At 40.8% G+C, this 288,358-nt stretch overlaps 8 protein-coding genes across 45 annotated transcripts; 4 read left to right on the top strand and 4 right to left on the bottom strand.

The window, feature by feature from the left end:
- Positions 1–47,472: 47,472 nt before the first annotated feature.
- On the bottom strand, positions 47,473–54,718 carry aprt (adenine phosphoribosyltransferase). Its single transcript, XM_029450460.1, has 5 exons — positions 54,507–54,718; positions 52,859–52,962; positions 51,736–51,869; positions 50,193–50,271; positions 47,473–48,515 (listed from the first exon to the last, which is right to left on the bottom strand). Exons 1-5 carry the CDS (start codon positions 54,593–54,595, stop codon positions 48,376–48,378), a joined length of 546 nt encoding a protein of 181 aa, XP_029306320.1. The 5' UTR covers positions 54,596–54,718; the 3' UTR covers positions 47,473–48,375.
- Positions 54,719–58,002: 3,284 nt separating this feature from the next.
- tk2 (thymidine kinase 2) lies at positions 58,003–65,017 on the top strand. Of its 2 annotated transcripts, none has more exons than XM_029450441.1 (10): positions 58,003–58,254; positions 59,255–59,292; positions 59,548–59,622; positions 60,633–60,686; positions 61,473–61,562; positions 61,734–61,807; positions 62,972–63,060; positions 63,652–63,731; positions 63,864–63,944; positions 64,158–65,017. In XM_029450441.1, the coding sequence occupies exons 1-10, from the start codon at positions 58,098–58,100 to the stop codon at positions 64,242–64,244; spliced, it is 825 nt and encodes a 274-aa protein (XP_029306301.1). In that variant the 5' UTR covers positions 58,003–58,097; the 3' UTR covers positions 64,245–65,017. The 2 variants fall into 2 exon arrangements, with proteins under 2 accessions (XP_029306301.1, XP_029306302.1); XM_029450442.1 differs by having other exon boundaries at positions 58,116–58,254; positions 59,179–59,292.
- Positions 65,018–65,619: 602 nt separating this feature from the next.
- Positions 65,620–73,921, bottom strand: LOC115019783 (uncharacterized). Its single transcript, XM_029449374.1, has 5 exons — positions 73,817–73,921; positions 71,082–71,208; positions 70,177–70,302; positions 69,023–69,617; positions 65,620–68,110 (listed from the first exon to the last, which is right to left on the bottom strand). Exons 2-5 carry the CDS (start codon positions 71,166–71,168, stop codon positions 67,638–67,640), a joined length of 1,281 nt encoding a protein of 426 aa, XP_029305234.1. The 5' UTR covers positions 71,169–71,208; positions 73,817–73,921; the 3' UTR covers positions 65,620–67,637.
- Positions 73,843–91,179, top strand: nvl (nuclear VCP like). Of its 4 annotated transcripts, none has more exons than XM_029449371.1 (24): positions 73,847–74,077; positions 78,365–78,439; positions 78,984–79,054; positions 79,420–79,472; positions 79,734–79,824; positions 79,944–80,004; positions 80,828–81,073; positions 81,396–81,498; positions 81,908–81,984; positions 82,159–82,293; positions 82,692–82,793; positions 82,949–83,066; positions 83,153–83,297; positions 83,973–84,339; positions 85,186–85,407; positions 85,530–85,634; positions 86,531–86,593; positions 86,965–87,084; positions 87,757–87,856; positions 88,484–88,590; positions 89,542–89,618; positions 89,846–89,937; positions 90,151–90,248; positions 90,983–91,179. In XM_029449371.1, exons 1-24 carry the CDS (start codon positions 73,910–73,912, stop codon positions 91,025–91,027), a joined length of 2,841 nt encoding a protein of 946 aa, XP_029305231.1. In that variant the 5' UTR covers positions 73,847–73,909; the 3' UTR covers positions 91,028–91,179. The 4 variants fall into 4 exon arrangements, with proteins under 4 accessions (XP_029305233.1, XP_029305231.1, XP_029305230.1 ...); XM_029449370.1 differs by having other exon boundaries at positions 73,848–74,077; positions 81,393–81,498; XM_029449372.1 differs by lacking the exon at positions 73,847–74,077 and adding an exon at positions 77,029–77,161 and having other exon boundaries at positions 81,393–81,498.
- A 2,281-nt stretch (positions 91,180–93,460) lies between these two features.
- On the bottom strand, positions 93,461–105,365 carry degs1 (delta(4)-desaturase, sphingolipid 1). The gene is made up of 3 exons (XM_029450190.1): positions 105,146–105,365; positions 97,826–98,568; positions 93,461–95,278 (listed from the first exon to the last, which is right to left on the bottom strand). Exons 1-3 carry the CDS (start codon positions 105,225–105,227, stop codon positions 95,132–95,134), a joined length of 972 nt encoding a protein of 323 aa, XP_029306050.1. The 5' UTR covers positions 105,228–105,365; the 3' UTR covers positions 93,461–95,131.
- A 9,659-nt stretch (positions 105,366–115,024) lies between these two features.
- On the top strand, positions 115,025–123,181 carry LOC115020239 (opioid growth factor receptor-like protein 1). 2 transcript variants are annotated; one of them, XM_029450193.1, is made up of 8 exons: positions 115,025–115,324; positions 116,571–116,610; positions 116,773–116,859; positions 116,986–117,064; positions 117,366–117,444; positions 118,172–118,238; positions 118,445–118,590; positions 119,925–123,181. In XM_029450193.1, the coding sequence occupies exons 1-8, from the start codon at positions 115,245–115,247 to the stop codon at positions 120,472–120,474; spliced, it is 1,128 nt and encodes a 375-aa protein (XP_029306053.1). In that variant the 5' UTR covers positions 115,025–115,244; the 3' UTR covers positions 120,475–123,181. The 2 variants fall into 2 exon arrangements, with proteins under 2 accessions (XP_029306053.1, XP_029306052.1); XM_029450192.1 differs by lacking the exon at positions 116,571–116,610.
- A 35,482-nt stretch (positions 123,182–158,663) lies between these two features.
- asrgl1 (asparaginase and isoaspartyl peptidase 1) lies at positions 158,664–171,886 on the bottom strand. Of its 2 annotated transcripts, none has more exons than XM_029450500.1 (7): positions 171,775–171,886; positions 170,581–170,776; positions 167,470–167,612; positions 164,888–165,042; positions 162,968–163,089; positions 161,887–161,997; positions 158,664–159,400 (listed from the first exon to the last, which is right to left on the bottom strand). In XM_029450500.1, exons 1-7 carry the CDS (start codon positions 171,856–171,858, stop codon positions 159,186–159,188), a joined length of 1,026 nt encoding a protein of 341 aa, XP_029306360.1. In that variant the 5' UTR covers positions 171,859–171,886; the 3' UTR covers positions 158,664–159,185. The 2 variants fall into 2 exon arrangements, with proteins under 2 accessions (XP_029306360.1, XP_029306361.1); XM_029450501.1 differs by lacking the exon at positions 171,775–171,886 and adding an exon at positions 171,607–171,768.
- A 5,393-nt stretch (positions 171,887–177,279) lies between these two features.
- On the top strand, positions 177,280–278,469 carry rims1a (regulating synaptic membrane exocytosis 1a). 32 transcript variants are annotated; one of them, XM_029450405.1, is made up of 35 exons: positions 177,280–177,778; positions 181,567–181,641; positions 200,825–201,035; positions 204,490–204,501; positions 224,005–224,261; positions 226,265–226,953; positions 228,582–228,638; positions 233,330–233,370; positions 234,444–234,557; positions 234,686–234,785; positions 235,174–235,297; positions 236,748–236,765; positions 238,205–238,251; positions 238,616–238,731; positions 238,911–239,041; positions 240,247–240,418; positions 241,390–241,540; positions 241,966–242,022; positions 243,987–244,152; positions 244,811–244,915; positions 245,507–245,566; positions 247,171–247,248; positions 248,691–248,780; positions 250,409–250,492; positions 252,387–252,452; positions 255,586–255,695; positions 260,300–260,418; positions 262,672–262,832; positions 262,970–263,181; positions 269,658–269,690; positions 270,823–270,988; positions 274,397–274,509; positions 274,777–274,878; positions 275,079–275,218; positions 276,018–278,469. In XM_029450405.1, exons 1-35 carry the CDS (start codon positions 177,618–177,620, stop codon positions 276,234–276,236), a joined length of 4,557 nt encoding a protein of 1,518 aa, XP_029306265.1. In that variant the 5' UTR covers positions 177,280–177,617; the 3' UTR covers positions 276,237–278,469. The 32 variants fall into 32 exon arrangements, with proteins under 32 accessions (XP_029306265.1, XP_029306272.1, XP_029306267.1 ...); XM_029450407.1 differs by having other exon boundaries at positions 177,281–177,778; positions 226,262–226,953; positions 236,757–236,765; XM_029450406.1 differs by having other exon boundaries at positions 177,281–177,778; positions 226,262–226,953; positions 238,619–238,731.
- Positions 278,470–288,358: the final 9,889 nt, after the last annotated feature.

Genomic DNA, 288,358 nt, shown 5'->3' with positions numbered 1-288,358 from the left:
AGTCGCTGATGCTGACCCAACTTGAGCATTGATTGGAGCTTGAATGCAGTAAGTGCTTCTTGTTAGTGCGGTTGAAGATGACAAATGCTACAGACTGTAACTGCAGATAGATGTCATTGGAATCACCTTCAGGTCACCTCTAAAGAAGACACTGATGATTTGTTTTCTTCATAAGTGCTTCTCTTTGGGGTTGTCTTGGTTGTGAGTATTTCAGCAGACATATCACTGGGCCAATGCAGACACAGTGAATGTCCATTATTTTTTCTAGACACTGAAGTCCATCTGAGTTCACCAGGACAGCAAATCTAGATTGTGTGTCACTGGTTGAAGAACACTGACATGTCATTTAAGCAATTTTTATTACCACGACTGTAGCACTGACTTGATTTCTGAATTCAGTAAGTGCTACTTGTTGGGGCAGTTTAAATTGATAAAAGCAACTGAATGTGTTGGAAGCCATATTTCATGGGAATCACCCTCAGATCACTTCAAATTGAGCCACTGCGGATTCTTGTGTTCATAAGTGCTTCTCTTTGGGGTTGTCTTGGTTGTGCCAATCTTATTGGATTTATTACAATGTAAATGTTGGCATCAGGGTCCAGATTTGGCCATTATTATTACCCCTACAAAAACACTAACTTTGGTTCACATTGCAGTAAGTGCTTTTTGTTGGGGTAGTTTTGCTGAGCTGCTGCATCTTCAAGTGTGTTAGCTGTATATTATTGGGCATGCCATGATACTTTTTGACTCAGATGCTGACTTTGAGTCTTCTAGAAGAATGTCCCTGTTGGAATAGATATTCAGTACAAACTGTACTTTTTTGTCTAGTTTAAAGTACAGCTGATGAAGGTGCAACTGGAGGCCGCCATGATGTAAAGCGCTGCACCAAGAAAACTCATTGTACTTTGATTGACCAATTCATCTTCTGACAATGGCAGGCATTCATTTGAGATGATGGGTGCTCATGAAGTGCCTATAGTGCTGTTGTCCACTTACAACAGTTCAGAACATTGAAAGTAATCAAAAAGAAGGCGGAGTTAGATGGAAAGGACTGCTTTCAGCATTTAAGATGAGTGAATGTGCGCAAGAAACGCCACTTCCACTGGGGCACATCACAGAAGGTGCCAAAAAGAACCCCCTGGAATCCAGAGAAGGTCAAGTTGCAGTGGGAAACTGCAAGTCGCTGATGCTGACCCAACTTGAGCATTGATTGGAGCTTGAATGCAGTAAGTGCTTCTTGTTAGTGCGGTTGAAGATGACAAATGCTACAGACTGTAACTGCAGATAGATGTCATTGGAATCACCTTCAGGTCTCCTCTAAAGAAGACACTGATGATTTGTTTTCTTCATAAGTGCTTCTCTTTGGGGTTGTCTTGGTTGTGAGTATTTCAGCAGACATATCACTGGGCCAATGCAGACAAAGTGAATGTCCATTATTTTTTCTAGACACTGAAGTCCATCTGAGTTCACCAGGACAGCAAATCTAGATTGTGTGTCACTGGTTGAAGAACACTGACATGTCATTTAAGCAATTTTTATTACCACGACTGTAGCACTGACTTGATATCTGAATTCAGTAAGTGCTACTTGTTGGGGCAGTTTAAATTGATAAAAGCAACTGAATGTGTTGGAAGCCATATTTCATTGGAATCACCCTCAGATCACTTCAAATTGAGCCACTGCTGATTCTTGTGTTCATAAGTGCTTCTCTTTGGGGTTGTCTTGGTTGTGAATATTTCAGCAGACATACCACTGGGCCAATGCAGACACAGTGAATGTCCATTATTTTTTCTAGACACTGAAGTCCATCTGAATTCACCAGGACAGCAAATCTAGATTGTGTGTCACTGGTTGAAGAACACTGACATGTCATTGAAGCAATTTTTATTACCACGACTGTAGCACTGACTTGTTTTCTGAATTCAGTAAGTGCTACTTGTTGGGGCAGTTTAAATTGATAAAAGCAACAGAATGTGTTGGAAGCCATATTTCATGGGAATCACCCTCAGATCACTTCAAATTGAGCCACTGCGGATTCTTGTGTTCATAAGTGCTTCTCTTTGGGGTTGTCTTGGTTGTGCCAATCTTATTGGATTTATTACAATGTAAATGTTGGCATCAGGGTCCATTATTATTACCCCTACAAAAACACTAACTTTGGTTCACATTGCAGTAAGTGCTTTTTGTTGGGGTAGTTTTGCTGACTGCTGCATCTTCAAGTGTGTTAGCTGTATATTATTGGGCATGCCATGATACTTTTTGACTCAGATGCTGACTTTGGGTCTTCTAGAAGAATGTCCCTGTTGGAATAGATATTCAGTACAAACTGTACTTTTTTGTCTAGTTTAAAGTACAGCTGATGAAGGTGCAACTGGAGGCCGCCATGATGTAAAGCGCTGCACCAAGAAAACTCATTGTACTTTGATTGACCAATTCATCTTCTGACAATGGCAGGCATTCATTTGAGATGATGGGTGCTCATGAAGTGCCTATAGTGCTGTTGTCCACTTACAACAGTCCAGACCATTGAAAATAATCAAAAAGAAGGCGGAGTTAGCTGGAAAGGACGGCTTTCAGCATTTAAGATGAGTGAATCTTCGCAAGAAACGGCACTTCCATTGGGGCACATCACAGAAGGTGACAAAAAGAACCCCCTGGAATCCAGAGAAGGTCAAGTTGCAGTGGGAAACTGCAAGTCGCTGATGCTGACCCAACTTGAGCATTGATTGGAGCTTGAATGCAGTAAGTGCTTCTTGTTAGTGCGGTTGAAGATGACAAATGCTACAGACTGTAACTGCAGATAGATGTCATTGGAATCACCTTCAGGTCACCTCTAAAGAAGACACTGATGATTTGTTTTCTTCATAAATGCTTCTCTTTGGGGTTGTCTTGGTTGTGAGTATTTCAGCAGACATATCACTGGGCCAATGCAGACACAGTGAATGTCCATTATTTTTTCTAGACACTGAAGTATATCTGAATTCACCAGGACAGCAAATCTACATTGTGTGTCACTGGTTGAAGAACACTGACATGTCATTTAAGCAATTTTTATTACCACGACTGTAGCACTGACTTGATTTCTGAATTCAGTAAGTGCTACTTGTTGGGGCAGTTTAAATTGATAAAAGCAACTGAATGTGTTGGAAGCCATATTTCATGGGAATCACCCTCAGATCACTTCAAATTGAGCCACTGCGGATTCTTGTGTTCATAAGTGCTTCTCTTTGGGGTTGTCTTGGTTGTGCCAATCTTATTGGATTTATTACAATGTAAATGTTGGCATCAGGGTCCATTATTATTACCCCTACAAAAACACTAACTTTGGTTCACATTGCAGTAAGTGCTTTTTGTTGGGGTAGTTTTGCTGACTGCTGCATCTTCAAGTGTGTTAGCTGTATATTATTGGGCATGCCATGATACTTTTTGACTCAGATGCTGACTTTGAGTCTTCTAGAAGAATGTCCCTGTTGGAATAGATATTCAGTACAAACTGTACTTTTTTGTCTAGTTTAAAGTACAGCTGATGAAGGTGCAACTGGAGGCCGCCATGATGTAAAGCGCTGCACCAAGAAAACTCATTGTACTTTGATTGACCAATTCATCTTCTGACAATGGCAGGCATTCATTTGAGATGATGGGTGCTCATGAAGTGCCTATAGTGCTGTTGTCCACTTACAACAGTCCAGACCATTGAAAGTAATCAAAAAGAAGGCGGAGTTAGCTGGAAAGGACGGCTTTCAGCATTTAAGATGAGTGAATGTGCGCAAGAAACGCCACTTCCACTGGGGCACATCACAGAAGGTGCCAAAAAGAACCCCCTGGAATCCAGAGAAGGTCAAGTTGCAGTGGGAAACTGCAAGTCGCTGATGCTGACCCAACTTGAGCATTGATTGGAGCTTGAATGCAGTAAGTGCTTCTTGTTAGTGCGGTTGAAGATGACAAATGCTACAGACTGTAACTGCAGATAGATGTCATTGGAATCACCTTCAGGTCACCTCTAAAGAAGACACTGATGATTTGTTTTCTTCATAAGTGCTTCTCTTTGGGGTTGTCTTGGTTGTGAGTATTTCAGCAGACATATCACTGGGCCAATGCAGACACAGTGAATGTCCATTATTTTTTCTAGACACTGAAGTCCATCTGAGTTCACCAGGACAGCAAATCTAGATTGTGTGTCACTGGTTGAAGAACACTGACATGTCATTTAAGCAATTTTTATTACCACGACTGTAGCACTGACTTGATTTCTGAATTCAGTAAGTGCTACTTGTTGGGGCAGTTTAAATTGATAAAAGCAACTGAATGTGTTGGAAGCCATATTTCATGGGAATCACCCTCAGATCACTTCAAATTGAGCCACTGCGGATTCTTGTGTTCATAAGTGCTTCTCTTTGGGGTTGTCTTGGTTGTGCCAATCTTATTGGATTTATTACAATGTAAATGTTGGCATCAGGGTCCAGATTTGGCCATTATTATTACCCCTACAAAAACACTAACTTTGGTTCACATTGCAGTAAGTGCTTTTTGTTGGGGTAGTTTTGCTGGCTGCTGCATCTTCAAGTGTGTTAGCTGTATATTATTGGGCATGCCATGATACTTTTTGACTCAGATGCTGACTTTGAGTCTTCTAGAAGAATGTCCCTGTTGGAATAGATATTCAGTACAAACTGTACTTTTTTGTCTCATTTAAAGTACAGCTGATGAAGGTGCAACTGGAGGCCGCCATGATGTAAAGCGCTGCACCAAGAAAACTCATTGTACTTTGATTGACCAATTCATCTTCTGACAATGGCATGCATTCATTTGAGATGATGGGTGCTCATGAAGTGCCTATAGTGCTGTTGTCCACTTACAACAGTCCAGACCATTGAAAGTAATCAAAAAGAAGGCGGAGTTAGCTGGAAAGGACGGCTTTCAGCATTTAAGATGAGTGAATGTGCGCAAGAAACGCACTTCCACTGGGGCACATCACAGAAGGTGCCAAAAAGAACCCCCTGGAATCCAGAGAAGGTCAAGTTGCAGTGGGAAACTGCAAGTCGCTGATGCTGACCCAACTTGAGCATTGATTGGAGCTTGAATGCAGTAAGTGCTTCTTGTTAGTGCGGTTGAAGATGACAAATGCTACAGACTGTAACTGCAGATAGATGTCATTGGAATCACCTTCAGGTCACCTCTAAAGAAGACACTGATGATTTGTTTTCTTCATAAGTGCTTCTCTTTGGGGTTGTCTTGGTTGTGAGTATTTCAGCAGACATATCACTGGGCCAATGCAGACACAGTGAATGTCCATTATTTTTTCTAGACACTGAAGTCCATCTGAATTCACCAGGACAGCAAATCTAGATTGTGTGTCACTGGTTGAAGAACACTGACATGTCATTTAAGCAATTTTTATTACCACGACTGTAGCACTGACTTGATTTCTGAATTCAGTAAGTGCTACTTGTTGGGGCAGTTTAAATTGATAAAAGCAACTGAATGTGTTGGAAGCCATATTTCATGGGAATCACCCTCAGATCACTTCAAATTGAGCCACTGCGGATTCTTGTGTTCATAAGTGCTTCTCTTTGGGGTTGTCTTGGTTGTGCCAATCTTATTGGATTTATTACAATGTAAATGTTGGCATCAGGGTCCATTATTATTACCCCTACAAAAACACTAACTTTGGTTCACATTGCAGTAAGTGCTTTTTGTTGGGGTAGTTTTGCTGACTGCTGCATCTTCAAGTGTGTTAGCTGTATATTATTGGGCATGCCATGATACTTTTTGACTCAGATGCTGACTTTGAGTCTTCTAGAAGAATGTCCCTGTTGGAATAGATATTCAGTACAAACTGTACTTTTTTGTCTCATTTAAAGTACAGCTGATGAAGGTGCAACTGGAGGCCGCCATGATGTAAAGCGCTGCACCAAGAAAACTCATTGTACTTTGATTGACCAATTCATCTTCTGACAATGGCATGCATTCATTTGAGATGATGGGTGCTCATGAAGTGCCTATAGTGCTGTTGTCCACTTACAACAGTCCAGACCATTGAAAGTAATCAAAAAGAAGGCGGAGTTAGCTGGAAAGGACGGCTTTCAGCATTTAAGATGAGTGAATGTGCGCAAGAAACGCCACTTCCACTGGGGCACATCACAGAAGGTGCCAAAAAGAACCCCCTGGAATCCAGAGAAGCTCAAGTTGCAGTGGGAAACTGCAAGTCGCTGATGCTGACCCAACTTGAGCATTGATTGGAGCTTGAATGCAGTAAGTGCTTCTTGTTAGTGCGGTTGAAGATGACAAATGCTACAGACTGTAACTGCAGATAGATGTCATTGGAATCACCTTCAGGTCACCTCTAAAGAAGACACTGATGATTTGTTTTCTTCATAAGTGCTTCTCTTTGGGGTTGTCTTGGTTGTGAGTATTTCAGCAGACATATCACTGGGCCAATGCAGACACAGTGAATGTCCATTATTTTTTCTAGACACTGAAGTCCATCTGAATTCACCAGGACAGCAAATCTAGATTGTGTGTCACTGGTTGAAGAACACTGACATGTCATTTAAGCAATTTTTATTACCACGACTGTAGCACTGACTTGATTTCTGAATTCAGTAAGTGCTACTTGTTGGGGCAGTTTAAATTGATAAAAGCAACTGAATGTGTTGGAAGCCATATTTCATGGGAATCACCCTCAGATCACTTCAAATTGAGCCACTGCGGATTCTTGTGTTCATAAGTGCTTCTCTTTGGGGTTGTCTTGGTTGTGCCAATCTTATTGGATTTATTACAATGTAAATGTTGGCATCAGGGTCCAGATTTGGCCATTATTATTACCCCTACAAAAACACTAACTTTGGTTCACATTGCAGTAAGTGCTTTTTGTTGGGGTAGTTTTGCTGGCTGCTGCATCTTCAAGTGTGTTAGCTGTATATTATTGGGCATGCCATGATACTTTTTGACTCAGATGCTGACTTTGAGTCTTCTAGAAGAATGTCCCTGTTGGAATAGATATTCAGTACAAACTGTACTTTTTTGTCTCATTTAAAGTACAGCTGATGAAGGTGCAACTGGAGGCCGCCATGATGTAAAGCGCTGCACCAAGAAAACTCATTGTACTTTGATTGACCAATTCATCTTCTGACAATGGCATGCATTCATTTGAGATGATGGGTGCTCATGAAGTGCCTATAGTGCTGTTGTCCACTTACAACAGTCCAGACCATTGAAAGTAATCAAAAAGAAGGCGGAGTTAGCTGGAAAGGACGGCTTTCAGCATTTAAGATGAGTGAATGTGCGCAAGAAACGCCACTTCCACTGGGGCACATCACAGAAGGTGCCAAAAAGAACCCCCTGGAATCCAGAGAAGCTCAAGTTGCAGTGGGAAACTGCAAGTCGCTGATGCTGACCCAACTTGAGCATTGATTGGAGCTTGAATGCAGTAAGTGCTTCTTGTTAGTGCGGTTGAAGATGACAAATGCTACAGACTGTAACTGCAGATAGATGTCATTGGAATCACCTTCAGGTCACCTCTAAAGAAGACACTGATGATTTGTTTTCTTCATAAGTGCTTCTCTTTGGGGTTGTCTTGGTTGTGAGTATTTCAGCAGACATATCACTGGGCCAATGCAGACACAGTGAATGTCCATTATTTTTTCTAGACACTGAAGTCCATCTGAATTCACCAGGACAGCAAATCTAGATTGTGTGTCACTGGTTGAAGAACACTGACATGTCATTTAAGCAATTTTTATTACCACGACTGTAGCACTGACTTGATTTCTGAATTCAGTAAGTGCTACTTGTTGGGGCAGTTTAAATTGATAAAAGCAACTGAATGTGTTGGAAGCCATATTTCATGGGAATCACCCTCAGATCACTTCAAATTGAGCCACTGCGGATTCTTGTGTTCATAAGTGCTTCTCTTTGGGGTTGTCTTGGTTGTGCCAATCTTATTGGATTTATTACAATGTAAATGTTGGCATCAGGGTCCATTATTATTACCCCTACAAAAACACTAACTTTGGTTCACATTGCAGTAAGTGCTTTTTGTTGGGGTAGTTTTGCTGACTGCTGCATCTTCAAGTGTGTTAGCTGTATATTATTGGGCATGCCATGATACTTTTTGACTCAGATGCTGACTTTGAGTCTTCTAGAAGAATGTCCCTGTTGGAATAGATATTCAGTACAAACTGTACTTTTTTGTCTCATTTAAAGTACAGCTGATGAAGGTGCAACTGGAGGCCGCCATGATGTAAAGCGCTGCACCAAGAAAACTCATTGTACTTTGATTGACCAATTCATCTTCTGACAATGGCATGCATTCATTTGAGATGATGGGTGCTCATGAAGTGCCTATAGTGCTGTTGTCCACTTACAACAGTCCAGACCATTGAAAGTAATCAAAAAGAAGGCGGAGTTAGCTGGAAAGGACGGCTTTCAGCATTTAAGATGAGTGAATGTGCGCAAGAAACGCCACTTCCACTGGGGCACATCACAGAAGGTGCCAAAAAGAACCCCCTGGAATCCAGAGAAGCTCAAGTTGCAGTGGGAAACTGCAAGTCGCTGATGCTGACCCAACTTGAGCATTGATTGGAGCTTGAATGCAGTAAGTGCTTCTTGTTAGTGCGGTTGAAGATGACAAATGCTACAGACTGTAACTGCAGATAGATGTCATTGGAATCACCTTCAGGTCACCTCTAAAGAAGACACTGATGATTTGTTTTCTTCATAAGTGCTTCTCTTTGGGGTTGTCTTGGTTGTGAGTATTTCAGCAGACATATCACTGGGCCAATGCAGACACAGTGAATGTCCATTATTTTTTCTAGACACTGAAGTCCATCTGAATTCACCAGGACAGCAAATCTAGATTGTGTGTCACTGGTTGAAGAACACTGACATGTCATTTAAGCAATTTTTATTACCACGACTGTAGCACTGACTTGATTTCTGAATTCAGTAAGTGCTACTTGTTGGGGCAGTTTAAATTGATAAAAGCAACTGAATGTGTTGGAAGCCATATTTCATGGGAATCACCCTCAGATCACTTCAAATTGAGCCACTGCGGATTCTTGTGTTCATAAGTGCTTCTCTTTGGGGTTGTCTTGGTTGTGCCAATCTTATTGGATTTATTACAATGTAAATGTTGGCATCAGGGTCCATTATTATTACCCCTACAAAAACACTAACTTTGGTTCACATTGCAGTAAGTGCTTTTTGTTGGGGTAGTTTTGCTGGCTGCTGCATCTTCAAGTGTGTTAGCTGTATATTATTGGGCATGCCATGATACTTTTTGACTCAGATGCTGACTTTGGGTCTTCTAGAAGAATGTCCCTGTTGGAATAGATATTCAGTACAAACTGTACTTTTTTGTCTCATTTAAAGTACAGCTGATGAAGGTGCAACTGGAGGCCGCCATGATGTAAAGCGCTGCACCAAGAAAACTCATTGTACTTTGATTGACCAATTCATCTTCTGACAATGGCATGCATTCATTTGAGATGATGGGTGCTCATGAAGTGCCTATAGTGCTGTTGTCCACTTACAACAGTCCAGAACATTGAAAGTAATCAAAAAGAAGGCGGAGTTAGCTGGAAAGGACGGCTTTCAGCATTTAAGATGAGTGAATGTGCGCAAGAAACGCCACTTCCACTGGGGCACATCACAGAAGGTGCCAAAAAGAACCCCCTGGAATCCAGAGAAGCTCAAGTTGCAGTGGGAAACTGCAAGTCGCTGATGCTGACCCAACTTGAGCATTGATTGGAGCTTGAATGCAGTAAGTGCTTCTTGTTAGTGCGGTTGAAGATGACAAATGCTACAGACTGTAACTGCAGATAGATGTCATTGGAATCACCTTCAGGTCACCTCTAAAGAAGACACTGATGATTTGTTTTCTTCATAAGTGCTTCTCTTTGGGGTTGTCTTGGTTGTGAGTATTTCAGCAGACATATCACTGGGCCAATGCAGACACAGTGAATGTCCATTATTTTTTCTAGACACTGAAGTCCATCTGAATTCACCAGGACAGCAAATCTAGATTGTGTGTCACTGGTTGAAGAACACTGACATGTCATTTAAGCAATTTTTATTACCACGACTGTAGCACTGACTTGATTTCTGAATTCAGTAAGTGCTACTTGTTGGGGCAGTTTAAATTGATAAAAGCAACTGAATGTGTTGGAAGCCATATTTCATGGGAATCACCCTCAGATCACTTCAAATTGAGCCACTGCGGATTCTTGTGTTCATAAGTGCTTCTCTGTGGGGTTGTCTTGGTTGTGCCAATCTTATTGGATTTATTACAATGTAAATGTTGGCATCAGGGTCCAGATTTGGCCATTATTATTACCCCTATAAAAACACTAACTTTGGTTCACATTGCAGTAAGTGCTTTTTGTTGGGGTAGTTTTGCTGGCTGCTGCATCTTCAAGTGTGTTAGCTGTATATTATTGGGCATGCCATGATACTTTTTGACTCAGATGCTGACTTTGAGTCTTCTAGAAGAATGTCCCTGTTGGAATAGATATTCAGTACAAACTGTACTTTTTTGTCTCATTTGAAGGTGCAACTGGAGGCCGCCCTGATGTAAAGCGCTGCACCAAGAAAACTCATTGTACTTTGATTGACCAATTCATCTTCTGACAATGGCATGCATTCATTTGAGATGATGGGTGCTCATGAAGTGCCTATAGTGCTGTTGTCCACTTACAACAGTCCAGACCATTGAAAGTAATCAAAAAGAAGGCGGAGTTAGCTGGAAAGGACGGCTTTCAGCATTTAAGATGAGTGAATGTGCGCAAGAAACGACACTTCCACTGGGGCACATCACAGAAGGTGCCAAAAAGAACCCCCTGGAATCCAGAGAAGCTCAAGTTGCAGTGGGAAACTGCAAGTCGCTGATGCTGACAATGTAAATGTTGGCATCAGGGTCCATTATTATTACCCCTACAAAAACACTAACTTTGGTTCACATTGCAGTAAGTGCTTTTTGTTGGGGTAGTTTTGCTGACTGCTGCATCTTCAAGTGTGTTAGCTGTATATTATTGGGCATGCCATGATACTTTTTGACTCAGATGCTGACTTTGAGTCTTCTAGAAGAATGTCCCTGTTGGAATAGATATTCAGTACAAACTGTACTTTTTTGTCTCATTTAAAGTACAGCTGATGAAGGTGCAACTGGAGGCCGCCATGATGTAAAGCGCTGCACCAAGAAAACTCATTGTACTTTGATTGACCAATTCATCTTCTGACAATGGCATGCATTCATTTGAGATGATGGGTGCTCATGAAGTGCCTATAGTGCTGTTGTCCACTTACAACAGTCCAGACCATTGAAAGTAATCAAAAAGAAGGCGGAGTTAGCTGGAAAGGACGGCTTTCAGCATTTAAGATGAGTGAATGTGCGCAAGAAACGTCACTTCCACTGGGGCACATCACAGAAGGTGCCAAAAAGAACCCCCTGGAATCCAGAGAAGCTCAAGTTGCAGAGGGAAACTGCAAGTTGCTGATGCTGACCCAACTTGAGCATTGATTGGAGCTTGAATGCAGTAAGTGCTTCTTGTTAGTGCGGTTGAAGATGACAAATGCTACAGACTGTAACTGCAGATAGATGTCATTGGAATCACCTTCAGGTCACCTCTAAAGAAGACACTGATGATTTGTTTTCTTCATAAGTGCTTCTCTTTGGGGTTGTCTTGGTTGTGAGTATTTCAGCAGACATATCACTGGGCCAATGCAGACACAGTGAATGTCCATTATTTTTTCTAGACACTGAAGTCCATCTGAATTCACCAGGACAGCAAATCTCGATTGTGTGTCACTGGTTGAAGAACACTGACATGTCATTTAAGCAATTTTTATTACCACGACTGTAGCACTGACTTGATTTCTGAATTCAGTAAGTGATACTTGTTGTGGCAGTTTAAATTGATAAAAGCAACTGAATGTGTTGGAAGCCATATTTCATGGGAATCACCCTCAGATCACTTCAAATTGAGCCACTGCGGATTCTTGTGTTCATAAGTGCTTCTCTTTGGGGTTGTCTTGGTTGTGCCAATCTTATTGGATTTATTACAATGTAAATGTTGGCATCAGGGTCCAGATTTGGCCATTATTATTACCCCTACAAAAACACTAACTTTGGTTCACATTGCAGTAAGTGCTTTTTGTTGGGGTAGTTTTGCTGGCTGCTGCATCTTCAAGTGTGTTAGCTGTATATTATTGGGCATGCCATGATACTTTTTGACTCAGATGCTGACTTTGAGTCTTCTAGAAGAATGTCCCTGTTGGAATAGATATTCAGTACAAACTGTACTTTTTTGTCTCATTTAAAGTACAGCTGATGAAGGTGCAACTGGAGGCCGCCATGATGTAAAGCGCTGCACCAAGAAAACTCATTGTACTTTGATTGACCAATTCATCTTCTGACAATGGCATGCATTCATTTGAGATGATGGGTGCTCATGAAGTGCCTATAGTGCTGTTGTCCACTTACAACAGTCCAGAACATTGAAAGTAATCAAAAAGAAGGCGGAGTTAGCTGGAAAGGACGGCTTTCAGCATTTAAGATGAGTGAATGTGCGCAAGAAACGCCACTTCCACTGGGGCACATCACAGAAGGTGCCAAAAAGAACCCCCTGGAATCCAGAGAAGGTCAAGTTGCAGTGGGAAACTGCAAGTCGCTGATGCTGACCCAACTTGAGCATTGATTGGAGCTTGAATGCAGTAAGTGCTTCTTGTTAGTGCGGTTGAAGATGACAAATGCTACAGACTGTAACTGCAGATAGATGTCATTGGAATCACCTTCAGGTCACCTCTAAAGAAGACACTGATGATTTGTTTTCTTCATAAGTGCTTCTCTTTGGGGTTGTCTTGGTTGTGAGTATTTCAGCAGACATATCACTGGGCCAATGCAGACACAGTGAATGTCCATTATTTTTTCTAGACACTGAAGTCCATCTGAGTTCACCAGGACAGCAAATCTAGATTGTGTGTCACTGGTTGAAGAACACTGACATGTCATTTAAGCAATTTTTATTACCACGACTGTAGCACTGACTTGATATCTGAATTCAGTAAGTGCTACTTGTTGGGGCAGTTTAAATTGATAAAAGCAACTGAATGTGTTGGAAGCCATATTTCATTGGAATCACCCTCAGATCACTTCAAATTGAGCCACTGCTGATTCTTGTGTTCATAAGTGCTTCTCTTTGGGGTTGTCTTGGTTGTGAATATTTCAGCAGACATACCACTGGGCCAATGCAGACACAGTGAATGTCCATTATTTTTTCTAGACACTGAAGTCCATCTGAATTCACCAGGACAGCAAATCTAGATTGTGTGTCACTGGTTGAAGAACACTGACATGTCATTGAAGCAATTTTTATTACCACGACTGTAGCACTGACTTGTTTTCTGAATTCAGTAAGTGCTACTTGTTGGGGCAGTTTAAATTGATAAAAGCAACAGAATGTGTTGGAAGCCATATTTCATGGGAATCACCCTCAGATCACTTCAAATTGAGCCACTGCGGATTCTTGTGTTCATAAGTGCTTCTCTTTGGGGTTGTCTTGGTTGTGCCAATCTTATTGGATTTATTACAATGTAAATGTTGGCATCAGGGTCCATTATTATTACCCCTACAAAAACACTAACTTTGGTTCACATTGCAGTAAGTGCTTTTTGTTGGGGTAGTTTTGCTGACTGCTGCATCTTCAAGTGTGTTAGCTGTATATTATTGGGCATGCCATGATACTTTTTGACTCAGATGCTGACTTTGGGTCTTCTAGAAGAATGTCCCTGTTGGAATAGATATTCAGTACAAACTGTACTTTTTTGTCTCAGTTTAAAGTACAGCTGATGAAGGTGCAACTGGAGGCCGCCATGATGTAAAGCGCTGCACCAAGAAAACTCATTGTACTTTGATTGACCAATTCATCTTCTGACAATGGCATGCATTCATTTGAGATGATGGGTGCTCATGAAGTGCCTATAGTGCTGTTGTCCACTTACAACAGTCCAGACCATTGAAAGTAATCAAAAAGAAGGCGGAGTTAGCTGGAAAGGACGGCTTTCAGCATTTAAGATGAGTGAATGTGCGCAAGAAACGCCACTTCCACTGGGGCACATCACAGAAGGTGCCAAAAAGAACCCCCTGGAATCCAGAGAAGGTCAAGTTGCAGTGGGAAACTGCAAGTCGCTGATGCTGACCCAACTTGAGCATTGATTGGAGCTTGAATGCAGTAAGTGCTTCTTGTTAGTGCGGTTGAAGATGACAAATGCTACAGACTGTAACTGCAGATAGATGTCATTGGAATCACCTTCAGGTCACCTCTAAAGAAGACACTGATGATTTGTTTTCTTCATAAGTGCTTCTCTTTGGGGTTGTCTTGGTTGTGAGTATTTCAGCAGACATATCACTGGGCCAATGCAGACACAGTGAATGTCCATTATTTTTTCTAGACACTGAAGTCCATCTGAATTCACCAGGACAGCAAATCTAGATTGTGTGTCACTGGTTGAAGAACACTGACATGTCATTTAAGCAATTTTTATTACCACGACTGTAGCACTGACTTGATTTCTGAATTCAGTAAGTGCTACTTGTTGGGGCAGTTTAAATTGATAAAAGCAACTGAATGTGTTGGAAGCCATATTTCATGGGAATCACCCTCAGATCACTTCAAATTGAGCCACTGCGGATTCTTGTGTTCATAAGTGCTTCTCTTTGGGGTTGTCTTGGTTGTGCCAATCTTATTGGATTTATTACAATGTAAATGTTGGCATCAGGGTCCAGATTTGGCCATTATTATTACCCCTACAAAAACACTAACTTTGGTTCACATTGCAGTAAGTGCTTTTTGTTGGGGTAGTTTTGCTGGCTGCTGCATCTTCAAGTGTGTTAGCTGTATATTATTGGGCATGCCATGATACTTTTTGACTCAGATGCTGACTTTGAGTCTTCTAGAAGAATGTCCCTGTTGGAATAGATATTCAGTACAAACTGTACTTTTTTGTCTCATTTAAAGTACAGCTGATGAAGGTGCAACTGGAGGCCGCCATGATGTAAAGCGCTGCACCAAGAAAACTCATTGTACTTTGATTGACCAATTCATCTTCTGACAATGGCATGCATTCATTTGAGATGATGGGTGCTCATGAAGTGCCTATAGTGCTGTTGTCCACTTACAACAGTCCAGACCATTGAAAGTAATCAAAAAGAAGGCGGAGTTAGCTGGAAAGGACGGCTTTCAGCATTTAAGATGAGTGAATGTGCGCAAGAAACGCCACTTCCACTGGGGCACATCACAGAAGGTGCCAAAAAGAACCCCCTGGAATCCAGAGAAGCTCAAGTTGCAGTGGGAAACTGCAAGTCGCTGATGCTGACCCAACTTGAGCATTGATTGGAGCTTGAATGCAGTAAGTGCTTCTTGTTAGTGCGGTTGAAGATGACAAATGCTACAGACTGTAACTGCAGATAGATGTCATTGGAATCACCTTCAGGTCACCTCTAAAGAAGACACTGATGATTTGTTTTCTTCATAAGTGCTTCTCTTTGGGGTTGTCTTGGTTGTGAGTATTTCAGCAGACATATCACTGGGCCAATGCAGACACAGTGAATGTCCATTATTTTTTCTAGACACTGAAGTCCATCTGAGTTCACCAGGACAGCAAATCTAGATTGTGTGTCACTGGTTGAAGAACACTGACATGTCATTTAAGCAATTTTTATTACCACGACTGTAGCACTGACTTGATTTCTGAATTCAGTAAGTGCTACTTGTTGGGGCAGTTTAAATTGATAAAAGCAACTGAATGTGTTGGAAGCCATATTTCATGGGAATCACCCTCAGATCACTTCAAATTGAGCCACTGCGGATTCTTGTGTTCATAAGTGCTTCTCTTTGGGGTTGTCTTGGTTGTGCCAATCTTATTGGATTTATTACAATGTAAATGTTGGCATCAGGGTCCAGATTTGGCCATTATTATTACCCCTACAAAAACACTAACTTTGGTTCACATTGCAGTAAGTGCTTTTTGTTGGGGTAGTTTTGCTGAGCTGCTGCATCTTCAAGTGTGTTAGCTGTATATTATTGGGCATGCCATGATACTTTTTGACTCAGATGCTGACTTTGAGTCTTCTAGAAGAATGTCCCTGTTGGAATAGATATTCAGTACAAACTGTACTTTTTTGTCTAGTTTAAAGTACAGCTGATGAAGGTGCAACTGGAGGCCGCCATGATGTAAAGCGCTGCACCAAGAAAACTCATTGTACTTTGATTGACCAATTCATCTTCTGACAATGGCATGCATTCATTTGAGATGATGGGTGCTCATGAAGTGCCTATAGTGCTGTTGTCCACTTACAACAGTCCAGAACATTGAAAGTAATCAAAAAGAAGGCGGAGTTAGCTGGAAAGGACGGCTTTCAGCATTTAAGATGAGTGAATGTGCGCAAGAAACGCCACTTCCACTGGGGCACATCACAGAAGGTGCCAAAAAGAACCCCCTGGAATCCAGAGAAGGTCAAGTTGCAGTGGGAAACTGCAAGTCGCTGATGCTGACCCAACTTGAGCATTGATTGGAGCTTGAATGCAGTAAGTGCTTCTTGTTAGTGCGGTTGAAGATGACAAATGCTACAGACTGTAACTGCAGATAGATGTCATTGGAATCACCTTCAGGTCACCTCTAAAGAAGACACTGATGATTTGTTTTCTTCATAAGTGCTTCTCTTTGGGGTTGTCTTGGTTGTGAGTATTTCAGCAGACATATCACTGGGCCAATGCAGACACAGTGAATGTCCATTATTTTTTCTAGACACTGAAGTCCATCTGAGTTCACCAGGACAGCAAATCTAGATTGTGTGTCACTGGTTGAAGAACACTGACATGTCATTTAAGCAATTTTTATTACCACGACTGTAGCACTGACTTGATATCTGAATTCAGTAAGTGCTACTTGTTGGGGCAGTTTAAATTGATAAAAGCAACTGAATGTGTTGGAAGCCATATTTCATTGGAATCACCCTCAGATCACTTCAAATTGAGCCACTGCTGATTCTTGTGTTCATAAGTGCTTCTCTTTGGGGTTGTCTTGGTTGTGAATATTTCAGCAGACATACCACTGGGCCAATGCAGACACAGTGAATGTCCATTATTTTTTCTAGACACTGAAGTCCATCTGAATTCACCAGGACAGCAAATCTAGATTGTGTGTCACTGGTTGAAGAACACTGACATGTCATTGAAGCAATTTTTATTACCACGACTGTAGCACTGACTTGTTTTCTGAATTCAGTAAGTGCTACTTGTTGGGGCAGTTTAAATTGATAAAAGCAACAGAATGTGTTGGAAGCCATATTTCATGGGAATCACCCTCAGATCACTTCAAATTGAGCCACTGCGGATTCTTGTGTTCATAAGTGCTTCTCTTTGGGGTTGTCTTGGTTGTGCCAATCTTATTGGATTTATTACAATGTAAATGTTGGCATCAGGGTCCATTATTATTACCCCTACAAAAACACTAACTTTGGTTCACATTGCAGTAAGTGCTTTTTGTTGGGGTAGTTTTGCTGACTGCTGCATCTTCAAGTGTGTTAGCTGTATATTATTGGGCATGCCATGATACTTTTTGACTCAGATGCTGACTTTGGGTCTTCTAGAAGAATGTCCCTGTTGGAATAGATATTCAGTACAAACTGTACTTTTTTGTCTAGTTTAAAGTACAGCTGATGAAGGTGCAACTGGAGGCCGCCATGATGTAAAGCGCTGCACCAAGAAAACTCATTGTACTTTGATTGACCAATTCATCTTCTGACAATGGCAGGCATTCATTTGAGATGATGGGTGCTCATGAAGTGCCTATAGTGCTGTTGTCCACTTACAACAGTCCAGAACATTGAAAGTAATCAAAAAGAAGGCGGAGTTAGCTGGAAAGGACGGCTTTCAGCATTTAAGATGAGTGAATGTGCGCAAGAAACGCCACTTCCACTGGGGCACATCACAGAAGGTGCCAAAAAGAACCCCCTGGAATCCAGAGAAGGTCAAGTTGCAGTGGGAAACTGCAAGTCGCTGATGCTGACCCAACTTGAGCATTGATTGGAGCTTGAATGCAGTAAGTGCTTCTTGTTAGTGCGGTTGAAGATGACAAATGCTACAGACTGTAACTGCAGATAGATGTCATTGGAATCACCTTCAGGTCACCTCTAAAGAAGACACTGATGATTTGTTTTCTTCATAAGTGCTTCTCTTTGGGGTTGTCTTGGTTGTGAGTATTTCAGCAGACATATCACTGGGCCAATGCAGACACAGTGAATGTCCATTATTTTTTCTAGACACTGAAGTACATCTGAATTCACCAGGACAGCAAATCTACATTGTGTGTCACTGGTTGAAGAACACTGACATGTCATTTAAGCAATTTTTATTACCACGACTGTAGCACTGACTTGATTTCTGAATTCAGTAAGTGCTACTTGTTGGGGCAGTTTAAATTGATAAAAGCAACTGAATGTGTTGGAAGCCATATTTCATGGGAATCACCCTCAGATCACTTCAAATTGAGCCACTGCGGATTCTTGTGTTCATAAGTGCTTCTCTGTGGGGTTGTCTTGGTTGTGCCAATCTTATTGGATTTATTACAATGTAAATGTTGGCATCAGGGTCCAGATTTGGCCATTATTATTACCCCTATAAAAACACTAACTTTGGTTCACATTGCAGTAAGTGCTTTTTGTTGGGGTAGTTTTGCTGGCTGCTGCATCTTCAAGTGTGTTAGCTGTATATTATTGGGCATGCCATGATACTTTTTGACTCAGATGCTGACTTTGAGTCTTCTAGAAGAATGTCCCTGTTGGAATAGATATTCAGTACAAACTGTACTTTTTTGTCTCATTTGAAGGTGCAACTGGAGGCCGCCCTGATGTAAAGCGCTGCACCAAGAAAACTCATTGTACTTTGATTGACCAATTCATCTTCTGACAATGGCATGCATTCATTTGAGATGATGGGTGCTCATGAAGTGCCTATAGTGCTGTTGTCCACTTACAACAGTCCAGACCATTGAAAGTAATCAAAAAGAAGGCGGAGTTAGCTGGAAAGGACGGCTTTCAGCATTTAAGATGAGTGAATGTGCGCAAGAAACGACACTTCCACTGGGGCACATCACAGAAGGTGCCAAAAAGAACCCCCTGGAATCCAGAGAAGCTCAAGTTGCAGTGGGAAACTGCAAGTCGCTGATGCTGACAATGTAAATGTTGGCATCAGGGTCCATTATTATTACCCCTACAAAAACACTAACTTTGGTTCACATTGCAGTAAGTGCTTTTTGTTGGGGTAGTTTTGCTGACTGCTGCATCTTCAAGTGTGTTAGCTGTATATTATTGGACATGCCATGATACTTTTTGACTCAGATGCTGACTTTGAGTCTTCTAGAAGAATGTCCCTGTTGGAATAGATATTCAGTACAAACTGTACTTTTTTGTCTCATTTAAAGTACAGCTGATGAAGGTGCAACTGGAGGCCGCCATGATGTAAAGCGCTGCACCAAGAAAACTCATTTTACTTTGATTGACCAATTCATCTTCTGACAATGGCATGCATTCATTTGAGATGATGGGTGCTCATGAAGTGCCTATAGTGCTGTTGTCCACTTACAACAGTCCAGACCATTGAAAGTAATCAAAAAGAAGGCGGAGTTAACTGGAAAGGACGGCTTTCAGCATTTAAGATGAGTGAATGTGCGCAAGAAACGTCACTTCCACTGGGGCACATCACAGAAGGTGCCAAAAAGAACCCCCTGGAATCCAGAGAAGCTCAAGTTGCAGAGGGAAACTGCAAGTTGCTGATGCTGACCCAACTTGAGCATTGATTGGAGCTTGAATGCAGTAAGTGCTTCTTGTTAGTGCGGTTGAAGATGACAAATGCTACAGACTGTAACTGCAGATAGATGTCATTGGAATCACCTTCAGGTCACCTCTAAAGAAGACACTGATGATTTGTTTTCTTCATAAGTGCTTCTCTTTGGGGTTGTCTTGGTTGTGAGTATTTCAGCAGACATATCACTGGGCCAATGCAGACACAGTGAATGTCCATTATTTTTTCTAGACACTGAAGTCCATCTGAATTCACCAGGACAGCAAATCTCGATTGTGTGTCACTGGTTGAAGAACACTGACATGTCATTTAAGCAATTTTTATTACCACGACTGTAGCACTGACTTGATTTCTGAATTCAGTAAGTGATACTTGTTGTGGCAGTTTAAATTGATAAAAGCAACTGAATGTGTTGGAAGCCATATTTCATGGGAATCACCCTCAGATCACTTCAAATTGAGCCACTGCGGATTCTTGTGTTCATAAGTGCTTCTCTTTGGGGTTGTCTTGGTTGTGCCAATCTTATTGGATTTATTACAATGTAAATGTTGGCATCAGGGTCCAGATTGGCCATTATTACCCCTACAAAAACACTAACTTTGGTTCACATTGCAGTAAGTGCTTTTTGTTGGGGTAGTTTTGCTGGCTGCTGCATCTTCAAGTGTGTTAGCTGTATATTATTGGGCATGCCATGATACTTTTTGACTCAGATGCTGACTTTGAGTCTTCTAGAAGAATGTCCCTGTTGGAATAGATATTCAGTACAAACTGTACTTTTTTGTCTCATTTAAAGTACAGCTGATGAAGGTGCAACTGGAGGCCGCCATGATGTAAAGCGCTGCACCAAGAAAACTCATTGTACTTTGATTGACCAATTCATCTTCTGACAATGGCATGCATTCATTTGAGATGATGGGTGCTCATGAAGTGCCTATAGTGCTGTTGTCCACTTACAACAGTCCAGAACATTGAAAGTAATCAAAAAGAAGGCGGAGTTAGCTGGAAAGGACGGCTTTCAGCATTTAAGATGAGTGAATGTGCGCAAGAAACGCCACTTCCACTGGGGCACATCACAGAAGGTGCCAAAAAGAACCCCCTGGAATCCAGAGAAGGTCAAGTTGCAGTGGGAAACTGCAAGTCGCTGATGCTGACCCAACTTGAGCATTGATTGGAGCTTGAATGCAGTAAGTGCTTCTTGTTAGTGCGGTTGAAGATGACAAATGCTACAGACTGTAACTGCAGATAGATGTCATTGGAATCACCTTCAGGTCACCTCTAAAGAAGACACTGATGATTTGTTTTCTTCATAAGTGCTTCTCTTTGGGGTTGTCTTGGTTGTGAGTATTTCAGCAGACATATCACTGGGCCAATGCAGACACAGTGAATGTCCATTATTTTTTCTAGACACTGAAGTCCATCTGAATTCACCAGGACAGCAAATCTAGATTGTGTGTCACTGGTTGAAGAACACTGACATGTCATTTAAGCAATTTTTATTACCACGACTGTAGCACTGACTTGTTTTCTGAATTCAGTAAGTGCTACTTGTTGGGGCAGTTTAAATTGATAAAAGCAACTGAATGTGTTGGAAGCCATATTTCATGGGAATCACCCTCAGATCACTTCAAATTGAGCCACTGCGGATTCTTGTGTTCATAAGTGCTTCTCTTTGGGGTTGTCTTGGTTGTGCCAATCTTATTGGATTTATTACAATGTAAATGTTGGCATCAGGGTCCATTATTATTACCCCTACAAAAACACTAACTTTGGTTCACATTGCAGTAAGTGCTTTTTGTTGGGGTAGTTTTGCTGACTGCTGCATCTTCAAGTGTGTTAGCTGTATATTATTGGGCATGCCATGATACTTTTTGACTCAGATGCTGACTTTGAGTCTTCTAGAAGAATGTCCCTGTTGGAATAGATATTCAGTACAAACTGTACTTTTTTGTCTCATTTAAAGTACAGCTGATGAAGGTGCAACTGGAGGCCGCCATGATGTAAAGCGCTGCACCAAGAAAACTCATTGTACTTTGATTGACCAATTCATCTTCTGACAATGGCATGCATTCATTTGAGATGATGGGTGCTCATGAAGTGCCTATAGTGCTGTTGTCCACTTACAACAGTCCAGACCATTGAAAGTAATCAAAAAGAAGGCGGAGTTAGCTGGAAAGGACGGCTTTCAGCATTTAAGATGAGTGAATGTGCGCAAGAAACGCCACTTCCACTGGGGCACATCACAGAAGGTGCCAAAAAGAACCCCCTGGAATCCAGAGAAGCTCAAGTTGCAGTGGGAAACTGCAAGTCGCTGATGCTGACCCAACTTGAGCATTGATTGGAGCTTGAATGCAGTAAGTGCTTCTTGTTAGTGCGGTTGAAGATGACAAATGCTACAGACTGTAACTGCAGATAGATGTCATTGGAATCACCTTCAGGTCACCTCTAAAGAAGACACTGATGATTTGTTTTCTTCATAAGTGCTTCTCTTTGGGGTTGTCTTGGTTGTGAGTATTTCAGCAGACATATCACTGGGCCAATGCAGACACAGTGAATGTCCATTATTTTTTCTAGACACTGAAGTCCATCTGAATTCACCAGGACAGCAAATCTAGATTGTGTGTCACTGGTTGAAGAACACTGACATGTCATTTAAGCAATTTTTATTACCACGACTGTAGCACTGACTTGATTTCTGAATTCAGTAAGTGCTACTTGTTGGGGCAGTTTAAATTGATAAAAGCAACTGAATGTGTTGGAAGCCATATTTCATGGGAATCACCCTCAGATCACTTCAAATTGAGCCACTGCGGATTCTTGTGTTCATAAGTGCTTCTCTGTGGGGTTGTCTTGGTTGTGCCAATCTTATTGGATTTATTACAATGTAAATGTTGGCATCAGGGTCCATTATTATTACCCCTACAAAAACACTAACTTTGGTTCACATTGCAGTAAGTGCTTTTTGTTGGGGTAGTTTTGCTGGCTGCTGCATCTTCAAGTGTGTTAGCTGTATATTATTGGGCATGCCATGATACTTTTTGACTCAGATGCTGACTTTGAGTCTTCTAGAAGAATGTCCCTGTTGGAATAGATATTCAGTACAAACTGTACTTTTTTGTCTCATTTAAAGTACAGCTGATGAAGGTGCAACTGGAGGCCGCCATGATGTAAAGCGCTGCACCAAGAAAACTCATTGTACTTTGATTGACCAATTCATCTTCTGACAATGGCATGCATTCATTTGAGATGATGGGTGCTCATGAAGTGCCTATAGTGCTGTTGTCCACTTACAACAGTCCAGACCATTGAAAGTAATCAAAAAGAAGGCGGAGTTAGCTGGAAAGGACGGCTTTCAGCATTTAAGATGAGTGAATGTGCGCAAGAAACGCCACTTCCACTGGGGCACATCACAGAAGGTGCCAAAAAGAACCCCCTGGAATCCAGAGAAGCTCAAGTTGCAGTGGGAAACTGCAAGTCGCTGATGCTGACCCAACTTGAGCATTGATTGGAGCTTGAATGCAGTAAGTGCTTCTTGTTAGTGCGGTTGAAGATGATAAATGCTACAGACTGTAACTGCAGATAGATGTCATTGGAATCACCTTCAGGTCACCTCTAAAGAAGACACTGATGATTTGTTTTCTTCATAAGTGCTTCTCTTTGGGGTTGTCTTGGTTGTGAGTATTTCAGCAGACATATCACTGGGCCAATGCAGACACAGTGAATGTCCATTATTTTTTCTAGACACTGAAGTCCATCTGAATTCACCAGGACAGCAAATCTAGATTGTGTGTCACTGGTTGAAGAACACTGACATGTCATTTAAGCAATTTTTATTACCACGACTGTAGCACTGACTTGTTTTCTGAATTCAGTAAGTGCTACTTGTTGGGGCAGTTTAAATTGATAAAAGCAACTGAATGTGTTGGAAGCCATATTTCATGGGAATCACCCTCAGATCACTTCAAATTGAGCCACTGCGGATTCTTGTGTTCATAAGTGCTTCTCTGTGGGGTTGTCTTGGTTGTGCCAATCTTATTGGATTTATTACAATGTAAATGTTGGCATCAGGGTCCATTATTATTACCCCTACAAAAACACTAACTTTGGTTCACATTGCAGTAAGTGCTTTTTGTTGGGGTAGTTTTGCTGACTGCTGCATCTTCAAGTGTGTTAGCTGTATATTATTGGGCATGCCATGATACTTTTTGACTCAGATGCTGACTTTGAGTCTTCTAGAAGAATGTCCCTGTTGGAATAGATATTCAGTACAAACTGTACTTTTTTGTCTCATTTAAAGTACAGCTGATGAAGGTGCAACTGGAGGCCGCCATGATGTAAAGCGCTGCACCAAGAAAACTCATTGTACTTTGATTGACCAATTCATCTTCTGACAATGGCATGCATTCATTTGAGATGATGGGTGCTCATGAAGTGCCTATAGTGCTGTTGTCCACTTACAACAGTCCAGACCATTGAAAGTAATCAAAAAGAAGGCGGAGTTAGCTGGAAAGGACGGCTTTCAGCATTTAAGATGAGTGAATGTGCGCAAGAAACGCCACTTCCACTGGGGCACATCACAGAAGGTGCCAAAAAGAACCCCCTGGAATCCAGAGAAGCTCAAGTTGCAGTGGGAAACTGCAAGTCGCTGATGCTGACCCAACTTGAGCATTGATTGGAGCTTGAATGCAGTAAGTGCTTCTTGTTAGTGCGGTTGAAGATGACAAATGCTACAGACTGTAACTGCAGATAGATGTCATTGGAATCACCTTCAGGTCACCTCTAAAGAAGACACTGATGATTTGTTTTCTTCATAAGTGCTTCTCTTTGGGGTTGTCTTGGTTGTGAGTATTTCAGCAGACATATCACTGGGCCAATGCAGACACAGTGAATGTCCATTATTTTTTCTAGACACTGAAGTCCATCTGAATTCACCAGGACAGCAAATCTAGATTGTGTGTCACTGGTTGAAGAACACTGACATGTCATTTAAGCAATTTTTATTACCACGACTGTAGCACTGACTTGTTTTCTGAATTCAGTAAGTGCTACTTGTTGGGGCAGTTTAAATTGATAAAAGCAACTGAATGTGTTGGAAGCCATATTTCATGGGAATCACCCTCAGATCACTTCAAATTGAGCCACTGCGGATTCTTGTGTTCATAAGTGCTTCTCTGTGGGGTTGTCTTGGTTGTGCCAATCTTATTGGATTTATTACAATGTAAATGTTGGCATCAGGGTCCATTATTATTACCCCTACAAAAACACTAACTTTGGTTCACATTGCAGTAAGTGCTTTTTGTTGGGGTAGTTTTGCTGGCTGCTGCATCTTCAAGTGTGTTAGCTGTATATTATTGGGCATGCCATGATACTTTTTGACTCAGATGCTGACTTTGAGTCTTCTAGAAGAATGTCCCTGTTGGAATAGATATTCAGTACAAACTGTACTTTTTTGTCTCATTTAAAGTACAGCTGATGAAGGTGCAACTGGAGGCCGCCATGATGTAAAGCGCTGCACCAAGAAAACTCATTGTACTTTGATTGACCAATTCATCTTCTGACAATGGCATGCATTCATTTGAGATGATGGGTGCTCATGAAGTGCCTATAGTGCTGTTGTCCACTTACAACAGTCCAGACCATTGAAAGTAATCAAAAAGAAGGCGGAGTTAGCTGGAAAGGACGGCTTTCAGCATTTAAGATGAGTGAATGTGCGCAAGAAACGCCACTTCCACTGGGGCACATCACAGAAGGTGCCAAAAAGAACCCCCTGGAATCCAGAGAAGCTCAAGTTGCAGTGGGAAACTGCAAGTCGCTGATGCTGACCCAACTTGAGCATTGATTGGAGCTTGAATGCAGTAAGTGCTTCTTGTTAGTGCGGTTGAAGATGATAAATGCTACAGACTGTAACTGCAGATAGACTGTCATTGGAATCACCTTCAGGTCACCTCTAAAGAAGACACTGATGATTTGTTTTCTTCATAAGTGCTTCTCTTTGGGGTTGTCTTGGTTGTGAGTATTTCAGCAGACATATCACTGGGCCAATGCAGACACAGTGAATGTCCATTATTTTTTCTAGACACTGAAGTCCATCTGAATTCACCAGGACAGCAAATCTAGATTGTGTGTCACTGGTTGAAGAACACTGACATGTCATTTAAGCAATTTTTATTACCACGACTGTAGCACTGACTTGTTTTCTGAATTCAGTAAGTGCTACTTGTTGGGGCAGTTTAAATTGATAAAAGCAACTGAATGTGTTGGAAGCCATATTTCATGGGAATCACCCTCAGATCACTTCAAATTGAGCCACTGCGGATTCTTGTGTTCATAAGTGCTTCTCTGTGGGGTTGTCTTGGTTGTGCCAATCTTATTGGATTTATTACAATGTAAATGTTGGCATCAGGGTCCATTATTATTACCCCTACAAAAACACTAACTTTGGTTCACATTGCAGTAAGTGCTTTTTGTTGGGGTAGTTTTGCTGACTGCTGCATCTTCAAGTGTGTTAGCTGTATATTATTGGGCATGCCATGATACTTTTTGACTCAGATGCTGACTTTGAGTCTTCTAGAAGAATGTCCCTGTTGGAATAGATATTCAGTACAAACTGTACTTTTTTGTCTCATTTAAAGTACAGCTGATGAAGGTGCAACTGGAGGCCGCCATGATGTAAAGCGCTGCACCAAGAAAACTCATTGTACTTTGATTGACCAATTCATCTTCTGACAATGGCATGCATTCATTTGAGATGATGGGTGCTCATGAAGTGCCTATAGTGCTGTTGTCCACTTACAACAGTCCAGACCATTGAAAGTAATCAAAAAGAAGGCGGAGTTAGCTGGAAAGGACGGCTTTCAGCATTTAAGATGAGTGAATGTGCGCAAGAAACGCCACTTCCACTGGGGCACATCACAGAAGGTGCCAAAAAGAACCCCCTGGAATCCAGAGAAGCTCAAGTTGCAGTGGGAAACTGCAAGTCGCTGATGCTGACCCAACTTGAGCATTGATTGGAGCTTGAATGCAGTAAGTGCTTCTTGTTAGTGCGGTTGAAGATGACAAATGCTACAGACTGTAACTGCAGATAGATGTCATTGGAATCACCTTCAGGTCACCTCTAAAGAAGACACTGATGATTTGTTTTCTTCATAAGTGCTTCTCTTTGGGGTTGTCTTGGTTGTGAGTATTTCAGCAGACATATCACTGGGCCAATGCAGACACAGTGAATGTCCATTATTTTTTCTAGACACTGAAGTCCATCTGAATTCACCAGGACAGCAAATCTAGATTGTGTGTCACTGGTTGAAGAACACTGACATGTCATTTAAGCAATTTTTATTACCACGACTGTAGCACTGACTTGTTTTCTGAATTCAGTAAGTGCTACTTGTTGGGGCAGTTTAAATTGATAAAAGCAACTGAATGTGTTGGAAGCCATATTTCATGGGAATCACCCTCAGATCACTTCAAATTGAGCCACTGCGGATTCTTGTGTTCATAAGTGCTTCTCTGTGGGGTTGTCTTGGTTGTGCCAATCTTATTGGATTTATTACAATGTAAATGTTGGCATCAGGGTCCATTATTATTACCCCTACAAAAACACTAACTTTGGTTCACATTGCAGTAAGTGCTTTTTGTTGGGGTAGTTTTGCTGACTGCTGCATCTTCAAGTGTGTTAGCTGTATATTATTGGGCATGCCATGATACTTTTTGACTCAGATGCTGACTTTGAGTCTTCTAGAAGAATGTCCCTGTTGGAATAGATATTCAGTACAAACTGTACTTTTTTGTCTCATTTAAAGTACAGCTGATGAAGGTGCAACTGGAGGCCGCCATGATGTAAAGCGCTGCACCAAGAAAACTCATTGTACTTTGATTGACCAATTCATCTTCTGACAATGGCATGCATTCATTTGAGATGATGGGTGCTCATGAAGTGCCTATAGTGCTGTTGTCCACTTACAACAGTCCAGACCATTGAAAGTAATCAAAAAGAAGGCGGAGTTAGCTGGAAAGGACGGCTTTCAGCATTTAAGATGAGTGAATGTGCGCAAGAAACGCCACTTCCACTGGGGCACATCACAGAAGGTGCCAAAAAGAACCCCCTGGAATCCAGAGAAGCTCAAGTTGCAGTGGGAAACTGCAAGTCGCTGATGCTGACCCAACTTGAGCATTGATTGGAGCTTGAATGCAGTAAGTGCTTCTTGTTAGTGCGGTTGAAGATGACAAATGCTACAGACTGTAACTGCAGATAGATGTCATTGGAATCACCTTCAGGTCACCTCTAAAGAAGACACTGATGATTTGTTTTCTTCATAAGTGCTTCTCTTTGGGGTTGTCTTGGTTGTGAGTATTTCAGCAGACATATCACTGGGCCAATGCAGACACAGTGAATGTCCATTATTTTTTCTAGACACTGAAGTCCATCTGAATTCACCAGGACAGCAAATCTAGATTGTGTGTCACTGGTTGAAGAACACTGACATGTCATTTAAGCAATTTTTATTACCACGACTGTAGCACTGACTTGTTTTCTGAATTCAGTAAGTGCTACTTGTTGGGGCAGTTTAAATTGATAAAAGCAACTGAATGTGTTGGAAGCCATATTTCATGGGAATCACCCTCAGATCACTTCAAATTGAGCCACTGCGGATTCTTGTGTTCATAAGTGCTTCTCTGTGGGGTTGTCTTGGTTGTGCCAATCTTATTGGATTTATTACAATGTAAATGTTGGCATCAGGGTCCATTATTATTACCCCTACAAAAACACTAACTTTGGTTCACATTGCAGTAAGTGCTTTTTGTTGGGGTAGTTTTGCTGCTGCTGCATCTTCAAGTGTGTTAGCTGTATATTATTGGGCATGCCATGATACTTTTTGACTCAGATGCTGACTTTGAGTCTTCTAGAAGAATGTCCCTGTTGGAATAGATATTCAGTACAAACTGTACTTTTTTGTCTCATTTAAAGTACAGCTGATGAAGGTGCAACTGGAGGCCGCCATGATGTAAAGCGCTGCACCAAGAAAACTCATTGTACTTTGATTGACCAATTCATCTTCTGACAATGGCATGCATTCATTTGAGATGATGGGTGCTCATGAAGTGCCTATAGTGCTGTTGTCCACTTACAACAGTCCAGACCATTGAAAGTAATCAAAAAGAAGGCGGAGTTAGCTGGAAAGGACGGCTTTCAGCATTTAAGATGAGTGAATGTGCGCAAGAAACGCCACTTCCACTGGGGCACATCACAGAAGGTGCCAAAAAGAACCCCCTGGAATCCAGAGAAGCTCAAGTTGCAGTGGGAAACTGCAAGTCGCTGATGCTGACCCAACTTGAGCATTGATTGGAGCTTGAATGCAGTAAGTGCTTCTTGTTAGTGCGGTTGAAGATGATAAATGCTACAGACTGTAACTGCAGATAGACTGTCATTGGAATCACCTTCAGGTCACCTCTAAAGAAGACACTGATGATTTGTTTTCTTCATAAGTGCTTCTCTTTGGGGTTGTCTTGGTTGTGAGTATTTCAGCAGACATATCACTGGGCCAATGCAGACACAGTGAATGTCCATTATTTTTTCTAGACACTGAAGTCCATCTGAATTCACCAGGACAGCAAATCTAGATTGTGTGTCACTGGTTGAAGAACACTGACATGTCATTTAAGCAATTTTTATTACCACGACTGTAGCACTGACTTGTTTTCTGAATTCAGTAAGTGCTACTTGTTGGGGCAGTTTAAATTGATAAAAGCAACTGAATGTGTTGGAAGCCATATTTCATGGGAATCACCCTCAGATCACTTCAAATTGAGCCACTGCGGATTCTTGTGTTCATAAGTGCTTCTCTGTGGGGTTGTCTTGGTTGTGCCAATCTTATTGGATTTATTACAATGTAAATGTTGGCATCAGGGTCCATTATTATTACCCCTACAAAAACACTAACTTTGGTTCACATTGCAGTAAGTGCTTTTTGTTGGGGTAGTTTTGCTGACTGCTGCATCTTCAAGTGTGTTAGCTGTATATTATTGGGCATGCCATGATACTTTTTGACTCAGATGCTGACTTTGAGTCTTCTAGAAGAATGTCCCTGTTGGAATAGATATTCAGTACAAACTGTACTTTTTTGTCTCATTTAAAGTACAGCTGATGAAGGTGCAACTGGAGGCCGCCATGATGTAAAGCGCTGCACCAAGAAAACTCATTGTACTTTGATTGACCAATTCATCTTCTGACAATGGCATGCATTCATTTGAGATGATGGGTGCTCATGAAGTGCCTATAGTGCTGTTGTCCACTTACAACAGTCCAGACCATTGAAAGTAATCAAAAAGAAGGCGGAGTTAGCTGGAAAGGACGGCTTTCAGCATTTAAGATGAGTGAATGTGCGCAAGAAACGCCACTTCCACTGGGGCACATCACAGAAGGTGCCAAAAAGAACCCCCTGGAATCCAGAGAAGCTCAAGTTGCAGTGGGAAACTGCAAGTCGCTGATGCTGACCCAACTTGAGCATTGATTGGAGCTTGAATGCAGTAAGTGCTTCTTGTTAGTGCGGTTGAAGATGATAAATGCTACAGACTGTAACTGCAGATAGACGTCATTGGAATCACCTTCAGGTCACCTCTAAAGAAGACACTGATGATTTGTTTTCTTCATAAGTGCTTCTCTTTGGGGTTGTCTTGGTTGTGAGTATTTCAGCAGACATATCACTGGGCCAATGCAGACACAGTGAATGTCCATTATTTTTTCTAGACACTGAAGTCCATCTGAATTCACCAGGACAGCAAATCTAGATTGTGTGTCACTGGTTGAAGAACACTGACATGTCATTTAAGCAATTTTTATTACCACGACTGTAGCACTGACTTGTTTTCTGAATTCAGTAAGTGCTACTTGTTGGGGCAGTTTAAATTGATAAAAGCAACTGAATGTGTTGGAAGCCATATTTCATGGGAATCACCCTCAGATCACTTCAAATTGAGCCACTGCGGATTCTTGTGTTCATAAGTGCTTCTCTGTGGGGTTGTCTTGGTTGTGCCAATCTTATTGGATTTATTACAATGTAAATGTTGGCATCAGGGTCCATTATTATTACCCCTACAAAAACACTAACTTTGGTTCACATTGCAGTAAGTGCTTTTTGTTGGGGTAGTTTTGCTGACTGCTGCATCTTCAAGTGTGTTAGCTGTATATTATTGGGCATGCCATGATACTTTTTGACTCAGATGCTGACTTTGAGTCTTCTAGAAGAATGTCCCTGTTGGAATAGATATTCAGTACAAACTGTACTTTTTTGTCTCATTTAAAGTACAGCTGATGAAGGTGCAACTGGAGGCCGCCATGATGTAAAGCGCTGCACCAAGAAAACTCATTGTACTTTGATTGACCAATTCATCTTCTGACAATGGCATGCATTCATTTGAGATGATGGGTGCTCATGAAGTGCCTATAGTGCTGTTGTCCACTTACAACAGTCCAGACCATTGAAAGTAATCAAAAAGAAGGCGGAGTTAGCTGGAAAGGACGGCTTTCAGCATTTAAGATGAGTGAATGTGCGCAAGAAACGCCACTTCCACTGGGGCACATCACAGAAGGTGCCAAAAAGAACCCCCTGGAATCCAGAGAAGCTCAAGTTGCAGTGGGAAACTGCAAGTCGCTGATGCTGACCCAACTTGAGCATTGATTGGAGCTTGAATGCAGTAAGTGCTTCTTGTTAGTGCGGTTGAAGATGACAAATGCTACAGACTGTAACTGCAGATAGATGTCATTGGAATCACCTTCAGGTCACCTCTAAAGAAGACACTGATGATTTGTTTTCTTCATAAGTGCTTCTCTTTGGGGTTGTCTTGGTTGTGAGTATTTCAGCAGACATATCACTGGGCCAATGCAGACACAGTGAATGTCCATTATTTTTTCTAGACACTGAAGTCCATCTGAATTCACCAGGACAGCAAATCTAGATTGTGTGTCACTGGTTGAAGAACACTGACATGTCATTTAAGCAATTTTTATTACCACGACTGTAGCACTGACTTGTTTTCTGAATTCAGTAAGTGCTACTTGTTGGGGCAGTTTAAATTGATAAAAGCAACTGAATGTGTTGGAAGCCATATTTCATGGGAATCACCCTCAGATCACTTCAAATTGAGCCACTGCGGATTCTTGTGTTCATAAGTGCTTCTCTGTGGGGTTGTCTTGGTTGTGCCAATCTTATTGGATTTATTACAATGTAAATGTTGGCATCAGGGTCCATTATTATTACCCCTACAAAAACACTAACTTTGGTTCACATTGCAGTAAGTGCTTTTTGTTGGGGTAGTTTTGCTGGCTGCTGCATCTTCAAGTGTGTTAGCTGTATATTATTGGGCATGCCATGATACTTTTTGACTCAGATGCTGACTTTGAGTCTTCTAGAAGAATGTCCCTGTTGGAATAGATATTCAGTACAAACTGTACTTTTTTGTCTCATTTAAAGTACAGCTGATGAAGGTGCAACTGGAGGCCGCCATGATGTAAAGCGCTGCACCAAGAAGACTCATTGTACTTTGATTGACCAATTCATCTTCTGACAATGGCATGCATTCATTTGAGATGATGGGTGCTCATGAAGTGCCTATAGTGCTGTTGTCCACTTACAACAGTCCAGACCATTGAAAGTAATCAAAAAGAAGGCGGAGTTAGCTGGAAAGGACGGCTTTCAGCATTTAAGATGAGTGAATGTGCGCAAGAAACGCCACTTCCACTGGGGCACATCACAGAAGGTGCCAAAAAGAACCCCCTGGAATCCAGAGAAGCTCAAGTTGCAGTGGGAAACTGCAAGTCGCTGATGCTGACCCAACTTGAGCATTGATTGGAGCTTGAATGCAGTAAGTGCTTCTTGTTAGTGCGGTTGAAGATGATAAATGCTACAGACTGTAACTGCAGATAGACTGTCATTGGAATCACCTTCAGGTCACCTCTAAAGAAGACACTGATGATTTGTTTTCTTCATAAGTGCTTCTCTTTGGGGTTGTCTTGGTTGTGAGTATTTCAGCAGACATATCACTGGGCCAATGCAGACACAGTGAATGTCCATTATTTTTTCTAGACACTGAAGTCCATCTGAATTCACCAGGACAGCAAATCTAGATTGTGTGTCACTGGTTGAAGAACACTGACATGTCATTTAAGCAATTTTTATTACCACGACTGTAGCACTGACTTGTTTTCTGAATTCAGTAAGTGCTACTTGTTGGGGCAGTTTAAATTGATAAAAGCAACTGAATGTGTTGGAAGCCATATTTCATGGGAATCACCCTCAGATCACTTCAAATTGAGCCACTGCGGATTCTTGTGTTCATAAGTGCTTCTCTGTGGGGTTGTCTTGGTTGTGCCAATCTTATTGGATTTATTACAATGTAAATGTTGGCATCAGGGTCCATTATTATTACCCCTACAAAAACACTAACTTTGGTTCACATTGCAGTAAGTGCTTTTTGTTGGGGTAGTTTTGCTGGACTGCTGCATCTTCAAGTGTGTTAGCTGTATATTATTGGGCATGCCATGATACTTTTTGACTCAGATGCTGACTTTGAGTCTTCTAGAAGAATGTCCCTGTTGGAATAGATATTCAGTACAAACTGTACTTTTTTGTCTCATTTAAAGTACAGCTGATGAAGGTGCAACTGGAGGCCGCCATGATGTAAAGCGCTGCACCAAGAAAACTCATTGTACTTTGATTGACCAATTCATCTTCTGACAATGGCATGCATTCATTTGAGATGATGGGTGCTCATGAAGTGCCTATAGTGCTGTTGTCCACTTACAACAGTCCAGACCATTGAAAGTAATCAAAAAGAAGGCGGAGTTAGCTGGAAAGGACGGCTTTCAGCATTTAAGATGAGTGAATGTGCGCAAGAAACGCCACTTCCACTGGGGCACATCACAGAAGGTGCCAAAAAGAACCCCCTGGAATCCAGAGAAGCTCAAGTTGCAGTGGGAAACTGCAAGTCGCTGATGCTGACCCAACTTGAGCATTGATTGGAGCTTGAATGCAGTAAGTGCTTCTTGTTAGTGCGGTTGAAGATGATAAATGCTACAGACTGTAACTGCAGATAGACTGTCATTGGAATCACCTTCAGGTCACCTCTAAAGAAGACACTGATGATTTGTTTTCTTCATAAGTGCTTCTCTTTGGGGTTGTCTTGGTTGTGAGTATTTCAGCAGACATATCACTGGGCCAATGCAGACACAGTGAATGTCCATTATTTTTTCTAGACACTGAAGTCCATCTGAATTCACCAGGACAGCAAATCTAGATTGTGTGTCACTGGTTGAAGAACACTGACATGTCATTTAAGCAATTTTTATTACCACGACTGTAGCACTGACTTGTTTTCTGAATTCAGTAAGTGCTACTTGTTGGGGCAGTTTAAATTGATAAAAGCAACTGAATGTGTTGGAAGCCATATTTCATGGGAATCACCCTCAGATCACTTCAAATTGAGCCACTGCGGATTCTTGTGTTCATAAGTGCTTCTCTGTGGGGTTGTCTTGGTTGTGCCAATCTTATTGGATTTATTACAATGTAAATGTTGGCATCAGGGTCCATTATTATTACCCCTACAAAAACACTAACTTTGGTTCACATTGCAGTAAGTGCTTTTTGTTGGGGTAGTTTTGCTGGCTGCTGCATCTTCAAGTGTGTTAGCTGTATATTATTGGGCATGCCATGATACTTTTTGACTCAGATGCTGACTTTGAGTCTTCTAGAAGAATGTCCCTGTTGGAATAGATATTCAGTACAAACTGTACTTTTTTGTCTCATTTAAAGTACAGCTGATGAAGGTGCAACTGGAGGCCGCCATGATGTAAAGCGCTGCACCAAGAAGACTCATTGTACTTTGATTGACCAATTCATCTTCTGACAATGGCATGCATTCATTTGAGATGATGGGTGCTCATGAAGTGCCTATAGTGCTGTTGTCCACTTACAACAGTCCAGACCATTGAAAGTAATCAAAAAGAAGGCGGAGTTAGCTGGAAAGGACGGCTTTCAGCATTTAAGATGAGTGAATGTGCGCAAGAAACGCCACTTCCACTGGGGCACATCACAGAAGGTGCCAAAAAGAACCCCCTGGAATCCAGAGAAGCTCAAGTTGCAGTGGGAAACTGCAAGTCGCTGATGCTGACCCAACTTGAGCATTGATTGGAGCTTGAATGCAGTAAGTGCTTCTTGTTAGTGCGGTTGAAGATGATAAATGCTACAGACTGTAACTGCAGATAGACGTCATTGGAATCACCTTCAGGTCACCTCTAAAGAAGACACTGATGATTTGTTTTCTTCATAAGTGCTTCTCTTTGGGGTTGTCTTGGTTGTGAGTATTTCAGCAGACATATCACTGGGCCAATGCAGACACAGTGAATGTCCATTATTTTTTCTAGACACTGAAGTCCATCTGAATTCACCAGGACAGCAAATCTAGATTGTGTGTCACTGGTTGAAGAACACTGACATGTCATTTAAGCAATTTTTATTACCACGACTGTAGCACTGACTTGTTTTCTGAATTCAGTAAGTGCTACTTGTTGGGGCAGTTTAAATTGATAAAAGCAACTGAATGTGTTGGAAGCCATATTTCATGGGAATCACCCTCAGATCACTTCAAATTGAGCCACTGCGGATTCTTGTGTTCATAAGTGCTTCTCTGTGGGGTTGTCTTGGTTGTGCCAATCTTATTGGATTTATTACAATGTAAATGTTGGCATCAGGGTCCATTATTATTACCCCTACATAAACACTAACTTTGGTTCACATTGCAGTAAGTGCTTTTTGTTGGGGTAGTTTTGCTGACTGCTGCATCTTCAAGTGTGTTAGCTGTATATTATTGGGCATGCCATGATACTTTTTGACTCAGATGCTGACTTTGAGTCTTCTAGAAGAATGTCCCTGTTGGAATAGATATTCAGTACAAACTGTACTTTTTTGTCTCATTTAAAGTACAGCTGATGAAGGTGCAACTGGAGGCCGCCATGATGTAAAGCGCTGCACCAAGAAAACTCATTGTACTTTGATTGACCAATTCATCTTCTGACAATGGCATGCATTCATTTGAGATGATGGGTGCTCATGAAGTGCCTATAGTGCTGTTGTCCACTTACAACAGTCCAGACCATTGAAAGTAATCAAAAAGAAGGCGGAGTTAGCTGGAAAGGACGGCTTTCAGCATTTAAGATGAGTGAATGTGCGCAAGAAACGCCACTTCCACTGGGGCACATCACAGAAGGTGCCAAAAAGAACCCCCTGGAATCCAGAGAAGCTCAAGTTGCAGTGGGAAACTGCAAGTCGCTGATGCTGACCCAACTTGAGCATTGATTGGAGCTTGAATGCAGTAAGTGCTTCTTGTTAGTGCGGTTGAAGATGACAAATGCTACAGACTGTAACTGCAGATAGATGTCATTGGAATCACCTTCAGGTCACCTCTAAAGAAGACACTGATGATTTGTTTTCTTCATAAGTGCTTCTCTTTGGGGTTGTCTTGGTTGTGAGTATTTCAGCAGACATATCACTGGGCCAATGCAGACACAGTGAATGTCCATTATTTTTTCTAGACACTGAAGTCCATCTGAATTCACCAGGACAGCAAATCTAGATTGTGTGTCACTGGTTGAAGAACACTGACATGTCATTTAAGCAATTTTTATTACCACGACTGTAGCACTGACTTGTTTTCTGAATTCAGTAAGTGCTACTTGTTGGGGCAGTTTAAATTGATAAAAGCAACTGAATGTGTTGGAAGCCATATTTCATGGGAATCACCCTCAGATCACTTCAAATTGAGCCACTGCGGATTCTTGTGTTCATAAGTGCTTCTCTGTGGGGTTGTCTTGGTTGTGCCAATCTTATTGGATTTATTACAATGTAAATGTTGGCATCAGGGTCCATTATTATTACCCCTACATAAACACTAACTTTGGTTCACATTGCAGTAAGTGCTTTTTGTTGGGGTAGTTTTGCTGACTGCTGCATCTTCAAGTGTGTTAGCTGTATATTATTGGGCATGCCATGATACTTTTTGACTCAGATGCTGACTTTGAGTCTTCTAGAAGAATGTCCCTGTTGGAATAGATATTCAGTACAAACTGTACTTTTTTGTCTCATTTAAAGTACAGCTGATGAAGGTGCAACTGGAGGCCGCCATGATGTAAAGCGCTGCACCAAGAAAACTCATTGTACTTTGATTGACCAATTCATCTTCTGACAATGGCATGCATTCATTTGAGATGATGGGTGCTCATGAAGTGCCTATAGTGCTGTTGTCCACTTACAACAGTCCAGACCATTGAAAGTAATCAAAAAGAAGGCGGAGTTAGCTGGAAAGGACGGCTTTCAGCATTTAAGATGAGTGAATGTGCGCAAGAAACGCCACTTCCACTGGGGCACATCACAGAAGGTGCCAAAAAGAACCCCCTGGAATCCAGAGAAGCTCAAGTTGCAGTGGGAAACTGCAAGTCGCTGATGCTGACCCAACTTGAGCATTGATTGGAGCTTGAATGCAGTAAGTGCTTCTTGTTAGTGCGGTTGAAGATGATAAATGCTACAGACTGTAACTGCAGATAGACGTCATTGGAATCACCTTCAGGTCACCTCTAAAGAAGACACTGATGATTTGTTTTCTTCATAAGTGCTTCTCTTTGGGGTTGTCTTGGTTGTGAGTATTTCAGCAGACATATCACTGGGCCAATGCAGACACAGTGAATGTCCATTATTTTTTCTAGACACTGAAGTCCATCTGAATTCACCAGGACAGCAAATCTAGATTGTGTGTCACTGGTTGAAGAACACTGACATGTCATTTAAGCAATTTTTATTACCACGACTGTAGCACTGACTTGTTTTCTGAATTCAGTAAGTGCTACTTGTTGGGGCAGTTTAAATTGATAAAAGCAACTGAATGTGTTGGAAGCCATATTTCATGGGAATCACCCTCAGATCACTTCAAATTGAGCCACTGCGGATTCTTGTGTTCATAAGTGCTTCTCTGTGGGGTTGTCTTGGTTGTGCCAATCTTATTGGATTTATTACAATGTAAATGTTGGCATCAGGGTCCATTATTATTACCCCTACAAAAACACTAACTTTGGTTCACATTGCAGTAAGTGCTTTTTGTTGGGGTAGTTTTGCTGGCTGCTGCATCTTCAAGTGTGTTAGCTGTATATTATTGGGCATGCCATGATACTTTTTGACTCAGATGCTGACTTTGAGTCTTCTAGAAGAATGTCCCTGTTGGAATAGATATTCAGTACAAACTGTACTTTTTTGTCTCATTTAAAGTACAGCTGATGAAGGTGCAACTGGAGGCCGCCATGATGTAAAGCGCTGCACCAAGAAGACTCATTGTACTTTGATTGACCAATTCATCTTCTGACAATGGCATGCATTCATTTGAGATGATGGGTGCTCATGAAGTGCCTATAGTGCTGTTGTCCACTTACAACAGTCCAGACCATTGAAAGTAATCAAAAAGAAGGCGGAGTTAGCTGGAAAGGACGGCTTTCAGCATTTAAGATGAGTGAATGTGCGCAAGAAACGCCACTTCCACTGGGGCACATCACAGAAGGTGCCAAAAAGAACCCCCTGGAATCCAGAGAAGCTCAAGTTGCAGTGGGAAACTGCAAGTCGCTGATGCTGACCCAACTTGAGCATTGATTGGAGCTTGAATGCAGTAAGTGCTTCTTGTTAGTGCGGTTGAAGATGATAAATGCTACAGACTGTAACTGCAGATAGACGTCATTGGAATCACCTTCAGGTCACCTCTAAAGAAGACACTGATGATTTGTTTTCTTCATAAGTGCTTCTCTTTGGGGTTGTCTTGGTTGTGAGTATTTCAGCAGACATATCACTGGGCCAATGCAGACACAGTGAATGTCCATTATTTTTTCTAGACACTGAAGTCCATCTGAATTCACCAGGACAGCAAATCTAGATTGTGTGTCACTGGTTGAAGAACACTGACATGTCATTTAAGCAATTTTTATTACCACGACTGTAGCACTGACTTGTTTTCTGAATTCAGTAAGTGCTACTTGTTGGGGCAGTTTAAATTGATAAAAGCAACTGAATGTGTTGGAAGCCATATTTCATGGGAATCACCCTCAGATCACTTCAAATTGAGCCACTGCGGATTCTTGTGTTCATAAGTGCTTCTCTGTGGGGTTGTCTTGGTTGTGCCAATCTTATTGGATTTATTACAATGTAAATGTTGGCATCAGGGTCCATTATTATTACCCCTACATAAACACTAACTTTGGTTCACATTGCAGTAAGTGCTTTTTGTTGGGGTAGTTTTGCTGACTGCTGCATCTTCAAGTGTGTTAGCTGTATATTATTGGGCATGCCATGATACTTTTTGACTCAGATGCTGACTTTGAGTCTTCTAGAAGAATGTCCCTGTTGGAATAGATATTCAGTACAAACTGTACTTTTTTGTCTCATTTAAAGTACAGCTGATGAAGGTGCAACTGGAGGCCGCCATGATGTAAAGCGCTGCACCAAGAAGACTCATTGTACTTTGATTGACCAATTCATCTTCTGACAATGGCATGCATTCATTTGAGATGATGGGTGCTCATGAAGTGCCTATAGTGCTGTTGTCCACTTACAACAGTCCAGACCATTGAAAGTAATCAAAAAGAAGGCGGAGTTAGCTGGAAAGGACGGCTTTCAGCATTTAAGATGAGTGAATGTGCGCAAGAAACGCCACTTCCACTGGGGCACATCACAGAAGGTGCCAAAAAGAACCCCCTGGAATCCAGAGAAGCTCAAGTTGCAGTGGGAAACTGCAAGTCGCTGATGCTGACCCAACTTGAGCATTGATTGGAGCTTGAATGCAGTAAGTGCTTCTTGTTAGTGCGGTTGAAGATGATAAATGCTACAGACTGTAACTGCAGATAGACGTCATTGGAATCACCTTCAGGTCACCTCTAAAGAAGACACTGATGATTTGTTTTCTTCATAAGTGCTTCTCTTTGGGGTTGTCTTGGTTGTGAGTATTTCAGCAGACATATCACTGGGCCAATGCAGACACAGTGAATGTCCATTATTTTTTCTAGACACTGAAGTCCATCTGAATTCACCAGGACAGCAAATCTAGATTGTGTGTCACTGGTTGAAGAACACTGACATGTCATTTAAGCAATTTTTATTACCACGACTGTAGCACTGACTTGTTTTCTGAATTCAGTAAGTGCTACTTGTTGGGGCAGTTTAAATTGATAAAAGCAACTGAATGTGTTGGAAGCCATATTTCATGGGAATCACCCTCAGATCACTTCAAATTGAGCCACTGCGGATTCTTGTGTTCATAAGTGCTTCTCTGTGGGGTTGTCTTGGTTGTGCCAATCTTATTGGATTTATTACAATGTAAATGTTGGCATCAGGGTCCATTATTATTACCCCTACATAAACACTAACTTTGGTTCACATTGCAGTAAGTGCTTTTTGTTGGGGTAGTTTTGCTGACTGCTGCATCTTCAAGTGTGTTAGCTGTATATTATTGGGCATGCCATGATACTTTTTGACTCAGATGCTGACTTTGAGTCTTCTAGAAGAATGTCCCTGTTGGAATAGATATTCAGTACAAACTGTACTTTTTTGTCTCATTTAAAGTACAGCTGATGAAGGTGCAACTGGAGGCCGCCATGATGTAAAGCGCTGCACCAAGAAAACTCATTGTACTTTGATTGACCAATTCATCTTCTGACAATGGCATGCATTCATTTGAGATGATGGGTGCTCATGAAGTGCCTATAGTGCTGTTGTCCACTTACAACAGTCCAGACCATTGAAAGTAATCAAAAAGAAGGCGGAGTTAGCTGGAAAGGACGGCTTTCAGCATTTAAGATGAGTGAATGTGCGCAAGAAACGCCACTTCCACTGGGGCACATCACAGAAGGTGCCAAAAAGAACCCCCTGGAATCCAGAGAAGCTCAAGTTGCAGTGGGAAACTGCAAGTCGCTGATGCTGACCCAACTTGAGCATTGATTGGAGCTTGAATGCAGTAAGTGCTTCTTGTTAGTGCGGTTGAAGATGATAAATGCTACAGACTGTAACTGCAGATAGACGTCATTGGAATCACCTTCAGGTCACCTCTAAAGAAGACACTGATGATTTGTTTTCTTCATAAGTGCTTCTCTTTGGGGTTGTCTTGGTTGTGAGTATTTCAGCAGACATATCACTGGGCCAATGCAGACACAGTGAATGTCCATTATTTTTTCTAGACACTGAAGTCCATCTGAATTCACCAGGACAGCAAATCTAGATTGTGTGTCACTGGTTGAAGAACACTGACATGTCATTTAAGCAATTTTTATTACCACGACTGTAGCACTGACTTGTTTTCTGAATTCAGTAAGTGCTACTTGTTGGGGCAGTTTAAATTGATAAAAGCAACTGAATGTGTTGGAAGCCATATTTCATGGGAATCACCCTCAGATCACTTCAAATTGAGCCACTGCGGATTCTTGTGTTCATAAGTGCTTCTCTGTGGGGTTGTCTTGGTTGTGCCAATCTTATTGGATTTATTACAATGTAAATGTTGGCATCAGGGTCCATTATTATTACCCCTACATAAACACTAACTTTGGTTCACATTGCAGTAAGTGCTTTTTGTTGGGGTAGTTTTGCTGACTGCTGCATCTTCAAGTGTGTTAGCTGTATATTATTGGGCATGCCATGATACTTTTTGACTCAGATGCTGACTTTGAGTCTTCTAGAAGAATGTCCCTGTTGGAATAGATATTCAGTACAAACTGTACTTTTTTGTCTCATTTAAAGTACAGCTGATGAAGGTGCAACTGGAGGCCGCCATGATGTAAAGCGCTGCACCAAGAAGACTCATTGTACTTTGATTGACCAATTCATCTTCTGACAATGGCATGCATTCATTTGAGATGATGGGTGCTCATGAAGTGCCTATAGTGCTGTTGTCCACTTACAACAGTCCAGACCATTGAAAGTAATCAAAAAGAAGGCGGAGTTAGCTGGAAAGGACGGCTTTCAGCATTTAAGATGAGTGAATGTGCGCAAGAAACGCCACTTCCACTGGGGCACATCACAGAAGGTGCCAAAAAGAACCCCCTGGAATCCAGAGAAGCTCAAGTTGCAGTGGGAAACTGCAAGTCGCTGATGCTGACCCAACTTGAGCATTGATTGGAGCTTGAATGCAGTAAGTGCTTCTTGTTAGTGCGGTTGAAGATGATAAATGCTACAGACTGTAACTGCAGATAGACGTCATTGGAATCACCTTCAGGTCACCTCTAAAGAAGACACTGATGATTTGTTTTCTTCATAAGTGCTTCTCTTTGGGGTTGTCTTGGTTGTGAGTATTTCAGCAGACATATCACTGGGCCAATGCAGACACAGTGAATGTCCATTATTTTTTCTAGACACTGAAGTCCATCTGAATTCACCAGGACAGCAAATCTAGATTGTGTGTCACTGGTTGAAGAACACTGACATGTCATTTAAGCAATTTTTATTACCACGACTGTAGCACTGACTTGTTTTTCTGAATTCAGTAAGTGCTACTTGTTGGGGCAGTTTAAATTGATAAAAGCAACTGAATGTGTTGGAAGCCATATTTCATGGGAATCACCCTCAGATCACTTCAAATTGAGCCACTGCGGATTCTTGTGTTCATAAGTGCTTCTCTGTGGGGTTGTCTTGGTTGTGCCAATCTTATTGGATTTATTACAATGTAAATGTTGGCATCAGGGTCCATTATTATTACCCCTACATAAACACTAACTTTGGTTCACATTGCAGTAAGTGCTTTTTGTTGGGGTAGTTTTGCTGACTGCTGCATCTTCAAGTGTGTTAGCTGTATATTATTGGGCATGCCATGATACTTTTTGACTCAGATGCTGACTTTGAGTCTTCTAGAAGAATGTCCCTGTTGGAATAGATATTCAGTACAAACTGTACTTTTTTGTCTCATTTAAAGTACAGCTGATGAAGGTGCAACTGGAGGCCGCCATGATGTAAAGCGCTGCACCAAGAAGACTCATTGTACTTTGATTGACCAATTCATCTTCTGACAATGGCATGCATTCATTTGAGATGATGGGTGCTCATGAAGTGCCTATAGTGCTGTTGTCCACTTACAACAGTCCAGACCATTGAAAGTAATCAAAAAGAAGGCGGAGTTAGCTGGAAAGGACGGCTTTCAGCATTTAAGATGAGTGAATGTGCGCAAGAAACGCCACTTCCACTGGGGCACATCACAGAAGGTGCCAAAAAGAACCCCCTGGAATCCAGAGAAGCTCAAGTTGCAGTGGGAAACTGCAAGTCGCTGATGCTGACCCAACTTGAGCATTGATTGGAGCTTGAATGCAGTAAGTGCTTCTTGTTAGTGCGGTTGAAGATGATAAATGCTACAGACTGTAACTGCAGATAGACGTCATTGGAATCACCTTCAGGTCACCTCTAAAGAAGACACTGATGATTTGTTTTCTTCATAAGTGCTTCTCTTTGGGGTTGTCTTGGTTGTGAGTATTTCAGCAGACATATCACTGGGCCAATGCAGACACAGTGAATGTCCATTATTTTTTCTAGACACTGAAGTCCATCTGAATTCACCAGGACAGCAAATCTAGATTGTGTGTCACTGGTTGAAGAACACTGACATGTCATTTAAGCAATTTTTATTACCACGACTGTAGCACTGACTTGTTTTCTGAATTCAGTAAGTGCTACTTGTTGGGGCAGTTTAAATTGATAAAAGCAACTGAATGTGTTGGAAGCCATATTTCATGGGAATCACCCTCAGATCACTTCAAATTGAGCCACTGCGGATTCTTGTGTTCATAAGTGCTTCTCTGTGGGGTTGTCTTGGTTGTGCCAATCTTATTGGATTTATTACAATGTAAATGTTGGCATCAGGGTCCATTATTATTACCCCTACAAAAACACTAACTTTGGTTCACATTGCAGTAAGTGCTTTTTGTTGGGGTAGTTTTGCTGGCTGCTGCATCTTCAAGTGTGTTAGCTGTATATTATTGGGCATGCCATGATACTTTTTGACTCAGATGCTGACTTTGAGTCTTCTAGAAGAATGTCCCTGTTGGAATAGATATTCAGTACAAACTGTACTTTTTTGTCTCATTTAAAGTACAGCTGATGAAGGTGCAACTGGAGGCCGCCATGATGTAAAGCGCTGCACCAAGAAAACTCATTGTACTTTGACCAATTCATCTTCTGACAATGTCATGCATTCATTTGAGATGATGGGTGCTCATGAAGTGCCTATAGTGCTGTTGTCCACTTACAACAGTCCAGACCATTGAAAGTAATCAAAAAGATGGCGGAGTTAGCTGGAAAGGACGGCTTTCAGCATTTAAGATAAGTGAATGTGCGCAAGAAACGGCACTTCCACTGGGGCACATCACAGAACGTGCCAAAAAGAACCCCCTGGAATCCAGAGAAGCTCAAGTTGCAGTGGGAAACTGCAAGTTGCTGATGCTGACCCAACTTGAGCATTGATTGGAGCTTGAATGCAGTAAGTGCTTCTTGTTAGTGCGGTTGAAGATGACAAATGCTACAGACTGTAACTGCAGATAGATGTCATTGGAATCACCTTCAGGTCACCTCTAAAGAAGACACTGATGATTTGTTTTCTTCATAAGTACTTCTCTTTGGGGTTGTCTTGGTTTTGAGTATTTCAGCAGACATATCACTGGGCCAATGCAGACACAGTGAATGTCCATTATTTTTTCTAGATACTGAAGTCCATCTGAATTCACCAGGACAGCAAATCTAGATTGTGTGTCACTGGTTGAAGAACACTGACATGTCATTTAAGCAATTTTTATTACCACGACTGTAGCACTGACTTGTTTTCTGAATTCAGTAAGTGCTACTTGTTGGGGCAGTTTAAATTGATAAAAGCAACTGAATGTGTTGGAAGCCATATTTCATGGGAATCACCCTCAGATCACTTCAAATTGAGCCACTGCGGATTCTTGTGTTCATAAGTGCTTCTCTTTGGGGTTGTCTTGGTTGTGCCAATCTTATTGGATTTATTACAATGTAAATGCTGGCATCAGGGTCCAGATTTGGCCATTATTATTACCCCTACAAAAACACTAACTTTGGTTCACATTGCAGTAAGTGCTTTTTGTTGGGGTAGTTTTGCTGGCTGCTGCATCTTCAAGTGTGTTAGCTAAATATTATTGGGCATGCCATGATACTTTTTGACTCAGATGCTGACTTTGAGTCTTCTAGAAGAATGTGCAAGTCGCTGATGTTGACCCAACTTGAGCATTGATTGGAGCTTGAATTCAGTAAGTGCTTCTTGTTAGTGCGGTTGAAGATGACAAATGCTACAGACTGTAACTGCAGATAGATATCATTGGAATCACCTTCAGGTCAGGTTATAATTGGCTTCCCCATTTTATTCTGTAGTTTGAGTAAAGCGTGAATCTATTTAACTTTTAACTATCACACTATTATTACATAGGTATTGAAACATTGGACATCCACACTGGGGAAGCTGTGTGTACACCAGTAAGTATACAGACTGTACGTCATCTGTACATTACAGTTGTAGTACCAGTAGACCTGCACATGAACATAAATACATAAAAGTTTCTGAGCTCTACACATTTGTGAACACAAGTAACTTCCTCATTACGTTGTCTGTCCCTCTTCGAATACCTTTGGTAGGCTGTCTGCAACATCCAGACAATTTGATTGGAATCCCGGGTGATCTGTTTTGCCGGTTGTTTGCACCATGTCCCTCATATTCATTGAGTTCCTCCATGACATCCTTTTCTTGGCAGCAGCTCTTCAATTGCTTTCATAATTGTACAGTTTTCACACGTGCACCTAATTGTACAAACAAAGAGTGGTGAGGACATGTACACAATATGCAATATCCAGAAAAAAGGCTAATATTAACATTATCTTAATTTCATACGATTTATATGCCTGTGTTTCACGACAGTTGGATCTACCTAGTAACTTTTTACCCGTTTCTCGTAAAGTTACGACATCGTAACTTCCATGAAAATCTGGTAAGTTTTACGGCTACTATAGGCAGCTGTAAGTTTGTCAGTGGGCAGACTATACTTTATAAACCAGTGCTGTCCTGTTTGTTAGCTAATAGCTACTGCTTTTTATACAGCTCGTAATATATGAAGTTTGACATCAGACACAACGATAGAACCTCAACCACAGAAACTTCGAGAAAGAATCAAGTTATCAAGCTTTACAGACGTCGATGTGTCTAAGTTGAAAAATAATTATTTAGCTATCGAACAATTTGCGGACAACTAGTCGGGTTCCATAACAATTCAAGGAAACTAAGCTATCGACTCGATATAGGATAGCGTGTGATCTATTTACGATCGAGGATAATGTTACGTTTTATTATGATGTATTTACTATATATTGAGAAGTTCTATGAACCATAGTCAAATGTATATATCTGTCTGTGTTCTGTTGCTGAACAGGATCTCCACCAAATCCAGGATCACCGTCACCATCATCTGCATGTTCGCTCACGTCTGTGTCTCCATCTTGAATACTGTGTCTTGAGCTGGTCTGTTTCCACCACGTTAAACTCGCCCGCATGTACTAAATCCACGACACCGGCATCCTCTTCAATAAACTCCTCTTCTTGAAAGTGCAACGAGTGATGACTCACTGTCACTCGATTCTGTTGAAATATCCGAGCCAGAGTCCGCCATGTCGTCTGTGTATTCAACTGGTGGACTGTGGACCGGCGTCGGCTGTTTCCGGTAGCGGCGATCTAAATCGTGATTTTTTAAATACTGCGGGCATAGTGTCATCAATAACACATCATTTTACACCACAAATAGCATTTACTATCATCAGTAGAATTTCATATTTATCATTTCGTAGGCCCTTTAAGACGAAACATTTTTGAATAAAAGGTATTTTCCTCGTAAATACAGTATCAAAAATGTAAAAAGTATAATTGCGAAAAAGGAAATTTGTGTTTTTCTCTTTCTTGCAAAAGCAAAGATACCAACTGGTGCTGAAAGACAATCGTCCCCGCTTACGTCCAACAGTCTCAGCTTGGAGAGTTTGAACCCTGAGAGGTCACTGCAGCATTGAGTACAAAGTCAGGCTGTGACGTAAATCACTCCCGACCTCTCGGTCTGTAAAAGTACGCTCTGTGTTATTAGTAATTTAATTAAATTAATAAAAGCAATTTTATTTTTAAATGCTATATAGTTCAATGTTAAGTGACAATAAATATTGTCAAAATGTTTTTGAATTGTATTTTCTTTATTAGATTTGATAGTACAGATGTTGATACAGCTACTGGGCTGCTTCAACATATATCACACTAATTCATAATGCAAGTTAGACATTATGATGCTCCGGACCTTTGCTTGAGAAAATGTTCTCTAACTGGACCTCTTAGAATTTTTGTTGATTTAGAGAAATATATCGATAACTTTTGAATAGATTTAAATAACATTTGCTACATATTTTCAAGGTCTCCTGAGCATGGCTGTAGTAGTTTCATTTTCGTTTGATACATTTTAGGTAAGTGCATTGTATGATATTTTTTAAAGAAAAAAAGTACCAGTACTATAAAAAGTACAATAATAATAATAATAATAATATCAATGAGAGAATGTAATTTCTTATAGAATAATTAGATTAACATGTTCAAACAAAAGCACACAGGAAGTTACACAGTGAGGACTAAAGTGTTGATGACATGCTGACCAGAGGAACGCTGCATTAGTAAAGAGAACACTGCTCACTACAACAGTAAAGCTTTAAAGAGAACAATCTGCATTACCACTTTGGACTCCACAAAAAAAGAACCTGAGCATTTATTGTTATTTCATTTGGCCTTTGCTTCACTTTAATTTGGCTTTTTACTATTGAAAAGTTACAAGTGGTGGGAAGAATAGCTGAAGTTTCTAAACAGTCAAAGAAGGCCATCATTGGATACCTCATACATTCATCAAATACACACTTTTAGGACAAACAAAGACTTTAAGACCCTTTGAATCCTGCAAAAGAAAAAAACATTACATGGAATAAACCTAAATTACAAACAAGCTACAGGAAACCGTTATATTTAATATGACGATGTGTCTAAACAATGTTAATCCACCCATCTTCTACAACAGACTCCTCCTGCAGGGACCGATCCCAGCATGCATTAGGTGAAAGAAACTCTAGACATTCTGTGGAAACCAAACTCTCCATCATAAACCCAAAGCATGCATGGTCAGGCTCCAGCTCTTGCAACCAGGGAACCAACATTTATGAATTGACAAAACTTTCAACTGAAATTATAAAACGTTATGTGATAGAAATGACAGAAGCCGTAAAAAAATGTGAGTGAACTGAAGAGGCTTCTTGTTCGGTGCTGGTGAAGCACCGGCCTTGTTGTAAAAGTCTGACGCAGTCTGCAACTGCACTTTCATGCGCAGCCCTGAGTTGTACAATGACTATACTTGATCCTTGACTTGTTTCCTGTGTGGGGGCTGCAGCGGTCCTCAGTACTGAACCAGCGAGAACACGTTGTGGGATTTCAGTTTGTCGATGCCGTTCATCTCTTTGAGCTCGATGACCACCATGCAGCCCAGAATATCAGCCTGCTGCTTCCCCAGCAGCTCACAGGCTGCATACAATGTCCCTACAAAACACACACGCACTTTAAAATACAAAATAGTTCCTACTGTGTGGCCTAAGAATGACCAACAAGTAGTATTTTAAAAGCTAATTATTAATTGATCACTTAAAGAATAGAGAAACAGAATTGTTAATTGACATTTAAATGAGATATAGATATATATATATATATATATATATATATATATATATATATATAATAATCATTTAAATGCATCCTTATATTATCGGTTTAAATATTTGTTTAATTAAACATTTCTTCACTTCCAGTTTGACACTTTACACTTTGTTTAGGTCCCTTCCTTAGTGCCATGAGTCAACTGTTTAGGAGTAGACTTGCTGTCCTTCAACAATAGTTTACTGGCTCAAAAATAGTCCTATTTGGATCACATGATTTTCCCATTAAGATCATTCAAGTGTCATCTAAATCAAATAATCTCATCAGACGCATCAGAAAGAAGACACTTAAAAAATTAAAGTGGCAGAGCCAGACAATCTTTACCAGAGCCACCAGGCAGGGGCCAGTACACACTTTGGAGTGGCACATGCATTAGTATCTTGTTTCAGTTTCTTCTGTGTGACATGGCATTGTACAGAGGTTAAATTAAAAATATTATTATTAGCCGCTTTCACTACTTTTGCAGCTTTACACAAAGCTCTACAACCGTACTCTTGATGTTTCCTGTACCCCTTCTTTTGGCCACACTATGCAAGTAGATTTCACAAGGCGAACTTCGGCCTGACGGTCCTTGATATTAAAAGCATTCGATTCAAAACATTTAGACTGCACTGAGTCACAATATAAAAAGAAGTTCTTGTGCGAGTGGAACAACTTCCACTCGCACAAAGAACATGCAGGTTGTGCTGAGCTGAGGGGGACTTGATGCTGTGTAATATTTTCCTGTGAGGGATAAACACTGTTCAAAGAAATTACTGACTGCATAAATGAGGTAACTTCAGACAGTCCTGAGCAACAAACCAACCAGGGTGCACTCTGATATCCACTTTCTGAAACGGGGCCCAGCTCTCACCCAGCCATATCAAAAGCCAATAGTTATTAAGGTCTAGCATGCTCGCACCCGTCCTTCACTAAAATGGATTCATTCATGAAACAGTTAAAACTATCGTAATCTTTCTGGTAATTTTACTGCCAGGAGTGACTGGGTTTATTTCACATCAGCAAAACTCTGTTTAAGCTGCCCACAGAGGGGCTGGGGGACTGTGGGTTTACTCCGATATTCTTCCTCCATCCTCGATCACTTGACCTGGAGATCGATCGAGACCACCACTTTGAAAGACGTCCCAATTCCTCAATTGCCCTCAGAGGAGTCGAGGACTCGAGGATGGAGGAGGCTTCTAGAGGAGAGGAGAGGGAAGCGCGGATACACAAGTGCAGCATTTGCAGAAGTGTTATCGCTACACGTATATAAATGCTCCACAGCTGACTAAAGCCATGGACCCCAGGGGCTAAAGTCTGGCCATTGATGCAGTCTTGTAAGCTGATGACAGTCAATATAAATCCATAATGTCAGCAGTATCCTCTCATTGATAAAAACGGAAGGATAAAGTGTCAGTAAGGACCAATGTTTGACTTTTTTACCGTTATTTGTTTGCAACAGAAGTCCGACTGAATCTGGTGATTCACATGACGGTTATTAAGCAGATCGAAACAGATCCTCACCTCCAGTAGCCAAAAGGTCATCAATGATAAGAACCTTCTGTCCTGGAGCGACTGCATCCTCCTGGATCTCTGCTTCCGCCTAGAGGAACACAAGCAAGACTCTTGAACATACTGTTCATCAGACTGCAGATTGTTCAGCAGAGCAGTGCAGTAAAGAGAAGCAATCCTGTATTTGTGGCTAAGTGGGGGTTCATTGTGTCGGTGGTCTTGCCAACTGATCTTACAAGGTAGTATGTAAGAAACTATTTATTGCAAGTTACTATATCACACAAACTGGCCACAAAACAATAAACATATTCACTGTGTAATGCACTGCAGTGGGAGAGTGCATGTACACATGTTCAATCTGGTGTTACTTAAAGTAAACTTTGTGTAGGCTGCAGATGGTTATAATAATAATAACAACAACAACAGCACTTTAAACGACCAGGCCAACATTTTAGGGAACATGCTCGTCAACCCAGAGACTAGATCAGGAGTATTCATCTAAAATTCTAAGAGTTCCAGTTAGAGAAAATTTCCGTGAGCATCATAATGTCCAACGTGCGTTATGAATTAGTGTGATATATATTGAAGCAGCCTAGTCTGCACGTCATCAACAACTGACTGTCAAATCTAATAAAGAAAGTACAATTTAAAAACCTTTAGACAATATTTATTGTCACTTAACATTGAACAGATATATATATAATACTGTAGATATGTATAGGGTTCTTCTCGGGCTGCATTTAAAAATACAATTGAGAAAATAAATAAAATAGCTTTTGAAAAATTGTGCATCTTAAAATAAAGTGCTTAATCTTAGAAAAATTAAATAAAGTGTAGCAGCAGCTTGAGTTTCCCTTTAACTGTCTCAACCAATGTTAGAATAAATCGGTCTCAACACATCTTAACAATTGAACAGTTTAACCCAGGCTAGTACATCCTGGGTTAAACTGTTCTCTGTGGCTGATGATGCTGACAGGTGGCCTATTTATTATTATTTATTTATTATTTTGTCACAAATCAAAATCATATTGTGCTCCGAGTGCTTATTTTCTGTGCCATGAGTATTTATATTTCTCTCCCCGTCTGCCGCTCACTCGTCTCTTCTTCAGTGTTTCTCTCCCTTTTCTCTCCCTTTCTCCGTCTTCTCTCCCTCCCTCGCTAACTCGTCTGTCACTCGCCTCTCATCGGTCTGTATTCAGTCTCTATGTTTGCCACCTGGAATGCACAGATTTGATTGGCTGAGTAGCATCACGTGACATGTCTTAACTTGCATGTAATTGGTCTGTGAGTTTCCTGAACCGCTAAACCAGTGCCGTAAGAACGAGAAAAACTGCGCCGGTTAAAATAAAAGCGCCACGTCAAAATTGAAAATCCCTCAATTATTTATTATAGGGTAGGTCGGCGTCTGGGTCCGGACTCGGACCGTGGTCCGCCTGTTAGTGACCCCTGGACTAGAAGATCTAATCAATTAGATTTATGTTTGCTAATATGCTGTACTGCATTACTGTATGTTCATTAATGAACATGTGCGTGCATGCGTGTGTGCGTTGCTTACCTTGCCGTACTCCAAATCATATGACACAGATATAGTGGTTCCAGGCAGTTTGCCTTTCTTTCTAACCAGGACAAAGCCAACACCTAGCCGCTGGGCGAGCAGAGGACCAAACAGGAAACCACGAGCATCTAAACCTGTCAGAAATATATGTGGCACCATATGCATTAGAAAGACTTATTAGGACTGGATATACAGTAGATAGAAAATGAATACACCCTCCTTCAAGAGTTTTGTTGGTTTCTGCTTATGGACAGCAACCCTGAAGTCCATCTACAGATTTCAGCGTTTCCATTTAATAACCTAGAAAGTTTCATAATTGGGACATAGTACTTTTTCCGAACATGTTGCCTTGAACTTTGACCCTCTTGCTCATATATCCCCTGGGCTTCTGGGTCAGAACAGCCAGAAAAGCATGCTAGCTGCAAAATGTGACTGGATGCAGTAGGACATCTTGGTATTTTTGGCATGCTGCATTTGGGACACATTATTTTTGGCATACTTAACAGTATGGTAGTGTGGATAATTGAATGCAGTTTCATAAAGAACCAAAACTATTTTTACACTTCTCAAACGGTGGGCTGGCTGGTACTTTATAAAAAGGTACATTAGGACTGGATATACAGTAGATAGAAAATGAATACACCCTCCTTCAAGAGTTTTGTTGGTTTCTGCTTATGGACAGCAACCCTGAAGTCCATCTACAGATTTCAGCGTTTCCATTTAATAACCTAGAAAGTTTCATAATTGGGACATAGTACTTTTTCCGAACATGTTGCCTTGAACTTTGACCCTCTTGCTCATATATCCCCTGGGCTTCTGGGTCAGAACAGCCAGAAAAGCATGCTAGCTGCAAAATGTGACTGGATGCAGTAGGACATCTTGGTATTTTTGGCATGCTGCATTTGGGACACATTATTTTTGGCATACTTAACAGTATGGTAGTGTGGATAATTGAATGCAGTTTCATAAAGAACCAAAACTATTTTTACACTTCTCAAACGGTGGGCTGGCTGGTACTTTATAAAAAGGTACAGTCACCACTCTCCTAAGCCTGCTCCTTTAAGACTCGTAAAGTAAAGAGTACTAGCTTACATTCAAAAGGTGCTTTGCTTTGGTTTCTTACCTACGATCAGATCAACCTGCTGGTGATTCTTCCTTACATGTTCTTCAAATAGGTCGGTCACTGCTGTCAGAGCAGCTGGATCCTTCAGGATTGGACAGATATCCCTGCAGCATTCACACATTACATTAATATCTGTACATGGTTATCACTATGAAACACATTTATAAGGGGAGAACACATTCCCTAGAAGTTGTTTATGAACTTCTGCTTCCTATGATGTAATCTTCTATCAGCACACCTGATTGAGCTAGTAACTAAAACTTTTTAGGAATTACATGTACAGTATATAGCGGGGTTGCCGAGTGCTGAGGCGCATGTGTGTAAAAGTCATCAAAGCTCTGATGACTCAATAACTGCAGAGTTCCAAACCAGCTCTGGCATTAATATCAGCAACAACATCTTAATGCTTCATCTTACCATCTTAAGTAAGATATTTTTGGACAATTCTATGCATCCAACTTTGTGGAAACAGTTTGGGGAAGAACCTTCTCTGTTCCAGCATGACTCTGCCCCAGTGCACAAAGCAAGGTCCATAAAGACACGGTGTGATGAGTTTGGTGTGGAAGAACTTGACTGGCCTGCACAGAGCTCTGACCTCAACCCCATTCAACACCTTTGGGATGAACTAGAACGGAGATTGCGAGCCAGGCACTCTCGTCCAACATCAGTGTCTGACCTCACTGATGCTCTTCTGGATGAACGGGCAAACATTCCCACGGACACGCTGCAAAATGTTGTAGAAAGCCTTCCAGAAGAGTGGACGCTGTTATAGCTGCAAACGGGGACCAACTTCTTATTAATGCCTATGAATTTGGAATGGGATGTCATAAAAGCTCCTGTATGTGTAATGTGGAGGTGGCCCAATACTTTTGTCCATATCTACATTTACAGTAATATAAGAGAGAAAACCTACACATTGTCAAACTGGAGCAAGAGAATGGTTGGTATTTCTCCAAATTGAATGACTTAATTCATCAATCATCAAAATGTTTGTCATTTAGTGTTCTGCTGATCAACTAATTAACAAATCTTCAGCACTAAACAAAGGCCTTAGTTTCAGAAAGAAACAGTACTGGAATGTAAAAGTTCAGCAAGGTACAGCACGCTTCTGGTGATGACGTTACTTTTACTTTTTATCTCATTACATTTATTCTGTATTCTGTGGTTGAGATGAGAAAGGGGGGAAAGCGGGAGTGTTCATCTATTACACCTCAGGCCCTAACTGACCCTCACTTACAGGTAGCTGCAGCGAACAGGTAAAGCAACTTTACTAACGCGGTTCATTCTTTGGCGAGAACAAACAATGTAGCCTGCAGGTGGACGGGTAGACACAGAGGAAGATAAAACAGAAATGCCATTAGACACCGCTTCAGAACGGTATATTTTACTTTTTGAGAAATCTTTTTATTATTTTTTATCAACCCGCACAACTATCTGTCGTCTGTCGGCAACGGGTGAACCACACGTGCGGTAAGTAACCTGTGCTGTTCGGGGCTCCTTCCTTCACCAGCTGTGGGGAGCATGCGGAGCCTTCATTAATGACGAGCTCTTCATGCTCTGCCTGACTGACATACGGGAAGCCGTAGCTTGGAAGAGACGGACCCCGTATGAACCCCTAACGCAGAGAAAGCTTTAAACACACTCTCACCTGAACAGGATGCCTTTCTTTGGATAGTCTGGAAAAGCTCGGATGTGTCTCTGGACCAGCTGGAGTTTTGACTCTGGGCTTGCTGCCATTCTAGCGAACTGTATCACTCTGCTGTCACTTCGTGCTGCGCTCTCAGTTTTTCTTCTTCTTTGTTTTTTGTTTTTACAAACGTTGAAGGTGCATGCCGCCACCTACTGCCCCGGAGTGTGTAACTCCATTACTTTGACAGCTTTCATAAAGATAATATTTAAAAATATATATTAAAAAGAAATCCACTACTTTCTTCCTCTTGACAGTGTGCACACAGCATTAAGACGCATTACCATTATCTTCCAGATTTAGCTAGGCTATAGGCTGGATTGTTGTTTCACACTCAAACAATGTTTAGTTTAGTTACTCATGAACAGGTGAATAATTTATCTCACCTCAGGCCCTAACTGACTGAGGCCAGCCTTGACTTACAGGCAGTAAAACAAACTGGTAAACCACTGTGCAAACTCTGATCATTATTTAGTGAGAACAAACATGTATCCAAGGCAAAGGCGGTTTTAATTTACTAGTTTCAACATTGGGGTGGACACTTAGGAAGAAAGGGGAACATATTGGCTGTGTCTCAATTCATGGGCTGCAGCATGCGCAGGCTGTATTTGTAGACCGATTACATCACAGCGGCCGAGACAGGGGTGTCCCATTTCGTCGACTCCTTCAAATGCGGTCTTCTTTTGCCACATTTGCAGGATACATCTGATGTATCCTTCACGGCCTCAGGTATCCCAAGATTCATTGCGCGCCCAGATAAAAAAATTCTGACGAAAAATGGCACCCCTCGACCCAGCAGTAGCGGCAAATGGATATACTTTTAAATGTAAGTATTGGGTTTAAACTCGCTCGAATAGCTAACGATACAAATGTTATAAAATCAAAGGACCTTAAAACATAAAATTTTCGCTAAAATGACGGTTAAGTTACGGGACGTTAGTGCCGATGCTAGTTAAGCTAGCTGCTCAGCAGCTGTTAGGAGCGGCTGCTTGGCCTAAATTAGCCTTTTAAAGTAGAACTTTTAAGACCATAACTTTCAAACCTAAGAGTTGTAAATGTTGATTTATATTTTGCATAGATATTGGCGATTATGTATACTTCATATTACCTGCTTGATTTTCTTAAAAAGTCCAGTGCAATCGTTCGGATTTATTATACATATTTTATTATTTATAATATGTGTACTTATTTTGCAACTTAATCTCTTTTGTTTAGTGGTGTAATAAACTTGCTCTAACATTTTGTTTTGTTTTGTTTTAGGGAGAAGGAGACTGAGGCATAAGAGATGATGGACAGACTCTTCTCTGCTGGAGAAACTTGTTGACAAATGAAATGTAAATTAATTGAAATAAATAATATATATAATGATGAATATATTGTTCATTTAATTCATATGAACTATAAATGAAAAGTAATTAAAACTTAAATGATTTCAAGGTTCAAGAAGGATTTATTTTGTACATATGATTTATTGATTTAGAAAAGGGATTATTTAATTTATAAAACTACCTATCAATGAATGGAAATGAATGATCGAACAAAGAAAATGATTGAATGATTATTATAAATATTATAAAACAATATACCATTTACAGTATATACAGATAAAGTTTGCTGCTGGACTTGGATGGGCTGCCACAATAAAGCCCCTGGTGTCTCCTGATGCATCATCAAATCAAATCAAATCAAATTTATTTGTATAGCCCAATATCACAAATTATACATTTTTCTCAGTGTGCTTTACAGACTGTACAGGTTACGACATCCTCTGTCCTTAGACCCTCGGATCGCACAAGGAAACATTTCCTAAAAGAAACCCCAAAATTAAAGGGGAAAAAATGGAAGAAACCTCAGGGAGAGCATGTGGGGGGGGTCTCCAGAGTGTATGAGATGCCCCTCCACTGTCTAAAATAAATTATCGCCGGTGATAAAGCATATCTTCAATAATGATTGACAAAAAAAAAGTATTATCTCTGGTTCCGTTCTCTGGGGAAATGTTAAAGTAAGCCGTGAACTGCGCTTGATAACTTCAGAGAGTTGCTAGGAGACGGGAGCGGCAAAATGTAGGGCGTGAACAACTGGTGACGTACCAGGAAGTCCCCCGTAGACCGAACCGTCACATTTCGTAGACTGCTCGGTTCAGCCTTCGCGGTATTGTTCGTGTGCAAACACGTGACAAAACTGTGTGAGGTATGCGTGCGACGCCATGTTGGTTGGTATACAACTCAACAATGGCGTCTAAAGCGAACAACAACAACAATAGAACTCTGACTTCTTCAAAGTATTTTGACTCTTTCGAGTCCTCTGCAAAGGCAAGATTCAGAGAAAAAGTCCAAATTTGTGGCCTTGACACGCTAAAGCCGTCGGATTATATTGAGGATTTAGAGTCATTACCACCGATTGAATATCCGGATATTGTGAACTACCTTGTGCTACAAACGTTGTGGGCAACCAACGCACAAATGAAGGCATACAAGAGCTTAGATGCTCATAATTTCTTTGTTTCTGGCTGGGTTGGTAGTCTTCTTACCAAACCAGTGAAAGATGACAGGGTGCTCGTCCATGCCCGTGTAAATCACTCTCAAAGAGCTCGAGATACAGTGGTCGACCAAGACGGCGCCCGTTCACATGTGAGTTGCTGCAACACTTCGTAATTTTCTTTGTATTTAAACGTCTAAGATTGGAAGAAAATGCCAATCATGTGCGCAGTGTATAATTGTGGTAATAACACTAAGTCGGAGTTGTATTGCTGTTCGTTTTAGACGCCATTGTTGATTTGTATATCATCCAACATGGCGTCGCACGCATACGTCACACAGCTTTGTCACGTGTTTTCACACTATCTATAGGAGAGCCACTTTTACTGCAAAGTATGAAAAGCTACATCCAATCATAAAAAGCATGTCTGCTTATTAATCTGTCATCCTACCCAGAACATACAATATGCAATGCAGCCAACCAATGCATTCATTAAAAGCATGATTAGTTTAATACTGGGATGATGTTGTCAAACTCTGCAAACAATATTTCTGCCAAAAAAACAGTGTTTCACAACTTTTGAGTCTGAGAAGTTTTTTTGCCCGGGCATAAATCCATGCGATCCTTTAATATACAAAGACATGTAACAAGATGTACTCCCCACCCCTAGGCAACAAAACTCACCCTCTGATCCAAATCAACCACAGAAGACGCCTTTGAAACAACATGAAGACATAGGAACAACACAATATGAAATCCTAGGCTGAAAGGCAGCAAGACCAGCAGTCCCCTGTCCCCACGCCAGAGGCCTCTCCCTTCTGCTGCTGGCACAGGAGCTTTGAAACACTGACTCAAAACCTCACAAAGATAAAAAATACAGTTTTTGTTATATTGTAAATAGGCTACTAGCCATTGTGATCCACACTCCATACCAGTTGATGGCGGTAATGCACCAAATCGTTGTTTGCCAACCGCCAATACACCTGAAAAAGAAAATCTTGTTTCTTCCTGTTTACCTGATTAAAATGCAAGTTCTGTTTCTTCCGTGTCACAAGAGGTCTGCCGATAGGAGCGATGTTGGTAGCTGGTGGTAGTGTGAAGTCATTGTTCAGGTCCGTTAGATTTATATGTGCTCAACGTGCCGCGGCTCCGTCATCACTCTGCGGATGTCACAGAGGGACACTGCTCGTGCTCCACAGCAGAGCAAGCAGCGGCACGCGGGACGTAACAGGTCAGTGGCGCTACCTTCTGGTGCTAGTTACAGTTTACAGTAGGATTACACGTTACTGTTCATCACAACAGGGTGTTAGTCAGCAGGGTGTTTGTGTCCATTTCCGTTTCAAAGTGTTTCTGTCAACCAGGAGCCATTCAAAATAATACGAGGGGGTGAATTAGCCGGCCAATATTGCAAGCTAATTGTATGTTTTAGCGTAGTGTTAGTGAACCAGAGCAGACTGGCTGTTCTACTGGCTGGCATCTGATCTTCTTGTTTCTGTTCCTAATATAACTTCTGTGGTTTTAGTTTATTCTGGTTTTTTCTCAGTTCATTATTTGAGGCGTCTCCCAAAGATATTCAGACGAGCCCTAATACTAGATAATAACCAACCCAATAAGTGACATACTAATCCTCCTCCAATAACATTTGAAGGTGTTTCACTTAACGTTATGCTATTTTACATAATTTTGCACCATTATTATTATTATTATTATTATTGTTAATAACAATAATAATAACAGCATTTCCAAATTTCTGTATACAGATATGGTAATAATAACAAATTGTTATTATTACCATATCTGTATACAGAAATTTGGAAATGCTGAAGCAGATAATAAATAAACACAACTTGCTAAAGAAGTCCAGTAGGTGCCCAACTGTTAGATCTGGGGAAAGTAATTTAGTAAGTTTTGATGCTTTTTGCTGATTTTACATTCTTAGGTGGTGCCCAAAAACGTCCTGGGTGCTGCTCATAAGCCTTATAATGTTAGGGAACACCTTGAAATATTTTTAACCTCACAGTCATTGTTTCATTTACAATCCAATGCCCTGTAATACAGACCCAGAACAAACCTATCACCATAAGATGTATTTCCAATATTTACACATTGTACTGTACTTGTTGTGCCTATGTCTGTCCCTCTGACCTCACTGTAGCCTCCTGACCTGAGAGGCCAGCACTGGGAGTTGTGGGAAGTGAAGTCTTGTCTCACTATGTTGTCTTCCTTCCAAGGGAAGCTGGTGCGAGATGGTGTGGATAAGAAAGCAGTGGTGAGTCTCCCCCCTACGATCTGTAATCTGATTTATTCCCCCCCCCATCATTCCTCACAGTACAGTATATAATTGAAAATGATCTACACTTCTGATGTTGGCTGCATTTTCTAGTGAGGTTTTCAATTATTACCTATTTTATAGTGATTTTAAATACTAATCATGCTTCAGATACTAAAATTTGAGCTCATACCTCATGTCATGGTATTGTCCTTTTCCTTCATAATTTGTGTGTCAACATATCTCTGTCTTCAGATCTGCATTGAGGGGAACATTGCCAGTGGGAAGACGACATGTCTGGAGTATTTTAGCAAAACTAGCAATATAGAGGTAACAAAAAAATCTATTTATACTTTATACTCCAAAGCTTTACAAAGTGTTGATCTGTGTGCATGTATGTCCACAAGGAAGCACCATTCTAGTTTTTAAATTACATTTTTTTTTTTGATAGTGAAGATACAATTTAACATTGTTCCAATACAGAGCATGACACTGATGTGCTGCACAGAGAGTCTACAGCTCTAGCTAGTTTTCAACTCTTGTCCCTAGTTTAAATATACAGCTTTCATAAAACCCCAATGCACTACGAATATAGAAATATAATAAAAGGCACATCACATAATACACATACTTTAATACAGCAATACACTAATACACCGTGGTCATTTACAGTAACTTTGTTAAAATGGGGTACAGCTGTGGTTTTCTTTTAGCCAGCACTTAACCATTTGTTGTGAATGATTTAATATCTGGAATTCATGTGATTTCAGTTACTAATGTGTTCCAGAGTTGACCGCTCTTTATGGAGAAAGCTGACTGTCCAAATATAGATCTACGATGTGCTATTTTACAGTTGCAGTTCACGATGCTCCTAGTTACTCTGTTACCTTTGTGTTGTTGGATTTATCTGGAAAGAGGCTCTGGGGCTAGGCAGTTAATACATTTAAAAACTAATTTGAGAAAAAAACTAAAATGAGTAAAGCTCTTAAAGCTAAGCAGATTGTGTCTTCTTAGTGTGTGACAGTGATGCCAAACAGAGTTGTGACATGAGGGAAGTTTGAATTAAGGTTGGACTTTGGATTAAAAGTTTATAATAAAAGTTAGGAACTATTTCAACATTGTACACCTTGTGTGTGTCATTCCTTTGCCTGAATACTTTGAGTCCCATTCCCTTTTTTGAAATAAGGGAAGCAAAAAAGGTAAGAAAAGAGGAGAATGCAAAGAAAACTGAAGAGGCCAAGTGTGCACTCACTTTAACATTCAGGTTAACTCCAGCGTTTCAGCACAGGACGTCGTAAGCAAAGTTATTGCTCATTAACGTCGTCTCCTCTGTGTTCCAGGTCCTCACAGAACCCATCTCTAAATGGAGGAACGTCCGTGGACACAACCCTCTGGTATTGTTTATGACACTGTTATCATTTTGTCATTGTGTTGACCTGATATCAGGCTTTTTAATCAGGTCGGACCTACAATTATTTTTTAAATTCATTTATGATCTTAGGGACTGACTCATTTAATTTATATGTTGAACAAGTCTGGGGAAGGATAATTATAGAATCTGTAATTTAGGTCATTTAAGCACCTGTAGAGAAATACAAGTGTTGAATATTTAGGTGTTTTAAATGTGCCTATTGTAATGTATCCTGTCTGGTGTTTTATTTTTTATAATTGTTATTAATATCCTTATGATATCAACATTTATGTAATGGGAGTTAATAATATTAATTTAAGTTTAATAATTGTATTATTGTATCTATGTATATATTTATATAATAATAATAATAATAATAATAATAATAATAATAATAATAATAATAATAATGCATATTTGTAAGTTTGCATACATATGTGAAAAAACTCAATAAACTATAAAGATTATGAGTTTTAAAATTAAAGGGCTACATATTGATTTTCATAGCCGCTCGGGGGAGGGGGGGTTTAAAATAACAAATCATGCTGTTTTAAGGTTTTAATGAAACAAAAGTAAAGATTTAAAGACCTATAAGGGAGGCTGCGTGGTTTGAGACAGACTAACTACTGTGGTATCTAATAATCTCATTATTAGATACTAGTGGTGTGAAGAGAACCTCATGGAAATGCATCCAGTTGTTTGTCCAGTAGTTGAATTGAGTTTCTGTATGTCTGCTGGTTGTGTTAGCTGTTTGTTTCTGTCCCTGCAGGCTCTGATGTACCAGGATCCTGAGCGCTGGGGCATCACACTGCAGACGTATGTTCAACTCACCATGCTGGACAGACACATGTCAGCTATAGTAAGTGTACTGCTCGCCAGAAACACACCCATCTTATTGTTCACCAGTTATTATATACTATGTCAACCTGCAGCACTGACAAACACATTGGTAGCTGTGGTCTAGTGAAGCAAAAATATGACCTCAGCTGGAGATCAGCAGCATGTACTTAAAGTTTCTTGTCGGTTCCAGTCAGCCCCCGTCAGGATGATGGAGAGGTCCATCTTCAGTGCCAAGTACATCTTTGTGGACAATCTCTTCAGCAGGTATCTGTGGTTTGACAAACTTCCACGCATGGATCAGAACAAGAGATGAATAGATTCATACTGCAAACAACTTCAGTTAAACTCATGCTGGTTTGATGGATTCTCTTTCAGAACTGTTCCAGCTTTTTGTCTACTTTTAATTCCAACAGGATAAGATGATTTATGCTAGGAAACCACCCAGCGGGGGTGGGCAATATGATATAAATCTTCTGTCTTTTTCTTTTATATCACAAAAGATTACATTCTTCTAGAACAGGCATGTCCAAAGTCCAGCCCGGGGGCCAATCACGGCCCGTGGTCACATTTCATACGGCCCGCAGCTTCGGTCTTATAATGTATTATTTATGACCCGCTGTCAAACAGAATAAATCTTTACAATGCAATTCCTCCTTTCACTGCGTGGTGGCAGCACCACTCTAAGGGACCTTACACATGCTGCGTTTTAGGTGCAAACCCTATCTGGCTCTGTAACGGCTTTTGCTGTAAACCCTTCCATGCTCATTGCTACCATGGCGACTGCAAACAAAGAGGAAAGTTGACACCGCGTTCAGGAACGATGGGAATTACAATATTTCTTCACTGAAAATCGAGGCAATTGTTTTTGCCTAATTTGAGACGGTTGCCTTGTTTAAGGAATTCAATGTAAAGAGACACTATCAGAAAAAACATGCTGACTCATACGACAAGCTAACAGGGAGTGACCGTACTGAGAAAGTGAAGCAACTCTTCGCGATTCTTCACGCGGGCCTGTGAGTCAAATGAAAACATCACCAAAGCAAGTTACGAAGTGTTAATAGCTAAACATAGCTAACCTTTTACAGAGGGTACGTTGATCAAAGACTGTGTTGTGAAAATGGTGTAGAAACTTTGCCCGAGAAGAAGCAAGAATGTATTAATGTTTGCCTGGCTCATAACACTGTGGCATGGAGAATTGAGGACATATCGTCAGATATCAAGAGACAATTGGGGGACAGGGGAGTGACTTTTGATTATTTTTCATTAGCCTGGGATGAAAACCCAGTTACTGATCTTTTTAAGAGTTGACGACGACATTAACGTAACGCGTGACCTTTTACGCATCTCAGCCACTGCCCTCAAACCAGACCTGTCGAGGAATCATAAACAGTATAACAAAATCTGTGATTTTTGGTTTGTTTATTTCAGTGGTAAAATGCCTGAGGTGGACTACGCTGTTCTCAGCGAGTGGTTTGATTGGATCACAACTAACATTTCCATTCCTGTTGATCTGATTGGTGAGAATACAGAAACACACATATAATAAATGTTTATTGAATTTCAAAGATGTTGTAGCAGCTTTAAAAACACACCTCACACTATAACATTAAGCAGTGCATTATGGTATGTTTTACTTGTTCTACTGTAGATGTGGTGGTGGATTTACAACCTGATTTGTGCTTATTAGCTTCCTATCTGAATAGAAATATATCTGTCATCTTTTAATGCATAATATGCAGATAGGTAACATGTGATACAGAACATGTTTGTATCTTTTTTGTTAGCAACCATGAAATAATTCCATAATAAGAAACATGTCCAGAACAAATTCTGGATGAATGTTATGATGTTCTCTTCTCTAAATCGATTGCCATTGAATATATTCCAGTGACAGAAATGACAGTCTTTTAGCATTGCAAATCATACAGCAGATCACCATCCAGAGAAATGGCCCAGAAGTCAACATTATCAAAGCAATTTTTAAGAACTTCAGTCATCCCTGATGGGTACCAAAAAGATATCCCACCATTCAGTCCTGAAAGTATGCTCAACTCCCTCTGTCTCATGTGAACCACCTCATGTTCTATGGCTTTTTCCTGTGGCTCCAGTCTACCTGCAGACATCTCCTCAGACCTGCCATGAGAGGTTAAAGCAGAGATGCAGAGAGGAGGAGAAAGTCATTCCATTGGTGAGGACGTACATATGGTCTCCCTTCACAGAACAAACTGTCAACCAACTTCAAAGGGCAGTGAATGTGTTTTTAGAGAGTGTGAAGAGTATCATTTAGTGAATTGGTCCCATTGTACCATGTGTCCACCAGGAGTATCTGGAGTCTATCCACCAGCGGTACGAGGACTGGCTCATCAAGAAGAACTCCTCCCCTCTTCCTGCTCCTGTTCTGGTGAGTGACCGATCACTTTGGGCCGTGTGGATATTGTTTGTACATACAGATGGACCTTTACTACTGACCGAATGTGGTTCCACTGATGTGATGTCATTGCAAGTCCTGGTGTCACAGCAACCTTCAAATCTGTATTTTTTTGTCTCCTGCAGCAATTAGCTGGCCTGCAACTCTGTATTATGAATTATATATTATGTATGTGTGTGTGTGCAGGTGATTCCTGCTGACAACGACCTCCAGAAGATGCTGCAACTGTACGAAGAAAACCGTGACAAGATCCTACCAGCTAACTATCTCTGATTTCTAAGTTGCACACTCTCACATACAGTAGCTCTAAGATTCAGATTTACATTTTTAGAAATTTGAGAAAATTGGACAACTTTATATCCAAATACAGTTTAACCGGTATGCATGCATAAGGCATAATGCTCACATTTAGTAGCTTTTAATTACTAAGTTTCCTTAACAATGTAATGTTCTGTATATTATAAATATTCTCACCTACAGATGGGAAACGCTTCAGAAATAGTTAAATATTCCAGTATCCAGTATAATATTCTCAGCTTTAAAACAGTTCAAAGTTTCTTCACAGAACCTGAAAAGACTTTTACTTGAAACTGTGAGCTTTAACTGAATCATTCTACATTGTGTGCAGTTTCTTTGTCCGTGTTTATTAGTTTGGTTTGTATTTTGCTATGTAATGAAATGCACTTGAAGTTTATCCTCAGAACTTACATTTTGTTGTCACCCAGATATGATCCATTATGTGTTTTGGATTTTAAACCTCAATGGTTCAACAACCATCATTCCCCCTGCTACAGACAATACATGTGTGTATAGTCTGTGAAGTCACGTCATTCATTGTTGGACCTGATGACCATGTACGGTTAAAATGTTTCTCTGGAATTACTTTTAATAAAAGGAACCTTTGTTTTTGTTTTTTACATATTTTGCCATATTAATAAATATATTATGTAATCCTATTTTAGTTTTTAAGCATATTCTGCTCTTTTGTGTTGATCCGATATGTTAATTGAAGGAGTTTGTAAGGAATAAAATATGAGCTGTTTAGATATCGAGGTATTGTTTCACATGATTACAGTTAACCCCACAAATACTGGTACAACTAAATATACTGGGCAACATTGTTCAAACATTATATACAGTCTAAAATAAGTTTCCAAAGTCTTTTAGCGTTAAGTGTTAAAACTCCACAGGGAACCTTTAAGGTCAGAAGTGCTGACTGGTTTGCAGACTGGCTCGATGTTCTTGCAGCCCCGCCAGGTAGGAGCATCCCACTGCTGCGTGGCTGGGCTCTGAAATCTTTGAAACCTTGTCCATGTAAATAAATGTGTGGTTTGGGGGCTTGCACCTGCACATGATGCATATGTAGCTACACTCCTGTCTAAGAGAAAACTGTTTAAATTCCTCTGCAATACAACAGAATGTAAATCAGTGAGTGAGTCTGTCAAGTCTGCATGCAGCCAAATACATTAACAAGTAATAGCTTTGGTAAAAACATTTGGTGTTACGGTAACACCAAATATTCTTACTGAAGTAATCTGTGTATTCATCAGTTGGTTACCGTGACTTCACACTGGAAGAAGTTGAACTACAGCAAAGCTACCTGAGGGAGTCAGGTTCACCAAAGTTATTGAGAAGAAGTTCAACTACATTGTTGACAATGTACATTTAATATGAAAATATACAAAAAAGTCACAAACCAGCATAATGTGCCACTCAATGGAAAAGTGCCCACTTGTTCACAGGTCATACAAAACAAAAAAATACCACCCACTAAAAAATATTCAACTTATATTTAAAGAAAAAGGGTTAAATTACAGTATAGAAACAATGGTGAAAAAATATTATTGCTTTAATTTCACTGCTAGTTCACTACTCCCCAACACTAGTATTCTAAACATTGTTCCTTTCAATTATTTCTACAAGTAAGACAAGTATAAGTACCAGTGAAGAGGTTAGTTCACATTGGATTTAATTTAAACACATTTATAAAGTTTTCAGAGAATGTGCCAGTAAGAGTATGTTGTGTTTAGAACTCCATTCCAAAAAGGTTTGTTTTGTCCTTCAAGAAGAACAGCATCTGAGTTCCAAACATCTGAGTGAACATGAGGCTGTGACAACCCGGAGACAGTATCCAGGCTCAATGTGTAATATTCTGTCTTTACAAGTATCACCCAACTCTTCCTGACCATGAGGAGGTTACAAATGATGACATTGGTGTAAATGTCACACTCAAAGTTCACCTTTCCACCTTTGATTGATAGCATAAGGTTCATGAAGTTGATTAACAACAAAACAGATCGGGCACACACCTGAGCTGTACATTCATCTGCAATAAGGCCACAACACATGTGAGGACATAAAGTTCAGAGTGCTGGGGAGCTTTGCTCTTTCAGAGCTCTCAGTTATAGCAGGATGCTGATCACTTCTTTGAAAGTTCAAACAGGGCAGATAGAACCTGGATGTGAAGTGTTAGTTATCCTGTGCAGGTAACACACGGCTTCTGATCTGCTCCATTCGCTTTGTGAATTTCTTTAAGAATGTAAAGGTGAAGCTGGAACCTGCTATTACTGACAGATGTTTTAATACACAGAACAACACTACAATGTGTACTGGAGTAAACAGGCCAACATTTTCAATTGTGGTCGGTTGAGAAACGCATAAAATGCTGTTTTTTCATCTACAACTGCAACTCTCCAGTGACATACTGCATATAAAAATACATGCAATTCATAAAATAAAATAAAAAAATATATATGTATATATATATATTATATATTCTGGCCTTTTAAAGTGGCAATAGACAAGATTTCTGCTTTAACTTATCATTATGAAGTACATTTTGATTACACAATGTAATGGCTGTAGAATATTGACACCATCTGTGTTTAGATTGGTTCCCTATGAGCCTCACTTTCACCATGCAGTTCTCTCTGCCACCGGGTCGCAATCTCCCGGGAAAATGAAGGCTCCATTTATGGCATACAAAGGACGAGGTTAGTGCTTGAGTTGTGTCTATAATTATGAAGGTTATCAAATAATAACACATTACAGCTGCATGCATTCCATTCTCACCTTTACCAATACAAGCCTTGAACATTCACACTGCATCACTGCTTACCAGAGAGCAATTAGCTGTAGGAGAGGCAACTCAACAGAAGAAGCTTACAACGCAACAGAACAGCTACAGTAAGGCAAAGAAGGGGAAAAGGGAGAGTGAGAAATAATTATACTAAAATAGATCCGTCAATAACAAAACCTGCATGATTATTATTACTGTTGGGGGTTTTACTCTGCCTCGTACGGAGATCAGGGTTTATAATTCAAATTGTGATTCTTAAGGTTGTTTCTTGCTTTGGACAGTAATGTTAGCCATGTTGCTAACGATATATGAACAAATAGATTGATCATCTTGTTCATAAAAAAACATCTATTTTATCACCGTCTCCTTTGCGCAGTTTCTTTGGAAACAAATGCAGTGTGGACGGTGTAGTCTTTGGCACCAACAATAATACCACTTGGAAACGTGTGAGGGGGAAAGTTGCCCTTTGAATTATATACTGTTAAATCTTGGCTTATAGACTGATTCCAGCTTGTGTTAGTTATGGGCTTGCTCAGTAGTTTTGTCATTAATAATTTCCATACATGTAGATGAAACTTGGGAGCATGTTATTTCTTGTGATGCTCGACTATAACGAAGCTCTGTGCCAGCTGCTCCTCCTCTCCTCTCACAGTATCTTCTCCTTGCTGCTGGCCTGTGCTGCCTCCTTCACAGCTCTGGTGCTCTGCTGCACTGATGCTCAGCGGTGAATGATGACACACATCGGGCTGCTCCTTCATCAGCACGGGATCAGACTGAGAGGATCTGGTGCATCTACTGGCAGCATGGCTTAATGCTGGACCTGCCTCCATCCTGATGTTCTGCTCCTCTGACTCTCTCTCTGTGCTTGCCTTTCTCCCTTTCTTCCTCCTCTCTTTATTTGTGTTTTCCTCTTCTATCTTGTGTTTTTTTTTTCTCTTCACTTCCTCCCCCTGCACATGGAGCTGGTCCATCCTCTCTGCCAGCTCTATCAGTTCCTGCTCCTCGTCCATGGAGCACAGAGAGGGAGTCTTTGGGTTTGCCGCTCTCTTATTTTGTAGGTCTGTAAAAATCAGAGTTTCAAATTTATACTGCGGGTGAATTTTCAGTACAGCAAGAAACAAAACCTTAGTTTTTAGGCAAAAAGCTAAAGAAGTGTATGTACTTTATACCAGAGGTCCCCAACCACCGGGCCGCGGACCAGTACCGGGCCATGGATCATTTGGTACTGGGCCTCACAGAAAGAGTAAAACTTTTCTTTTTGTGTTAAAAAAAAAAAATGACCACTTCCATCCACACCTCTTTCCGACACTCGTCTCAGTCGCAGTTTTTTTCATGCACCAATAAGCCCACAAGCTAACAAAAATGAGTAAAAAACAAAGTCATAGCTCTGAAACAGCTGTGCCGATCACAGTTACATGTAACGACAGCTCAGCAAACAGAAAGCTTTACCTCATGTCTGACGTTCAGAGCTTCACGACATGAACACACATCACCACAGAAATGCACACAAAGACAGATGGAGGATGATTTTCCATCAGTTACTAGGCCTATGATAACTATTGAAATACAAAATAAACAAATTGATTTGGTCTGAGAGGCTGTGGGTTTATTAGCATCAGTCCTGCTGCCTTCAGATGCTGCAGGGGTTTCTTGAACTGAAGCCTTTTCATAATATAAAGCAGCTGTGGACAGAATCCCCCACATTGATTTATTTGCAAATAACAAGGTAATACAAAATGTAAACCATACTTTTGTGTTTTATTTTTACCTCTTTACTTAAGATTACATTTTTTATTTTTACAAAATATACCAACACACTGACAACAAGGAAGATCTTGCGCACATAATGAGAATACATACGAAACGTGTGTGTGTGTGTGTGTGTGTGTGTGTGTGTGTGTGTGTGTGTGTGTGTGTGTGTGTGTGTGTGTGTGTGTGTGTGTGTGTGTGTGTGTGTGTGTGTGTGTTTTACCGGCTACAGTCTGCTGTGTCCTGGCAGGAGGCTCTGCTGTCGGATGAGGTTCTCCAGGCTTCAGGCTCTGCTCTGCTTTGGATCCAGCTCTCAGGATGATGTGTAGGGAAACAGCCTGAGGCTCACTGAGCTCATCATGGACTCTGCTTCCATCAGTGGTACTGGTATTGGTACTGGTACTGCTGCTGCTGCTCATAGTGTCTCCTGGGGCGGTGGTCCCACCACTGTTCCTGTCATTACAGCCAATGCCTCTGCCATCGTCACCCAACACTTCATCAGCTTTGATGCCATCATCTTTACTGTGGACAGTTGTAGCATTAACTCTGGTGCCTTTAATACAATCTTTTTTGGGGAGCTCAGCAGCTTTACTGACATCACTGTAATCATTAATGCTGGGAAGATGAACATCTTTACTGCTGCTCTTGCTGCTGTTTGCTCGCTGAGGTTTGTGCGGGAGCAGGAGGCGGCCCCTGAAGGCCAGGTCCGGGTAGGACTTCTCCATCTCTATAATGGACTGGTCCACGCTGTTGAGATGGCAGCGTCCAGGCTTGGGCTGGGGCTTTACTTCAAGCCTGTTGTCTAGATACAGAGGTACCTGGAGAAATAAAACAGCTGAGTTCAGTACACAGAACAGCTGGTTTGTTACGGTTAGTTATGTTTGTTGACATAGAGATTATTTTACAATTTGTTTAGAATATTATGAGTTTATGGTGTAGTAAAAGGAGACTTGCTATTAAGTGAAAGAACACAAATTATACATTTTAGAAAGCATTTTGAGCAGCAGAGCAACCATATATATCAGTCAGGATCAATGCCTTTAAACACTACTTGTTATAAATATTCTGGTTTTGTCTTTAAGGAAACATGAGGATTTCATAGGGAAGAAAAACATTATTTTAATATCTAAATTATACAAATGAATCATGAAGTTTAAAGGTAAAGTGCTGCTATGTTGCTATAATGAGTAACATGTTGGGAAGGAGCTACTCCATTACAGTTCTCATAGCAAGAAGGTTTTATTGCCGATGTTGAAACATATGTTCCACACAGCATGAAACCACACGGTTTGATTGCATTTCAGTCCTACTGCTTTGCTGTCAGCTCCTTTTCATTTCCCCTCCTTCTCTACACAGCCAACCAGCCCTCTGCCCTACGTCTTTTACATCTGCCTCTTCCTTCTTCTTCTCTTCCTCTTCCATTTGCACTACTGTTGTCTTCTTTTCTGTGGCTTCGTCCATCTTTGTAGGCCCCACTTTCCTCTGGAGCACATCCAGCCACTCCTGCAGTGTAAGATTAAAGATGGTTACATGAAAGCCATAAAGATTGAGACTAAATGACTTTGACATTTGACATGTGCTATGGCTGCCATTGATTTGCATATACTGTGAGTGTTGGGTGGAAGGCACAAAGACTTTCAGTATCACTATCAGTACGGTATGTTTATATGTCATGTTAATGAGCTGCATGCGCACTGTGTACTCAATGATTGTTCAAAGCAAAAAGTAATTCAATAATTTGAGCCCTATGTATGATATAATTGTTTCTTTTTTCCATTGTATTCTTTTTCTAAAAGTCAACTTCTGTCGTATGTGTGATCGGATTCCACTTGTTGCAGCCTCAATCTACATCTTCCTTTGGTTTTCTTTTATTGCTAGACTCTGGTTTGTCTCCTCATTATGTTATTATGTTACGTTCTTTGTTTTCATCTCATTTAAAGGGGAAGTTTTTCCTCGTCCGCTGCAAGGGTGTTAGAACTGAGGGTGTCGTATGCTATAACGATTGTAAAACTCCATGAAACAAATGAGTAATTTGTGATATTGTGTTTTTAAATCAAATTTGATTTCAACCCCACATTAACTTCACCAGTTTTCAAAAACATGTTCGCACAAAGAAAATGTATGCATTCAGAATCATTTGAAAGGTTCTTTATTCACAAAGAAATCCCCACAGGGCCTATAATAAAGCAGAACAATATGTCATTTACTGTTTAAATTGCTGCTGCTTGATTGGATTATAATATGGCTAAAAATAGATGTGATTGGATGATTTCTGATCTTACCTGTGGTCCCAACTGATCCTTCTCCAGGAGCTGAAGGAGGTGGTAACACTCCACCCGGGCCAGCAGCAGCTCAAAGCCTAGCAGCATGGCTCTCTCTGGGTTAGCATCCTCACTCAGTCGGTATTCACTGAAACACATCCAACAGTTTAGACAACTAAGAACAAGACAAAAGGTGACGAGAAGAGCAGAACAAAAGCTTGAATCTCCCATTTGCTTCAAGATTCACTCATTCAACCCCAAGCCCCCCAAATGTCCTACAACTCACTTCGGAATTTTTAAAACCTGTAACAGTTCACAGTTAAGTTTCTTCTTTGTTCTGTAACTAAATATTTAAGATCAATTTTGATATATAGATTTTGTCTCGTAATTTTTCACCAACAAATTTAATAGAGAAAATATAACCACTTGTAAATGAGACTTATCATCTCTTAGGCGCCACTTTCTTGACATGCCTTGCCTAGACATTTTAAAAGGGCCAATATGACATTCAGAACATTCATATAGCAGCAAACAACTACTTGTTATGTAAAGATTTAGTCGAGTAATAACTGAGGAGAACATAAAGTCACACTTCCTCTGTGTGTGTTGAGAGTAACGCCCACCCTATGGTTCCTGTTAGCTCTGTCAGCACTGTTGCCGTTGTTTGCACTTTTTGACGCCGTTAGCATTGTTAGCTGCTAGCCGCCTGCTCAGCCATCTCTATGTGAAGAGCCGTGTGCAAACAATGCCGGCTGAGACTTTTAATAATAGATATGCACTGAATCTAATAAATCATAATTCCCCACAGCATCCAAACACAAGGAGGTGTCGAGGAATACTAGCCAATCACAGCACAGTCGAGGTTTGAGTGGGTTCATCTAAGTAAATGAAGCATGCACGCACACACGGACAGACAGACAGACAGACAGACAGACAGACAGACAGACAGACAGACAGACAGACAGACAGACAGACAATTTATTCATCCCAAGGGAAATTTAGTCTTGTTATATTCAATATTGTCTTGTTCTGTTCTTATTCTCCTTGTTCCCTACCTTTGTGGAGTGTCAGTGTGTGGCAGGTAGCCAATGGAGGCCAGGACTGACTGAATGGTAGAACTGCTGAGAACTGGCAGGAGACCGTAAACAAACTGACCTGTAAAAGTCTGAAAGACACAGAGAAACAGAAATGCATTTAAACTATTACTAAATAAAGAAATTGATAAGCCAACTTGTCTATTCTCTCTGGAGGACAAACTATGTCATGAGACACCAGCTGTGCCCAAATTCAATACAAGGCACTCGTTCTAAGCAGGTTGGAAGAAAAGGTGTGCTCACAACAAAAAGGTGTATACTCAAAACAGTATGCATACTAAATATTATTGATATTGAGTGCTGTTGAGATACATTATTAGATAAAATTGTTGAGCTCAAACTCTTATTTTTATGATAATTGTGTAATGGTAACCTAAACATGCATCATTAATTCAACTTTAATTTTGCCGTACTTTTGGAAATCAGCAGTGTCAGAAACTGTCTGATTACCTGCTCACTGTGTCTTTATCTCAGTGTCTGGTTGTTAAATCACTGTGCGTTCAGCTGTTTCCTCTTCCTACCACATCCTGCACAGAAACAGGAACTGGAACTACTCATAAGACCATCTGGAAACATTACAGGAGTTTCATTCCAAAATAAAATAACCATATACAAAAGAGACTTTACAAAACTCTGGTTCATCATTTGTTATTATGAGAGCATATGGCAATTAGATACTAAAATATCTATAAAGTTATTGCCCCGAGATGACAGTTAGTCCATCTTTTTATCAGTCCAACACTTTAGTCCAAAATGACACACACACGCACACACACACACACACACACACACACACACACACACACACACACACACACACACACACACACACACACAGTACTAATTAGTATCTAAATCTAAACAACATATTGCTGCTAACATTATTGAGCATTTACGCTCCCCATCAAAAAAAATCCCTTAATCTTTTGGACACTCCAGAAGCCTTCCTGAAGTGCCATCCTCCAGACAAACTTTCCCATGGTTATGCATCTCATAATCTGAAATGTACTTATTATGATTAAATGAACAGTATCAGACTCCAAGAGGATCACATGACCTCTCTTCTAGCACTACCCTTAATGTATCAACCTGGTACACAGGAGACCTATGACACTATATTACTGAATGAACTGTTTGATGTATGGAATATAATGTGTGTCTAAATCTATTCTGAATAACTTAATTATTGTATCTGCTGCTTACACATTGTGTATTGCTCATTTAATTGGACTGTAATCACATTACCCCTTTGACAAACCTGGAGCAGGTAGTATGATATTGTAGAACAACTGTACATACTGCTGAATAAGGAGTAGGAACAGGGGATGAACTGGGGACCAGCAGCTCATTCTTGCTCCCTAGCAAATGAATCCGTCCACACAAGATTTCGACCTCCTCTGTGGGATATGACGGTTGAGAATGATGTCTTTTCTCCAACACTTTGGTATTGTTGTATCTAATTAATTGGGACCTTCAATGGCTCTCAACCTTTCACATTTAGAAAGGACGATGTCTTGTAATGCAGCGCATATGTGCATAAAGGCCTCAACGGAAATACAGAGAACACTAAACTTTAATCCGGAGCAGCACACATCTTTTGAGTAATTAAAGTTACCTGAAAGGGAGTGGCTGAAGAAAAGAAAGAGAAAGAATGAAATCCACCTTAAGCGTCTTAATTTCCTTCTTCCAGGGTTGAAGAAATAGACTGACGCAGAGAGTTTCCAGCAGTTCGGTGGCTTTGATGAAAGCGGACAGATGTGTCGGGGAGTCTGTGCTCAGGGGAATACAGTCCTGCTTTACAGCCTGGTAGAACCGGAACCCGCTCAAAGTCCCTGTGACTTCTGGTTCCCTCAGCAGATACTGAGCCGCCTTCTTCAGCAGCGAGGGATCGCGGCACGGCCGAATCTCTGGACTCAGCTGGAGGTAACAGTTCTCATAATCCTTGTAAACCTCCTGGCGAGAAACCTGCGCCTGTTCTTCTGTCCTGCTCCCGTCCTTCATGACTGTCCCCCCGACACTACAAACTATAATGAGGAAGTATGTCTGTCTGAACCTAACAAGGAAATGAAAGTGAGAGCAGCTGCCACTACCTTCATAGCCTCTTTACAATTACGATAGTTTAAACGTTGGTAGCCTATGTATTTACTTTTAAATTAAACCTGGGATTATATATATATATATACCAACTAGCCTAGGCCTACATACAATAAAGCAAAAATAGTTAAAGAAAAGTTGTTTTATAAGCTATTTTTTCAGGAGGCTATATCAGAACAAAACGGTACAATTGCTCAGGGGTTGGACGTAAATCACACCATGCTGTACAATTACAATGTCTTGTTACATTGTTGCAGTGTAATTGTAGGCTACAGTGTAGTCTACTGTTTGTTTGTTTTTACATACATCGATACATTTTAGGGACTTGTAGAATGTCAGGGTAGCATAGAAGAAAATGCTGAAATCATATATTTTATTGATAGAAATCCTATGTTGGGATGTCTTTATCTGAAAAATGTACCACTTCCAAATGTTGACAAAAAGGCCTGTTTTATTTCGAAAACCCTGCTCCGGATGTAGTCTATACATGTATACATAGGTAAGAGCTGTGTGGGGGAGTGAGCGGAAGTCGTCATCGATGCGGAAGGTTTGAGTTGTTGCTGCATGTTTTTTTTTTTATTGAAGTAGAAAATAAACAACAATATATGGCAAGTAATGCATCATCAGTAGTAGGCTCTTTAGTAAACAGAGCACACAAGTGTAATCACAATTATAACCTAATAAAGGACAACAAATAAAAAAAAATAAAAAAAATAGCTAAGGGTTCTCTTCTTATTAGTCTAAGGCAGGTGTGTCAGGCTCAATTTCACTGAGGGAAATAAGAATCACATCAAGGGCAAGAAATCTACAGTTTATTGACAGGCTTTTATTTAATAAAAACAAAATACAAATAACATCTTTGATTATATTGTTGCATGCCATACTATATAGTCTCCTAACATACAATTTGGTCCACATATAGCCCAAACAAAAAAAGTTACTTCGCTATCATAGTAGCAAAAGTAAGGCATTCTGATGACATTTCTACAAGTAGGCTAACATACAGTACAGCCAACTCACAACAACCTTGTGCGACATTTAATTAAAAATTGTTTAAAATAATGCATGCAATCATGCATTAATAATAAACATAATATATATGCATGCATATAAAAAAAATCACAAATAAACCTTGCAGTCAAACAGAACTCACATGCAGCCTATTTCACAGACCTACATGTGACGCATCAATGTTGGTGTGCTATTTAGCAATATAGATTGACCTTTTTCCAGACACCCGAAATCTTTTCTTTGAAACAAGTTCATTATTTCTCTGCAGCTACAACAAGGCGGGCCAAAGTGTATAGGAAACCTAAATTGATAGGAGGGCCGGATCAAAATGTTCAGTGGGCCGCATTTGGGGCCTTGAGTTTGACACATGTGGTCTAAGGCATCAATAATGTTCAGTAGCTTTTTTACTGTTTATTTTTTCATATACTAAAGTGATTTGTACTACCGTGCTAGTTCTCTCATAAAAAAACAGCAAGAAGGATTGTGACTTAATACATTTACATTTATGAATAAAACATTTACCTCCAATAAATAGAGTATTTAACAGAAATGCAGTATTCTTGTCCTTCATTATGATTCCAAATGTAATATAATTTCTGGTAAAATGGGAGTGAGAATTTTGAGAGCATATGAGATGAGTGCATTTTTAACCATCTAAAATTGCAGCAAGTTACTATAAGGTGGACAAAGTACTCAAATTTACAAAATTACAAATGTAGTAATAGCACAGTGCAGAAATACTCTGTTTCAAGTAAAAGTCCCACATTCAAATTGTTAATGAATTAAAAGCATAAAAATATTACTATCAAAATACAATTAAAATACCAAAAGTAAAAGAAGCCTACTCACTATGCACAACAGCAATTTCATAATAATACATTATTACATTTGAATTATTGATGCATTGAATTATTGATGCATTAATGTGTTCATCGCTTTGATATGATTAACTGTACTTTGCAACTGTTCTTTGTATGTTGCACTTATATTGGTTTGGCTTATTTATAGCTAATAGTTGAATTTGTATTCTATTGTTTCTGTATGTTTCACTTATGTTGCACTTCAAACTGGCTTATTTGAAGACAGTGTTCACTTATACGATTGTACCTGTTGTTTTATTTATTGTTTGCATTTTTTGAACGTCGCTTTGGACAAAAGCGTCAGCTAAATGAACTGTAATGTAATGTAATATAACAAGTACAAGTACCTCAAAATTGTACCCAAGTACAGACAAACAAAGTATAGTCTGTAGTGACTCAGTCTCTGCTCTGTGCAGTCTTATGTCAGCTTCATCCAGTAATCGGCAGGATTTACTTCACGGAATCATGGCAAGAGTAAGAGTAATAAAACAAGGCACTGAGGTGACATGCAGCGTACAATCTGTTCCAAATAGGGAAGGAAATTAAAAAGAGGAGGTAATAATAAATAGATTAGGAATAGGACACAGTAATCTGAGCAACACACATTATAGGGAAGCATCCAACCAGTCTTTGTGAATGTCAGGTACCAGAAACTATAGAACAGGTGTTTATTAGTTTCAGGAAATATGTATCAGAGAGAAAGGACATAGAAAGTAAAGGTTTAGGGCTAATAGGAGCATGATTAAGAGCATACTGGAGTGCGGTGGAAGTGGACAAGGCAAAAGTTTAGTCAGCTTCCTGGGAGAACAGGTAAGATAAAATGCAAAAAAAATAATAATACTCGAGACCTGTAGGAGCTATTTACCACCAGCAGGTGGCCGTGATTCATCGCTGAAGATGTCAGCTGCCGTTAAATCTCAAAGAAGAAGAAAGGACGCACATTTGTTCGTTTCCGGGTCAGCTCTTCACGCTGCCAGAAAGTAAACACAGGTTACACACAGTTTAACAGAATAATTAGCGATTTGGTGATGTTTTTGTTGAGGTAAGTAAACATGTGTCACGTTAAAACCGGCCGTTTGTGTTTGACTTAACGTTACGTTAAACGCCTGGGAGTGTGTGTGTGTGTGTGTGTGTTACGTCCTGAATGTTTCCACTTTACAGCCACCGGTGAATGTGCCACGAGCGTTATGTTTTCTATCTCCTACTTACTGTTCATGATGTCTTAAAAGAACATTGGGTGTACGGTCACACTCGTGACATTTTGTTGTCTTGCTAATGTTTTTCCTCTTGTTCTTGTAGTAGCCATAGATCATTATTAGCAATGATAACATTAAGTGGTCCCACAGTGATTCTGTAGAGATCCATCAAAAGTATTTCCTCACGTTAAGTTTCCCTATGGCTCCAGATATGAACAGGTGCTGTAGTCTCATCAGTTTTTTTTTGTTTATTAACATTTTATAGACTATTACTTTTCTATGAATGGAAAAGATTATTTGTTAAATCATTAAATTAATTATTGTCTGTTTGAAATAATCTTTATTCCTGCTTCTTCATATGCGTATGTATGTCGTGTACGTTTGTTACTGTGTGGACAGTGTGTGAGCTCTGCATACTGACTGCTAGAATAGAATGTAGAATAAGAAGAATGTAAAGTGGTGTACACATTTGAAAGCACTAATTGTTCGGTGTGAGTCCGAGATAGTACACAGCCTTCCTCTGTGTACCTGCCCTGTGTACGTCCTGTAACATCACAGCTCATTGACCACAGCGTCTGTCAGCGGGTTAAACCCGTGGTGCATTGTGGACCTTCAGCACACCTATCTATGATCGAAGATATACTCCTTTAGGTTCACTGACTTGCTTTTTCCAAGCTTGCTGTGAGATTCTGTTGAAACCTTTACCTGTTGTACCTCGAGTTAAACTTTTTCTCACTGTCACTTGGTTTTGCCAATAAACCCTTCCCCTTCCCTGAGTGTTTATTTTAACTGTGATAAAGTTATGAAGTCGGTTGGTAATTATCTAATAAGAGCAAAGGCATTGTTTTCATCTCGCCATTGAGCTGTTGTGAAGTTGTATTTGGTTGCATAGAACAGTAGTAATATATCACAGTGTATGCACTTGTCTGTTATTAAACTCTTTTTTTGAGAAGCAGTAGTTTAGGCAGATTCTTCTTTTGAAGTGAATCTAGAATTCATGCTGAGATTACTTTTCTAATACTCTGTTTACACTGTGTGTCCTGCTACAGGCTCAAATAAGCACAGACATGAAGAACAGAAGTGGTGGCTGTCTGGACAGTCGGCTCAGACAGAGAGTGGAGCAGGTACAAATCCATGTCCTCCTTCTACTAGGGCCGTATGGCAGGAGTTCAGTGGTATCCATTTAACAAATAAGCCTAAATACTTTTGTAATGTCACTATTCAGTATGAAACAGATGAGCAGTATACTGTACTTCATCATATATTGCACACACACCTAATCCCCGAAATGAAATAAAAAATAGTTATGCCATGAAAAATATAACAAATGTTGAAATGTTACTTTTCACCTGTCATTCATAAAGCAAAATAATAATAGCAACAATAGAATGCATGTATACATAATGTATCTCAAAGAGTAACTGTACAGGAGACAAGGATACATGTCTTAAATCATGGGCAGTATGATAACCTTCCTGCCCATGAGAGGACGTCATGAGGGAGACAAAAGTAGTGATGTCACATGCATGTCACAGCCTGGGTCTGAATTTCCTGCTGTGTCCGTGTTATTTGTCTAGTTAAATTGACATGCGATCAGAGACTGGGTCTGAGTGTCTGATGTTGGTGTAAGTCATCTTGACCCTGTTAGATGTTTAATTCTGTTTTCAGTATTTGGCGACCTGCACCAGTGAGTATGTGGACCTTTCAGCCATGGCCCTGGAACTGCAAAAACTGTACAGGCAAGTGCATCAGAACAGTGATTTCTTCTGCCTCAAACTCAAGCGCATTGCTTCAATCTGTGCTGCACTGACTGCTGCAGGATAATAAACAAACACTTTGTGTGTTTATTAAAATGTTGATTAAAGTACTTTTTTCTCTTTTAAGATATTCACTTACTCTACCCTCATTATTATAGAACTTTACAGAACAACATGGTGGTGTTCCACAGCAGCACAAACTACCGCCGTACAAATGAGCACACAGTGGAATCTTATGTCGGGCTGTTGGATAAGACTGCATCCGTTTATAACTGAACTGGATACTGAGTGTATATTGATGTCTATGTATGCAAATGAAAAGTGTTTTGTTTGTATTGTATCTTTAGAATGGACTATGGCAGACGAAACAAAACAGCTTTCAGGATTCAAGTAGAGAGAGGTACGAGTACATTGATGCAGGTTTACTCTGTGACAGTCGTTTGGCTGATGTGTGTTTTCACTCTGACTATTTGAAAGTGTAAATTCACACTGTAGTCCTTTCTAATAGAACAGGACAAGTGTCATGTAATCACATGACACTTGACACATACCTTGTGTCAAGATATAATAAATATTCTATTCATTGTTCATGATCAAACTCTTCTTTTGGAGTATGAACTGTGAGGAGTTCTGATGTGTCTCTTCCACCTGCCTCTCCCAGTGTATGAAGCCATCATGAAGGAGTCGGGGCTGAATGATCTCGAGAGCAAACACTTGGCTAAGAAAGCCAAGCACGGCCACGATGGCGCTGGGTAAAGACACTCTCTGCTTACTGGCTGCTTTCAGCCAGCAACACTGTCTTTCACCTCAGGGCTCTAACCGGTCCTTCTCTCCAATGTGCCGCTAATGCCATACACACCTGTGTTCACAGTGATGGCAGCAGTAGCTCAGAGGAGGCCTCTGACAGTGAGGACCCCATCCTGGAGAACACTGTAAGAAATAATGTGAAGGTTAAATCTGAAGAATTATAGTTGAAGTCTGTTGGTCAGAGAATTTTGACTTGGGAAAGATTATGTTGCTTCTCTCGACTCGCACCGTTGGATAATTAAGCATCACATATTTAGCACAGTCTGCACAGTCCTTACTAAAGGAGGGATCATGTTTAATAAATATGTAATCTGCATCTGATTTTACGGATGTGTCAAAATACACACAATGATAAAAAAACCCTCATATATTATTATAAATATTTGATGTACATGTACTGAAGCTTGGCTGAACTGTATGAATGTTAAAAAAAGTTGTATTGCAAAATTTAAAAACTACAGAAAATGTGTTCAGGGAGAAATGATCAGGAATCCATGTGGTGAGTCTTCCCAGGTATGGAGGACACATGCACAGAGTACAATCTCTTCTGAGAAGAACCCTTTACACTTGTACACCATGGGAAATGCCTTTATCTGAATGTTATGATGCTCATTGATTCATCCGACCTTTAGGACCAGTCACACATTTTGTCAAACCCGCAGTAAGATGAGTGGTGATCATGTTTACCTCTAGCTTGCTAACTACTAAGATATGATGGGTTTGAAAGGTGTATGTTTACTCTTAATGGAGCTAGGCCTGCATTTCCTCTCTCTTTCTGGTTGTTGTGCTAAGCTAGGCTAAACATACCCTGGAGCTACAGTGTCTATGTACTGGATGAAACTGACATCCACCCTGTCATCTGACTCTGGGGGAGTTAAAATCATCTGCACAGCCCCTTTGGACAGTGAGATCTAACTATTCCTTGTTGCCCCTTTTTGCCATTCACAGCCCACCAACCACATGAACAGCTCTCTCACATCTCTGTACCGGAAGGGACAGCCTGAGTCCAGCACCTGCTCCCCCAGGAGAGATCAGCCTGCTGCCGGCAGTCCTGCCAGCTCAGCCAACCCCCCTCCCAGTGCAGGGACGCTGGTTTCCACAGGAGGCTGGTTCATTGATAGAGGCAGAGGCCCCGAGGAGCGCAACATCTTCATCGACCTGTGTGAAGAGGAGCCAACTAACGCATCAACAAATGTACGTGTGTGTGTGTGTGTGTGTGTGTGTGTGTGTGTTGTGTTGTGTAACTTTAAATGCGTGTGTGGTGCATCACATGTGGCTGTTAATGTGATTTAGATTGTAAGTCACATTTCATGGATTCTTTTCTGACCTGACAAACAAAGAATCTCTGGAATTGTGTCTTTATAAAATGGTACTGTCATGAATGTGTGGGGTTCATGTGCACATTTTAAATACAGCAACAGACCAGGTGAGTAATGAGCTCCTAAAGGTTATCGTGGCCACCTGATAATCATGGCTTGACTCATGCACTACTGTTATGTGCTTCTGTCCCCAGCAGACGGACGTGTCCATGCTGGAGCCTGACAAATCTACCAAAAAGTCAAAAAAAAGAACGAAGATCTCCACTGAAGTTAGGGAGTCTCGCACCCTGAATAAGAAAGGTACTACAGTAAAGTAGGGCTGCAACTAACGATTCTTTTCATTATCCATTTAATGTGCCCAATGTTTTTTAGATTTAGTTGTTTAAAAAAATAAAATGTCAGAAAATGGTGAAACCTTTCTATCCCAGTTTCTCAAAGTCCAAGGTGATGTCTTTAAATGTTTTGTCAATCCAAAACTCAAAGATATTCACTTGAATAAAAACAATAGAATGTGTATTCCAAGCATAGGCTGCAAATAACATTAATTGACATAAATGGTGAATAGAGGAAATTTGTTATTGTTTATTGTGTAATGTTTATTTACAACTTACTGTCTATTAAATGGACAAAAGTCTTCAGTCCACTGATGTCTGTGACGTTCCACTATGTTGCATTCACAGATAGTTTTTCTGTATTAATGGTTTCTCAGCAAAGTCGAAGTCACTGGAGCTGCAGTATCCCACGCTGAAGTTTGAAGATGTAGGCGGTAATGAAGAGACGTTAACGGTTAGTACCTTTTGACTTCGCTGCGTTCTTCTCTTCTAAATTGGGGATGGTCACCAAAGTCAGAAGCTTTGTGATCCTACACAATGGGGGGGGTTTATGTATCAGTGTTGAGCTTATGTTATAATATCCATCTGTGTTGTAGTTTTCACTTGCAATTATTTGACATTGTTGCAGGAGGTGTGTAAGCTGCTCATCCACGTGCGTCACCCAGAGGTGTACCAGAAGCTGGGAATGGTTCCTCCGAGGGGCTTCCTCCTCCATGGACCCCCTGGCTGTGGAAAGACCCTGCTGGCCCAGGCTGTGGCGGGAGTGAGTTAAAGACAATGCCTATGAAGACTTTTAAGTGACTTTGAATTTGAAACAGTTTTGGCCGAAGCAGTAAGCAGTCCGGCAGTGGCTCAGTCAGTAGGGGCTTGGACTGAGAGTCGTAGGGTTGCTGGTTCAAGTCACCGACCCGACCTAAACAAATGGAGTGTGACTGCTACTTGGAGAGGTCCCAGTGTACTAGACTCCTGGTACTAGGATGGGTTAAAAGCAGAGAACAAATGTCACTGTGTGTGCTGTGTGCTCTGCATGTGTGACCATTAAAAAGAGGGTTTCATCGCTCCGATTCTATCTATCTATTCTATTTAAGCAGTAAAACTGCTTTTCGGGCTCGGTCTGAATAAGTGGGACGTCACTAAAGTTAGCATGTTTTTGTGTTTCAGGAGCTGCAGCTGCCCATGTTGAAGGTGTCTGCTCCGGAGCTGGTGTCTGGGGTGTCCGGGGAGTCTGAACAGAAGCTCAGAGAGCTGTTTGACCTGGCTGTGGTTAGTTTTCTTTTTTTATCAATCGAGAGGGCTCAACAAAAGACTAGAGACTGGAGGGGGTAAAGTCGGCACATGTTACACGGGTTCTGATAAACGATAAATAATGTTGTATACCACTTTTGTCTCTGAACGTCATTGGTTCGTTCCCCTTGCAGAGCTCTGCTCCATGTATCCTGTTCATAGATGAGATAGATTCCATCACCCCTAAGAGAGAGGTGGCTTCTAAAGACATGGAGAGGAGGATAGTAGCCCAGCTGCTAACTTGCATGGACGGTAGGATACACTGACATACTTAGAAAATATGTCCAATGTGACTTCCACAGGTGAATGATATTTGACTGGTGTTTGCCTCCGGACAGACTTGAACAGTCTGACAGTGACCGCTCAGGTGCTGGTCATCGGGGCCACCAACAGGCCAGACTCCCTGGACCCTGCCCTCCGTAGAGCCGGACGCTTCGACAGAGAGATCTGCCTGGGTATCCCTGATGAAGCCGCTCGGCTCAGGTCAGACTGCATGGTTCTAGAGAAATGAGGATGTTACATAATTATGCTAAATATTGTAGTTATTGTATTTAGTGATAATCAAGATGATTAATCTTAACAAAAGATGTCCTTTACTTAAGTAAAAGTAAAAAAAATATATATGTATGTTACAATATATACAGCAGTGTGATGATATTAACAATGATATTAATGCTGAAAACATGGAATTTAGATTTAGTCACAATTTCTCCATTTTATATTAAAATACAATAAAATTAAATATTTCTATATACATTTAGAAGTAAAAATTGTACTACAATATATAATGACAATAAATATGTAAAAATATGTATGTTACAATAAATAAATATATATATATATATTTATTTATTTATTTATTGTAACAGTGTTATTGTGTGACAGTGTCCCACCACAGCCCTGTACTCAGCCTCCTCACTCATGCTGATGCATCCAACTATTGCAGAGTCATCAGAAAACGTCTGAAGATGGCAGGACTCTGTGTTGTAGTTGAACTCTGTGATGTAGAGGGTGAAGAGAAAGGGAGACGGGACTGGCCCCAGTGGATTATATTGCTATCGTGAATTATTTCGAATGATTATTACTGATCATAGTTTCTGACTCTTTTGATACTCACACAGTTTGAATACTGAAGCTGAATGCTTTGTGCTTTGTCAGGATCTTGAAGACGCTGTGTCGAAAGCTGAAGCTGCCGGAGGACTTTGACTACCAGAAGCTGGCCCGGCTCACTCCAGGCTACGTGGGTGCAGACCTCATGGCTCTATGCAGAGAAGCTGCCATGAGTGCCGTAAACAGAGTTCTGCTGGAAAGAAGAGGACCGAGCCACAGCCAGAGCTCTAGTAAAGAGCCGTTGGCGAGCACAGTTCAGACTGAGGATGCCGTGGCAGACGGAGAGGTTGGAGAGCAACAGATGATAGACGGAGAGGTTGGAGAGCAACAGATGATAGACGGAGAGGTTGGAGAGCAACAGACAACAGACGTCAACCCAGTACCTCAGGAAGAGTCGGGACAGAATCCCCTGCAGGTATGAGGAGCTCAACAATACACCTCACAAATTCCACTCTGTATGATACTGTACCTAATCCATCAGCTCATAACAGAATGTGTGTTTTTCAAAAAGATGCAGTGAAGCAGTTAACAATCAAACGGATTAAATCAGATGATAATTCCTGAAATAATCCAAGTACCGGTAAAAGTCCCGCTTCATGTTTGAAACCATGTTTTATCTATTCATACTAATTTTTCTAAAAAGCTTAACATTACTCAGTGTACCTGTGGCAGATAAAGAAGATAAATATTAAGAAAAGTCACGAGAAATGTGGGTCTTGGATTATAATATTGGAATATAGAAAAACGATTTACTAGATTTATTGTTTTTATGAAATCTGATGACTATTTGCAGTGCAAGTAATGTAGTTAAACCATGTGTAGCATTATGTCCCCATTGTTTGTTTTTGTTTTCTGTCACTGGAAGCTTATTCTGAGCCGTCATCTCAAGAGAAATTTATCTTCTATACATTTTGGTGAACAGTGTCCTCCTGCAGATGGAAAAACAAGAGATTCTTGGACGTGTGCAAAGTAAAATCTGTGAAGATCAGTGAAAATGTTTTGTGAAAGTGAATGAACACCAATAATTCAGACTTGTTTATAAGTTACAGAAGTATTCACATAGAGAACGGAGATTTGATAATGATAATGTAGGTCTCTTGCACTGCTGTATTCCAAACATTACTGAACTTTTAACATCCAAAGAAAAGAAAAAATATAATGTTAGTACCTGTCCATTAGTTTGAGAGTGATAGTTTCCAGTTCTGTGTTTTGGCTTTTATTTCCTTCCCTGTTATTCTAACGAGTTGTGTTATGTGTCCAGCAAGGGGAGCTCTGGCACCTGCTGCATTTGCTGAACAGCACTGAGACACTGTCAGAAGAAGAGCTGGCCGGCCTGTCCATCCTCATGTCAGACTTCCAGTCCTCTCTGTCCAGTGTCCAGCCCTCAGCCAAGAGGGAGGGCTTTGCTACCGTGCCTGACGTCACCTGGGAGGATGTGGGAGCGCTGAAGGACATCAGAGAGGAACTTACCATGGCCATACTGGTAAACACAGAAGGCTTCTTCTTCATGTTAAACATCTATGTTCCAGACTAAGAAGAAATTAGTACAGTGGTGGACTGGTGTGTGTCTGTGTGTTTGTGTGTGTGTGTGTGTGTGTCCTGCAGGCTCCGGTGCGTTCTCCAGAGCAGTTCAAAGCTCTGGGGCTCAGCGCTCCATCTGGTGTGCTGCTGGCCGGACCTCCAGGATGTGGAAAAACTCTGCTGGCCAAGGTTCCCCACCACACCAACACAATGCTACCTAATAGTTAGTGGGTGACACAGCACTGGGAAAGCTTTGAAAAGCTGTTTAACAATATCTCAGCCTTCCACACATTTCACTTGTAATCAAAATAGAACCTGAATGATAAGTTTAGTTAGATTGTTTTCTTTTTTTATGGCTAATTGATAATTCTATTATTTTAGAGTATTTTGTCTGAGACTGAACAACTTCTTCAGAGAGCTGAGACTTGACTTAAGTTATCCACCAAGCTTCTGCAAGTTATTTGGTGATCAATCTTAAGAATTCTGACACAAAATACATTTTCATTCATGCATAACCAGTTGGTACTGTGTTATTAAAGGAATAGTTAAACATGTAGTACAGAGCTAGAGTCTGGGTGTGGTTAGCCTAGCTTAGCATAAGGACTGGAATCAGGGGGAAACTGCTAGCCTGGCTACATGTTGTATCTAGTTTGTTTCATTTGTATCTAAACAGAAATGTAGAGATGTTGTGGTCATAGGCAGATTTGAAACTGTTATGCGTGTGCAGACCTGAGTGCACGGACTGTCTCTGGCAATCTGCTGGAGACGCTGCGCAATGCTCGGCAGATGGAACTGTTAAGAAATATTTCCAGCATGTTTTGACAAAATGTCCATACCTCCTGGAATATCACTGCATGTGTGTCATCTTGGTTGGGAAGGCTCTGCACTCTCACTCCTACACTAACTTTCCAGGTTAAAGAAATAATAATAAAATGTTTTTGTTCTTCTGCTTAAAATCAGGTGTGATTTAAGTGAAAATGTGGGGCCTCTTAGCCTTAATGTCCCCTGGCTGTTTCTACAAAGACAGAGTGAGGCAGGTCACTGTCTACTGTGTCTCACTGTGTTACTGTGGTGTCTCCTGACAGGCAGTGGCCAATGAGTCAGGCCTCAACTTCATCTCAGTCAAGGGTCCAGAGCTGCTCAACATGGTGAGTCACTGAGCTGCATGAGCATGTTGATGTGGCTGAGGCTCTTCTTCTTCTTATTGGCTGCACTATAGCCCAACAATGCATAGACCCTTATTAACCTTTATCCACATCTGAGACTCGTTCAGTTTGCTCTGCTAGCATCGCCTCAGTGTGCGTCACTCGCTGCTGTTTCTGTATATCTTGATGGTTTGCTCCCTTTATAGTAACTTCTCCCTTTTTCCAGCCTGTCTTCATGATGATCTACCAGTTTGTGTCATTCTCCACATCCTCGCACTAAATATTCTAAAAGATCTTGGAGAGATAAGTCCTTCCTGTTGTCCACCACACCGTGAGTCAGAGACTAACTGCTGAATCTCTGTGTTTGTGTGCAGTATGTGGGAGAGAGCGAGCGGGCTGTCAGACAGGTCTTCCAGAGAGGACGCAACTCGGCTCCTTGTGTCATCTTCTTTGATGAGATTGATGCTCTGTGTCCTCGCCGCTCAGGCCATGAGGTGAGAGGGATGTACTTCATGACTTACACAGGGATCCATGCGTGTCGTCTGCAAACCATCAGATTCTACAACACAACACACCAGCCGAGTAGTGGAGCGTCCCGTCGGTTGACACATTAGATGCCTCATACAGACCCCAGAAGCAGTCAGGGTACAGCAGCAGGGATGTGCGGATCCAGGGAGTAGTTGAGATGAAATTATTTTCCTTTCTGGAGAGTTGATGCACATCCTATGAAATAGGAAAGTGTCATTGTTTGGATGTTAGCATGTTGCCCTGAACAAATGTCATCGTCTTCAGTCCTTACCTCCTATTTCATCAACCTTATTATTCATCATTTGTTCTTAAAACAAGAGTGAGGAGTCTTTAACGCTACATTGCATATTTACTGTATAGTGATCTGGTCTTTCGTGCAGGGTTGTAACTCTCTGACAAAACTGGATTCTGCAATTTGACAATTGACAACTTTTCTGTAACGACCAACAAACAGCAGAATAATATTATTCTACCGGTAATTGTTTAAAAAATTTGTCTCACCAGTGTGACAATTGGGAACCATTTGGGAACCACCAGTCTACAGTACATGTGATCTAGTGTATAATTACTGTTTGTACAGGTTGTATTAGTAGGGACGTGTGTGTGTGTGTGTGTGAACAGTGTTTGTGTGTGTTCAGTCAGGAGCCAGTGTGCGGGTGGTCAACCAGCTGCTCACAGAGATGGACGGCTTAGAGACTCGACGCCAGGTCTTCATCATGGCTGCCACCAACAGACCAGGTACATGCAGAGACCCGAACCCTCAGGGTCACCGGAGACCCGAACCCTCGGGGTCACCGGAGACCCGAACCCTCAGGGTCACCGGAGACCCGAACCCTCGGGGTCACCGGAGACCCGAACCCTCAGGGTCACCAGTCAATTTCAAATTTAATTTTAGGGCAATTTTCAACAGTGGTAAAAAATAACAACACACATTTAATCAAGTACTGCACTGTATTTGAGTTTTCTTCACCACCCAGTACGAAGGCCATACATCCAGTCCAGGTACTCGATGAACCTGTAGAAGTTGCAGGAGCACCACTGGACTAGATAATAACAAGTAGCTCCACCTCGACGATCTGCAACAGTCAGCTGCTTACACATGTAATGTCGTGTGATATATTTACTGTAGAGAGATTTTCTTTTGACACTTTGAATACATTATGCTGAAAATACATCAATACTTTTACTTGAATAGAACTTTATAAACAGGACCTTTACTTGTAATGCAGTATTTTGACATTGTTGTATTGGTGCTTTTAATGAAGTATAAGATCTAAATACTTCTTTTTACAGCTATTTTTCAACCTGTAACAAGGATTTACGTTTTTATTCGTAACACTATATGACTGTCTTGTCTCCTGCCAGATATCATCGACCCTGCCATACTGAGGCCAGGACGTCTAGATAAAACCTTGTATGTGGGTCTGCCTCCTCCAGCAGACCGCCATGCTATCCTGCTCACCATTACTAAGGTACGTGTCACATAGCAGAGAGGGATGTTACTCAGGATCTCCAGCATGAAAGGTTTTATGTGCCTGTCAACTTTTTAAAACACCTTCTATTCTTCCTCCTGAATCCTCTCTACTGTAATGTACAATTCTCCTCACATTTCTTCTTTTATGTTTTGTATTTTCCCCTTTTTATCTCTTGTACAACTTTAAGATATTTCTATGACCTGGATCTGATTTTAATATATGTAAAAATCTGTATGTTACAATATATATACAGCAGTGTAATAATATTAATGCTGAAATGTAATACAGTAATGCTGGCAGGTGAATAATTGCGCAGGTAGTAGAAGTGTGTGTGTGTGTGTGTGTGTGTGTGTGTGTGTGTGTGTGTGTGTGTGTGTGTGTGTGTGTGTGTGTGTGTGTGTGTGTGTGTGTGTGTGTGTGTGTGTGTGTGTGTGTGTGTGTGTGTGTGTGTGTGTGTGTGTGTGTGTGTGTGGAGCACAGTTTACGTATAATATGACCGCTGACGGGGGACATTAGTCCTGCGGTCGGTCTATTGACGCTCTGAGGGAGGAGATGAAGAGTTTGATGGTCACAGGCAGGAAGGACTTCCTGTGGCGCTCGGTGGTGCCTGAGTCTTGCACTGAATGTCCTCCTGTGTTTGACCGGCACAGCATGGACTGGGTGGGAGACACTGTCCAAGATGAGCTGTACCTTGTACAGAATCCTCCAGCTCCACCCCCACAGAGTCACTGGCCCTGTAATCAGTTTGTTGAGTCTATTGGCGTCCGCTCCCCTCAGCCTGCTTCCCCAGCACACTACAGCAAACGGGACAGCACTGGCCACCACAGACTCTTAAAACATCCTCAGCATAGTCCCCCCTCCCTTTCATTCTCCGTGCTAAGCTAGACTAACCACATCTCAGATCATATTTGAATGCACAGAGATGAAAAAGCTGTTGATCTCCTGTAGGGAGGAACCAAACCGCAGCTGGAGCAGGACGTCTGTCTTGAAGAGATCGCCTTCAACGAGTGCTGTGATTGCTTCAGGTAAGTCCCGGCTGGAAACACGCGCTGTCCTCAGACACTTACTGAACATATTCACACGCTTTCTCCTGCTTTTAGTCTGAATAATGAACTGACTGTTAACAGTGGTTGAGGTTTACATGTTTTTCTTAAGTTTAGTGTGTGTGTGTGTGTGTGTGTGTGTGTGTGTGTGTGTGTGTGTGTGTGTGTGTGTGTGTGTGTGTGTGTGTGTGTGTGTGTGTGTGTTCCAGTGGCGCTGACCTGACTGCGTTGGTGAGGGAAGCCTCTGTTAATGCCCTGAGGGCCTACCTGAAGTCCCAGCCTTCATCAGTTTCTACAACTGGTAACTTGTCTCCTACCTCTACATACCTGAACAGTAGTTAGTATTTAAAGATGGATCTGTAGTGATAGGAAAGATTCCCATGGTGAAGTCTGATATATTTGCACACTGCATTCTAGAATAAAGCACATGAATAACATGTTTAGAATGGACTGTGTTGCTCTGAGTTCACTTTTCTGTCCATAGACGTAAAGATGTGTTCATTGTTCCACTCAGGTCACACGTTCTCCTCTGGCCCGGTCACTGACATCAGAGTGAGCAAACTGAACTTTGATGATGCCTTCAAGAAAGTTCGTCCATCTGTGTCCAAAAAGGTAAGAACGTGTAAACCTTCTTCTACCATAAAGTATGTTGTCCTTACCTGTGAGCTATGATAAAATTGTCAATTTTTTGGAAACAATCTTGGCTGTTTGTATTGTGACAATCCTCTTCACATTGTGGCCCATAGCCTCTGACTATCATAAAAAGCAGGCAAACAGAATTGTGTTTACATTGCTATGATTTCATTCAATCATAATCAAACCACTAAACCAATTGTAGATGTGGCTGGTGACTCACAGGTCAGAAACTAGGCGAGCCTCTGTCGGGCCAGGCCAGACGATGTTTTGGCCAAAGTCCGACAAGACGTTGTAGACGCACAAAGAAAGGGGGGAACACCAAGTAGACAGTGTGCACATTTTCTTTTAAGTCAAATAATTAGCATCAACTGTGCTATGATGCCCATCAGGTCACTGTCCCATAACCTCTCTAATCCAGCGGCCAAGTGTACCAGTCCACATGCCCACTCTAAACACTGCAGTGTGTCCTTCACACTGTCAGAAACTAATCATTTAAGCGTTACAGAAAACACTTAAAAACCATATGAAATATGATCCTGGGCTGTTGAACAGACTGTCAGATGGAGACCGCTGTGCTTCCTCACCTGTAACCCTCAGCAGCTGACTGAGAGAAGTGGCAGCGAGAGGCAGGGCTGACGTCCTCCTTTAGAGCCTTTTGTTGTCACTCAGACGCTTTTATTTCTGTGACTGTGCCTGTGTTCCCCGTGCAGGAACAGAAGATGTACGAGCAGCTCAGAGAGTCCCTCAGCAGATAACTACAAGTCCAGAACCACAGACGGACCCAGCAACAGTTCAACTTTAGTTATTGGTGAATGATTATGTGTCATGTTTGTTTACACATTTTATTATGGTTGAATCATATTACTGATTCTTGCTTTTATAATAAAAAGTGTGTGTAAAAACCAAAGATGTCTATGTGTGTTTGTCTTATATATGTAGTTTAGTATTATACATTTTGATATGATTTTAAAATCGTATATACTGACGGCTATGCCGTTGTTCTATTGACGATCATTTGTTTCATGCCCTGACGACTGTCATTTACATTAAATGGTAACGAGTTGATGTATCCACCATTTGTTTTTGGGAATGTAACACTAAGACCATGTCAAATTTAAAATTATTAATTTAATTAATTTAGGGCCTGAGGGTTGGAGCTCCTCCTGAGCCTCTGGCTGGTATCCGGTTCTTTCTGTTAACCAGGTGGTTTGGATCCTCACTGATTCTCCTCACCTTATTCCTGCATCATCTGCTGTAAATATCCTTTACAGCAGGCCCACCCTGTTGTGCCTTGGTACCAGGCGGTTCTGTTCCCTGCAGGACACTCAGTGTTTGAGGGGAATCCCTGGAATTCCCTCTCAGGTCTGAGGTGAAGCGGTCTCTGCTTTTCTCAGTGTGCAGCTCCTAGGTCAGGTCTTCTGTGATGTGGACAGCTGGGTACATGAAGCTGTCCCCCCTCTGCACCGAGGTCACCATTATTAACAAATTATAATAATGAGTCCACAGATTACTACTCTGATTTTTGTTGGAAAATTAATGTCTGTTCAAGTAAAAGACCATGAGAAGCCTAAAACATTTAAATAACACTTGAGACGTTCAACTATGTAGGAATTGTGCTTCCAATTTGAAGATAACTTTACCACCATAGAAATAGTTGCGGAATCGGCTTCTCTTTAGCCTCTCCGCTCTGACCCGATGATTGTTGTAGCACGTCCCTGACCTCAACAGTTCTAAGAGGACATTGTTCGTATGGCTCTAATCTTAAATGATTCTACCACCCTCCTCTCTGCAAGAGGCTGGCACTACCTAATGTTATTCTTCATTTTTACTGGATGGATGACACGGGGGATCATCCTGAATTGTTGGAGATGGAGCAGGAGCAGGAAGATTGCCTCTCATATTTAATAGTTGCAGTTATCATGTCTCCTACTGGAGAGATGTGAAACAATTTAAACTCATTAGCATTACTTAATCTCTTGACCATATCGGAACAACCTTCACTCCTTCATATCTGGATTGTGCCTTGGACACATGGATCAGGGAGATCTTTACATAAAGGTGATATTTCTGTAGTTCCAGAAGTTCAGGCTGCAGAGCATTCACTTGTTCAGGTATCTTCAGTTAAGACACTAAGAACAACCCTCCCCAGTTTGTAAAAGGCAGGATCTGATAAATAAACTGCCTGTAAACGGGATCAGAGCATATTGTGTATTTGTATTACAAGATGTTTGCCATACAACAGTTAGTACTAAGCTAAGAGGATGCTGTTAGTACATAACTATTGTCTGTATGTTGTATTCTAGGCATTGTTGGTACAAGTCCTAAGTAAATTGCACAAAACATTTATAAAATTACACAAAGTATTCTGAGAGGTGTCTTACAAATGAAGGGATTAGAGTATTTAACTCAATAGTGAGCTATCATCACAAGTTTACTGTAAATGAGATGCATTACATTGTGTGTCTGATAGCAGTGAGGAGGCGTGAGGGCTTTGCTTTCTCTAATTGTTAGTGTTTTTCGGTAGCGATTATGCTAAGATTATTTCCCGTTAGTATAATTTTTAAATTGCATTTTTATTAATAAGCGTAAAATACTGTTATATGGGACTAACATGATGGTCCTTCACAATAAAAGCGTTTGAAACGAGAATTAACTTTTGATTTCAAGTCATTAAAGTACTCAGGGAAGAAATACAACTAGTTCCTTAAAACAAAACCCACATGCTGACAAAGATGAGGGGATATCATTTAAATCTTCAATTCACCTAGTGACCGAGAATGATTTTCATTTATATGTTGCGTCTCTTTAAGTAGTTAAATGAAGGACTTTCTAAAAATCCAATTAATACCTCAACTAGAATTCATACGTCTGTCCGTATATTATTATATCCTATTAAGACATGTATGAAATTGAATTCTTGAGTTATAGCCAAAAATTAGTTTAGTGAGGTCACAGTGACCTTGACGTCTGAACACATCATTCTAATCAGTTCATCCAGGAGTTTGTTTGTGCAAAATTTAAACAAATTCCCTCCAGGCACACCTCGGTCACACCCAGAACTGGGCCCACAAGGGAATTCTTCATGTTGTGTCGACATGTACGCTGCCTTCTGTACAGATTTGAAGAAATACCGAATTCCCTACTGAGTCCAAGTCCACAGTTGCACCCTCCCCCCTAAAGAATATACATTTTGTAATTATTGAATTTTTCATACTTCATTTATTTAAACTCTTCAATATTATCTGTAAATGTTTTCTTCCAACATGGTCTAAATCAGGGGTCTCAAACTGGCGGTCCAGGGGCCAGATCCAACCACCTGGACCATTTCATAAAGTTACTTATTTCATTAAGAGGTTTCGCTGGAGGACAAACCGTTTCAAGAGGAAGCTCAGAGATGGACTCCCTCTGATTTGGGTTTGAGGTCTCAGGTCTAAATGCTAATTAGAAGCCTGGAATAACATTCTTATTGGGAAAAAGTAAGTATTTTTATTCATTCATTTACTTTATTGGCTTTAAAGTAGTCAAAATTAACAAAATATAATATGAAAATAGTGTAATTCAGCCAATTCAATATCAACCACATGTAGTTTGGTTTCCGGTTGCTAAATATCCCAATTTTAAACAAAAGCGGGGAACCAGTGATTTTAACATTAAACACCTTTTCTATTCTTGGCAGAGTTTTTCATCAATATGAATACAGTTCATAAAATTGAAATTAAGACCACAAATGCAGAATTGAAAACAAAGCTCTGAGGCACTGATGAGTAACACACTTTCATCTCACATACAACGCAACCTTAAACTCAGTTAGTGTGGACGACAGGTTGTATAATGTTGAGGTACATTTAAGTCTTGCATGTTAAAGAGTAGAGCATTTCTTAAAAAGGGTTACGGGCCAGAAACAGTTAACGACTTAACATATTAAAGCAACCACACAAGCCTCACTATAAACTCAATGCCTGTCTATCAAACAGACCGGCTCACTCACTTATGTTGCAACAAACTCAATTCATACAGAGCTTAATGCTTGGAGTTCAACTTTGGTCCACTTCGACATACAGACACACAATTGAGGCTGTCAACCAATAGCAACGCTTCTTTCATGTTGTTGACCTCTAACCATTGAGTGCAAAATGGAGGGAGACATGTGTAAGTTCTGTGGCAGAATACAAACTGACACGAACACCATGGATATGCTTCACACTCAGTCTTCACACAGGAGCAGCTGGAACAACAAACTGTCTGCGCTCATTTTTTGTTTGCTGTATGTGTCTTGATGGCTTATTTCTGGGGCTGGCTGCACAAAGGCATCTTAGACTGGTCTTGTGTTGCTGTTGTCTTACTGACAACTTTTATTTCACTCATTACTGGCCAGTGTGTTAAGAAGCACTTTGTGCCCACAGAGATGTTAAAAATAAACTTGATGTGTGAAGAGGACTCACACGATCAGTGCACATTAGCACAACAGCTAGCATCATCTCTGACAGCATTTGGTTAAGTACTTTATAAATTTAACAGTGATTTGTTTACAAACATTGCAAATTAGAGGTCCATCTTAAGGTGAACTGTGTTTTTGATTGGAGCCCAAGTCTTTGTGTAACCGGCCCTAGGTACTGTCTATAATCACACTAAATAAACTTTAATATTTTCAATCCAACACGTTGTGTTTTCTGAGCAGGATAACAAATAACTGAAACAATCTCCTCTTCATGCAGAGGAAATGTGCTTTCACAATGTCCACCCTTATTTCCCATGTTGAATGTATTAATATGCAGAAGCTGTTAAGTTTATAAGATGGTGAGCCGGGCTGCCGTCATGGTGGACACTGCAGCTTCATTCCAGAGAAGCTTTCAGTGAAGTTACTCCTGTTTGACATCTCCCTTCAGCTTCCTCTTGACTCGAGAGTATGGGCTCAGTGCATCTTCCATAATGAAGTCGTACAGGACCTTCACCCACGATGTGTACTGAGGAAGCTCATCATAGTACTCCGCTGCTATTTTCTTCACCTAGAATCCAAGAAGAAACAGAAGACACTGCTGAATGCCAAGTGACATTTAGATTTGATTTCAAAGAGCCTACTACAGTTCACACAGCCTGCGAATGCTTTCATGTTTGAAACATACTGATCATTTTGAGGATTCACTTTTGTTTAAGTGAAAAGGCCGGGTTGTGTGCTGCTGATGTGGCTCTGACAGACCTGTGATTGATGTGACGTGTGGACAGAGCTGATAAAGCCTGCCGATAGAAAATATACAGCTCTGACATTTCCTAATAATCTTATTGAAGTGTATTGGAAAATGACTATGTAATGGGAACACAGACACAGTCATCAATTGGTCCACTTCCAAATCATTAGTATTGTAATTTAAGAGTCTTTTAAATCAGTTCAGAAGAGCTGAAATGGCTAAATGTGAAATCTGTCTACAGACAATTCAACATACTTTATATGTGGAATAACATAATAAATGAATACTGGATGAATATCTACTTAAAAGAAGTCTCTCTTTCAAAGAAAGTCTAATTCCTCCAGTACATAGTTCTTTACAGAAAGATCCACATACTGTCAGACTGCAACAGTTGTACCAACAAACCCGTGAGCTGTTTAGTGAATGAACTACAGTACACCAGTTTGACCCTTTTTACAGCCTTTTTTCTGATGTGCCTCTGAATATTGTTTTTACAGCTCGTTGGTCACATATAGGCCGAGTAGTTGTTTTATAATGCGTCTTAGCTTTACTGCTGAAGATTTTCCTGATCTTATGTGAGACTGCTGCCAGGAAAATGTGAGAAGCCATAACTGTGGTTGGGGGTTTATTTTACTGAATGCAATCGGTTTATGTAAATCAAAAGTCACAAAGCTCTTATAGATAAATAATGAAACAGTTACCAGACTCTAATCTACTAATCAGGGAGTGAACCTTGTCCTTACACACATTTACCACGAACCAGTTCGTAAGTAATGACCACAACCTTTATATTCAGATTGAAAGGTTTATAGGGTTGTGTTAAATTAATATTTTTTGGACCCACTATGTTGAATCATGAACTAATCATCTCATTACATAACATCTAAACATATATATTTTTAATTATTTTCACATGATACTGATTTAATTAGTGTTATCAATCTATTATCAAACACGTTCTGGTTAAACCAACCCAAACACTCCCAGTCTTGTCATGTTTGTTGATGCTGTGGTGTTTTACGCAATTACATTCCTAACTAACCGTGGCTTTGATTGTTACACCAAAAGGCAACAAACAGATCAGGGCTAAACTGATGTTCATGTTACAGTTTTCCTAGGAAAAAATTGTGAAACATCAGTCTTACAAAGTACATTAGTGTTACCGTATTTTCCGCACTATAAGGCGCACTTAAAAGCCTTTAATTTTCTCAAAAAGCGACAGTGCGCCTTATAATCCGGAGCGCTTTATATATGGATTAATTCTGGTTGTGTTTACTGATCTCGAAGCGATTTTGTGTGGTACACGGCGCTCTGTCAAAATGTTTTAGTACGACTTTTGTAAACTACAAAGCCGCACTGTGCTGCCTATTTCTATGTTTATAGAGTTGGGACATGTTTTTTGACTCAGAGTGAGCGCTCCTTGGTTTGTTGGTTTGCTGGGGGCGTGTCAGAGTGAGCGCTTCTGCTTTGCGAGGATCTTTGTTTACGGAGCTGCGAGATCAACACGTGGAGCAGAGACGCTAAAAAACTGTGTTTGTGTCTGTGATGCTTGAGCCTTGGAAACTATTTGTCTTTTTACGAAGTAAAATAAGAACAGTAAAGTCAAGAAAGCAAACCTTGCATCTTCATTGGAGGACTTTTGCATGTTAGCTAACTGTCTAGCTACGCATAGGGATACGCGCTGTACTTGCATAACACGCACCGCTTGCAGCATTACGGCTACCGTAGTCAGGAGCGTCGCGGAGTAATACATACTGTGCTTCACCATAATATTACAGTGTGTGTGTATAAGGACCCCAAAATGGCACCTGTCAAGAGACACGCTTACGACGCGGACTTCAAACTCAAGGCTATCAGTCACGTATTAGAACATGGGAATAGAGAGAATTCAACATTAATGAATCAATGGTACGGAAGTGGAGGAAGCAAGAAGATGACGTTTGATTTGGCGGTATCAGACTGTTTTTTTTACGTGTTACAACTGAACAAGGTTGGGAGTTATTGTGAATACGCTCATTAACGTTTGAACAATGTTGAGTTATTGTGAACACGTTTAATAAAGTTTGACTGACTGACTTATCTGACTGTTTTGTTTCGCTTAATGCGCCTTATAGTCCGGTGCGCTTTATATATGAAAACAGATCGAAAATAGACCATTCATTGACAGTGCGCCTTATAATCCAGTGCGCTCTATAGTGCGGAAAATACGGTAATTATATGTTTGTCAGAGGATTTAGTTAATCTGGCTGCCTATACAGCTTGGTCTACACCCAAATGATTTCTTCCTGTCTAACCTCATGGACATGCAGCTGATTGCATTGAGTGCCACCTGTAGGTAATAATCTCCAGTCACCCGGCTGTACTAACCATGGGCAGCCTGCATCCTGGGATGCTGGGGAAGTCATGGTGCTCGTTGTGGTAGCCCACGTTGAAGGTGAGCAGGTTGAGGGAGCCATAGTAGGAGTAGGTCTCATGGCCCTTGAGGAACATGTAGTGCTCAGCTATGAAGTGTCCAGAGATGGGGTGCAAGCCCATCCCCAGCAAGGAACCAGCCAGCATGTAGACAAAAGGTTTGGCCCCCCACAGCCAGTAGAGCAGGATATCGAAGGTGAGCTGGAAGGCCACGTTGGTCACCTCCAGCTGAGTGATGGGTTTGGGGTTGATGCAGAGGGGCCTGATGGCATAGAACAGTGGCTGCAGAATAATCCAGATGAATTTGCGGAAGCGTGTGCAGAAGAACCAGCCTTCAAACTCAGTGGGGATGTCTACATCTATCCCATCTCCACCCAGGTAGCGGTGATGGTCCAGGTGATAGCGTTTGAAGGAAGCAGAGTAGGGCAGGCCGATGGGTAGGTTGGCAAACATGGCAAAGTAGCGGTTCCACATGGCCTTATTGTTTCCAAAGGCCGTGTTGTGGGAAATCTCATGAATAGCAAGGGTCATTGAGTGGTTGATACAGCTGCCAAAGGCATAAGTCCAAAACAAAACCCATTTCCAGTCCAAGTCTTTGACCATGTAGAAAGCTAAAAACTGTATAGCCACCATCATGCATACAATCCATTTCAGCCTCGTGTCAGGACCCATCAGCGACTTGATTTCTGGGTATTTGGCTGTAGGGGAGAAAACAAGAGACTTTAGTGAAGATTATCATCTCATTATCTCATTCTACAAGGTAACAAACAATTACAAATGTAGGAAATCAGCTAATGATATAATTATATAAAAATGTAAAAACAAGAAGAGAAGTGTTATACATCTGCATTATTTAGATTAAAAGAATGTAATAAACTCTCAACAAGCAGACTTGGCACAAATATGCATTTCATTGTAGCCGAGTCAACTACTTATTTGCACCTTGTGAAATGTATTCTACCACCATTGTCTGATAAGTCAGAAAGCTAACGCAAGAAGAAATGCTGATAAAAGTGAGGTCTCTGGTTAGCCCCAAAGCTAACAGCAACAACAATGGCTTAAGATGGGCTGACTTTTAAGGTGGACCCGCTATTCTCATGTGACAAGCTCCACCTCAGTCTTTGTAGCACAAAAGAAAAACAAAGAAAGTCCTTTATCAACAATTAATACTAAGGTTTATATAATACATTTTTCATTATTATAAAAATAAGTAGGTCACACTTATTCTTACCATATAATGAACAAACACTCAATAGTAGAGAATGAAACCAAGTCCCAATACCCAACTTAATGACCTATTAACATCATAAATTGCAATTTCAAATGTGAAGATGTTTATTAGCAAACTCTGATCATTGTATAATAATGCCATTTCAAAATCCATTTGTAATTAGCATTTAATAAGCCTTCAAATATATATTGGGCCATATTGGTATTTACGCAGGCCTCGTCACATTTTGAAAATGCTACTGCATTTTGCTTATCATGTCATGTCAGACTGCTGATATATTGTGACTTATGACGCTCACCTCTCTCACCTCGCTCACCTCTCACACCTCGCTCACCTCGCTCACCTCGCTCACCTCTCACTGGGACAATAATGGAGACCTAGGCTGTAACTATGCAATAAATCCTTTTATCAAATCGTTCTTATCCTAATCTCTATGTAAGGGCATTGCAGGTGACTTGCTGAAGGAGTCATTCATATTGAAGTCAGTGGTTGCGTCAGACTTTCTTGTAAAATGTACGTAATAATTTTTAATGATAAAATAATATGTAATAGCATTAAATTGCCATTCATTCATTTACATTTTTTAAATAATTAATATACAGAATAAACTTTTAGATTATGCATTTATAAGGGAATGGAGAATGAACAGACAGACCGTGCAATCACTATTCAGGTCAACACTCATGAAGCAGATTCACTGATTCTAAATTCACTGCAGCCATTGTGCCTAAACATGCAAATATGAACAATGCAACTTTACAAGATTAGACTTCTCAAGGCCGTTTTAACATTGTTATGTCGGCTGAACCTGCGGCGCTGTGTTGCCACACCGGAGATTGAATTACCAGCGGCAAAACAGCCTTCAAGCCGTCAAGATTTGAAGTTGAGAAACGTCCCAGGGAAATTATGAGAAGTCGGCAAGACTCTCTGAACGGATTTCATTTCTCGTTTTGGAAAAAACTCACCGGCAGGAAATCCTGCAGAATGTGCAGACCTCCTGTGAATTTACAGTGACGGTAGATCGCCCTCAGTCGGTGTTCTAATCTGTCAAATTGACGGCAGCAGTTTGTTTTTATTTTTTATGACAGAATATATTTGGTTAACACGACCTCTGGTTGAGGAGGGTCACACTTTTGAGCAGCAGTCCACCAGACTAGTAGGGTAACAATTCCCACAAACCAGTGCAAATTGTTAGTAGCCCAGTATTAAGGCATGTATGTCAGACACTTGAGTCTGCCTTGATTCTTCGAATACAAGAATCCTGTCGATCATCTCCAGCAGTAACAGCAATGTTTCAGCTCTTCCACAATGCAAAATGTTGCCGTTTTGTTCCCATATAGCAGGGGTGGGGAACCGGTTTCCTATCAAGGGCCATTTTATTTTTTACAACATCCTTCGAGGGCCATACTAGTTATTGAACTCATAACCTCTGCACATTTTTTAAGACGCAGCCCATTCATTTCACCTTTCTTATATGCTGTGCAAAAGAGCAATTTTTTTTATCCATGCATCTTTCTGTTTTATCAGAAAACAATCCTTTATTAGTCCCACGACAGGGAAATGTACCTCGTCACAGCAAAAGAACACATGAAGTAAAAAGGAAGTACACAATAATTAAATAGAACAAACAATAATATAAGTACCAAGTGGTTGATAGAAAATAAAGTGAATATTGCACATGGCAGTGATAATTGCACAGCAGTGGTGGAACAGTCTGTTCTTGGTGTGGTGGTCTACAGATCTATCTTTCCATGTTTGTATGTTACGCTCTGCAGAGCGCTGCTTGTTGGGCCAAACTCCGCCGAAGAGCGTTAACTTTATCCAAACGCACTCGTCCTTTCAGCTCGTGCAGTTCGGTATGTTTCCTGCTGTAATGACGCTCAAGATTATTTTTTCATCACCGCAAGTACGTCCACACAAACTAGACACACTGGCCTTTTACTTCCACATAGAAATAATCGTTCGTCCATTTCTCCTGGAATGTGCGACATTCCACATCCAGCTTTCTCTTTTTTACACTCGCCACGCTGCTGTTCACTGATGTCAATGACAGTCTTGTTTAATATTTAAGTTTTTTGACGCGACCATGTGATGACGCGACCACGTGATGACACGTGCCTCTCGTGTTGTGTTCAAGGACTCTGACCTTGGCCAGGAAAAACATCAATCACCCATCTATTGCTGTCTAGATTTGGGGGTTTTTCTAGTGGATTTTTTTGCGTGTGTTTATGAATTACCTCGAGGGCCGGATCAAATGGTCTCGCGGGCCGTAAGTAGTAAATAGTACTAAGTAGAAGTAGAAGTAAGCAGCTGACTTCCCACATAACTCTTATGTTAGTCTCTCTGATCATTTATCCAATACAGAAATGGGATTATTTGAGTTTATGATATCGAAATTACAATTAATGTGACATTTAGGTAACATGGTTTTAGCCTGAATAAAAACAAGCAAAATGAAGAGAATCTTCTAGTATCATAAACCACAAGGTATTTTTCTGTCAAGGAAGCTGATCTCGACTATAAATTGAGTTGTTGTTTTTTTTATCAATAAGAGATTTCCATGTTTCCATGCTTAAGATCCAACTCCCTGACCAGCCACATTAAAAATCATCCACACATTTCCAGTGGATTTGGTCCATTCACTACATTGTCTAACTTCTCAAACCTGTACTCATTTAGTTCAAGAGTAACGTTAAAAAGGCCATTATCATACAACAAAACACAATGCTTAACAGTGAATACAATCTATGTCCGTGATTAAAGATCCAAGTCACAAAAGGCTTCAGCTTCACAGCCATTTAATATTCATTTGCTTTAAAGAGATGCAAAGAGCAAACAAAGAAGGCTTTCAGCCTGGATGTATGTATTCTATCTGCATGGGAGGAACCGGGAGATTACAGCAGAAAGACAAGTCTCAGCAAACACCACCTCCTGTGTCATCACCTCAAAAGTGTTGCCCCCCACCCCCACAAGGCTGAACTGGCACCAAGTGGGAGAGGCCTGAGGCATGTGACTATATACAATTAAGCTCTTTACAAACAGAAATGCCTTACATCACAACACCTTGAACTCCTTATGAGTAGAATCACAGACTTAGTAAGGTTACATGCTGTTAGAAACATGCTGTTAATTTATATTTTATCGGTTTTCCTTAGCAAGGAAACAAATCCATCAAGTCAACAATCCGACCAAGCATCTGTTGCCCACGTTCAGAATGGACAGAAGTTTAGAGGTTTTGTACCAAGCTCTAAAGTAAAACAATTTCCAGCTCCTCTGCTACTTCCGTGGCAACTGGATTGTAATAGTATACCTGTACCGTGGTATACCATGGTATTAAAGTTGACTATTATCATACTGTGTACATTTTATATATTTAGAATTGAAAAAAACGGACATAAGTTAGTGTGTGTGTGTGTGTGTGTGTGTGTGTGTGTGTGTGTGAGAGAGAGTTAAAAAGGTATAGACAGGACAGTCTGGCTGCGCTGCCAGTATATATCTTTTACTGGGATATTTTCTTAGACGGTTAACGTACCATGAAAATCTCAGTGAAATCACATTCACAGCAACCTTCCTAATGTGTAGCAGCAGTGCCTGAGAGTCTCCTGACCGTGCTGCATTCAGTAACATGAATAATTCAACCCAGGAGACAGTTCTGCTGTCAATGAGTATCTTTTTCCATGGCAATGGTCTCTTATAACCCCTAACTCTCAACACAATGGCAGTACTTTGTGTTGACAAATTAACTTAAGTGCCCGTTATGCTTAAAGTGAAAAGACTTTAGAGATACAAAGCAGCACAGAAAACGTATACATCCTCAAATATCCAAAACTATGTCCTGTTCCACGGGGACTGAGGCAGATCACATGATTATCATACATGGGCCCTTTTATATAGGCAAAGAAAGCCTTCGCGTTTGCTACAATAAAAAGGAGCACTGCATAAATACTTAATCATTAATCTCTGCCATGAGATCTTGTGTGGGGGAACAACATGTATTGTTATATTTGACATGTTCTCAATTTTAAATATGACCATGGGGAAAAGTTCATTTGTTTTGTAATGATTTTTAATCTAGTTATTAAAGTTTGCACTTCCAAAACAATGTTGTTCATTACCATTATGATACCATTAATATACATAGTATTTGATGATTTATTGGAATTACTTTAATAACCTACCCTTAATCTCATATAACTCAATAAAATATGGTGTTTAAACTGTTTTTCAATGTAATGTTTTAAAACACAATTGCAATGAAAAGGTTTTACAGGTTAAGGTGATGAGATAACTGTTTGCATTAAAATGTGTCTTTTTTGTTGAAAATACATATTTTGGGTTTGGGGTTGGGTTTACTTGCCATTTTTTTAAAAAAAGGGAAAAAAAGTGTTTGTTTTAGGTTCCTAATTGAAAATGTGTTACGTAATGAATTTATTTCCTCATATTGTCTCTAAAAAGGTCTGAAAAACCTTAAAAAATGTTCCCATGCATTATAATTTCAAATGGAATAGTGAAATTAGATCCATTACAATTTACAAATAAAAGCAATGTTTGTTGTTGCCATGTTCATGAGAATCACCAACATGGGGCTGAATCATTCTTTACGGAGCATTTACAAAGCAACACACAATAACAGCCTATAGTGATGTGGAGATCTGTAAAAATGATATCTTTACAGAGAGCGGTTCAAATTTTAGGGCTGCAACTTTATTTTCACTATCAACTAATCAGCAGATTATTTTCTCGTTGAACACTTCCTATTATTAGAAACAGTCAGTCGATTAATCAATAGACATAATATTAATCGGGAACAGTTTTGATGATTCATTCTTCTTTTCACACAAAAATGCCAAAACGTATTGTACCAGCTCCTCCAATGTCTTAGATGTTCGGTTTACTTAATAGAGAACCTGATATCTTTGAGTTTTGGACAGTTGGTCCGACAAAACATCACCCAGGACTTAAAGAAACTGTGATGGCCATTCTCTACCATGTTCTAACATTTTATAGACCAAACAACTCCTCTAGTAATTTATCAATTTAATTGACTATGAAAATTATCATTAGCTGCAGCTCTAATAAAGCAGGACATATTAATCAATCTAACTTGAGCATGAAATATCTACATGTGCTAAACTAGTGCACCCAAAAAAACATTGGATCTTGATGCTAAATCTTTTTAAACAGCATCAGATAACTTAAATTAAGTGAAGTATTATAACAAGCAGATACAGAACATAATGTATTTGAAATAGCTTAGTTAAAGCTGAATTTAGAATAGACTATTCTATACTATACTATCCTCTGCTAAGCATGACGGGGTCATTTTTTCTGAATTTGTTCACAAAGTTTACTTCACCAAGCTTGTTAAAATTAATATAACGTAACATATTTAAATTAATTGTTTAAATACTAACATTGCTTTAGTAAGAGTTGCGCAAAGATCATGTGGTCATTTTCTCCTGTGTTCATTTAACGCCGGCTACTTATAATACTTCTCAGAAAGCTAGATCTTCGACACACAGCATGAGTGTGAATGTTTAAACATGGCTGCATCCAGCGCTGAACCGTTACAGCAACTTTGCGGCAAGAAGCTCAAAAGTGAGTTCGCGTTATGTCATTTCAGGGAGTGGCGAAATGTCTAACTGTAGCTGTGAGGTTAACGTTACATTGCTAACATGATTACGTTTCATTAAGCTAACTAGATAGCTTTTACATAATCATACATATATTTTGATAACAAACACGGTGGTGGCTGTCAGCCATTAAAGGGCGTAAAGTATTCACCGAGGTTAACGCTGACCTATTTCAGTTAGCTAGTAAGTTAGTTGGCAAATAAATAGGCGGATGTGAAACCGTTAGCTAGCTTCCTTACGTTAGCAAATCGAGTAAACTAATATGGTGATAGAATTCATGCACAATTGCACGTTTAACTAACGTTATTCAGCAACATAATTTACCAGCAAAGTCAACATAGTTTTAACTAAGTTAAGTTAACTATAAAACGTTTTAAGATCTAAAACGTGCAAACTGATAAGCTAGCTCACCCAGTATCTCTTTTCTCCTGTCGGCATGCGGCTGGTCTGTATACACCCATTCGTAGTCCTCACGAGCGACCCGATTCCCCATCTTCTTGATTACCGTTTTAAACAGCTTTCTTTGACAAAAAAAAGTAACTAAATATCAAACGGTCGTTTCTGACAAGAACTTCTCTGATTGTGGTCCTCCTCCTCTCCTCTCTCCTCAGCCTATCAGTCCGCCTGGCTGACCTGCTCCAATAAGTCAGCTCTGCCTGCTGTGCAGCTCCTCCTACCAGCTGCAGAGGAGCGCGAGGCGAACTAGATGAATGACGCAGTTAAATGCTATCAAAGTAATGTTTTTTAACTTCTCAAAAAAAACAGATGGTCACATTTGAACAATAAAGGCCAGTAGTAGATGTGTTTAGCTATTGCCAGAAAAACCAGTGTTTCGTTTTTATCTTATTAGAAGGACCGATCAAATAACCCATACCATGCCAAAATAAGAAAACATGCATAATGTCACCTGGCTTTCTATATTGCCCAAAACTCATCAATCAGGAATCAGTAGGGCTCTACTAGTAAACAGTGTCAGCAACCCAGCATCAGTGAAGGGACATTGTGCTAGAAACACAGCAGAGTATGGCCGCTAAAGCCCTCTCCTTAACGGAAAGTTTTTCTATCATGTAGTAAACTGGTCCTCTTTAGTTGTTTTATACTTTTCTATAGCAAGACGAGGAGGTTTAGCTCTGTTAGGCTCTGTAATAAAAAATAACATTAAAATAACTAATAAATAACAATTTATTTCATTTAGTTTTCTTCACATATATTAATGAAATTCTGAGATGTAGTCCAACTGTATATTTAAAAAATAAAATTGTCTTGCACACCTCACAATCAAGAAGGCCTCTCTTCTAGTCTTGGTATGTATTTACTGTGTATTTTTCACTCCTGTGCAATGCCTGGATAACATGCTGATGAATTTCCCAATTTAGGATCAATAAAGCGTTCTACTTTTTTGTTTTCTGTACTGAGGCAGACTGAAGCTACAGTGACTCACTATCACCTCCAGAGGAACAAGTGGTATTACAGACCGGCCGGAGCTAGTTAGTTAACGTGCTAACTTCAGTAGATATCTCTGAAAACACAATATAGACAGATTTATTTGACGTTACATCAACACTGTAGACATAGTGCAAAAGAAACACATCATAACTATTTTTGGAGCATAAAAACTGAACTCTGCTTCTCCATGTTTAGTTTTGAAACAAAGCAGACCCGTCCCTGACGACCTGAGAGTACTAGATAATAAGCTTTAATAATAAGCTTTATTTGTATAGCACCTTTCATACAAGAATTGCAGCCCAAAGTGATTCACAGCAAAAACATAACAATTAGTACAAGATTAGACAGAATAAGAGCATTTACAGTACGATAATCATAAACCAGTAGTGGATGATCGTAATGTTCTTGGGGGCACATAGTTTATTAGAGAGTTGGCAGTGTAACTTGGTGCGGTTCCGTTTAGGGCTTTGTATACAAGAAGGAGGACCATAAAATCAATTCTAAAAGTTACTGGAAGCCAGTGTAAAGCAGCTAACACTGGACTGATGTGGTCTCTCCTCTTGGTTCTAGTCGGCAGCCTCGCTGCAGCATTTTGGATGAGCTGAAGTCTCTCCGTTGTTTTTTTCTGGAGGCCGGTAAAGAGTGCATTACAGTAATCGAGTCAGCTTGAGATGAAAGCATGGATTAGTTTATCAGCATCCTTTTGATTTATAAATTGTCAGATTTTAGCTATATTTCTAAGGTGGAAGAATTATGTTTTTGTCATCTTGTTTATGTGCAGTTTTCAGGGCCTGTGGGAAAACACCTGAGAGAAGAGAAGTGCTTACGATTTGTACAAGATCTGAGTTAATGCGATTTGAAACATTTTTGAAAAGGCCTGTTGGTATCATGATGCAGGTGCATGGCATTTCTCCATGGAGATCTTTTCTTACCAGGGACAGCCTTCACCTCGGTGGGGGCAATGGCATCAATAACATTTAAAGTGTTTTAATTAAACTGAGACTCTGGAGAAGGATGTGTGAAAGAGACATTCTGAATAAATATTTCACTGGTATTTTCAGTGATATATGGTTTTGTGATTACCTCTGTTTGAACATCAATGTGCACAGAGAGAGAGCTCTCAAAGAAAACACAGGACTGATCAAATAACACAGCAGTCACCACAATCTTGGAAATGTTCAGACCCTTGGAGATAATAAAGTCCATAGTGTGCCCCTTATTGTGTGTGAGCTCCGTCACATGCTGAGTCAGTCTATAGTTCTCAAGAACACAGTTCTTTAGCTCCTGTGTCCTGGAAGTTGTCAACATGGATGTTACAATCACCAACAATAACCACACAGTCAGAGTCATGATGACAAGTTACGTTTTCATTTTTCCATGGTCAGTAGTGGTCACCAGTCAGGACATTTTATTACATTTTCGATCGGGTTTGGTTCAAATTTCATCATATTTTTAGGCGTTATTACAGTTTTATTATTGGGTGCCTCAGGAGGATAATCTTCCTGTTCTAGTGTCTAATGTGTCCTGGATACGACTCTGCTGTAAAGAGTGCAATGTAAATAAAGATCTGCTACCTCACTACTAAAGATTATGATTGAAGCACTGCTCCCTTGTGGTGATTATGCGGTAACAGAAAAGAGAAAGGGGAACTCTCAGGCTGAATCTCACATGTCTCAACAACTCTGGCATTCAGCATCCATCAATGAAGTTTTGATTTGTAGGTTTGCTTTCTACTACTCTCTTATAAAATCGTCCTTTGAGATGAGAATAGTTACACCATGCTCACTGTCCTACCACTCTATAATCATACAGATGATCAAGCAACTCCTAAATACATTCCTTTATAATATTTATTCATGATTAATTGTTACTGTGTATCCACTTTTACGTAGCACTTCACAAAGCATTTTATGTGATATATGATATTTGTGAATATCACATTTATATGATATGCGTCATGTGAAATGGATGTTTTACATACATCTAAATTACCATGTAACCTTTTTTGTAGCATTAAAGCTTCTTTGTTCTTTTTAATTTATTGAACGCTTAGGGGCATAATTCTGCAATATTTCTACGGATTCTAAGGAAGCCCTGAGAAGCAAGTGAAATAAAACAATCATTAAATGATCCATTAATCTAAATTGTTTTCTCTCCTGTTTTTATGACTTAAGAACAGGTAAAAAAAAAAAATGGTTTTGTCATCATAATCTTTGGAAGAAAATTTCATCTGTGAAACGTGGGGAAAAAAAGCTTTGCCTGAGGGAAACAAATAAATAATTGTTATATCTGATTGCTTGGAGGATACTGTTCCACATTGTGCAGTAGATCGCTACACTACCACTTGTAGCGGAGTGGCACAGAGCCTTCATGTACACCCTCTGATGACTAAATGTTATGTCACGTGGACCCTGGCACTCTTTGCATACTCTGGGATTCAGAAAGTATAACATCGACTTTAGTGTTTGTCATAATAATCATTTCCCCCACAAGAGGCTGAAGTACACTACTAATCCACGTTCTATTACTGTATGTTACTGTGATGTCTTTCTCTTGAAGGCAGAACATGGGGTAGCGCTGCACTGCAGTCTCTTCTGGACAAACTTTTACCTGTTCTTAAGTCATAAACACAGGAGAGGAATTAGTTTTTCTCACTTGCCTCTCAGGGCTTCTGTATATCTTTTCTCTTTTTTGTGAAAACAAATAAATCTGGGTCTTTAGCCTCTAGATGCTCAACAAGCTAACTCACTCAACAAGCCAACTCTGGACTGCAGAGTGCAGGTTTTCTGGGGGTTCGTCACTACCAGCGAAACCTTTCACATTGCATTCAGTAGTTGTTCTTGTGAAAAAGAAAAATGGATTAGTGCCGCATTTATTAGTAAAATGTGACGTAAATGTGGCAAAGATTGAGTTAAAAGGCTCATTTTCATCTGCAGTCTTTGACTAGATTGAACACATAAGCAGATAAAGAAATAAAGTATTATTATTGTAAATATTGTAAGAATCCTAATAAAAAGTGTTAATGATAATGACACAACAGATTATGCTACACATAATAAAGGACGACAGAAGTTTACCATTAATCTGTGCTGCTCTACTTTAACTGAGATGTTTTAGCTTGGTGATGATCTTTGTTTGTGAATCTGTATGAATCCATTCAACAGCTGAAGCGTGTGCTTTACTCTCTTCACTAGCCTCCTTCTCCTTTAGATAAACAAGCAGAATAGATAAGCATAACATCATGTACATAAATGTTCATGATGTTCTCACTTATAAATACATCCTCTTATTGTTCTTCCTTTTAATAAATGTATGCCACAAGTGTACTGCTGTGGAATGACATAACTTCCACTGACTGCATGTTATTTTCACTCAAATGGAAGTAAAGTTGGCAACTACAGCATATTTATAACATGTTAACACATTCACACTTTGCAGAGAGTTAAAGGGATAGTTTGGATGTTTTAAGTGAGGTTTGGACTAAAATATATTTAGCTGCTGTACACTGCTTAGCTTCCGTGCTGTAACTCCTGTCTGTTTCTGCAAACTGGAGCGTGCCGTCTGTAGTTGAGACACGGACTATGGATAAAGAACATGCACCTCAAAACGTCCAAACTATCCCTTTGAGTTGCAGTAACGTGGAGCTAAAACAATCGATTGTCAGAAAATTAATCAGGAAATCAATAATTGTTTAAGTAATTTTTCAAGAAATAAATCCAACTCTTCTTCAAGTTCCACCTTCTGTTCTGTGTATTCTGTGGGAGCAAACTGAATATCTGAAGAAGAAGAAGAAGAAGAAGAAGAAGAAGAAGAAGAAGAAGAAGAAGAAGAAGAAGAAGAAGAAGAAGAAGAAGAAAAAGAAGAAAAAGAAGAAGAAGAAGAAGAAGAAGAGAATGGAAGATGTCACAAAATGTCAGTTTTCTCTATTTTCTGACATTTATTAATCAGCAGATTAACCAATAGTCGTTAGTTCACCATCAGTATTACAATCTGTACAGTGTAAGTGCGCACTATTACATTCAAATTCAAATAAGCTTTATTGGCTTGACAGATCAGAAATCCATATTGCCAAAGCAGATGAGTATTAGCATTGACAGTTGGTCAGCAATAAATATACAATAATATTAAAAAGTCAACAATTGTATCATACACAATATAATAAAGACATTAAATAGCAATAACATGAGCTGCTGTAATACCTTTGAAGATGTAATCACTCAAACATTTACTACAGTCGACATATTTTGCAGCTAATATTGCACAACAATCACATGAAGAAGAAGAAAGTTTAGACACTTTAGAGGAAACAGGTTGGACTGAAAGCAATAAAAATGCTGACCGGCAGAAAACATCGATACTACAGTATTGAGTTTTGGACATTTCACAAGAGTTTTCTTTTGACTAGAAAAAGGACTTTACCCTGACCGCCGTCATTCACTTTCAGTCTTGTAGTAGCAGCAGTCCAGCTGGAGCCAGAACACATCTTATGATCAGCGTCACATCAATGTCACAGGTGTTGTTTCACGCTGGCAAGAACCGCAGTTTCCCCTCCGGGTGAGCCCTCTTCCTGGTGTGTCAGATGATCGACCTACAGGCTTAAACAAACCAAAAATGCCTTTGAGGGTTGAACTCGTACGTGCTTTTAAAGGACCAAAGGTCATTTTCAGTGAAGTTTCATGTAACTTTTGATGTTATTCCTGAGGTTTTACTCAAACAAGACACACAGAGTGTAAAACTAAAGAACTATGATGTAAAGGTGCTGCATTTAATATCCTACTTGGGTAAAAGTACGGAACTATAAAAGAAAAATAACACTTTCTGAAGTTAAAAGTCCCCTGTGACAATATATGTAATTATTACTGATGTACATGTACACATAGCAGTTTATTGTTGTACAGTACCCGGTGGACCTAGTTTTAAATACTTTGTACCGGTAATCACTTCTGTAGTTTAGTAAAGTGGTTTCCAGCCTAAGAGTCTGGCCTCTGTAAAGGCTGTGGGATGATTCACGTTTCAAGTTCAAGTTTCAAGCTATTTATTGTCGTATGCATATGAGCAGCAGTCATTTTCAATGGAGTTCATGAATATCAAACTTCCATCAACAATAATTATTAAATATGTTAAAAAAAGTTCAAATATAGGGATAAAATATGACATATTTAAAATAAAGAAATATTTATTATTTTACATTTTTCTTCTTATTTTGTGAAATATTGGATAATTTAAATAAAAGAAAATGGAACCAGTGGCTTAATAATGTGTTGTAGCCTATTTTATAAAGGAATCATATATTTTATAAAGGAATCATATGTTTTATATATTTTATAAAGGTAACATATGTTTTATGAAGGTATCATATGTTTTTATAAAGGAATCATATAGTTGATATGTTTTATAAAGGAATCATATGTTTTATAGAGGTAAAACCTTAATCTGAAGAGTACAATATTTCCCTCTGACATGTAGGCCTAGAAGTATAAAGAACAATAATATGCAAATACAAGTGCAGTACAAGTACCTTACAATTTTAGAGTACTTGATTAAATCTACTAAATTGTATTGCTTCTATAGATCGTGTGCATGTGACGTCACGCTTACGTCCCAACCCGTAAATCAGCCATGTTGGATGATATACACAACCAAGACTGCGCCCGTTCACGTGTGAGTTGCTGCAACGCTTCGTAATTTTCTTTGTATTTAAACGTCTAAGATTGAAAGAAAATGCCAATCGTGTGCGCAGTGTATAATTGTGGTCATAACGCTACTCGTGACCCAGAGAAACGGTCATTTTGATTCCCTAAAATCATCAAAAACAACGATCCACAAAAGAGGGATGAATTGCTGTCTATCGAACGCTGTAAACTGGTTTAGTAACATAACTCGTGAGGATTTAACAGAAGAAAAATCACAATTCACCCGTGTGTGTGGCGTCCACTTTATATCTGGTAAGAGCTCATGCTAAAGCTATGTTTTCAATGTTTACGTTAAACATTTGTGCTTATGATATACCCGAACAGCTGTAAGACCTTACTTCTCCATATCGCTGACTGGTAAATAAGTCACTATCTTTACATGTGATGGCAGCCATTTGCTCTTTTCTTCTGTGCATGTTTTTGTTTTGCTTATTCTTGAGCCTTCTTCACTTGCGAAAAGCAAAGCACCAATGTGAGCACATGCTTTGCTTAATCCAGACATACAATCACAGTGTCGAGGATAACGTCGCCGCTCTTCTCACTCACAAACCACGGCTTGAGCGATGTATTGCGAGCTCTTTGAGAGTGATTTACACGGGCATGGACGAGCACCCTGTCATCTTTCACTGGTTTGGTAAAAAGACTACCAACCCAGCCAGAAACAAAGACATTATAAGCATCTAAGCTCTTGTATGCCTTCATTTGTGCGTTGGTTGCCCACGACGTTTGTAGTACAAGGTAGTTCACAATATCCGAATATTCAATCGGCGGTAATGACTCCAAATCCTCAATATAATCCGACGGCTTTAGCGTGTACGGGTCAAGGCCGCAAATTTGGACTTTTTCCTCTGAATCTTGCCTTTGCATAATACATTTGAATACTTTGAAGAAGTCGGAGTTGTATTGCTGTTGTTGTTCGCTTTAGACGCCATTGTTGATTTGTATATCATCCAACATGGCGTCGCACGCATACGTCACACAGTTTTGTCACGTGTTTGCACACTATCTATAGCAAAAAAAAGTCCCAGGCACAAGAGTGAAACCCAACCTAAATCAAAAAGAAAAAAAGAAAGAGAAACTACTTCATCTAATCATCCTCCTGTAATAGTAGAAGTATGGTTACACGTGGCCTCAATTAATATTATATTGTAGGCTAAGTAAAGTGAATTGAGTGATACAACAACTATTCACATATTTCTTCTGTTTAGTTTAAACCACAATGCATTAAAAAAGACAATCACAGTTTCCCCTTTTTCCTGTAGTGACATTGATAATCTGATAGGGGGGCGGGTACCATAATGTCGTCGGTCCAGGTGTCATGTGATGCAGCTCTGGTCCTGAAGCTGCTGTTAGCGGGACTCTGTATAGGGAGTGATTAATGCCACTAAGCAACAGGATGAGGAGCAGCAAAGGATCAGTCAGCAACATTGTGGACAATAAAATAATTAGTTACAAATAGTATCAGTGCCTTCAGAGGAGCAAAATACAATATACATTCTACATATAATCATACCTGTCAACATTGGAATTTCAAAATAAGGGAAATTGTTTGCCGGACTCCGCCCATATTTTAACAGCTCTCAGCCACCAATGTAAATGTAAACACATAAGGGACGGGTATATACATTCAGGAAATACATGTTTATTTAAAGTATGTATTACTTGTACAGACATGTTTATAAAATGTATGTATTTTATTTGATGAGTTATTATCATCAATTTATTTGATGATTGATGAATTGTGTGGCTTTTGTTTCCCCCGACGAGGACTTCCTTGCGATGGCAGAGTCAGGGAACATGTCCGCTACACTGCGACTGAAATCATCACAGAAGCTGAAGGCTACATTATTTTTTGCCGCAAAGCATCGACATCTTTCCCTCAGCTTTGATCACTTGGTCTGCCTCCGACACAGTTCTTGTCACACATGAAGTCATTGACAGTGTAGTGTTTGTTCCTCTTGGCGTGCTTGTGCTTGGACGATTGTTCTTGCTGGTGAACATCGCTTATTCCGTCGTGTGCCATGCTAACATCTGAATGGCACACTTTACAAAAAGCAACAAGTTTGCCCGACTCTGCTTTTAATAAATAAGGGAAGGTCTCCTCTCATTTGGCAGGTACTTACATAAAGCTTTAACTTATTTGGCAGGTACAACTGCGTCTCCATCTATCTCCCGTTCACTGTGACTCTCATCCATATGCTTTCTTCTTCTTCTGTGTTATTGTTCCTGTTTTCTTCTTCTGTGTGTTTACTGGCGGATAACGTTTTTCCGCTAAAGTTAAACATAATACTGCCATCTGCTCTACCGGAGAACACTTTACACTTTAATTAGGCCTATTTTTATTTTTTTGAAAGGTTAAAAATACGGGATAATTACGGGAAAATATTTAAGCGGGAGAAAAGCGGCATAGAAGTAAAAATACGGGATAATCCCGGGAAAAACGGGAGGGTTGACAGGTATGCATATATTTCTTCGAAAATAATGATTATCGTTACATTTAGACATGATGTTGTGTTCTTTATTTGTATTAAATAACTTAAAATGTGTGTTGCAAATTATTATTATTATGTTTTTTATTATTGCAATGAAATGCAGCTGAGGTACTAAGAAGCTAACCTTTCAATTTTCATGTATACATTTCATCTACTATGCAAAACAGGTGAAGTTCAAATCTACATGCATCAGGGCACCACAGGGGCACGTTAACATTAACCTTTGCATACTGCAATAGCAAAATCCCTCAGTCATACTATATGACTGATGAGTTTAAACTAGCTGAGCTGAACCGTCAGAGTATACATACAAGTGAGAAAAGACAGCAACATCAGCTTCTTTCTCTCTACATGCTACATGGCCACATTAACTGATGGTAGCAAGTTGTTTAATGCTAATAATCACTCAAAGCTGTGGCTGTAACACTAAACCCTGTTTTGTTATTTAGACAGATGGCAATACAATCACTGGCATTCAATGATATTTATAGGAACCATCAAGACGATTCATACTTTTATTAGTTCAGAATTCTCTGTTTGTAGCTTTAAGACCTCCTCTTGCTGCTTTGTGGCACTAATCACGCCTCATACAGAAACACGCGTCATCGTTGCTGATCTGGAATTTCCCGTTTTTCTGCCATTTAAACGCTCCGCTTTGAGGGAAGTGTGAGCCCAGCGCGCTGCAAACACTGATACCAGGTTGTGGACCAAATGATGTAGTATTTTGTGTAAAGAGGGGCACAATAGAAGAGAGCAGGTGTTGCATGCTTTTTTGGGAAATGGGAAATCTGTTGGGAAGCTGGCGCTTCAAGGAGCCGAGCACCGTTGAGGAATGCGACTCGACGTGGGGGTCGGACAGCGACGACCCGGTGGCTGAAGATGACAGCAGCATCTGCGACTCCGTCAGCCCGGCGGAGAGCGACCGGGCCGCCGGAGACCCCGAGGATGCGTCCCTGCAGGTACAGTGTGGGTTGTGTAGTATGTCATTAATGACACAATGGGGGGCAAAACCGGGACACATGTGTGCCCCGGCAGCACACATTATTAACAAGGCCAGGACACAGAAAGGGCAACCGACTAGCCCCGACTCATGCTGCTGCCTGGTGAGGAGGCGAGTATCCAGCCCACGCCAAACTTCATTAAAAAATATGTCAATTTTACAAGATAAGATTTACATTCACATGGTGTGAACTTTAGGCTACTTACTACTCCTCATTGTGCCATTTAATCCACCAAGCAACACTTCACTGTTACTGACACTTTCCCCAAGATACACTCCCAGTGATGGGTAGCAGTGAGCAATTTATGTCACATTTAGGATGAATTGATATACAGTATATTCAATATTATTTTATACACTGCATGATGCTGTATGCCAATACCTGTTTCTGCTGATGATATGCCTGCAAACATGGCATTTTGGACTGCATACTGTACACATCATTTTGCTAGTTAATTATCAAAGATGGTTGGTTATTCCCATTATTACTTTTCCTATTAAAGTTATACTTTCTGTCCGCTGGTTTATAAGAAAATACAATACTTAAGCCTCATATTTGCTCCGTGTGCCCTGAACTATCAGAATAGTTGTCTGTTATTAGACTACTGCACACGGTTTCAGAATATTAAAACCGTCAGGTTATAACAGGACTATTTGAAAAACTGTAATTTACTGACTGAATCACTCTTTGTTAGATATTGGTTAAAGCAACAATAACAACCAGAAATATTTGATTTCTCAAAAGTTAGGATGCAGTTTGCAGGTAGTAATGTTATTTCAGAATCAGGTCTTTAGTTCTTTATTTGTCCTTATAATAAAATAAAACAAAAGAGAAAAAATATACACTAACACAGTTGGAATGGAATAAAAAACATTGAGGGCTTGTAAAAGGAACCCACCTTACATTGAAATTAAAGACAGCTGTATATGCTTGACACCAATTTACAAACAGTACACATAGTCTAAAGAAAAATAAATACAATTTATGAACAACAAATAAAAAGTAAACATATAAACAAATAAATAAAAACAGCATATGGTATAGATGGTTAGATATTACAGGATCAGGCCCGCTGTGACACTGCAAGCCTTTTTGAGTGGAAGTTAGTATGACCCAGATTTAATTTGAAAATCAGATCTAGTTTCTAGCATCCTTTTGTAGCGATTGCATGGCAGCACTGATGTGAATTGTCCTCCTTTGCTAGAGAGAAATGGATGATGACAGCCCTCGACCTCAAAAGCAAAGTCAGTGCTTTTAATTCAGCTGAATGGTAGATGAGTGCTGTACTGCATCTGTTAAAATGTGGGATGTTTTTCTCCTTCTTTCTTTCTGGTTTTCTTTATTTCCTTCTCTCCTCCTCCTCTCCTTCTTTCTTTCTTTCTTTCTTACTTTCTTTCTTCTCTCAGCTAACAGATTCTCCTGAGTCTGTTCCAAAGATGAAGAGGAGTTTCTACGCTGCCAGAGACCTCTACAAATACCGTCATAGCTACCCGGTACATGCACTTACAGAAAATAAACGATGTGCCATTGAAAACCCCACAAATGTAGATATTGAAAGCACATGTGTTCCCTTATTGTTGACACACAGTGGGATCTCTTTGTTCTGTGTGTGTTTTTAGAACTACAGAAAGTCCCGGCAACCTAACGAGTATCGTAACCTGCGTTTCTACCTTAACAAGATCCCTCTAGTTCCTGATGGTGAGATCACACACACACACACACACACACACACACACACACACACACACACACACACACACACACACACACACACACACACACACACTCCTGTCACTGTGGAGAGAAGAAATGTTGGTTTTGGGCTTAGTGAGTGTTGTTTGGCTGAAGGTCATGTTTGACAGGGAAAGACCAGCAGATTAGTGACTGATCACATGTTTAACCACACTTACACACACATGCATGCACGCACGCACACACACACACACACACACGCACACGCACACACACACACAGCTAATTAGCCCCTGTCTCTTCTCAGGTATCTATATAGAGGAGATTCTCACGAAGTGGAGAGGTGACTATGACAAACTGGAGCACAATCACACCTACATTCAATGGTGAGACATTTCATCTGTCTATTTTCATTTTCTTTTACCTCGTATGCGATTGCAAAAACTCTTCAGAAGTGTCTGGATTCCTAATTGCATGGTATAAAGCCTGGTGCATGGTGTCAAAGCTTGTAATAAATGTAATAAATGTCACTAAAAATAAATTGAGGATTTTATCAGCTGCTGCGTTTCCTGGATGTAAAATGTCTTGGAATGGGAAAGGATTTGAAATTGACTGTTCGCTTTATTTTCTTACGCTACAGGTCAAACTTACATGCCACATACTGCGTGTACTTTACAACCATCCAAAGGCTTTTTTGAATCAATGAGTCTTAGACAGAGGTAGACAAAAGCAGACTCATTTCTAGCCAGGGATGGTCAGCTATAGCTACTGTAGCTAGCTGATTAAGCTAAAGTTAGATCCATGAGTTGGCTAAAAACTCTCCAACTGACATTTTAATGATTCCAGCTGACTCGTTGTAAAATGAGAGCTTTGTAGAAGGATCTTAAATATGCACCTGATGGCTGCATGATGTTGTTCTAAAGACTGAGACTAAAGCTGTCTCACAATAACACAGCATCCTCACAGCTGATGAGCTACTATTATCAATATGATAAGGAGAAATGTCAAATCAGACTAGTATTTAATTTTCAGCATACATTTTCACTTTTAGCAACTGTTATGAACACATTTTCATTTAGTCTTGTGTTTGTAATTCCTTGTTCCTTGTGGCAGGCTGTTCCCATTAAGAGAACAAGGGCTCAACTTCTACGCACATGAACTGACTCAGGACGAGATCAAAGTAAGCACAAAGTCCACATACTGTTTATACGTAAAGACCCGAGAGCTGAGTGCTACATGTCTGATTTGTTTGAAGAGTACATCTTCCATTCAACCAATACGTTGAAAACATTCCTTAGGGATATTTCTACATTTGAAATGACGTTCAGCTAAAATAGGTGGTATTGTGTCTGCTGATCTCTGACCTGCTGTGTTTAATCCTGTCAGGAGTTTCAAAGCACTCGCGAAGCTAAGAGGAGATTCCTGGCAGCCTATTCCCTGATGTTGGACTTCTATGGCATCAAACTGCTGGATAAGAGTGGGAATGTTGCTCCGGCTCCCAACTGGCAGGAGCGCTTCCAGCACCTTAATGAGTAAGCACACACACACGTAAACACATTGTGCAGCAGTTTAGGGGTATACAATTGTGGCCAGAATTTGTGTGAACTTCTGGTAATTGTTGCTTTTGTGCCCTTTAGCAAGGCAATTATTCTAAATCCCATGGAACTTAATTGTTCTTCTATCAGTAACCAAATGTGAAACAACATGTTTTCAGTCAACAAACAGATGGTTAAAGGAATTTTTCTTATTTCGATAGTTTCATGGCCTGAGAGTAGCCCTTGCGTCTTCTTGTCAAAGAACCACCTGAAAGTCACACATTGAGCACTTTTAATACATGTATGTCCTGCTACTACTATAACCTCCTAAAACCACCTCTAAACCTGAGCATCCGATGCTAATTGTTGCCATTATCCAAACCTCGTGAAAAACAACAAATAACTAATTCTCCACCATAAAGCAGCTGCTCAGTACAATTGTATTGCCTTCTCTTGCTTTTAATATCCCATCACATATGCACAACAGCTATTGCATCTGGTGCAATGTGGTTTCTAGATTGCTCTCGGGCCAAACAACCATCAGAAACAAACTCTTCTTAATAATTCATCATGCAGTCATGCAGGGTTAATTTTAGCAGCTGATTTTCATGTAGGTTTAGTCTTTTGCAGGAAATGTATATTCATTTGACTCGTACAAATACTTCACACTTCAACTTCATGAAAATGTTGGTGACATTTTTGTAAAGTCTTTTTAATGTCTTAAGCATTATGAGGCCAGTCGGCATCTTTGATGTGAACAGTTACCATGGTTACAGGTTCTCATCTACTGCGTTTATTACCTGTTTGACTAATAGTTCAGATACACAGCATTCAGGTTGTAACAAACAGAAAGGACGAGCAGAAAAAACATCAAGATTTACATGCTTGTTATCCTTTTACGAACATCAAGAGGAAGATTTAGATTTAGGTTGATAGTCTTTAAGGGGCCGTCCACACCACAAATTATAACTAAAGATAACTATAAATATGAATCGTTTCAAAAAACTTTCCCATTCAAGTGGATGATGGAGTCCACACCACAGCTTTAACGACGTCCATATCGTTGGGTTTTACTTTCAGAGCGATTTGATGAACGATAGAAACTCTGACAGCTCTCACTCTCTCTCTCTCTCTCTCTCTCTCTCTCTCTCTCTCTCTCTCTCTCTCTCTCTGTCTCTCTCTCTGTCTCTGTCTCTGTCTCTCTCTGTCTCTCTCATTATGTCATTATACAGTACCATTCAATATGATGTAATATTTCATCTATTGCTGATACAAGGTTACATTTTATAAGTGTCATAGTAAAGTTCCACCTCCCGCTTTGCTTTTTCAAGGTCACAGCACAACTACCTACGGATCACTCGCATCCTGAAGTCTCTGGGCGAGCTGGGCTACGAGGCCTTCAAGGCCCCTCTGGTTCATCTGTTCCTGGAGGAGTCGCTGTGCCGCAACACTCTTCCCAACATGCAGCACAGCGTCCTGGAGTACTTTGTCTACACCATCCGTCTGCCAGCCACCCGCAGATGTCTGCTCCGCTACGCCCGCCAGCATTACAGGCCCGCCCACGCCTTCCTCTGGGGTCCGCCGCCTAAAAGGAGAGGTGGTTGTGTCGCAGGTAGTGTAGGTGCTGGAAGTAGTGGGATCAGAGCTCCTGCTCCAACACCAGAGCAACAGAGGAGGGGGGAGGAGATCTCCACCTGCCCATCTGCAGGTAGTGGGATTATTGTGTCTTCCCATGATGCCATGACGTGCCAGGAGCTGGTTGGAGGAGGGCTGAAGGGCTGCACAGGACTCACTTCCAATATGGCTGGACTGGAGGGAGCGTTGATGATGGCAGGAGCTAGAGGAGAAAGGAACGAGTACAATGACATTGTTCCTTTGTAGGGGATTGGCTTTGATTGTTATCGAAACAAAAACAGCTGTTTTTAAAATGAGGGGTTCAATTGTAAAGTAAAAAAAAAAAGTTATTGTTTGACGAACGTGTCATTAGAATCAATTCAGGTTAAGGGCTTACCATAAACAATGATGTTATTTCTTCACTGATAAATCTGTTTAACTGTGCTGATTATGGGGTGGGACTGAGGGACAGGGGAGGTGGCAGGTCACATAACAAACTCGCCTTGGACCAATCCCAAAACCATCCAAACCAGTAGAGACCCACATGTGTGTAACAAGGCTCTTCCTCATCAGGGCTGTGAATACACACTTAGGCAGAAGCCTTATTGAATGTTTTGGTCTGAAACGTGGTTACTGATACTTCAGACCATTTTAGAACCAAAGGTGCTGATTTGGTCTTGCAATGGTTTTGGGAAACAAAGTCCAGTCTTCTCCTCAAACACTGTAGCTAGAGCTTTGTACAGGTGCTGTAACGGGAAACTTATAATGAGAAGAAGGAGAACAGGAAGAATTAGTTTTCTTTTTATTCCAAATCTTGTGAAAAGGACATAAAGAACACAAAAGAGAGGAAGAGTGAACAAAGCAGGGTGCTTTATCATAGCAATACTTTGAAACCACATTTTTTAAAATTGACTTGAAACCCCCACATTGTTGTTGATAATAGCAGGCACAACTCAATATTTATCTCCGCTGCAATTGTACGGTACTCTAGCCGTTTAAGGTAGCTGCTCCCCCCGAACAATTGTACATAACTATGGACTTGTAGACGACTTGTTAGTGACTTACATGTAAAAGAAAGAGTTAAAAATAGTGAGGCTTTTTAGTGACATCACTACTCTCCTGTGAACTATGACGAGGTCCACTGGAAAAGTGGCTATGGGCAAATGATGGCTGACGATAGTGTGTAACAAGAGGTCAAGATGCTGCTGCTGCTGCTGCTGCTGCTGCAAAGGGAGCAGTGTTGGTAGAAAGTAATATGATGGGTCACCTAAAAGTCCCTTTATATTTATATTTATAACTGCAGCAGGTGGTTGGTTGTGGACTGTGAATGCAGTTAATGTGATCTAACAGGTAGTGTGTGTGGTGTGTTGCACTTTTTTGACAATCTGTGTCTTCCTGTTGAAAGCGCTGTAGGTTTCTCCAGATGGTTGATTTAGAAACAGATCTATGTATAATCTACAAACTGGTCACGAACATGACTGATTGTTCTAATATTGTGTAACCTTGCAATAATGTGGCAGTAATCATTCATTTTTTAACCAGACTACACATAGTCCAGTATGTGGTGATGCTGTTGACTTTATCCCTGTGAACTTCGAGGGGTATGTTTGTGTAGCTGCTGATATTTTCAACATCTTAAAATCTGTCTGTTTACGTGCCAAAACACAATCCACTAAAGTATTATTTCATCCAGAGCTGTAGCAAATGAGGGTGCAGGAGTCGCTAAAACAAGAGTAAAGATTTTAACTAATATATATCACCATGAAACTTCCACAGTTGATTACTTACATTAAGACAACTATTTTTTGTATTGCAAGTTTTCTGAAATGTTATATTTAAATATGCAAATAAGGCAAACCTTTGGAGAATTTAAGAGAAATCTACAGCCACAAATAGACACAATTAGTAACATAAACACCTAAATGTGTATTTTGGATGTTTTCTTTCCACTAGTCTGAAAGAAGACACGTTATAAAAACCTGTATTGACCAGTGCATGTGTATGCCTGTCGTGTCTCGACTTAATTAGCATGTACAAAGCTTCCGTAATTTAACTCTCCATTGAAAGACATTTAAAATGATTTTTTAAGGGTTAGCAGCTGCTCAAGGAAGTAAAGCAGAATTTACACTCACCTCTGAGATGCTGTTAAGAAACATATCATATCACTCATCACATCAGAGGTTGACAGCATCACCTTGCCTGTGTTAAGTTTTTAATAAAAATCCAATATTAGTATTGGTCTATCAAGTCAGCCAATAGGGACTCGGCAGAGGCCTACACAGACAAGATAAGGTGTTGTGTTCATTTCTAGGTCTTATTTCAAACAGACAATTGTGTTACTGATATCTGTGAAATTAAAAAGTGATGTGAGGTGTAAGACAGCAGTGATGCGTATGATCAGGGTTCAAGCGCTCCTTGCTGACTTCCTGTCAGCTGTTCTTCCTGTAGAATGAGGCCTTGTTTATCATTAGCTGACAAGGTCTCTACGCCCAGCCAAGTGTATCTGATATAATTGTAAAAGTAACTTTTCAGGTGAATTGTGTGACAACATGGGCTCAAGTATCTGAATTTTTAGTATACTGTATATGTACATATATATGTGAGTGTGTATCTGATATCTTTATCTATCTTAAGTGCCTTTTTTGTATTTTTTATGCTTTATGCTATAAGGAGTGTCTTTCCTAACTGATTTCCTGTACATCCTGTTTTTTGTACAGCATTTTGATATTTATTGTTTGCATTATAGTCATATACAGTATGAGTATTAATGTACAGTAACAGCAGGAATACATCCCATAAGAATTGGTATAGAGGAAAGGATAACAATAAATTATACTTGAAATTGTCTGTCACAGGCTTATTGATTAAAATGTGATTCCATAGATGAATATTCACTCTGCCTGCTGGACCTTTGCCCTAAAATGTGAAACTTGCCACACTTAACTCAAATAAAAATGTGGGTGTGGATTAAGAATTGTGTCACCTGGAAGTGTTTATAGAACGAGAGCATTGTATCACTGTACATTTAGTTTTAAAGTTGGTAAGCACACATATGTCAGGTGCTGAGCTGTTGTGGAAGCAGGAATAATCTCATTGGTTGAGGTAAACCTCTGTGGTTGGAACCAAAGAACCTCAGTGTGTGAGCTTATTCAACGACGATATGTGTTCCCATATCGTCATTGAATAAGATCACAGTAGAGGATTAGATATGCAAAGACACGTACTTTCAAATATTTCATATAACTAAGATTATCTGCCTGCCTTCTGAAGCATCACTGACGTCAGAACCTTTAATCTGACTGGAACTAATGCACTATTAATACTCTCATCAATGTCACATACATTACTATGCAACGATCAACAAAGAGAAAAATCCCCATTACAAAAGAAAGCTAATGACATACAAAGTATGCCTTCGTATGTCCTGTTATAATATATTTATAATGTCAGTCTTTCGGTTTCACCTGCGTTTAAAAATACATCCCATGGGGATTAACAATAAGCAGCTCCTTAGTCTTACTTTATTTAACACCACACCACTTAGTAAGCTCACCAATATGGAGGAAATATGAAGCCTGATTAACAGTGTATCAAAGCCTTTCAATCAGATTATATTGCTGCATACAATTAAAAACTGAACTAAAATATACAAATAAAAGTCTGGCAAACAAACCTAATCGAAATGGTGGAGGTAATGAACCTGCACACTGTCCTCCTATCCTCTGACAAATAATGTTTGTCACAGTCTCTCTCAGTTACTAAGTGTCATAACTTAACACTTTACTTTAAATGTACCTGACAATCTGAGCAGTACTCAGTGAAACTCATGTTTGCTCAGCTTTATTTGACTTTAAGTTAAATACATCAACATGTTTTCTTTGCAAATCCAGGTGTGAGCAGGAACAAATCCTCGACATCAAAATTGTACATTTTTGCTTGAATATTTCTGACACACAACCTTCCTTCCACTTCAGTACAATCACTGAAAGTCACTGAAAAGGCACATGAAAGATCCCAAAGACTCATTTAAGGTTAGAGTAAGTAGCACCTACTAACTACGTCTCAAGGGAGTTTATAAAACACACGTAATCCTTTTACCTTTATAGGAAAAATCCAACAATGCATTCTAAGTAAAACAAGTGATTTTACTCAAGACTTTACTTGATGCAATTAAAATGCTTGAGTATTGAAAACTTGAATAGAGATGAAAAAATATCTGGCAGATCCTTTAATTATAAATTGGAATTTGTTTTTCAAATGTAAAACACTATAACTAACTTCTTCAATAGGTCAGAGATCAAACCTGAGGCTACATATTAAAATACTCACACATGTGTTTTCCATTATTGTGGATAATCCGACATCAAGTAGAAACAGAACTTTTTCAAAGCACACATTTTGACTTGTCATAGCATGAAGAGCATAGGTGAAATTAATTTCATTAACGATAGCTCAGTTCCATCAAGTGTCCAAGTAAGTCATGACAGTGAGCCAGGATGCCCAATACCAAGACCCAACAACAAGCTCACTTAAATGGTTTGTAATGTTTTAATTAAACCTGTGTCTGAAAAAGCCAACTGCAGAGTTATGCTGGGAACATGTGAGATCACCAAGCTTACTATTAAGAATGGTTGCAGTTGCTCCTCACACTGGGGTGCTTGGGTTAGAGAGCATTGATGTTTGCCACCAAAATAAAGTGATAAAGGCACACAGCAGCAATGGATCACACGTTCCACAAGAATGCAGAACATGCAGAATATAAATACATTAAACATAATGGTGGGTAGTGGTGGTCTAGTGGTCTGATTTTTAAATAGAACATCGGAAGGTTGTGAGTTCAATACGAGGGCTGTCACTTTTGTGCTCCTGAGCAAGGCGCTTAAGCCTGAGTTGCTCCAGGGAGACTGTCCCTGTAGTTGGTTCACTGTAAGTCGTCTGGATAAGAGTCTGCTAAATGACATATGTAAATAATATGGCCAGTATCAATTATGCACCAATTGAATTATGTTACATTTTGCTTGTACATATGACCCTTAATTAAGCTGCACTGTGTAGTTTAAGCAAACATCATGTAGCTGCAAATATAAATAGGGAACCCTTTTAAAGTTGTATCTGCGATTGTAGCTGTGATTGGGACTGTATCTATATGATTATGACTGTAGCTGTGATTGTATCTATGTGATTATGACTGTAAATGTGATTGTGACTGTATATATATGATGGTGGCTTTATCCATAGGATTATGACTAGCTGTGAGTGTGACTGTAGCCATGTGATTGTGACTGTAACTGTGATTTTGACTGTAGCCATGGGGTTATGACTGTAGCTGTGATTGTGACTGTAGTCATTTGATCGTGACTTTAGCGATGTGATTATGACTGTAGCTGTGATTATGACTGTAGCCATGTGATTGTGACTGTAGCTGTGATTATGATTGTAGCAATGTGATTATGACTGTAGCTGTGATTATGACTGTAGCAATGTGATTATGACTGTAGCTGTGATTATGACTGTAGCAATGTGATTATGACTGTAGCTGTGATTATGACAGTAGCCATGTGATTATGACTGTAGGTATGATTATGACTGTAGCAATGTGATTATGACTGTAGCTGTGATTATGACAGTAGCCATGTGATTGTGACTGTAGCTGTGATTATGACTGTAGCCATGTGATTATGACTGTAGCTGTGATTATGACTGTAGCAATGTGATTATGACTGTAACTGTGATTATGACTGTAACTGTGATTATGACAGTAGCCATGTGATTATGACTGTAGGTATGATTATGACTGTAGCAATGTGATTATGACTGTAGCTGTGATTATGACAGTAGCCATGTGATTGTGACTGTAGCTGTGATTATGACTGTAGCCATGTGATTATGACTGTAGCTGTGATTATGACTGTAGCAATGTGATTATGACTGTAACTGTGATTATGACTGTAACTGTGATTATGACTGTAGCAATGTGATTATGACTGTAGCAATGTGATTATGACTGTAGCTGTGATTATGACAGTAGCCATGTGATTGTGACTGTAGCCATGATGTTATGACTGTAGCTGTTTATTATGACAGTAGCCATGTGATTATGACTGTAGCTATGATTATGACAGTAGCAATGTGATTATGACTGTAGCTGTGATTATGACTGTAGCTGTGATTATGACAGTAGCCATATGATTGTGACTGTAGCTGTGATTATGACAGTAGCCATGTGATTGTGACTGTAGCTGTGATTATGACTGTAGCAATGTGATTATGACTGTAGCTGTGATTATGACAGTAGCCATGTGATTATGACTGTAGCTATGATTATGACAGTAGCAATGTGATTATGACTCTAGCTGTGATTATGACTGTAGCTGTGATTATGACAGTAGCCATGTGATTGTGACTGTAGCTGTGATTATGACAGTAGCCATGTGATTGTGACTGTAGCTGTGATTATGACTGTAGCAATGTGATTATGACTGTAGCTGTGATTATGACTGTAGCAATGTGATTATGACTGTTGCTGTGATTATGACAGTAGCCATGTGATTGTGACTGTAGCCATGGGGTTATGACTGTAGCCATGTGATTATGACTGTAGCTATGATTATGACAGTAGCAATGTGATTGTGACTGTAGCAATGTGATTATGACAGTAGCAATGTGATTATGACTGTAGCTGTGATTATGATAGTAGCAATGTGATTATGACTGTAGCTGTGATTATGACTGTAGCTATGATTATGACAGTAGCCATGTAGATTATGACTGTAGCTATGATTATGACAGTAGCAATGTGATTATGACTGTAGCTGTGATTGTGACTGTAGCCATGTGATTATAAACGTAAATATGTGAAGACGACCTAAATGGCTGTTTTTTGTGAGAGGACGGTCTGGATTATAGATAGATAGATAGATAGATAAATAGACATATGACATTACACATCTGCCCCCCCCCCAACCGCCATTGAAAAGTAAGTAAAAATAAAAATAAGAGATAAAGGCTGTTATAAATACAAAAGTAAAAATACAGGCTGTATGGTTGTGATGCATTTGTTTTGAATACAAGCAGGGCTTGTATGTGTGCAGTGAGTTGCTACAGTTGTGATGGCTGAGCATTGTACTGAAGCGACTGTAATCCTGAAGTCCTGTGGTGTGTTGGTAACACATCTGTCATATCTGATAGAAGCCCTGCGGGTTCAAATACTGTGTGGCTTAATGAAGCTTTCTGTTAATGTTAATAGGAGCATTTAAAAGTGGTCACAGTACAGATAATGTAGCCATAGGATCACAGATTCAATCAGAAGAGCAGCTGCGCTCACAGACAGTGGCTGTACACTATCACAGCTCAGCTTTTTGAAAGGGGGAATGTTAAGTGTCACATCATCTCTCCTTTCTGTAGTATCTGGGAGCATTTCCCTAAACTGGCAGTGTAATATAACTGGACTGGACCAACACACTGATGTTGATTGGTGACTTTCTTTTATACATATTTCAATGAGCATTGCTGGAGGGAGCCTGAGATCTGAGATTTCCATTACCAACCAGTGCTTCTCTGTAATTGTTGTGCAATTGACAATAAATAAATTGAAACGAAATAACTTGAAACACTAACAGTTTCTATGCATCAAGGGGAATTTCAAAAATATTGCGAGAAATGCAAAAGTAGTTTAGAAAAGAAAAAATCCACAATGACCCTTTGGGTGCTCCATTAAAGTCTTGTAACAATGAGAGCAAAACTTTTCTTATGGAAAGACAATTATTTCAATGTGTAAACTGGAGTAACAGCAATGCAAATGATTGAGCACATTTAAATGAACTCAAGAAGATTACTTTAAAAGTTAAAAACCATGAATTGTTGCTATTATGAATTGTACATAGGAAAGTAACATTCAAGGTGTTGCATTATTACTTTTAGCAAAGCTTGTTCTGTCATCGTCTCTTCATCCCCCTAACCTTCAGACATCAGGGACAATTCTAACATTTTCCTCTTTTATAGTTAAGGACGAAAACTATGATCATAACGAGAAAACCTGGGCAGGTTTCTAACAAGCGTGTTGTTATTACAAGGTACATCTCAAGGTACATGTATAAAAGAACACTTTAACACTATAACAAGAGAATGATTGGTGCTCAGTGCGGTGCCTCTGTGTTGCCGTAGGTTTAAGTGTTTATAAACGATTATGTGTTACTTTGCCAGTTAATTTTTAAAATCTGACACTGTTAAATGTTCATGTCTGACAAACAATATAGTGTTCACAAATATCTGCTATGATCATCTGCTGTAAACACACACAAACTGTACTGTTTTTGGAATGTGAAAGCTCAAAACAGGAGGTAAATGAAAATAGCAATGATATCACACCATGGCCTACATCACTTCACATAATGTGTACGTGGTGTTGTGTATGTATCTCACCTGATTCATAGTGACAGAATGAGGAGGCCTTCCATAATGTGTGCTCAAGCAGAACAAGTGACTGAGCATGTGATGAGGCAGTGTGGTGCTACTTGGTGGAGTTGTTCTGCCTTGTTGTCTTGTTGGCAGCTGACTGTAAGAGAGAGTCACTACTCTGCTCATTCTGCAGTGTAGAAATGTGTTGGATGTGTAACGCTAAAGGTCTCGCAGAGCTGAAGGGAACTACAGGAGATCATCTCTGTGGATTTGTTATTAAGAAAAAACTGCCAATCAACAATTCTTAAAGTGACAGCAGTGGTGGAATGTAACTAAGTATGTTTTTACTCCACTTTATTTGACTTTAGTTACTTTACAGATGTATCATTATTAATACCCTTTCTGTGGAATTTTATTTTGTCTGAAGTTTTATGATAAATTGAAGGATGGTGTGTTTTTACGAGTTTATAATATTCGTCTACTTCTTAAGCTAAATAAACTATTTTAAAGCCCACCGCTGAGTGACTGCAGTGAAATAGTTCAGTGGTTAAAAGTAAAACTCCTTTAGTTGAGTCCTAATGGCTGAAATGTTTCCATTTTAAAGACATGACAGCTTATGCTTATGCAACAAAACATTTCCCATCCTCAGAATGTATTAGCGCCTTCCTTTCCCACATTATGGTCATCATCAACATCCTGTTCCTGACACTAAATTGATGTCAACAAATCGCTGTGTGTGTGTGTGTGTGTGTGTGTGTGTGTGTGTGTGTGTGTGTGTGTGTGTGTGTGTGTGTGTGTGTGTGTGTGTGTGTGTGAGTATGAGTGCTAAAATGCTGATGTTTAGCAGGCATTTCTTATTTGCAATAAAAGTACAGCTGGGACTGAAGGGAATTTCATTATCTTTACATATTTGGTCATAAATAACAAATTAAATATTAACCTGATGGGGCTGCCCACACTACAATTTACTACAATTCGTTCTGAGGTGAACATGTTTGTACCAAATTGCAATCCTTCCAATAGCCAGTAGTCAAGATATTTCAATATAACATATTTCAGATGTTTTGAAGTGGGGTTAAATGAGGGACTTATCCAGGGTCGGTGTATTAGTAGATGGCAGTCGATATATTTAAAATTGGCAGTACTTTTCAAATATAAGAAAATACAAAACATTAATCTGTAATGATCTGCAACAAATCAGAAATGGTGATGCCCTGTTGCCCTCAGTGAACTGAGCTCTTGTTCTCTTTGCCCGCAGCGTGTGGTGATAAGATGATCGTTACAAGTCATCTGAGGAGTTTGAGGAAACATGTTGAAGTTGACACCAGATATGGAAAATGGTGGATAAAGGTATGTTTACTGTTTGCTGACTTTGTGAAAGGTAACTCCCTGAGAATAACGTGAGCGTGTCATGTAGGAGTGTGAGTGAATGGTGATCACTACTGACGAGCTGATGTGCACCTTGTATGGAGCCTCTGACTCTGTATGAATGTGTGTGAATGGGTGAATGCTGACATGTGTTGCAAAGTGCTTTGAGTGATTGCAAAGATTGGAAAAGTGCTGTATAAATTCCATTTATCATATTGAATTGATCCTGTTTTTCTTTTTATCTATAGGAGTTTTGCAGTGTAGTTCAGTTTTGTTGAAGCATCATCAGACCACCAGGTGTGCTCACTCTCTTCATACTGTTTGCCATTTGCTTTGTGTCGTACAGTTTCTGTGTGTGTCTCCAGTTTGGCACTTTTGTTTGCTGCATTGCTGCCCAACAACAGATGGTGTCTCCATGTGCTTCCTGTCCTCTCGTCTTCCATTTCCTCCCAGCATGTTCTGCAGCACGCCGCTGTGCATTTTAAAGAGATATTACACAATATTATCCTCTCTCACCCTTGAGGGGAGATCATGAGAGTTCAGACCCTGCTGGAGACGGGTAATCACCAACACTCACTTAGTTTCACAACAGCCAGTCTGAAGGCCGTATCTGTAGCGCAGCAGCGTCACCATAGCGGTGCTTTTTGTTTTTGAGATCTTTCCTATTTGCCTTTCTACAGATTACAATAATGAGGCTGACACATTTATATCGGTGTACCTAATGGCTTATTAGAAAGTGAGAAAGCCAAAAATCATTTAGAACTACTTCATTGTCAAATAGAAAGGAATTATTTAAAACATGGCAACCCAACATGTCTTATAACAATTGTTAATAAAGCTATAGTTGCAACCTTTTATAAAGGGTGCCTTATTAAAAAATACTTTACGTTGGAGTTAATGACAGATGACACACTGCACATTACTCTCTGTTTGTAGTTAATCTAGATGCCTTTCCATTGTTGGCTCAGTGGTTATTTCAGTCAGTTGGTAAGGGACAACCTTTACATTAGCAGTAGAAGCTCCATTGTGTAATCTTCCACAAACACATGACATTCTGTTGTGAGATTGCTTCAGTCTCGATGAAACTAAGATTTGGTTTCGGGGGCGTTCTGCGTTGTGGTAGATACTCGAGCTGAGGCAGACTTCTGCTTACTGCTGTGCACAAAACAGGAACATCATATTGTTTTATTTTCTGACCCAGAGAAATGTTAGCAGCCAGACAAACACCTGTTCACAGCGTTGTTTAGACTCAGCAGTGAATGCAATAAACAGTCTTATCAAATCTTTATTAGTCATACTTCCCTTTATTACATATTGAGTTCAGCCAATCATCACACCATCTTAGTTTAAAAAAAACTTTATTAAAAAACATTAACATTTACAAACCTTTCAGACATGTACTCAAAAACTCAATTTACAGAATTTAAATAAACAGAAATAATATATATATATATATTTTTTAAGTTTAATAGCATAAACAGGCCGGGGAGGAGAGAGGTCAGCAGAGCCGGCACTCTGCAGCCGCCTCCGTCACAGCTGCTGGACCTGTGTAACCACAGCAACATGTCCACCGGTGCTGTGGCTGAACTCCAGCTAACTGCTAACTGAAGCTACGCTGTTTCCGGGGCAGCAATAGGTAGTGTGCAAACACGTGACAAAACTGTGTGACGTATGCGTGCGACTCCATGTTGGTTGGATAACAAATCAACAATGCCGTCTAAAGCGATCAACAATACAACTCCGACTTCTTCAAAGTATTCTGACTCTCTAGAGTCCTCTGCAAAGGCAAGATTCAGAGAAAAAGTCCAAATTTGCGGCCTTGACCCGGATTATATTGAGGATTTGGAGTCATTACCGCCGATTGAATATTCGGATATTGTGACTACCTTGTGCTACAAACGTTGCGGGCAACCAACGCACAAATGAAGGCATACAAGAGCTTAGATGCTTATAATGTCTTTGTTTCTGGCTGGGTTGGTAGTCTTCTTACCAAACCACTGAAAGATGACAGGGTGCTCGTCCATGCCCGTGTAAATCACTCTCAAAGAGCTCGAGATACACCGCTCAAGCCGTGGTTTGTGAGTGAGGTGAGGTCTTACAGTGTTCGAGTATATCATAAGCACAAATGTTTAACGTAAACATTGAAAACATAGCTTTAGCATGAGCTGTTACCAGATATAAAGTGGACGCCACACACACGGGTGAATTGTGCTTTTTCTTCTGTTAAATCCTCACGAGTTATGTTGCTAAACCAGCTTACGGCGTTCGGTAGACAGCAACTCATCCCTCTTTTGTGGATCGTTGTTTTTGATGATTTTAGGAAATCTAAAGAACTGTTTCTCTGGGTCACGAGTAGCGTTATGACCACAATTATACACTGCGCACATGATTGGCATTTTCTTTCAATCTTAGACGTTTAAATACAAAGAAAATTACGAAGCAATGCAGCAACTCACACGTGAACGGGCGCAGTCTTGGTTGTGCAATCCAACCAACATGGCTGACTTACGGGTTGGGACATAAGCGTGACGTCACATGCACACGATCTATTGGGGGTAACTTCTGTTATTGTACATTTATGTATAACATTTTTACCATATGTAAACAAGTTTACAATGACTTCAATGTTAAATGTATCATGTTCAAAATGTGTAATTACACTTTGACAATCATATAGGTTGGTAATAGAAGCTGTGCAGCTGAGCTGTATTACTGTAAATGGTGTTAATGTGACACTATGGCTCTCCCTTGTGATAAGAGTACGTACGGCATATTTTGGATTATTCTCTTGTAAACTGACTGACTAATGTTTACAAAACAGTTACTATTTCGTACCACAAAAAGCATATCACCCATTTTTAAATAAATTACAGAATATAGCAAACCTGGTCATTTGCTATACCTTAGATACTGTACCGTATGTGCAAAGGCCAAGGAAGCACAAGAAGTGACAGACATCTTCAGCGTCAACATATAATAACAGCAGGAGAACATACAAGTTAAATAAGAAATACAGAGCATACAATATGAAAAAAGAACTGTAAAATGCAACATACTATCAAAAATACTTCTCATATGCAACATGTGAATCACATTCACTTTAGTATATCCACAGAATCCCTTTTAGTAATAAACTGAAATAGTCATGATCTTATCTTGAGGAACATTCATATGCTTTTTCAGCTTTCAACCACCTCAAGGCCGTTTCCAGCAAAGAGTTCTCTCAGTATCAGCTGACCTATAAGTAAAGTTCATCACATGCAGAGGCAGGTTAACAACATTCTTTTAAGGGGCTGAAATAGGGGCACAACTTTCAAAGCTGGGTAAAAAATTAAAACCCTGGTTCTTGGCAATAACAAACTGTAAAAGGTTACTCAGTGTAATAAATGAATGTCATATAAACAACTTTAAATATTCTAATATGAGAATATCAATAAATAACTAATTGTAACAGAATAGACAACAATCTCGGTCACACAATGGGCCCCTGGACACACATGTAAAAGGCCCCCCACCTCTTCCATATATGAGCAAGACTCCCAGATCTTTTATTTATTCTTTGCATCTGACCGTTAAATGACTCAATGTGGATCAGTATAATGCGTGGCTGGAATGACCTCTAGTGTTCATGAGCAGAAATCACATCCTTTCATTTTCAGGCTCTGGATAAACAGAAAAACAGTTTCAAGTGTGTTTTCGTTCTCTATCGTACAGTTTCCATTATGAACAGTATACAGTATGTATAGTAAGAAGAGCTCTTCTGAGTACACCGGCCAAACATTCCCCTTTAAACAGCCACATCCTTCCTTCCTATCTATGTATTGCAGTGTATATTTTTAGTTCTAGAACAGCAGACTTGCACACACGGACAACACCCACTGTTGCTGTTTCTGTACTCTAACGTGCCACTTAACATGCCAAAGAAAACACACACACACACACACACACATTTTTGATTACCTTGGGATAAGTTACATACATGGGCAGGTTTGAATACACATTTGCATAGTTAGTCTCAGAGAAAGAATAAAACACTGAACAGTTCTATCTGTCACATACTCTGAAATGTGTGTGTCTGTGTGTGTGCGTGCGTGTGTCCCTGCCCCAGTGGGACAGCTATGACCGAGGTCGCTGAGTCAGGGAAATGAGCCAATCAGAGATTTGCCGCTCCCAATTTCCTGTCCCAAATGGCAAGCATTCCCCAGCAGTCCAACCAAGGATGTCAGAGGAATTGCACAAATCCCTCAGTTAATACTTTAATAGCTCTTTATTTACACAGGCTGCTGGAGACTTACATCAAGTTCAATGGAACACTGTGGATGTCCTTTTTTAATGCCACTGAGCACGGAGACACTGTAGGCCTGTGGTAGAGTATCTCTGTGTGTCCAGGCTGCTTCCTCTCAAGCTCCAGCACTTCTAACACTTACTGTTACACTTAGCTGTATTGTTTCATAACTGCATTACATTTCAAAGAAGAAATAGGACTTCCACAGTGAAATGCATTGTTCAGTTTTACTTTTGTGTAACAATTGTCAGTTTTACATGAAGCAAATGGTGTGTGTGTGTGTGTTGCAACTATAGTTTATAAATGTCTTGCTTGAAATGACAAACACCTCAGTATATTGCCTAATTTCCACTGCATCGTTTGGTTCGGCTCGACTCAACTCACTTTTGGTACCAGGTCCTTTTCTCAGATTAGTTTTCCACACTGTAGGCGGGCTTCTCACCTCATCACCTTAGTAACTTCCGTGACATCATCTTTAATGGGACACTCACTGAACCCTTTCATCTGTAACCAAACAGAGGTCACAGAGTCTGGGTCGAGTGACTAAAATAAATGCAGGATGTCCTGCAGGAAGACATCACGCTAGTGACCCGAACATCACGCTAGACCTCGATGTGACTTGGAACGATGTGTTACTAAAGTACCATGTACTCGCCACAACTTTAGTGAATGGGAAACCAAAAAAGAGTAAGTCGAGTCCATGCTGTGGAAATGTGGCATTTGAGCCAAAGAGGGTAACATTTGGTTTAACCCTCCAACATTAGGGAAGTACAAACATAACGGCTACATACAGTTTCTGCATTCTGCATTGATATGTGAAATAAAACACAGCGTTCCTCCTCAGCTGCTCGTTGAGTTCCTGAGCCAGGCAGAATAAACATTCCCACTTCCGGCCACCAGGGGGCAGACGCCGAGAGTGTAGGATGTTTACACTTCCTGGAACTCAAGGGTCAAAGGGCAACTTTACAGCCTGTGTTAAGTTAGTTGATACAAATGTTAAAATTCTCAAATACATTGAAGACCTGAGGATGTGTGAAGCACAGATATGGCATCTGCACATGGCTGGCTTTTGAGAAGACTTTCATTTTACACCAGAATTTGATATCTGTGTTACCTTTTGCATTTTCTGTACTTAAACAGTCACTTCCACCGCAATACATCATTACTTTTACATACATACATTTTATACACTGGTCATTTTTGGTCTGTGAGCCTTGAAACGAAGCGATGTCTCTTGGCGACCACTCGTCATAGGTTTATCAGTTGTTATCACCAACATTATAATACTTTGAACGCGGCAAACGACACCTACAGCTTGAAGTGAAACACAACTACTTGGTTAGGTTTAGGAAAACATCATGGTTTGGGATCAAATAAGTGTGTTTGTTACGGAACTTAAGTTGCGTACGTTACGTAAGTTAACTTACGTATGCAAGTAAAAACAAAGTCTACTTTTGGTTTCACAATTTCTTAACCTCCCTACAGTGATCCATCTTATGAACGTGTTACTGAGCCAATGAGGAGGGAGAGTAGGGCCACACCAGCTCAACCTGGGACCCTGATGATAAATGGACGTTTAACGACCTGGTCTTAAAAAAGGACATTTACAAAACAGTTTTTGGACGGTGTTTCCATGGGATCTATTTCTTCAGTAGAAGGTAGTCTGTTGTGTCTAGGACACATTGTTGTTTCCATCCATCCATCCGGGATCGGGTCGTGGGGGCAGCAGCTCCAGTAAGGAACCCCAATCTTCCCTTCTCCGGGCCACATCCTCCAGATCCGACTGGGGGATCCCGAGGCGTTCCCAGTGAGGAGATATAATCTCTCCACCGAGTCCTGGGTCTTCCCCGGGGTCTCCTCCCAGCTGGACGTGCCTGGAACACCTCCCTAGGGAGGCGCCCAGGTGGCATCCTTACTAGATGCCCGAACCACCTCAACTGGCTCCTTTCAACGTAAAGGAGCAGCGGCTCTACTCCGAGTCTCTCACGGATGGCTGAGCTGCTCACCCTATCTATTTATAAATTAAATATCTAACACACCTCTGTACCTACATTTCCGTTTTCCCCTACTGAGACCTGATGGAATATTTATTTTTCACATACACCGATACAGGAATTTGTTACTTCTAAATACCGTGGCTGCAACAAATATAACGCTGCACAATAAGCTGCTTGGTTTGACTGCCTTGTTCCATGTAGACGGGCTTTTGAAAGCTGAACTCCAGTTCCTGGGTTTTCCAGCACCAAGGAAGGAACGCTGAGGCTGTTTGGACAGAAGGTGCAAGAAGCACCGCATGTTTTCATTCATGGCATGATGAATGCGGGGATGGGAGAGTCTGTAATATTGGAATGCTTCCTTCCTTCCTTCCTTGTCTGTGTTCCTGTAGTGTATGTTACACCCACTTCCCTTCAGCTCCGACTGATGGGGGGGAGGGGGGGAGCAAATCCAGACCAAACCATTCAGGAATGACCAATGTTGTCTCCCATCTCTTCTTCATCCTCACCTCATCTCCCTCACTTTCTCTTTCTTCCCATCTTGCTCCTCTTTTAGTTCATCTTTCTCCTTCCATTCCTTTCTCCCGCTCCCCTGAGAGGATGAAGCCGCTCCCATCCACTGGGAACTGAATGGCCTGAATGAAGACAACTATCACTGGCAGCCGTTTCTCCCTGGAGTCACATTCCCTAATCTCCCTCCAGTTTTCTGGGATTTTCTGGCTACATATTTAGCTGTGCATTAAGTCATGCAGCATGATTACATTTAAAGTGTGTCACACAGCCATGCAGTTTGTGCACAGGTTCATCATTGCAGCAGTGTTTTCCGACTGTGATGAATGTCACTCTGAATTGTCCCAAGCTGAAACGGGAGGGAACCACTCACACAAATCTAAATATTTCTACCCCACGTGGACTGCAGGTCATAGCACGACACATGAACAGCTATTTAGAGTTACTGGTGTTAGGAGCCATCGTGAGTCACTTTAGTGTGTTCTGAGTTAATGTACGCTTCAGCTGCCTCGTGGCCTCGTGATTAGTGATTTACTACAACGGGGGTTTCATTTTTGTAGCTTGGGCAAAAGGTTGCATTGGTTATGATAATATTGTACGGCCAATAGAAGGCCAACGTGCGGCACATGACCAGCCACAAAGCATAACTCAGTCAGCAAGCTTCTTAAATGATCCTTAAATATTTGAATATTAAATATTTAGACACTCTGTTCCCACTCTTTTATGTAGTGTAAAAAGTATTTATTAGGTCTAATATTTGTTTTCCATATGAGGGGACACATTGTGGTGCTGTCTGTACAGCAGCCTAGTGTTCTTTATGTCAGCTGATTTCTTCTTAGTCCTGTGTTAAAGGGCCGTGTTAGTTCTATTATACTAGTGCTGTGCCTGTTCGTGATGTGTTAGTGGCGCTGCTTCTTGGGTTTTGAAGTGAGTCTATGCACATAGCGCTACAGTCGACGCATCATGAGAGCAAAAGCTGCCATGAAAATTGTACGGCCTCAGTAAAGTCAGAGCTCCAGTAATGTGTATGCTGCAGGTTTGAAGAAGGGTTTGAAATAAAGTCGAAGTTCAGACTGGCCATTGTTAACTTCAACTTAAGTGTGTGTTCTGCTGCTGTAGATGCAGTCTTTTCTTTTAACTTATTTTGGTACCTGATATCAATGATGGCTGAAATATGAAAATAAAACTCAGCTTGTGTTAAACCATCATTTTTTACTTTAACCTAAGTATCTTTGAAATCTTCCGTAACCTGAATCAGCAGTCACTACACTTACAGTCAGTGGTGTCAAAGACCACAATGCACTTCGCACACACTACGAGACGCACAAAGCAGGTGAAGGTGAAGCGTAGCGACGGTACTAGCAGTTGGCTGCTGCAAACATCCGACTGAAAGCTCCAGAACCAAACACCAGCTTCCAGTCAAGGATGTTTACAGTAGCCCTGACTGCCAACTGTCCTGGAGAAGATACAGCACCTATGAACACCCCCCCACACACACACACACACACACACCATCAGAGTCCTCAGAACTAACAGATATATAACATGTAACAGCACAAGAATGCACACAGACACCATGAGAGAACAGAATCAGAGACATCTCAGATCTTTCTGTCCCACTGCCAACATGTTGACTTTCCTCTCCAGCTGACACTTCCTGTGTGTCACTTCCACTCCTTCTGCTGTCTCTTCTTATTCTCAGACTTGCTGCGATGCAAAATCCATCATCACACAAAACTACAGGATGACTTTAAAATCACACTGGTGCTGTTCTTTCACACACACACACACACACACACACACACACACACACACACACACACACACACACTAGAGAGTAGCCTTCATTCTTTCTGTTTCACAGTGCAGACTCAGTGCTGAGCAGTGACCAGCAGAGTTAATGGTTTCCACCATGTTTTCTTTCCCTGGCTTTGTTGTCCAGTAAGCATTCTATCAGCATGTGACATTCCACAACCTTAACTCCCAACCCACACACACATACAGACGCACACACATACATATTTACCGTGTAAACACAACTCGGCCTTTCTGTTTAGCAATCATACACACTCCCACAGCTCAGCATACTTACACACACACCTAATTACTTTTTCACACACAAATGAATATGGAGGACTCCCATAGTGCCCTTTCTGACCCTGCTCCCCCAACCCAAACTTCCTGTTTCTTCCTCCCTCTGCTTTACTCTTTATACACACACACACACACACACACACATACACACACACAGAGTGATATAGCAGTGCCCATATCTTTTTATAATACAAGCTCTCCCTCACACATCTTTGAGTGCCATGCTGTGAGGCTGGACTAATGCTTGAAGGATGGAATGGGCCACACAAGGTGTGTGTGTGTGTGTGTGTGTGTGTAAGAGCAAGAGAGCATGTAATCACATGTGTGTCCTGTGCTGAGATAAAGACAGGAATGCCATTTCTCCCCCCTTCCCTCTGCTAACAAAGGACTGAAGTGTTGTGCTACTGTAAAGCAAGCAGCGCTTTTTAACCATCGTGTAATAAAACTGAATCAAATGCAAATTGGAAAACAACTTTGAGCTCCTGACATTTGCTGCTGCACAGGATCTGATGTAACTGTTCTATTTCAGCCGACCAACCTTCGAGCCAAAGTGGGTGAGACCATGTTATTATTGAGCAGCTCCATAATGTTCAGTAGAAGCAAAAATAACCTTCCAATACAACTTCTAATCAGTCTGCGCAGTGAGGGGGCAGGGTCAAAAACTGTTTAGTCTTTTAATTTACCACATTAACCACATGTTTAATCTGCGAAAAAATATGTTTCCCTCAAAACGTAATAGAGAATGGGAATGTATCTTTTGTGAGAGCCAGGGAGTAGAGATGTGAAGTGTTGTTACCGGGGTGGATCCAGACATATTCTAATCGCAGCTCAAACAAAGCCAGTCAAAATCTTTCTTTCATTTACTCTTCTGTGTTTTGTACAGCTCAGCCTGCAAGTGTTAACAGTGAAAGTGACCTTGTTAGCAAAATAACATTACACAGATTGTCTTTCTAGCAGGAACCCACCACCGGTTAAACTGAAAAACATCGCCATCGTTATTTCCGTTTTAATTTGACGACAGGCCAAAATAAATGTGCTCTCGTCGTGTCTGCACTCAACTTGTTCTGTGAGGGAAGAATCTCTACTCAACATTTACAGTATTGAGTAGAAACGAGCACAAACCCAGATGAGAGGACTCGGATCTGGGACATCCTACTGCTCAGAAGTCAAATATGCCATCCCAGATTCCAAAACCATTGTCATGGCTGCGTCGTAGTTACAGTGACATTACATACATGACTTAGACTATGTCCACACTGAAACTATTTCCACGATGGGTCTGAATATCCCTTCGAGATACTCGCACGAAACTATGCAGGAAATTAGATCCTTGTGCTTCTCTGGCTTCTCGCACAGCAAAGAAGTAACTTTTGTTCTGTAACTTCACTAAAAGAAATGTTTGACCAATGAAATCTGCGTCTGTCTGAGGTGATAGCATGACTTTAGCAGTGTTTCTAAACCTTCCTAGTTCACATTTAGATAGTAAATGATCCAACTCATCACCAGAGTTTGAGGTCATCCATAATTACAAAAGCTGGAAACTGGAAGGAACGGGAAAGTCTTTGTTCATTAAACAAAAAATGTGTTTCATTGCAAACAACCAACAAGGCTACGCTGTGCTTTCACACCTCACCTGGTCGCTGTGGCTGAAACACAATCCGGTCTGTTTGTTAGTACCGTTCATCTGGGCCGGGGTGAAAGCTGTCAATCCAACACTGTTGCTTTGCCCTTGAAGTAATCCTTGGAAGCCCTGGACTCGTAGTCCTGTATCTACCTCCAGTCTGTATTGTAAATACGCTTGATGGATGGTTTGACAATGCAGAGCAAAGATCGTGCTTCAGGAATTCTACATATCCGACAGTACATGTTATTATTATTAAGCTCTAATTACATGACATGTGCATTCACAGTACGTCTCAATTACTGTCCATGTCAACACTTTTTGTAACAAGATGTGCAAATATATATTTTCTCTCTCTCTCTCTCTCTCTCTCTCTCTCTCTCTCTCTCTCTCTCTCTCTCTCTCTCTCTCTCTCTCTCTCTCTCTCTCTCTCTCTCTCTCTCTCTCTCTCTCTCTCTCTCTCTCTCTCTCTCTCTCTCTCTCTCTCTCTCTCTCTCTCTCTCTCTCTCTCTCTCTCTCTCTCTCTGGTCACATGGGGAACAAAGCAAACTTTATCAGAACATTGCAATCCTGCATTCCCAAGATTCTTAGTACTTGGCAACCGGCTAACACACAGAGCCAAGAGGGAGCGAGAGAGAAAGAGAGAGAGAGAGAATGAGGAGGGAGGCAAGAGGAAGACAGGAGAAAGACGTGCAAGGGCTAGAGACACTAACTTGTGTCTGCTGCAGGTCTGCATCTACAGTATTGCTTAAAAGACTGAAAGAAACAAAGTTTTGTGTTTTAAATCAAATCATTTAATACCAAACCCTTCACCTCTACTTACATAGGTGGACTAGCTTGTTGGAGATGAAGGGGACGATAAATCACTTTGTACTGTTTGCTTCTATGTTTGAATTGAGGACAATGCTGTTCTCTACTGTACACTGGAAATGTCAAAGCTGAATGCACGGGGCCTGTCTTATCAGAACACACCTGGTAGTGCATGAGTAAGGGACACCTTTATAGTTTGGCTTTCATGCAATCCAGCCGCTCACGCATTTTTGTTTAGACAAGAACAGTGTGAATCACTCATTATCAAGGTGGAAACTTGTCCAGTGAGCCACCAAGCGTCTCCGGCTGCATCATCGTTCCCAAAGACAGACTGTAGTTGCAGCACGTATCCCATTAAAGCCACAAAATCTAGATTTTACTTTTCCGTTTCACCGGATTAAACAATTAATTAGTGATCTTCAGAGGTGCTGGTTTTATTAATCTTTGAACAGAGGAAGGTTAGCCGCTGCTACACACAAAAGTGTCTTTTCAGCAGGAAGATGCAGGGTTAAAGAAAATGTGATCTAGATTCTGAGAAACGCACTAGCAATGGCACTGGTGCCCCGGTGAAGGCTATCATGGTCTGATCTGTGTACAGTAAATATGCCACGGTGACAGTGAAGTCAATGGTGATGTATTGATGTTTGAAACAGCTTCAGAGGAAACCTTTAAAGTATGGCAAGCACCGTGTCTGTGTGTTCCTTAATCCACTCAAGAGGCTCTTACACACAGCAACACAGCGAGAGCCAGTGTGCCAGCTCAAACAACATTAAAGCCACAGTATATCAAGGACCCAGCCACTTCAGATGACCTCCAGCTGTATTATGTGCCAAGGTCAACCTTTAAAGTCTTTCATCACCCGACAGCTTCAAGTACAATGTATTCTGTTTGGATTACAAAAAGTAAAACCACTTCACTTTCATTGTACTCTTTGAACATAGGTACACATCTCTGGATATTTAGCATTCATGAAGTCACATGTTCTGTTCCACCTCAGGAGATGCTCACCGGACATGTAGAGCTACACTAATGGGCCTGATCAAAAAAGCCACCAAACCCCTCAAAGTGTCAAAGTAAAGACAATCTCTTTTTTACTGCTTATTTCCTCTTTTAAATTATAACTTTGTGGAAGCAGATAGTAAATAAAGATAGGCTCAACTACTCTCACTCTTCTTTAGTCTTGGCAGGAAGTTAGTCACAACACGTGATTATCAACCGGGCACTGTCATCTGAATAAATGTCATACACACGTTTAGCACTTGAGACTTAAGTTTGAACTTTCAAAAATGTTCAGAGAAATTGACTTTTGAAGGCAAAAACTATATTTTCCGAAAAACAAATCCACACAGAGTCGGGAAGCTTCAGGGAATCGACACATAATTAGCACAGGGAAACCATTCTTATCTGGTAAATGCAATTCCTTCAGAGCCCAACTCTTTCCTAAACACACACACACACACACACACACACACATATTACGTCTCCATACGCCCTCACATCCACCAGGAACTTGCTAACACTTCTAACTGAAGTGTAATGGGTGAATCAGTACCTGGGTTCATGGAGTGTCAAGCTCAACCTCCAATCTGCTAGTTACTGCTCATCTAAGTGGATTTTACATTTACACGTTTTTGTGTCTCTGATGTAAAAATAACATAATTTTCCACAAAACATTCTCAGACAATTCAAGCACTTTACAACAACCTTCCTTCAACAAACATCCTCCTCAAATCTCCAGACTGAAGTGCTGATATACCGTCCAGTAATATTTGAATCCAAGTTAAACAAGTGTAATCTGTGCACTTGACTTCATAATTAGATTACTTCTAATCTTCATTAACTACAGTCGCCAGAGAGTACGACCTTCACGTGTTGACACGTGTGTGTAGCTGGAGTTTTCCTACAAGTTTCCATTCTTTATCTGATAGCACAGATCCTGCCCTTCCCCTTCCTCCTCCCTTCAGCTCCCTCTCTCTGACGAGTTGACCTTGTATATCAGTCTCTGTCAGCAGTTTAACGGACCAACGGATATTCCAATCAGGGTCCTGAATACTAACTGAGCTGGTGGCCCGTGAAACCAGAACTCTGATTATTAACACTGTTGACTCCTAAAAGGACAAAAAACGGCAGGTTAATGTCCCTCAACACCCTCGGGTGCAGAGTACCAGGGGCAGGCAGGAAACTATGTTTAGCAATGATGATGGAAAAGTTGATAATAAACCTAAAGTATTTTCAATCAAAGCCCACTAACAAATACGTTTATGTGTTGATTTTCCTTTCCACACCTACTGTACACATGCAACATGAGTTCATGTATTTGTACTCAGTTTATTTTACTGTGATAACTGTTTAACATTTATGGATTATTTGTTTTTCTTCAGGTTTTTGAGATAAGAATATTGATACCACTCGGATGTCTGTGAGTACAGGAGGGGATTAGCCTTGCTATCTTAGCTAGACACTGGAGCAAAAAGCTAGTCTTGCTAGCCTAGCATGCAACTACCCATAAAAGGACACATTGATGTTTTAACACATCTGTTTGTGTATGAATTAAACAATATGTACAATGTGTTAATTAATGAGCTTCAGAAGTTTTGGTAGACCGAGTTTTAAACAGGAGCCAAGCAAGCTGTGTCCCCTCCTTGTTAAGCTAAGATAGGCTAACCACATCCAGACTTTAGCTCTGTACTTTACAAACAGATTTTCTTTTCAAAGTCTTGAAAAGAAAAACAAATTTTCACCACAAATATTCATTTACTTTTTAATTAACTGGCCTTGTTTAAAGTGTTCTTACTCACTTTTACAATTTCCCTGGTTTTTGTTCATGCTTCATTATGTGGAAAATGTGTGCTGGACTGGTGCCTCAGTGCAAGAAAGTTTCAAACATTACCCGACTAGAAAAGCTACTTATTCTCAATTTCAACTTTGAACCTGCTTCACATTATTATGGATATTGACTATGTAGTAAGAAGAACGCAGCTCATGCATTAGATTAATGTGGCTTGAATGGATAAAACAATAGAAATGAAACTCATGAATCAAACCAAGTTTTAAGACAAACTGTATGCTATGGCTCAATGTAGCTCTGCTGCATTACCTTCTATTTCTAAATGTACTGCTCTTTGTTACATTATTTGTTTTATTCATACATGTTTATGACATGAATAATTCCATTCAAATTGAATTGTCTTTGCCTTCCTCCCTTTTTTCTCCCACTCCCATTTTGAGTTGCATTTCAGATTCCTGCCCTGTAATGTTTTGAGGGATGGGCCGAATATTCAGGAAGTCGCACAGGTTGTCTCCATGGCAACCCTGAGGTCAGCCATGCGAGGCCGGAGACCCCTCCTCAAACACAAAGAGCTCAGAGAGCTGGATCAACACAAACAACCCGGCTTACACACACGCTTACACACACACACACGCTTACACACGCACACACACACACACACGCACACACACACACACACACACACACACACACACACACACACACACACACACACACACAAGTAAAGGACTTCCTGTGTAAGCCCTACAGCACATTTTCTTGATATGTGGTGAACTAGTGCAGCATTGGTGCATCGATGCTGCTGTACATTCAAGCTAAAGAACAACATCCAGTGTTCTGATTGACTAACTGATGGCACAAACATCTGAATGCCCCGAGGAGATCATTAGCTCTGCTGCTACATGCTAACACTAAGTAGCACAGGATTAGTAGCTTCTTAGCTTTATAAGAAAACATTTTTTAGACTGAAATATGATACAGAAATAATGCACCATCTGAACTATTTCCACAGGAAGTGATGTTGGGATGCAATAGGAACATGTAAACAACTAAAAGTTACAGAATTTCGAGCAATTCTACAACAACTGCACAGAGTTTAAGAGTTTTTAGATTAGGAAAAAATGACGTGTTGGTATGAAGTACTTTAGACAATGATCTAAGAACACCTGGAGGATTTTGGTATCCATATACTCCCCACTTAACAGGTACACCATGCTAACATCTTTTTTTAAGGGTTCTGCCTAGTCCTGTTGGAATAATACTTACACCTTTCTCACTGTGAAAGCTTTTCCCTCAGTCTTCCACACATTCTGCCTGGGAACCAAACCGACCATCATCCCAAGGGAGGAAGGAGACGGTTGAATAGGCAGGGCTGAGAGGGTCACTTTCATATGCAACCCACTACAGATTACTGATTAGCTACTTAAAATGTACTTTTTGCAGTTGACTATTAAGTGACATAGTGGTAAATGAAGACACGGTTAAACCATGAACTCCGATTGGTGATTATCATAAGGAAAACAATCACCAATATTAAGTCAAATCCAGACTTTTTAACCCTTAGAAGATCTTATCCACTGGTTCAAATCTACTTAATAAGGGAGCCTAACCTTTGAAGTTCAGATGGGTTTATCCTCCTCTGCTTCCCTTTATTCTACAAATCTACTGATTGAAAGACACACTCTATTAATGTACAACATGATTACTTTACATTATTTTTTTATAATAGCTTACTTGAACTCCAAAAATGATGTGACAATTATTTTGACTATTTTCTTAAAAACGGCTCGGTGTAATATGATTACACTCCTTCCTTCCCGCTGTGGCTACTATGGTTACTGCTAGTGTTCCATTCAAAATGCCCTTTTCTGTTAACTTAGTCAGGCCTTGTATTATTTACAGTTGAATGTTACAGTATATTCCCATACAGTAATGAAGTTTGGACACAGGAAATTTGAGCTGATGAAATGTTTTTGTTCAATTGTGATTGGGCCTTTAAATGCAGCTCTGAATCAACGTCATCTGATAGCACTATGTGAACTATTTCCCCCAAATGGGGTGAGTACTTCAGTTTGTTCTTCAACAGTTATTCTATACTCTGTAAAACAACACAAAGGTCAGCCTGAGCTCTGCTGCTGCGTGAAATCCAGCAATTGACGCAGATACGTTCAGTTCTCATGTTAAAGATGCGTTGATAAATTAAATACAAAAATGTATCAATGAAAAAACAGCTTCTAATAAGTCTTCTAGCAAATTTGGCTTATAGTAAGTTAATTCACTAAGCAGCACTTTTGCCATTCAAATCTCTCTCCGGTTCTGACATCGCTTAACCGCCCTCTTTGGCGGAACGTTAATTTGTTGATGCAAATTGTGAGGCAAACAGATGAACCGATTCTCAAAGTTATTTTTTGTCAACATTAAAAGTCCCTTAGATATTGGATTTATGCCGAATTTAGGAAAGGTATGTTTTAATGTAGGTACTAACTCGATGACTGTTCTACAATGTATACAAGTGTGCTTAAAGCTATGGTAACTCAAGATTCAGTCATTTGTGCAAGGAGTTTGGCATACTGGTACAAGAGATCAGAACCAGTGCAGAGGTAAGTTAACTCACCATGACCACTTCCCTGCCGACAGCAGTTGCAGACAGCGGACCAGCTCTGCTGCTCTTTATATTTCAGGATGGTTTTAGCGCAGCCACCATTCCTCGTAAACTTTGACAAACTGACATAAATGTTGAGAGGTGTTGGTCAGGTCTTCTGTCGATGCCGGCCGGTCAGTGTCTTCATCCACTCTATGGATCAGAGGTGAACTTGATAATGAAAAACACTTTTTAAAGTTCGGGAAATCGGAAGATTTCATACCTTTTTAATATTAGTTTTACTTTCTGAAGCCTACTTTCTTCTGTCCCATTTAACACTGTCCGTGGTTACTCCGGAGGTTTTTGTAGGAAGAAAGCTGGACGGAGTCCGGCCCCCTTTCCAGTGACTGGTGTGAAGAATCAGAATCATTAGCCACAACAAGAATCCGTTTCCGGTCATACTTTTCGCAATAAAAAGCAGCATTAATAAAATCTTATAAAAAATGTAGAAAGTTTACTATAAAAAATATAAATGTCCCCACCACCTGACAATGCTCTTTAAATATATCATGGTGCCAGAAGAATTCATGCTTTTGTTACGTAAGCAATAACATTACTTCCGGTATATGTTATCTGCTTGTGTTCAACTTGACCCAGCCAGGAAGCTTTAAGACTGCGGAGCCAAATCTCACTTTGCAGATTCCAAAGCTAGCAGTATACAACCACATAAACAGACATATTGGCCTTTCTATAGACTATGTTCCCCAATGTAACCTTCTTTTAAAGCTAATTCATAATGTAACCATACATCTCAAAACAAGCCCTGTGATGTCTTAAGGTATTGTTGATGTAGTTTAAAATGTGACAGTACAGTAGGCTACCGTAAAACCCTACATACAAATCTGAGCATTTGCCAACTAACATTATAACCATAGGTTTAAACACAAAACTTACAAAAAAACCACTGATCCCTCCCACTGACCCTGAACGCGACCTAAAGATAGATGCCAAGCAGTGAGGAAGGATAGCAAGGCCTTGCAAACGCTGCATCAACCTCCACACTGCTGACTGTTGGGAGGTCAACTGTATGCAGACGACCTTTTCATTCCGCACGGATCAGCTGAGAATGTTTCAATAGAACTTCTCCTTTTATGAGCATCTCTGGCTGTAGTTTTGGTTATGTAAAGGGAAACACGTTTCACTAAACTCACCAGAGCCTCAATTGACCACATTCAACCCTAAACATAATCCTAACTCAAAACTCTAACCTTGAATCAAACTAAACAGTACACTGAAAATGAACCATGAATCGTAATTTAAAAGTAATACTCATTAAAGCTAGAAATTAGAAAATTGTTGAATTGTGTGGCCTCAATTAAATTTGTATTGAGATAGGCAATGTGATTTTCTTGCAGGCTTTGGTGTCACGGTTTTGCTTCACTCTGCAAGTGTTTCCCTTGTATTTCTTAATACAGGTCAATTCAAACGAATATGCTTTATTGGCATAAATGTAACAGGGACAGTTTTGCCAAAGCATCGTACAATGGACAGCGCTGTTATACATAAGTTGCAGTGAACTGTAATGACAGCGCTGTTATTCTACTGTACTGTTCACCACCATGGTATTATTACTACTGGCAAGGTAATGACCAAGTGACAGTATAATTTTTTTCATAATCTCGTTAATAACATTTACAAATATTCACATATACATAATACAAAATCACTATATAATATATAGAATATAAAACAGCCCTCCCTTTTCCCAACCCTCTGTTCTCTCCTACATCCAGTCCCACCCCAGCAGGCTACAACTATCCACCACAGACTAAAATGATAATAACAATGGCAATGATAAAGGAAATTATAAAAAGGTACAAAATAACAAAACAAATAAAGGAACACACACAAAAAGGGAAAGAGAAGGGAATCATACACACAGCTACACATACTGATCCACAAGCATTGCTACATAAAGACAGGACTATGAATCATTCCAATTTGTATCACAGTGACAGGACTGAAATAAGTTGTACATGGAGTCCACGTTGTACTGAACTCAACCTTTTCCCCCCTCAGGGTAAATGTATTCTTTTCTAGTTTCAGATGGAACATGACATCCTTAAGCCATCTGCCAGGAGAAGGGGGTTTATGATCTTTCCAGTAGAACAGGATAAGATGGCAAGTTAGCAAGAAAGTAAAGGCGACTACATTAAACATTTTTCTTGACCAGGAAGCATTCTCTAATTTTACACATAAGATGACAACATCAGAGGATCTGGTTCAACTCTTATCTTGCAGGCTTCACTCAGGGAATTCAAAATGTAACCCCAAAATGCATACAGACAAGGGCATGAGCAAAACATGTGAATTAAACTGATATCACAGGTGGGGTCCAGATTTGAGTAAATTTGAGCTATTTTGGCTTTTGTAAATTGTATAGGATTCACAATATTATATTGTATTGTATTGTCTGCGGCAGGGAGATGAGGCATGTATTTGTTCAAGAATTGCTTTCTATGTTTCGTTTAGAAGCGGAGGGCCTAAGTCCTGTTACTATTGTGTTCTAAGTACATCTACTGACTGTGGGTTTATCTTAACAATGGTTCAATAAACCCAGGAGGTTATACCCTTTTTATCTGTGTCGAGAGATAGCTAATCATTAACTGGGATAGTTGGAGGCTTGTTGGTATAGGAATTATATTGTTTGTTTTCAAATTTGTAATTTTGTGGGATTGTGAAGTAGCGTGGGATCATGGGAGTTGTCTTCACCATCATTGCAGTCAACTTCCCCTGGTTAGTAATCCTTCATTATTCATTGTTCAGGAGGTTTTTACTGGAACTATAATTATCTACAGAGGTCTCCTCTCCAAAACAAATGGACCTGCTAACTAAAAACAAAGAATAAAGCAGTTTCACATTGTTTCTCTGACGCTGTCCGGCAGACAAAGGGGGCTGTGAGGCGAGCTACCGTTAAGCTTGTTTCCCTTAAAACTTAAGATCCAGATGTAAGTTGACTAAAATCCTTCATCTGGTTAAAATATAGAGTTAAAAACTAAAAAGTATGTGGAAAAATATGGCTTAAAACCAGATAGAAAGTCAGTTCATGACAGCTTCTGGCAGATAACACATTGTGATGCATACAACGCCATGACAGGAGACCAGATGAAACGGACTGTTACCTTTAATAAAATTACACATTTCTTTTGATTTGAAAATTGTTGGAAACATTTGGGATAATGTAAGTACACAACTAAACAACATAGGTACATAGTCATTCTAGTACATTTTTATGCAGAATAATTACACATTATGCGTTCAAGTTAAAGTAGCGTTAATGTAAGACGGATCTAAATGTAACTAGTTTATATATAATTGCGTTGATTAATGCATCATATTTTATAAACTCAGCATATGTTGTGTATGCGAAGGAGTAGTAAAGCATGGCGGTGCAGTACATAGTGACATTCCACCAATGTCTAAATGTTTCATGTTGCTCCAAAAGAAAACAAAGAAAACAAAACAGACATGAATGTATAGCTCATTACTCTAGTTGTCTAAGGAATGTGTTTGTACTAGACCAGACAACCCAGTCAGAACAGAGCCATAAAGCTGTGCAATTATGTTACATAACACTGGTGTGAGAATAACCTGCTGTAGAGGTGATACCATGAGGTATAATATAGCCACACATATGTTGGGAACCATGAAGTAGGCTAGTCCGGGATAAACTGTTGCATCTATTGTACGGAAACAAATGCCAAGTTGGCCATGGTCCACTATGAGCCTTCAGAGTTGGAGAGCCTTTGTCCGAGCACTGTTGCTGTCTGGGTAACCCTGAGCAATCACAAATCCTAACCCTGAACTGGCCCCTTGAAGAAGGGAGAGTCGACTCAAATGTCCTCACTTCACAAACATTTCCTCACTCTGAGGGGATTGAAAAGTCAAACTGCTACTCTCACAAATACTCTCTAATATGGATAAGGGAAACGCACACACACACACATTTCATGCTGTCAACCTAAAATGGCAGTACACATTTGTGCCGTTTGCTTTTTCCACTACCCTCATTATTGCTTTGTTTAGGGTACACACTAGAGCAGAAGACTCCTGGTATCAAGAACTGGATACAGATAACATTTCTCTATGTTGAAGAAAACGTGTTTATACTCAAAGCACCATACGCATGTGGGGATTAGGTAAGATAGTTGACACTCAAAGCAGAGGTGGGGATGTGTGACCTACAGAGGATATGCCCCTCACAGTTTACACTTGTACAGTCTCACCATCATATGACAAACAACTAGGGATCACTGCTGAGTAATGTTCATGCAGCCTAGACATGTTCTTGGTAGCGACTTCCATGTGATCCCTGTTTTTAGCACACAAACGGTGTGGCTGTAGGGATGGCAATGTTGGTCAGTTGGCATGGCAGTCAGTCGGACATTTGATATTCTCCCAAGAATGATTTGTAATAACTTTGGTGATCTTCTGACCTTTCCTCTAACACCATCATGTCTAATTTGTGCAATACTTTACGTGTTACAATACCTACTTATTTGTTGTGACAATACTTACATGCATGACCAAATACCTGCAAAACTAATTTCCATCATTCTCAGTTATACTGTTTCGCATTGGTTAGCAAATGATAGCATGCTAACACACTAAACTAAGAAGGTAAACATGGCTGGCTAAACATTGTACCTGCTCAACATGTTAGCTTTATGCAAATTACCAGGACAATGCATTCACCAAACACTTCATTGCTTTTTGGGACAAGTTGATGGGGAGTTTGTTTAAATATGTACCAAATAGATGGAAAAGTACCAGATGGCATGTATCTGGATTGCGAAGATAAAATTAAATATCAGCATACAGTGCTATTTTGTATCCTCTGTTATTGACCACAATTCTCTGCAATATATCGTCTTTTCTCATTTCCTCTGCAATAACAGATTAAGGTTCTATGTGTAGGGAGAAAGCGTCGGTGATACAAGGCTTCCTTGACGACAGGACCTCTCCAGCTTTATACGCTCAGCAAGCCGTCAGTCTATCTTGATTGTTGCTGTCGGAGAATATAAGGCTTTTATACTGTTAACACACAGTAAACAAACAAGTTATATTTACAATCAGTGTTACTCACCAAATCCTTTTGTATCCTTGAGGGCTAACAAACGTGTCCAAAGAATTTCCTTCCTAATAAAATATTTGTATAGTTAAAACCTTGCATTCTTTACATCCATACAAGGCCATTTTCTTCTTATTTTTTACCTTTGCTTGCACCTTGCTGCGTTTCTTGGTGCATTACCACCACATGTCAATCACTGGCATGGTGTGAAACCATTGGCTGGACTGTTTATGGTGTCACCGACGTGCACACGATAAACAGATGAGAATATATACTAGCTACTACAGGTGAAAACTCAGTGAAGATACCTTTAATTTAATTCACTAACTGTACATTTTTATTGTTGACTACATTCAAAGAATATCAAATAATCCACATTTCTTTGTACCGCCCTTATGAGACTTATATGTTTGAGAAAGAAGGAACATTTGTCAAAACATTCTATTGAGATAATAAAGAGGCAAGGCTTTAACCAATGCACTTCAACACAGACTTTAGGGAAACAAAAGGCATGAATCACAAGGGTCATTTAGCATTTATTGCCTTTTTCTAGACAAATCTGTCGAATTGGAATAAAAAAAAACCATTACTGTCCCGTCACTACTCACAGTAGATCAGAATCTGTGAAACCAATAAATTCTCAATAGAGATGATGATCTGTAAGCGAAACTATTTACGACATACAGTATACTACTGAAGTCAATCATTGGAGTTGAGAGGTAGTGTTTGCGTGTGTAAGCAAATGTGTGTTTCGTATACACGAGAATGCAAACACAGCAGAGGAGAGACAAAGGAAGGGGAGGAGAGGTGCGGTACAGGTCAGATTTCACTGATCTGTTAGACGTGGCAGATAATAGAGGAGAATTTACCAGGGATGCCAGAACAGAAGAGAGAATAAATAATATTATAAAACAGGAGGACATTTTGATTATCAACCTAGATTAATGCACAAAGTAGAATCAGTACAGAGAAACACAAACAGACACATGCTATCGATGCAATAAGGACACAAATAGAGTGAATCTGATTAATACATCTACAGATTATTATTGTCTCGTAATCAGGATCTCAAAGTATAAACAGCAACAGAACCGTTTTCAAATGTGACAACATGAAGAGGATCAGCTAGTCAGCCACAAAGTGAGCATTTGTTAGACAAATGTATCACATGGGGGAAAGTTTTAACACCCATTTACACAACTACCTTTGATGTCTCTTTTAGAATTTTACAGCTAAAACTCAGTTACAGTTTTTCACCAAAGCCCCACTTTAAAAAGTCCCACGCCACCTTCTCAACAATATCAGAACAGCATCAGGACTGAGTTGCAGACTATTGGTTTCTGTTTGTATCAGGTATGAAAGCCAGCAGAGACACTTCATGCTTCTTGTTAGCAGTAATGCCAGGATTGCATGTTCAGCTATAGTTAAACTTACTCAGTTCATTTTTGGACTGTTGACACCTTTGTTGTTCATAGTTTAACACGAACATGTGCAGATGACATCCCAAGTCAACAAGTACAAAAACCACCAGGTTAGCATCAGAAACTTGTGAGTGCAGAGAGCAGCTGGGAGGTATTTTCCTATTCTTTGATTAAGATTTATTCTATTCTGATTCTTTTATTTAGTATACATTCATTGTATCCTTTTCATTAATTTGATTTCTCTTTTTAATTGGCCTATTTATGATACCGTTTCAACTTCAATATCTGATATCTTTTATATCACGTTTTACATTTGTGAATGTACATCAATATAGTCATTTCATATAAATGGAAATGAGCATTGCCACAACAATATGTATAATCTTCTTTGGCTATGACTGCTATTTTTTCAAAGTAAATTCAGAAGGAAGCGTTATGCGTTGAGCTGGAAGATTTGTGCTTTGACATCAGTTTCAGTTTCACATTTCTACCTCTTGGATTGGTCCTTATTCTTGTCTAATCTCACGGATGTATGGACACAATATGGACACTACAGGTAAAACAAGTCTTTAGGTGAAGCTGAGACAATATAAGCTTCCTGCTATAAGAGCTCCAGACTGTCTCCCTGTCTCCATAAAGACCAGGAGATGCTGTAAAACATACACCTGAAGTCTCTCAACAATATTAGCTTCCTGTGAGCTACAACTCAAGGACAAAATCTAAATAGCAACAAGAGTTTATTTATAATATTGCACAGCAAAGAGGAACCTGATCACACACACACTGCGCTGCCTCTGGATACGTGTCAAATGACAAAGTAAATATTATAGTATACATCGTCGTGACAGAGCTGTGTTTTGACCGGACTCATCTGATAGAGATAAGTGTAACCTGAAGCCTAACAACATTCACAAACGCTGCTGTGTCAGAGGCTGAAGCCGTCTGTTTTAATATAAAGCAAAAGAACGAAAGTCATGAAACTTGTTGAGTGTTTCAGTGTTGACTTGTACTTCAACAGCACCATCTAGTGTAGTATTCAACTAAAATTCAAAGAGGTCCAGTTAGAGAGCACTTCCACAACCAAAGGTCCGGAGCATCATAATGTCATAATGCAATCCCTCGCAAACTAGGTTGAGCGCATGCATTTGGCACGTGCCTGTTGCCATCTCTGCATGTCGCCAATATAATGTTTACAGACACTTTTATTATGCATCCTGACTTTCCAGGGAAGTACCTCGACGCAGGTCAATAGCGCAGTCATAGATTCGATGTGGTGGCAAGGCGTTGGCCCGGGTCTTATTAAACATCTCCTTAAGATCCAGATAATCCTTGGGAACTGCAGAAACATCTGGAAACTCAGGTGACAGGCAGACTAGGAGTAGATGGGGTTGCAGACTTAAGACAGACAGCATGACAATGAGCACTCCACTGTAATATAGTTCCTGAAGACCAGTCTATGTGTGGATTATGTCTCCTTAGCCAAGGAAACCCCAAAATTACAGGCTGATGCAGGAGCATGGATAAGGTGAAAGGTGAGACACTCGCTGCGATTACCTGACAAGGTCATCTGGAGTGGAGTCGTGTAACCCTGCAGAGTAGACGACCATCTAGTGCTGTGGCATTAATGGGCCTGTCCAGAGCCTCCCGACCTAGTCCCAGCTGAGAGGACAAGAGTCATGTCCAAAAGACTAGCATCAGCACCAGAGTCAATGAGGACAGAAACTGTGTGTCTTATGCCCGAGCAATACAGCTGGGCCTGTGTCAACGGTCGAGAGGGCATTTCCAAGTTAGTAAGTCGGCTCACCAGTGCCCTCTGGATCACTAGTGAGCCCTGTCTTTTACAGGACAGGAGGAAATAAAATGACCATCCTGACGCAGTACAAACAGCTGTTCTCCCGCAGGCGGCGCTGTCGTTCTGCCGTGGACAACGGAGTCCGTCCAAGCTGCATTGGCTCTGGAGAGCCGGCGAGAGTGTCGGTAACCTGCTCAGTAGCATGCCCCCGTGAGTGGAAAGATTGATGAAACGGGGCTTGAGGAACAGCAGACCGAACCCTCTCTTGTCTTCGTTCCCGCAGACGTCCATCGATACGGATGGAGAGAGCCACCAGCTCATCCAAATCAGTCGGACAATCCCGAGCTGCCAATTCCGTGGTAGAAGGCATCGAGAAGTGAGGCAGAGTTCCAGCTGCACTCAGCTGCCATGGTGCGGAACTCGATGGAGTAATCAGATACCGCTCTCCAGCCCTGCTTCAGGTCGAGCAGCCCTCGAGCGACCTCTCTTCCAGGCGTCACATGATCGAAAACCTTCCGCAGCTCCTCAGTGAGAGTTTGACGGAGAAGCAGGCTGGAGATCCTTTCTCCCACTCGGCAGTTCCCCAGTCCTTTGCCCTGCTTGTGAGCAGAGAGACAATATATGCCACCCGGGATATCTCTGTGGGGAAGGCGGAGGGTTGGAGCTCAAAAACCAGAGAACACTGCACGAGGAATGCCCGACACGAACCAGGAACGCCAGAATAGCGCTCAGGTGGAGGTAGGCGTGCATCTGACGCCGGAGAAGTGTGGACCGGAGATCTGGAGGCAGCAGTAGTATCCGGACTCCGGGCCGTAGTGGAGAGATTTGTGACGTGGTCCCGGAGAGACGCAAAGCTACGCTCGATGCGAAGAGACATCACCTGCATAGCCTCCGTAATGAAGACCAGCTGTTGCTCATGGCGTTGTATCATCTCACCTGGTGTCGGTCCAGTAAGGGGCAGGCAGAAGAATCGGAGTCCAGAAACAGGCAGACAGGGTCAAAACGGGCAGGTCAGGAAAACTAAACAGGTAAACTAGACGATCACTGGAGAGCTTGGCAGGAAAACACAAGACAATCTGGCAGGGAACAAGTGGGAGAGACCTGGTATATATCCTCTGAGAGAACTAATGAGGGAATGAGAAGCAGGTCAGGAGATGGGCTGTGGAAACCAGGTGAGGGGAATAAGTTGATTGCAGGCAGTGAGGATGAACCAGGATCTGAAATTATAAGAGAATTACTGACAAGGTAAAACCAAATGAAAACAAACTAATAGTGGGTGGACAGCTGCACGTCATTCCCCTTCATCCAATCTTAAACTATACTATCATTTGAGGCGTAAAAAGCCCACATTTCTTTCCCAGCACTCTCTTCTCAATAACACGTACACACAATCATCAATCTTTATTTTTAAATAGAACATGATATTCATACATCTTAGATGTGTGCGTCAAAGAACTTTCAAGGCAAAGATACTTTAAATCCACTGCAGCCTTGTACTTCGCCAGAAGCTTTGAGTAATTAACCCATTTTCTAAACAATTGGCTGAAGTGGTACAGTGCTTCACAAAAGCTTCATTTGCCCATGACTACTTCACACACCTAAGCCACCCCATTATAATCACTCTACCGGTTTTTACATTTATTGTCCACTTGATGGCGCAGTAGAGCAAATGAAGCACCATGAAGCTTCGACCCATGAGTGAACCAATTGGAAGGAAAGCTTCAATGCTTCATGAAGCATCATCTCGCCATCACTACTGTTTAGGGAATAGCGCTGGAAAGACTTTCATGATGCGGAGTACAATCTGGTAGTGAAGTGGAGGCCAGAGGAGGCTTAAATCCTAACTAGTCCTAATTGTTTGCAGCAGGGAGAGTCAGGTGAGCTACAGAGGAGACGTGGCTAGCAGGTGAGTGAGGTGAGTGGCACACTAGTAGGCGAGCAAGCCTTAAAGCAGTGTTACTCATTGCGCGGCTCGCCAAGCTTTAATTGGTGGCTCACGTGGCTGTGGGCTAAATAAAGGGGTGATGTGATGATTATGGAGTCAATACAGATATTTCATAAAAACACTAAAAACAAGCAGGGATATTACATACAACCCATTAAAACACTGAAATTGTCTGATCTATTAGCCTACAAATAATTGATAATAATAATTGATAAAAGATGCAAATCTAGACTAGAAACAAGATATTTAAACTTGCTCGGCCTGACACTGACTCACTGCGGAGTTGCCAGTTTTGGCGGTCTATCAGCGCTACAATGGTGAATGTGCTCTTGGACGGGTAGATACATGGTGGGCTAGTATAGAAATAAATAAACTTAAGCTCATTAAAAATATGTTAACATTAGCATGCTTATGAATATGGACATTTGCTAAAACATAATTTATATCACTAAATTTGAACATTTACATTTGAGGATACTACGACCAACCTGGCACTTCATACCTGCGTTAGCTTGGCTCAGGTCGACTCGTTTCACCACTACATGCTAGTTAGCACGTGTTTCTACGGACGTAACATGGATCGATGTCTTATTAAATAGTTGTACCTCAGGTGGACAGAAACAAACCGTGACAAACGAGGAAAATTAAGATTTGGCTTTGGAGCATCAAACCACAGCGGAATCGAGCAGGAAGATGTTTGTGGACAGACAACAGCTGCTCCCGTTAAAGAAAGAAAGGTACGAGCCATACAAGACGAGCAAAGGACATTTCAAGACAAGTGGACAGAGGAGTTTTTATTTGTCCTCCACGAGTTGAACCCTTCGTGCTTAATGTGCAAACAAACCCGCTCTGGTTTCAAGAGAAGTCATTTGGAGCCGCATTTCTAAACGACTGACATCCAACATTCAACGACACTTACGCACCTGGAAGAGAAATTAGTACAAATAAAATAAAATAGAGCAGCTTTCTTCTGTCTCTGGACAACACAGGCTCATACACAGGACAACTAATATAGCTGAACGATTAACTGAGGCATCTCTTGAGATCGCATGGATTTATGCTCGGGCAAAAAAACTTCTCAGACTCAAAAGTTGTGAAACACTGATTTTTGGCTTCAACAGAAATATCGTTTGCAGAGTTTGACAACATCATCCCAGTATTAAACTAATCCTGCTTTTATTGAATGTATTGGTTGGCTGCATTGTATATTGTATGTTCTGGGTGAGATGACAGATTAATAAACAGACGTGCTTTTTATGATTGGATGTAGATTTTCATACTTTGCAGTAAAAGTGGCTCTCCTATTGACTCTCGCATAACAAATAGTGAAGACCACTGCCTTAAAGGAACAGAAACTGTGACAGAAAGCCAATTTCTAATTCACTTCATTTTTTTTGTTTTACTATTTACTGTGGAACTGTGCTCATGGTGCCGCCTGCTGGGGAGTCAGCAGTGGTTCAGTTGGGGATCAGACACTATATAAACATTATGACTTTCCCGTAAAAACGAGAAAATAGAAGCGCCACGTCAAAATTGAAAATCCCTTAGTAATTTATTGATTATAGATCCGGGTCCGTAAGCTATAGGTCGGTGTCTGGGTCCGGACTCGGACCCCGGTCCGCCTGTTAGTGACCTACGATCTAGTGGATACAAAAGGGCCTTACATACAGTTATCAGTGCACCTTTACACACACACTCGAAGCATGAAGCTCACAATGGTCAGGGATCAAAGACATTTATTGACAAATCAGTGTTTTCCTAACACAAAGCTTCCGCATTGACAATCATCATCAGACCACTTCACATACTGGCTCTGGTTCAAACGCTGGAGTGATGGCAGTTTCACCTCACGGTACAACCCTACTACAGAAACATCACACCGAATCTCTGTTGTTAATAAACAATAACTTTAGAAGTATTTTATTCCATCAGAAAGAGATATGACCAGGTGAGAAACACTCAAACTCTTCAATTATGGAAGGTATATTTTTCGATGAGCTGCAGTTTTTGGCCCGTGCACATCGGCCTCCCTGCTCCGCCCGGGGGCTGCTTCTTGGTTGGTACATTCTTCCAGACAGATTGGACAACCTGAAAACTGTTCAGCGTCAGCTGTCTCAAAAAGATTTGTACCAGATGTAGCTATAAGTAGTGATGTGTCCTTTTTTAAGTTATATTAATATTCTTGATTCAGTGCACAATTTCAGCCTAAAAATACACAACCTATGTGGGTTGTATTTCCTGTCAGACCGGTTTCTCGATGCTCTGGGTTGAGTGTTCCCCAGTGTACAGGCCGTAGTGCAGGGTATCCTTCTGAGCCGCAGCCCAGGACATCTGCAGACTGGAGAAGCGAGCGGCCCAGCGGCCTTGAGGGTCCACTGTCACCACCCCACCCAGCCCATGTACTCTGGACTTCATGAAGGCCAGGCCTAAATCACTGGCAGCCTCCACTGACTGACCTGAGAACAGAGAGAGAAGAAATACAATCCTTAATCAGGAAGAAGTATTCATACAGAAGTGGACATGAAAAGACTTTTCTTTTCTGGGCCCGAACTGTAGGCAACAGTACACCGACAGGAGCCACCTACTTTGTACGTATCAGCTCCAACTTCAATAGTGACTTAGTTTAGAGGTGGCGTGGGCACAGAAACACTTCAGGGGGTTTGAGTAACTGCTGTTTGGCCTCACAGAGGAAGTGGTGTATTGTATTGTATTTTCTTTATAAGAGATGAATTGCTGTTTGTGCACAGCCTGCCCTGCCCTGCCCAACAGATGTACTGAATGCATCAAACTATCAGGGACATTGGTGCTCCAGGACGATGTCTTATTACCCCCGTAATGCAAAGCTTATTACCAGAAACATTATGACTTTATCCTTAATTAAATTATTAAATTATAACTACCCTTTTTCTCAAAATATTTATTATCTATAAATATATAAATCTCAGAGAACACATATGTGCGATATGTTTTGCACATGAGCACAACTCTTGCTGAAACACATGAGCGATGAAAGACTGGTACTGGTCTTTACTAAGCCTGGTCCTAACTGCTGAGTCGCTCTTTGTTAAGACCCGTCTTTACAACCAAACTTAAGTCTTAACTACGCCGAGTCTTAGCGAGTCTTTGTCTAGCGAACTAGCGTGCGTTGCCAGGATACAGTGTTAACAATCTCCTAATTTGCGGCAACATTATGGAGGATCAAAGAAAAAGAAGTCAATTTTACTGACATCCAAGAAAAATAAATAAATCTGTACAGCCGGCACTAGAACATAAAGAGGTGGCTCTCAGTCATTCTGTATTGAAAACCAAAACTAAGTGAAAACACATCTGATCACACATAAATCTCACTATTATGCATCTTATTGTCCACACAGTGAAGTCCACCACCTCTGACAAAGTGCAGGCTTTTAACACACATTCGCTTGTTCTCGTGAGCCATATTCCATGGGCACTTTCAATTGTAAAAGATATAAAGTAAGCCAACTCAAATCTCAAATCAAACTCTGCTCAATATTTCATCAGCGCTGTCTCATCATAGGAGTGCAGAGGAGAAGGCCGGACTGTCTGCTCCCGACACACTGGTCAGCTGTGGAGCGCACAGCAGCTGATGAAATGATCATAATCGTTGTAAAAATCCAAGAAAACATCAAATGGCATTAAATAACTGCCAGAGCTCCACAGAGCACTGCGGTGTCTGTCACACACACTCTGCATCCTCCAGGTCCCTCACACTCATCTTCACCACACAAGCTCACTCTGTAGGGAGTTGGCTCGGGAACCGGAGGGTGGCTTTAAGTCCCCGGAAGAAAAGACTGGTCTTTAATGCTTTAATGCTCATATGTGTTTCAGCAAGAGTTGTGCTCATGTTCAAATCTTCATAACATATCCCACAGATCTGTGTTCTGAGATTTCGATAATAAAGTAGTAATATTTTAAGAAAAAAGGTAGTCAAAACAAAATAATTGAATTAAGGATAAAGTCATGTTTCAAGAAGAAACAGATAATAAGCTGTGCATGACGTTATTGCTCTGCTGATTTGATAGCACGGCTCCTAATACTAGGATGGGTTGAATTTCACTGTCTGTGCTGTGTACATGTGTGACACCAGATTCAAGCGGTTTCACGTCATCCAGATGCAGAGAGACAATGTTTTTGTTTTTTAGGAAAAACTTACCAAGGTCCCCTCATAGCTGGCTACAGCCATTCGGAGGCAATAAATGATTGCTCCGACTCGGGTTTTGACTTTAAGTCTGATCCTGACTGGGTGTAAATTTAGAACACCAAGTTACGACCGACTTAGCCTCAGACCAGGCGTAAGGGCTGATGGTGCAGCCAGCCAGGGGTTTATAAATGAATGATGGATTAACCCAACTGTAAAGACGGGACATCCCCAAACAAAAGACACAACAGAGGAGGGGAGAGTAAATCATGCCTACGGATGTGTTACCTCAGCAGGGATAACATTCATATTAGAAAGCAATACAGAATGTCTGAGAGCTTTACTGCATTATAATATTATATTTTAAATTGTCATCTGAATTTCGTGTTTTCCTTTACATAAGTAAAGACATTTCCACCATAAATTAGTTCATAAAACCTGAAGTGTTAAACACTTTACATGTCCTGGGGGAGGAGCCCCAGACTCCCCGCTTTATATGTGTCATTCAAGGTTGAAATCAAACCTACACCCTTAGTCATGGGTTTGTTTTTAATTATAATAATTAAAATAATTAGTAATGGTAGTAATTTAAGGCAAAAAAACCTTTTCTGAATCTGAGCCCCTGCCTCTCTAAAGTCCTCTCTGTCCCTGGTTTGGTGCACTGACACAAGTCCACCAGTAACTGAACAGTTGTGTGTGTGTGTGTGTGTGTGTGTGTGTGTGTGTGTGTGTGTGTGTGTGTGTGTGTGTGTGTGTGTGTGTGTGTGTGTGTGTGTGTGTGACCTTGCTCCACGTGGAAAAGGATGAGTCTGGCTAGAGTAACCTTCATGATGGCTTCTCCGTGGCCTGTAGTTGACACTGCTCCCACCTGGTTGTCAGCGTAACCTCCGCTCCCTGAAGTCACAATTTGAGAAAAGAAATGCACATTTAGTTTTATATTCACTTTTTTTATTTTTTAGGGGCAGTTTTTTATTTGTAGTATGTGTGTTTTCCAGGCAGGTGTGACAATACAGTAAGCTAGAAATTGCTACATTCTGTGGTAAAAGGGGGAAATGGAAGAAGCAAGCCACATTTCAATGGTTTCCAAAGGATTACAAACAGCAGGTGGAAGGATGCAATTACACATCCATTTCACTAGATGGGAGTAATGCTGTAGCTGCTTTTCTCTTGAAATACACTGTAGTGGCATTAACACACTTAAACAAACTTTATTGACCATCTGGTTATAATTATAATTTATATATAATATATATAATTAAATTTTGCCACATTATTCTAATGTTCCATACTGATGTTAGTGTGCCATGAGGAAGAGGAGCAGCCACACATGTTAGCAGCTTACAGCACACTAAGGTTTACACAACAGACAAAAGAGGATTCATTAAAACGTTCAGACATGAAGAGCTGTAGGAGATCCACTGTGCACAACAGACTGACTATAATGACTGATAATAGCCAATGACTATCTAACTTACCTGTGATTTAAGTTTTCTTTTCATGTTCTTTTCAATGTCTGTGATTTTCATCAAAAGGACGATTAACTTGAAATGTAAACTTTTTATCTCACATAAAACGCTGCTGCATCAGCAGATCGCTCTGTTGTTCCAGAGGCTGTAACTTGTTCACTGACTCATGACTGATCAATCATTTACTGTCAGTGACAGATTAGAAAGGCCTGAAGAGGTCAAAATCCACTTGCTGCTGTTTACTCAACCTCAGATTAAAACACCTGAGACTTACTGATATGTTGTAACCACACATATGAAACTTCTGCGGGTCAGAGGTCAGCTGGTGGAGACAGAGAACGATGAGTCTCTCTCTCTCAAAGGCTCAAACGCTCCAAACTGTGTGTGTGAGGACTGACCGATGCAGGGTGTGTCGCCCACGCGGCCCTCCATCTTGTTCAGAATCCCACCAGTGGAGGTCGCACAGGCTACGTTGCCCTCGACATCGACTGCCACTGCTCCAACCGTGCCCATCTTCCCTCTACACAGCACAACGCACGGGAACAGCAGAGTTAGGTTTGAATTACTTCTGTTTTAAATCTGTATTGAAAAAACATTGAAATATATAAATCACTGCAGACATGAACTCAACAAAATGACAGAGAACAAGAATAAGAAACAAATAAAAATAAATAAAAGTTACAATTATTAAAAAAAAAACAGATTTGGGATAAATAAACTTCAATATTATACAATTATAATAAGAAAAATAACATGTTATTCTTCTTTAAAAGAGTTCACCGTACAGTTTGACTGTTTTATTTCAGTTTTTTTTAGAGTGAGTCTTAACATCCAGTGAAAATGGGGGTAACTTTTATGTATGTAAAATGTAGCATATATATTCATAAGTTCGCAATGAATTTAATGTTATATTTATAATGTTCAAAATGTATAATGATATCAAAATGTATATGTAACTGAATGTATACAATTTTATAATAAATGCGTTAAACATTTGGGTTCATCATTTGAAATATGACATTTATTTTCAATATCTAAGAATTTGGAGAATTTGTTGGGTAAATATTGTGTACAATTGTGATGCGTACTTCTCTAATCTTATTGGTGGTTTGAATGACTTCATTTGATTCTAATAAACACTAAAGACATCATCAGTAACTGGTAACCACGTTACAACCAGTTAAACCCTGAGCTCCTCACTTCTCAGCTCTTGTTCTTGCAGCTGTAGTCAGCGGGAGTCACAGCAATAACAATTAATTCCAATGATGACCCTGAGTCACAGCATAAACACCTGTGCAAACATCCATAGAAGCTTCTCTTTTGATTTGTGTTCTCAGGATGTTCCAAATATTCCTCACTCTGCTACTTCAAGAGGTTGTGGAATATGAAAGGTGTATTTAGCTTTGTTGAGGAGAATGTGTGGGGGCTTTCAGCTAATATGCTTCTTCTCGCCCTCCTTCCTCAAACCTGGACATCATTGAGGAAGTTACAGTCACTTCAATGTGTCTCTGAGGAGATGGAGAGAAAAGGGGTTTGGAGCAAGTAACCCCAGCTCTATATGAAAATTATACAAAGGAAATGTAAAATCTGAAAACTCTATTTACGAAACATTATACAAATCAGTTTATAGGGGACATACTGCTCCCTGTTTCTCAGGAGCAGGTGGCTCAGAGCTAAACATTGAACCTTTAAGTATATTTTTACACCATATTATATTTTTACAATACTTCAAATAAAATCAAATCAAATGTATTTATACAGCCCAATATCACAAATTATACATTTGTCTCAGTGTGCTTTACAGACTGTACAGGTTACGAACACCCTCTGTCCTTAGACTCTCGCATCGCACAAGGAAAAACTTCCTAAAAGAAACCCCAAAATTAAAGGGGGAAAAATGGAAGAAACCTCAGGGAGAGCAACTGAGGAGGGATCCCTCTCCCAGGACGGACAGACGTGCAATAGATGTCGTGTGTACAGGATAAACAACAAAGTACAAATACAACATTTGACAGAAATTATGTTGTGTTGGAAAAGAGAAAGTATGGATGAATCCAGGAAAATGTCAAAAAGGCTTCCCGGTGTCCAGCAGGACCTTTTGCACTTTTCCTTAATTAAAATCCTGAATGTAGGACTGCTTATTACATATAATACTAATACTAACAGAGAATTTCTACAATGTGGTATTACTACTTTTATTTAAGTAAAATAGTACTTCTTCATTACAAGTCTTGGCTGCATGACTCACATCACATCTCAGACTGTTTCCTATTTTTGGAACAAATGCTAATAATCTTAAAAATAATGTGGTGCCTCACATTTGGCACTCCACAGGGTTGGCATCAGCTGCCAGGTTCTTTGTCCAGCGCATGCGGGAGTACTCAGTGATGAGGGACTCGAGGGGCACCTCAGGGACACTCATGGACCGGGCGAACCGATTGGCCCCCTCTGCTGTCAGACACGCATGACTCGTCTGAAACAGAGATCAAAGTTCACATCTATAAACTATTACAGAACCTTGTTGCACTTGGAAAGCACGTTTTGAGGTCACTTTTTAAAGAGCCTACGAAATTATATTTCGTCAGTGTTATTGGGCTTAGAGGTTGCATTTCTATTGTGAAATGTGCCATATATATTTTTTTATTATTGATGTATTCTTAATAAATCATGGTCGTAACAGCATAACAGTGACTTCCGCTAACAACAATCGGTCGCTGCGCCGGGAACATCCACTTCGGCAATGTTCAGGCGATGACGTCACAGTGTTTGTCTGCGTTGAAGCGTCCAGCAAAGACTGCTGTCAATTATTATGAGAAATAATGGACAACAATCGATCGCCAAGAATACTTGGCAAGCGATGTGTTGTATGAGGATGTAGGGGCCGTCTCCAAATCTAGCTTTCTGTGGCCAAAAGATGAAAATGTCGCGTTTATGGACAAGACAAGTGCGTCGATGAAACCGACGATTTGTGGGCAGCACTTTGAGAGATCGTGTTTCGAACAACTATGCTCGCCAAGGAAATGAGATTCAAAAATAATTTTAAACTGAACACGGATGCTGTGCCTGCAATACTGCCGAGACCCCAGCCAGCACAAGCCAGCAGCCCGACTCAAACACGTCCGCCGGTGCAGAGTCCTCCACCAAAGAGACAACGAAATGCATTCGCCAAAAGGGAGAGAGCAAAAGCCGTGCTACTTGTTTAAATTATTTATTGTTACAAGCATAAGGCCATAATCGGTCTAGGCCTACTGTATGTAACGAGTTTACACCAGGCCCTAGTCAATATTTGTGTGTTATTGTTTGTAGTATTAATAACTTTAGCTAATTACACTTCATTAGCTTAATTAAGTATAGATTCAGGTTGGGGAAATTGAACCTGAGTGGGCGATGTTCAAAACCTCTATTGCTGAAGCTGCGGTGAGAAGCTATGGTCTCAAGGTCTTAGGTGCCTCAAGGGGCGGTAACCCTCCAACACCGTGGTGGACCCCACAGCTATCAAGCTCCTCTCCAGTGGAACCAGCTTCCAGTTTGTGTTCGGGAGGCAGACACACTCTCCACATTTAAGAGTAGGCTAAAGACTTTCCTTTTTGATAAAGCTTATAGTTAGGGCTGGCTCAGGTTTGCCCTGGATCAGCCCCTAGTTATGCTGCTATAGGCTTAGACTGCCAGGGGACACCTCCCTGCTCTCTTCCTCTCTCCTCCCTTCCCCTCCCTCTCTTCTTCTCCCTCTCTATCTGTATGCATTTATGTAAATGTATGTTACTAACTCATCATCCGGGGCATCATCCCCGGAGTTCATAAGCCTCTTATGCTCGTACGGAGGTCAGATCTATCTAGTAGCAACTTTTTACCTGTTTCACGTAATTCTCGTAAAGTTACGACATCGTAACTTCCATGAACATCTGGTAAGTTTTCAGGCTACTATAGGCAGCCGTGAGACGGTCAGTGGGCAGACTATACTTTATAAACCAGCGCTGTCCTGTTTGTTAGCTAATAGCTACTGCTTTATATACAGCTCGTAATATATGATGTTTGACATCAGACACAACGATAGAACCTCAACCGCAGAAACTTAGAGAAAGAATCAAGTTATCAAGCTTTACAGACGTCGATGTGTCCAAGTAGAGAAATAATTGAATATTTAGGGATCGAGCAATTTGTGGACAACTAGTCGGGTTCATAACAATTCAAGGAAACCAAGCTATCGACTCGATATAGGATAGGTTGCAATCCATTTACGATCGAGGATAATGTTAAGTTTTATTATGATGTATTTACTATATATTGGGAAGTTCTATGAATTATAGTCAGATGTATATACCTATCTGTGTTCTGTTGCCGGACAGGGTCTCCGCCAAATCCAGGATCACCGTCAGCATCATCCGCATGTTCGCTCCCGTCTGTGTCTCCATCTTGAATACTGTGTCTCGAGCTGCTCTGTTTCCACCACGTTAAACTCGCCCGCATGATCTAAATCCACGACACCGGCATCCTCTTCAATAAACTCCTCTTCTTAAAGGTGCAACGAGTCTATTGACGACTCATTGTCACTCGATTCTGTCGAAATATCCGAGCCAGAGTCCGACATGGCCACGTCTGCCGTGCTGTCTGTGTATTCATCTGGTGGACTGTGTTTTACTTGTGACGTCAGAACATGGCGTCGGGTGTTTCCGGTAGCGGCAATGCCAACATCGGTGGTCGACATACTAAATCGTGATTTTAATTTTACACCACAAATGGCATTTACTATCATTAGTAGAATTTCATGTTTATCATTTCGTAGGCCCTTTAAACTAATATTTTGTTTTGTCAAGATACAAGCATGTTGCTTTTGTTCTTACGACACCATTCCTAATTCCCAAATGTATGCCTTCCCCATCCCGCACTGAAACGTACGTACCTTGTCCATAACCAGTCTTGCCAGCTGGATAGGGTTGGCTATGTTGCGTACAGCAGACACGGCACCACTACCCAGTGTTTTCCCATCCATCACAATGGCATCCATCTCCACCTCTCCTTTGATGTTCAGCACTGACCCACACCCTGAAACATGAATTAAGAAATGTTTTGATAGAAGTTTGCCTCAGTGGACAAAGAATATTTCATGTGCAGAGTTAAGGACAGCTCAGTACCTACACGGAACAAGATTAATCCTGGGAGTGTGTATATGATCCATATATTTCACAGCAATCTGTCCGTTGGATTTACATATTTATTGCATACAAGTGTAAAGATGGTGCTTGTTAGTTAGCACTTTTAGTGGTTCAGTTAATACTGATTTAATGGCACTTTAAACGTTTTGTGTCCCGCCCCCATTTGGAAGCTGCAAAAAACACAACGTAAATTGACAGCATTTGACTTCTTTAGTTTTTATTCAACAACCTGATCAAGAATAAAACATGCAGTAGAAGATTAAAAGAATGTTGTGTAGGTATGTACATACAGTATGTGTATGTATAGATGCATGTATACATGTGTGTATGTGCACCATCATACTATATTCAATTTCTTCATTCTCAATCTTTTTCCTTCCTTTAATTCTTATTGTTATTATTTTCTTTCTTTATTTTAATTGTTCTACTTTACTGTTATTATTATTATTATTATTATTATTATTATTATTATTATTATTATTATTATTATTATTATTATTATTGTTAGTATTACACTAATCAAAAACCATCCATCCATCCATCGTCTACCGCTTATCCGGGATCGGGTCGCGGGGGCAGCAGCTCCAGTAAGGAACCCCAATCTTCCCTTCTCCGGGCCACATCCTCCAGCTCCGACTGGGGGATCCCGAGGCGTTCCCAGGCCAGAGAGGAGATATAATCTCTCCACCGAGTCCTGGGTCTTCCCCGGGGTCTCCTCCCAGCTGGACGTGCCTGGAACACCTCCCTAGGGAGGCGCCCAGGTGGCATCCTTACTAGATGCCCGAACCACCTCAACTGGCTCCTTTCAACGTAAAGGAGCAGCGGCTCTACTCCGAGTCTCTCACGGATGGCTGAGCTTCTCACCCTATCTCTAAGGGAGACGCCAGCCACCCGTCTGAGAAAACCCATTTCGGCCGCTTGTACCCGTGATCTCGTTCTTTCGGTCATGACCCAGCCTTCATGACCATAGGTGAGGGTAGGAACGAAGATCGACCGGTAGATTGAGAGCTTTGCCTTCTGGCTCAGCTCTCTTTTCGTCACAACGGTGCGGTAAAGTGACTGTAATACCGCCCCCGCTGCTCCGATTCTCCGGCCAATCTCTCGCTCCATTGTCCCCTCACTCGCAAACAAGACCCCGAGGTACTTAAACTCCTTCACTTGGGGTAATGGCTCATTCCCTACCCGGAGTAGGCAATCCACCGGTTTCCTGCTGAGAGCCATGGCCTCAGATTTGGAGGTGCTGATCCTCATCCCAACCGCTTCACACTCGGCTGCGAACCGATCCAGTGACTGTTGAAGGTCACAGACCGATGATGCCATAAGGACCACATCATCTGCAAAGAACAGCGATGAGATCCTCAGGTCACCGAACTGCAACCCCTCTCCTCCACGACTACGCCTCGATATCCTATCCATGAAAATCACGAACAGGATTGGTGATAAAGCGCAGCCCTGGCGGAGGCCAACATTCACTGGAAACGAGTCCGACTTACTGCCGAGTATTCGGACACAACTCTCGATCAAATCAATTAATCAAATTAATCAAAAACCTGTGTAAGCAAATGTAAATGTATGTTAAGTCCTGAAATAAAGTATAAAAAAGAAATATGCGTTTCTTTTCATTAGTTGTGCAAATTAGTTATGAAAGCTGAACTTTTCCAAACCGGCTTTTTACACACAACAGACCCGAGGCTCTCCTGCTCCACGGACATTAATCTCAAGAGCAAGATCGGCTTCTTCATATTTTGCATTTGACTGATGTGTTTAACGAATAAGCGACTGTGTTTTTTGTTTTCGTACATGTCAAACGTCTGTCCATCTTGTTCTTCATGTCATTTTCTTAACCTGAACCTTGACGCTTTGTGAACACTGAATTATGTCCCTCTACTCATTCTGCAATTGCGATATGATTCATTCATTTTTGCATCATTATTTTTTATTGAAAAACATATTTAAGCAATCATGATGTGATTTTTTAAGAGGATCTGAACCAATAAAGATTTCCAGGCCGGGACATCTCTGCAGCACGACAATACCTAATTCAGATATTAAGATATTTTGACACATACTTAGCCTTTAAAAATGTTGCGCCTCCTGCAATTTGGATATTGTACGAGACATTTTATAGAAATCACAATTCTATAAAATTTCGAGTAATTGCAAAATATTCTTTCTTTTGTGGAAACAAATACAGGAAGAGTTTCCAAAATCAATATCTGTAATCAAGAAATATTTTTCACACCTCTGAGTTGGACACAATGACATACATTATAATTAAATATAACTAACTTTAGTTCCTGTCAATAGCTTGGCTAAAATAAAGAGCTCAAAATGTGTGTATTGCAGATGGAGGGTATTATTATTAGTGCAGCAAACTTTCAAGGACATCTTATTTAAATATGAAAATGAAAAGTATGACAAAAAGGAAACATGACCTACTGAACAGATTAATAATAGTGATATATATATATATATATATATATATATATATATATATATATATATATATATATATATATATATATATATATATATATACACACACACACTGTATATGAAAAATACAACACAGATATGCTAGAAATTGTGTTAGGAAGAATTCAGGACATCTACATATTAAAGCCATTAAAAAAACACTACTACATGTACATGTACAAAAGCAAATATGTAAAAATACATCACACATATACTGTACAGAACATGTGCAAAACATGCAGGTTTGGATACGTGGATTACTTAATGTACATCCATCAAAGACCGGATAGAAGAACAATGCTGTATGTGTAAGAAAAGTAAACATTATGCTGCATATATGCATCTGTATAATTATACGAGGAGCGTGTGTGTTTCTACATTACCTGCATTAAAGGATGGGTTGTTCTCTAGAAAGGTCACAGCCTCCACCACAGCATCCATGCTGCTGCCCCCTCCCTGGAGGATGGTGTACCCTGCTCGGGCGGCTGAGCACACCCCCAAAGTGGACTTTTCTGACCGCTCCTTTGGGATATGATCAGCCCCTCCATGGACCACCACCACTGGCAACATGTCAGTCACCTGAGAAGGAAATGTGGAGAGATAATATGTAACACAGGATGTCTGGAGTTAAAGAAGCTACATGTAACATAAAAGGATAATTCCGGCATGACTGACTCTGTTTTGCTCTACTGTCCAAATACACATTTTCAAATAAAGTCTGGTAAATCTTTAGTGCAGAAAAAGGTCTGAATTTCAAGATTTCATTTCTGTTTCATTGTTTAGATTTTAGACTATAGAATAAAGCATTTTGTGTGATGGCTTTAGTGACTGTAATAAACAGCAAGTAATTAGAAATATAGCTGCAGATAAACGTGCCACAATATTTTAATGGATTTTTGCACTTTCACCTGCATTAGACTATTGTATTCAGTATTTCCCTTGTAATGTTTTAATGCACTATATAAAGTACTTCAAATGTATAACTTGCCTTGCATTATATTATTTTCCATTTTTTGATAAATAACTCAACATTCAGAGAAAAACAGAAATAATACATCCTCTCTTGTTATGTCTTTCTAGTATTACTGAGTCTAATTCGAGAGTAATATTATCCAATTCATATATAACCCTCATTTATTGTTCTCTATCCGTGTTATGACAATATTTTTTTTAATGTGATAACGTTCCAGTGGCTTCACTAGATTGTACAGTAGATTCAAAGATTTGTGTTGCTTCAGTCTTTATCAAAGAAACAACACACATGTCACACTAATTTAAAATATATAATTTAATTATTCAAACAACGACTAAGGCAAAATAACATAATTGATGTATTATTTAAAATGCGTCATCTAAAAATCAGCAATTTACTAAAGTTTGAATTGAAAAAATTGTCCCTGAACACTCACCTGTTTACTGTTTACTGGCCGTGACTTTATAAACTTAAATATAAGGCGACACAGAAGACTCCATGCATTGATTATACAAATCACTCCGTGAATAAAGACGGCACAAAACCGAGCTGCTTCAATCTCCAGTTATATATAACTGATGCTAGTCATGACGCTCCCAGATACCTTCTGCTTCTTCTTCTTCTTCTTTCTTCTTTCTTCTTCTTCGTTCAGCTTTATTGGCGGTTGGCAACCAACGATTTGGTGCATTACCGCCACCTACTGAACTGGAGGTTGGAGCAGTCGCAGTAAATTCTCTCTATTAATCCGTTTGCTCTTAATAATAAATACATTAAAAGATTGTATACTTTCTCTCATGTATTTCCTAAAAAAAATCAATGTTTTCCATCAGTTAATCCTGACATTAATTCCCTTCTTTCTTCATCATACCTTATACCATCATACATTAGTACATGTTTGACAGTTTCCGATGTATTACAGTGTGCATATCCCTGTGTGTCCTATTCTCAGATGGGTAATGACCATCTCTTCCTTTGGGTTCCTGCTCTGTCTTCCACCTACACCTACATGTTTCTGAATGCTGTAAAGATGTCTTCCTGCGTCACTTACGTCCCAGTATTCCTTCGCTTTACTTAATGGTATTTGTCTGTAAACTGTTGTTTTAGTGATTGTTTAGCTAGTGTGTCTAGCCTCTCATTGAGGCTTGAGCAGGAACCCAAAGCAAGGAGATTTTAAATCCCATATGATGTAATCTGAGTAGTTATATGCAAAATTTCATACACAATATCCTGCCTGCATGACGACTTCCCGGACTTAAGGTTCAAAATCGCTGCCGAGTTATCAGAATCCATTACAATGCTGGGTTGGTTATTTTCTTCCACCCATTGCAATGCTAACCATGTCCTGAGTAATTCAGTTGTACACTGAAAGGTGGTCTGACAGTCTCGCTATTACTGCTACTTCACAATGAGGGATGAAGAACGCAGCACCTGCACGCCCAGTCTCTGCTTCTTTATTAAGGTGTTGGTCAATAGTGTTGTGCTTTTTTTCCCTTTGGTACCAGTTTAGGTTTAGCTCCCAACACTCCTGTAAGATCGCGTCTGTAGGGGGAGATCTACTATGTCCTTGTAGGTTTGTCCAATATGCCAGCGATAGCTTGACCCTCAGAATTCTTTTGCATATATTTCTCACTTTGTCAATATGTTGACACCAGGTAAGCTTTTCATCAAATTTAACTCCAAGAAATCTGACCACCTTAACCTGTTTGAGTACTAACCTATATCATGGGCACTACTTTATGATGTTTAGCGAAGCATATGACTTGGGACATTTTAAATCCCCATTTGTTTTCCCATTCTTCCACTTTTACTACTGCAGCCTGCATTTTGCTATTAAATACTCTAAATGTTGACCCCTGACCCTTGAGAGCCCCATCGTCAGCATAAAGGGATTTTCCTATGTTTTGCTCAACATGTTCAAAAGTATCATTAATCATTATGTTAAATAACAGCGGACTAAACACATCGCCCTGGGGGTTCCGCTTTCTTCTGAATACTTATTGGAATATTCTGAACCCACTTTAACCTCTATTGTCCTACCAAACAGGAAATCTGGCACCCAGTTGTACATTTGACCATTTACACCTAATTTATTAAGTTAAATAAGAAGTCCCTCTTTCCATAACATGTTGTAAGCTTTTTTAACATCAAAGAACACGGCACCATTTCTTTATTGGTTTATGTTTCCTGACTTCAGATTCCAGACAAAAGATGGAATCCATCATCCCTCGCCCTTTCCAATATCCACTATGATAAGTAAAGAAAAGGTTTTTACTTTGTAGAAAGTGTGATCATTTCTCTGTTACCATGTGTTCCATGGTCTTACTTAACTGTGATGTTAGTGCGATGGGCCTGTAGCTTGATGGATTTGATGAATATTTACCTGGTTTGGTATTTTACTATACTATAACTGACTGCTTCCATCCTGACGGTCTCATGACTGTATCCCATATCATGGTAAATTATCTTAATACGGATTCAAGTGCATGATCTTTCATATAAGCTAGCATCCTGTAACAGATATTATCTTTCCCTGGTGAGGTTTGCCGTGCATTAGAAAGGGCTCTCCTTAATTCAAATAGATTACATGGTAAATGTAGTTCTTCTCCTGATGCAGCCCTTCTCTCTGTAACGCCTGGGTTTTGTGCAGGGGATATCTCTACACTGCTTAGCTTTTAAAGGTACATTTTCTGAGCTGTGCATCTTCACATGTGTCTTTGCTATGAGTTCTTCATTTTCTACATTAATACTGCATGTATATTACTGCTGGTCAGCGCTAGTATATCAAAGTTGTTTTTTATGCCACTCATTTCCCTTATCATTCCCCATACGTCCGACAGCTGAGCTTCTCTTCCAATTGTATTACAGTACTGTCTCCGGTATGCATGTTTTGCTGATCTAATCGTACACTTCCAGATCCGTCCCTTCCCTCTGCCATCTCCTGTCCATTCATAGTCACACAGCTGCCTACCACCCCACCGCAGACCTCAACCACTTCCTATCCAGGATTCGACAATCACACTTTCAAAATAAAATGCAACTAACATGCAGCATTCAACTTTAAGTTTGTCTTATGAAATGAATATGAGATTAAAGAGAAATGTTTCCATCATATATTTGTTATTAGGACTCTCTCTCTCTCCCTGAACATTGCTGCCCTAAATAGGAAGCTCCTTTGGGTCAAAGCTGTTGAGCAAGTCAAGCAAGTATGCGACGTTGCATGCCCACAGTAATGGTCAGGGAATTGTTTGGGCATGTTATGAGATGATGATGAAGATGATGAAGGGCTTGGTTGTCTTCTTTCTTAACTTCTACTCCCAACATGCTCCTGGCTCCAGACTTGCAGCCACTGCTCCTCTCAGTACATGTTTGCCCTCTCAGTACATTTAAGCTGATGCTCAATGAGCTGACCGTGGTGCTGAAATACAAATCGAAATTTCAAACTGATTTTACAATCCACTATGAACTTACAGTGACACTGGTTGACCTGGACTTAAGTGGTTTACAGCACAGTGTGTATGACCCTTGAGGGTTCGGAAAGGACTATAAAGTCCTATTTTATCCTATTAACTGTATAAAATTTTGTCAATTTCTAAACCAAATCATGGTCTGGACTGAATCTTAGATATTTCAGATATCAGTTTGTTTTTTTTACCAAATCTGGATCTGTTGCTAAAAATAGTCCAATAAAGCAAGTTTGTTTCTAAATTTAGATTAATGTGACACACTAATTATCTTGTCTTATACAGTTTATGTGATTTACACTTCAATTGTGACACATCCTCATGTATCTGAATAGTAATGTTTGGGTAACCCTCTCCATACAGCCTATAATTAAAATGTTATACACTGACATACTGTAAATGTCACCCTGTAGCCATACATGTGCATGGCTATGCGGTTAACCTCAGGCTCCATTCAGATTTTTTTTCAGCATGAGAAAGTAGTGTGTATTTTAGTGTGTGTGTGTGTGTGTGTGTGTGTGTGTGTGTGTGTGTGTGTGTGTGTGTGTGTGTGTGTGTGTGTGTGTGTGTGGTGGGAGCTGGGAACTGCTGGAAGGATGGATAAAGAGGAAGGACAGAAGGAATGAGTGGGGGGAGAGAGAGAGGGAGGGATGTTGAGGAAGGAGAAAAAAAAGGAATGCGCGTCATTCTAACACGCAATGAGTGGTAGGAGGGGCGAGGAGGAGGAGGGTGCAAACACTCATACAGTGAAGGGTTTCATATACAATTCTAGAAAATGGTTCTTTAGACTTGCATTCAATATTTCTTTTAATTTACTGACCTACTACCTGAGGACTGCATTTCCTTTTGATGTTCTAGTTTTGAAGCTTTTTCATAAATTTTTCTTAGTCTTAACACATTATACTCTTCTACACATTACATTATTATTACATTACAGGTCATTTAACAGACACTCTTATCCAGAGCGACTTACAGTGAACTAACTACAGGGACAGTCTCCCTGGAGCAGCTCAGGGTTAAGTACCTTGCTCAGGGGCACAATGGTGGCAGCCCTGGTATTGAATTCACAACCATCTGGTGTTGTATTTGGAAGCCGTACACCACTTATTTTCTTTTTTTAATTGCAAAGATTTTGTTCTACTTTTGCTCTATTGCTCATTGACATACTGAAATAATTGTTAAACTATGTACGATGAAACTGAATTCCTTATTTTATCATATCTTACAATTCCATTCCTTTCCCCATAAATAAGAATGTAATTGTTGTTCATAAATAATAATGTAAAGACATTATTATCGAGTTTAAGGGGATGATTAGAGGATATATGCCGTAGGTTATAAAAGATTTTAAAGGGATTTATCCCTTAAACTTAAAAGGGCACCTTAATTTTTCAGTTAAGGTGAACATTCAGAGATGGTCAATTTTTAGAAGGCATTAATCCAGGCAGAAAACCTATTAAAATCCCTTATTACATTGTAATCTATTACCATAAATCACCAGTTAATAAACCACCATTTTTGAGGGAACCTCTGAAGTTGCACCTAAATGAAAAAGTAAGGATTTAGATTAAGTGATACATATGAGTTTTATTTAGTACATTGTACTTTAGGGTTTATCCCTTAAAAATGACAAAAGCCATCCCATAAATTAAAAGTCTGAATTGATCAATTAAAGTAATAATCTCAAAGATTTTCATTTAAATAAATGTCTGCCACTTTATATTGGCGAATGAGGTAACACAATGGTGATTGAGCCTATGGCTCACTGCAAAAGCCATGCAGTATTACGAACTGGGTTTCTGTGGCAACATTCCCGGGGAAAACCACAAGTCAAGCTCTCTGGGGAATGAGATCCAATTAATGCAATTGCAATTAAGGTGAAAATCCAGAGAAGGTTTTTATGTTATTTGGTCAATTTTAAGGTGAAAAAGACCCTTTAAAACCCCTAACGATTCATTTAAATCTCTTTTTTGATTTATAGACTATAATTGATGTATAGCCTTTTTCTTATAGTTTATCCCTAATTTGGGGTGAGACCGTTGAAGTTGCACTTGAATTTAAAAAGGTAGCTACAAAATTTAGGAGAAGCATACATCTTAAATTAGCACACTACTAAACTGTAGGTATAATGTTATAGTAGCCTATAATTATAATCCATTGATTTAGCTAATGTTTTCGGGGTGAATAAATAAGAGATTCTTCTTTCCTAGTTATCCTATCATGATCCTACAACACCCACAATGCACGCTAGAGGAACCATTTATTTTCTAAGTGTGCTATAGGCTGGCGTGAGCGCGCATCTTAACGGTGAGTGGAGCCCCCCATTCTCAAATGAGAGCTGCGCGCTCCCGCCTCAAGAGAAGTGAACGCGCTTGAGGGGCTGCGGTCCCATTGACGGTTCTGTCTCCCTGACAGCAGCATCAGCATCAGCGGCGGCGCGGCAAAACAAGAAGTCGCCGCCTCGCCCCGCAGGCAGCCACACAGACACCGGACCGAGCAGAGACCTGAACCGCCTTAAGGGGGGCCCCTCTCTGCCCGGCCTGAAGGAAGGAAGCGAGATCCCCCTCCCGTGTGCCATCATCCCGACCGACCGCCGGAGATATGGGCTCCCCGTAAAACGGAGGTGGTGGAGGGGAGAGGCGGGCGGTGGGAGGGGGGTGGGGGGAGAAGACAGCGGAGTAGCAAGAGGGAGAAGGAGAGGCTGAAAACGGCAACCGGGAACCGAAGCGCTACCACCACCGTCACCTCTGCTACTACTACCACAGCTAGCACCGACATTGCTGCTGCCGCCGCCGCCGCCCTGGGTGCCCCCCGCCACCGCCATGGGAACTCCGCATCAGTCGCTCCAACCGCCGCTTTGTCCGTGGGCCATGTCGTGATCCGTGGGCTCCGCCAGCGGGTTTTCTATCCGTGATCCCGACCGAGGCAAGGAGAAGAAGAGGAAAGGGAGGAAGAGGAGGGAAGGAAGGTGGTGGTGGTGGGGAAGATGTTTGCCTCCGTGGGCCCGCGGGGCGGCCCGCGCCCACCCGTTGCCCCGGCCATTCCGGAGCCAGACCTAAGCCATCTGACGGAGGATGAGAGGAAGATCATCATGGCTGTGCTGGCTCGGCAACGGGATGAGGAGGCGAAGGAGGAGGCCATGTTAAAGTAAGAGAGAGAGAGAGAGAGAGAGAGAGAGAGAGAGAGAGAGAGAGAGAGAGAGAGAGAGAGAGAGAGAGAGAGAGTGTGTGGGTGTGTGTGTGAGAGAGAGACTGGGCCTGGGCTATTTCCGTTCTGAAGAACTCCATCCACCTCCGTTCTCTCTTATGGATGAAATGCTTGAGCATCACTCCTCTGTATCTGACCATGCGTGCATGCATATGTGTGTGTGTGTGTGTGTGTGTGTGTGTGTGTGTGTGTGTGTGTGTGTGTGTGTGTGTGTGTGTGTGTGTGTGTGTGTGTGTGCGCGTCTACATCATGCAGGTCCCTCCTCACAGAATCCACTCTCTCACTACAGGCCCATGTAGGCTACAGCTGTGTGCAAGAGAAAACATTCACAGGCCAGTTTCTCACTGCTCCTGTGAGAGGCTTAATGAGTGTGGTGGTGGGTCAGGTGTAACTTTGCTCATGAGCGAGGAAGAAGAGGTTGGTGGGAGGATGAAGGGGTGTGTCACCATGCCATCATCAGCAGCATCACACTCCACTCAGATGAAAAAACAAGATCTGATTTCTCATCTGCACTTGTCTCCCTAATATCATCAATGTCAAGTGGCCAGCACTTTGACTTTACTTGAGATATTTATTTATAGATGCAGCAGGAAATCGCAGAAGGCTCACTGGCATTAAGCATAGTAAAAGTAAAACCCTCTCTGTTGGCTTTTCTCTGTGCAGCATCCATCTCAACAGCTGCTGTTCTCAGCTCTGGGGTGCGGTTGAGCCTTTCCCAGCATTATGCACTGTATGTAGGCCAGTGCTCTTGCAACACACATTGCACAGGCTGTTAAAGAACCAGTAGACCTATAACAATGGGACAAAAGGTGCCTGTGTATGTCATTTTGAATCAGGAGTGACTTATATTCACTGTGTGCATCCTTCTCCTCCTCCTTTTCTATACCACCACCATACATGCATGGTGAAAAGTCTCCTCCAGATTTATTTGTCAGTGCGATCAGTGTAGAAATGAACCCACATCCGCCCCCTTTCCTCCAGGACCAGAAAATGCATCAAGTTGAAACGATGTCTTTCTCACGTTTTCTGCATGGTCTGCATGAAGCTGCATGGGCACTAGAAAGATAGACCGACCCACCTAAGCGAGGCGCTCCTCAAGCTTTACGTCCCTGTTCTATTTTAAGCCCTCTGTGCGCACTGATAGCCCAGCACTGGAATGGAAGATCGATTCATTGCATCTAAAGAAGGAAATGTCCAATATATAGCTCCGGCTATATATTCCGGTTAAGTGGCTATGCATCATTTTCAGTAATGTATTAGAAGCTGTGCATTCATTCATATCAGTGGCTGCATGTAAGGCAGGCTGTAAGCACATACATATCTTAACCTATATTTGCTTCAGCATCGTTTCCTCTCATCACTGTTTGGATTGAGATCACTATAGCAAAGCAGAGTGCGTGCGTGTCTTTCCATTCTGCACTGAAAAGCTTTGCATTGGTTGACTTATACATGCATGGTGAGTGTACTAGCAGCAGGGCAGTGTGGGTTGTAATACAGAGAGGCAGAGAATAAACTACTTTTAGGAGAATTTTAAGATATACTCACCATCAGTCGCCTTGCTTTTAAAACATATAGGATCACAGTATTTGTACGCATACCTCCCTGTTGGTATATAGCCAAAGCAACATATAATGGTAAATACATTGTAGGTAAACAATATAATAATCTGGTATATGATTGAAAGGAATTTACAGAAAGAAAAATGGATAAATGATACAATCCTGTACCTTCTTTAAAAGCCTAACTCCCAGTTACATAATCGTGCCTCCCTACAGAACTACTGTATATCAGTGATCAATGAGAAACATTCCCTCACTGTAATATCATCAGAAGAATTCACCTTTAAGGCATGCTTTTTATTGATACAATCAAGCACAAGTGATCAAACTTGGCAGCTCTTACTGCACTGAACTGATCAAACCAGAAACTCAGTGGAAGTAAATTCTTGCATTGCAGTACAATCACTTCATGTCAGTGTTAGCCTTAATAAGTCAAAATGATTTTTTTACTTGGTAGTAAATGTCAGTGCCCTCACCTTGAACATAGAATGCATAGAATGTGCTGAATGAATGAATACACAGGAAGCACATATATACAGTATATATATATATGGATGAACAATGTCAGGTGCGTGGTGTTTGTGTGTCTATTGCTTGCATCTGTTCTTTCATGACTACATGTGCAAGATGTGCTGTATACTTAGGTACATTGCAATGCATTGTACTGTTCTGTTTAGCTGGTCTACCTACAATGCATAATATGGATTCAACAATATTAATATTGTTATCTAACATATAGAAAAAGTAAGATACCAGTGTGTGGAAAAACTCCATTGTGTAATAGTTTCCTGGGAGCTGTGAAACATCTTAGAAAATCAAGTTCAGCAACTTAAAGTCAATAGTGGAATCTCTCTGAGAAGAAAAGATGACCTTAACGGACCAACAGGATGTTCTGGCCCGTTACCTGTTGAGGATACAACCATCTAACCTTTTCCTACTGATACTGTTTGTGATCCCTGAGTGTAGAGAGTCTGAGTATCAATCCAATACCTGTGCTGTCTTCACATTACATCCTTGTGTTGGGAGACTTTTTAATGTGAGGTGACATCAGCCCAGGGATTGGGATTAGACCGCTTCAGCCGTATTAATTACAAATCAAATAGATTTCCAAGCATTTTGTAAACCGTGCTGCAGTATTTTAGAACATTTTCAATGCATTTCTTCATTCATTTTCATACAATGTGAAATGAATTTGTAAAATCTTGAAAGTTGCTGGTCTTGTATAGTCACAATGAAGTCTGCATTCATTTGGTCTCAGAAACATTTTCATTCTAAGCTAATAGTGCAAGTTTAATAAATCAATCTGTACTTCCAACATGTGATACTAATGTTACACTGAAGAAGAAAACAACTCCAGCAACTCTGCTCATTGATTCATGCCATACAAAAGTGAATGAAAACCAATGAATGCCAGAAGTGTTGGAACACATCCACACATTAAAACATGTGTAGCATTCATTTCAAAATGTCAACAAAATGTGGAGGAAACGAAAAAAAAGCTAAAACTTACAAACACACTGGAATCTTGTACTTAGACACCAATCTCCAGTAATAACATACATCTCAACTTAATTCAATAATGGTATCACTCATGGAAAAAGGAGCATTAAGGAAGTACCTTTTATAATCCGAGGACGTCACATCTACATAAATACTACCTATTTTAAACAGTCAGTGCAGTGGATGGTTAGAATCCACGAGGAACAAAGAGATATCATCGTTCCTGTGTGCATAAAGTGTCTCATAATGAGAGGGGTACCCACAGTGTTTCTTTTTTTAGAAAGCGTGGGTGTTGGTGGGGATTTCTTTCTCGAGTTTCCTCTGTGATCTGACTGATCAGAGCCCACTGTTCATGTTTATGGATGAGATGGTTTGAATCACACCGTGAATGTGTCAGTGGACATATAAAAGGATTTCATTGTTGCCGAAGGCCCGTCATCGAGGCCTAAAGGGATCTTTGACACTGCAATGCCCGTTTAAATGAGTTCAGTTTGGATTTGCATTTGCTTTTTATGGTTTGGTCATTGGAACTCAGGTGCCACCGTAGCTGTACTGAGCTTCTTTGCTTTTAAAACAGAAGTCTGCTACAATTCATTAGTAATGAGAACACAATCAGAATGTTAACAGTGGAGTTTTGTGCTAACGTTTTCTTAACTTCGTGTGTTTCAGAGAAGAGAAGCCTATTCAAGCAAGAACGGTGAACCTGGTTGGGCAGAAGAAACCTCCGCAGCAAAACGACGTCCGGTTAGTGGCAACAGTTGTTTTTCAACCACCAACTCCATATCACCTCGTTTATATAGAATTTAAAATGAGTTTAAAATGGGTGTTGATATTTGCTTTTTGGTCACTTTAACGTCATTCTGAGCCGGTGGCCCAGAACAACCTCCAACCAACAGCTGGCGGTCTGTTCTTTTGCCTTGCATTCATGTTTTGTTGTGAAAGCTATTTTACACCTTTGATGAGTCAACAGTATAAAAATAAACTTGTCTTCTTTTGCAAGCGTGACTCAAGCCCTTATTATGGAATTTGTATGGTATTGCACAAGCACCTCATTTAGACTTTTTGATTCATATTTTAGCAATGCCTAACAAGTCTTTACCTTTGGAGAGAGGTAATATCCTGTTCAACACACACAGGGCCCAGTTGCTGTGTGTCATCTATCAGACAATAACAACTTAAAGATGGACACGGCCAGTTTGCTAAATCCAGTTGAGTCCTGTTAAGTCATTAGAGACCAGATAATGTTGTCGTAGAATTGCTGGCTTAGGCTGGATTCAGATGCTCTGGGTGTCTCACAGTTTGCTCAGCTCTCCTGCCAAGCCGCTCGTCTGGAGGAATGACTTTAACCTCATGTGTGTGCGTGTGTGTGTGTGTGTGTGTGTGTGTGTGTGTGTGTGTGTGTGTGTGCGTGTGCGTGCGTGCGTGTGTGACATGTTTCAGTTTTTCTCACCTGTATTTGGAATTACAGGAGCTTTGGATAAAACATGAACAATGCATGACAGCTGTGATGTATGATTGGATTGACCACCCGTTCTATTTTCCCATAATAAAGCCAAAACCATATGCTAGCTGGCCGGGAACATGCTATCCCTAGTCGGGACTCCCTAAATGCAGAACGTAGCAGTGCACACTTCTGCGTGCTCAGTGACCGTCTCAGTCTGTACTCTGATAGGATAAACTGTGTGCACCTTTTTAACAATGCTAAATAAAAATCTTGAATTGTTTCTATCACTTCATAGATGAGCTACAGTATGAGAGCACCTCAAGCTAACTAATTGTTTTCATGGTATACCCACAGAAAATGTGCTTACACTTACAGTTATCCATCCCTGCAATCTTTTTCTTGTTAGTGTTGGACAGGAGAAGGGATTATATCTGTCCCTAAGGGTTCTGAAAGTAAGAACTTTTATAACACATAGTGTAAGGGACAAGCATTTGGATTGGCACCAGTTCATTCATGAGTTAAAACAGGGAAAATAAAAAAGTCAAAGGAACAAGACTTTACACAATCTTTAGTAGACAATTCAAGTCCTCCAAATCACACCGCCATCACTTTGACAACAATGGCTGCTGACAATCATGGGTGTTGTAGTATTCCATGTTGTTTGACATACCAAACAGAAAAACTATAATTTCTCACAAAGAAAGTCGAAATATTCATTCCAGATGACCATAACATATGACTTCATGAAGTTATGGAAGAGACTCTCGTGATTTTGACTGACATTGAGGTTAATGTTAAAATTAAACTTTCATATATAATATACTCTCAGTTTCAGTGGTGCCAACCTCTTTACTTCTATATTCCTTTAAACATGCAAATCGTGGAGCACTTCTATCCAAGCTTGCCAACGATCATCATAGTGAGAATGCAGGTGGTTAGAGGTTAGCTTCCACTGAGATATCCGCTCCCACCTCGTCTCCAATTAGTGGGGATTGGATGCTCGATGGGTTGGTCAGGAGCCATTCTTTATAATGGCTCAGCTCAGTGATCGTCTTCCCTTCATCGCTGTGTGTGTGTGTGTGTGTGTGTGTGTGTGTGTGTGTGTGTGTGTAAAGTCTAGTTATTTGATCAGTAGTTGTTAATACGGACTTGAATTGGAAACGTTATTTGAAACAGACGTTGTTTTCACTCTTTGATGTTATATGAGCATCTCTGTCCCCGCTGGCTTATTTGCACGTCGAAATGTGAGTTTCCACGCATTTATGTTCGCAGTGACCTCTGCAGCCAGCGATGTCTTTTTTTCTGCAGCACAATGATCAAAGGATAAAGCTTGTGTATGTCCTATCTGTGTGCACTGTATGAGTGTGTTGGAGTGTATGTGTGTGTGTGTATGTGTGTGTGTGTGTGTGTGTGTGTGTGTGTGTGTGTGTGTGTGTGTGTGTGTGTGTGTGTGTGTGTGTGTGTGTGTGTGTGTTGTTGGATCAGAGTAGAGTGAGGTGGGATTACAGAGTAAGTCAGCTGGAGCACATCTGCTTCTCTGAGGAATCCCACAATATGGCCCCCGTTTCTAACATTATACAATCTGTGCCTTTCCGGTCAGTATTCCCCACATTATTCACAGTCACTATTCTTTCTCCAAGGGCCATTGAAGTGGCACAGAGATAATACTGTATCTATTATAGTTATTTTAATCTAAACCACACCAAACCAAAAGGACTGTTAAACTCTTTGAGGCACATTTATGATTTCTAATGTTGAGCTTTATAAAACAGTTCAAAAAACTTCATTGCCTGAGGAGGATCCGTTTTTGATGAAGCCTTCTGCACCCAAGTTACCCAACTTTGCTAACGCAGCGGTCCATCTATAAGAGCTAGCTACTTTGGTACCAAGTCGATGCCAAAATTCTGAAAACGTGACAGTACTCGTTTTTCTACAGTACCACAGGTACTTTAGGTACCGCCAAGGCTCGAGACCAACATCCCGTCATCCCGGGGACGGTAGGAAATGTGTTTGGGAAGTGTAAATTCCAGGGAACGCAATCTATTTTTCCCTGATAAAGCTACATTGTGGAACAACAGTTAGCTGTTAGATGTTAGCAGCCAGTGAAAGGAGGTTTCGTAGAGTTGCATTATATTATATAAAATATATAATGAGTAGTGGGCAAAATAAAATCATGATGTTATCTTGATATGTTCAAATGTAGTCTGAAGACGACACATTTGAATATGACCTGCTTAACTCTCTAATAAAAACCATAATGCAAACGGTAATAAAGAAGTGTATGTTGAAGTACATGGGATTTATTATTTTGTTTTTTGTTTTTTTAACTGTGGTATGGAATTTGTATCGTGGGAATTCACTGGTATTGGTATCGACTACTAAATTTCAGGTATCGTAACATCTCTAGTCTGAAAACGGCTTCGGCCTGTTGGTTCACTCTCACGATACTGACTCTTTCATTCTCTCTGTCACACAGTATAATTAGTGAGTGAAAGTAACAAAGTAACATAGAGTTAGCCTATTTAATGTATTGTAATTGAGTAGCTCTTACAGGCTACCTATAATCAGTCAGTACATGTATATTTGTTCTCTGATAGATTTACAGAAACGGGTACAATGGGCGTGATTGGTTACTTTCATCACATTGAAACTAGAGACCAAAGATTATGTGGCATCGGTGTTGAGGTTTTGACTTGTTGTAGTGAGTGATACACCTCCCTGCTCATCTTTTCACCAATGTTAGCATTGATAGCTGGAAATGTAAAAAAGAAGATGGCTCAGGTAAACCCTGGATGGCAGACATGAACTGATCATTGTGTATTTCTCAAGGCATAATGTTTATTCATAGACTCATTGTAACGTCTGTAGGAAATAAAGTGGGCAGGGAAACCTGGCTGCTGATGGTCCGTCCCTGCCAAACGTTTGTCAGGAGGATCGGCAGAGTGGACTTCTGCTGAGCTGTTGATTGATCTACTGGCGATCTGAAAGCAGCGTAAGAGAAAATGCTCTGTTCTAAACGTGACCACTGTGTACTTTTGAGTTCATCTCTTGAGGGTTTTAAACTTTGAATAAGCCCAGGAGTTGTAGATGTTTCTAGGTCTGTCGGGGGACATGTAATTCCTTCAGCTGTAGTTAATCACCATATGCAAGGCTTTCAAATGATAACATCACCATGTTACAATGTGTGCTATTAATGACCTTGTGTTACTGAATGCATCTTGGTTACTGATTTGTTTTGGAAAAGTTACTGAAATGAGGACTTGTTGCATGACTTAAATGCTGCAGTTTCCATTTGAAAAGAAAGTGGAGCCGGTCCTCGTGTTTCAATGTCTCGGACAAATTCCAGTCAAATATTAACTGTGTTTATTGATCTTAAAAACGATTAATAGGCAGGCTCAATCAAGGCATGTAGATTTAGAATATTTTCTGTTCATGGAGCGGCTGCTGCAACACGACGCTTCCACTATAATCAATGAAAGGCGTGAGAACAGCACATAAGTGCTGCTTATGCACCACAGAGATCTGCCCTACCTGACTTCTATTTATATTTTTTACGCAAGGTTTGCCCTTTTACACTGAAATGTGTCATAAAGTGCCTTTATAAAAAAAACAGAAAAACAAACTAAGTATAAACAGGAAGTGACTAAATGACCAAGTCATTTATTTTGCCACCGGCTGGCGGTTGCTCGGTAACTTTATCTCTGACATACATATTAACTTACACATATTACACAAAGTCGCTGAATAAGTATGTACCATGGGGCGCCAGTAGATAAACACATCCACTCCGCAAGAGGTCCGCATTACGTCTTCAATGTAGCCAAAGCGGATGTTATGAGAGATTTAAATATGTCGGACATCAACTAATGTTCCTGTTAATAAAGGGTTAGTGAGATGAAATGGGTCAATGAACTTCTCTTCAGATGAACTTTACTACAGACTGGTCAGGTCTGGTCACATTACTTTTCACATGCATAAGTTTTGGTCCTCGCTCCACCCCTGTCCCTCGATGTACTGCAGCGTAAAGGTGTTTACACTTCACATCACTAAATGTGTTCGGCCAGGTGTCCCCTGAAAGCAGGGTACCATGGCGATGGCCCAGCAGCCCTGTAGTAACTTCAGTGACCCCTGGGATTGGCGAGTAGGCACTTCCTCGCTTCCTTCAGGGATTGGCTGTTATCCTGGTCTTCCTACGAGTCTCTGCTCTGGGATCGGCGGGGGGCCTTGATTCACTCTCACTTATATTTCTGTATGCTTGACAGAGTTCCATCTTTACTGGACAGCACACACTGCTTATTTAACTGGATCATTTGCGTAGTCTGTAGGAAGGCATGTTCTGACTTGATGGTACAAACGTGTATCTGGAGAATATGTGCAGAGGTTGATGATGTATGTTTAAGTTGGATCTCAGTTGTGAAGAAAATACTTCCAATAGTAAAATATAACATTAAACTCACCAAGTTAAATGGGGACATTTGGGAACACGGAAAAATCGTGTAGGAGCGAACATGAGCAGTCATGACCATACAGATTTTAAACAATACCCAAAGTGTCTGTTGTAGACTTCCATTATAGTTTAAGGCTTCAGGAAGCTTGAAATGAGCTGGTTCTTCTGATGTGCTATCAAACCACTTCTAAAGGAAAACGTGTTTATACTTGTTCATACCATGATGGTCGGATTGTCTGTTTCTGAAAGTTACATAACATAAGTACTTGCCGTTAGTTAAGTACGTAAGTTACGTAACAAAAGTATGTTAAAATAAGTCAACGTTGCCTTCTTACGTGGGACACGAACAGCAGGGGGAAAGTCCTGTGTTTCTGAATCCGTCCGTCCCCCTAACTACGCCGACTCACTGTAGTCCCTCTGTACTACGTCACCCGGCTTCCTGAGACTCAGCTCTGCATGTCCAGCCTCAGGATTACGTGGGTTGCATACTAATTGATTATGTGGCTTGTATACGAGTTATATATGACTTTTTATTAGGTATAAGTACGAACAGAGAGCTCACGCTGTTAGAAAATGTACATCCTGGTTTAACTTTCACCTTCTGTATATGTCGTAGAAGGTCGTGCATATAGTGTTACTGTGCATTTCAGGGGTACTAGTAGTTTATATTCTGGCTAAACTGCTTGTTTAGTCCGATCTGAACCCTCGTGTTTCTTGCCCTGTCGGATTTCATTGTATCAATGTTGCCATGTTCTCAGATCTCAGCTATTACTTTGGCGAGTACACTTTTATCTTAACCACAGCTACAAATATTTGTCTGACGTTCTGCTCCCTTCTCCATTACACCTTCTCGGTTTGTGTACAAAAGTAATGAAGTGATTGGCATATAATAGAAGCCGGGCGTACGCTGTCAGGTTTACTGACCAGGTGCAAACGTACAGTTTTCTGTTTTGAAACCATCCAGACTGTGATACCAGACAAAGGTGACCTTGTTTTCTACCCCAATGAACACTTTATGAACAGCTGCAGTATTGGACAAACATACCAGTTCAGAGCAATTATTCAATAAACATTTGACATTCCAGATCATAAAAATAGTTGGTAATGAATGGGTGAAAGCAGGAAGCCTCACCGCTCAAACAATCAGTACACACTCAAAACAAGCGCTCCTCTTCAACTACAAATCGTAGGAAATAAATGTTGCGTCCCTGCAGCTTCTCAAGTCAGGTGACTGTCAGGTGAGTCTCTGCCGCAACCACAGCAAGCTGCTGAAATTACGTTTGCAACACAAGATTGTTTAGAGTAAATGGGTTATATTTAAAATACCCTTAATACAAAGAAGATTAAAAAAGAAGATACCAATATCACATTAGATGTTTTTGACATTTCTTTAAAGAGTGACTAGAGCTGCAACAATCAGTTGCTAATCGCTTAGTCGGTCAACGGAAAAATAATTGGCAACTATTTTGGTAATTGATTAATAGTTAAAGTCATTTTTCATGCAGAAATGGCAGAAAATTACGTTTTCAGGTTTACAAATATGGACATTTGCTGCTTTTTTTTTGCTGTTTTATATCATATCAAACTGAATATCTCTGGGGTTTTGACTGACAAAACAAGACATTCAAAGACAACTTTTCCCACTATTTTCTGTCACTTTATAGACAAAACGATTAATCTAAAAAACGATCAGAAGATTAATCGATAATGAAAATAATCGTTAGTGGCAACCCCCTCAGCCCGAGCTTTGTATATGTATGTGTACATGGTATTTGGGTCTCTGTGTGTGTATACATGCTGTGTGTGTCTGTGTGTATACATGCTGTGTATATGTGTGTTTGTGCTGCCTGGCTGTGTATGGCGTTGCCAGGCCATATGGAGCACTGTCTGGGAAGCACACTACCCACTTAGCTCTGCTGTTGGCTCTGGTGCTCTCTCCATCTGTCCCTCCTCTCTCTCCCATCCCACCCTCCATCCCACCCTCTGTCTATCTCTTCCTCTGTTTTTCTCCATATCTTTATCTTTTGTTCTTTATTTCTTTTACTTTGTATTTCTTGGGAGCTTGGTCTCTTTTGTTTCTTTCCTTTCTGTTAGTGTCTCTGTGCTTTATGTCATCTTAAACATGACCTAATACTAGTATTCTTTAGGTATCTGTCAAATTACAAGTGTGTGTGTGTTTGTATGTGAATGTGTGCTCTAAAGTAATACGGTGTGTGTGACAGAGTTAAGTGCGTTTTTAAGCACTTCTCACGCCATATTTAATTTGGGGCTAAATGCTATCGTCCTGCTGCTACTGTGCTCTTCAACGTTCACTCAGGTGAGAATGGTGATGAGGTTCAGAGCTTGACCGTCACCACGGAGCTGGTGACGCCCTCTTATGGGCCCCAGACTGTTGCTGATCCATTTATTCAAAGACCGGGTTGGGATCCCGGATCCATTAATTGATGAAATGGCCGGTGGGGGTTCTGTTGTTGTCGGCTCAGTGACAACAAGTGCTAACACAGTACATGTTTCAAGCTCCTCCCCAATCCACCCCAGCCTCCCTACACCCAGCTGACATGGAAAAGTCCTGAAACGTCTTTAATAGTATTAACCTCTTTATATTTCTGGCATTATTATTTATTTTATACTTTATTTGAAGTGTTTTTTTTAAAGATTTACAAGGCATCATGCAAGCAGTAGCACATGGTGTGCTAACATTTACCTGAAGTGCATTGCGATCAATTATAAGGGGATTATAAGCAGGGAGCTGGTGGTAAACTATGAGCCTCATACTGAAGGGACAACGTAAATACAACACTCGGAAAAGGACTATGTTCTGCCTTGAGAAGGTCTGATGTGAACTACAAACACTAGGAGACTGTGAAGTAACTAGAAAGGCACTCGGAGAGCACAAAGCCGCTTCCATAAGTGATCGGGTCTGCTCCAACATTTCACGGGTTTATTCTTGGCCCTTGTTACACCCTTCCACCATCTTTCATGAAAATTGGACCTGTAATTTTTCCATAATCCTGCTGACAAAAAGAAAAAGCAAACGGAAGGGGAACTTTACTTTCTTGGCGGAGGTAATGAGAACTTGCAGTAGAGAAATGCCAAAGATACAGTTTGTCTATTCATATTCCCCATAATGTTTGTCCAACAGAGAGCGCCAACATGTTCCACTGAACATGCTTACAATTTGTTTCATGTCTGGATGTAGCCTATTGCTTAAATTATGCAAAGTTGCATTCTCAATTATACGACCTGTCAGTTTGTTTTCAATTTTTAACACCAGTTCTTTTAGCCTAAAACTTTGATTAAAATGCTCGTCATTCTTAGCCTGATAAAACTAAAATGTCATTTTTGTCGACTAATCTTTGATGAGAGTTTTTTGTCGACTAAAACTAGATGAGACTAAAATGTCCAGAGTTATAGTCGACTCAAATTTAAAAGGTTGACTAAATAGGACTTGGGCTTTTGATCTCAGGACTAAAGTGACACATTCACTACAACATTACTGCTTATTCCTCCTCTGCTCCGATCGTCAACAGCTGTCTGATCTGAACACATCCACCGTCTTGGATGTGTCGACCACACTCTCTCAGCACTGACACTTTCCCAAAGGAGCTCAGCTACTCTTAAAACATGACCAGGAATTTCCTATAATTGGTCAGGAAGTCCGAACCTTCTAAAAAGAAAATGTCACCTACTTTCTCCTCACCAAGGTCCTGCTGTTAGTTCTGGACCGTGGTCCGGGGGAAGATTCACACCTTTAGTTTTTAGTTCAGGACCAAACTGAAAAGTCCAGTAGGAACCAAACGAGGTCCCTAAGACTAAGTCTAAACATTGCCTGTTTGTTGGTCGAATCTGGATCACTGTCATTTTGACCTGTCATACGTTATCCCACCATCTCACAGTACAATGGTCATAAATGTACAGATAGTTCTTAGCGGTTCTGACAACCACATCTTACACTCACCTTACACGGTAAGTGTTTCATGTTTTAGTGTCAAGTGTTTTACGGTTGTAAGAAGTCACTGCTGGAGAGACACAGACAGGGCAGTGATGATATTAGTTCTGACAATCACAATACATTATTTCAAGGAATATGGGAGGCACAACAGAGAGTTAGAGAGAAAACGAGTGAGAAACAAAAAAAAAGCGAGAAGGAGTGAAGTAGAGAGAGGAGGAAGGGGGAGGTGCGAAGAGCAGGGGGATGGAGTGAGGAGGAAGGAGACACTACAGGAGAGAGTTGGTTTGGTGAGCTAAGATGAAGAGGACATCATTATCACTTTTCTTCACTGTTGGGCTTTCCAGAAACACTAATCTATTCTTCTTTAGTACATTTTATAACCAAGACTTTCAATGGCAATACTATAAAAAAAATAGAAAGATTCATACTTGTCTCTCTTCTCCAATATGTTGTAAGTACAATCAAAATCAAGGAAATATACGAAAACGGAGGGAGTGTGGGGGAGTGTGGGGGAGTGGGGGGGTGAGAATACATCCGAGCAGCTCAGCATGGTGAGTTCTCTGACGGAAGTGAGGGAGGGGAAGGGACGGAGGAGGAACAGCAGAGCTTGGCACAGATCAAGAAAACTAGAGGGCGAGAGATTCTCCATGTCCCTGCTGCCATATGGTGAGCAGCCAGGCCACAGCACATACATGCAATAATGTAGAGAGGAGGCTAATCATACTATAGAGAAACATCTTATCCAACATTTTTTAATACATGAAAAGATAACTTTCTGTTTTTAGCAGAATCAACATTTTGGATTTCTTTCCAAGCCATGCCCTATTAGAGTTATTGCTCACTGGGTTATTGTTCTTCCTGTGATCCTTTCTTGGGCAACAGTCCTCGTTTTATGCAAAAAGTCTCTCCAAAGTTGAAACTAAATGTAATATGAGGTTTCTGCACTGTGAATTAGCCATGTGAGTGTTTTATCAACCAACCTAAACTAGAGACCATCTTGCAATGGGATCAGACCAGCCGCTATGCAAAATCCGGACCAACGCAACCTTCATTTTGATCTCATTTACACATCTGTAACGTTTTGTGACCGCACCATGCATGGTGTTGAAGCTATAGCAGGACAACCTCCTGCTACAGCAGGTGTCTCCAGGTGCACAGACTCACAAGGTAATCTGATTAATTGTTCCGCCCTAATGGTGTCATGATGTTAGTAACTCCAAACAAACACAAACTGTATTTTAATATCAGAATAACACCATTGTTCTCTCCTACGGTGCCTTATAAAACATATTTTTATATGAGTTTCATGTCAGTTTGATGCAACCGTATACGGCCAGTTTCACAAGACACATATTTCTAACAGCCGATAAAGGTGATAAACTCTTTGCGGTAAATAATAAGGTGTTAAAGTGAGTGTAGGTGGATCTCCTTTGCATGCAAACAAATTCATTTTCTTTACGCACACACACACAGTTGGTGCAAACCGAAAAGCCATTTCTAATTCTGGCATGGATTCTACCTTCCGTTCAATCTCACAAATAGCATGAGAGGGAGAACACTTTCTAATACTCGTCTATTATAGGACACAGAATGAGTTCCAATCAATCTTGTAGATGACTCCTCTACAGTAAGCTCGTATGTGTGTGTGCGTGCGGGAACTAGATTAAAGACAGGAGCGAGGAGGTAAAGCGATGCTGAGAGGGAGACAGTTTGAGAGAATGAAACTTTTGAAGGTCTTTACATAAACATGTCACCACAGAACTGAGTAACAAGGGACCAAAGTTACTTTAAAAAGAAGTGTTGGAGAGCAAATGAGAATGAGGCTGAGTGCTTAATTTCTAAATGGCTGCGAGCCGCTCGAGGTGATTTTCTCTGACACTGACTCATTGTTATTTGATTCATGTCTGCCTGCTTTTTGAATATCGATCCAGGAACTGGAGGAATGACTCATACTCGGCCATACAGTCACTACAGAGAAAGAGTCGAAGCTGGCTCCCACATCCCCTCCTGGTGCCACCCTGCTTTATGAAAGCCCAGGGGCGAGGAAGGCCGAGCCAACGTTTGGCTTAGCAGCAGTAATGACGCTCAAGGACTCGGCTACTTTATCTGCCTTATTTTTGGACACATATCCGACGTGTGTCAAGCTGGGGGTCTTTAACTTTTTGGATTTGTTTTAACTGGAACTTCAAGCTTTGATTGAGGATTCAGGCTCTGGGAGAGAGCAGTCCAAAAACATTTTGGGAAGCAATTGTGGGAATTGAAAAGGAAACTTTGCCTGAAATAACTGGCAGGTCATTAAAGGTGAACATAAAGGGAGACACAATGAGGATATTTGGTTCTAACTTGAGAATATCTTCATTAAAACTGAATATTTGCTGAGTATCGCTCAGTTGAAAGTGTGCAGAGGGGATCGTCCCTACCAATTTATGAAATGTGTTTAAAGGATAAGGCTGGTGTTATTCTTTATTTATTCTTTAATACATTTCTAATAGACCTCTGACTTTAGGCCAATTCATACTTTCTGTTTCTACGTGTGTGTGAGGGTCCGCTGTGGTCCTTGTCACGCACATTCAATCATGTCTACGAGGGTCCGTGTGGACTGTACAGCGCGTACATGTGAAGTGGGGATCGATAAATGAGCATGCGTTGAACGCCAGGCAGACGCGGAACCTCAATTGTAGTATAAATGGAACCACGTGCACATCCGTGTTTGAGAATGTGGAGAGTATGTACAGTATGAGCATTTAGGGGACCACAGCTCATTGTTGTCCTGGGGCCCAATACTTTAATCTGGACCTTGCTAGTCTTTATGGCAGCAGGATGGTGTGTGTGTGATTATCTCAAAATAAACTGCAGTGTGTGTTCATGGTAATGTCAACCAGTGCAAAAGTGCGGCTCATTGATGAGTTTTTAATAGTTTTAATGGAAGTCTATGTCACAGAGGAATAAGATATATCAGGGGTTGATACACACACGCACAAGCACACGCACACGCACACACACACACACACACACACACACACACACACACACACACACACACACACGGAGTGCAGGTAAAAAGGTCAGCGACCTATGTGAACACCTTTTCAGAGCCTCCATCAAACCATAATCAGTTTGAAAGAGAAAGAAGAACTTATATATTAGAAACACTCAGACTGCTATTGACGTTATTTCAATGGTTGGGTGTGTATGTGCGTGTGTCCTCCCTGTTTGTCCTTGTCAGGTAAAGGTCCATGTGCTGTCCAGCTTTGAGTTACGGTGCTTTGTAGCCTCTGTCACAGTGCCATGTAGTTAATCCAGAAGCTCCTCCCTGCCTCTGCACCCCTCTACTTCTCTCACCAATGAGCCAACTGTTGCACTGGGTGACATGTTTCTTTATTACCACGGATACACACACTGCAGTTTTATTTTGACTCACTAAATGTGGATTAATCCGCAGCAGAAAATAGACCCCAGCAAATGCCCGATATCCTCCTCTTTCTGCAACGTTTGCTAAAAACTACAGTGCCCAGTGACCAATTTAAAAAAATAAAGATTTACATCTTCAGTAGGAATCAATTTGGCGCTGAGAACCACAGAGATTATTGGTTTTGGTATTTTCATGGAATTTGTTGACTAACAAAAATATAGAACAATGCCAGCCTTCAGTTGTTAGTATCTCAAAACACCCTGACAGAAGCGAGAACATACCGGGAACCTCCTCATGGATGCCCCTGGGAATAAAGTTCTATAGTTTATAAACTTCTATAGTCTTAGGTATGTGAAGGAACAATAATGTATCAGAAAGATATTAGACATGCAGTAAACATATTTGTAGATTCTAAAAGTTATGGATGAAAGAAAAAATATCGTGATCATTTAAATGAATGAATCTGAAAAGTCCCTGTACCTCATGTTGAGCATCACTGACAAATCACTTTACTCAAAATAACAAAATGATAACAATCTTAATACACTGACACGTTTAAAGACTCCACAGTAATTGTCTTGTTAAGATGGATATTTCACTTTTCTCAAATGTGTTTTTATTTGCATATTCACAATAGCAAAGCTTTTACCTCTGCACGGCAACAATGTCTCTCTTGCCAAATAATCCTGTGAAGAGTTAGCATCTTACAGATCATTGTACTTAATACAAATAATGACCACTTTATTCAATGAAATCCTAATAACAATACTTGTATTTACTTCCATTAAGAAAACGACCCTCAGCAGCTGAAGGAGTGTTTATCTCTTGTATAAAACAATGTCATTTACATTGTCACGGTCACACCTTAGCTTTCTCTCTGGATGTCAGAGTGCAGAGCTTGTTATAGCTGAACAGCATTAACATAACATGTCTCATAACTAAGCTAGTTATGTTAATGTTGTTTTTGCCTGTGAAACCATTTGTTTACAATATGTATATATTCACCCACATAAACACACACACACACACACACACACACACACACACACACACACACACACACACACACACACACACACACACACACACACACAGTGCATGTTTATGTTTAAGAGTAAAGACATTGAATGTTTTGCTGAATAACTTGGAGTATGTTTGCAGTTTGTGTGTTTGCATAGATAGGTGAAGCTCACTTTGCTTTAACCTTGTGTCTAACTACATTTGAATATGGATATTTCCCAGCACTTAATGAGCTTGCTCTCTGTTTCTCTGTCACACTGCACATTTCTCTCTGATCTCTCCCTGTCTCTCTGCGTCTCCTTCCTTCACTCCCTGTCTCCTCGTAATGATCTGCCAACACCCTCCTCCATTCACTGTTATTTCATGTGATAAAGATTTTCTTCCTCACCTGCAAGAGAGAATTTGATGGCTTGTTGTGATTGACTGATTTGCGGAGACGTACCTTATATATTTTCTGCTCCCTGTTCTCATTGTTTGCTTCTATGTCCTAGCACACACATACACACACACACACACACACACACACACACACACACACACACACACACACACACACACACACACACACACACACGCACACACACACACACACACCAGTGTTTCCCCTACCATCCAGGAGAACATAGATATCTACAGTAGATTGTTGCCTCTGCTACTCACTTTAGTATGTGGGTAATAGGCTAACAGTTAGCATGTGTTGAGGTGATTGTTTCACATAAACTTTGGTGAGTGACAGTTTATGCTACCAGTTTAGCATGTGAGTGATCATTTATAGGCTACTGTAAACGTTGGCGAGGGATAGTAGACACCATGCTAGATGTTTAGCTTGTGTTGAAAGAATAATAACCTCCGCCAAAGGGAAGGTTATGTCTTCGGAACAGTTAGTCTGTTTGTCTGTCTGCTGCAGGGTTATGGAAAACCTACTTGCCCAGTTTCCATGAAACTTGGTGGCCGGATGTAGCATGGGCCAAGGAAGAAGCCATTACATTTTGGAGCGGATTCATATTACGGGTGGATACACACATTGTGTTTCACTTTTGTTAACCTTGTAAGATAGATCATTTGTGCTGCATTCAAAAATCTGTTCTTGAATGGGAAAATTCTAAAATAATAACGTAATAAGTGTGCGTCAAGCAGGACCACGGCAACATGCGCAGCCACAACTCACGATCCAGACGCAACCATTAAACCAAAGTCGGAAGAACAACTTCCCAACTCGGGAAATGGAACCATCCGAGAAACATGTGAATGTATCGTTGGACATTCTAACTTTGGTGAGTGATACCAGTATAGCAGGTGAGAGATCGTTCATACTGTAGGCCTATACTTTGTTATCAACAGAAGCTATCTTGGCTATCATCAACAAACATGCCTCTGAAATAACAAATAAGATACAAATAATCATAAACAAATTCAAAAGATAACCCTTCATATTCATGTTGAATCTGCACAAGATTCAATTCAGTTTAAAGGCTCCCATAAACAGCCAACGTAGTATTAATCGCTAAGTATTTAGTCACTGGCTGCAGTTATGTTGGTGCTGTATATTGGTGTAACTATTGGGCTGTGAGCAGAGTGTTGGGAGAAACACAGTGAGAGCCCTGGATCAGGAAGTGACTCCTGCCGTGCTGCAGCGGCAGGTGACCTATCTGTGACCTTTTGACTATTGCTCCCCGGAAGTGTGTGTGTGTGTGTGTGTGTGTGTGTGTGTGTGTGTGTGTGTGTGTGTGTGTGTGTGTGTGTGTGTGTGTGCACTTAAAGTTGTCAGCAGTGGATTTGCATTTTTGTTTGTTAGTTTGTGTGCAAATGTGATTACAAGAGAAGAGATGGAGTGAGGTGTGTGTGTGTGTGTGTGTGTGTGTGTGTGTGTGTGTGTGTGTGTGTGTGTGTTTGTGTGTGTGTGTGTGTGTCTGTGGGCAGGTGTTAACATTTCCAGGGGCAGGTAGTGTTTCACCCACCGGGTCCTTGGAGTCTCTGAAGGCTTTGCTTCAGGCTGTGTTTAGAGAAATAGTTTGTCCTGTTACACACAAAGGAGCGATGTTGATTTCTCTATCAAACAACTGCATGTTGGACTTCCTATTCTCGTGCCTCTACTGCTGGGATTTGTAGTTTTTAACGGCTAGGGCCGATGGAGGAGGAAGCTGCACCGCTGACTGCCAGTCTGTGAGTACTGTCTGCAGCCACAGCAAACGATATGAAAGGTTTTCGATGTCAGGTTAAATGCTCTTTATTGTTTTCAGCAGATTGAATGTGAGGATGTCGTTTTAAACTTGAGGTCCAGCATGGCGCAGCTAACTCATCTTAGCATTGTGAATTTTGAACATTCTCAGCATTGAAATGTTTATGAATCAGTGTTTTCTTGTCAAGTATTTGATGTATGGAGGTCAAGAGTATTTCTTTGTTTGTATGTCTATTAATTGCCTTTAGATTTCACTTCATGTGTATTATGATCGATTGCATATTGGGAGTTACTCATATGAGTACAGTCATTTCATCCCTTTGGTCATCTTTAGCATGTTTGCATGCATGAGAGGTTTTACATCTGGGGAAAGGGTGAACACTTCCTCTTCTTTACATCCTTCTACTCGTTCCTTTCACCTCTCCTCCCCTCCCCTCTTTTATCTTGTCTTCTCCTTTTATTCTATCCTTCCTGTACTTTCCTTTTCTCTTGTCCTCTGCCCCTCATCTCCTCCTCTCTCCTCAGTGTTTGTAATGCTGGTTAGTGTTATAATAAGACACTGAGGCCTTTTAATCAAGGTTGTAAAGTGAGTGAAGGTCCCACATACTCTATCCTTGTCTTTCCTGCTCTTTTCTTATTCTCTCCTTTTCTTCATTCCTTCCCTTTCTGTCCATTTGTCTCCTCTTTTGTCATTTCTTCTCCTCTTTTCTCCTCTGCTCAGTTCCATCATCACATCATTTCCCCCCAACGCTCTCTACTCTCCTCCTTCTTCTTTACTCTGTATGTTATTGTCTTTTTGCTCTTGTGACTCGCCTTTTCTTCTTCTAATATTGCCAGCTGTATGTACATAATGAAAACACGTACAGAACATGTTGTGATGTGATTGTTTTGTTCTGTCTTGTGCCATCTTTGTATGTGATTGAAACTGATGCGCCTGCTCAGATGACATTTGGTATGACTAGCCTGACTACATAAAATAAGAATATGTACATATCTACTCTCCTCCTGTGATTCTCAGCCCGTCACTTCTTCCCCTCTTTGGTCGGTTTCCCCTCTACTTTTCCCTCCACTCAATCTCAAGAGTGTGAAATCCAATTAATCAACATACTGTAACAACTTAGATAAAACCAATACTCTTCCCTTCTCTTTCTCATATTGATTTGAAGAATTCTCGTGTCTGCAAAAGCAGCCTGAAACAATAGCAAACACACAAACAGTACGGAGAACAGCGGTATCGACTGGACATAATGCAACGATTGTCTCCTTCGCTCTCTGGTTTCACTTCTCTTCTCCCTTATTTATTTATTTATTATTCATCCAATAAAATCTAATCGTTCTTTTCTACTTTTTATTGTATATGATCATCTTGTGGGATTTGCAGCCAATCACAGTTTATGGAATTATTATGGAATGCACAAACTATTGGATCAAAAGAGCAGATTAGATATTTATAGATATGATATTTATTTCTATATATCTTTCTATTTTTAGCCACACTAGCTAAAAGAATGGAAAGGATTGTTGCTTTGTCGGTTGGTTGGTCAGTTGTTCCACTGACTGAAATGTCTCAACAACTATTGGATGGTTTGCCATGAAATGTAAAGTACACACAGTCATGGCTTCCAGAGGATGCCAATATTGTTGGTGATCCTCCACTTTTCCTCAAGTTGGGTTGAGGAAACCTCAAGCTTGGTTAGGACTAAAATAACTTGGCTAATAATAGTTGGATTGCCATGAATGTTGGTGCAGAAATACAGATCCCCAGAGGATGAACCATAATGAATCTCTTGATCCGCTGTGATTTCATCTCGTGCCACCAGTAGCTCAAAGTTTGGTCGTTTGTTCTACTACTCTGTTCCAGAAATATCTCAATATCTTGCACACGATGGATTCAAACACAATGTTGTACAGACATTCCTGGTTCCCAGACAATGTTTCCTTATTTTTTTTCTCAAAGGGAAATATCTCAACAACTTTTGGATGGGTTGCCATGACGTGTGGCATTCAGGATGAATTGTTCTAACTTTGGAGGTCCCCTAACTTTTGTATCTAGTGCAATCCTTTGTTCAAGATTTCTATTTGTCCAGTTCTTTGTCATATTATGTGAAATCATAATCACAAATATTTTGGTCAATATTGAGATCAAGATCATTTAACACGATTACTCATTGACTTTAGAAACATTATGCATTAAAGTTTTTTTTGTTAACTTTGTAACTATATTTCTTGAACTTTAAGTATAATTCAACTCAAAAATTGTTTTTTAATTAGTTAATGAGAATTACTCTAGTCAGTAATGGGCAAAAAACCCACAGCTGTAAAGAAAAGTCAGGGTGCGCTGGATTTACAGGACAAGACAAACCACTCAATAATCATTTTTATCTCAATTATCTTGTATAAACGTTGAAAGCCAAAATCTCAAAATGAGATGTGATTAATCGCCCAGCCCTACTTTGGCTTACAACCAAACACCAGGAGAACTAAAGAAATCTCCATCCGCCTCAGCTGTACTTTGCGTTTGATGCTAATTTCAGTAGATAATGTTAGCATTCTAATACCTAAAAAAAGATTGTGAATATGTTAACCATTACCTGTCGTCAAATATCAATATTCATTGAGAGCCTGTATGTGTAGTATGTGGACTTGCATTAGCATTTAGCGCAAATCATGGCTATGCTTGAGTAAAGCCTCACATGGACACTAGTCTGTCTATAGACTGTCGTGGAATTCAGCCGATACAAACTAAACTAAAGGGTGGTGAGAAGTACATCTATTATACTGAAATAAAGATACTTGGTTAAAGAAGTGAGCTCTTTATTCATGCAAGAAGGAACAAGGATACAGAGTGTCAGGCAGTCTGCAATGAAGTTCAAAGTATGGAAAATACGCAAAAGATTATATAGCCACCCTAGTGGGCATCTCTGTTTACTGACAACGGCTATGCAACTACGCAAATCCAGCTGATACCAAAGAACAGTGTCAAGGTGGTGAGAGGACCAGAGTGTACTTCTCTATCTGTCTCTGTAAGTGGGGCAAAGATGAGATGAGCATATACGAAGACAAAGTATGAGACGGAATAAAATGACCATTACAAGACTCTTAAGAATAACACCTCACAAAACACCCACATCCATTACATTTATAAGTACGCTCACACAATGGCCGTGTGACGAGTTGATGCGCGTCAACCCACGAATCAACGTCAACTCGTTAGGATACACCAAGTGTCGACATGCGCCAATTTTCATGAAAGGTAGTAATGTTAGCAAATGGGCTCCAAAGAGCAGCACATCCTAGCTGCTGTACCGTCACTTCTGTCTTTACTACTCGTATGGATCAATTGATTGTAGAAAGCCCCTCGTGAGTCTTGTTTGTGTATTTACACACAGTTTGCATTTGTGATTACTAATTCGGAACACTTTCAAAGATGCCAAAGTATTCATGTTCCCATCCTATTTCTTTCTGTCTCTCAGGGGTATCCAGCAGCAGTTGTCCAGCTATAGGGAGACGGTGATCTGGCAGGCCACGGTGGCGGCGGGCTCGGCCATTCACCGGGACGATGCGCCAACCTGCGGCATCTGCCACAAGACCAAGTTCGCAGATGGCTGCGGGAACCTGTGCTCGTACTGCCAGACCAAGTTCTGCGCCCGCTGTGGGGGGCGAGTGTCGCTGCGATCCAACACGGTAAGAGAGATGGAGGGGGTGTGACAATGGACCACAGTGTGTCAGTGTAATTAGGTAACATTTTCTCTTGGCTGTTTACTCATACATATCCTGTGAAATCACAAATTATTATAACATCATATCATTTTATCACATTTTTGTCAAATTTGGAGGATGAACGGCATTCTTCCAAAAGATATTTCCTCATTTGGTGTTTGTATGATGGAGAGCGCTGTCCAACACGTCCTAAATCTTCCATCTACTTGGTTGAGATGTGATAACTGTGAAGGCACATGATTCACATTATTTTCATACTCATCAAACCATTGAGTGAGCCAGCGTGCCCTGTGGATGAGGGCATGTCATCATGGAAGAAATCACTCCCATCAGGTTAGAAGTGTTTTATCAGAGACAGGATCAAGCTGATCACTCAGAATAACTTTGTATTGATTTGCAGTGACTCCCACTAAGCGGGAGTGTATATGGAGCCGCAGGACCGACAAGAGGTAGTTGAAGGTTATCAGAAGAGTCAAAAACATAAGTGAATACATTATTGAATAATGGAGTATTACAAGAAATATAAAGCTTAATATTTTTACTTTAACCTGTAATCAGTTGGTAAACAAAATTGAGAATGTTTTACATTTCTTTCCTTAACCAAGTTAACATTTTAAATGTATTTTACTCTTCAATTTATCAACATTTTAAATTGTTCTAATTGTGTATGCATCTAAAGTGTTCATGAATTACTGTTGTATGAATTACTTCTAATGGAAAAATTAGTTTTTGTATCTTGGAATTGAAAGTTTTGTGTGGCAGCACACGTTCAGATCCATCATGGAATCCGAATCTGCACTTAATACACTTGTTGCACATGCAGCTGTGTCCAATCTGGCTATACCAGGACCTCAGGTGGTAGAACTCAAGTGGAGGTGATGAGCCATGGCACATACTGTATGTGTGCCTTTATGTGTGTATAAGCAAGTGTATAGTATGCTCTGGATGTGTGTTCATATGTACTGTGTCGACACACATCCTGTGTGTGTTACTGTGTATTTATGTGTGCCACTACCCATGTGTGTGAATGCGTGTATGTGTGTGTGTGTGACCCAGGCAGGAGCTGGTAAAGGTTAATTGGGCATTAGACTGAGCTGTGGACGGAGGGGGTGGTCTCCCACTCTGTCTCGGTCTCCCAGGGGTCCGGAAGTGCCCTATACACACACACAGCAGGGTGGAGGTGTGTGTGTGTTCGGAAGGCAAGTCTTCCACTGAAATAAGTGACGTCCCCTCTCCCACCGCTCCCCCCCCCCCCTACATCGCCAGTGTGGCATTTAATGACCTTACACACACACACACACACACACACACACACACACACACACACACACACACACACACACACACACACACACACACACACTCAAAAGTACATCCTAATTAGTTAATGCCTGACATGGGGAGAGTTCAGCTGTGGGGTCATGGGTGGTGTGTTGGGGTGGGTGTCAGCTGTATTTAGTGAGAGAAGGTTTTTGAAAGGTGGATTTTGAACATGTGCACACACACACACACACACACACACACACACACACACACACACACACACACACACACACAAACAATCTGAGAAGCTATCTCAAACAAAAGCTTTACATGCAGTTTTAACATTTCTGTTTGTGTACGTGCTAAGTGTTAAGCTTTAGAGGTGCGAGGAGCTGTGTTTTTGAACTAGCGGACTAGCTGTTGCCCCCTGCTTTCAGTCTCTGTTCTTAGCTAGGCTATGTACCTCCTAACTCAAGCTCTGCTTGTCATTCTTACATTTCTGTTTGTGTATTTGTCAAACAAACAAGATACAACATGTTATTTAGTGAGCTATACAGGTTTTGGTAGGCATGTTTTTTAACTTAAGAGAGAAAGCTGTTGCCCCATGCTTCCAGTCTCTCGCTAAGCTAATCGCCACCTGGCTCAAGCTGCATACTTAAAACACAGACAGGAGAGTAGTAGTAGTATCAATCTAACTCTTTAGAGAACCATTCTTTAAAATAACTTCATCGTGTTTTTCTGCCAAGCGACCTCTTGCAGTTGAGCAAATGATGGCTGTCCTCTCTCAGTAGCAAAGGCGGATGTGGTGCGAAGTTGTTATAGCCTACCGTTGTTATACCTGAGGCTAGATGTTCAGTGTGTGACTTTGACACCAGAGACTGTGATTCACATCCTGTCTCCTTCCAACAGTTAACAATTTATTTAGTTGTTTAGGCTTAAGGACTTGTTGGTATAATCTGATATTTAAAGTGAAAATGTGCCTTCTTTCATGTGGATGTCCAATCAGTGTTGATGGTAAATGCAGTCAATTGAAGCAATACATTTCTCAGTGCGTGCCATACTGACCAAGAAAGCTGAGTTCTCCTGCTCGCAGAGCCGTGCCAGGCAGTGCCTACATGTACCAGCATGCATTGCGCGTGAGCTACTGACGCCCAGCTAGCATAGTGTAGCCGAGTTGGGCTAAGTGAAACTAAGACGGCAACAACTCTCCATTATTTTCCACATTGTCAACGGCAGCGCATTACAACTTCACTCTTTCCATTTTCACCTTTCACAATAAAAGTGCAATTTAAATTCACCCAACATTTTGCTAAAAGGCAACTGAACAAAATAGCTTCACCTAAATAGCATTAGGTGACAAAAATACTCACTCATGGTCTTCTGCCTTCTCGGCCCTGCTGGTTCTGGTTATCTTTTCCAGTTTATCGATAGTCTCCAGCACACCTCTGTCCAAGTGATGAGTGAAACTTTTATGCATAGTAATGTAGTCATAGTCATGTTCTGGAGGGCCATCGCCAGTCATATCCTCCCACTGCATAAAGACTCTCTCCGCTGCATTTCCTCGGCCGTATAATCTGGCTTGGATAAATACGGCTGAATATCCGAGTCAGCCAAAACACTGTAAAATGTATCCTTGTCTATAGCATCCTCTGCACTCATATTTTGGGATGCCATTTTCGCGGTTGGAAATGTAACTAGTGTGAAATTCAAGCAAAGAGAACAAGAAAGTTCTGTTTTTGAGCGGCCATCACTTATAATACAAATCCAAGCTGAAATAGCCTGTAGTTCTTCCTTGCATCCAACTACGTCACGTCAAATCACGACGCTGGATGCAGGAAGAACAACATATTTTGCAGCTGGAGAAGCTTTCTTTGTCACTATATAACACCCACGGAGGAATTTATTGCTTCCATCGACTACATTTACCATCTATACTATTTCAACATCCACATGAAATGTGACTAATTTCTCTTAAGAGTGGGAGCGTATTCTTTTCTGTTTCAGTAAGTGTAACGTTATCGGAAACTAAAATATCTATGTGTTACAGTGTTTGTCATAGGGCTGTAGGATCATTGCCATGCTTTCAGATATCATCTTTGCTCACATTCTCTCTGTCTTTCTTTTCATTATACATGGATGGCTGACTGGGCCGCAGGAGGACAAAGTGGTGAGTGCTGTGTTTTTTTTCTTTTCTGGACTGCATAACTCTGCCTGCAACCTTTAAGACAATCCATTTTAATGGGTCCAGACAGTATGTATGTGTGTATGTACCTATCAGTCTTTCTGTCTGTCCATGTGTCTATTATTATCACAAGTGGTGCAAGTTGTATCAGTAGAAGCAGTCGTAGTAGTGAGTGGGAGTAAGAGTCTTAATGGTTGACAATTCAATTCATTTAATAAGATACTTTAATTACCTCCATATACAATAATCCCCTGGACTAAACTACATCATTTTGCGACTAGATTAAAACAACCCATTCATCCATTGTGTTTCCATAGATACTGATGGCCTATTCATATTACACCTAGCATGAATTAGATGCAGGGAAACAACCTGGACCTCAGACATTCACCCATGACGATTGCACTCACATTCTTTGAGTGTCACACGTTAGCTTTGTGGCTAAAAGTGTCCCCTCCACAGTGGTTGTGAGTTCTTCATGGTGGAGTTTTGCCTCAACTCTCACAGAATAGACATGAATGAAGAGGAGTTTGTCGTACACAACGCTTTGAAAGAATTACATGTAAAAGAAAAAGTGTCCCTGCTACTCAGGGTAATTCAAAGTACAATTTAATGCAGCCTACATAGTGAGGTTGGAACGTTTCCATTCCTTTTAAAGACCAAAAACTCTCATTTGTAATTATGGTTTATGTATTTTGGTTTATCTTTTATCTTTAAGTAATGTTTGATAATGATTTAAATCAGTTCAGTTTTGGTAAGAAGAAGATGTCTGTTGTCAAGTGATAACATATGAATTGTTTACGAGGTTATTATTTAAACTATGTCATGGCCCGGCGCAGTGACTTCCTGTTGTCTTGTTATCACTGTGAGGTTGCAGAGCATCGAGAGTCCAGAGAGTTACTGTACTCTATAATTCAGCAAGAAAGTGAATGAGATAATATCCCAAAATGTCATCTCTTTTGTTGTGATTGTTGCTTGGACCCATCAAACCCAGACCCGAGCAAGCCACAGCTATGTAACCTCTTTCACTGCCACAGAGGGACACGCATAGCTGGACGCTTGCAAGTTTGCTTGCCATGGTGTGCGCTGTAGTGTTACATACGTACAGTTAGCAGGCAGCTATGCAGATGGAGGACAGAGGGCCACCCTGTTTGTCCTGTTTCTTGGGAATTGTGACACATACGTTATGTTTGGTGTATTGTCCTGTTCCATTGCAGTGGAGAAGACTTCCTCCGTCGTGTGGCCTGGTTAACATGAGTTTAGCAGAATCATCCGATATGATACTGCTGGAGAAACATTCCCGGCGGACATGCCTTTAACACCTTCCTCTGCTTGTGTAGTTGTGTCAGGTTTAGAACCTTACTTGGCCTTGGCTGCCTTCCCTCAGGACAGCTGCCAAACCGGCACTTTGATGATACTTGGCTGGGCTTGAACGCCATGGCTGTCCAAGAGTGCTTTGGTGTGCTGTACATAGCAGTCTCACTCCCTTGCTTCAGCTCGAGACAACAATCACTGGCTCTAAGAGGAAGGCTTTGGCAGAATGGATGCCCTATGTAGCACTAGCTGTATAGCTGGACATGGATTAATTTAATTAGTTGGGGATTGATTAATCTTGCCTGGCACAGCGGTCTAAAAGTGCAAAGTTACTCTGCCAACTTTTTCCACTCAAAGTTAAAGTTAGGTGTTTGGGCCTGAATGATGTGGCCTATCAGTGTTTTGTATCGTCTAGATCAGTTATTTGTGATCAATTCCTGGAAATACATAGCACTGTAGCATACGGTTGTTCTGTTAGCATGTAACTCAGTGTAAAAGTTTATTTAAAACATTTAATGTGTTGGATTTATTCTACAAAAATCTAAACAAGAACAATAATTATTTGTCAGCAATCTAAAAAACTACAGCTCACATTTGTACTAGCTCAGCAGTGTGTAAAACACTTAACTGTTAGTGTTGGTTTCTCTCTTATCCATTACATCCACCCATGCTCTCTTCTAATGTCACATCATCTAATGTCACATCATCTAATGTCAATTCTTCTGTCTTAAATACGCTTGTGTAGTTTGACACTTCCTGTCCTCCTCTACAGCCATGTCTGGACTAGCTGCGGCTAATTACCATAGCAGGTCTACACATTATAATAAAATATTAACATGATATTAACATTTTTATGTTTTATTACTATCCTTATTGTGGAGTTAACCACACAATATACTCTCCAAGGTCATGTTCAAAATTCTGACCCACCAAAAAAGAAACTGGAAGCTTAATGGCTACTATATGTTCTTTCTTTTTTCATTTTGCGTACTGAAGGAACTGTGATGAGTGTGCTGTCTTGCTGTTCAAATAACCTTTTTGAAAGTCATTGATAGAGAGATAGATAAATACAGTTTTAATAAGCATAACGATATACATTGTGTGGTGCATGCAGCCTGTAGTGTGCTGTGCTAGTGATGTTCAAGACTCATTATCTGCAACGTTAGCTGAACTCTCATGTGTTGTTGTACTGAAGCAAAGTGTTTCTTACAGAAAGGTACACTTTTGAAGTCTTGATTCCTCCTCTCATGGGAGACTGACTAGAGAAGAGTGTTGTGTGTTACTTTTTCACACACACACACACACACACACACACACACACACACACACACACACACACACACACACACACACACACACACACACACACACACACACTCACACACACACACACACACACACACACACACACACACACACACACACACACACACACACACACACAGTGTGTTACCTGGTTTCTCTTCACTAAGGAGAACATAGATATCTACAGTAGATTGTTGCCTCTGCTACTCACTTTAGTATGTGGGTAATAGGCTAACACACACACACACACACACACACACACACACACACACACACACACACACACACACACACACACACACACATATTCTCACTTACACTTTTTCCTCTCTTTAATTGTAATGTCCAAGGCTGTGTTTCTGTTAGGGGTTTGTGCTTCTATGTGGCTATAGCTCTGCTGCTCAGCAATGGTAGATGGCTGTTTTTAGACCAGTTCTGATTCAGATCTACTGGCATGACTGCCTTATCCACTGGTTTTCCAGCCCACTGGTGCTGTTAGGCATAGACATAATGCTGTTTTTTTTATAAATGTACTCTATACTATTTTAGAACAGTCTTTTCCTTTGGAGGATGAGATGGAGAGGATACCAGAAACCACGACTAAGACGAGATAATGACAAGACGTTACCGACGTCATTAAACACTAACTGTGACTATATAAAAATGCTATATTGTTGACAAAAAATAGAATAGACTAAAATCTAGTTAAAAAATAAAAAAATAACCAAAATCTCTCTATTTGTGTTGAAAAAAGAACACAATATCAGGACTACAGCTGCAGCACACAATGAGCAGTCAGGAGGACTCGGGGTAACTTACTTACTCAAGTTACGCTTAACAATGACAACAACAGGGCTTGAGAGGGAGAAACAAAGGGATATTTTGGCTCGACTATCTTGACTGAAATGTACAATATACTCTGATGACTAAAAAGCCAGCAGACATTAAAACCATACTAAAATAGTTATGGTTTCTTTGACTTAAAAACACAAACACGGGATGAGCTTGGCTAAATGAAGACATTGAGTGAGACTAAGGAGTGAGACTAAATAAAACAATGTGTTGATTATGATTTTTTCAGAAAGCAAAATGACAATTAGAAGTACAAGATGGACAAACCTTTGACAAGAAAGAAAAGAAAAACTGCTAATGCTAACCAAGCAAACATGTCAGTCAAACGTATAATACGAAGGAGTCTCTTCCATCTCTTCTCTTTCAAAAGGAGTGGAAGACTGAAAACGTGTTGGAACTGCTAGAACAGTTGATTAATAGTCTAATCACTTAATAAAAGCAAGAAGTAATGTATATTTTAACATCTTGCTTCTATTATTTCTGTTTTTTGATTTCCGTGTCTATGTATATTTCACATGTAGGAGAAAGTTCATAACTCATAACTGGTGCATTACGGAGTATAGACAACTGGTAGTAGTGGACTAATAAAGTATTTTAACTTGTATCTGTATCTGGGCCCAGGCGTAGTTAACCTAGCTTTAAATAATGACTGGAAACAAAGGGAAACAGCTAGCCTGGCTCTGTCCAAAGTAAAACAATTCCACATTGTATCTTGTTTCTTTAATCCACACAATTTGTTGCTTTAGGGAAAGTTTTATGGTAAAACGTTCTTTTGGACAGAGACAAGCTAGCTGATTCCCCCTGCTTCCCGTCTTTATGCTAAACTAGGCTAAAGAAGTCCTGACTCCAGCTCTGTACTTAATCCACAGACATGACAGTGGTATAAATCCTCTTAGTTAATAAGCGTATTTCCCAAAATGTGGAACTGTTGCTGTAACTTACGTGTCGCACCATTGTTACGACTGCCCATTAATGAAGAAATGCCAGAGTAGGAAAATAAATATCCCGTCATTCTGCATAATATTTAGCCGTATGTGCTTCTGTTTGTTAAAGGAAGAGCCTGTATTTTCGGAGAAATGGGCCTTCGGAGTAATGGCCATTTGTCTCCAGGATAACGGACTATCGGACAAAATGGCTTCCGGTCAAATGGGACGGTTTTCAAACTATTGGTATTTTGGAATAATGGGCCAATGTATGATCAGTCATATACCACCTCACTGTTAGTCAACAATATAATGAGATTTAGCACTTACTGTTCCAGTGTACACTTCTTCTCGTTACCTTCTTTCAAGCGTCATTGCAGACTCAGCATGTTCTTTCATAACGTTTTTTCCATAACCTTACAGCCATCATATAAGCTGACACAACTCCTATTGCTAGACACTGTGACCAACATAGTTAGTCTTGCACCTTGAGAGGAATGATCTATAAAATAAAGGCAAAAATACCTAAAAAACTATCTTACTATGCATCTGATACTTGTGCAAATGTGTATCTATTGATCTAAGCCTGTAAGGAATTATGGCGTTGTGCTGCTTTGTGTCGGGGTGCAGCGCACTAGAAAAGCCTGAGCGATGTGTCATCTGCTGTTAATGCCACAGCGCCTCATGATTACTATTGATCGCCAGTCTCGCTAGCTGCGTCCGTCTCCACGTCCATCTCTCATTGACTGGTCTTAAGGGGGCCATCTCTCTCCTGGTTGTTGCTGTACACTCTCTTATGAAAGCAGTCTTACACACATACACAGATACATTCTCACTGTATGGGGTTTGCCTGCACATACAAGGACACACTGTCGTGCACCCTTCTGCGCTGTTACACACACGAAGCAACGAAGAAGACACATTCACATGCTCATGTAAGCACACATACATAAACACAAATTCACTCTCTTCTCTGAGAGAGCTCAATGTTGCTTTTAGTGTCTATAGCTTTCATCAGTGTAACGAAGATGTTTTTGGGGGTTCAGAAAAAGGTTACAAAACCTTAAGAAGTAGATTAATGGTAGACTAATGTAGGCCTAATAATTAGGGCCCTGCTTACACACCTGTTTACATGCGTCTTGGGTGATCAGATCACACGTGGACAGCTCTAAGTACGTCCGTTCACACCTGGAATCCTCCCATTCATTTGAATGTAGTGCGTTTGGGCTGCGGCGGTTTGGACTGTAGGGAATGCCGGGAAAAAAATGACCTGCAGTGAAAAGTTCAAACAGAATCAACTTTGGTAGAAACATAACCCGATGTCACACTACGGCGGTCAATCACTTAACCGGCGATCAATTCTAGTCAAATGGGCCATCACTTGCCAGTTTCTGTTTTCAAAAGCAGTGTTGTTTTAACCGGCGGGAGACAGCAATGCACTTCCTGTGCCTAGTCTATTGGAATTAAAAGAAGACGAAGAAGTCCAAACATTACAGATTGGTTCTGAAGATGCTTTGATGCTGTGCTAATATATATCTCTATCAGCTATTTGCAATTTGAGAACCAATGTGAAACGTGATAAAAAGGAACAAAATTATGTAGTTTCCTGTTAAGTCCTTGTCTGGGATGCATTAGCATTTACACTACAAAACATATGTGGTCAAATGCGTCCCAGGCCACCTCGGCACGTGGTTTGTGTGATTGAATCCCCATGCGTCTTGGTGATCGCTTGGACTCTTATATTTAGTCCTGTTCACTTCTGATTTATTTTTCTCTCACACACACATTCACACTTCAGGTGCTATGTTTGCTAACTAGAGACATTTAGTGGGGAAAAGGGGAAGTGCAGCATTATGACAACCCTCAGCTGCACTACTACAACTCTGTGTAGGCCCTCCTGAGATCAGAAAAAGAGTGTGTGTATGTCTGTGTGTGCGTGTGTGCGTGTGTGCGTGTGTGTGCATGCGTGTGGATGTGTGTGTGTGTGTGTGTGTCAGGGAAACGTATGTTACATCTGGTCTGGTGACAGAGCCCCTCACCCGGCCCTTTTGTAACATCTGTAGGGAGCCAAAGTAAATTATTTACAATATTGATCAACTATTTAGCTGCAGATATGGCCTCTCTGCACGTATATTTTACTGTATATGTGTATCAGAGAAAGTGTGTATAGCCCATCATGCATTGTGCTTGCTTGTAGGACTCGTGTTCCATGTGTTATTGTACAAATAAAATGTACTTGGGTGTCTGCAAATGGACTTATTTGTATATGAGCGTTCTATGCGCGTACATGTGTGTACTGTATATGTGTGTACTGTATATGTGTACTCACTTGGACGTGTGTGTGTGTGTGTGTGTGTGTTTTAGTGCGGGTGCCGGGCTGTGCTGATATAGTACCTCATTAGCTGATGTGGACACTCATCTCCTTTGTGGCAGTCTTTCATCCTTAGTGCAGGATTTATACACACCCTTGGTTACGGCGCCCGCGTCGCATGCTGCCGGTGCCATACGTCAAGCTGTCATTGGCTGGTGTTACTTCCTGGTTTCGCCCTCTTCCCACTCCACTCGCCTACTTTAGGGTACATGTGGCCTCACCTGGTATGCGTCAGGTGTTCGCTGTGATTTAGCCCATCTGTGGCGATGGCAGGAAGTGTTACATGGCAGTATGTCATGTTTAGTGTTCTGTGTAAGGTCTGGAGAGATAGAAAGGCAGCGACTGACTCTGTTTTCATGTCATTGGGGAGTAATGATTGACAATGACAATGTTTTCTGGAGATGTTTGATGGCTTAATGTGAGTAATTAAGAGAAACAACTTGGAAAGTTGTGGTCTGACAATTGCTTTCTTTAAAGGAATAGTTCAACATTTTTGGAAATACGTGGTTTACTTTTCAATCTTCTCATCTCTGACGCTTGTGACGTATGGTACAGGTAACTGGACTGTCTGATTTCTTACTGGTATTAAGAAGATGGATATGACTAACAGACAGCCCTCCTCTCTCTCCAGAGGCTGGGTTAGTGGTTGTTGATTACCCTAACAATGAAGCTAGTAATGAATTTAACATCTTCATTTTCGACTAACGCGCCCTTTAATCTTGTTTAATAGTTTTTACTGCGTTGTTTATCCTGTACACACGTCATCTATTGCAGTCTGTGCGTCCTGGGAGAGGGATCCCTCCTCAGTATCTGAGGTTTCTTCCATTTTTCCCCCTTTAATTATGGGGTTTCATTTAGGAAGTTTTTCCTTGTGCGGTGCGAGGGTCTAAGGACAGAGGGTGTTGTAACCTGCACAGTTTGTAAAGACCACGGAGACAAATGTGTCATTTGTGATATTGAGCTATACAAATAAATTCGATTTGATTTATTTTTGAGAAATACTTTTCCAGGATCTCTATTTGTTTTACCCACCAGATGTCATGTCATGAAAGAAGAAGGAAAAGCTCCCCTCTGGTACTTTAGTAAGCTGCTGTTGCATATAGTCAGCCTGTGATGTTCACTGCAATCCAGTTAGTGTCATTCTGTGCTTCTTGAACACAACCTCACTTAACAAAATGTAGTGCAGTTCATTGAATTTGTGACTTTGAGGACTTTTGATGCCACCATTGCTGACATTTCCTATGTTGAACACCACCAGCTTGACAGTAGAGGCCAATCAAGGGGCTGCAGCCAGTTCAGACGTAGTAACAGCAGAAGAAGACAATGTGCTTTTTGACAGCAGAGGTTATGGATAAAAAAGTTGGAAAGATAACAGAAGTAGAGAGTCCAGTTGGATATCATGGATAAGGTAGAAACTAACAATTACAATTACATGCTATGGGCATTGCCAAGCAAGTAAAACTTAATGAGAGCTTGTAAGCCAACAAATATATCAGTGTTTCTAATAGAAAGTACTTTAAGTAGACAGTCATTTATAATGTGGATAGTCAACCTCAAGGAAAACATTTGAACTGTGTTTGTCTTCACATTGTGTAACGACCTCGGACACAGGGAAGGAAGACTCAAATGCACGACGCCAGAAACAGATGTAAAATGTAAAATAAAATACTTTACTTGCAAACAGGTAGCATAACTTCAAAACGCCCACAAGGAAGATACGCCAAAAATTACAAAAACACAGCTGACATGCAGGGACATAACAAGACAAATTGGGCCAAGGCAAGGGCGACAGGACTATTTATAGATGAGGTGAGTGGGCACAGGTGGAAACAATCAGGGGCGGGGCAGACGCTGACGATGGCAGGAAACCACACAAAGGCAGGAAGTAAAATGATCTGGAATGAGGGACAAGAGGGAGGTACAAAGTAAAACAGGAAGTGAAATGACAGACAGTGACTGACAAGACTGAACGTAAGACACGGTGACTACAACATGAAAACTTTAGCAATCAGACCGGTAAGATATTACACACATGTGGTTTCTGCATTTTGTAGGTTAAATCATAAAAAGATATTGTCTGCCATTTGGGTTGATGTACGTTAATAGATGTATTATTTGTATTATTGTGCTTTGGGGCTTCTGGCAGAGGTTTTCTTTTTTTTTCAACACCACAAGCCTCTGGAGCCTATTTAAAGAGTCAGTTCACCCAAATTACAAAAGAATGGATCTTACGCTGAGAATCTGCCTCCACCCGAATACAATGGAGGTGAAAGGAATTTCATTCAATAATGGCCTCTATTATAAGCCATTATATGATGCTTCCTGCACAGATTAACTGTTTCCCATTTAGATTATTTTCTCTTGATTCTTTTCAGTTCATTTGGTTCATATAGGTTTCCCTTTTTATAAAAGAACAAAAGCAGATTTAGTGATTTATGCCCAGTTCCCCGCCGCATGCTACGGCTCTTTTTGACTCACGACTGGATCTAAGTGCTTTTCTCTATTTATATTTCCACCGCAGTGTACCCCCTCAGTGCAGGCAGGGTGATCAACTAGTACCCGTGCGACTAGGGGTACTTTGGAATACCGCAGGGGGTCTTGACATTTTCTATAATAAAAATATATCAGGTATGCATATTTCCTATAATAAGTATAATAATTTCAATACAAAAATATAAATGGAAGTTTAACAAACCAAATTTTGTATTTAATATTATTTTTTTCAATGCAATGTAACTGCTAGAAACTTTCAACTGCAGCAACGTTCACAATTACGTTTGTTTAGTCGTGCAACCGGAAAGCCAGTTTCCATGTTAAATAACAGAACAAATGAAGCAATACAGCGGAAAACACGGAACAAGCTGAAGAAAAGAAGCCTGTGTTTCTCATTACATTGTCACTACTTATACATAGTTCAATGTAACCACAATGCTGTCTTAATGTTATTGCATGATGACAAACATTGATTTACCATGAATTTAGTGATGGATTTGAAACATTTGAAATGTAGCAATTTTAAGTGTTTTTAAGTTACAAGGTTGTTGTTTAGTAAAACAGGCTGTATTGTTCCTGTAAGCTTTTTTCCCTACCAACAGGCTGGTCAGGGATACATTTCAAAGGGGGTACATCATTGAAAGGAGTTTGAGAGACACTGATCCATGTTGCTTACTGGCCAAAGAGTACAAAATAAACACATTGTTTTAAATGCATTTAGCTGATATATACACATATAGATATACACTATTTATATATTTCTTTCAATAATGTATATTTACCATACTGTCTAACATGTAGTTCACCCTCATAATGGAAACTAACACCTACACATGTAGCTCCACAAACTCCAACATTTCACCACTGGATTTCCCTTTATCACACTGTATAACACACACACACAAGCCCCCAAATGCACTATATACACATGAGCAATGATGCACACACTCCAGCTCCTCGATAGACACAAATAGACACATGCACAGATGGACACACTCACGCAGATGCAGCAGGACGCAAAGCAAACACACACACACACACACACACGCACACGCACACACACACACACACACACACACAGGGGTTTGGTGTCCTAGTTTCTATCTGTGGAGAAGCTATTCTCTCTCTTGCTCTCTCCTTCACTCACAAACTCCTCTCAGGGGGGTCTTACTGTGGTCATGTGACACATTGCTGCTGTTGTTGCAGATTGTGTGTGTGTGTGTGTGTGTGTGTGTGTGTGTGTGTGTGTGTGTGTGTGGATAAGAACAGGCATTTGGATCTGCATGTATGCATCGCTGCTCATGTGCATATATTGGATTGTATGTATGGTTTTATGTGAGTGTATGTCCATTCTTTGTGTGTGAGCTGACTGTAAGGCTGCTCTCTGCCTGCCTACGGTTCCTATTTTCTGGCGCTTGTTTCACCATCAGAGTGTGATCTAATACAGGGATTACTATGGGATTAAGTGAGTCTCTTATAAAATAACAGCCTACCGCTCCATATCTCGACAACACTGGCCATTTGTTCTGTGGTATCAACACACTCTAACAACGTCTTACAATAACCGCTCCAGCAGGGAATGAAATGTGCTTAGAGAGGAGTACACCAACAGGGAAACTGACAGGTGAGACAATCTACCCAGAACATGGTGTAATCCTTTAAATCAACCAGGAAATTTCACTGGCCAATTTCATTTTTCAGCACCTGAACACATTGTATTCTTTAATTTATTGAATTGATGTTAAATATTAGCAACATGAAATCTAATGCTGAGAGATTTAATGTAGGCGTCAGGATAATTTTTTTGGCTCTACAGTATAAACATACGATATATTTATAGATGCAGAGACATGCTATGCATTCAAATGGCCAAATGATAAAGTGTCTTATTCATAGTTCAAAAAAGTTAGCTGCTCATTAAACCGATATCTGCACACTTGATGCTATATTTAAAGCTGCTTTCATCAATATTTCTAAGAAATTCAAGTTTTTTGTTTTTTTCTTGCCTTGCGCATTCACCACTGTTTCGCTCCCGCACACACACCTAAAGTCAGAGACAGAACTACGCACCAGCAACCATGTAGATCACTTGGACCTGGTCATTTCTAAAGTAGCTCATAAGCCCAAAAAGTGTGGGCACCCCTGCGTCTATCGTCATGTAGGTGTAAGATAGAACAGTGCTACAAGGGGCTTTACTTTCACTCCATGACCTGCAGAATATACAGTATATAATGTGTCAAATGTGCATAACTGTATATAGTATTTACACTTTTTCTTAAATTCTTAAGTCTAAATTGACACTTCGTTTTACTTCAGTATCCTTCATTTTTAAATTGTTAAAATAATTGAGATAATATGAGTGATGCAGAGGTCTGGAACCAGACGCTCTTATCCATTACAGTGAACTAACAGCATGGGTTCTCAACGGGGGCGTTCAGAGGACATTGGGGGACACTGGAAGCAATATTTTAGAAAGGGGGGCGTTCACATGTCTTTGGGGGGCGTTTGTGTGTACGGCCCGTGAGGTAATTCATAAACACACGCAAAAAATCTACTCCAAAAAAAGAAATCCAAATCTAGTCAGATATAGAATATAACCAGACTGTTTTTCCTGGCCAAGGTCAGGGTCCTTGAACACAACACGAGCGGAATGTGTCATCATGTGGTCACGTCATGTCAAAAACGTAATTAATTAAAACTTAATATTAAACGAGACGATCATTGACATCAGTGAATGCAGCATGGCGAGTTTAACAAAGAGAAAGGTAGATGCGGAATGTTCCAAGAGAAATGGACGAACGATTATTTCTTTGTGGAAATAAAAGGCCAGTGTTTGTGTGGTAATGTGTTGCGGTCATGGAAAAGGCTCTCGAGCTGCATTACAGCACGAAACTGCACAAGCTGAAAGGACGAGTCGAGTGCGTTTGAAAAAAGTTAACATTGTGTGTTTTTAGACTTTTATTTTTATTTTGCTGAGCGATAAAGTGCTGCTTGTAAAACAAAAACAAGCACTGTCCCCCTCAGCCACCACTGCTCGAAAGCATTAATGTTATTCCAAAGATACACCATGAATAAAACTAATCTGAATTAATGTTAAAACAGCTAACACTCTGGTCGGGACTTGGACCAGCAGCAGACGAGCTGCACTCTGGCTGCTCGTAGTAGCAGAGCTAACATCAGCAGGGCTAACATCAGCAGAGTTAACACCTGCAGAGCTAACATCAGTAGAGCTAACACCTGCAGAGCTCATATCAGCAGAGCTAACACCTGCAGAGCTAACATCTGCAAAGCTAACACCTGCAGAGCTCATATCAGCAGAGCTAACACCTGCAGAGCTAACATCAGCAGAGCTAACACCTGCAGAGCTAACATTAGCAGAGTTAACATCTGCAGAGCTAACATCAGCATCATTGCTGCTGATTCAGGCTGTGTGTGTTTAAATTTTTTATTTTCGCCTGAGTTTCTGAACGTTGGGGTCGACGTCCCTCCATTTATAATTTATGTGTTGGATTTTTGACTTTTTTGCACTTTGTAGTTCTCTCCTGTCCTTTCCTCTCTCGTTTGTTCGCGAAACGGAGATAATGTGAATGCGCAAAGCAACGGCGTAAACAAGGAAACGTGCACATATCAGACTTGTTCCCTTGTGCTCGTTTATCGAGAGTGCAAATTGTTTCACATTTCTGAGGCTGCTGTGTTTAACACCGGTTACACTTTGAATGTCTGACCCGTCTCTGATTGGCTGCAGTCTATGACACAGATTAAAGTTTGAATCTTCTTACCGTTGCATTTGTTTAACACTCCTTAATAAAATGTCTTTGTTTGCTCCCTGAGTACATGGTGTATCAGAGCAATTGAAGGTACAAACAACAAAACATTTGTTTAATAATATAATATTTATTATTATTTTGAAATTTTATTATGTAACTTCAATCTCAGAGAATTTGAGTTTTTATAATAAAATACATATAGCCGCCTAATAATAAGAAAAATATAAGAATTGAAATACTAAATTAATATTATCAATATGTAATATAAATTCTAAATACTAAGAATAACAATTAGAATAATACAAACAGAATAATAATCAACATTAGAATTCAGGGGAGACAAAAAGGAAGCGTACATTTTATTTGATGGGGGGCGGCTCTGGCCCAAAAAAGGTTGAGAACCACTGAACTACAGGGACAGTCCCCCTGGAGCAACTCGGATGGCAGCCCCTGGTATTGAACAACTTCCGGTGATCTATTTGGAAGCCGAACCACTAGACCACCACCACATGTGGGTGTTGTAGCACATGTAGAAGATTCCTGTGCAATTCCACTGCTAGTTACAGTTTGGTTTTAAAATGAATTAAGTCCCTGTCTGTCTGTATGTGTAGTTTCAGTCCAGATGATAAGGATCCTGTAGATACAGAGGTTGAAGAATAGTGGGTTTCTGCCCCTTCTTCCCCGGCAACATCTTGGTCACCACCCCACATAGCTCCATGGACCAGGCCAAGCCAGTGGAGAGCCAGGGGAGCTGCTACATCACACTCCTATAAGGCTAGAGAAAACCGTGGATTTAGAGCTCCTGTTTCCAAGTGACACAGGTCTGTCTGCTGCTGCAATTGTAGCCGAGGTAGATGCACACCAAGGAGATACACACCAAGGAGATACATACCATGGAGATTCACAACAAGGAAATACAGGCCAACAGTAACATCATGGGAGCACCTTCCTGTGGCCATCCAGCCTACAAAGTGGTACCAGGTTGTCAGCAGTATGCAGTGCAGCCTCTGCAAAGCCCAGGGGAGACACCAGATGATGTCTTGGATGTGCCAGAGCTGCGAGGAGCCTCTTTGTCTGATGCCATACAGGAACTGCTACGCCAAATGGCACGGTCAGAGATGTTGAGCTCAGAGGGTGGAAGTTGCCTTTCAGAGAGGAAAGGCTGTGAAAGTTTACACTCCTATGATGGGAGGAATTCTTGTGTTAAGTTTTTGTAAACTTTAGTTGGCGTTTACTGTTTATCCTATGCTCTCAAATTTGCAGTAAACTTGGAAGATGCTGAACATTGCAATGCATAGATTTGGTGTTTACAAAAGGGACACTGTTTGTTTTTACTTTGTTTTTACTCTGAGTAGTTCCTCAAAGATGATTAATTACAAGAAACATTCTCTTCAAAAGTTGCTGTGGAGAAAAGTTTTTTTGGGGTGGTCAATTGATTTGCACATTATTATTCATATATTCCCACTGTGATTATATGTTTTAGGGAAAACATTTTCTATTGAGTTTTCCTGTTTCTCTAAATGTTATTTGCTAATTAAATTGCAGAGAAGTTGTATGTGGTTGTTTTTGCTTTATTTCTCTACTAGGCCAGACTAGTACTAGAGTTTTAGTGGAAATTGCTTTGCATTCGCATTAAGAAAAGTTTCTGCAGCATTGGAGAGGATGATAATCTCTTTCCTGTTATAATTTACTAGTAAGAGCTTTTTATTCTTTCAGTGTTGTTTGGCTTTTTGACATTTATGTACTTGTCAGTGTCATGGTGGGGTCAAACATCATGGCACTGACAATAAGCCATCATGACCCTAGAAATGAAGCAGCTAAATGGAACTCAGCCATCATTCATAGCATTATTTACACCTGGATTTTCTTACTATGATGTGTCAATGTTCCTCATAATTGAGCTTGAAAAAAAAACCTTTAGTAGTTACATTTACAGCTAAAACACAGACAATTACTCTGGAATTTTGATAATTGGTTAATTGCTTAGGCCATTTATCAAGCAAACATGTCAAACAATTGATGCATCCAGCTTCTCAAATATAAGGATTTGTTTTGTATCAATTTTATATTTAATATTTTAGGGTTTTGAACTGTTGAACAATTTATCATTTGTAATTTGAAGATTACACCTTGGGAACGTTTAAAAAAAAATCTTTATAATGGAGAAGAAAACACAGCTCGCCCAGTCTCAGAAATCGCTGAGGCGCTGGAGCGATTCAGACTATCAAACTTAATAAAAAAGTATCTGTAAGGAAAGAACACCACCTGTACTTCTACAGAAGGTTTCTGATCAAAAGATTACTTCAAAAATAATTGCACAGATTTGATTGTGCGGATGCTCTTTTTTATTAAGTGTGTTACATTTTTAGAAACAATTAATCTATAAAGAAAATGATAACTAGTTGCAGCCTTGGTAATGCAACAGCTCCTTTTGTGCATACATATCCATGATTATCCATACTTATAGAAAGGTGTAATACTATACACTGTAATGTAATAAGTTCAAACTTGCTCACAACACTGTTATGAGCAGGTTGATTTTATTACAATTTAGCGCCTGCTCGTATACCTTTTGCCATCAACGGTTAGATGAAATGCAGAACAAAAATAATATTCCTAAAGGATGCATCGCAATTAGTATGACTACATAACAACTAGTCATCAATGCCTGCCTGGAGATGTATGGACAAGTAGACTAACACTGCAGGGTCCATCTGGCAGCCCTCCACATGGTCAATCTGAGTGCAGAAAATCACAGATTGGTGGATGTTTTCACCAAAGCTATAATGTCCCACATGAGGCAGTGTTTTGCAGTGTGTGTGTGTGCATGTGTGTGTTTCAGCACACGTTTTTCCCTCTCCCTGGTGGTGCTAGGGTGTTTGGCAGGATAAATATAACTGCGTTGGTGTAAAGCTGTTTTCTTCTCGGCTTTTGTAGCTTTAATCAAAAGCAATCTGGAGGAGGGAGGAATGGAAGGGAAAGGGGGGTGAAAAAGAGGGAGAACAGGATGAGGGTGGGGGAGAGGAAGGGGGTGTGTGGAGGGTGGCTGATGCCAGAGTGTTTTATTTTAGCTCTCTTTAAAGAGTCATTGGGGAGTGTTCAGGAGTAATGAGAACCCTGGTGGCTGAAGGAGAGGGACTGCCCTCGCTCTCCTCCTCCATCCTCTCTCTCTCTTTATTTTTGCCCAGCCTCACTTCCCCTGTGATCCCCTCTTCCTCGTCCTGGCTCTGATGTCAACACAGGACTATGACTACGGCTGCGTCCACACTGAAGGCCTTCACACTCTGCTCTGTCTTGCCGGATGAATCCTCATATCTATTCTCGGATGTAACCCACATCCCTCATCGATATGAAGTGACAGCGATGTTGACAAGACGTGTGCACAGAGGAACAGTCATTGAAGACGTCACTGTTGTTATTGCATTTCAGTTAGTGTATGTCATTAGCTAGCTGGCCAAAGAAAGTGCTGTTGATCAGATTAGTTGCAATACAGAGAAAAAAATAGAGACGACAAAAAAACACAAATCTAAAGATTATTCCATACCAACTCACCAAGGCCTCCCAGTTTACGTTATGTACTTTCTTGAAAAAAATAAGTGCATTGAATTCATGGGACCTTTGCAAAATCCTTTAGCTCCACTCCAAATACTTTTTTTGTTGTGGATGTTTGGAAGTTCGTGTATTGTAAGCCTTCCCAATTGCTTATTGTTCACTGGATGAAATGTGTACTGAACATCCAGGAAACCTTTTCCAGGGATATATAATGTGTGAGAAGATTGTTCCACTGTAAGATGGTAAGGTTATTTCTTGATTTAATTAGGGCTGTGAGGAGAATATTAGAAGTGGTGCTGTGTAGTTGTGATGTGGATAGTTCCTCGACCCCCAGAGATAAAGGGATGTGGCAGTCCAGTAAGTGAGATCATTTGTCTGTAACTTGGAGCCAAAAGTGCACGATTGGTGAACAGTTCCAGAATGGAATACAAGTAAGTGTCAGCTGTGTGTAAAAAAGTGTGTGCATCTGTCCAATTAATTTAAACCCATTGTATGTAACTTCTCCCCAGTGTAGTGTGTTATGGCCGTCAGTAGCTTGGTCTGTAGGGACTTGGCTTCCGGTTGCCGGTTCAAGCTTCCAAATGGACCAAGTACAGAGTGTGGACTGATACCTGCCCACAGGGATACTAGGATGGGTTAAATGCAGAGTCTAAATGTGTGCGGTGCTGTGTACATGTGTGGCAATAAAATGTTGATTTTCTATGAATAACCTTGTACTGGATGAGTTGTAAATTTGTGTTATTGCTCATGTTGGAGTTTTTCTTGCAGTTGTGGGTCCAGAAGTTGTCATTAGTACTAATAGAGAGGTCTCGTTCCCACTTGGACATCGAGAGAGATATTGAGGCATCTGAGCTGCTGAGAATTATGTAAATTCTTGAAAGGATTTTCTTTAACGTCCTGAGAGATTCAACATTTTATCTATTGAAATTGGCCGAGTTAGACCACTGAGAGTTCTGTTGAGTTTAGATAGGATGGTGGATTTTAATTGCAAATACTCCAGAAACTGTGCGTTCCCAATGACGAACTTCTGGATTAGATATTGAAAATCAGCGAAGGTACCATGTTGGATGATATGGTGAGGATGTGTAACTCCTTTGATCTTCCACTCGGAGAAATTCAATGCCTTTTTATGAATAGAGAGATCTGGGTAGTTTCAAACTGGGAAACGGGGGATGGTGCAACTATGGAGACGGTGGTTTGAAGTGCTTTCCATGAAGCTGTCAGAGTTGAGGCTATTGTTATGATTTGAAAACAGTAATGTTGCTGGATGGTTTGGATGATGAAAGACAGGTCTGATAATTATAGTATGTATAGTATGTTGTTGCATTATGCCCGTTCAGGTTCTTCTAATGAAAATGAATAGCTGATTTATGGAAGGATTGCCATTTTAGTTGTTTCTATTCTTCCAGAAAGGGAGATTGGAAGGTTTGTGTGGCAATTTTAAGTCATCTTGTATTGATTTGAGTAGTGGTGTGAAACTGATATTCTTAAGTTCTGACAGCTTGGGAGATATATTGATGCCTTGATATTTATTATGGGGGGGAGGTGATGAGGTGATGCCATGGCTGCCACATCCCTTTCATCCATACTGAGGGTTTTGACCAATTCACTGAGCAGCTGGGGAGTTTAGAGAACGATTTTATAGCCACAAAGCGTTCTTGGAGGAATGGGTTTTAAATGAGTAATAACACATAATCTGTAAAGAATAAATGTTTGTTCTGTGGTGGATGTCTGAACCGTCTCATGTTGTCATATTACAATTTATACATCATTTATACAGAAATTAACATTTGAGAACCTGGAGTCAGTGAATCTCTGATATATTTGCTTAAACATTTTAAAGCAAAAATAGATGATTAATCTGTTTTCAAAATCGTAGCAAATTCATTATTTTGTAAACCAATTAGTTGTTTCTGCTCTAAACTTGTTAAATTAACAAAAAAGAGTTTGAAAAGAAATGTGTTTTGTAAGGCTAGCATTTTTGTGTCTATACTGATTAGATGTTTTGTATTGAAACTTGCATCAAAACCTTTTAATGTCACCTAGTGCTGTACTATAGAACTACTGACAAAGGAAATCTAAAAGGATTCTGTGGTAACAATATGTAAAATGATAAAGACAGAAAGTGTGACTTTCACAAAGGCTCTTACTTACTGTGTGTAAAATCTATCAAAAGGTGTCGACCTCAGATACTGGATGTGTTCCATCCTCATGTAGACATGTGTTGTCTTTCTACAGAAATATGAGCAGGAATTCAAAATTGAAAATGAGTGTAGAACATGCAGTGTGAATGGACACACACGACTCTGTCCGTGTGTTTGTGTACACAGAACCTTAAAATCTGAATGTTGCCACTCAGCTGTAGTGAACACAGCCAATGTATAGTCGGACTGCATATGTGTGATGGGACAAATAGAAAGACGGTAGATATGATTTTGGCAGCAAGTTTCTTTATTCAGTTGGCTTTGTGTGCTTCATTTGGAAGCCAGAAGCAGCCCACAGTGAAAGTCAAGCTGCTCCCTTGTATAACTGCCATGATGTTGATCTTAAAAAGCTTCCATAAAAAGCCTTTTTTTCTCGACTACTCATTGGCAGCAGTGCAGCTCTTTAGGAAGTACATTGTTCCATTTCCTGTTTGACAGTCACTGCGATTGAAGCCAGGCGTCAGATTTGTGTTTGGCAAAGTATGTGCTGAGATGGTTTTCACTGGCTGCTGCAAACAGTAGTTCCTTCTTGTTGGAAACATTGTTGTGATACTAATGACAGTTGCACTAATTACCTTGGACAACATGTCCAATTCTCTAAGTTTACATATATGTGTGATTATCTTAACTGTTTGTACAAAAGCTTAATGATAACGTGTGTCCTATAGCTGTGATTGTAATCTCTTCCCATGCTCCATTTTAACCAGGTGATCTGGGTGTGTAATAACTGCCGGAAGCAGCAAGAGATCCTGACCAAGCCAGGCGAGTGGTTCACGGGTCCGGATGGGAAACCCGGTGGCCTCGGTTCAGCCATCAGTGAGCCGTCTGTGTGCCAAAAGCTTCGGTCTCGCTCCCAAGCACCCCCGGGTTCCACCATCTCAATCCAAGACCACAACCAACCCAACGCACCTGGGACCGAACCTGGCGGCGACGCCCGGTCACGTAGCGAACCACCACGAGACACGTAAGCTGAAGCAGTGAACTTGTGCTACAAGACAAAGACAGAAACCTTATATATATCAATCAATCAATCAATCAATCAATCAATCAATCAATCAATCAATCAATCAATCACATTTCACACAGGTTAGTGCAGTTCAAAGTGATTCACAGATGACTGACGAGCCCAAAATAAGACAGAACAAGTGGCGAGCGTCATAAAAACAGACAACAATGGTAATTAAGTAGTAATTAAACAATTTGACAATTTGCACCTGACAAATGCACATGAGACAATAAAAGTGATAAAGATGTGTTCAAATAGATTTATAAGCTTTGATAACAGATAACATAGTTGTAAAACAGCAATAAATAAAAACTTAATGAATAAGATAACAATAAAATAGACTACAATTTTACAATTTAAACACAATTAAGTAAGTGATTAATAAATACAAATGTACAACTTGCGATAAAATATGTAAAAGGCCAGAATAGGTTTCAACACTTCCTAAGGTAAATGGTAAATGGACTGCATTGATATAGCGCTTGGTGTCTGTTACATAAATATCTGTTACAGCTTTATTAAAAATGCACACAATTGACACAGCAGAGGTATCAATACCAGGTCAATATCCAAAATGCACTGGACCCTGTCCTTCTTAAGCCCCTCCCTGCCTGCTCTGCTTTGCATCTTTTAAAACTGCACACAATTTGTGGCACAGAACAAACAGTAGTCTCTACACCCAACATGAGATCCCCAGTGACATCACTTTGACATCATCGGGGTAGATAGACTTTAGAAAGCTCCTCACAGACTAACCTTGACTGGTAAAGTGATATGTGAAATTGGTGGAGTGCCCCTTTAAATTGCATCCACTCAGACACCAGAAGGAAAGTAATCCCTGTACAATATGTTAATATTTGAATTATTGAGCATCATCTCCTACATTCATCATTTACTTTTTTTATACAGTGGTGCATTATTACTGTGTCGTTTCTTACGCCTTTCTGAGTGTGGTGGAAGAATGCAGTCGTTTCCAAAACACTGGATTGTAGAATGTGTTGTCACTCGTGACTTTCTATTAGTGGACACTAATGCTAACAATGAAATGTTAACAGATATAAAATCACAGCTTTGTTATTTGTAATGTGTGAATAGAATAGTTATGTTTTAATGGAAGTAGAAGCTCATATCAGTCAAATACAGTGGCGTCCCTCATATCATTTACTCAGGTAGACAATAAATGCATACATATTGATTTACAGTTTTATTGTCATGGCCAGTAAAAGCTGAAATGACCTGATTCCCACTACTGTAACTTGTGTAACATGGGAGAAACGAGAGGTGGGAACAAGTCATTGTTTTGCGAGTCACATTGAAGTCTCAAGTCTTTGCACGCAAGTCCCGAGTCCTAAACAACTCATAATGCGTCTCCATCTGTAACTTTCAACCTCATCGTTTTGCATATACATGGCGTAGTTGTTGTACACTTTGTCTACTACAGTTCTTTCTGGTTCTCTCCTGCAACTTAATTGAAAGCTGTCAGATTGGTCAAACAAAGTGTATCTGGGGAACTAAACATCGACTTGCTGGAAATGAATAGCATGAACGTAGTAGATTTAGGAAATGAAGGGAAATGAGTTGATTCGTGGAACACTTTTTTAATAACATACCCTTTAATCTTTGGGCTTGGGACAAGGTATCAAGCATTTTCAAAGCAAAAGGTTCTCGTCCAAGTGAGGTCATCACTTATTGGTGTTAAAGTCCAAGTGGAGTTGCAAGTCTTCTTTGATTTTGTCAGGTCGAGTCTAAAGCCATCACATTTGTGACTGGAGCCCACACCTCTGCAGGGCTTTAACTTGCTTTGTGCTTTCAGTAATGCTAATCTTACACAACAATTCTCCAAGCATGTAGATATAGTATCCAGTCATACATGTTCCTGAAATCAAATATCTTGTCTGTCAACAGCTCTCATCTATTCTTTTCTTTTTCTCTCCATCCTCATATCGATTGCTCCCCAGGAGAAATGGCCGGGGAGGTGGAGTTGGTCGGGGAGAGCGGCGGCCAGTTCAGCCCAGACTACAGACCCAGGTCTCCATGGACCGGGACATGCGGGGCGAGTCCAGGGAGCGCAGGGAAAGCCGGCGGCTGACAAAGGGACGCTCTCTGGAGCACGATCCTGTCGGAGGTGGTGGAGGAAGACGGACAGAAGAGGGGGGCTACCACCATATGGACCACAGCGGTGCCCCCCCACGCCAAGTAGGGCCGGTCCCTCCTGGAGGCCGGGGCCACCCTGGGCCCGTGCAGGGCTGTGGCATGGGCGTAGCAGGGGAGGTTGGGGATGGTGTGCGGCCCGGTCAGAGGACGGTGGGTGGGCTTGGCGGGCCACATGAACACAGGCTTGCTCAGCAGCCCCCTCCCCCTGAACTCAGAGTCCCTCCCGGTTCGGGCCCTGGCTCGACCCCCAGCCAGGGACTCGTAGTGAGACGGACCAAACGGGAGAAGGCTGAGAGCATGCTGCGCAATGATTCCCTAAGCTCTGACCAATCGGAATCCCTGCGTCCACCGCCGCCGAGGCCCTACAAGTCCAAACGGGGGCTGGGGGCGGGAGGGAAGAGGCAAACCAGCGTCAGCAGTTCAGAGGAGGAGGGAGGGACCACGCCTGAGTACAGCAGTTGTGAGGACGCTGAGATTGAAAGTGTCAGCGAGAGAGGTGAGAGACAATATCAATCATCACTTTTTGTCCGGGAGAAAATTGTTGTTGATTTGAGCCAGGGAGGGTATGGAAGGTATTGACATCTGTCAGTTCATTCATGTGTTTATCCATCACATGAGAGATCAAGCTCAAGTTCAAGTTTCAAGTTTTATTTGTCATATGTAAGTTAACACAGGGCCAACGGTACAATGAAATGTGTGCGAGAGAGACAGGGATCAGAGGATTTGGAGAGAATGTGGGGGAAGGATCTGCCTCACCACGGCTTTATGGATGTTTCTTACACTGCTTAGGCCAAGGAGGTATGTTTAACTAGAGGTCAACAATAACATCTCATCTCTCAGATCACATGTCCTGTCCTATAGGACCATTACACTCCTCCCTAAATCTGTTTGTTCCAGGTGTCTGTAATGTTTCTTCTTCGTGGGGAAGGTGGCAATCATCAGCCTGAATTAATGTCAGGAGGCAGTGCTCCAAGTGCTGAAGCAGTTTACATAATACACTACCCACTATAGTTTCTGAATATTTAATACTTCTCAAAATGGTGTCTGAATAGAAGCCTAACCCCCACCACCTGCAATTTTTTTTTTTTTCTTTGCTCAGCTTCTTCATATCCTTTGTGCAGTGCATTGTGGGACAATAGTGGACATCAAAAGCAAACTTAAAAGTCTAATGTTTTTTTGTCTGCCTACTGACCTTTTGAGCATGATAAAGCATTAGGCATAATACACGGCATACGCAAAACCTGTATACAATTAAAATGTAGTATGGAAGTTTTAAACAGCTATACGTTTGTATATCAGACACGGAGGAGGAAGTTAACAAACCTTTCACCTCCTCCTGATGAGCCTCTAAATCCACATCACAAAGGAAGATGCATTGGCTAATGCTTAGCTACATACAGAAATGACATTGTAGCTGCATACTGATCAATCTTTATACTCAACCAAGCTAGAAAGAAACACAGCGGTGCGTCCTGCAGTATCTACAAAGTGACACGTGAAAAAAGCACATAAATAAATGAATTTAAACTTAAAACTAGGCCAACAAACACTGTAGCAACAGTACAGTAGCTGTTATTGTAAGTTAAAAGAGATAGCTAGAGGTCAATACAAATGGTTTTACACAATGCACTTGCATTGTTAAATAACTTGATGACTGATCATCTTCATAATTGTACTGCTTGTTATTGATTGGCCACAAGAGGGATTCCTGGGGGATGTCATGTTAACTGCTGCCTTGATTTCATTTTTATTTTGTTATATTCCTCAAGGCACCCAGAAGCACAGCGTGTAAATGAGCGAGATAAGGTCATTAGGATGAGGTATATAAAAAATAAGCACATCTCACTAACATAGAATTCACAGTTCTCGAGCCATTTACAAGCCCCTTCAACCAGGACTGTGTGCAGTAATAGTGTTCATCTAAAGAAATAATGATAAAGCCATTTATTTCAAACACATGCACTCTATTTGTGTTTAAATATCACAATGTATGAGGTATGAGGTACTGCCTTTTCAGTGTGTGTGTGTGTGTGTGAGTGTGTGTGTGTTTGAACACTCCCCCTTTAAGAGGTGAATGTAAGAAGAAGCAGCAAGCTGTTTAGTCTCTGTGCCATCTTCATTCAGACTTGAATCTGGAGACGCCTCTCTACTTACACTCTGTGGGTTCAGTGATCAGAACAGGTAAGACTGCTCTGATATCCTACTGATTTGGGAAAATACAGTTTTTTATTCTGTTGTATGAAGCGTTTCTTAAAATCTAAAGTATCACAAAACAAATGACTTGAAAACTGTAAATGTGGTCTCGTTGTGTTTGCAGAAACAATGCACTTCCTGCTACATTTTCTAACCTCTGTGTACAGTGCATGCAGCGAGCCGTAGCCAGCAGTCTGAATGTCAAAGTGAGCAGCTACACAGTGTGTATGTGAGCGAGTGTGTGTGAGCCTGTGTGTGTCATATTGCATTGTTTTCAGCTTGGCCCTGAGGGGGGCCAGTCCCACACTGAGCGTACATGTGTGTGCGTGTTAGTGTGTCTGTGATGGGGCAGTTTGACCCCAGTTGATCACAGCGTTGACCGTGTGTGGCCCCACATAGCCCACAATGTCCCCAAGCCTGAGAACACACTACTGTCATGTTCAAGCTGGGTTATGTCACATCACTGCGAACCATCCCAAGGAACTCTGGCTCACTGCTGTATATCACACTGTGCTGGAAGAATACAAAGATAACTTGGCCTAGATAAAGGCGTGTGTCCACATAGGAGCTTTTTTCATGAAAACAAACGTGACAACATATCACCACACTGTTGTATGATAGACTAACATTTACTGAAAGATTCTGGGATTTTCAACCTGAAGGGGCAGAGCGCTCTGAGAAAAAGACGCCCGGTGTAGCACTTATTCGCGAGGCCCTAAGAGTGATTGTTTTGGAACCAGAAGGGACGTGAGAGAGTGAGTGCAGCCGGACGCTGAACAAAAACATTACAATCGACTTTGATGAACTGAAAACACTGTGAAAGGGTTAAAGTTCTAAGATGAAAAACCGTCAAAGACAAAGTAGCCATGTCATTAAGCACACTCGGCTTTATTGGCACCAGGTATGTCCCGGTAATAAGATGCTCAGGGAAATTTGATACACTTACATTATTGTGCTGGAAAAGTTAATATTGTGCAACTAAATGTCAACAGAAGACACAAGATAGATTTCTGTCAGTCTACGAATTCCAATGCTAAGAATGAACTGGTATGGTGATATGATATCATGTTTTCACCATTTTACTGAATTTGGCTTTTAAAATTGAACACAAACAGGCTTCAATTAGTTCTTCTTGAGTCTTGAGACACTCCTAACTGAACTTTCTTTAAATGAACAGGTTCCACAGAAAGAAACTTTTCAAGCGTGGTGAAAAAGTCATAAATGCATACGCTATGTCTATTCCCAGAAATTACACTTTTTCTTTTGAAAAGTAATAATCCTGTATGCCTCTGACTGATCATTATATGAATGATTGTTCACATGTTTTTTAAATGTTTTAACCACATCCAGAGATTAACACACCTTCAAACATAAACATCACATGTTATAGGAGACAGTTACAGTCACAAACTTCAGCAGTTCCATGAGAGAATAACCTCATGAGTATATTATTCAAAATGAGCATCAATTATTTTCATAACAATAAAAGTGGTTGTACAATTGTTTAGTGTAGCCTATCTGACTGTAGCCGCGCTCACTCTACATTAAAGCTCCACTTGATGGATAAAGTGTGTTGTGTTCTGATGAGAAGGAGGGAGAGCGCAGCACCAGCCTGGACCCAGAGCAGGCGCTGTGACATCCATCAAGTGGAGCTTTAGGATGAGAGTGTTCTGTCAAACCAGGTTTCAAACACACCGGCGTGGCAGCGAGAAGCTGCTTCCTTTTTTAGCTCGAGACTGAGACCAGGTCAGCTCTTAGATGTTGTTGTTGGCAGCCGTGAAGCGTCCAGGCATGTAAATCATTGTTAGATCAGTGCAGGCAGACACACACACACACACACACACACACACACACACACACACACACACACACACACACACACACTCAAATATGCAGTTAGTCACAGTACACTAGATCCTATTATGATCTGTGCAAGTATCCTCCTACACAAACACACGGTACCAAATCCTCCTCTGATAGGAAGGAAGAAAAAAAGACAACACAATATGAAAACACATCATAATACATGCGCACCTTGATTCACAACTTTCACTTTTTAACCTTTTCTGCCCGTGAACTTTTCAAATTCTTACAACATCTGAGGGTGATTTACCATTTATCACAATTTGCAGTTATCTTTTTGAAACACTTGGTATGGTGCTGTATGATTACTCCAAAAATCACGACAACAATATCAAGACAACATATCACCACTCTAACTGCGGTTTAATGACAGACTAAAAAGTTCAGAGACTTTCAAACCGAAGCGCTCAGAAAAGAATCTTGGTGCAGCGCTGTGTTGCCAGGCGGCCGCCCGCATGTGTGGACACACTCCTGGTACCTTTTCAAAGCACGGATATTCCATTTGATATAATAGGTTTACATTTGAGTTACATGGGTTCATGTGAATTGATACATTTATATTCCATTGTCAATAACAATATCAATTATTATTTAAGATTTATTTATTTTATTGTTTTGTTTTTGTCACATTTGTATAATGTATAATAATATTATATATTGTTTTGTTATTATTGTTCTTTTTTTTGTCAAATTCTTTGTCTAATTGTAATTGTATTATTGATTGAGTATAATTGAGTGTTGAAAACGAGATGGTGCATCTCTAGGGGTTATTCCTGTTAAGTAATTTCCAACTAATACATAATTCAACTAATAACATAAGATCCAAATGGACTACATTTAACATTTAAAGAGGATACCTCGCACTTAATTCTATGCATTGTTTTGATAAAAAATGTATCAAACAGTTAAAATCTCACTCAACCCTATCTTCTGCACAACAAGTGACCCCTCATGGGGTCGAGAACACATAGCGACTTCATTCAGGACCTCGTTATTCTAGAAACACAAGAACACACTCTCACTCATGTGGCTCGCCGACTGCACAAAATTACGTTCACGCTCGAATTATAAAACTCAGAACTCAGTTGTCTGTCCTCAGAGCGTTTGCTTTAAGATTACATAATGTCACTACAAGTTGTCACAACTCATTAAGCTCACAGCCTCCTGGCTCCTAGGAATGCTTGGCTCTGCTTTACTCTGTGTCATAACAGTGTCGTCCGCGTCCTGCACAAATCTCGACACCACCCCTCGGCCCATGTGTACGGCTGTGTTTTTGATCTAAAGCAGGAGATGGGCCTGAACCGTTGAACATCATTTGCGTAATGTCTAAAATACCACACTGAACATGCACCAGGAAAATGCACGAGTTCCTGTTGAGAGCTCCCTGAAAGATAGCTGATACTGGAAGAAATCAATGAAGACAATGACCATTAAATTGTGACATATATACAGTTTACTTATGCTGTATCATTACTACAAGCACCAATTGAATTCAAGTGAAATTGTGACATTTACAAAATGATAGGAATTTACCAGCTTTTTCTGACGTTTCAGGTGCATCACACTTTCCTCAGCAGTCAATGGAGCTTGCTCATCTGTCACAGAAATAGATCTGTGGATCTCTTCTGGGTCTGCACAGTACTGTTAGGCTCAATTCACTAATGAGGACTGTATGATGTGGTTAAAGCTTCAGAATTAGTTGGGAAGTGGACCTTGACTTGGGAAGAACTTGCATTCTTATTTAAAGATAGTTTACTCAAACCTCTGAGGTTCATTTATAGCAGATAGATTGGCCATCGGTTATGTGTCTGGCCAATCAGAGATCTGCTCTGTGGGCTGGATTTCATTTCATTTCTAGATGGCATGAAATGTGTCAAAGCTGTAAACAAATCGCAAAGTAAAAATATGACACATCAGTGAATGTTTTATAAATATTATGTTTATTTGATACATTTTTATTAAAAAAATATAATTGATTAAAATTAAATATTAAAATGTAATTATAATAATTGAGATTACATTTTAAAATTAAATTATACATAAATAATAAGTAAATTAAATAATTTGCTAAATTTATAGTTTCTTTATAATTAATTTTCTTTTACAGACTTTCTTTTGTTTTTTACATTTGACTTTTTTTATGTATCATCTGAATGCAAATGTATTTACTCAAGTTATGATATTGATACATTATTTAAACACAAGTCTATGGATATTCCCGTGGCACACTCCAGCCTCTATATTTACATACATTACTGAATATAGAAATAAGAATGGAAAAATATGCATTCTTTTAATGCTTTCCTGACCCTATAATAGATGTTTGGGTGTATTGCTTCAGAATGAACATCAGCATTAGGTCATTACTTACCAACGTTTTTATTTAGCCATACAACACTGGAGTCATTCCACAACATCTAATCTGTAAAATATCTGGGAGGGATTTCAAGCATTTTGAAAAGCTCAGTTGTCCTCTGGTATTATCACTGTCTTGGCAGGACTACTTTGAGGCTGAGTCCTGCCACTGTGCTTATAAATGTATAATTCTAGCCCAGGCCTGAATATTCAATAAACTTAACCCTCTCCACTGTAAACAAATACCTTCCACATTTAGCTGGGCTGTGCATGAGAGGACTCAGACTGGTATGTGCTGTTTATACAGTTTCTGCTGTATCCGTGTGTGTGTGTGTGTGTGTGTGTGTGTGTGTGTGTGTGTGTGTGTGTGTGTGTGTGTGTGTGTGTGTGTTTGTGTGTGTTTGTGTGTTTTAATGTATGATGGGGATCCACATTATCTGACTGTCTCTTTTCTCTTGCAGGCGACTGGGAGTGCTACCCACATGACCCCACTGTATGGCATGTAAGTCATTGTTTTTATTTTTATGTAATGTTTTTCATATTCAGCTTATAGTTTCCAGAACAGCATGAAGTGGAGCCAGATTGTACCAAGTGTTGTCTTTGCGGAGATGACAGGGGTGTCAACAGTGGCGTGCATGTAAACTATGTATGACTTATTATATATGGATTATGGGACAATGTGCTGCTGGGCACAGACATGCAAAAGACCCTAACACGTGTCTTGCATAGTATCAACACATACAGATTTGATGTTTGTTTAGCCTCTTTGTTGTAGTCGTTGTGTCACTGTGTAATAGTCTTTTTGTAGTCATTTTGAGTCTCTTTGTAGTCTTTTTATGTTTTTTTGTGGTCATTTTGAGTCTCCTTGTTGGTACATTTTGCAGGTGCAGGCCAGGGGGTCCCTGACACTATGGGCTCCCGGGCCTGTGTCTGGTAGGCCTGTTCAGTAATCCATCCATGATGACTTTGGTGCTGTGCATGTCCTGTAACTTGCATCTCCTGCTGAGGAAGTTGTCTTTCTGCTTTTTCTATTGACCCCCGAGATAGTAGCTATCTATCTATTCTAAAGAATCTATTCATGTAAAACACAAGGCTACTTTTCCCAGAAAATACCAACCAGATCCTGGTGTTAACACCAGCAAATGTAAAAGCTTTTACAAACGTACATTTAAATGACTGTTATGTATTAGTTGATTAGAGTGGCTAGCAAACTTTAGCTAATTTATTCCTAGGAAAATGCTGTAAATTGTTGCAACCTGCAGAGGGAAAATGCATCAACATCAGATGTAAATGAACCCATAATGCATTAGGTTACCACTCATCAAACTCTTGAAGAAACCAAACATGCATTTAGCCGTATGATGAAATTGAAATGCAGTGCACATTTTATCCATATACATGTTAAACAAATATTTTAATAGGGAAACTCTTACATGCTGATCCAACCAGGACACAATATAGAATATCATAACATTCAACCTGTTATTTTTATAGTACTGTGTATATATTTGTGTATATGTCCTCTGAGTGTCAGTGTGTGCATCTGTAAGTATCTCTTGTTGTGTCCTGTTGAAGCATCCTGTAACCTGGCAGCCGTCCAAGGAGGGAGATCATCTAATTGGACGAATCACCCTCAGCAAGAGGAGTGCCACCATGCCTAAAGAAGCCGGAGCTCTGCTGGGGTTAAAGGTCAGAGTGGGCGCACGCACACAGAGTGTTGTGTATTTATGGGTTGTGACATTATTATTGTAATGGAATTCTGTCACCACATATGACGGACATGACACTAATCTCTCTCTCTCTGTCGCTCTCTCTAGGTGGTGGGAGGCAGAATAACAGAGTCAGGGAGATTAGGTGCCTTCATCACTAAAGTCAAGAAGGGAAGCCTGGCTGACGTGGTGGGACATCTCAGAGCAGGTAGTCTAAACTATTACATGTGTTACACTATTTGCAGGACTCAATTTAAAAAGTCATTGTGATCCAAACATGTTTGATGTAACGTTTGTTAAAAACTACAGTACCCAGCTGTTTACTAAACCTTTTAAAAAATGTAATGATGTATTTGTTACCCGTTTAAAAAAAAGTATGTCTTCAATTCTCAAGATGGGCTTTGGCAGGTAGGGAAGCTGGAAGTGGACCAACACATTGTTAGTTTTGGTCTTCTCATGGGATTTGTTGACAAAACGAGAAAAATAGAATAAAGATAAATTATACTTAAATGGGTCTGATACCCCGACTCATACCAAGGCTTCATGGCCACCTTATATCACAAACTATTTAAATGCACATGCACGTCCGATTCCAGGGGATGAAGTTTTGCAGTGGAATGGGAAGCTGTTACCGGGGGCCACCATGAAGGAAGTTTACAACATCATCCTGGAATCTCAAGCTGAGCCTCAAGTGGAGCTCGTGGTATCCAGGCCTATTGGGTAAGTCAGGGATAAAACACACTTTGTGCATCTGTCAATTTTATATTTTGATATTTGTGAAAGATGCAACCCTTTAGTTATAAGTCATTCACCAGTCTAAATGTTGCATTGAATGTCACCCTTATTTAACCAGGCGGTGTTGACTGACCTCAGATAAGATAGAAGACGGGACATTTATTTGAATTCTGACCACGTCTGCTACTGCATTCTAAATATTAAAAGTATCTAAATGTAGCCTGCCAGTACCTGCTGCACGGGTTGCCAAGTTTTAGAACAGGAGATTACCATTTTGTCTCATATGTCCCCTTTAAAAAAACACTTGTGTTCATTTCCAGGAGAATATAAGGTGAATTATAACTGACCAAATGAAATTGGCTGTAAGCTCAATAAAAGACGAGAAGTGGCTGCATCCGATAATGTTTTGTTGGTTGATGCCTTGTAAAAACCAAGCCGCTCATGAACACATTCATGAGTACAATAGAGAAGGGGCGACAAGGTTATGGCGCATTGCATTCTGGGCAGTGGTCGCCATGTTTTAGGTCACCCCTCATTTCAACTACGAGCACACAGCGACAACAAACACAAAACAACGAAGACAAAAACTGTAATGAAACATTACAACAGCGAGTTTTCATAACGGAGTAGGCTGGTTAGCCACCATGCTACCAGATATGATAACTGTTGCAACAACCGCTGCTGTTACGACTTTTTAGCGTTTTATTAGCAAACTGGCTGATTGTCAAGTTAATGAGAAAACAACAATTAGAAGTTATTATCTGAAGTCAAAACTGATTCTGTGACATATGAGAGGCTAGAGAGCAGTCTCAATGAAGCTACCTGCAACGATGTGTCAGTGGTTAGCCAACATGCTAACAGCATTGATGCCACAACTTGTTAGTGGTTTATTAGCAAGTGTACCAATTGAACATTGTTTCTTTTTCTCTATTTGCCAAAATTGTAACAAATGACATAACTCAGAACACCTCCAAGGAAATGTTTAGAGAATGATAAGGAAATGACAGAGCGGTAAAACAAAGCATTACCATAATATCTCCATATGCATATCTGAGACAAGAAAGTCACATAGGACATTGTTTTTTTTAAACTAGATTACGTACCTGATCCTACACAGAATCTTTCTGAATTTTATGTTTTAGGTTTGCTTGCTAACTTTCCAGGATAATCTTCTCAAATAAATGGTGTTATTACTCAAGATACTTTGGTAACTGAGTAACAAATGTACAGTACAAGTTGTGCTTCAATATTTGTTTATAAGCTATTTCTGTGAGTAAGATTAGCCTATTGTAATTATATTTGGTTTATTTCACAGTAAAATTCTCACTGTTTCTTCAGCTCTTGCAGACTTTCTTTAGATTAAGATTTAACCTCATTTGCTCTTTGATGGGGAAAATAGTTGAATGTATTAATTTCTCTCCAACCACTCGCGAAGGGTGTATAGAAAATATCAGTAAGTAATCTGCCCATTTTATTAGGACCCTTAATCCTCACGCTTATGGAAACTATTTTGGTTTTGCTGGTGCCATTTTGCATCCCTGAATGAACTGAACTGAATTCTATTTAGTAGGAATGTTAATTGATTTTTTGTAAAAATAATAATAAATAGCTGCAGTTTGTCATGTCCATCTAAATTAAACTGAACGTTCACTTGAAGGGATGCAAAATGGCCAGTTGGAAATGTCCGTCAATGTAGCATTGCTTTTGCAAGTTTGTGCAGCATCTGGAATTTCTCTTTTTCATTCCTGGTTAAGTCTTAGGATCCCAAAGTGAAATCCAGCACTTGCAGTGTCAAATAAGAAATGCTTATTTCTTTTTACTCTACCCCTTGGTTTGAAAGTGGGGACATTGGGATCCATAAAGCAAGCAATATTGTTTTTATTTCATGTACATGTTTTGATTTTGGAATGGGCTCCAAGGCAACCTAGGGTCCATGAAACACTTATCAGCTAAATATTTGTATTTAAAATCAAAAGTTGAAATTTAAAAACTTGCAAAAGTTTAACATTTTGGGATTTATACCTTTTTGCTTTCTTTACGAGAGTGAAATGAGAAGATGGATATCTCATGTTTTTATTCTATGTAATGGCAGCACTGAAGCTGGGAGGCCATTCACCTTGCTGCTTCCAGTCTTTATGCTTAGCGAGGCCAAACACATCCCGACTCCAGCTTTCTACTTAATGCCGAGACATGGCAGATTTATCCATCTTGTCATCTAACTCTCAGAAAGAAAGTTAATAGATTACCAAATGTTGAACTATCATTTTAAAGAAAATATTGTAGAACATCTGTTTGTTGCCCAATGGGTGACTAAGTAATTGTTTAATTCTGCCTCCTCATGTGCTACTCAACAAACACTGACACTCCCCCTCCCACTATCAGTGGTGGGGCGGCACATTTGAAATACTGAACTTTTCCACTATTTAGATTTTGAATTTAAAATGACAAATGACACTGATAAGTGTTCCACAGATCACCGTGCTTTCTTTATATTACATGAAGCTGGTCCAATGGTTTCTGATGTTTCCCATGGGATCCTTAATTGTAGTGGTGGTGCTGGTGGATGATAAGAAAAGATGGTGGTGTGGACAGAATTGAGCTACTGGTTCCCATCCATTATTATTTCAGACAAAATGTCTGAATGAGTCTGGGAAACACTGCATTCATAAGAAGACCTTAGCTCTACTCACGTCTTGTTTCTCCATGTTTTGTAACCACATGACATTTTAATCTTCAAATAACTTTTAATTGCAGTGATTCTTTCTTCCACTAAACTACTACTACATTTATATGCATGTATGCCTGTGCATCAAGAACACTAATAACTTTGTTTAATCCAGTGAGATGCCAGTATGAGAGCGGCTGACACAACCTCTTCTGCTTCTTTTCCAGTGATATCCCAAGAATCCCCGACACGTCACACCCTCCATTAGAATCTAGTAGGTATCTCCTGCGGGATGTTGGGGCATCTCCGTATTTGTGTATCTGGGTCCGGCCGACTATCTGTCTTGTACATATAGTTTTTAATTGTTTTTTCAGTATGTGGTTTGTTCAGGTTCATACGTGAACATAATCTAAGGAAAAGTGACATGTTTGATGCATAAAACTGCCGAGAAATTAAAGACAACGTTTTGATTGTATGTTAAGTCCCATGTGATACATTTATTTCTAATTAATGTTAAATATTTGTTCAACATTTACTTTTTCAAAATAGCAAATATGTCTGTGTGTCAACCCTAGTGCTGCAGCGGGGAGGTACACTGCCTATCAAGTTTCAAATAATTTCCCCGTTTGTGTCCATAGCAGGTTCCAGTTCTTTTGAGTCCCAGAAGATGGACAGACCATCCTTAAATGTCCTGTCTCCCTCCAGTCCCGGGATGCTCCAAGATGCTCCTCAGTTAATGCCAGGGCAACTCTCAGTGAGTGTGTGCACTTTGAGTGTGTTGGGCTGTTGATGTGTTAAAATGAAGACCAAGCATCAGACTTTGTGTGTGTGTGTGTGTGTGTGTGTGTGTGTGTGTGTGTGTGTGTGTGTGTGTGTGTGTGTGTGTGTGTGTGTGTGTGTGTGTGTGTCCGTGTGTTTGTGTTTCCAACCCAGGTGAAGCTGTGGTATGACAAAGTGGGTCATCAGTTAATAGTCAACGTGATGCAGGCTGCAGAGCTTCCTCTTCGGCCTGACGGGCGACCCAGGAGCCCCTATGTCAAAATGTACTTTCTCCCTGACCGCAGGTATGCCGATCCTTCACAGGGAGTCTCAGGGATCAAAAGCAGGTTTAGGTGAATGGCAGTAGACTGCGTTTGCACTTTGCATTGAAGGCATAATATGTAACATTTCGGCATTAAAATGTCAAAAGACGACTAGACCTTGTGTACTTACATTATCCCGACTGTTCCAACAATGTTCAAACCCATAGAAATCTGTAACTTTATTCAAGGTAACGGTGCCTTTTGTTTCATTTGGCTGCCTCTCAATGGCATCATATCCCCTTTACCCCCCGTGCTCTAACTTCCGCCGTAACACAGGAAACACCGGATGAGAGTGAGGAAGGAAGTTAGCAAGTTTACGTTACATTAGCTTACGTCACTTGCAGCTATTAGACATTACCGTCAACATGATGTCTGCCCGAGTCACGTCACATAGATGGTTGTTGTTTAACAATGAACACAACTACTCCCATAAGTAAATGTCCTGTATTGTAAATGTTACTTGAGTAAAAGTATGCAAGTATAATCAGGAAAATGAACTTAAAGTATTAAAAGAAAAAGTACTCATTGCAGACAAATGCACAATATGACTATTAAGCTGGAGATGAGACTTGCTTGAACTAAAATAAGGAAACTAGTGAGAAACACAATCACAATTACCCAGAGCTCAAACCTCAAAGTTATTACAAATAAATTAAAATTATCCATTTAATTAAAAGGAAAAGCAGCACATTGCAACAATTACAATTCAATTACAATTCCAGAAGCTGGAACCAAAAAACGTTTTATGTTTCCAGCTTCTGGAATTGAAAAATTACTAAATGATTATCAAAATAGCTGCCAATTAAGTGTCTGTCAATCGAATAATTTTCTAATCATTTCAGCTATAATTGTATATTTAAATCTGTTACGTGGACAAACATCTTCACTTGTAAAGTAACTAAATCTCTCAGATGAATGTAAGGGAGAGAAAAGTTCAATATTTCTCTGTTAAATGTAGTGAAGTAGAAGTATGAAGTGGCATGAGAAGAAAATACTCAAACAAAGTACAACTACCTCAACTTTTTGCTCAAGCACAGTGGCTGAGTAAATGTACTTAAAATACATTCCAACAGGTATTAGTGGAGTACATTTAGATGAATGAGGTGCAACCAGGCAGAGGTTTGGACAAACAATAAAAGTGAGTGCACTGAAAAGGGTCGGCTGACTATCTGTGTTGTTTAACACAGTGACAAGAGCAAACGAAGGACAAAAACAATGAAGAAGACATGTGAGCCCAAGTGGAACCAGACCTTCGTCTACTCTCACGTCCATCGCAGGGATTTCCGCAACCACATGCTGGAGCTAACTATATGGGACCAACCCAGGTCACCGGACGAGGACAGCACCTTTATGGGAGAGGTACCACACATACACACACACACACACACACACACACACACACACACACACACACACACACACACACACACACACACACACACACACTGTATGATCATGATCATCACAGAGCTTTTTCTCTCAGACTTAAGAGAAAGGGAACATAGACTGACACGACAACGAACTGGAATCACTTTTTCAAGTCACTCGTGAGGATAATTACGATTATCCTGATAATGGAAATTCACTACAATTATCTTATTGTGAACGTTTTTCATTGTGATCGGCGATAAAATCCTATATCGTCCCATCCCTTGATGCAACTAGTGCAGGGATTTGACTAACACAATTTTGGTTAAATTGGTGATTTGAATCATTTACACTTGGGGGGCATCCCTATTTCCAGAAGTAGCAGTGAACTGTTTGTCATCAGTAAAGCTCCGGTAAACCCGCTGTACGCTGCCTGCTCACTCAGCAGCAAATGGCAGACAAAGTTAGCGACTACCTGGTGAACATAGTGGAGCATTTAGCTGCTAAAGAGACAGAACATGTTCCTCAGGAGTTGATGGAGACCAAAACAGAGCTAAAATCTAAAGTGGAATACTGGACTTAGATTTCTCACCTACACTGAAACATGACTCCAAATGAATGCTAATGTTGCTTGTGTCTGCTAACATGTTTGTAATATCGACCCTATAAGGGGATAGATGATATGTCAGTATGTCAGCTTGTTCCACTGACCCCCAAATAAATCAATGAATGCATGTAAATATACTGTGTATACAGCACAAACAAAGAAATCTATGCAAAACCTGAAATGCATCACTTCGGTGCCGGAACATAATGGCACTACATCATACAGAGGATGTTTAGAGCAGCACATGTAAAAGCTTTTCTGATTAATTTTCCTAAACAGCTTCAACTGTCTGTGTTATATTAATAACAGCAGCAAAACATTTCATTAATCATTACTACGTGGATTATGACTTGAGCAGGTCTTGATAGAGCTGGAGACGGCCTTACTGGACGACAAGCCTCACTGGTATCCACTGCAAACCCACGATGTCTCATCCATCCCGCTGCCCCAAGCCTCCCCGTACCTGCCCCGCCGACACACAGACATCCCTGGCAAGAAGCTGCAGCGTAAGTTTCAGCCTATGAATACTCCTAACTGTATATTTATGCATAAGCTCTTTCATAACCTCTGCGTGTGAGTGTGCGTGCACGCTTCAGTGTATAAGAGAGAAAGGATTGTGTCTGCTTTACTCTCAGTGAGCATGAATATTAATATAAATGTATGTTTTCCCTTCACTAATACTGTATTTGTGCCTGGACACATGCATGCGTATGTGTGTGTTTGTATGTGTGGTGTATATCCATATCTATGTGTGTCTGTGTGTCTGTGTGTGTGTGTGTGTGTGTGTGTGTGTGTGTGCGTGCGTGCGTGCGTGCGTGTGTGTGTGTGTGTGTGTGTGTGTGTGTGTGTGTGTGTGTGTGTGTGTGTGTGTGTGTGTGTGCGTGTGTGTGCTGTACATCTATATATGTGTGTGTGTGTCTCTGACGTTCAGGTTCTCAGCGTGTAACAGAGCCTGAGTTTGATGAAGGTACAGCAGTAGTGTCTAAAGGTGGGTGGGGATTGTTTCCTAGTATTACCAGAGTTTCCCTCAAACTCTATTTTATTTGTGGTGTTGTTTTGGGGGTTTCTTGGCTGGAACATTGTATGCATTGCTTTTTATTTCTCTATGGAATAAGTTTTGTCCCGAAATGTATTCCATACACGACAGGGAGCCCTTTTACTTTTAAGCAAAGGTTATACCAGCTGACAGAAACTAAAGAAAGGCTAAATTTAGATTTGGACAATTCTTTTATTGTATTGAAATGAATGTAGAAACTTTTGACTTTGAATGTAAACTGACCTTTCAGTACTGAGGCAGCATTTCAATAGGACTAAAAGCTTTCAAGCTTCTTCTAATGGCAGATCAGCGCTGATTAAAATACATTTCTAGCCAAAAGAAAGACATGACAGTAATGTTACATAACTTGCTAACACACAATGTACCTCGTGTTTAAAGTGCATCTGGAAGAAAACATGAATGTTTTTAGTCCTATTTGGGGCACTTTAGCCTCTTGTGGCTGAAATTACTATTACAACAACACTTAGAAACAAGAACCTGGACTCTTTCTTTTCACCTGTTCTTCATTTCTTTCCTCACTTGCCTCTCAGGTCTTCATCAAATATGTCTTCCTTTTAACATATCTGTCATCTGTCTTACAGTACCATTAGTTTAACAAATGCTCAGCAAATGACATGAAATAGAATATAAAATCAAAATTGGATACAAACCCCCCCCATAGATAAATAGATATAACAGGGTGACAGGCCAACACAAACAAATGCTGTGTGTGGGAAACACTATCATGTCATAGACTACATGTTGGCATGGGGAGAACCTCAGGCATTGCTCTGCCTCGCCTCTCAAATGGCTCTCCATTCAAACACTCTGCCTTTGTTTGTGTGTGTATTAGTGCACAACTACATACTGTAAATGTCTGCCTGTGTCAGTCTCGGTATGTCAGGGTTGGACTGGTGTATGCTGTAGGTTTGTTGATTTGGACTATTATAAGAGTCGAGTTGATTGATTACATATTTCACTGATGATGATGTCAAATGTCGTTTGAATACCTGTCTATTGAACCAAGTTCAATATTAATGTGAAAAAACATCATGGATTTCATCGTCCAATACCCTGACAGCTAAATTCTGAACAAATACAAAATATGGAATTTGTACACATTAAACATTAAATTCAAAGTAATTGAGTATCAACTCATAGTGCCACCTCACTATATCAGTCGAGCCCTGCTGCTCTATGTGTCTGTGCTTCTTGTTAATGAGTAAGTTAAAAAGAGAGACAGAAGGGATGGAAAACACACCAACTTTTCTTTTCATTTCCATGCATGGAGGGAATAAATGAAAACCCTTGGTAGCACTTTCCAAAGCAAAAGTGCTACCACTGTGAGCTTTGAGTTGCTTTTCTTTTTGAATTGAAACCAGTGACCTTGGGACCAAAACAAAGCCTGACACAGTCCCACAGATCCTTTCAAGGCTGATCAGTCTCTCTGTTTGTATTTTTATCTTCAGAGCTGCCACCACCAAAGAAAGAGAATTGTGTGTCTTTGTCACAGTGCTGAAAAACAGCCAGTTGCAGTTCTATTATTAGGCTGATCTTTAAATAGTTTGTATCCTTGAGACAGACTGTCCTGTGTAGTACAAGATGTTGTTGCCATACAATATGTCTGCTGGTATCAGGGTACCATGCATGTAACCACTATGTTAAGAATATCAAACAATGATCCAGACACCTATTTTGACATGCTTTTCTTACATATTGAGTGATTAATATATTAAGCTGTGCGGGGATGGCTAATTACTGAATAGTTCCTTAGCACTTATTAAGTAACAACAATAACAATAATAACACTTACTATTTATGACATGTTTACATCAATTTCTGACCATTTACATTTACTTACAGTACAAGGGTGTGTGTTTATGTGTGTGTGCCTGTGCACTACCATTTCCGTCCAGCAGCGGATGGGCGTGGCAGGGAGAGGCAGCGAGAGTCCGTGTCTACCCTGGAGGTGCCGGACCAGCAGAGGATGCCCGCCCATCACATACGTTCCCGCTCGGTCTCCCCGCACCGCGAGGAGCAGGGACGAATCCGGTCACGGCCTCCCAACGTCCCCACCCAGAGGTGAGGGTCAATGAGATGAGATTTAAATATTCCGAATTTTTTCTATTCTATGAGACATTAATCAGTTTGAGGAAAAACTGAGCTAGGGAAATATAAAGAGATACGCCAACATCTTTTAAGCTATAAGATTGAAAAATTGGTTGTAAAACATTTATAAATGTACCCGTCATGGAGGGTGCCGGCTGTGGGCAGCGTCACAGTGAATGCAATGAATTCCAACTGTGACAAGTTTATGCGCATAATCCACTTCTTTGCTGCCTATTTATATCTTCAGCATGCAGATGGTCATATTTTAGCCAAATATAAAACATAATTTTAACAATTTGAAATCATCATCTTCAGAGATGGCCTGATGTCTAATGATGGATATCAGCCTGATGTATAGACATTGGTCACTTGTAAGAGGTAACGCAGCATGGTAGAGGGAGAGAGGAGGGATGAGAGAGTTTGTTGGAAGCCAGTAAACAGAGTCCATCTACTAATGAAATGTCTGTGCAGAACACATAGTGCTGCCAGCTCTGCTTTTACTGGCCCAGCCAAATGAGCCCCGCCAAGAGTCTGCTGCAAAACTGCCTGACCATTAACCTGACATAAGTCCTCCTTCCTTTCTTTCTTCCTTCCTTTCCTCTGTCCTTCCTTCCATCCTTCTGTCTTTCAGGAGCCTGGATGATGAGCTTCCTCACGCTCGTCGTTCTCGTTCTCCAACCCGCTACTACAACGCTGCCAGAGGTCGCCACCAGGAGGAGGAGTACCTGGATGACAGGTGAGTTTCTGTGTGTGAGCACCGCTTATAGTATACTTCAATAGACTAAATGTTGTCATAGCTGCTTGGTTGGCAAAAAAGAAAAGAAAAAGGTTCTCTGCTGTTTTGCGTTGACTGCTTATTTTAATGCGCAGTTGGAATGAGAGGCAGAGTTTTGTGCAAAACTGTGAGACCGCTGATTCTGTTTTTACATGTGAACGCCTGTATTGAGATTTGCTCAAACTTTATTTTATAAAACCGGTTAATTTATTTTGCTTGTGATTATCATTTTGAAAAATTTCCCAATTTAGTTTTTCTGCCCATTCTTTCACCTAATTTCCCTTTTTCATTGCTCTTTTCTTTGGGCCTCAAACCACGTTTGGTGCAGTTGTCATATCGTATAAAGTGACTTTTGATCAGTGTTTCCACTAAAAGGCTTTGGTTGCAAAAATCTGTGGCATTTCTGAGTGTGTGTGTGCGCGCGTGTGTGTATGCATCATGTGCAATCAGCGACAGCTTCTTTCCTATTCACCCTCTTCTCTTTCTGCTCTTCTGGTTTCTTTGACTGTTGTTGATTTCCTAATGTGTCATCCATTCCCATGGTAACCACAGTGAGGTCATCATGATCCACCAGTCAATGCGAGGCAAAAGTGCTGAGTGCCTCCACAGCAGGTAAACTGGCCAATCACAACATGTTGTTTACATTTGGGTTCTGCATCAGCTGTAGTTGTAGTGCTTAGTGTCTTATCAGATCCTAAAAATAAAAGAATGTAAATCCATCACATGAGAATCCTGTTTAGAAAGGGATGAAAGAGTGAGAACATGTCCCACTGAAATGGAGGCTCTTTTACTATGCTGTAAAACTTAAATAATAAGTCAATTGTTTGTCATTTAAAATGTATACAGAAAATAAGAGTTACATAATGTTCTTTCTAATGTAATCCAAAAAGAGAAGTCACTTAACACACACATTAAGTGCAATTGTGGACTGGACTTAATAGATAATGCTTCAGAAAATACCATGAAAAATACCAACAATGTCTTCATTGTCTATCTCTCAATACTCTTCCGCTTCCCGACCCTGTCTGTTGCTCTCAACCTCAAGCCCTTTTGTTTCTACTGAAAATGTACATCTTTAAAAGCTGGGCAGGAAATGTATCTTCCTCTAAACAATTCCTGGTCACTGTACTTTGTTTGTTTTACCATCATTACTCAAACAAGAGGAAAAAAAGAACAAAAGTACATTTTCTGCTGCAGATTCTTCCACATTTGGTGCTCCAGTGAGTATTGGAGGCAGCGTGATGGTGTATGTGGGACTGAGTCAAGATACACTACAGAGTGTGTGTTCATGGTAATGAAGGAACATGTCTCATTGTTGAACAACAATGGCGCTCTAAACACAGAGGATCAGGGATAATGAAGAACAAATAGGAAAATAGGGAAATGAAGTACAGGTAGAGCAGATTGAGTGAAGGAAGCCAAAGAGCTTGTTGTTTAGTTGTACTGCTGCCTCAGATCCACAAGAGGACACTACAGGACCATGCTTTAGCATTCAAACTGCGTCTCATCCTGAGCATGCTGCTATTCTACAACCTTGATTCTCTGCAGGTCTTGTCTCTGAACACAGTTTGAGATATCAATTTGTTTTTTTTACTGTCATTCAATATTTGCGTATCATATATACTGTAGTTACCCCCCCCCCCCCCGCATGGGTCTGCTATTTGACCACACTATCAAAGAGGTAAGTTACACGCTTAAGAACACATCCTTATGTCTCAACAGAATCATGTCTCTCAGATAGAAGCATAATAAGCTAGTTACATTTTCTATTTGCACTTTCTATACACAGATGTGTTTGAGGGAGGAGGGTGTTTTTAAGCGTGTCAGTAGAGAGGAGAGCCTTCCTTTGATGCGTGTATACCTGTCATGTAGTGCTGAAGTTCTACTCACTTACACTGCAAAGACCTACAAGCTTAGCCAGTGATTTTGGCTGTCCTGAAACATGAAACTCACTTTTTAAAATATTTTTAATATATTATTAGATTATTATATATATATATTTATTTATTATAAGTAAATGTTTTGATGTAAAGACTCATCTTCCACTAAGCCTAATAACATAACACATACAATACAATCACTGGATAAGTTGGCACCTTTTTTACCTACAAAACTTTCTGTCTATTGTGCAAACAGTCTCATAGACTTGTTTTCTTTCTCCTCCTCCACCCATTCCTCCCACTCTCCTCTGTCTGCTGCATGCATGCTAACGTCAGGAGATCTACTAGGCACAATAACACACTGCCACCTAAGATGCCCCTTTTGTTCAATGATATCCACAAACGCACAGACAGGTAAGTCCACAGGTGTGGGTTCAGTATGCTTCAAACAAACAAAGTGCTTATACCTGGAAGTGTTTTACTCTGTATTTCTATTTCAACAATCTCCTCAATGTTACTGAAAATAGAAAAACAGGAAATTAATTATTTCAACTTTGTCAATTTGTCATGGCCGACGGTATAGATACTACATTACAGATGCATCTTGGCAGCCATTGCTATGGGGGAAGAATCCGGTCAGGGTGACGGTCAGGGTGACGAATCAGAGCTGTTCAGTTCAAAACAATTTGTCGTTGCATTTGGAAATAGATATGGCAGCATATAGTCTATCTAAAGATGACCCAGAATCCAGAAGTGAATTATTTAAGCTTCAGGTGGTATTATCACCTTTAGCTTCTGCCTTCTGTTGCTGGTACGCAGTATGCAACACATTTCTAAGCTTGGTGATTGGATATATTTCTGTGGACCCTGAGAGGTTCAAACCACTGGTGGTTCAGACACAAATTCATTTCTTGAAGCCTGACAAGACGGGTTTTCATGTGATCTCGTGATATCACGAGATCGTCGCCTCCTTTTGCCTCCGCAATCTCTCTCACAGAATTCTGTTTTGCTTTGTAGTGTTGACACAATGAACCGGGGATAACTGAGCTCACTTTCGGATATTACATTGTCGCTTCACTAAGGCAGAATAAAAGATCTCCAAGAACACTCAAAAAGTGACTGAAGGTCATCAGTTGTGCAAGAAATGGTTAAGAGTGAAGTTCAAACCCTGCCTACTTTCACACCAAGCACTTTGTCTGAAGCATACTGAGGTCTTCATACATTTTGTGGTGCCAGTGTGAATGTTTCTCAACCTTTTGGAGAAGCACAAAATGATTGTATTGCAGTAAATGTAAATCTGCGGACTTCATAGATTAGTTTCCAATCTGATTTTCTTTGCTTTATTTGGTTTCATTTGCAAATGCATGCTGCTTTTGAAATTTTCATCTTGTGACTAGTTCCACGCTGCCTGCATGTCGAAAGATAAGCTCGGTCGTGGGATCGCACATGGTCATGACAACGCGCAGCTCCTTCACACACCACGTTGTAATGTTCTCAGATGAAGTGACCGTTAGGTAAGACACGCACATATGCGTACAGGTTATTATTAATGGGTAAACATATGAGCGTGAGCCTCGCCAAGTTGGGAGAAAAGTGCAAAGCATTCCATTCTTTGCAATTAAAAAGTTTCCAGTATGCGCCATCTTAAATAACGTTAAAGACAGTGCCATCCTTACACCAGCCAGCTAGTCATGGTTTAGTTCTCAGACTAGCATTTTGATTTTGGGAATCTAACAGAACTTTCTTTTAATACATTTATTTCTGTTTGCCCATTGTTTTTCTCTTTGTGTTTGTTTCTGTCCTCTCCTCCTGTCTCTTCCTCCATTGGATGGCATGTTGTGCTGTCGTGCCTCTAGTGATCTGCAGCCTTCACTGGACAGGGTTAGGAGTGCTAGCGCCAACTGTCTGACTCCAGACAATCTTGCCCCCTCAACAGAGACTGAAAGGTACCAGCCTCTGTCCCCACCTCCTGTAGTGCTCCAATAGATTCTTACCCTCTACCTTTCCTGGTCTTTGTAGTTCTTTCCCCTCTGAATGGTCCTACACTAGCTGAAGATTAAGCGTCCCCATTCCTCACTTTACCAAGAACCCATCGCTGTACACCACTCTGGCACACTTACACAGGTATTCTTTTAAAACAGTGTTTTTCCTCCCTCTTCTCAGAGAAAATCCCATCCACAATTTGAAGCAGCACTATTTTGGCCACATCCGTCAAATGCGTCTCACAAAGGGAGATGAACACTGAAAACAGTTTCTGAAAATCTTCACCCTGGCAGGAGTTTTACAAACGCTCTGTTTTCAGTGACCTAAAGGTTGTGGACAAAAGGCCAAAAAGCTGCAATTGTTTTGAAATACCTGTGTACGTGTGGAATATTTCGCCTATTATTCCAATCTTCTGTTTTACCCAGCAACTCCCATTTTTTGCCACAATTCTCAAGTTGAGTATAAAGGTGCAACATTTTACTTAAACTGACATGAGTAGATCATACATTAGCAAATATCATAAGTAATATTTGTTTTTGTTCAATTGCTTTTACCAAATTTCCTATCATTGAACAATCACCATCTCGACACCTTCGTCATCAAAGACCCTGACAACAGAATCGGTGCACCTCTTCCTGTACACCTTAGCAAACTACTGTATCTAAAGACCAATCACTTCACCAACCAGCCTACTTAGCTGCATAGTTTCACACAGTCCAGACTTCACGGAATCAACCCTTCAACCACTCATGCATCTACGCTGTTAGCTTCACACCTTAATATTAACCAGCATCCCCATCTCCAGTGTCTTTTTATTATGACTGAAAAAGACCAGCTGTCCTGCTTCATCCAGAGATTTCTGGTGCCAGTGTTGCTTTCTTGGTCAACCATTATCCACAATGTAATCAAAATACCTTGAAGGATAGGTTTGGATTAATTCAAGTCTATTGAATTACAATACTCACATACAATGTAATCAAAATACCTTGAAGAATAGGTATGTTGAAAGAGTAGTCGGTTCCTGTAATCATCCATCCTGTCAAAACTGGAAGAAGAATGACTACAGTGTAGAAGACGACGGTTGAAATACTTATTCATTCTTCCGTTAATCTTCATCCTGTACGTTGCATGAAGGTTTATTGCTGTTTTTGTTGGCAAAAAATCTACATGCGACTGCCAGGACGGTTGTTGATTGTTTCCAGGTCAAACAGGAAACACATAAAGGGAATGGGTTCTACAAAGATTGTAACTTTGGAAGATTCCCAGATATTTCCAGTGGATACCAACACAGAGCTAAAAGGAAAGGGAATGTTGTACTTTTACAGAAATACAACTGAATGAAAGCTAATATTGCTCCATGTCTGCTGAATGTGTAAATAGAAAAATGTTTGCTAACAATTTCATCATATCAACTTAGTAAGGTGGTTGTATGTCAGTGTTCTGCTGCCCCCAAGTTGCTAAAAATACGTATAGGCACAGAGAGACTTTTCACTAGGTACATACCCAATAATGGAATAGCATGGCTTTCTGATGTTGTAATGGCTTGCTGATTTGGTCATATGGGTGATATATTTTGTATGTGTACACATAGAAAATCTTTGTCCTATTCCCTGCCCCGGAGACGTCCGGCAAGTCCCAGGATTCTTATCCAACATGCTTCCCCTGAAGATGACAGGTACCCTTTTGTGGACCACCAGCCGCTTCCTCTTAGAGCTTGACTAATGCCTTAAAATCTGATGTCATCATGAACCAAACCCTAGTGTTTTGTTGAATTGTGATAAAAGGAGAGATACAAGACAAATAACCAACCAGTATGTCACCAATTCCCAAGTTTGTTTTCAGTAGGAGCTGAGTGAAATCCTCTGGGTTCAGTTGAGTCTGATTGGGTTCAGGCAGATGTCAAGCTCTAGCTCATATTTGCAGCCAGCCCTAATCTCTTTGAGATATGAGTTGTGATATTTCTGATCAGCTTGTAGTGAATTTCCAACCTAAATGTTTCCAACTCTTTCTACTTTGATAAAAATGTATGGAGTGACATTATCTTTTATCATATAAAACAAGTATAATTTAACTTTCAAATTAGCAAATGCTTTGAAATGAATACTTTAACATTTTTGGGAAATACCCTTATTCTCTTATTTGCTGAGAGTTGGATGAGAAGAGCCATACCCCTCTTATATTTGTCCGTTAAATATGAAGTTACAGCCAGGAAAAAGTTAGCTTAGATTAGCATAAACACTTGAAGAAAGGGGGATTCAACTAGCCAGGCTCTTTCTAAAGGAACGGATTAATAAACAAACATAAACTGTTACATAATGATCTTTGGGTGGACTTTTAGGTGGATTTTGTTACCTGGGACATAGACATAGCTGTTTCACCCTATTTCAAATCTTTATGCTAGGCTATGCTAATGTCTCTTGGCTTTAGCTTCATATTTAACGCACATACAAGCGTGATATCAATCTTCTCATCTCACTCTCCACAAAAAAATCCCAACATGTTGAGCTATTACATTAAACTTGCCTTATACCTGAAATCCTTATTGTCTTGAAACCATTAATAGTTAAAATTAAGATAAAATCACAAGCTATTCTTGAATTTTTACAATTTAGCTTCCTGTTGCTTAGCCTAAACTTCTGATGTGTGGTTAATGAGCAGGACACAGTGAGAGTGACGATACACAATGTAGAACTTTGAGTCCCATAGGCATAGATCTACTTTGTTTCATACTTTGTCACTCACATTGTGTAAGGGTTGCTTGTATGGTTTTTCAGCTTGTGGGTGTTGTTTTTCTGGTTTGTAATTTGTTGCAGAGTTGTAGCATAGTTTTCGTCCCTGGTTGTGGTTGTTGTTGCCGAAGTTTTGTCCTGTTGTTTTTCTATCCTTCCTTCGCGGTATTTAGTTTTCAGGTTTGTTCTCTTCTGAATTTAATAGTTTGTACTGATCATGGTGTTGAATCCTGCCTTGTTGAGTTTGCTTCCTCTTTCCGAGTGTACTTTTTGTTCTAGGAATTGCATCTGCAGCTTCTGTGTGCTCGCCTTCTCCTCTCAGTCTAAGTCTCTCTTTTCCAAGGCTTAGTGCTCAGCAATGAATTCATGATGTCCATGCTTCATATCAAAAGTGTGACTGTGTGTGTGTGTGTGTGTGTGTGTGTGTGTGTGTGTGTGTGTGTGTGTGTGTGTGGCGCTGCATGTATCATCCTTGTCATCGTCATGTCCATGAGAATATGGAAGATACTTCCTACTCAAGAGACTTTAATTCACCTCAGTACAAAGAAGAGGTACACACTAACTGACGTGCACACACACAGGCGCAGTTACAGATGAAGCATGAGTGTGTGACACCTCTTATTCATATCACTATCATACCATCCATCACGGCATGTCTCCTATTTCCTGTTTTCCACATCATAAACTTGTAAGGCCAATGACAGCCCCCTGACTGAGTCAGACTCCTCTAAATCTAAATGATCTATCCTCCATCATGCTCTCTTCCATACTCTCATCCATCTATCCATATTTTTTTTACCTTTTGTGTATTGTTCCCTTTGCTCATTCACCATTCTCCAGGCAGCCTCGGACTCTGGAGACACCCGAGTGTCACACTCTTGGCAGGAAGCTCCCTAACTGTGGCAGGTAAGGCATGTACTGTAGGCTCAGCACATGTCAAACAGTAGTGTATGAGGTCATTGACAGGAGCCTGGAATTACAAACCAATTTCAAAGGTCTATTGCTGGTAGCTTTTCAAATCCACTCACCTTTTCTTAAAGGGACAGTTCACCCCAAAATCAAAAATACAGATTTTATCGTTTTACCTTTAGTAGTAAGATTGTTTTGGTTTGAGTTGCCAAGTGAGAGGTCTGCCTTCTCTCCAATATAATGAAACTGGATGCACTCGGCTTGTGGTGCTCAAAGCACCAAAACATTACATTTGAAAAACTCAACAGCAATGTCTCTTTCCAGAAATCATGACCAGGTTAGTCAAGATAATCCACAAACCTTGTTGTGAACAGTTTCATGTAGGAACTATTTTCTATCAAACTACTCCCCAACACAGCGCAGAAGGAAGCGTGCATCTACTAACGCTACAGCTAAGCTGAGAAAGGACGGCATTAACGTTACATCTCGTACTGTCGCCAATACGAGTCTCTAGTCCATTAGTAGATGCTTCATTCTGCACGGTGGTTTGGTAGAAAAGAAAACAGTGCCTACATGAAACTGTTCACAACGAGGTCTGTGGATTATCTTGAGTATCTTTGTCACTGTTTCTGGAAAGTTCTGGACATCATTTTAACCATCAGGACATTTCAGGGTAGAGCTGTAAAAGGCATGGACATTTCACAGGACAAAGCCTAAGGAGAAAGCCAGAAGCCTCCCCAGGGAGAGTTAAAGGGGGGTGGGGGGAGAGACGTGGGGCAATGATACTGTGTGAGGAGAATTTGAGTCAAACATCGTACATGAAACACATATTGATATCATTCAGTGTGACATACACTTCCTGAGGATATCATTATATGTTTAGTTTTTCTTCAGCATCTAAGCAGGCCTATATGTTGGTTTTGATTTATTTCTGTCAATGAGATTGGATTAAAAACATTTTTATTTTTACTTTTCTCCATTTCCACACAAAATGCAGATTGCTGATTAGTAAATAAACTAGAAGGACAAGCAAATCTTCAAACCGAAAAAAACTTTATGCCCATTTTTTTTATTTACCCACATAAAGTGATTTAAAATTAATCAATGCAGGTTATTATCTCACCTCTCCAAGAGATACGATATTAGATTAAAACGATTAAAGGATTCTGTTATGGCCATTCACATATACACAGAGTAGGCAGATGGTGCAGATTTAAAATATAATTTAAAATAGTTTATGTATCTTGAGGCATTTTTTTCATACCCACATAAATTCAGCACAATCACGGTATTTATTTTAGGTGTTTTGTATTAAAGCACAGGACCATCTTACATTGTTCTACAGCCATGCTGGCAGCTCTGCGAGGCTGCTCTCGAGCACAGTGTGGCTACATGCTAATGTCAATGCTAACATGCTGATGTTGATGCAGGTATAATGTTTATGATGTTTTTAACATTTTAGCATCTTAACAATTGCAAATTACAATATCACTTAACACAAAGTACATTTTAGGATGATGGGAATGTTATAGTTGCAGGTATTACGTTATAAACTAACTAACATGGTGACCTGGTAATGGTTGTATGAAAAGTTCAAACCATTTTAAACTTGTCACCTTAAAATGAAGGTCTGTACCAAATGTATTGACAACCCATCCAACAGTCATCAAGACATTTCAATTGAATGTCACATGATTCTGATGACTTTTTATTTATTTGTATTCTATTGCTTTTTTGTCTCCTCCATTTCTCCACAACCCTATCTTTCTTCCGATTTTTGTTCCTGTATGCTGCTGCTTCCACACTGTGTTGCGGGGCTTTGGGTTTGTATGGCATTTGTGTGACTGTGCGTATGTATGTGTGTGTGCGTGAACCAGAATCAAGCCCACCTCCATCTTAAGGGGTTCCAGAGGAAAAAAGGCCCCACTGCGGCCCCTTGGTAAGGGGATTCCCCTTTAATGAGTGCCCCCGGTCTAACCCATTGACACAGAGGCAGTTCTGTTGATTGATTGTAGATATTGTGGTGGAGAGGAACAAGACAGGGCTGCCCTCTCACTCCTTCATACGATTACCTGTCTGTGTTTGTGTCTGTTGTGAGTTTATTTATTATTGTATATCTGTTGTGTGGATACTCAGAGGTCATTGTTTAGTCATTTAATTTCTGAGCAGTGTTGTGTGTTAAATGCCCATTTAGCATATGTTGGTCCGTTTCAACATTCCTGAAGCATCTGAAAAATTGTAATGGAATTATAACATCATTCATACATTTAGCAGCAGTGGTTTTATTCTCTCTCCTATTTTGAGTAACATGGCATATTTTAATACAAGTTTATAAAATAGAACTATTGGTGTATCCATTTAAAAAGAAACAAATGATATCCACATTTTCAAACATTTAACTTAAAAATATATATTTTTAAGAACATGCAATTGATCTGATTGGAGCAACGTGTCACAACACATACAATTAGCAAACAAATTATTTTCTGTGAACTAGGAAACTAGGTTTTCTAAATAACCTGTTCTTGAGTGTAGTGAAAATGGAAAACAATGACTGGATGTGTGCAGATACGGTGGGATTTTTTCTTGTAGGCTTTCACCTTTGCTATGTGTTCTTTCACTGTCTAAAAGTCTTTATTTGCTGCTCTTTCTGCAACAGGATCCCTCACTATCAACCTTGTTGTTGCGACTGAAACTATTGTTGTTGCGACTGAAACTATTGTTGCTCTTCTTTCATGTCCACAACTAATGCTTTTCCTATAGCCACATTCTGTCACTTCATAGTTTTATATTTGATGTTACACATCTTAAGACAAGAAATGTGAAATGACAGCAGGTTCCATTGGTTAATAGCTATTCTTCTGTTCAGTTTTTGTTGAATTTATACAACATGTAATGTCAAAATGATAATGTCTGAATAGGATTAAATAAAACAAAATGTAAACTCCGACCTGCAAGTTACCGGTGCTGCAGTCTTCAACCTGGATAAAAAACATATGGACTTTAATTTAATTTTGTCTCTCTTTCTTCTCCCCATTCTTTTCATTTTTGCTTTTGTTCATTTTTCTTCTCTCCCCTCTCCATCTCTCCCACCCTCTGTCTGCTTCACTATCATGTTATTTTGTGTTAGGGGCCACCTCCAAGGTGGTGCGTCTCTTTCCTCCTCAGTGACGTCCTCCTCAGCCCGCAGAGTAAGGCAACTCCCACAGCTTCCCCCTAAGAGCAGCACTGTAGAACAAGGTATGTGATGATTTTGTGTGTGTAAAACTAAATCACGTATAAGTCCAGGTAAGGGATAATTTGTACATCACATTGTACATGGGTTGACATCGACTGGACTGATGCAGTGCCATTCAGACATTATTATCACAAACCCACATCTTCAGAATACAAATGCTTTATCATTAAGAGCAAAACAATATAAATCTTGGTTTAAAGGTACTATTCAGAAAATCCTTGTTATTAATGACACCGGTGGCCGTTAAGTGAACTGCAGTCAGCATCATGTTGATCGCGCCAACTGTGACATGACATTACATTACAGTCATATTTTATATTTAGAATAGCTATCTGTAATGTTCCTATATTTTATTTAGATCATTGGCTTCATAATACCTCTCTGGGAACCATCACCTTATCGTGGTGGAGAGGTTTGTGTGTCCCTATGAACCTGAGAGCTGTGTTGTCTAGAGCCTAGTGCTCCTGGTAGGGTCTCCCAAGGCAAATTGGTCTCAGGTGAGGGGCCAGACTAAGAATGGTTCAAAAACGACTTCATGAAAGAAAGGGAAAGGAAAGGAGAGACCCTGCCCGGAGGAAGCCCGGGGCCCCTGTCTGGAGCCAGGCCCAGAGGGAGGGCCCGACAGCGAGCGCCTGGTGGCCGGGTTTGTCACAGAGCCCGGTCGGGCACAGCCCGAAGAAGCTACGTGGTGCCTCCCATCCATCCATCCTGTGGGCCCACCACTCATGGGAAAAACCGCTGGGGTCGGGTGCGCTGTCACACGGGTGGCAGTGATGGTCAGGGACCTCGACGGACCAGACCCGAGCAGCAGAGGCTGGCTCTGGGGACGTGGAACGTCACCTCTCCGTGGGGGAAGGAGCCGGAACTAGTGCGGGAGGTGGATCGCTACCAGTTGGATCTGGTGGGGCTTACCTCCACGCACAGTCTTGGCTCTGGAACCGTACTTCTGGATAGGGGTTGGACTCTATTCTTCTCCGGAGTTGCCCAAGGTGTGAGGCGTCGGGCCGGATGAGCTGTGGTCTCAAGGTCTTAGGTGCCTCAAGGGGCGGTAACCCTCGAACACCGTGGTGGACCCCGGTGGTCAGGGAAGCCGTCCGACTGAAGAAGGAGTCCTTCCGGGTTATGTTATCCGGGAGGACTCCAGAAACAGTTGCAGGGTATCGAAGGGCTAGAAGGGCGGCAGCTTCTGCCGTGTCAGAGGCAAAGCAGCGGGTGTGGGAGAAGTTCGGAGAAGCTATGGAGAAGGACTTTCAGTCGGCACCAAGGTGCTTCTGGAAAACCATCCGGCACCTCAGGAGGGGGAAGCGAGGAACCATCCAAGCTGTATACAGCAAGGGTGGGACTCTGCTGACTTCAACTGAGAAGGTTATCGGCCGCTGGAAGGAGCACTTTGAGGAACTCCTGAATCCGACTAACACGCCCTCTATGGTTGAGGCAGAGCTGGAAGCTGATGGGGGATCATCGTCAATTTCCCTGATGGAAGTCACTGAGGTAGTCAAACAACTCCACAGTGGCAAAGCCGCAGGGGTTGATGAGATCCGTCCAGAAATGCTGAAGGCTTTGGGTGTTGAGGGGCTGTCTTGGTTGACACGCCTCGTCAACATTGCGTGGAAGTCTGGGACAGTGCCTAGGGATTGGCAGACCGGGGTGGTGGTTCCCCTATTTAAAAAGGGGGACCAGAGAGTGTGTGCCAACTACAGGGGTATCACACTTCTCAGCCTCCCTGGTAAAGTCTACTCCAAGGTACTGGAAAGGAGGGTTCGGCCGGTAGTCGAACCTCTGATTGAAGAGGAACAATGCGGATTCCGTCCTGGTCGTGGAACAACAGACCAACTCTTTACTCTTGCAAGGATCCTGGAGGGGGCCTGGTCTACATGTGTTTTGTGGATCTGGAGAAGGCGTATGACCGGGTCCCCCGGGTGATACTGTGGGAGGTGCTGTGGGAGTATGGGGTGAGGGGGTCACTTTTGAGGGCCATCCAATCCCTGTACGCCCAAAGCGAGAGTTGTGTCCGGATACTCGGCAGTAAGTCGGACTCGTTTCCCGTGAATGTTGGCCTCCGACAGGGCTGCGCTTTATCACCAATCGTGTTCGTGATTTTCATGGATAGGATATCGAGGCGTAGCCGTGGAGGAGAGGGGTTGCAGTTCGGTGACCTGAGGATCTCATCGCTGCTCTTTGCAGATGATGTGGTCCTGATGGCGTCATCGGTCTGTGACCTTCAGCAGTTACTGGATCGGTTCGCAGCCGAGTGTGAAGCGGTTGGGATGAGGATCAGCACCTCCAAATCTGAGGCCATGGCCTCTCAGCAGGAAACCGGTGGATTGCCTACTCCGGGTAGGGAATGAGCCATTACCCCAAGTGAAGGAGTTCAAGTACCTCGGGGTCTTGTTCGCGAGTGAGAGGACAATGGAGCGAGAGATTGGCCGGAGAATCGGAGCAGCGGGGGGCGGTATTACAGTCACTTTACCACACCGTTGTGACGAAAAGAGAGCTGAGCCAGAAGGCAAAGCTCTCAATATACCGGTCGATCTTCGTTCCTACCCTCACCTATGGTCATGAAGGCTGGGTCATGACCGAAAGAACGAGATCACGGGTACAAGCAGCCGAAATGGGTTTTCTCAGACGGGTGGCTGGCGTCTCCCTTAGAGATAGGGTGAGAAGCTCAGCCATCCGTGAGAGACTCGGAGTAGAGCCGCTGCTCCTTTATGTTCCAGGCACGTCCAGCTGGGAGGAGACCCCGGGGAAGACCCAGGACTCGGTGGAGAGATTATATCTCCTCACTGGCCTGGGAACGCCTCAGGATCCCCCAGTCGGAGCTGGAGGATGTGGCCCGGAGAAGGGAAGATTGGGGTTCCTTGCTGGAGCTGCTGACCCCGCGACCCGATCCCGGATAAGCGGTAGACGATGGATGGATGGATGGCTTCATAATACTAACTTGGTAGCTTACTTTATCACCTAATGTAACTTTATTTGCTAGTGTTACGCAGCAACCAACACCACATCTATGCTACGTAGCTAACTTGCTGCTAGCTGGCTAACCTTAGTTTAGTTTAGATTACAGTTAGCTAGTTTGCCGCTCTTACCTCACATCGCTCTTGACTTTTTGAAAGCAATCATTAGTTATACATCTTTGCTTTGTACCGTCACATCATTTATTGTTGGCTCAAATCAACACAGTTTGTCATAAGCTAGCCAACTAACATATCCACTCAGACATTATTTTGCCACATTAGCTGCACACTGTTGGTGCTGTAGAGGAGCTGAAGAGAGGTAAGGCAGTCCTTTGGATTTTCCAGACAAAACAGTCCCGAATCCTTTAAATAAAAATCAGTCCACAGGTTGTTATGGTCAACAGAAAGTCAGGGAAAGTCACATTTTAGAATTGTTAGAATCTGATGGGAAAAAAGTGATTGACACAGCAAAAGGCAAGAGGTGAAACTGAGTGCTAAACACAGCAGGGGACAGGAGACAAACTGCTGATGAACTGTAGATCAGTCAAAGCAGTTGATTGATCAGTACATCTGTTATTTACTGTAAACAAGTTATAAACCAAGGACGACCTGATCTGGATAGGTTCGGTCCTTTTGATCTCTGTAAGTTCGTTCCTTTGATCTCTGCTATCTGAATCAGTAAACCCCCATCCTATGTGAACAAAGGAAGACTGACCTGGAAGCTCTTCATGGCTTCCTGTCCTTTGAATAGGTATAAATACTGAGGCTGGGAGAGTTGCCTCTCTGAGCAACACGACAGAACTTACAACCTGTATGTGTGTGAGTTTGATCATCCTTTGTATGTATAAACTCGCTCCTTCTTGCAAGAATATTGATTAAACCCTTTATTTGATTTGGATCCTGACTTTGTGACATTATTAGGAATATTTTTCCAACAGAATCCATTTACACATTGGGAATACAGAGTGATAAATTGCCTACATGTGAATTATATTGAAGATATAGTACCTCTAGGAAATCCTTTACTGGGATTCAAACAGGCCTGCTGAAAGTCAGCAGATCATTTATTCCATCACTCTCTATGATTTATGTGGAGTATGTGGAGAGAACAAGGAAGAAAACCAGTCAGTTCTTTTTGTTACTCGCTGGAGTAGCCTGGCAACCTCACTGTGGCGACCAGACTCTGGGAAGTCACTACTCTGTGCCAAGAAATAGTTAAATAACCTCCTGTAAAACAAAACAAAAATTGTACATCAGTACATTTTTACACATAGGCTGCACAGACACGGCACCTATCTTAAGAGCATTTCCAAAGTTTAGTTGGACACTGGAAGGTTAATTACTTCAGTGGAAAAATATAGAATCCTGTAACTGTTGCTGCTGTTTACGGTAATATTACACTCGTTGTTTGACCTGAAATTGAGATGAATGGATATAGGTTGATTATCTATCCATGCTGAAAAGTGACATCAGTGTTAGTGTTCAGCTTTTACAGGACTGAATGTTTACGTTCTGTAATTTACAGTGCAGTGTCTGATTAAGAGGGAGTTTATTGAGCTTCTTGTATTTCATGTTTGTGTGTGTGTGTGTGTGCGTGTGCGTGTGCGTGTGCGTGTGCGTGTGCGTGTGTGTGTGTGTGTGTGTGTGTGTAGCCCTGGTAGCAGAGGAGTGTGTTCGTCAGCTCCAGATGAGGGTTCATTCCAATCGGGTGTCAGCTGCCAACACCTCCAGCCAACAGGACCTGGACCGAGCCCTCAAGAACAAACGGGAGGTGGGCCACAACTATTTATTTTTTTGGCTTCACTTGGCCTGACAGTTTACTTTAAAACCAAATCATCAAGAGAATTGATGGGGACAATAAGGGTTCCAGCCAGAGAGCATGAGCAGTAATGTTGCTGAAGTGCATCACAGTGAGTTGCATTTACTGTCTAAGAAAGTAATACATTATCTTACAGTAATGGTGGAGACCACTCAATGAAACAAATTGGTTCCAACTGGGCAGTCCCTGAAGACTGCACATAACACCTCAAATACAGAAGTGTATAATCCATGCCTGCTAGTTTTCCTTTCACAAATTTACAGAAAACTGACAGTTTAATGACTTTCACACGTCTACATGCCAGTAGTTTTTTGTATGCATCGTGTCAGCTGTCTTTGTGATCCCCCTTCCAGGCTGAATGTGAAATTATTTAAATCTCACGATATAAATCACCAGCACAAACTGACTAAAACACGTTTATCAGTTATAGTATGATATGGATGAAAACTGGTAGGATGGATCAAGATTTACAATAGCTATTATATTGTGTTATAAAATCTGAATGGTTAATGTCTGCATAACAGATAGAGTTTGTCTGATACACCAACGGTGCCCTTGCAAACTAATGTTGGGAGGGAACCTTTTATGGGGGAACAGTTGCACGTGGGAACGCGTGCTGCGGAATTAAAATGGCTAAATCCCTGCAAAAGAAAACTGCACATAAAACATTAAATTATGTATGTCAACTATGTGATACAAGTATTATTGATAAAAAAGACAAACATAATTTGATAATATTTGCCCTAAAGGTTAAACCTGCAGAACCTTTAGCTCTGGAGGAGCTCACTACACTCGTTAAAACCATAGACAATTTATTAGATTAGCTGTATGCGGCTCTTCCAAAACATTATTAAACCTACACTATATGGACAAAAGTATTGGGCTACTCCTCTTAATCATTAAATTCAGGTGTTTCATTCAGTCCCATTGCCATAGGTGTATAAAACCAAGCACCACCATGCAGTCTGCCTTCACAAACATGTGTGAAAGAATGGCTCGTTCTAAAGAGCTATCTGAATTCCAACGTGGTTCTGTAATAGGATGCAACGTTGCAACAAGTCAGTTTGTGAAATTTCTTCTCTCCTAGATATTCCACGATCAACTGTAAGTGGTATTATTGCAAAGTGGAAACGTTTAGGAACCACAGCAACTCAGCCACGAAGTGGCAGACCACGTAAAGTTATAGAACAGGGTCGCCGAGTGCTGAGGTGCAAAGTGCGTAAAAGTCACCAACACTCAGCTGACTCAATAACTGCAGAGTTCCAAACCAGCTCCGGCATTAATATCAGCACCAACATCGTAATGCTTCATCTTAAGTCATTTTGGACAATTTTATGCTTCCAACTTTGTGGAAACAGTTTGAGGAAGAACCTTCTCTGTTCCAACATGACTCTGCCCCAGTGCACAAAGCAAGGTCCATAAAGACACGGTGTGATGAGTTTGGTGTGGAAGAACTTGATTGGCCTGCACAGAGCTCTGACCTCAACCCCATTCAACACCTTTGGGATGAACTAGAACGGAGATTGCGAGCCGGGCCCTCTCGTCCAACATCAGTGTCTGACCTCACTGATGCTCTTCTGGATGAACGGGCAAACATTCCCACAGACACGCTGCAAAATGTTGTAGAAAGCCTTCCAGAAGAGTGGACGCTGTTATAGCTGCTAACGGGGACCAACTTCATATTTATGCCTATGAATTTGGAATGGGATGTCATAAAAGTTCCTGTAGGTGTAATGTGGAGGTGGCCCAATACTTTTGTCCATTAAGTGTATATCACAGAATATTTCCAACCATTTACCGAAATAACCGAGTAGGCCGGCCTTATTGCACAATCCAAATCGTTGTCAAAACTTGCTATATCCAGCCTGTAGGTTGCTAGCTAAAAGATTGTTGTTGTTGTTGTTTCATGTAGCGACGGGGATTTTGAAAACGGTAACATGCAGATTGAAGAGATGGAGAATTCCATTCGAAATAGGCAGTCAATGGCAGGCTTATTCACACTGTCAGACTAGTCCGATTAAAACTTTGGAAGCTTCTTTTTAAACTTCAAACTAATCATGGGGCAAATCCAACGTTAACATTGCGAGGGCATGGCCTTGGCAGAGGTCTAAGTGCCCTAATATTTAGTTAATTGAGTAATTGATTCTCAGTACATGCTTTTTAGTATCTACTAGCAATATTAAGTGTGATATGTGTTTTCTGCAGCTCTACAAGGACCAGAGGAGGAGCAGTGAGAACGTTTCCCATAAGTCCTCAGACAGTGATGTCAGCGACGTGTCAGCCATCTCTCGAACCAGCAGTGCCTCTCGCATCAGTAGCACCAGCTACATGTCCATCCAGTCAGAGAGACCCCGGGAACGCTTCAGGTAACACACACATACTCGCTCACTTAGATACTAACTTCGCTTTTTTGCATGTTATTGCTCATGTTAACTTTTCAGTAAAGGAATTATTAGGTCACATAAAATGAATTTAGTTTTGGGTGACATGTGATAATCAACAGGGCCATGCGTGCAACGGGCCGCCACATGATGAAGAGCACCAGCGTGAGTGGTGAGATCTATGGCATGGAGCACACCGACGGCAGCCAATCAGACACAGCGCTCGGGAGCCTGGGAAGCGGGATCAAGAAGCGGCGATCGAGCCTGAGCCAACGTGTCGTCGCCATTCTGCCATCCAGACGCAGCCGGAGTACCTCGCAACTCAGCCAGACAGGTACGATAATGTACCTGATGAAAAATCATCACACAAATGCACACAGAAACACACAGTTACATGCAAGATATTATACAGCAGTAGCAGGCCTACTTATCCTGCTTAGCATAAACTACATGACACCACCAACCATAGACCCTCACTGAAGGCCTTTAAAGTCACTGTGTGTTATTTTATTACATTACATTACATTTAGCTGATGCTTTTGTCCAAAGCGACTTTCTGTTGACCTGATATCAATGTGGAGCTTGTTCCACCATTTTGGAGCCAGGATAGCAAACAGGCAGGTTTTATTTAAGGGGTATCTGGGTCCCACACACAATGAAGGAGTAGCGAGTTGCAGTAGTCAAGCCGTGAGATGACAAGAGCCAGGACTAGAACCTGCGTTGCTTTCTGGGTCAGTAGGGGACGTGTCCGCCTGATATTGTAAAGAGAGTATCTGCAGGAGCGGACTGTTGCAGCAATGCTGGGATTGAAGGAAAGTTGGTTGTCCAGTGTCACACTCGGATTCCTTGCAGTGCGAGTCGGGGAAACAACCGACGTGCCAATGTTGATGATAAGGTCTTGGATGGGAGAGCCCTTTCCCGGAAGGAAAAACAGTTCGCCAGCCAAACAAGCAGAGATTCATGCCTCCACCTGGGTTTCAGATCTGGGAAAAGACAGAATTAGTTGAGTGTCATCTGCGTAGCTGTGATAGGAGGAGCCATGAGAGTGAATGACAGAGCCAAGTGAATTAGTGGACAGAGAAAAGAGGCGATTACCCTGGACGGAGCCCTGAGGAACCCCAGGGGTGAGTTGACAGGGGTTAAACAGAGATCCTCTCCCAGTTACCCTGTAGGTTACAGAAGTTAGAGTGGGGGGAAGTGATGTGGATTGTGAACAGTCGATGTCAGTCGGTAGGTTGGAAAATAAAGAGCGTATGTTATCTATTTATATATTATATATATATTGTTTTACAAGAGGCATGGTTAAGGGGAAGAAGGAGGTGGGGGACTCTGGGGATCAAGAGCGTGGAGAAGATGAAGTAGAGTTTTTTGAGGTTGAGAAGGAGGATTGAATTTTAGATTAGAAGAAAGTGCTTTTTGCATCAGAAATAGAGGAAGACAAAGAAGAGAGAAGAGTTTGAAAGTCAAGGAGGTCGTCAGGGTGTTTTGATTCCAGCCATTTTCTTTCAGCTGCTCATAGGATGGATCTGTCAGCATGCACAGAGTCATCCAACCAGGGAGCTGGAGGGGAGAGGACAGAGAGAGTTTAGAGAGGAGGACAGAGTAGAGAGGAGAGTGTCAAATCAAATCAAATCAAATTTATTTGTATAGCCCAATATCACAAATTATACATTTGTCTCAGTGTGCTTTACAGACTGTACAGGTTACGACATCCTCTGTCCTTAGACCCTCGCATCGCACAAGGAAAAACTTCCTAAAAGAAACCCCAAAATTAAAGGGGAAAAAATGGAAGAAACCTCAGGGAGCGCAACTGAGGAGGGATCCCTCTCCCACGGCGGACAGACATGCAATAGATGTCGTGTGTACAGGATAAACAACATAGTACAAATACAACATTTGACAGAAATTATGTTGTGTTGGAAAAAAAAGAAATAGAAAGTATGGATGAATCCAGGAAAATGTCAATAAGGCTTCCCGGTGTCCAGCAGGACCAGGTCAGCAGGCGCTGTCACGATTCATGATCCTGACGTAAACTTTATCAGTGGCAACCTGCCACATGAGAGACAGACACTCCGGGGATGATACCCCGGATGGTGAGTTAGTAACATACATTTACATAAATGCATACAGATAGAGAGGGAGAAGAAGAGAGAGGGAGGGGAGGAGAGAGGAAGAGAAGGAAGAGAGAAGGGAGGTGTCCCCCGGCAGTCTAAGCCTATAGCAGCATAACTAGGGGCTGATCCAGGGCAAACCTGAGCCAGCCCTAACTATAAGCTTTATCAAAAAGGAAAGTCTTTAGCCTACTCTTAAATGTGGAGAGTGTGTCTGCCTCCCGAACACAAACTGGAAGCTGGTTCCACTGGAGAGGAGCTTGATAGCTGAAGGCTCTGGCTCCCATTGTACTCTTAGAGACTCTAGGAACCACAAGTAACCCTGCAGTCTGTGAGCGTAATGCTCTAGTTGGTTTATAAGGTACTATGAGATCTTTAAGATATGCTGGAGCCTGACCATTAATTGATTTGTAAGTCAGGAGAAGGATTTTGAATTATATTCTGTATTTTACCGAGAGCCAGTGCAGTGCAGCTAATACAGGAGTAATATGATCCCGTTTCCTTGTTCTAGTCAATACACGTGCCGCTGCATTTTGGATCAACTGAAGAGTCTTAAGCGACTTTTTGGGACAACCTGATAACAATGAGTTGCAGTAATCCAGCCTTGAAGTAACAAATGCATGGACTAGTTTTTCTGCATAATTTTGAGACAGGATGTGTCTTATTTTTGCAATGTTACGTAGATGAAAGAAGGCAGTCCTTGAGATTTGTTTTATGTGGGAGTTAAACGACAGATCTTGATCAAAGATGACGCCAAGATTCCTTACAGTGATGCTGGAGGCCAAGTTAATGCCATCCAGAGCTTCTATGTCATTAGAAAATGCGTTTCGGAGGCATTTAGGGCCAAGTATAATAACTTCAGTTTTGTCTGTGTTTAACATCAAAAAGTTGCTAGACATCCAAGTTTTTATGTCCTTAAGGCATGCTTGAAGTTTAGCCAATTGATTGGTTTCATCTGGTTTAATTGATAGATATAATTGGGTATCATCCGCATAACAATGAAAGTGGTTGAAAAAGAGTGGTTCCTTATAATATTGCCCAAAGGAAGTATATATAAGGTGAATAGAATCGGTCCAAATACAGAACCCTGCGGAACTCCAAGACTGACTTTGGCTGTCATGGAGGATTTATCGTTAACAAGTACAAATTGAGATCGCTCAGATAAATAGGACTTGAACCAGCTTAGTGCGGTTCCTTTTATGCCAACACAATGTTCCAGTCTCTGTAGTAGAATGTCATGATCAACAGTGTCGAAAGCAGCACTGAGGTCTAACAAGACAAGAACAGAGACAAGTCCTTTGTCTGATGCCAATAGAAGGTCATTGGTAACTTTCACCAGTGCCGTCTCTGTGCTATGATGAACTCTAAATCCAGATTGAAAAACCTCAAATAAACTATTATTATGTAAAAAGTCACACAACTGTTTTGCGACTGCTTTCTCAAGGATTTTAGCGAGAAAGGGTAGGTTAGATATCGGCCTATAGTTGGCTAAAACCTCTGGATCAAGACTAGGCTTTTTAATAAGTGGTTTTATTACAGCTACTTTAAAGGATTTTGGTACGTAGCCAGATAATAGAGACAGGTTGATCATATTTAATAACGAAGTGTTAATTAAGGGTAAAACTTCTTTAAACAGTTTAGTTGGAATCGGGTCTAAAAGACAGGTTGATGGTTTAGACGATGAGATTGTTGAAGTTAGTTGGTTAAGGTTGATTGGAGTAAAACAGTCTAGATATATTTCAGGAGTTACAGATGTTTTTAAAATTCTAACAGTTGAAGTTAAGTCATTACCAATTGAGGTCAGGAGGAGATTAATTTTGTCTCTAATAATTATAATTTTATCGTTAAAGAAACTCATGAAGTCGTCACTACTGAGAGATATAGGAACAGAAGGCTCTGTAGAGCTGTGGCTCTCTGTCAGCCTGGCTACAGTGCTGAAAAGAAACCTGGGGTTGTTCTTATTTTCTTCTATTAAGGAAGAGTAATAAGCTGCTCTGGCATTACGGAGAGCCTTCTTATACGTTTTAAGATGATCTAACCAGACTAAACGAGATTCTTCCAATTTAGTGGAACGCCATTTACTTTCAAGATTTCTCGACTTTTGTTTTAGTTTGCGGATTTGTAAATTAAGCCATGGAGCTTTCTTTTTCTGTTTTATGATCTTCTTCTTTAGAGGAGCGACAGAGTCGAGTGTTATTCGCAGTGAGGCTGTAGCGCTATCAACAAGATGATTAATTTGGGAGGGACTAAAGTTAGCATTGGAGTCCTCTGTTATATTGATATTGAGTCCTGGTATTGAATTAAGTGCTGATGGAATCACTTCCTTAAATTTAGTCACAGCACTTTCAGATAAACATCGAGCGTAGGATATTTTGCCTACTGGCTTGTAGTCCAGTAACAGGACTTCAAAAGTTATTAAAAAATGGTCTGATAAAAGAGGATTATGTGGACACACTAATAAACTTTCAATTTCAACACCATATCCCAGAACAAGGTCCAGAGTGTGGTTTAAACAGTGAGTTGGTTCATGTACATTTTGACTGAACCCAATTGAATCTAATATTGAGATAAATGCATTATTAAGGCTGTCACTATCAACATCCACATGAATATTAAAGTCACCTACAATAATTACTTTATCTGTTTTAAGGACTAAATTTGATAAAAATTCTGAGAATTCAGATAGAAATTCAGAATACGGACCAGGAGGGCGGTACACAGTAACAAATAAAACTGGCTTTATTGTTTTCCATGTTGGGTTTGAGAGCGTAAGAACAAGGCTTTCAAAAGAGTTATAGTTTAGTTTAGGCTTAGGATTGATCAAGAGGTTTGAGTCAAATATGGCCGCAACTCCACCTCCCCGGCCAGTACCTCGAGGAATGTGAGTATTAATATGACCAGGTGGAGTGGATTCATTTAGACTGACATATTCTTCATGTCTCAGCCAGGTTTCAGTGAGACAAAATAAATCAATCTTATTATCTGATATTAAATCATTTACCAATCCAGCTTTCGTTGATAAAGATCTGATGTTTAAGAGCCCACATTTAATTTTTCGATTTAGTTGTACTTTTGCAGCGGTGGTGTTTATTTTAATTAGGTTTTCATGTATAACTCCTCTTCTGTTAACCATAGACTTGATTAGTTTCAGTGGTCGTGGGGCAGACACAGTCACTATGGGGATTTGAGTGGGTGACTGCCCGGAAAGAAGCACAGAGAAGTGTGTAAGACTGCAACTCTTTGTCCTGTTCTCAACTCTGGGTTGTCATGGATTAGGTCCACTAATAGACTGTGTAATATTATTGGATATGAGATCTGCTCCAGCCAAAGTAGGATGGATGCCGTCACTCCTAATCAGACCAGGTCTTCCCCAGAAAGTCCGCCAATTGTCTACGAAGCCCACATCATTATCTGGACACCACCGTGAGAGCCAGCGACGGAATGATGACATGCGGCTAAACATGTCATCATTCAAAAGATTTGGCAGAGGACCAGAGAAAACTACGGAGTCCGACATTGTTTTGGCAAATGTACACACCGACTCCACATTAACTTTAGTACACTCCGATTGACGCAATCGCGTGTCATTACCGCCGACGTGAATAACAATCTTACTATATTTACGTTTAGCCTTAGCCAGCAGTTTCAAATGTGCTTCTATGTCGCCCGCTCTGGCCCCCGGAATGCACGTGACTGTCGTCGCTGGTGTCTCAAAATGAACGTATCTCAAAATTGAGCTACCAATAACCAGAGTTGGCTTCTCAGCTGGTGTGTCACCGAGTGGGGAGAATCTGTTAGAAACAGCAAGCGGTTGGTGGTGAACCGTGGGCTTCTGATAACACTTCTTTCGGACAGTCACCCAGTCTCCCGGCTGCTCGGGTCCCGCCGGGGGACGGCTAACAGTGTCTGTGGCAGAGCTGGCAAGCATGAGTGAGATGGAGTCAGATGAAGGGAGGGCTGAGAGGACAGCTGAGGCAAGAGAGGAGGGAGAGAGGGAGAGGGAAGGTTACGGCGGAGAGGTACAGTATTCGGGGAGTTAGGTTTGTTAGATTGGGAGAGGGGGAGAGAGTAGGATATGAAAAAGTGATCAGAGATGTGAAGCGGGGTTACAGAGAGGTTAGAGGTAGTGCAGTTTCTGGTGAAGGTGAGGTTGAGGTGGTTGCCAGCTTTGTGAGTAGGTGGGAACGGACACAGACAGAGAACAAAGGAGGATAGGAGAGATAATTAGTCTGTTGACTTCTCTGACTGGATGTTGAAGTCACCAAGAAGTACAAGCAGAAGGTGATTTTCAGGGATGTTGGACAGGAGAACGTCCAATTCCTTCAAAAACTCCCTCAAAGGACCTGGAGGACGGTAGAGAACAGCAATGTTTATCGTAACCGGCTTAGTTACAGTGACGGTATGACATTCCAATGATGGAGGAGTGAAGTCTGGCAATGTGTAGAGAGAAAAACTCCATTTGGGGAGATCAGTAGACCAGTGCCGATTGATTTGATGTATTTTTCTTTTTAATCGTTACAGAAACAAAATGTCAGTAAAAACACACTCTCACATACTGTAAATATAGACTTGTACAACACCTGTAGACCTGTAGGTCACTCACTGTCACACATTTAGATCTGTTTACCAGTGCTTCCAGTGTTGCTGTTGTTTCTGATGATATTGTTTATTGGCTTTGTTGTTGTGTGTGTTATTTCAGAGGCGGCGGGTAAGGCGGCGGACAGACAGAAAGGTAAAGCAAGCAAGACAGACAGACAGACAGACAGAGAAACAGACAGACAGACAGTTTAAAGGGAAGACAGTCCTACACTGTAAGACAGGGAGAAAGGTAAACTGTACTTTACTTCAGGTGATGCTTCTAAGGATTTATAGGTGCCATAAATGTGCTTAGTTGGTGCATGATAAACCAAGCATGGTACTATATTATATAGCACGATTAAATACATTATGTAGCAGCTGTTAAATGGAACTTCTCTGATGTTTAAAAATAAGTCAATTTATACAGCATCACAATGCACTTTAAAAAGGTTTTAAGAGACACAGATGCAGACAACATATACCAGACTCAAGCAGACAAAGCCAGAGAGAGAGAGCAAGGGAGAACTCTGTCCCCATCTGTCTCCAGCACGCTTCCTTACTCCACCCTCTTCTCTCACCATTGTGTTCAGTTCTTCAAGAAGCCTGATTGTTGCAACGCACATGCCGTATCTGCCTTTTTATTTTCACCAATTTTACTTCATGAACAAAAAGAAACTAAATCTGAAACACTAATATTCTTTCTGGGTGGACTGAAAAGACATCATGTGTTTGGGATTTTTTTAAACAGCAGGCTTTTAAAAAGATCTGAACTCCCTCTGTATCCCCATTTACACTGTTTATGATTTATTCAACCCTCCGAGTTTACCTTTCCATCCCTGCCAAACATTCAAGATCAGGGTGGATTGACTAAGGCATATTATCTTCCTGCAGTGACCTCATCACCTAAATAACATTCCTTCATATTTTGAAATGATGTGTGATTTTCTACACAAAACCTTTAAATTGCTCTGTATTTATCTTTTACAGAATTTATTTTTTGAGATGGTGGTGAGGTCACCATGGGATATTGATATGTACGGGATGGCTTGCATATTGATGAAGCTCAGCCTATAGTTATCAGGCTTGTCAGACAATACCTTGAATTGATGCCAAAAGTATGACTGAAAAAAGAGTAGTATCACATTCCCAGTCTATTCATATTCTGTACAAAGGCAGGTGCAATTTGAGTTTTGAGTAGGTATGACATGATATGCCTGATAACTAACAGCCTTGGAAACAATGACACATGCAAAGTCTAGTTGTTTTACACTTCTTCTCTGCCTCAGAAGCTTCAGCAGGTAAAAAGTCTGGTAAGGGCGGCAGCAGCAGCATCCAGAGGAGCGTTGAAACTGGCATGGCAGTGGACTACCCCCGGGGAGGATCCACCATGAACCGGCAGGCCAGCAGAGAGTCGACTGATGGCAGCATGAACAGCTACAGCTCTGAGGGGAAGTACGTACTCACAGAATGCATGTTGTGTGCACTATATGTGCAGTGTACTACACCACATTGTGAGAACTTCACACAGAAAAGTGTCTTGACATGGTGGATTTTCCGAAGCAACAGCTATGCAACTTTACCAACACAAGAAAACAGGAACTTGACAAAAGCAAAACAATGACTTGTACATGGTTTTGTGGACATGTATGCTCAGGAAGGACAGTGGCAGTACTTGAGCTCTGACTTTGGTACCATTATGATAAGTTCAAAGAGGATATCATGATGTGTTCACACCTAGCTTGTTTGTAGCAGTTGTTTAAAAGAATGGAGCATTTTAACCCCAGGTTCGGTTCGTTTGGGCATAAATATATGAATATGACAATCACATTCAGATGCGGGGCAAAGCCAGAGAGGGCAGCCTCGCCTTCAATCCAGCTCTGTACCTTATGCTCCATCTGATAAAACAATTTAAGGAACAAGGCACTGCCATGCTTTTATTATGTCAGTAGGCAGAACATTGTGACAAACAGGATAGTTACCAAAGCAAAGAAAGCCTGAGAGTAAACAGATTAGTTCTGCACAGGTAAACATTTAGGCATGAAATATAAATATGCTGCAAAATTAGAGGTGGTAGAAGGAGTTCTTGCATGTTTGTCTGATGTGGGCCTCAAAGATCAGGTGAGGATCCATTTTAACTCCCAGATTGGTGACTATTGATGAGAATGGAATGTTCTGACCGGAGAAGATGATGCAGGTTATGGAGGAGGACTGGACCTGATGTGGAGTGCCACGCCTCTATCTCCTCCAGGCCGGTGTTTAATGTGGATGATGGCAGAGGTGCAGAGGGGTTTGGGTTAGTTCTGATGTAGAGTTGTGAGTCATCAGCATAGCAATGGAATGATATTCCATGCCGGTTGATGATACGACTAAGGGGGGACATGTAGATGGTGAAAAGAGGGGGGCCCAGGACAGATCCTTGAGGGACACCACAGATGACAAAGTGACATGCTCAGTCCTCCCAGTGAGATATGAGGTGAACCAGTTAAGGGCCGAGTGAGAGAGTCCGATTGTGGAGTGAAGACGGTTGAGGAGGATGTCATGATCAACGGTATCAAATGCTGCAGTTAGATCAAGGAGGATGAGGAGAGGTGGAGATCCAGCGTCAGCTCTCATCAGCAGATCGTTGGTGACCCTAACCAGGGCAGTTTCTGTACTGTGGCCAGGGCGAAAACCAGACTGGAATTCTTCAAAGAGGTTATTGAAGTTGAGATGGTCCTGAAACTGAGTGGCAACTACTTTTTCCAGCATCTTGTATAGAAATGGCAGGTTGGAGATGGGTCTGTAGTTGGCAAGGACATCTGGGTCTAAGGTGGGTTTTTTGAGGAGTGGTTTGATGAGAGCAGTTTTTAAAGGGGATGGAACATGACCAGACTGGAGGGAGTGGTTTATCACTGTAGTGATGAGGGGACTTATGGCACAAATGTTAGATTTGACCAGGGCTGTGGGAAAGGGGTCCAGGGCACAGGTGGAGGGTTTCATCTTTTTGATGATGGCCTCAACCTCTTGCTGCGAGATGTCAGTGAAATGGCAAAGAGGCTGGGTAGGTCCGGGCTGGGGGTTGACAGTCGGGACTTGGCAGAGCAGTGGAGAGGAGAGAGCGGATGGTATTTACTTTTTTTCTGAAAAATGCGATGAAATTGTCACACTGCTCCTCTGTGGTGTCTTGGTGTAAGGGAGTTTGAAGTTTGAGGAGATGATTTACTGTGGAAAAAAATAGCTTGGAGTTGCCAGGGCTATTGTTGATGATGTTGGAGTAGAAAAGTGACCGTGTGTCTCTGAGGGACTTTGCATAGGCCTTTTGGTGGTTTCGGTATGCCTGTCTGTGAACAGTGAGTCCTGAATCCTTGAGGCGCCGCTCGAGGACACGCCTCGCTGTCTTCATCTTCCGCAGCTCGCAGGTGTACCAGGGGGCTGAGCATGAGAACGTGACTGTTCTGGTTTTGACAGGGACGTGGAGATCCAGGAGATTGCTCAGAGATTTGTTGTAAAAGTCCACAGATTCATTGACTGATGTGAGATTTATAGCGAAGAGATGCTGGAGATCCGAGGTCATGGTGTCCGGGTTGATGTTTTTCAGATTTTGGTTTGGTGTAGGGAAGCAGGAGTGGTAGGTCCATTGTGATGGCCTTGTAATCCGACACACCCAGATCGTAAACAGATAGATTACGGATGGGGGCAGAGTTTGTGATGACTAGATCAAGTGTGTCCCCCCTAGTGTGTGTGGGGACATCAACATGTTGAATGAGGTTGAGGCAGTCCAGAAGGTGTAGGAACTTGGCTGCATAATGACAGGAGGGGGTTTCAACATGAATATTTATATCTCCAAGTATTATAATATTTCCAGAAGGAGTGCAGAGTGTAGTTAGAAGGTCGTGCATCTCTGGGATGAAAGCTGAGTTGGGTTTCGGTGGTCGGTAGATGAGAAGTATTGTCAGGGTGAAGGGTGGTTTACATTTAAATCCAAGGCATTCAAATGAGGATAGTACAGGCAGAGGCAAGGGGGACCGTTTCAGTTATTTTCTGTGTATTATTGCTAAACCGCCACCACGACCAGTGCTGCGAGCCTTTTCTAGGTAGCTGTAGCCAGGGGGACATACTTCATTTAGGGCAGAGTAAACCTCTGGCTGTTGCCACGTTGTGTAGTTGTTGAGACTCAGCAGTTGCGGGATGGAATACGTGGACATCATGCCGGTAGCCACAGGTTTTATTCTGGGGCTAGCCGTTAGCCATGGACAGAGATGGAGAACTGTTAGGCAAGGCAAGATGGTTATCCATAGCATGGCAGGAGGAGATGAAGCAGGGAAAAGAAGTCCGTGTCCAAGCAGCAGTTTAGCCGACAAGCTAAAGGAGGTGTGGAGGCAGCAGTCCTAGCCAACAAGGGCTAATCGCACCAGGACAGCTGAAGGGCTGTCCAGGGGATACCTCACAGTAGCGATGGTGAAGCAGTGGTGGGCGTATTGTGGCCCACTGGTAACAGGAAGCTGACCGTAGGAGCTGACTGGCTCGTTGGAAGCCGACAGACTGCTAGCTAGCCAGCTAGCGTTAGTTGTCCGGGAGCTGTCGATAGCAGTGGAAAGTGACAGCAACAGGTATCAGCGGTTATCCAAACACGGTTTGTAATTCAGTAGAATCCAAGAAGAAATGCAGTCAGCAGAATATATAAGTTAGATGTTTAAAGGTAACATCTAACAACAACAACAACAACAACAACAACAACAACAACAACAACAGACTTAAACTAGAACTAGCAGGAGGACAAGCGGCGAACAAGCAGCGCCAGCGTCCTCTCTCTCTCTAATCAGCGACCGCAGTTGGTTAGGATTTGTTGAATAATTTGTTATACGTGTGTGTGTGTGTCAGTCTGATCTTCTCAGGTATGCGTTTGGGTGCCGACAGTCAGTTCAGTGACTTCCTGGATGGTTTAGGCCCCGGTCAGCTGGTTGGCCGGCAAACACTGGCCACACCTGCCATGGGTGAGTGGCGGCTCCCATCAAATTCACTGCTCATTCTATATCCTACATTTCTATATTTGTAATGCACAAAACGAAACAACAAATATCAGGTTCTATTTAACACCTTTTGTAATGTATAACATACTGTATGCTGCTTTGGAGAAGACCACAACATGTGCAAACTCTACATATTGAGACCAGGTTCAAAACGTTTGAAGTAGTTTCTGATAATTTTACAATGATTTGTCTAAATGTGGTTTGTTTCTATGTGTGTTTGTACATGAACAGGTGATGTTCAGATCGGTTTGATGGATAAGAAAGGTCAGCTGGAGGTCGAGGTGATCAGGGCACGAGGCCTTACCCCCAAACCAGGCTCCAAATCCCTCCCAGGTAACACACACACACACTCACACACACACACACACACACACACACACACACACACACACACACACACACACAAAGCTTAAATACACCACTTCTGCCTCTCATTCTTCTCCTTCCTCCCTCCTGCTTTCCCCGTCCGTCTATATGTCCCCCCCCCTTTCTCTCTTTTTGCTCCCTCTAAACGCCCGTCCCCCCACCCCCAGCTCCCTATGTCAAAGTGTACCTGCTGGATAATGGAAGTTGTAAAGCCAAAAAGAAAACCAAGATTGCACGAAAGACCCTGGAGCCGCTCTACCAGCAGCACCTGCTCTTTGAGGAGAGTCCCCAGGGCAGGGTGCTTCAGGTAATCGTGTGTGTGGGTGTGTGTGTGTGTGTGTGTGTGTGTGTGTGTGTGTGTGTGTGTGTGTGTGTGTGTGTGTGTGTGTGTGTGTGTGATTGTCTTGCAACTTTAGACTTGAATACACAACTTGAGACATTATTGTCTCAGATGTTCTTTAAAAGGAAGATATTATGATATTGTATTTGTCTGCATTGAAAGGCCTGAAAGACTTGAAACTGGATGCAATTTGCTGATGAAGGCTTGAGTCTTGTCCCAAATGACTTGACATTTGACTGGGACTTGTAATCACAGTTTTGATACTTGACTTGTATTTCTCTCATCTTACATGAAACGTAATAATAATAATAATACATTATTCTTGTATAGCGCTTATCTAATAACGTTTGTTAGTTTGTTTATTGGACTTAATCCAAAGTGGAAGAATGGAGAAAACTGACCCGCACCTTCGTCTCGTCCTCCTCGTGGCCACGAGAGCAGCCCGCCGAGGGAGGGGAGCTTTCGGCACAGCCGTCACTCAGAAGCCCCCACCATGGGTTAAGACTTCCTGACGTCAGATTTGACTTGGACTTGACCCAAAACACTTAAAAACAGCTCTGCATCACTGACATTGAGAATGTCCATTTGCCTGGTCTAAAAGTATTTTCAAAGTATTTTCTACGCATTAAGTTTTGCTCTGAAGCCTAATAGTCCACATGGCTGCCTTCATGCTTTAAAAATGATTCATAAATATATTCATAATGTGTATGTCTTTTCCCTGCCCATGCTTCCCAGTTGAACTCATCTCTACCTTTCTCTGTTTTAGGTGATAGTGTGGGGCGACTATGGACGATTGGACCACAAATGTTTCATGGGTGTAGCACAGATCTTATTGGAGGAGCTGGACCTCTCAAGCACGGTGATTAGCTGGTACAAACTGTTTCCACCGTCCTCATTGGTGGACCCTACATTAGCTCCACTCAACCGGCTGGCATCTCAGACGTCATTGGACAGCTCAGGACCGCCACCGGGCGTTCGGTCCTAGTGACCGAGTGGCGACCGCAAACCCCCCCAATATCCCTTAAATGACAAAACAATGAACCACAGCTACTGGGCCAGAACTGAGCAGAGGGCGAGAACACGCCCCGAGGACGACACCGACAAGGCCTCGGTCAACCAATGAAAAGCCAGACGGAGCAACAGGGAATGAGAACAAGAAAGAGAGGGAGGGAGAGACAGAACTAGCCAATCAAAGCTTAGCTGGAGTCTGACAATCACCTTCGCTCTTCCTCCTCCGTATGCCTTTTTGTTTCCAAAGCTCTGCTTTCTTTGTTTTCTCCTCTGAGCTACAGCAGTGAAGGTTTTTGTCCAATGTTCTTCATGTTCTGTTTCTTTCCTTTCTCCTTACTTTCTTGTGCAGCCGAAAAATAATTGGAGTCCTCCACCTAGTAGCCCTCTAGCCAATCAGAGTAGAGCTTGCTGCTAGGCCACAGGGATGAGTGGTGTAAACAATGTGTGGGAGTTAATAAGTAGCAAATCGAGGCGGCTTCATTCAGCTGTACCGTCATGTAGAGGCTGGCTGTTGTCTCTGCCGGTGTTATCGTGGTAACAGTGTGGTCATATATATATATATATATATATATATATATATATATATATATTATATGAAATATATATAAATATATATATATATTATATGAAATATATATGAAAGCAAGCACAAGGGAAGCTTGATTCCTTTATTCGGACAGAATAAATAAGGTTTTGCTCTTCGTCTAAACAAAGAGGAAATAAAACAGAGGCCAAACTGAATATTTTCTCTTTATTTTTTCATTTGGAATAATTTTCTCAGTCTTTGTTTCGAGTTCAGAATGGCACCATAAGGTGCAGACTCCCTCTGTGTATGTGTATGCTTGGTTTTCGAGCGATGGTGCGCCAAAGACCGACGATAAAGGTCAGGTCACATTTGCCCAAAAACTCTTTGCCCATCCCTCATCCCCATCTCCCGGTCTCCTCCCCTTCCTCACCCCTCAAACTCCCCCTGTAGGAGGGAGCAGCATGACTCGGGGACGCCCCGCCCTGGCCTCAAGCTGCATGCATGTTTCTTTTGTTCTGTTTGTTTCGTTTTTTGTTTTGTTCTCTACTTTTTTGTAAAATAGAAGACGAGACAAATTAAGGAACGATTCTCAAAAAAACAAAAACAGAAAAAAAGACTAGACTATGTGTGTTAGTTCCACATACTTTTAGGCCAGCTTGTATGTTGCATGTTCTTGTACAGTTTGCTCGTACTGAATATGAATACAAACCGAGAAAAGCCAAGCCATCCCCGTCCCCTAACAGGTGCGGTCCAATAGTAGGGGGATCAAACTCCGCCCAGGCCACGCCTTCCACTCTGGGTCTAAACATCCATATGAGGAAGTCTCCGGAAAAAAAAATTCTCTTTGTTTCAGTTTTTTCTTTGAACCCTTTGAACAACAGTGCTGTTCTGTAGTACTGAGCATATTGAGCCCCTGGCGTATCTGAGGGTGTAGGTGTCTAAACTGTAGTTTAACACAGTCGGGGCTAGAGACAGAGATAGAGAATGTGTGTATAACAGCTAAATGTATATGAAGTATAATTATGAGTTTGACAGAAATTATAAAGATATAGATATATGAATATAAAAAGAGTGTATCTGACAGTACACCCATCACCAACACACACACACATGCACACCTTGTACATACAAACCAGGATAAGCGGCTTGAACTTAAGTTATTAAAAAACAAAACATCGCTGACACACAAACATTCCTGGTCTTGTTAAAGGGAATTTGCGTCCTGTGGATGTGCTCAAGCCGCTGAGCGGCACTGAGCCACAAAGAGGCGCTAATAGGCCTTTATTTTTGTCCCAGTTGCAGAAAATAAAGCAGAAACCAATTGGAACAAAGTTTACTTTCTTCTCCTTAAATCCCCCTTTCCCTGTTTATCATTGTTGGTTTGGACTGGACTTCTAAAGCCAATGAGAAATCTGATTTTGCAGACATATTTTGTGGATGTTTCTGTTGAAACCCTTGGCGGTGTGGCCGACTGCCCTTTCCTTTGTCAGTATTACTCCAGGAATACTGATTGTTTACAGCCCATGGCTCCCCACTCCCAAACCACGATTTTAGACGAAAGACTAAGTATTCACTGCAACAGTTCTTGTTTGTATAACAGATGTGGCTCTACTGATGTGTATGTTTTATATTCAAGAGTTCATTTTTATTATTTACAAATAAAAGACTGTGTGGAAGAAGATCATGGCTTTTTCAAACGGAAATTATTGGGAATATGTTGACTTCAGAGCTTTATGTAACATTTGAATGTGATTGTGTTACTGGTGCACAGACAGAGACAGCAGAATGTTTAAAATGCACTTCTCAGTTCCAGCTTTTTCTTTTATTCCTTTACTGGAGGTAAGAGAGGAGCTGTGGTGGAAAAAGGTTTGAAAAGAATCCTGCCTTGTTTCTCTGCCAATCAACTGGTTAAACATAGTTCCATGTATGTGTGTTGGGTCCTGGGATGAAGCTGTTACGGGGACACCGACTTGAACTGTTATAATTTAAGACGTTAATCCACAGAATCATATTAATATTTGCAGGTTCCTTGTTATTTTACGTTGGCAAACTAAATATCTCTGGATTTTGTACTGCTGGTCTGACAAAACAAGACATCTCAATGTTAACTTGGGGGAATTGTACTGGGCCTTTTTCACTATTTTCTGACTTATACATATACATATACTTATACATGTTCTATATGTATGTAGGGAGAATCCTAACTAGGCTTTGCAGCCCGAATATTCACCTATTTTTAAGTGTTCTAAAGTCATAAATTCAGGAGAGAAGACGGTTTAGATCATACTTTGTATTATTTATAAAATGATGGTAAGTAATATAACAATGGTTGAAGTTATATGATAACATATACTTATTTGATGGTGGTTTAACTTTTAACATTTAACACCACATGAGCTCTTTGTGTGAGTCCTTGATCATTTCAGTTCCATCTTCACTGGATTGACCCGACTCTTCATCAGCCCAGGACACTACTGCCACCCTGTGGTGGTACTGGGGATGACTATCATTTTTCAAATCCGCTCTATATATTTATCAGGCCCAGAAACACTTTCAACATGTATTAGTTTCAAACACAATGTATGTATCAGTGTATCAGTTATTGTCATCAGCTCAGAAAGTCAGGAATCAATTTTGACCTGATCATCTTAAACATATTTGTATATATACTGAAAAGAAAGTGCAAATGCTCTTTCAAAGCCCTGGGAATTTAATATTCTCCCATTCACTCATTCATACACACACTCACATACTGATGCAGCAACAGGAGCACCCGGAGGTTCTCTGTGCAGACGGGAGGGAAGCAGCACACATCTGGGCAGAGGGGAGTCCTGCTTCACAGGGAAGTCTTGTTGTCATCCAGAGCATCTCTGTTAGTTTAAGATATGAACAGGTCCAACAATTTCCACTTCATATGACACATATTTTTCTTGGTGAGAAAAACTTTAAACCATAGTTCTCATTAGTGAAATGGTAAGTGGTATTAACATGTGACAAAATAACTAAATAACTATTTTGTATATACTATCATAGTATGTCAACAGTCAAACTTTATTGTTCCTAAGGGAAAATCATCTTGACATGAACATAAGAAACATAAAACATAATAATATGAATGAAAACGTATAATATAACCCTCCACACATACTCGTATGAAATGTGTACATCAGTGACAGCAGCTCTGTGGTCGCTCCAGAGGAGGGAGAGCTCCTCAGTGCCGTCTTGTGGTGGGTTGAAGGTAAAAGCAACGGAAGCATCAACTTTCATTCTCATTCCCAGTTCCAGTTTACTTGACAGGTAAATACATTGTGTTGACGAACCATTAAGAGAGTAAAATAAGGGTTATAGAAATAAAGAAAATGGCAATTAAAACAATACAAATCTAAAAAACAAACGGTTCAAGATGTACAAACCAGCATGCCTTTCCTACAATCAAGCATTTATGTTTATTATATGTTGTATGTACATTACCATATGTGTTGTTTTTATAACAGTACAGTCATGGAAGGAAGTAAAATCTATACATTTTTCAAAATAAAAAGCTGGCAGTTTAGTCATTGCATGCAACGAGGACTGATTCATTATCAACAGAGTTTAATGTACACACCAGACATTATTGTTATTGTTATTATTTGACGTCAATAAATGGCTGGAAATCAGGGAATCTGTCTTCATGTGGAAATTACATATTTTCAACAATATGGCAAAAAAAGACCATATTTATTTATATTTTTTCTCTACCAGATCAAGGTTTGTATCTGTGTGTGGATGAAGATGTTCACAGCGGCTGGCTCCTTTGGTACATTTAGGTTGATCTAAGTCACTTTGGGTTGCTCACAAACTCTTCAGAACTGCGGTTATTTTCAGAAATGCATAAATAAGTATAATCTCTTCTCACGAGTTGATCCTCCCTTTACAGATCAGAGCATGAATGAGTGATTGAGACAAGTATCAGAATGCATTATTTATTATGCCACCTGGAAATGATTCAGGGTTATTGTGTTGATTTGAACTGATGTCCACATAGACTTTTTTGTCCAGCTCTGAAATGCTGAAGATTCTTCAGGACCTACAGAAAACCTACTTTCAAACCTCCGATATCATCTGATAGAGATTCTCATTGTCATTTTTGACTAATGTACCCTCAGATTTTCACTGGCCACATGTTCTGTTCTGTTCTCCACATCACGTTTATTTTAATGTCCTTATGTGAGTGTATAGTACTCAGAAATGGATTATAATAATCTTATTGCCCTTTGTGGTGCTTTTTATTACCAAAATCAGAAAAAGACAGAAAGGTGTGTTGTAACTGTACTCTCTCTGTGCCTTTGAAGCACTCCCTGATCCGGCTTCATTATACATGTGTGAGTCTTTGTACCCATACAGAAGTACAGTACTCACCCTCACATCCTGCAGCTAAACTCTGCACCTGATCAAGGCTTCAAACTAAGGGAGGGGTGCACTTGCTGCCAGGCCCCCCTGACTCTGGAAAAGCCTTCTTGTTACCTCCTTTAAATCTCTTGTCATTTTTATAAATTTGCATTTCTGTGCCCTGTCTCTTCTTCTCCTTCTTCTTTATTTTTGCCCCAATTATTTCTGTTTTCCCCCTGTGAAGCAATTTGTAACTTTATTTTGAAAAGTGCAACCCTTTATAATTACTGGAAAGTGCTTTGCCATTGTGTGATTCATATCATGATCCTAAAATATGACATACATTTTTCTGCAATAATTGTATAATGTAAAGTACAGTATTATAGGAAGAGTATTTCACACAAACAGCAGCTGTGTGTTGTTTTACTGTCTTTCTCTAGAGGGCACAAGAGAAAGATGAAACTAGGGTAAGTCTTATTCATCTTGTGTCAGTTTTCAGTCAACTTATTATTGATCACTTATATGGTAATAATATGTTGAAGTCGGTTTGCCCTCGCTCCACTCTGTCCCTACAAACACGGTCCATGAACACACAAGTTTGGGAGTCAGATGAAATTAGACTTTGTGGTGAAATGACGCCGTTGGTTAACAGGCCGGCTGAAACAGAAGGGTGTCATGTCACATTAGATTTGCTATGCCCCCCCCCCCCCCACCCCCCTTCAGTGTTAATGGTTTGAAAGGCCCCCCCGGTTTGTCTGTGTGGCAGCGCTTCAGAGCCCATTAGAAAGTCGCTGCCGTGATAGCAGTCATTACCGCAGTATTCCCCGTCCGGCCCGCACCGCCCCTCACCGCCGCTTAATCTAATTAGATAGCCGGGCTCCTGGCTTTAGAGGAGGGGGGGGGGGGGGTTCTTCTATTGATATTCATTAAAAATACATGATTTATCACTAAGCTCTCTGAGGTGCGGGCCGCTCTCACTGCGGCCCGCTGAGCGAAGATTTACTGGATCCAACTTCATTTAGAGCCGCTGATCGCTGCTGCGGAATTATTGGACTGGATTAATAATCCTCAATCAATCCGACCATATTTAATATTACACCAATTATATCAAGAATAGTGAAATTGTCACTGCCCTTACTATCGCTATTAGGGATGTAATAATAATAAAACAATTAGACGTGAAATATAATAAGGAATGTTAGGAGAATTAGGAAATGAGCTGAACGTATTTTTACAGATTTGTTCTTGACATTTCTAGAGGGTGACTAAAAGCAATAAATAAATACACACCGTGCTCCCACCAAAGGGAATTACCATTAAGCATGAAGACAATCTTGTTCTACCGTAAAGTTTTTGGGAAGAATAGCGCTGAAATTAAAATGATCTCCTTTTTCTCTGTTATCATTTCAGGGTTTTGGTTTAATTTGGAACCATAAACACCAAACACTGATCTACTCAAATCAAGACGTTTGAATGGGAGAAATGCTGTTATCTTGAGCTACAATCCGAACCATAAATCCTGACAAAATTCATGACAATTTATATAGTTTTTCTTGTGTGTTTGTTCTTCTCAAACGCACCCCTATTTGGCTTCAGTTTCTCCGTGTCATCTTCTCTTTGTATTCAGTACAACCCACCTCTTCTCCACGCTGATGTTTATTTGGTTGATTTTAATATATATTTCCAAAATTATCCCATTTTAATTAATTTCAAGATCAAATGCTTTACATCCTCCCTGAAGCTCAGTTTGATGCTCCGGGCCCTCCGCGGCGGCTGCAGCCTGCAGGGCCCCTTTACGTTTTCCTGCGCTCTTACACTGCCGGTGTTTGGACACTAGGGGGAGCTAGAGTCCGTGTTTGAAGATGTGAAGGCATGAAAGTCTCTTCGACTGCAGCCAGTGGAGTTTTAGATTTGGACGGGGGTCTCTATCTTTTATTCTAAAGATTGTTATAGATAAAGATTATAAGGCTATTAGATGAGATAATGTACTTCCAAACACAACAGTCCACCGTTAGCTGGTGTTCCCTTAAAGCTAGAGAACAGAGTGTCAGAGAAACCTGAGTGCATTTATCAGCTGTGTAGAGTACGTGGGTTGTTTCATTCAAAACTACATTTAATTTACCAACAACCATACAAATGTTTTTATTTTTTATTACACTAATAGTTTATTGGAGTTTTGGTGTAGTATATGTTTGTCTAAATGATCTTCCTTAAACGTTTCCTTTAATCAGAATCCTGATTCAATAAACAAACTAATTATTTGGGATTATTGTTAACACGGACACTCAAATCAAATTAGCAGCTTTCAACTCCGAATCTCCCATCAGTCAGACCTTCAACCGTCCATCACCGTGATGTGTTTAAGAACATTTCAACATCAGCAACACAGATAGGCCCCTTCAGACCCCTACACACTCGCATCTCCTGCCTTTATAGATCCTATAGCTATAGGCTCCTCTCAGGGAGAAAAACGCTCCGCTGTCCCAAGTGTGCCATTCCCCTCCCGTCATTCATCTTCATAACAACCCATTTAGTGTAAAATTAACAACGACTTAACTACGGCGGCCATAAACACGTCCGTGCATTACAGGCAGATGGATGGATGGAGGTGGATTATGTGGTGGTGCAGGGTTGGAGAAGGAAATGTGCACGGTGCATAAAGACACCGGACCCTGTGCAGTCTGCTGCCGGGTTGTGGTCTGGGACCCTCCAGGGGTCCTTTGAAGGTTTTCCAATGAGTCCCAATGCAGTAAAATGAGATATGTTATCATCATTTAATATGATACACACAGTGTAAACATGAACAATGTTCACAGCGTGTTAAAAAAATGATCATTTACAAATGTTGTATGCCGCTCTGCTTCTATTTCTACTTAATTTGACTGAAGTTGGTCTCTGACTGACTTTAAACTCGCCCATCACATCAGTGTCGCACATTATACAGAGGAAGGGGGGATCGGACGGTGGAAAGGAGGGGGGTGGGGGGGCTAATTTGCTCTATAGCCGTGTAATCCCGCTTGATTTCATCTAATACCACCGGCCCGACGCAACGGCGTGCGCACACATCCCCCGATGTGATAATAGCACGTTGTGAAATCCATCCCTCTCCCTTTATTGTAAAGCTTTTGGAATGGGAGGATGGTGGTGGTGTACACGGTATGTGTGTGTATATATGAGGATGTGTGTGTGTATGTGTGTGTGTGTGTGTGTGTGCGGGGTGGTGGGGGGTGACTACCAGAGCCTGAAATTCCTCTGCAAAAAGCCAGGGACTAGATTTAACAGGGATTGGAGATAATTCCCACTGGAAAAAAAACATATGAAAACCGAAAACCTAGAAAAGTGTATTTTGATCACAGTACTGGACAAGTTCTGCCAGAGTTACTTGTCACAAATGTCATTTTTGTAGTTTAGTTGTTGTGATTTTAATCGTAAATTATAAAGGTGCAGATCAACTGAGTATAAATGCCAAACAATTAACTAAACATTTCCTCACATCAAAGTGGGGCCACGCTGGACATTAATATTCACTTTGTTTCAAGGAGCTTCAGCATTGTAAAAGCACCAGAAACCGTTTAAAACGTTACTTTTTATGCCTATGAATACAACCTACTGATGCGAAATGCATGTGTAAATGTTCTGATTTTGGAGTTGATTTTAGTCGGTGCATGTTTTGCTTACATTGATCACAGACTGCAGATTAGATCCTTTAATTAAAAAAGCATGAATGTTTGGCCCCATCCACCGCAGATTGGACATATTTTATGTAGCCTTGTAATTCTGACTTTGTATATGAGTCGTGTATAAAGTCAGTTTACACTGCGCATCTTTACGCGCGGTTTGGGAAATTATGACAAAAGCAACAAAAGCAGCGGCTGGAGAAGTGAAGGTATAAGAGGAGCATGGAAAAGCGAGAGGGGTGGGGGTGTGGAGGGATTTAATCTGATTTATCTCAGGAGCCCCCCGGTCATTTCCATATATTGAAATGCGCCCCAAGTCACTCAATTTCCCCAGAGCCGTCGTGCGTGCAGGGAAGGCGCGCATGTGACCACCTTCGGTCTGATGCCATGTAGTCTCTCCGCTCTTTTCACGCTCCTTACAAAGCCTAAATTCTCCCCCTCCCCGTTTTATGAACCATCATCAAAGTACGCCGCTGTCCATTCACTCAGTGAACATAGTGAATATATAGGCTGATGAAAGTTGCAGCCGCCTTAACAAGCGAATAAAAGTGCTGAATCGGGGAAATAAAGTTGAAGACGGCAGAGCGTGGCCTACATATGGCGCAGAAAATATATATCACTTTAAATCTTAACACACACCTGAATTCGGCCCGTGGCTGTCAGATGAATTCCAGGTGATTCTTGCTTATGACCGCCAGTCTGTTTTTTTTTTTTAAATAAAGAAATAATTAGGACTCGGTGAGATAAATCTGCACACATATAGAACACATTCAAAGATTCTTCGTCCGTGCATGCACAGTGTTGCTGCACCTCCACAGCATTAAGCATGCAGCCTGACTGATGTATGACGGAACCAGCGACGCGCTGCCATTTACATATAGAGATTCCCCTGCGCGCTATGAGTCCGAGCAGCTCTACGGGCTTTGATCAATGACTTGAAGTAGTTTGTGTGTGTGTGTGTGTGTGTGTGTGTGTGTGTGTGTGTGTGTGTGTGTGTGTGGTGTGTGTGTGTGTGCGTGTAAAGTGAGGAGGAGACGGGAGGAAGAGAAAAAGAAAAAAACGCTCTTTGTTGCCAACAGATGGAGCGGGGTGTAGTGAGAGGTCAAGGTTAGTGCTCTCGGATGTGTGTGTGTGTGTGTGGGGGGGGGGGGCGAACGAGGGCCCCTTTAAGAGTGGGTACCAATTGAGGATGGCACGGGCTCTATTAAAATCAGCAGAACAAGTTTTGCGAGATAGATTAGCTGCAGGGCTCATTTCAACACCATATGTTTAGAAAGCCATCAGTTGTTGCATCACTTTGGGCGTAAAGGCTTCTGGGGACGTAAAGGTTTGGGAGATTTGGTGCCAAAGGTTGCTGGGTCTTGGCTCTATCGGCCTGAAGTGAAACCAAGCCACTTTTGCATACTGCCAATCGTTGATAAATCGTAAAAGCTGATCATAAATACCAATTACATGATGAAGCTTATGCGTCCTTATGGGTGTTTTAAACAACTCCGAACACTTCGCCGTGTCACCCAGCCTATAAAGGCTTCTCATGTTTCTGGATCAGGTTTAGTGGGTGCGGTGGCCGCCTGTCGCTATCCATACAGCAACAGGCCACCCAGGACACCCGATGCCCGGGGAAGAAAGCTACAATCCTCCCATTTATCCCTAATTAGGCTCCTTAAAAGGACGCTTCATTTTTCAAAGGAACAACTAGGAACTGTAGCTTTTTTTGTTTTTACACTGTGGGGGTCATGTCGGCATCTTTACCCCGTGTTTAATCCTTATCAGCACGGATGGATACGAATGAGGATATTTTTTTAAGGAGTGTAGCCTCTCCATCACTGACAACGCGTGTGTTTTTTCAAGCTATTTTGTAGACTGAGGAGTTAACATTCACCTGAGGAAATCTGAACATTTTTCAATCAGCATAAACATAATCCTGTTACAATAACTTCTTCCTTAATATCGAAATTGTCCAAATGAGGAAAATACAGTAAGAGAGAAAAAACAATCTAAACTAAACTCCCACATAACGTTCATCGTCGGTGCCTTTTTGATCCACTTAAAAATATTTATCACATTTAAAATCAATTCTCCAAACCCATGTCAAAGCGCTGCCTCAGAATAATTACAATAATTCAGTTAAAGAAAAGTGTTCCTCTCCGTAATCTTACATCCTATATAGATTCATGTTAGATTGTCCAAAGAAGTACAATTACATATCTTTAATAATAAAACTATAACGGCCGATCCATCTGCAGATACAGAACTGAGTTAAACACACAGAGAGGAGAAATAATCCATATCTTTGCAATATCATTTTGAATTGGCTTCATGACAGAATATACAACGAATGACTAAAGTATTAAAGTGCACCAATTCATGTCTGTCTGATCCAACCAGCCTTTGACATTACATTACTACATCACTGCTTTGTTAAAATGAAATTGTTATTATCATTAAATGAAAAATAAAAATATATCCTGTGCGAGGTTTAAACCTGCTGCACTTTGACACACGCTCACAAACGGGAAAATCACCCTGTGCGGCATAATCGCCATGTACGCGCGCGCGGGCACACACACACACACACACACACACACACACACACACACCGGTCCGTCTAATAAGCCACGCAGCGAGTTGCAACCTGCAAAATATTTCACTCACTGGTCATGCATTTTCCCCCTTGACGTTGAACCTCCTTCTCCACTCCTCTGGCTTCTCTCTCTCTCTCTCTCTCTCTCTCTCTCTCTCTCTCTCTCTCTCTCTCTCTCTCTCTCTCTCTCTCTCTATCACCTCCCTCCTCCTTCTCCTCCTCTTTCTTGGATCCCTCCACCACCACCACCACCCCCTCGGTATTAAGTGCGCGTCCTCTTCGGTCAGTGCGCGTAGCTCAAGGTCTCCGAAGCACCACTAGAGTCGCCGCTGCCGCCGCTGCCGCCGCCTCCGCCGCCGCTGCCTCTGGAGCTCCTGCTCAGGGCTTCTACTCTGAAGCCGCCGCTGCTGCCGGTTCAGCTTTCCGGGTGAATCTCTCCGTCTTCTCCTCCTTGTACCATCCCTTCCACCTCGTCTAAACAGCAGCTATGTTAGTCCCATTTTCCGCCGTGTTTCCTTACTTTTTTTTATCTGCGTTCTAAAACCCAGATCGCGTCGGGCTGCGATGCGCTTTTGCCGTTTAAAGCCCCGCGTCTGATATTACCAAACTCCCTTTATTACAAGAGTATTTACAATCTCTTCCCCCTCCTCTTCTTCTTCTTCTTCTTCTTCTTCTTCTTCTTCTTCTTCTTCTTCTTCTTCTTCTTCTTCTTCTACCACCACCTCCTTCTCCTCTCCACACCCCCAACAACACCCCCTCCCCTGTATCGTGTGCAGCTCGAACCTGAGGCACATCTGAAAGTTATTACACGGGGCGCTTATGTGCCCGCTCGCACTCCCACGGTCTGCATGGGGCGGCTGCAGTGTGGATTTCAGACGCAGACAAACAGAGGGGCTTTGGACCCTATAGTGCCCCCTCAATACAGACACATCATACAC

The sequence above is a fragment of the Cottoperca gobio genome, chromosome 15 (genome assembly GCF_900634415.1).
Source record: "Cottoperca gobio chromosome 15, fCotGob3.1, whole genome shotgun sequence".
Taxonomy (NCBI): domain Eukaryota; kingdom Metazoa; phylum Chordata; class Actinopteri; order Perciformes; family Bovichtidae; genus Cottoperca; species Cottoperca gobio.
The sequence above is the reverse complement of the archived record's forward strand: the minus strand, read 5'-3'. Positions and strand labels throughout refer to the sequence as shown.

Excerpts from the sequence above, each read along its gene's own strand:
- LOC115019783 (XM_029449374.1), bottom strand. The coding sequence starts at position 71,168 with ATGCTGCTAGGCTTTGAGCTGCTGCTGGCCCGGGTGGAGTGTTACCAC. Across the intron at positions 70,303-71,081 it reads AGGATCAGTTGGGACCACAG|GAGTGGCTGGATGTGCTCCA; the intron begins GTAAGATCAGAA and ends CTTACACTGCAG. Across the intron at positions 69,618-70,176 it reads AAGAGGCAGATGTAAAAGAC|GTACCTCTGTATCTAGACAA; the intron begins GTAGGGCAGAGG and ends TTATTTCTCCAG.
- tk2 (XM_029450441.1), top strand. The coding sequence starts at position 58,098 with ATGTTGGTAGCTGGTGGTAGTGTGAAGTCATTGTTCAGGTCCGTTAGA. Across the intron at positions 59,623-60,632 it reads GCAAAACTAGCAATATAGAG|GTCCTCACAGAACCCATCTC; the intron begins GTAACAAAAAAA and ends TCTGTGTTCCAG. Across the intron at positions 61,563-61,733 it reads ACAGACACATGTCAGCTATA|TCAGCCCCCGTCAGGATGAT; the intron begins GTAAGTGTACTG and ends TGTCGGTTCCAG.
- degs1 (XM_029450190.1), bottom strand. The coding sequence starts at position 105,227 with ATGGGGAATCGGGTCGCTCGTGAGGACTACGAATGGGTGTATACAGAC. Across the intron at positions 98,569-105,145 it reads CAGGAGAAAAGAGATACTGG|CCAAATACCCAGAAATCAAG; the intron begins GTGAGCTAGCTT and ends TCTCCCCTACAG. Across the intron at positions 95,279-97,825 it reads CAGGATGCAGGCTGCCCATG|GTGAAGAAAATAGCAGCGGA; the intron begins GTTAGTACAGCC and ends CTTGGATTCTAG.
- asrgl1 (XM_029450500.1), bottom strand. The coding sequence starts at position 171,858 with ATGCACCAAATCGTTGGTTGCCAACCGCCAATAAAGCTGAACGAAGAA. Across the intron at positions 167,613-170,580 it reads CAACCCATCCTTTAATGCAG|GGTGTGGGTCAGTGCTGAAC; the intron begins GTAATGTAGAAA and ends TTCATGTTTCAG. Across the intron at positions 161,998-162,967 it reads GGGCGACACACCCTGCATCG|GGAGCGGAGGTTACGCTGAC; the intron begins GTCAGTCCTCAC and ends TTGTGACTTCAG.
- aprt (XM_029450460.1), bottom strand. The coding sequence starts at position 54,595 with ATGGCAGCAAGCCCAGAGTCAAAACTCCAGCTGGTCCAGAGACACATC. Across the intron at positions 52,963-54,506 it reads AAGAAAGGCATCCTGTTCAG|GGATATCTGTCCAATCCTGA; the intron begins GTGAGAGTGTGT and ends TGAATGCTGCAG. Across the intron at positions 50,272-51,735 it reads ATGATTTGGAGTACGGCAAG|GCGGAAGCAGAGATCCAGGA; the intron begins GTAAGCAACGCA and ends GTGTTCCTCTAG.
- rims1a (XM_029450402.1), top strand. The coding sequence starts at position 177,618 with ATGTTTGCCTCCGTGGGCCCGCGGGGCGGCCCGCGCCCACCCGTTGCC. Across the intron at positions 238,732-238,910 it reads TAATGCCAGGGCAACTCTCA|GTGAAGCTGTGGTATGACAA; the intron begins GTGAGTGTGTGC and ends TTTCCAACCCAG. Across the intron at positions 250,493-252,386 it reads GCTTCCCCTGAAGATGACAG|GCAGCCTCGGACTCTGGAGA; the intron begins GTACCCTTTTGT and ends ACCATTCTCCAG.
- nvl (XM_029449370.1), top strand. The coding sequence starts at position 73,910 with ATGTGTCGGGGAGTCTGTGCTCAGGGGAATACAGTCCTGCTTTACAGC. Across the intron at positions 79,055-79,419 it reads GAACTGCAAAAACTGTACAG|AATGGACTATGGCAGACGAA; the intron begins GCAAGTGCATCA and ends TTGTATCTTTAG. Across the intron at positions 79,473-79,733 it reads CAGGATTCAAGTAGAGAGAG|TGTATGAAGCCATCATGAAG; the intron begins GTACGAGTACAT and ends TGCCTCTCCCAG.
- LOC115020239 (XM_029450192.1), top strand. The coding sequence starts at position 115,130 with ATGCTTTTTTGGGAAATGGGAAATCTGTTGGGAAGCTGGCGCTTCAAG. Across the intron at positions 116,860-116,985 it reads AATACCGTCATAGCTACCCG|AACTACAGAAAGTCCCGGCA; the intron begins GTACATGCACTT and ends GTGTGTTTTTAG. Across the intron at positions 118,591-119,924 it reads CGCTTCCAGCACCTTAATGA|GTCACAGCACAACTACCTAC; the intron begins GTAAGCACACAC and ends TGCTTTTTCAAG.